Source organism: Vigna angularis, chromosome 1, assembly GCF_016808095.1.
Source record: "Vigna angularis cultivar LongXiaoDou No.4 chromosome 1, ASM1680809v1, whole genome shotgun sequence".
Lineage (NCBI taxonomy): Eukaryota > Viridiplantae > Streptophyta > Magnoliopsida > Fabales > Fabaceae > Vigna > Vigna angularis.
Window position 1 is genome coordinate 59,609,431 of NC_068970.1, and position 277,723 is coordinate 59,887,153.

Below are 277,723 nucleotides of genomic sequence, written 5' to 3' on the forward strand. Positions count from 1 at the left end.
ACTTTTATTGAAATGCTGAATTAAGAGAAAGAAACATCAAAGAAGTTCATATTTAACGCCAATTGGCTCTCTTGACGTACTCATCATGTGCAGCTCTATTAATTTTTAATGAGCTAGCACGTGTGACAGTGATTTATCTTTCGTTTTTAAGATGTGTTACACTTAATTTGCTTACCCCAAGAAAGTGACCCTTCACCCACTACATTATCTTTTCTTTTTCATAGCATCGTTTAATTATTTGTCATTCGAACTAATTATTTTCAATTTTCCTTTTACACTAAAACATGTTCTTTGGTAAAAGTTTCAGTTTATTTATTCAATTGTGTGTGAACACACACAAGATGCTTGTCGTTGAGATTATATGTGCTTGAATCTTGTTATTTTTGAAGCTTAAACATGGTTTACTCTAACCAAGATAAATATTACCAAGATGGATTGTGATTTTTCTTCTAAATAAGAAAAAAAAATAACTCCTCAAAGTATTTAGGAATGTGGATAAAGTGCAAGAGACACTTGTAAGACAAAGACAAATTGATTTCTGTGGAAAGGAAAAAACACAGACAAGCGATAGACATGCGTGTCTATAATTGATAAATTTTGAAAAAGAGAAAGTTCTTTGCCTCGCCCTGTGATATTAACTATTGCAGTGTTTACAATTTTTCAAACAAATTTCATTCTAAACATTTCTAAAATAAAGATATCAAAGAAGAAATGAGTTTTTTTTTTCTAAATTAAAAATAATATCCCAGAAATATTATAGAAAAAGATTGCTATAAATTAATTTTACATAAGTTAAATTTAACTTATAACTCTTTATCATTTTTCTATGTTAGAAATATTTAAGATCAAACGGGTCAAAAACATACTTTTTAAACAATTTTCGCTTTTAAGGACAAAGACAGATATGACATACTCGATTAAAGGTTAGTCATAACATATAGTTCATTATAATTTATATGTTTATTTGGGATATGATATAATTGATAATGATTCTTATGTATAATTAAACATTTAATCCTTAACATGTTCATAAAAGAAATATGTCAGAAAGAACGACGATTCCTTTAAACATACCTAGTGTATCAGAAAACCATAAAGACTATCACAGATCTGACACCTATTCAAGAAATACCATAAAAAAGACACAAAACCTGCGACCCACAAGCTTAAGATAAAGTTGTTGATAGGGTGTAATAAACATCACTGTTTTGACAGTAGTGGAAAATCACAACACACGTTGTCTCTTACAAAAGACGAGCAGGTACAAAACCTTGGAGAAGAAACAGACGAGGTTCTTCCAATTATTTCTGCAATGATATATAGATTTGAAATGGCGGCACATTCCAAGCAGAGTTCATACCAATTAATAAACATCCAAATACTTCAAATCTGCCATCAAGCTGTTTTTATCTATCTCTATCATTATAATAAGCTTAAATCAATTTGTAAGATAAGAATGATCTTTTTTGCCTCCTTCTTAATAAATTATTGTAGAAAATTGTTGTTCAAATACTTGTGAAAATAAATCATAACAATTGGAAATCATTTTTATTCATACGTTCGTTCCTTTAACTGTAGACACTGTGTTCTGGCCACAGCATGCAGTGTAAACTGGTTTCGCGATGAAAAAGAAACAGATTACTGAACTTCTTTGCAGAAAAACAAAGAACAACAACACCGATTCCATCAAGGATCATCAACAACATATTATGGTACCAACACAACTACACAACTAGGAAAAGAAAAAATAAAAAAATATTATTTTATTATACATGGAGAGATTATATCGAGAGATAACAGATTAAGGTTCAGGATGAAGAAGAAGAAGCGGACTTAAAGATACCCATTATGATCGATTTTCTGGTTTCCGCTCGGTTGGGCGGAACGTTCCCGAATGTACCGGCGGGATGCGGCCTCCTCACCGGAGGACCCTGACCCGACCCGTTTCCAGCGCCGTTGTTTCCACTCATACCTCCACTGCTCCTACCACCCACTTTCTTCTTCAGAACAATGAATCTGCTCCCTCTATTCACTTCCCTTCTTATATAGACCAAGGTTTTACCTACTTCGATCTGAATTTACCCCAATGTGAAAAAAAAAAAGTTAAAAGATAAATCTTTTGCTGGAAACGTACCAAATTTAAATAGAATATTTCCCAACATGATGTAATATATTATTGGGAGAAAGATAAACAAAACAGTGTACGGTTAATTTGCAAAAGGCAAAATAAAAATCAAATTTGTAGTTTTTATTTTAAAAGTTCAATTTTTAAACATAGATATTTTGAAGAATAATTAAATATGTAATGAATCTTGACATCCATGTTGTAAAATGTACTTCCATTATAGTTGTGTAATTTAATATTCAAATTAGTAAATTATATCTTCAAGAGGGGTTTATCTAAGACTTTTCTTTATCTTTTGGATACACCCTGATTATATCGAATTAAATTTTATATAATTTTTCATTGAAGGAAAATTTGGTGGATGGGATTTGAGAAAGAGAGAGATAAAGAGAAAAATAAAATAAAATATAATAAGTACTAATAATAGAGAAAATAGAAATATTTCCGATAATAGTATCGAATCCTATGTTCTCGTAGTAGTTGTTTCAAGATGACGATGTGAAAAGTGCATTTGTTCATAATATGTCGTCTTCGTGGAGTTGGAATGCTTTCTTTTATTTTATTATTATTTCTACGCACGCCATGAATATATTAAACAATCATGTTTTTTTCACTGATTTTACTTTTGCTGAAAATGAATCACATAGAAAGAAAAAAGAGTTAACACTAGAGTCAAAATAACAATATTTTAATGTGATTACTATACACTTGAAAGTTAATATTGTCTGTTTACAAATAAATAAAATAAAATAATAGCCCTGATTACGAGATTCTTATATGAATATTTTTAATAAAAAAAAAAAGTATAAAACAACTTTCACTTTCTACAGAATTTTTTCAATGTGTAGTTTTTTTTCAACGTTGAAATAGAAATACTTAATTTTCTATATTTTCTAAAATAATCCATCGCTTTGATCCGATGTTTTATTTTAGACATGTTTCCTTTTTTTAGTTCAATTCAATTCTAATATAAATTATCAAATCAGAATGGAAAAAATTGTAAAGAAAAAATAAATAAAATAGTTAACAAAATTGATCATTCAACCAAAACAAATGAATCAGAAGTATATTTAGCCAAAAAGTTAAATTTTTTAAATGGTAGAAAAGTTGTATTGAATTTAAAAAGTTGGAAGCTAATATAATTCAGACAAAAAAAAAATTATAGAGGATTTGTATGTTATATATTATATAAAAAAGTGCTACGTCAGGTCACGGTCTCGTTGTTTTACAACAATGTATAGTGACGAACATGGCTGACGAATTCATGTGATCATAATGTCTGCAACTTTTTATATATATAATTATTATGATACTTCTAAGTAGAGATGAGCAAGGTCAGTTAGGATAGGATTAGGGTTCAGTTCAATGATCTAATTCAATCCCAATTCATCATTTTTAAGATAAGTCTCTTCTTTTCATATGTCTGATTTTTGTTTTTAATTTTTTTTTTCTAATTCGATTATTTATGTTAATACTATATTAACACGGTCAATGCATCACGTGTCAATTGACTTTTTTTATTTTTTAATGTTCATTTAATTATTTTTACTTTTAAAATTTAAAAATTTGTATATGTTAAACTACGTATTTTAATTTGATCTTTTTATTTTAAATTTTCTTATATTTTAAAATTAAACAATTTTATTTTTTTAGTATTAAAACAAAATTTAATTTTTATATAAATATTATATAAATACTTTTATTAAAATTAATATTTTTATTAAATATTTTTAACAAGTTTATTTAGATTTATATTTTATTTTAAATTTCATTTTAAATTATTTTAAAATATTTTAAAATTGTTAATAGAAAAAAATTTAAAATTAATTTCAACTAAGAAATATGTTAAATTTGTTTATTAGTTGTATTTTATAAAATAAAATAAATTTATTAACTTTTTTAATTTTTAAAAAAGTTTAATATTTTTTAAAATGTCTAAAATTCAACAATTTCAATAAAAATTTTGAGTTAATTTAAAAATAAAATTTTACAAATTTAAATGTAAATAATTTTAAATAATTTTATAACAATTTAAAACAAATAAATTTAAAATTAGAAAATAATTAAAATTCAATGTAAAATAAAAATATAAATATAAATAAATTTAATTTTGTTAAAAAAAATTATAAAAATATATTTTGTAGTATTTATATAAAAATTATTTTTTGTTTCAATTTAATAAACAATAAAATTATTTTATTAAAGAAAATAGACGAAACAAAATAATAATTTAATAATTAAATTGATATTAAGATAACACATGATCCCGTTTTTGTCATATATCATCGTCTTGATATAGGACAAATTTTTTTATCGTTTTAAAAATAAAAATAAAAATAATTAATAATAATATTTAAAAAATTGAAAAAATCATAACACATCTTTAACGATTGAAAGAAGTTAATTACATAATTTTTAAAATAAAAGTTAAATTAAAATACATAAAAATAGATCGATATTTCCCTAATAAAACAAATTAAGACTATATTATTTAATTTTTAAAACCACATCCATTCATTTTAATTCTAATCCAATAGTTTCCGGTTTCGGTTTATTCACGGTTAATTATAATCGGGTTATCGGGTTATTCTATTGGAGACAGGATCACGTGTAACAGCCCCGTCTCTGTCATGCGTCCAGAAGCTCACAAAGCGACCTGGAAAACGACCTTACAGTAATTCACTGTTAACATGAGAAGCCAAAATAATTTAAACTCCGTCGCGTTTGTTTCGCTGTTAAGAAACGGTGTGGCGCCGTCGAAGCAAAAGACGGTACGATGACACTAGGTAGATGTTGAAAAACGGAAATGGGACGGCGTATTCTTTGACTGTGACTCACTTCATCTTCTCTTTTTATTTTCCTTCTTCTTAGATTTCTCTTTTATGCTTTTATTTTAGAAATTATAATATTGTAATATTAATATCGGATCGGGTTTTCATAAGTTTTTTATTTTATGTGTTTGACTATTGCAAACTTTTTGGTCAGCCTCGTGTAAGTTATACTACAAACAAATAAAAATCATTTTAAAAAATAAATGTGATAATTAACTATTACAAAATTCAACAACTTATAATATGTTATTTAAAACAACTTATACATGTTAATTAATAAATTGTTAATGGTTCATTTAAACAATGTTTTACGATTAAGTTTTTGTGGTGAATTAGTGCATAATATTTAAGGAAGTTATAGACTAAAAGAAAAAATAATACACATAATTACTTTTTATATTGGATTTTAGTGTATTACTTAAAATAGGTTTCTTTTTAACCTTAACTATATTAATTTGAAGCAGTTTTTTAACATAATTATATTAACTACTTTTTTTTCATCTTTAGCATTGGACTAAATCTAAGTACTAAAAAATTATGGTTAGAAAATATCAAGAATTTAAAACTAACAAAATACATAACAAGGATTAAAAAATATACAAAATCACATTAGTAGAAACTTAAAACATGTTAAATAGATATGACAATGTGGATTCATATGCTTCATTCTGGTTCGGTTTATCTCGCAACAAAAATATGTACCAATTTATCTAACATATCTCACTTAATATATGGTATACAAGCCTACAAGTTGATCCACATAAAGATTGTTTATTTTTTTAATGTTGTTATTGTGTTAAGAGAAAAAATATATAGTTTAAACATAATCAATAAAGTTTTCGTTCAAAATAAAATAACTATTATATATTTTTAATCTTGATTTTTAATGTCGTGACTGTTAAGATTTTATGATTGAAATTATAATTATTATTAATCATAATAGTTAGGTTTACACATTTATTTCAATATTTAATTAATAACCTTATATTTATATATACTTAATGGTCATAATCATTCTTGTTATATGAAGTATTTATCTTTCCATTTAATATAAAAAATACATTTTTTTTAAATTTAAATTTATGTGGACTATGCAAGTCAGTCCATCCTGTTAACTTGTATAACTCGCACGAATTACGAATTATGCATACTAAATCAAAATGAGTCAATGGGTTCAAAACTTCAATTGCACCTCATTTTTATTATGAGTTTATAAATCAACATGTACAACCCGTCTTAAGTTGTCATCCTAGTGTTAAACCTAAATACTAAGATTAATTTTTTATATATTATTAATATGAAGAAACATTTACACTATTGAAAATTGACTAATATTATTTTTTAAGAAAATAGATTAAGTCAATGTAATTAATCTAATAATAAAAACATTTTTAACCCCTACATGGGATAACCAAATAACAACTTTATTATTACTAAAGTTCTAACTCCTAGACTAACAAGACATTAAATAATGATTATGTATATTGTTATAATTGCTTTCAATTTCACAAGTAAGATGTTCTCGTGTGCAAAAATGAATTAATATCAAAGATTTAATTACTTTAATTTTGACAAAGCCTATTGTCATTGTATTAATCATGGTTTAGTTAAACTAATCCATATCCACGTATTATTACTTTGATTTGATTTACTTATCACTGTGCTTGTTGTTAATATAAAAATTTGTTAATACACTTTTTTAATTTTTATATATTGGTATTAGTTTGGTTTTTATTTGGCCTTTCATAACTCTCTATTGAATCATTCCCAAAATAAACATCTATTCATAGTTTGAATAAAGACAAAGAAAGATGCCAAACATTGAAATTTATAAGTTGGAAATTATAATTCGTGTAACTATCCTAGAAACTGTCATATAATTTGAAATCTAGAATACTTTGACTGTGCTAGCATGAATGTAGAAGACTTTAATGATGAGAATGACCCAATTTGACTTGCTATAAAGAGAAAAAAATTATCTTGAAAAACTTATAATACACTTCACATGTTGTTCCTACTTCGTTATTATCCATTACTTAAAATATATTAATTTATAAATATATTGAAAGTGAATATTCATCCAAAAGTATGTGTAGTTTTCTCACTGGTTTTGAGGATTGTTGAAATTAAAAGTCTGGTGCAAAACAAAACATGGACAAGTGGTTACAGATTTTAAGAAAAGAAATCGTATGCTTTTGAAATTGTTTCAATCAAAACACAAAAACGTATTAATATTGGTAGTACCCATCATTTCCACAAAACTAACAATTCCACGCAATTCGAAACACATATATTGATTTAATGACATTTGTGAAAGTATATTAAAACTTTTGAACAACTTCAATTAATCTACTGCAAAGTTAAAAATAATTTATCACATTAAGTTCCACCTCAATTAGTAAATTTAGAATATATAAAGAAATAAAAACTTTACTTTATAAACTAATTTTATAGATTTAAGTTAGATTTAAAGCATATTTTTAACGTAATATTAGAGTTGAGTTAAAATTTATTTTAACAATATTTTATGTTTGTTTTTTTCGTATGGTCAACATAGTTGTTCTGCTAAAATGTATATTTCTTTTCAATTCTACCAATCTTTATAAACTTTTAAGACTTTTTTTGAAAGGATTTTTTTATAAATTTTCATAAGTTTTTTTTAATACTTTATATCTTTTTACGAAAATTATCTTCTATTTTGTAAGATTTCAAAAATATCTTTATTATGTTAGATTTATAGGCAAATTCAAACATTTGTAAAAATTAACTTAAAATTTAACCTAAAGGAGTTAAACATTTTTTACATTGTTCAAGTATTAATATCAGTAATGAAATTCATCTAATGAATTTGATTACTTTTGTAAATCAAAATAATTAAACTCATTTTAATTAAACTATTTTAAAGTTTTTTTTAAGAGAAAATGAAACGTAGTTTAGATTAAGTGAATCAGTATAAAATCAAAATGTATTTTTTTGTCTTTGTGTTGAAATAACTTTTTCTAAACCAAAGTGTTTAATTACTATTAGATATAGTTTAATCCCTCCAAAAATAATATTAAACATTATTTAAGAAAAGTTTTTAAAAACATTATTTAACCTCCTTTCCCATGTTTTTTTTGTTTAAATAAGATTATCTAAGTAATTAACTAATATAATTAATTTTACACACTAAATGTAAACTATTTTTTTTACTCTAGTATTGATATGACTTTAAGTCATAGACTAGGCAATAGGATGATACGATTAATATTTCAATATTGACTATAAGCTAAGTAGTCATTTCCACCAAGTGTTAAGCGCATCTCTTAGACCAAACATTAAATATAAACAGGACAAAAGATTATAAATTTAGTGATGTGCTTGAAAACAATTCAACACGACAAACCTCATTGGTCATTGTTTAAGATGTGCTTGAAAACTTGCATGGTTAGTGATATTGAAAAAAATTTATTGCAAGAAAAGTACATTTAAACGCAAAATATTTTGTATCAGTGTCATTGGAACACGTGTTTGATAATATGAACATCATATGATGCACGCGTCTGAGAATGCCCTCGCCGTTCCTTCTATGAAATTTTCAGAAGCAATTATTTTAATAACTTTTTTACATACAGTGATTTATGATTGATTTGTTTTAAATATTTTTTAAAGGATAAATTTAAATAAGTTAATAAAATAATAATACATGATTTATTGTCAAAAATAATTATAAAAAGTTATTAACATATTATAGTTCAGAAGTATTAAAAGATATATAATATAAAGAAAGAGAAACTATTTTTTTTTTAAATTTTAAGTTCTTAAGCGAACCAATTAATGAAAGGTATGGGTCATGAAGACCACATACACAAAAGCGGAATGTCACTACATTATTTACTAAGACATCATCTAAATATTAAAAAATCTGAAATAAGTTCAACCAAACGTCTAACTTCGATTAAAGATTATAGGGTTAAATATGTTTTTAGTCCCTGAACTATCCAGCGATTTTGGTTTTAGTTCCTACTTAGAACTTTGATGGTTTTTAGTCCTTATTGTTTTGAAACTGTGAGTAATAGTCCTTAAAATTGGACGGTGTTAAGTTTCAGTGGATGTGGCAAACGGCGTTGCCACGTGATCACTGATCTGCTCTATTCTCTATCTGCCACGTTGGATGTTTAAGTGTTTGAACTGAGATTAAGTTGGTTAATCACTTCGTGAGCGCAGACGTCGTTTCGAATGGCGTGTGCAAGAAGCGGAAGGTATCGTGGTCGTGGCGATCGCACCTGGCGTCGGGGAGCTGGAGCCTGAGCCGGGAGCAGGGGAGCAAGCTGTTCAGTATCCTCCTAAGGTTTGCTTTTGAGTCACTGTAGCTAGTGCTTTATAAATGTTTCTGACGGGGCTGTTGGTGAAATCGTGTTTATTTTATTAGAATTTGGTTTTTTGGGTTCTTGGAAATTGATTTAGAGTTCCTGTCTGTGTTTGCTACCGCTGCATTCAATGGGTGGAAGGTTTAGCTTTTATGGCCGTGTTTGGTTATGGAAGGGACCATGGATTGAATTTTTTTGGTGAGAGTTAATAAGAAAAGAAGCAAAGTTTTCATGCTTTGAAAAGAAAAGAAAATTAATGCCATTTTTATGAATTAGGTTTTCCTTTGTGTGTTGAACTGTTAAGTGTAAAAGTTTTCGTTGGATCTTGCAGAGGACGACGAGAGGACTCAGGGCGTGCGATGAGGAGTTGCAGCCCTACTTTGTTCTTGGTGATTTGTGGGAGTCCTTCCGCGAATGGAGTGCGTATGGCGCTGGAGTTCCACTTGTACTGAATGACAAAGATAGTGCCTCCCGAGCAGCTTGCTCCCCTGCTCCCGGCTCAGGCTCCAGCTCCCCGACGCCAGGTGCGACCGCCACGACCGCGATACCTTCCGCTTCTTGCACACGCCATTCGAAACGACGTCCGCGCTCACGAAGTGATTAACCAACTTAATCTCAGTTCAAACACTTAAACATCCAACGTGGCAGACAGAGAATAGAGCAGATCAGTGATCACGTGGCAACGCCGTTTGCCACATCCACTCAAACTTAACACCGTCCAATTTTAAGGACTATTACTCAGAGTTTCAAAACAATAAGGACTAAAAACCATCAAAGTTCTAAGTAGGGACTAAAACCAAAATCGTGGATAGTTCAGGAACTAAAAACATATTTAACCCAAGATTATATACATAAGAAAATCATCAACTTATCTAGACTAGATGTATGTTACATAGTTTAAACTTATTCACTCATTAATTATTGTATTTATTAACTTTTATATTTTGTTTACTTAACTTGAATAGTTGTTAACTTGAAATACAAACAAAATCTAATAAAATAAAGAAAATATTAAAATTGATTTATATTTTAAGAAAATATAATGGTATTGAGCGATTAACTCGTAAATTGAACGTGTTAACCTAACATATTACAGAACGAGTCATAATAACTCACACTTAAAAGGATTCTTATTTTACAGTGGTGCCACTTAAATATTTTTTTATTGTGTAATTGGGAAAAATAATTTTCTTTAAATAACATTTTTCGGTGTTTGGATAAGATATTTTAGAACCAGAAGAAATATACTGTAATTCCCATCGTAAAACTTGAACAGCGGAGAGAAGAAGGAAGCTGGCACTGAAAAGCGGACAGAGCTTCACCGCCACCAATCACTCACAATCAGAGCCGTTCATCGTTAATTTCCGCTTCCGTTTTTTCCTACCCAAATGCCACAATGGCAACGGCGCCGTTAACTCTCCATCTCTGTCGCTTTAGCCGAAACTTATGCACAAAGCTCTTTCTCACTCCCTCCCCCGATCTTCCCAACCCTCGCCGCGTCACTTTCCGCCGCAAGTTCCGCCGCCAAATATCCTTCTCCTCCTCTTTCTCCCGGCGCTTCTGCGCCAGTTCTACCTCCCGAGGCACGCGAATTTCGTTTTTCACGACTGTTTGGTTTGGGAGTGTGTTGGAAACTGAAATTATTTGCTTGTTTGGATTTTTCAGTGGTGGATTGTGAGTCGGGAGTGGTGGATGAGAAATATGATGTGATTGTCGTTGGAGGAGGGCACGCTGGTTGCGAAGCCGCTCTTGCCTCTGCACGTTTGGGGGCGAGGACTCTTCTTCTTACTCTCAACATTGACCGAATTGCCTGGCAGGCTAGCATTTTACGCTTCTTCAATTATTGTTGTTCATGTTCTTTATAGACTCAGGCTAAAGTTTTTTATATGCTTTAATAATTAGTAATTATTCTAGATACGATTTTTTAAGTAATTGTTATTGTTATATACAAAAGACATCCCTGGAGGCTCATATGATACGATTGAGATGGTTAAAATAGAGAAAGACGTTGGGGTTTATCTGTGGTCACAATGGCTAACTTGGTCATAGTCCTCACTGTTAAGTGAACGGTAAAAATTAGGGTAAAAATATAAGGTATAGTGAGTTGTCCCATGGGCTTGACTCTCTGTAGCAACTTTGCGGCATGTGTTGTCTTCTGCTGCATAGATTTTGTAACTTGAAAATGCAGCGTCCTTGTACGCAAGATGTAGAGTGGACTGCCATGTGTTTTATTTTTTATTTTTGGTGCTTGAAAGAAAATTACGAGTTTGTCATTTCTCCTGCATTTGCCGGCTTGCTGCGAATACGCCCCTTCCCTACCTTTGATTTGGTTGAGCACATTCTGATTTTGTTAATGCATGGCTCAGTCCCTAAATATTTAGAGTTTCTGATTGGGACGGGTTTGGTGCAGCCTTGCAATCCAGCTGTTGGTGGACCTGCAAAGTCTCAACTTGTTCATGAAGTGGATGCGCTAGGTGGTGAAATAGGGAAGATTGCTGATAGGTATTTTGGGGGAATCATATGCCGTCACTTATAGTTTTTTGCAACTCAATTCCCTAGATTATATGGATATAATTTTAACTGATTATTCAAAATTCTTCTTCTTTTCAATCAAGGTATTGTTAAAGTTTGTTTTTCTATTGTCGGTTATAATTTGAATATAAGAGTTGATAGGAAAATATTTAAAGTTAAGGGGAAAGTGGAAATAACGAGTCCTCTGAACTGTTGCAAGATGTTCTTATGTTTGTGTATTCAAAATTACCCGAAGAGAGGATGAAATAAGAGCCTTGAGGTTCTTAATTGCTTCATTGGAACTAAATAATGTGTGTGCATATAGGAGAAGTGAGTTATTGAGTTTCAATTTGATGTGATCTTCTATTGTGGCGATGTACTCATGTTCTTAAAGAAAGTCGGTCACTTTTGAAGCATTAATTTATTTCGTTATAGTTATCTAGTTTTGCCCAAGAATTCACAACTCACTATATAAAATTTAATAAATGATATTACTTTTTAATAAATTCCACTACCATATGATGCACCTTTTAATATCACTATAATATATATTTACTTTTGTTGCACGCTTTCTTCTTGAGATTCTTGAGTAATGTGTTTATGAAGAACTACATTAGGGATATAAATGAAGAGCAGTTTTTTTAGGTTTTTGTGGCTTAAATATACATTTCTACTTGTGTTCAGATGTTACTTACAAAAGCGTGTACTCAATGTCTCAAGAGGTCCTGCAGTTCGTGCATTACGAGCTCAGACTGATAAAAGGGAGTATGCCTGGCAAATGAAAAATGTAGTAGAAAGGCAAGTTCGTAGGCATATCATTTTTCCTTTTCTTTTGTTATTTGTATGATCTATTTTGCTATACTTAGCTTTTTCTAGCAATCAATCACATTTGCATGCAACAACCAAATGATTCTTTTGCAGTAATATTTTTTCTTGTATGATTAGGGTTACTAATTCTCATAACTTAATGCCACAGTAATAGTTATGGGAAATATTTAGATTTGTTCTATATAGTGAACTTGGCCTAGTTAACAATCAACAAAGTAGAGTTATGACATACTTATGGGTGGTAGGCTAAAACAAATAATTGGGATGAAATAATTTTTTAAAACCCTAGTTGTAAAAAGGACTGCGGGCATTGCCCTCAGCCCTTTGATTAGTTCTGCTTGTGTAGTCATTTTTTCTTAGATGATATTTCCCTTGTCATATAGATGACCAGTCTAGTACTGCTGCTACAAGCCCTAGCTCCTAAAAAAGGACTAATAATCTGTAATAGTCCTAATGTCTTAACATGCAAGATACATCACCTTCTAATGTGGAAGTTTAATATCTAGCTAGACTGGTGGAAGAGGTAGCAATTTGGGTCCTTGGTGCGTGTTTGTCTTATTTCACATACTTAATAAATAAGAGGCAGACCTTCATTGATCAAATCTTTTATTGGATTAAGGTTTAACCCAAAGGAGAGTCAGAATTTGTAATACAGGACTTCTAGTTGTACCAAAAAGCAACAGTTCTAACTTACAATCACACTTTTGTCTTAAATTAAGCACTCTTTAAATTTTAGTTACTGACACTCTACGGGTATGTATTTTAAACGTATCTAAGCATATTTGTGTCAAATATGTCTTGACATCCATACGTTGGTCCGATGAACTTATCGGTGCATCACAGTTCTTCACATGTTATATGCCTATGTCTTGTTTGTTACTTCCCATCAAGTTTTGTCTGGACTTTACTTTTTGCAGCACTCCAAACCTTTCTATTCGAGAGGCTATGGTCACAGATATTTTACTAGGAAAGAATGATAACGTGGAAGGTGTTTGTACATTTTTTGGCATGAAGTTCTATGCTCCGTCTATCATTCTTACCACAGGAACTTTTATGAGTGGTAAAATTTGGGTTGGTCGAACTTCTATGCCAGCAGGACGAGCTGGCGAGTCCGCTTCACTTGGATTAACAGAAAACCTACAGCAACTTGGTTTTGAAACTGATCGGTTGAAAACTGGAACCCCAGCCCGAGTGGACATCCGCACTGTAAATTTCTCAGTATTAGAACCACAGCGTGGAGATGAAGAGGTTTGTCTATTTAAGCCTATCAGTAGGTTCATTAGATTCAATATTGGTTCAAATCGGGCTTTGGTTTGTAGTTTGCAAATGGTTTTTTCTGGACTCAGTCCAATTGTCACATCTGATTATGTTAATCTGTTACTTCGTACAACCTAAAGGCTCTAGTAATTTTCTCTCTGGAGAATATGTCTACCAGCCACCAGTTGGGCATGATCCTTGATGTTTCTTAAGTTAACTCCTGGATTGCCACGATTGATAATAATATTTTGCTTAGCAATAATTTTAGCTCTGATAACGATAATATTGAGTTCAAACAAATTATGACACGAAAAAATAGAAGTTTACTTTTACTCTACTGCTGAAAGATAACAATAATAGTGAGTTGCTAATCTGTAATTAAAAACATTTACTCTAACAAAAAGTTAGTGTTTCCCCAGTGTATCTTCGTAATTGGCAGGTCAGCTGGTTTAGTTTTGATCCTGAGGTCCATATTGAAAGAGAACAGATGTGCTGCTACCTAACTCGTACAACAAGTACAACTCATCAGATAATACGGGAGAACTTACATGAGACTCCCACTTATGGTGGATGGGTAGAAGCCAAAGGACCTAGATACTGTCCTTCAATAGAAGATAAGGTGTGCTTAAAAAAAAGTTACCCTGGCTTTGTTTATTCTAGTTTAATATCTTTATGTACAGAATTAACTATATTAATTCAATCCATACTCCTAATAAACTTGAACCATTTAGAAAAAGGGGTCTGAAGCATCAGATCAACTATACTGGAATCATTTGTATTATTTTCTGATGTGATATATCGTTCGCCTTTAGATTGTAAGATTCCAAGATAAAGAGTCCCATCAAATATTTCTTGAACCTGAGGGTCGAAATGTGCCTGAGCTCTATGTCCAGGTAAGTTATACTCTTATTACCCACTTTTCTGTAATCTGAACTGAACTTGACATTTCTTTTGTAAACAGGGATTGGGGTGTGTGGGTGTTTGAATACAGTGATATGATAAAGATTCATTACCATACTGAGGCGGTTGTTTCTGAAAAAAATGATAATCAACCACAAAAATTGTCATAACAAGTACATTTGCCTATTAAGGGATTGATGCATGGAATTTAGAACTATTGAAACATCCCTGCACCCATGATCCAAATTTGTGACATTCTTTCATATTTGGTAAACAGACAATTCATTATGATACAAAAGACACAAATGCAAGAATACGAGCAAGAAATTTAAAAAGAAAATGAAAGGAATAAAACAACCGAGAACAAGAAGTATGCAGCATAACATGTTAATCCCTTTGTAGATCTAACAAAGAAACCCCCACAAAAAAATACTTATATTTACACCAATGAATTCTATAGTAAAACATCTATTAATGGACTAAATGGAACTATTTTCTTGGCTAGGAGTAGATATTGTTAGTTATAATATTATGGGTTAGTTTTAAATGTAATGGATTTAGGTCCATCTCTTCGTATTTTCCTATTTATAAATGCATAACTATGTGCTCAACACACATTAGGGATTCATCCTACATCTCTTTCTCTTTTATTTTAACGTGGTATAAGAGATAGGATTATTCTTTGCCCCTCCAGTGGACCCACTGTTTGTTAGTGTTAAATTTTTTCCGGAAACTGTTATTTTTGGCATATTGTTGTATCCAACATCACCATCATTGCATCACCGCCCCTGTCTTGGCACCCTTTTTTCATATTTGCAACTTTCATCATGATTGGGTGCCGTTCAAATTTTTTCACTGTTTTGGGGTTGTTTCCCTCTCAGTAATTATTTCACTCTCTACAAGTACCTATGGCCTCTTCTATTGCTCCTGTGTCATTTGATCCTTGAGGACAACCTACTATCTTTAATGAAAAAGAATTTCTGAAATGACATTTTGTAAGATTAAGTTAGGCTTAAAGTTCACTTAGCATATATTACAGTCATGGGTTAGAGTCTATCCTAACGAAGTTTGTTGTTTGTAGGGTTTATTGTTTGTAGGGTTTATTGTTCCACTCCTTATCAGGTTGCTATCGAATTGTCTATTAATGTTTAGATTCACGTTCAAGATGTATATGCCTTGGCATACGGGTTCTGTGATGGAAGTTTCATATTGATTAGAGATGAGACCAATTATAATTTATACGTATGTGGCATACCTCATCTTATAAATCGATTTTGCAAAGTTGAGTTAGGTTTAAAGTTACTAAATGCAATTTATTGTCATACACGAACCTCGTAACATTCTACCCGTGCCAAAACCTTTTAGCAACTTTGCTAGAGACAGACCCTCTAAAATCAAGACATTTGAACTACTGCAGATCCTTTGTTTAGCATCAATAAACTGCTGTAGTTGGATATTTTGAAGCACAGCTAACTTCATGACACAAGTGACAACATATAAACTAGAAAGAGATGAAAAGTTGTGTTTTGTTGTCTTGGCTGATGGAAAAAGGTGTACTGGGTTCAGTTGAAGCAGGTTGAGGGAGAAGATAGCATTTAACAAATTAAAGTCAAAATATATATCTTAAGCTCAAGGACAGGTCAATTCAGGGTCACAGGGTTTACAAAATTGAAATATAGTTTTCCCTCTTTTTTGTTGCTATTTTCTAGACGGGGAAACTCTTTTTGGGGGGAAGTAGGTGGCAATGCTAATGGCTTGTCTCAGCTTCTTTTAATGAAGAGGAGTACTGTCCTCCAACTTTGTACTCTTTTTTGTTATTTGAAATTAGTATAGATGAACTATGGTGTTCCAATTACAAAGAGTTGAAGTTTATATGGTTAATGCTTTCTATCTTATAGGGGTTCTCGACGGGTTTGCCAGAGAGATTACAATTACCTTTATTGAGAACTTTACCCGGACTTGAGAAGTGTTCAATGTTGAGGCCTGCATATGCTGTGGAATATGATTATTTACCTGCTCATCAATGTGCTAGGTCTCTAATGACAAAGAAAATTCAAGGATTGTTCTTCTCTGGTCAGATAAATGGAACTACAGGCTATGAAGAAGCTGCTGCACAGGTATCATTTAAAATTCATTTGTACTTTTAAATATAATACTTTGTGATTTTTTGAGTGTTGCGAATTGTGAGTTTTATCTGAGCTTCCTGTTAATCTAGCAAACTTTCAACCCTCTATGCTATTCTTTAGGGCATTATTTCTGGTATCAATGCTGCCAGACATGCAGATGATAAGCCACTTATTGTTCTTGAGAGGGAGAGCAGTTATATAGGAACATTAATTGATGATCTAGTAACCAAGGACCTGCGAGAGCCTTACCGGGTGTTAACCAGGTAAGCTAACTGTATATAAAATTTGTGCTTCTTTACTATGTCTCTTCTTTCTTGACATATAAATTGAAATTTTTCCTTCCTCTTGTTAGCCGCTCAGAGCATCGGTTACTCTTGAGATCCGATAATGCTGATAGCCGTCTCACACCTTTGGGTCACGAAATAGGATTGATAGATGATAGACGCTGGAAACTGTACCAGGATAAGCAAGATCGAATTTCTAGGGAAAAGAAACGATTGAAAAGTGTCCGGATTTCAGGTTGGTTTGCCCACTATGTTTGTGGCAACTCATTCTTGGAAGGTGTTTCTTTAAAAATAGACTCGAAAGAAATTTTATCAGTTTGGGGGAAACAAGATGGCAACATCTGCGCATAATAACAGTTTTTCAAATGTTGATGCTTCTCAAGCCAGTGGATTTTATAAAATTGGGAGCTTTAAATCTTCACTCTACTGCACTTTATACGGTCACAATATTTTGCATATCGATTACAATTTAAAATGTAATCGAACTACTTTTAATATAGTCTGGTAGATACTTCATGCTAGTGTTAATGAAAGTCTAAGTTATTTGTGATTACTATTATCCATCCTCTAGGAAAAAAAAAATTCTTATACAGTGGGAGTACATCATTATATTTATACTGATTTTCAATCTTATGCTTCCTTTCACATACTTAGTCTGCTATATATTATGTAGAGATTTTGTTTGGCTAATTATGAATTGTCGATACTCCCCAATTTTCTCATCAGGAATGGATTTGGCTGCTGAAGTCACTAGTCTATCTGGTCAGCCCGTGAAGGACTCTTCAACATTAGAAAGCCTTCTTAAGAAACCACACATACAATATGAAATTCTTGACAAGCATGGATTTGGCGACAAAAGCTTATCAAGAATGGAGAAAGAATGTGTTGAGATTGATATAAAGTACGAAGGTTTCATCTTGCGTCAGCAAAGCCAACTTCAACAGGTATGTATTACACTTTTGAATGAGCAAAAGTGAATACCATTTTTCTTTGACCTCAAAATCCCAAATCATTTTAATTTTTAACATTTTAGAACTTCAGCTGCGTATTTAATGTCAAATTTTATTGTTATGATGGATTTACCTGTAGTTGGTTGCTCAACATCATAGACCACTTCCCGAAGACCTGGATTACTATGCGATGACAACATTATCTCATGAAGCTCGCGAAAAACTTTCGAAGGTTTGTAAGTTATATAACTTCATCAGTATAGATATTTGGTTCATTACTGGTATGTACGGTAGGGAGGAAAGAAATAGAGTGAAAGAGAAAAGAAAAGAGGAGAAATACGTAAGAAAGAATATAAAGATGTTGTTTGGTTGAAAAGAAATTATGTGAAGTTTAATTTTTTTAAAATGATTCAATTTATTTTAATAATTTTTATTTATTATTATTTTATATATTGTTATTATAACAAAAAGCAAAATAAAAAAGTTACAAATTACCGTAATCAATTATAGGGAGGTCATAATCGACTATAGCATGTGACATAATGGGTTGTGTTGCAGCAACCGTGTCTCGTATGATACATATACTTCAGTTTGAAGAGGAGTGTAAGAGATATGATTTGATTATGTTAGAAATATAATTTGATTGCGTTAATTAGGGTGATATGATGAGATTTGATAGGGAAGTATCGTACCAAATATTTCACATTATTAGATATTGATGGTGTTTCCTTATTATCGTTTCTCTTCATTATAAATAAGAATATTCATGTATGTATACAACATACGGAAGTAATTATATCCATTCGTGGTTTCTCTCTTCTCAATATGAACCAAAGGAGTACCATCCTCCGTGACTTGTTTTATCAGTAATCCTTTCAATAGAGATATCATGGGAATAAAATGTGTCCACCATTAGCTAACTATCCCCCGTACAAGACGATCAAACTAGCACTACTGATGTTGAATTCATAGAATGACCCTTCTTCCCCCAAAAATGCATTTATGGCACAGACTAACTGATAGGATATAATGTTTCTGGGTTCCTATCACTAACTGATAAGATCTAATAATATTTCACCGATAAATTAAAGTTAGTGTCTTCCTAACACGTGTTTAATGCTATCACTGATTTAGCTTCTCTTATTGGATTCTTAAGTAGGTTGTTTTTATCTGTTTCAAATTAAGCACCAAATCCCCCCTACTCAGCATTTCAACAAATTTACCAAATAGGTCCCACCATAATGAGTTATGAGTTGGTACACATTATTTTTTTTAAAATTACGGAAGCCTTGATTAATGGTGACATGGTGCTCCACATAAATACCTTATGCACCGGTGTTTGTAGAAGCACCTTCTCGTCGTCATACAGAATACGGTATGAACTTCATAGGCACAGGTGTCAATGCAGAAGATGCACGGATAAAAGTTACATTGGAGCTTTGGAGATGCCCTCGTGATATTGATTAAGAAGCAATTTTTATTTTGTAGCATCAAGGAAAGTTTAGTACACATTATTAAATAGTTTTAATAATTTAATTGTTAAACATTGTATATACTTTTCGGTGAGTGTAACCATAGATTATAAATGTTCTCTATAATGCAACTTCTCTCTTGTACTTGCGACAATGTTATCTCAATGATTTCAGGTTAGGCCTCAAACCATTGGTCAGGCAAGCAGAGTAGGTGGGGTGAGCCCCGCTGATATCACTGCTCTACTCATTGTGCTCGAAGCCAGACGGAGGAAAGCTCAAGAACAGAGGAGGTACAAAATGATGAATGCCGTTAAAGAAAATAACCAAGTTGAGAAGCCTGAAGTTTCTTTGACTGAAAAAGTGAGCTCTGGATAAGTTTTCACGTCTTGTTGATATCTGAGCATTCTACCAATTTTGATATTCAGTGTGCCACATCATATATATGTGGTGTAAAGGCTGCAAAGTCAGTTCGTAGATTTATAGATTAACAGAAAGGATTGGATAGAAAGGGAAAGGAACTTATTGTATTTTTTTACTACATTTGACAATTTGATCCTATTGATAATATTTAAACAAATTATTTGTTGACATAAATGTCAATCTTTTTTTTTTTAAAGTAGATGTACCCTTTTAGTTTATGAACTTTTTCTTGATTTGGAATTTGGTCCGCATTTTAAAAGTGTAGGTCTCAATATATTCCATTCATGTAGAGTTTAACCAATGTAATTTTTTTACTCCGTATTTGTTAAATCATTGAGTCTATTATTTTCAATTATTGAAGTATTGTTTTGCAATGAAAGTTTGTAAGGAATTATACATTATTGCTTATTTTATCCTTTTATTTATCCGGCTACCAGGGATGGTGGGGGAATCAACGTGGGAACTGAACTTTTAGTATCTATCTTGTACTAAATTTTAATGAATAAAATTGTTCCTATCTGTTAAAGAAAAATATCTTTTACAATCACCATTTGTAAAAAAAGAACACTACTTTACTACTCTTTTTTTTTTCCAATAATAGTAATATTATTATTATTATTATTGATTTGTGCTAATAAGGTATTATTCTAAACCTTGTCAATTTTGGATATTTTGTATGCATAAACATAACATAACTTTTATAAAGAATGGGTTTTGAATGTGAAATAGTAGCATACGTATGAAACAAACCATCTGTAACCTCAACTTGGATAACCATAATTGGAACCCGCTTCCCTCTCTCTTTCTCTGTCTTTGTGGGCGTGTTCGTTCTATCGAAAACACCATTTTAGGTTAACAAACTTTTGAACACGCCTTCCATTTGAGAAAAAATCCCATTCTCAGGCTTCCCTGCAAGTGCCACACCAGAAGAAATTAGAACAGGGCATCTCCAAATGCAACCTGCTTCTCACCCCATGCCACCCCAATGCTCTTTTCTCCATCATTAACCCCTCACCGCTGCTTAAAATGGATGAAGATAAAGAGGAAATCGTGAATATTTGAACATTATTCCTAAACACAAATGTCTGGGTCTGATCCTAGTCCTGGGCGCACGTTCATATGGATCATAACTGGTCTTTTGTTCATCTCTATAGTGGCAGGAGGTGCATGCCTTGTGGCATACATGCTCCTTCCTGAATCAGAAACATCATCCTCTTGGATACCAGAAATAGGGGTGGCATTGGTTTGCCTACCATGGCTCTTTTGGTTGCTCACCTTCTTTTACAGAGTTTTGTCAAGAACTTTTGGATGTAGAGTTACAATGGGCGGAGTTGGAAGTGCAGATGTGGAGGTCGCATCTCGGGCAAAAGGTGCTGGCAACTTAAACAGGGATTCATCCGTTGCCTCACACGAGAGTGAAATGGCACTTGCAAAATCTATGGCCTCATGATCATAATTGTCTTGGACTTTGCATGCCTCGTTCTTTATGGCCTTTGCCTTTTATTTTACGTCCACCTTCTCTTCTCTGGGTTGCGAGGGATCCATGCATGCATGCATGTCCTACTCACATGTCAATGACGGATACTTTTCACTCAAAACTATTTTTTTCTTTGTGTACATATAGCTTTTAGGAAACTTTTGACATGGGTTTTTATATATGAAGAATTGTAAATTTCAACGAGACTCTCATTGGCTTCTTTTTGTAGTTCTTTTTCTCCTTCTTTGAAATACGTAGTTCTTATCGGTTCATTAGTATCCTTCCTGTTAGCAAAAGCTTATGATTGTTTCCGTTCTCTTTCTTCTTGTTCTTCATTCATTTTGATTTAGTATGTTTCATCAAGGGGAACAAACACGAACAAATGTCATTTCTGCAACTGTAATTTCATTTTTCATTGACAGAAAGATGCATATGCAGTTGTGCCACTGGACTCATAAAATCAAAGAAGAAACAAATGGAAACGAATTAATTGAAAGTTGTTAACATAAAAGGAGTCATTATATGACTAAATTATCCTTCTTCTAAACCAAAATTTCATCGTTGCTGCAATGTCATTCATGACATTAAAATCCTTCAAAACCACGATTCTGAAGTAAACATTGGAGACCATCTCACAATCTTTGGTTTATATGTTCCCCTTTTCCTGTTCAAATTTATATATATAACAATAAATATACAACGTTAATTCTAAGTAACTCACAAATTAATTCATTTTTTCTTAATTACTTTTTTTTCTTTTATGATTTTCTCTTGTTTTTACAAGTGTGTGTATATGAATCTCTCCCACTTATTAGATGGTAGAAATTGGAGAAATACATATAAACTCACTTATAAAAAAATTTGAAAAAGTTTTTTTAACCAACTTTTATTTTTTTTTAGTTTTATCTAAATAGATACATTTTAATTATATTATGATCTATTGGGTGTTGATTATTAAATTTATCTAACTAATTTTAAATTTATTAGATGTTAAAGGTTTATATAATTTAGATTCATTATATGTATTGGAAAAATTTATAAATTGAGTTTACTTCAGTTAAACACCGAGCACACCTTAATTATCTTTTGAGATTAAGCACAAATGATTAAACTTTTAATTGTTGGAATTAAATTTTGAATTGTATGATAAAACAGTTTGAAAAAATTATTTTTCATAATTCTGTGTATATTGAAGTTTATGCATAAATTTGATAATATTTCACTTGAAACCATTTTGTGTTGTTTTCTTTATGATCATATGTGATTACTTTCATTTTGTGTACTTTAGAGATCAATAGAAAATACTACCAAAATTTTATCAAACTTATAATGTTAGACTTCTTCGTATAAGAGTTAGCAAATTATGTAAATATTTTTTTGGAATAGACAAGGCCTCACCTTATAAAATTTAAAATTTTGAGATTGATGAAATTTATTACAAACATAACATGAATCGAAGATGAAAGTCACATCATTAAAAAGTATGAAATTTAGGTCTCTGAGTTCCTGCAAAGAACACATAATATTTATAAGGCATAATACCCAATTTTGTCCCCACTTTGGTTCGGAAATCTCAAGTTAGTCCCTTTCTAGAAATGTGAGTGCAATGGATCCTTACTTGTAATTTTTTGAGTCTAATGAGTCCCTTCCGTTAAATAGAAAGAAACGGAGTTAGTGGGCTGATGATGTGGCAGTACTTATTGATTACGTGTCAAAAGATATGCTTACGTGTGTTGGTTAATTAGGAAATAAATTAGGGAAGAAAGGATTTTATTCAGAAATTGGGGGAGGATGAGACCTACCGCGCGACGCCAACCCAAGGACTCTTTCCTTCCTCCACCGCCACCCACTCCAGTCGACTTCCACCGCCGCCAGTACCCCTCCCGCGACTCCGACGTCAGCAGCCGCCCCTCATCCGTTGGCGTCGGCGGACGCCCCACTCTCGATTTCTACAAAGACCGCCAGTTCCAGCAAACGGTAGTTTCCACCATCAACTCCTTCCTCTCCTCGCACAATTTCCCAATCACCTTCAAAACAACCTTCCCCTCTGCCAAAGACATCCTCGAAACCCTAAAATTCCTCCTTTCAAGGATGAGTTGCTCACTTTACAGGTTTTATAGTCTCTTTCCTAAACCTCAAGCAGCAGAGCATATGTTCATAAGTTCATAACTTAACTCCTCGTATAACTAACTAAAGAAGCACAAAGAAACACAAGTACCAGAAAGAGAGATACTACATACAGTGGTGGCCTTTACTAGCTGCAATATGCAAGGGATCAAATCCCGATCGGTTCTTCTTGGAAACAGTCTGAGCAGTGGAATGGTTGAGAAGCTCCTTCACGACATGGAGATGACCCTTTTCAGCTGCAGTGAACAAAGGGGTCTCACCGAGCTCGTTCTCTTCGTTGACGAGGCAAGCTCGCACTTCCGCAATCTCGATGTCGAGATCGTCGTCGTCGCCGTCGCCGAGAGTTCCCATAACCTGAGATTCGACGTCGAGAAGGATCTGTCTCACGGCGCCGACGTCGCCCCTCTGTGCCGCCCAGGTGCAGCTCCGTGTCGTTATGCCGCCCCGTCACTTGCTTCACGTACTTCTTCCTCCCCGTCTGGTCGATGCGCTTCCCCGAGTTCGAAAGCACCAGCGCCGGAGCTGTCGATGAGGACGGCGACGGCGACGGTGACGGCGATATCTCAGAAAGTGGATTCTGAAAGGCTGATGCTGGGATCGGCGATGGGGGGTCCTTTTCTCCTTGCCCGTCAGCTCCCGTTCCTGATACAAGCAAAAGGGTGATCGAAAAATGAAAAATTTAGAAGAGTGAAGAAATATAGAAAGAGAGAGAGAGAGGGAGAACCTGTTTGGTTTGGGTGAGAGGCCATTGAGATGGTGGAAGAAGGAACAGAGGAGACTGTGGAAGTGAAGGGAGTAAGAGGAAGATGGTTTTGGATTGTTATGATTTCAAGATATTGAGAATCTTAAAGGAAAGGAAGATGGGTGGAAGGAAAGTGGAGAAACAGACTCAGAAACACGAAACTTCAGAGAAACACACGCATTCGGAGGAAGACACTTTGGACTTTTGACACGTAATCAATAAGTACTGCCACATCATCGGCCCACTAACTCCGTTTCTTTCTATTTAACGGAAGGGACTCATTAGACTCAAAAAATTACAAGTAAGGATCCATTGCACTCACATTTCTAGAAAGGGACTAACTTGAGATTTTCGAATCAAAGTGGGGACAAAATTGGGTATTATGCCTATTTATAAACGAGACATATTTTTACCATTGTATTCGTTGTCTTAATCAAATATGTTAAAATTTGGGTATAATGATCATAATATCAAACTTCTTAAATTTGTGTTGTTTTTCAAAATAGATTTAACGAGTCTGTCTTATAGGAAACAATTCCAAATCTAATATAATATAGAGAATTTATGTGTAAGTTTAAGTTTTGTGTAAATAAAAAGTTGAATTTTAATAATAGAAACTCATGAACCCATCATTTAATGTTTTAAATTGGAGATAGCATAATTTTTTTATATAATTGGATTCATGTTTATTTTGCATCTCCTGAATAAATTCTCTCTCGATAAATCCATTTGTTATCCGCTTAAAGAGGAATCCAAGTGTTATGTTGAGCATGTCTTTTCTTTAAAATGCCATTAAGATTTTTCAACTAAGATGATACGTGAAAAAAACCGTTCACATAAAAGTAAAATATATAAAAACCAACAAGAAAGTGCTGTAGTTATTTTTAATAAAGATTATTAGAATTTTTAGTAGATTTGGTTGAATAAATAAAATTTCAAAAATTGTAAAACAACTCACAATAATATAAAAGAAAATGTTTTTCTTTTGAATAAAAGTTATAACAAGAACTTATTTATTTAGTATATGTTTACTCAATCAACCTTAATTTATAGATGAATTTTCTTACCTCAGATTTTTTAGACATTAAGATATTCTCTTTGGTGCAAACGATATGAGATTTAAACAAATTTTAAATAATTTATAATAATGAAAAAGTAAAAAAAAAATATATTGAAAATGAAATTATACAGCATTTCGATTGAATGACAACGTCAAATAGCAAGTGCAAGCAGAGGTAAAGCAAGAGCATGTTCTTTCCCTAACCTTGTTCAAATTCAAAAATTCTAAACGAAGCGGGAGAAGAGAAGACACAACAACAATGGCGAACAACAAGAGCTCCAAGAAACCAGTCAGTCTCAATGATAGTCACTATCGCTTCCTCCAAGAGCATTCCGCTCCCCCGAAACCCTCTTCCAAACCTTTCGGTAACGTTTCACTTTTTTCTCTTTTCTTCTTTCTTTTTTCTATTTCAATTTCTTTCTCATCAACCTACCTCTTTTTTTTCGCAGATGAAGAATCGATCGAATCCTCCGCGCGAAAACAGGAACACCAAAACATTCCTCAATTCTCCGCAATCACCGACTTCGATTCTCCAATCGGTACTTTCATTCTACCATCCACTCTCGCTGTTTACTTCTCACGCTTGTTCTCACCTTCTTATTACTGTTATGGTTAGCCTCGGAAGAGAAACACGAACCGATCAAGGTACATGAAGCAGAAGAAGTTGTAGCTCCGTCCTACGATATTTCTACTACTGGTAAGTGTTATATTTTCTGCTTCACTTCAATCTGAATCACCACCGTCCTTATAATCTGCCACACTCGATTAATATTCGTATTATTAGGGCAAGACTCGGACAAGAAACACGAGCCAATCATCTTTCAAGAAGAAGAACAAGAAGAAGGTTCGTCCGACGTGGTTATTTCTTCCACTAGTAAGTGTTATCTTATCTGGCTCACATTAATTTTCAATCAGTGCCGTCGTGGAAATCTAAATACTCGATTGTTTTGGTTGTTAGGGCAAAACACGGATGAGAAATACGAACCGACATTTTTTGAAGAAGAAGCTCCTCCCGACGTGGTTGATTTTGCCCCTAGTAAGTGTTGTCTTCTCTGCCTCACTTTTAACCTGCAATCAGCACTGTTGTTAAAATGTTGTTGCTGTTGTTGTTATATTTATTTTCAGAGGAAGAAAGGACGACGAAGATGAAAGTAAAGGGGCGGCGGCGCCTATGTAAGATTGTGCATGAAGACGCTGGAAAAAGCGTGGCGGTTGATGAGTCCAAGTTTGATGAACTGATCGACCTTGATTCACCGATTCCGGTGCCCAAAAACGTCGTCCAGATCGAGGAGAGTGGGGGCAAGAATGAAATCAGGGATATTTTGACTGAACTGAACGCCAAGTTTGAGTTGCTATCGGTTGAGAGGAAGCCCAGGCCGAAGCGTGTTGAGGGTTTGGTTGCAGGTAAAGAAAGTTACGATGATGAGGGTTTAGAGTATGGGAGTGCAGGGTCTTCGTTTTCTCCGCAGCAGGAGAGCTTGGCTGAGGGTAATAAGAATGATGATGGCGACTGTATTGAGTATGATTCAGACGATTCGGTTCAAGTGATGGATAATTTTGTGCCAGAGAATGATGGTTCAATAACTTTGACTGGACCCAGGTCAACCTTTAAGTTGCCTGCTAAAATTGCGAAAATGTTGTATCCACATCAGCGGGAGGGGTTGACGTGGCTCTGGTCTTTGCATAGTCTGGGAAAAGGGGGAATCTTGGGGGATGATATGGGTTTGGGGAAAACAATGCAGGTAAGGAAATGAGTAACAGAACCTTCAGAAATTGTATTTTGCAATAGCTGGTATATGATTGCTAATACTGGATAGTTCTTTCAGATCTGTGGCTTTCTAGCTGGACTGTTTCATTCTCGTTTAATAAGACGGGCATTGGTTGTAGCTCCCAAAACATTATTGCCCCATTGGATCAAAGAATTGTCAGTAGTGGGTCTATCCGAGAAGACAAGAGAGTGAGGCTGCCTGATTTCATTCATCTGTGGTTTATCTATAACATGCAATGTTGAAACTTTTATGCGCTAATAACAACAACTATTTGTCCTTTCGCGTAGATATTTTGGAACTTCTACAAAACTTAGAGAATATGAACTTCAGTACATACTTCAGGTTCTGGTTCTTTCTTGTTTTTAAATTAAACTGGAAATTTCTTGAAATTAAATTCTTCGGGCTCAACACTCAGAGGATAATAAATATGTTTTGTTTTTGTGTGTAACTCAAAACTGAGCTTAATAATTGGAAGGAAAAGAATTTCATGGTAGGGGTGGCTGCCTTAATTTAAGGAAAATAATACTGATTTAAATTTTGTTCACCGGTGGACTTTTAGTTGATTGATGGAGAATGGTGGTATTTTTGACGTTTCTGAGTTCTTTGTTTCTGTCAACTTCATGCCTCCTTCTAGGACAAAGGAGTTCTTCTCACAACTTATGATATTGTCCGCAACAATTCTAAGTCCTTACGGGGGAGTAATTATTTAAATGACGACGAAAGTGAAGATGATGCTACATGGGACTACATGATACTCGATGAGGTAAAACTGAGCTTGTTTCATTTAAAACTTATTTAATATTGGGTACTTGATCTGTTTACCTGCAGTCCATTAGCCTTTTCCTCAGTAGCTTTTGATCAGTACTTGTATTTCTCATATGATCAATGGAACAGATTATTTTGAAAATTTTGACGTGTATACAGTTGGTTTAATAGAAGATATACGTGGGAAAAGTTTTTGATTCCTTTTTTCATTTCAAGAACCTAAGCACCCTTTAATGTAAGAGAGTGCATATCACCAATTGAGTGAAAAGTGGAGGTCCGAAGCAAATTTTGAAAATTGAGCAGAGAAGTGTGTGAAATTAGTTATAACAGAAGCAAGAAATGTAAAAATACCAGTTATTCATTGTTGCAATCTATGCTGTTTTGCTTATCTAGACATAAAGAAAATTAAAAGTCATTAATAACGGGTTCCAAAATTTCAGCGTGAAATTTGACTTGTGTGTAGTTTTATCTGGTATGCTAAAGCAATGTAATCAGCTCATCTTGCACGTTTCTTGTTGCATACTTAAGTAGTGGTGACTTTTATGGGACTGACATGATGTTCATTCTATACGGGACGAAATTTCAACTATATGGCATTGAATTTAAATACTTATATTAAACTTGTTACAAAAGGTCTTAATATTTTCTTTTTTTCAAAATTTTCTTAACTTTAGGGACACCTTATAAAGAACCCAAGCACACAAAGGGCTAAAAGTTTGCTTGAAATACCAAGTGCTCATCGCATTATCATCAGTGGCACACCATTGCAAAATAATCTTAAGGTATTATTTATTGTAATTTTTTTTGTTATAATCTTAAGTTGTTTTTTTTGTAACATCTTTCTGCTTTTATTTTTTGTAATAATGATTTAAATTTATGTTATTTTTCCAAGTTTAATGGTTGTCATCCTTAAAACTTCCTAACAGGAATTGTGGGCATTGTTCAATTTCTGTTGCCCAGAGTTGCTAGGTGACAACAAATGGTAATGATAATTTTAAGGCTACATTCTTAATTTAGTTAAGGTATCATAACATAAAAATTGTAACTTATCAGGTTCAAAGAAAAATTTGAAAAGCCCATACTCCGTGGAAATGACAAGCATGCTTCTGACAGGGAAAAACGTGTTGGTTCATCTGTAGCACAGGTAAGGATTATGTGTTCCAAAATGTAGTTCATGTGACTTGGCCTTTGGCTTTTGATGGCGAGTAGTAGGTATTACGTTGTCTTTGTTCTCGAGCTCACATAATAATACATACAATTAAAGGTATATGAATATTATTAGATGTGCTTTGTCCTCTTCCACTTCAAGTTGTTCCATGGTCAAGCACATATATCATGGATTTATTTGTAAAATGTAATTTTTATTTATGTAGTGATCTCTCATATTCCGATCACCAATTAATAGCAAGTTTCACTTTGACTTAAGTATTTTGACTGCTACTTTTTTACCAGGAACTAAGAGATCGGATTCAGCCTTACTTTTTAAGACGAATGAAGAGTGAGGTTTTCAGTCAAGATAATGAGAAAACAATTGCAAAACTTTCTCAAAAACAAGAGATCATTGTGTGGCTTCGATTGACCAGTGTTCAGGTTAAATATTCAATTCTTTGTTACTTTTTCATTTTATCTTCTGAGGTTAATCTCACAAATTTTGATTACTGTTTAATTTTTATTTCATGTAGCGGTATCTTTATGAAGCATTTTTGAAGAGTGAGATTGTTCTCTCAGCATTTGATGGCTCACCACTGGCTGCCCTTACGGTAATTTTTGTCGTGTTGTTTGAGCAACTCTCATTCTTGTTATGCTATTATATTCTGTTCTTCTTTTCCTTTTTATATAGTAATATTGTTGTCTTTGAAAAAAAATTAAACGGATCAGATTCTAAAGAAAATATGTGATCATCCACTTCTGTTGACCAAGCGGGCAGCTGAGGATGTGTTGGAAGGGATGGACTCAATGCTAAAGCCAGACGAAGCTAATGTTGCAACAAAATTGGCAATGCACATAGCCGATGTTGGTGACACAGAAAGGTTTAAAGATGAACAAGACGTGTCATGCAAAATTTCCTTCATTATGTCATTGCTGGTAAGTGCTGGTCATGCAGTTTGTATACTACTGGTGTTTACTTCTCTGCATAATATCACAGTTCTTATTTATGCTGTAGGATAATTTGATCCCAGAAGGGCATTGTGTGCTTATATTTTCTCAGACTCGCATGATGCTTAATCTTATTCAGGTTGGTTGATAAATTATTTTGAAATGCTTTTCATTTATTTCGTCTGTGAAGCATGGATTAGTCAAACAATTGTTCAACTGTTTCATGTACGTCAGTGGATTGTCATTTCTGGAAATGCAGTGTTCATAATCTTTTTAGTTTTAATGATCAGCAGGTGTTTGTTGGAGGACGTTCACAGTTCCCCGTTATTTTAATGTATGTTTTTCTGGGAGTTTATTTAAGGGTTTTCTTCTGCTTGATTATAGGAATGCCTACTGTCCCAAGGTTATGACTTCTTACGAATTGATGGCACAACAAAAGTCAATGACAGACTAAAGATTGTCAATGTAAGTGCTTTGCACTAAGTAACCTTGGTAATTCCTTAAATGTTCTTCTGACTTATAGGCCACCTGTTGTTTGGATTTCAGGATTTCCAAGAAGGTGTTGGAGCTCCTATATTTCTCTTGACGTCTCAGGTTGGTGGTTTGGGACTTACACTTACAAGAGCAGATCGTGTGATTGTTGTTGATCCTGCTTGGAACCCAAGGTGTGTCTTGAAGCACTTTAAATTTGTTGTAAAGTATACAAAAAGAAGTGGCATTATTGGTAATTTCTAATTTAGAAACTGTTATCCACTTAATTGTTCTCTGCTATGTCAGTAAATAAATGACTAAGTATTATTGGGACATCGTTAAGATGTTTGCTAAAACACCTTTTTCCTAGTTTCCCTATTATGTTTGAGAAGATTATTTTAGAACTGTTTAGTGTAAAAGGGTGAAAGTGTATATCTTTCATTTAATCTTCTTTCTAGTGAATTGGTAATTAAGATGTTGTCGTTTTGGTACTTAGGAGAGTAAAAGTAGCTAGATAGCTAAAATACTATATAACTTACTGTCATACCCACCCCTTTGGTTTTTCTGTTGGTGTTCTATTCCAGTGGTCTGTAGCCATCTTTTCTGCCAGTAGCTTTATTAATGTCGTAAGGTATCACCATACATGCAACAAGATAAAAGTTTCTCCTGTGAATATTAATTGTTTTATTCTTTTTTACATTTGATCGTTATTGTATAATACTCATCCAATCCAATAGAGATTAAGCTATTGTGCACCTGGCCCTAGAATAAGTCAGGTTGGTTAGCTAAACCTATTGTTCTTTCTAACAATTACCCAATGGTGGGCATGGATGAGATTCGTTTAAAATCCAATCCAAATCCAATTTAGTTTAAGTTTAGATCTATTGGATTTAAAATTTAGATCTATTTAATTGGATCAAACTAATTTGGATTTTTTAATTTAGTTTAAGTTTGGATTTAAAATTTGGTTAAATCCATATGCATTTAATTTGGATAAAATTGAGACTATTATATATGGTAAATTTAAATGACGTTCTAATTGAATTAACGTGATTATATTTTTTACTAAATAATTCTAAATTAAATTGTTAATTTTGGGAGAGGGAATGACCATGTACAGTGATTACTAAAAAAATGGTTCAACAAGATTTAAGTGTTTGAAATTCTTATTGAAGTTTTTTCCTTTTTTTCCATTATGTACTACTTTTTCTCATTTTTTGATAAAATATATATAGATATATATATATGCTCTCTGTCTATTTATTTTAATATAATGTGTTACTGCTGGCTAAGAATTTGTTATTTTCTTTCATATTAGTTTTTAGAAAATAAATAATCTGTGATGAGCAAGACCTATTTTAATATAGTAACAGGTTATATTCTCGGCCAGATTGACCTGAAACGTCTTGACCATCTAACCAAGAGACACTTAATAAAGAGACTGAAAAATCTCGGTTGAAACTAGCAAAAAATTATTTTAACCAAGAGATTTCATAAAAGAAATATATAACCTAAATCCAATTAATTGGATTTGTTTTAAAATCCAAAAATATAGATTTGGATTTGAAACAGATTCAATAAAATATACTTAAACTTAAGGTGATATTGATTAGTATGATTATGGATCGGATTTGAATATTTGTATTTTTTTTTTCACCTTCAATTTACAATTTGATTCATTAATGGTGGGAGGTAATTTGCGGTTGCTGCATTTAAGGCACTACAATTTTTTTTACCAGTATGGATAATCAAAGTGTGGACCGTGCATATCGAATTGGGCAAAAGAAAGATGTCATTGTATATAGACTAATGACGTGCGGAACTGTTGAAGAAAAGATCTACAGGAAACAGGTAATTTTTCCCCTTAATGCAATGAACATACATGGAAACATAGACATGTATACACGTGCGCTGCATGCAGAAACAAGAAACTATGTGCATGTGTGGGGTATGTATGTCATTGTTTTGATTGAATTATATGGCAAAAAAATATGTGAAGACATTGATCGACTTTTTTTCGTACACATTGCATGTTTTATAGGTATATAAGGGAGGATTATTCAAAACTGCTACCGAGAAGAAAGAACAGATTCGGTACTTTAGCCAACAGGTATAATTTGTCGGACGTATTATTAGTTCAAAAATTCACTTGCAAGTTCACTAAGGTGTGATTTAGTGTAATCTTCCATTCATCCCTTGCAGGATCTTAGGGAGCTTTTCAGCCTTCCAAAAGAAGGATTTGATGTATCTGTTACCCAAAGGCAATTGAATGAGGAGCACGATCGTCAATATACAGTGTAATGAGAATGAGTCTACAATTGCGAAATGTGTTCGAATTTTCTCATTTTGGTGTTCATTTTGGAAATTTAATATGACAAATAGTGTTTTTTAGGAACTGCCTTTTTTTCAAAAAATAATCTATTTTTGAAAATAGAACATTAGGGAAGCTGTTAAAATTGTAATTACTTATTGTTTTATAATAACTTGAGTCTGATGAACTCGAAAATTGAACTCAATCTTATTTTTATCTGACGGAGTATTTGTATTTCCTGTAGTGATGACTCTTTCAAAGCACATATAGAGTTCTTGAAGAGTAAAGGCATAGCTGGAGTTAGTCACCACAGTTTACTCTTTTCAAAGGCAGAACCGCAGGTTCGTGATGAACTTGAGGATGATGAAGTTCCAAGGTAATTCTTGTGGAAAGGGTCCTTCTTTAGGTTAGAAAATCCACCCGTACAACAGCCCCCACATAGGCACAGTTAAATAGATTACTTCGTACAGGTCTGCATAGGTGAACGGCACCTGCCTGCATGTTTTATTTATTTTGTAAATATTTTTTTCGCTTGTTAAATTTTTTTTAGCTTGTGCTTTTTCCATTATAAATCTAAAATAGTTAAAATAAATTTGCAAATAATATTATTTTAATTTCTGTCCTAGGCTAATGGGTTGATCCGTGAACTCATTGGTTATATAGAATCAAGTTTGTAATTAAAAATGCTATTTGTAATGTTTTACAATTTGCTTTATCAAACCTAAAGTTCCATAAATGCAATGGTTGCAGGAATCATGCGACTAGGTATATTGGGACTTCGAGGTCATCTTCAAATGACCATATTACTTATGGGTACGATGCTCATTGCATTATTTGTTTAGAAATTCGAGGATGGCTTTTGGTTTTAGATTTGATTGTTTCCATCTGTGCTTTAAAGCAGCTCCGAGTTTGCAATTAATCCTAAGAATGTTACCACAAGCAAAAAAGGTTCATCTCCTAGCAGTGCTGGTAAATTGACGGAGTCAGAAATCAAGGATAAAATTAATCGGCTCTCTCAAACACTCTCAAATGCGGTACGCTATTCTCTTTCGGATGGTTTAATTATTATCCTCTACTCTGGTTATCCTTCTTTGTCAAGCTATAGTAATTTAATATCAATTTTGACTAAGAATCTCAAAAGTGACCAAATTGTACTATAGGTTTTATGCCGTCCAATGTCTGTCAACCTGTCCCATGTGGAAGATGACATAGGCATATTATGTCAAGTATGGAAATGGGAAATGGTTATTACATAAAGTACTCATTTCAATAACCAACCTTAGAAATGGAATAGTGATGTGGATTGACCAATTCTAAATCGAGATATAGTGGACTGATTTTATTTAACCTTTTCAGGCTATGATTTCTAAGTTACCTGACAAGGGCGAGAAACTGCAGAAGCGGCTTGCGGAGCTGAGTTTAGAGCTGGCTGAACTGAAAAGTGAAAGAAATGTGATTGATTTGGATGATTTTACCACTGAATTTGAACAAGGGTTGAATGTATAGTTTTCCTGTACAACACATAATTACTGTGCAGGTTTGCTCAAATGGAAATTGTGTTGTTGAACTTGTTGGAGAGCCTGCAAGTTTGACGCCATCTAATTTAAAAGTGTCCAATGCTTCATTGGTAAGAAAATACAAATTAGGAATCTATACGGCGAAACGTATTATGATTTAGATGGTTTTCTAACTCTCCTTCGCTGTTTTTGGTTTTTAATTTAGATTGATTTCTGACAATAATAAACATTTAGCTAAGAGTTTAGGTATTATTTATTCCCGTCAATCTGCAGAGCAAAACTAATGATGATTATCTGATGATCAAAATTTTACATCCTTTAATTTATTATGTTAAAAATATTTATCTCGTGCATTACCGCTAACTAACATAATAGTTATCTCTACATAAATTAGAATAATTATTTTATTCAAGAGAAATATTTCTAGCAATTATTGTTTAAAGAGTATTTTTATCAAAGCTTGTTTATGCTTAAGAACTATATTATTAACAAGATGGGTTTTCCAAAGTGAAATGTTTTTTAAGGTTTTTCTTTATTTAATTTCTATGTATTAAATGTAAGAAATTTTACCTTGTCAAACTACCAATTAGACATCAAGATCATGCATTTAAATTTGTAATTAAATTTCATTTATATTAATTTCTATCTCTTTTAACAGATAATTTTTCTGTTTATTTTCAAATTTAGTTTTTATATTTTTAAAATTCAATAATTAAAAATAATTGTATAAACTCTGTTAACCTAAATTATCATTTATACATCTAAACCTATTTTAGTTTTATAAACCAAACATTTTACGTGGACTATACATCCTAATGGTCCTTTTTTTTCTACTTTTGATTTATTATCTGTAATAAAATATTTATGAAACTATAAAAAAATGTATTTTCAAAATTTTGTATACAAATTTTTTAAAATGAGTTAATGACTAAAAATGAATGGAAAAAACACTTATTAATATCGAAAGAAGAATGAAAAGAAATTCAAAAGTTAACTTTTGGACCAACCACTATGATACAGTTACTGTTCTGTTTCGATGACACAACACAGAAGAAGAATACTACTGTTTTGTGTTATGTTATACACATTTTGAGTTAAAGTGGGTTGACTTGACTCACTTAACCACTTTCTTTCCATGAATTTATCGCTGTCGCTGCACTCAATTGGAATTCTGTGTTTGTTTTCAAAACCACCCCAAAACGCGTTTCACAATCTCCGAATTTCACACACCGTAACAACCCAATTCGCTTCAGGTAGGTATGCGTCTCTGTCATTCAACATTTCGTAGACTTATACTTAGACTCAATAGTTGAAGATCACTTGGGGTGGGAGATTCACAATTCCTGTGTGTAGCTCACACTTGAGCTTAAAGTTCATTTCTTTTCTATCAAATTTTATTTGGGTTGAATTGGGTTCATTCCATTATGTCTTGTGATCCAAGCTTGCTCCTGTGCCTACCCGATGATTTGTTTGGCATGGTGTCGCGGTTCCTCTTACCCAGAGACGTGTGCAATCTCAGTCTCTGCTGCAAGAGTCTCCATGCCGTTGCATCTTCTGAAAAAGTGTGGCTCACTCAGTGTGACAAGGTGGGGGTGTTGCCCCTCGTGGACCTTGTTCAGTGGAGGGAGGGTGTGTCGTCTTACAAGGCTCTTTGTCGTTTCCTTTTGAGGGTTAAGCCGTTGCTTGGAATATGGGTTCATCAGAACCCTGAGCTTGGTAACCTTGTCTATGTCATGCCTGGTTTTCTTTCGGTTGTCGGGTGCCGGATAATTCCTCAGGAGCTTGGTCATTTGGGGATTCAAGATGGTCCTATCCAATGGTCATCTGTGTTTGAAGTTATTGGTGATTTTAATGGTTCAACCATCTTTTTTCTCCATGGAAGGGAAGAGGAGACAGACTACGTTCATCCTGGTTCTGTCAAGTATATAGATGAGTCTTGCAATGTGTTGTTGCTTGAGATTGAAGCCAGGGAACAAGACAATGGTGGTAGTAGTAGTAGAAATAGTAGTAGTGCTATGTTGCAGACTGGGAGCTTGCATGATTCGGGTGCGATGATATCAGGAAAGGCTTGTAGGTCAAGCAGTGAGATCTCTAGGTTACAAAGAGAGGGTGGAAATGCTGAGGCAACAGTTCCCTTCAGCAAGTTGTGTTTTAGTGACAGAAGAAAGTTGCTTGAGGTCACCTGCGGCCTAGTTCGACAAGAGGTTCCTGGTATGGCTGCTGGACCATTGTTTCCTGCGGTGAGAGATGACTGTGACAACTTTCAGAAAGATTTGGTGCTTTTGAAGGAAAGAAGAGCAATCCTTTGTCAAATATGCAGCCATGGTAGTGGCCGGATTGACAATGAAGAAAGTTCTCAAGGGGCAGAGAGTCCATTGCAATTAGAGCAGGATGACATAAAAAAGAGTTGTAACTGGTCCAAGGATTTGTCTGATCTTTTGAACAAGGAGAATGGTCGCATACAATGCACAAAGAAGAAAAGTCTCGGTGGATATTTCTGGGGTGGCTTTAAGCAGATGCTTAGAAAATCTAGTTCAGTTAATGAAAGTTATGCAATTTTCGACAAGTTTACTTCAAGACGTGAGATGAAGCATGCGCGGCTTGAAGATTTTCTTAGATCTAGTAATGAAATAGGGCTAACATTAAAGGCGTCAACTGTAAAATTCTCTTCTTATCGCGCATGGCCAAATATGCCTGATAGTTGGTTTGCACTTTTCAAGATGCCCTTGCAAGTTCCCTCAGCAGATCAAATTTATGCGGGTTTGTGGGGAGGAACTTTTGGTTGGCCTCCTGGAAAACCTTCTCAAGACAAGCCAGGAAAGGCTCTGTTCATTGTTCTGCTCTCTTATGAGGAGTCCCAAGAACAAAAGCTTCTTATTGCAACAAAAATACTGGAAGGCACTCACTATGTGTTGCATCCTAATGGTTCGGCAATGTTTATAGTGGATATCAATGATCCTTCGTCTGATTCCTTTCCCTTTGACTCCAATAGAGACACCTTGTCAGTGGAAATCAAACATGCTTTCACAGGAGAGGGTATTTCAAATGGTTATGGCTTCAGATACCCTGGATCAAAGCCCGGTTCCCTCTTTGTATTTGAAAATGGTGTCCTTGCCTTTGTTTGGAAGGACACTAGGGTTGTCTTGACTTTGCAAAGACTCGACTTGCAACAACTTTTGAAGAAAGGAGAGAGAGTACCCTCTCTCCCTCCCATCAGCAATTTTTCTTATTTGACCAAGTCCTACTCAAATGTTTTTACAGGCTTTCCAAGTTCTTCCACTTCCTCTCCTTCACCAAGGTTTGACATTACCATCACATCTCTCTTTGCTTTTACCTCCCAGATCATGCTCCTTGCAAATGATGTTTTATAGCTCTATTGATAAAACATATTCATTGTCTCATGTTGATTAATAGATGTCACACCTATTTTCCTGTGTACTTTCAACAATTTTGATGTATCAATATTTTAGCACTTAAGTTTCAGTTATAATGACGTATGGATTGGTGACAAACAATTCCTGTTGGTTGAGATTTAGGATATTTTTAGTCTTGTTATTCGTATTCCCAGCATAACTGCATTTAGTTGCAGAAACCTTTCTTATGGTTAGCATATAGAGAAGTTAGTATGATTGCAGAACTTAGTAAATGACAAAGTTTATCCGTGATTCTGGAAAACAAGAAATGTGGTTATAGTCACTGCTCCAATTGCTAGCTCTCCTTTTTTTTCTTTGTATAATTGGTGTCTGAAAGGAATGGGAATTCTGATCTTCTAGAACTTGTATGTTTTCTAAGATTTCTCACCTTCTACATAGGCATATACAATTATGTTTCGTATGGAATTCGGTGACATTGTATAGCACTTCTTTTGCTATTGTAGATGCTACATTAGTTGACAGTTGTTATTGCATAGCATCTTTATTGACAATAATGTTCACAACGTATAAAATCACATTAAGTAGTACAAAGATCAACAGAATACTGAAACTTACAAGAGCTGGAAATATGTTTAAATATCTGGATATGTAAGAATGATACCTATATCTGCAACCTATATTAAAGCCTTTTGATCTGACTGCTTAGTATGGTTACTTTGTTTATACAATTCTCTGTTGCATTACCTTTTTTGTCTGACATATATCATGTCAGCAGATTTGAAATATGTCATTGATATGTGTGGAAGAATGATATTAATTGATAGTTACAAGTTGTCAAATTGAGGAATTATAAGCCAGGATTTAATGTTTCTTATTTTGACAGGTAAAGACAACCCAGTGTATTTTTGAATTTGGGACTGCATGGATTTTGTGTCCAACTTCCAGTATTATAACAGGTTAAGAAGAGCATGATAAACTTCTTGGCAGCTGTTTATTGTTGCTGGAGTTGCATTGCTTTTTGTTGTCACACAGAATACACATCTTGCTGCCGTTGGTGCTATGTTACTGTCTTTTGAAGATCAAGGATCAAAGATCAAAGATTAAAGTATTGTGAACTATTTTTTGTCCTAAAGTATTACCCTCTCTGCTTTAGTTGTATACACAGTTGCTTGTTACACAAAAAGTAGGAACTATTTGTGCATGAAAGATCCTGATGAAGTTTTGATCTACATACATATTCTGAAACTTCATAACAGATGATTTCAAACACTGTTATTACTGCATCCAGTAAAATATGATTAATAATTCGAATAATATATCTTCCAGAGACTTTCTTAAGGAATTATCCCAAACATAAAGACGAATGCTCATATGCATGTGGGAGAAGTATTGAGAGAAACAAGTATCCCATATATCAAGGAAGCAAGATAGTTCAATGGTCATAAAGAAGAAAATGGGATAAGGAAATATAAGAATAAAAAATAAAAGGGAAAAACATATAAAGCTTAGGATAAAGAATGTTATGATTCTCTTTTATAACACATAAGAGGGAATTGAATAGATTTTAAAATGAAATGAGCCTAAGAAGTCAAGAGTTAATATTGTATAACAGTAGATTCAGCATATGTTCTTTAAAGCATAAAGATTGAACATACTAGTACATATTTAAAATTTTTAAATAACATTTTTCTAATATTGTCAAAAACACATTAGGGTTTAAAACTCTACTAAATAATTCCTTTGTCATATTTTCCTTTTGTTTGATTTTCTAACTTAATTTTCTTGTATTTTTAAAATCAAGAGAGGGTAAAAGAACTAAGGAAGCAAGCAAAAGGAGAAATCATGTCATGAATCCAACTTTAAAGAGACCCCTTAAGCTGTGGTGGACCTCCCCTTAAAGTGTATCATGCATCCTTCAATTCATTGATCATATTATCATCTTCAAATTACTCTTTCGCCATGAACTTTATGTATAAAGAAGATCAAGTTGATAAGAAAATTTGTCATCTTCTGCAAGCAAGCACAACCCTTGTACTCAATTGTAAAACAATGACCACTCTCAAGACGTTCTATCTATTTTAAGTTCAGTTGCACACGCAAAGCAACATGTCTCCCAAAAACTGACTTTGGTTTTCTTTATTTAAAAAGTAAGATTTTTAACTTTTTGAAAGATTTTTTTCATGCAATAATTCATTTCTTAAAAGTAATTTCTACCAAACACGTAGATGTGAAGGGATAAACAGTTTATATAAAAAAATTATTCAATAAATTCTTTTCAAATGGAGTGTATTTTAAATTTGTGCAAACTATAGTCTCACTCAAAATCACACCCAAAAGAAAAAAAAAATGTTTTCACTACACTTCACATCAGCATTTGGATTAAGCTGGTATTTATAGTGCTAATATTAGAGAACATCAATCATGCTACAAACTTGTAGTGACAACCATGGCAACTACTATTAATGTTAGTCATTGTTTAACTTTTAGTTTCAGTTTTGGTGTTAGTAATATAGAATCTGATATAATGTTATGTGATCGTCATCAACCTTTGAATGTTTCACTTTAGCCCTGCTCTCGTATATGTATTCAAGTGAAATCCTAATGCAATAAAAGTGTCACAACTCAACAGCAAAATGAGTTATTTTGCAGAAGGTAGCACAGTTCTTATACATAGTACAGTTACAACGAGTCAAACTTATTGATTCCAAATCACCTACTAAGGAACTACTTCACCATCTAGAAAACCAGTAAACTGATGAGGAAGCCTTTGCACCTTTACTTTCAGTTGTTTCAGTTCTCTTAAATCCTCCACCCATATACTGTAACTTGAGTTCTTTAAGAGAACATCACAAGACACCTCTTTATTTTCTACTAAATTTATGGCATACTTCTCAAAATTTTCAATTTTATCCCATAAAAGAGACAGCTTGTTAGCGTCTATCTCGCTTCTAACACAATTCAACCAGTCCCTAGCTTCTTCCACTCTAGCCCAAAAGCATGAATCTTGGGTAAGACTCGCAAACTTGCTCCTCTCCTTGTTTTCTTCTGCAGCAGTAGTAACAGTTCTGTCCTTCCACCACCTATCAAAAATCTCATATCTTCTCTCTCTACCATGCTGCATGTAATGATACCCCTTGGCTCTATGCATCCCTTTCCTCCCATAATACTCAGCAATGTCTAGAGGCTCAACCAATAGTTTATAGAAGTGTGAAGCATTGACCCACTTGGCTCTCTTGTCAAAGTCATGAGGCAGCTCACCTCTTTCCAACATGTCAATAACGTTGTTCCAAAACCTGGCAAGCTTGCAACGGTTAATGTTGATTTTCATGTCCCTTTTGGAACTGGAAGAGTCCCTGCTTTTGAACGAGTCGTAGTAACCAATTTGGTCGTCTTGCTCATCGCACCAATTCTTGTACCATTCTATTTGAGCTCTCAGAGGTACCACCTTGGATAAGCTAACTGCTAGGGTTGCTGCGTTTAGATTTGGTGAAGGGCCCATTCTTCTTGTTTTCTTGAGACATTCCTTGGCGGATGTGATAGCTGATTCCTGTTGGTTACATAACAGTATAACTAGTTCAGCAAAAATATTCATGCCTGACCAATATAACTACGTAATGAGAAGGCGCTGCAAAAATCATAGATGCTGATTTTCCAATAGAGTAAACCCTCCCACTTTAGTTCTTCAAATCGTAAGCCATAAACACTTAAATCTTCAACTTCACAGAGACTTTGTGAAAACAGATTGGATTTTGATAATTCAAGGTTTAAGAAGAGACAGCATATTATCATTATCCACCTATCTAAAAGTTTAAGCTGTTTAGTTGATAATGTTTAGTCCCACCTAGCACTGAATTATATAGAATCTGAATCTATGAACCGAAAGCTTTAAATGTTAGTTACACACATGAATCCTTTAGCATAACATCTCTAAAAGATTTTGCAATTACCTCGTTTGCTATGCCAGAAGACTGGATGGCTAATTCAAGCCCTGCTTCATAGCTCGAGTCAGGAATGGTTCTCTGCATGGAAATTTCCTGATTCAATGTCTGTGAAGACAATTTATTAACATAGTATCCATACTTCAGATGGTCTTCAATACTACTAACTGGAGAACCAGTTGCAAGCATCAAGTGCATCATCTTTATGATTGCAGATGGACTATCTACACACACTGCTCCTTCTTCTGTGACAAAAAAGTAGTTCCCGAAAGGGTGAAACAAGATAGGCACAAATGTTTCTCCCTCCTGTGATGCTGCTTCCAAGTAATCCATCACAGCATCGAACAATTTAGCTTTCTCTTTTTCTGATATCTGATTTGCAAGCTTTCCAAAATCTTCTGAGGTCATGGAAAATTGCCAAAACTGTAGCAGGGAATTTAGCTGAGTAGTGAGAAAGGTTATAGGGGCAAAGAGCAACCTTGGCATTATGTCATGCTTTGACACAACGTGGCAGAAGTTGCCGCCCCATCTTTCTCTAAAAATGCTTTGAGAAAAGGCTTCGTTCCCAAGCAATGGTGCCCCAAAAGTGATGCACAATATTGACACAGAGGAAGAGATTGATTGTAGGTAAGACAGAAGCCAAAGACTGCACAACGACGCAGTGGCTCCTCCAATTGAATGTCCAGTGATCACAATTGATTTAGTGTCTTTGTTTCCCACTATTTCCAACATCTGAGTTGCAACATTAAATTTTAGCAGTTAGTTAAGAATACCAATAAGATTCTGGGGAAATAAGTTTGAAGAACAAAAAATTAAATGCCCTTTAAGGATATTGATATGAATATTTTTACTTTTAACTTCATCTAGTTGTATGCACAATCAGAAAAAGAAAAATAAAAGGTAACTCCAAAAATTACGCTAAAAAGACTTGGCAAGACTTGAAGTGACGGTTCGTAGGGCATAATCTGTGAAAATGAAACCTTTTGCTTTGTATGTGAAAAGAACAGTTCCAAAATTGACTTTTTGTTCAATTTCGCAAGGTCCATGGGGTTGTTAGAGTCAAGAGCTCCCACCACACGCCAAGACTCAAGTCTTGTGTTCTTGCTCCCCGACTTTGGCATAAAAGTAGAAAGTTAACTTAATTATTCTGCTGTGATAACTATGACTCGAAAACCACCATGGTAAGAAAAGTTGGGTTTAACCTACCCAAATCACTGAGACACGTGTCAGTTTCAGAGAGAATATTTCCTCGTAGATATTATCCAAATATATTTTTCATTTTCTTATTTTTATAGACCTTTCAGACAGTTTACATAGACTGTTTTTCCAAAGAAACTAACAAATAAAATGCTACCTGAGGATACAAAAATTTATCTGTACGGAAACATTTTACCGGTCAATTAGTGGTGATGAAGACAAATTTGTCACAGATGTTTGTCCATGAACAAAAACCCTACTAACCCTAATATAATAATGATGAAGGCATTGAACGAGCGTAATGGAAGTTTTACTCGCTTATTTTACGCTGAAAATTCAACCCACACGCCTTTTCTATGCCATAATTTGCTTGTAGATGGACGCAACTGTTACCAAAAAGTAAAAGTCAACCATTTTATTTTACAATCTCGAATCGAACCGATGTTTTGTTTTCGTTATTACATCAAATGTTTCAGGCACTGATCAAGGTGGCTTGGTTGTTAGCCGTCGTCGGATAAAATGATTGCTCATTGGTGGGACCCATGTCAGAATAAGAGGTTGTAGGGGACCTTTCACATTGCAAAAATGTATTTTGCTTCTCTCTTTCAACTTTTCATAAAATTTATTATAAAAACTGGCCATAAAATAGATTAAAGGACTAATGAACGCCATGGAATTTAGAAATTAATAAATATGTACAGAAAAATAAACGTGGACATACTTTGGGTGTGGGAATATTATTAGCATATACCAACGAGTTAAAAATAACACGACCCATTGTTGATTTGAAGAGATTTAGTGGAGGTGGATTCTTAAAAGAGTTAGTGCACTTTTAATAAAGGGATTTAATGTTTAAATAATTAATGTTTCTATAAGAAAACAGCGTAATTTATTGTTTTTATATTCTTAATGTTAATAACTTATTCTAAGATTAGCTTAAATCTCAGTGGTATCTTCTATCTCTTTTGAGTTGAAATTTTAATAAATTAAATTAGGTATTAGTATTTCAACACGTAACTTCCCTTTTTTTTTCTCAGCCTTCATTCGTTATCACGTCTTCTCTAACTCTAACAAAGAAAGCCCGAAAACGCCATGGAATGGATATCGAGTTCATCTACCTAATTACTGTCCCTTTCAACCTTTTCCCTTTTTCTCTAATTTTAAATCAATTATTACCATTCACTTTTTTCTTTTTCTCTTTATATGTTCTACCAATTGATGAGCCAAAATTAACATCCCCACCAGCTACGTCATGTGTAACCATATGATAATAAAAGAAGCAACCCAAATAATAAAAAAAAAAAAATTTGCAGCAACAATCTTCCCATTTCTCAAAATCAAAACTCATAAAATTTACTCAAACTATATAAGGATACATTAAACCTCAACAAATGCACATAAAAAGATGCTGACATTTATATAATTGGTTAAAGGTAATTATTAATTAACTCGAACAACATACTCAACTCAGCCAAAATTATAATCGACAAAATTTCAATTCGGGTTTTCGTTTCTTATTAGTTAATGAACTGTATTAAAGATCTCAAAGTTATAGGGAAACAGTGACACCCCGTTCTTCTATTTTTGGTAAATAAAATGAAAATGAAAGAAAATAGTTGACAGTTTTAGCAGGTAAGAAGAAAGCTATATTTTCACCTACAGTTAACAGATAAAACTTCAATTAATTGTGATCGATATAAATGAAGTGTAAAAAGCAATTAAACAAGTTCGTGTTCATCCGAATTATGTGAGAATTTATCTTCGATTGAAACAAGTATGAATTGAGAAGATGAAAACGAACCTGGTTCTGGAAGGAATTGAAAAGGGAAAGGAAGAGGTTGAGCATGGCGGCGTGAACCATGACGGGCTCGTCCGGCTCCTTGCTCCGCCGCGGCGAAAACAGGGGCACGCCGCCGATGCTGTCGAGCGGCACCAAGTCCCTGGAGTTGGGGTCGGAGGAGCCGGGCATCTGGACGCCAGAGAAGGCGACGTAGACGGAGGCGCCGACGCGGTCCGCCACGAAGGTGCGGAAGGGGGCGGCGTTGGCCTGGGTGCAGAGTCGCCATGAGTCGGAGAGAAGCGGCGTGGAAGAAATGAAGGAGGCGAGCATCTGGCGAGACTCGAACCTGTCACGGGTAAATCATGGGACTGAATTGCTTCGACTTTTCTCGGAAAGTATTTTAAGTTTTGATTATTCTCCTTTGGCTTTTTTTTTTAATTTCTTTTTTTTGGAAAAGTTAAGAGTGAGTACTTACGGTGAAGGTTCGTTGGAAGCCATGCCCATGGAATAATGGTTTTTTCTTCGATGTTTCTTACGTTACGTTGGAGTCTTGCGGAGACTGGAATTTGGAGAAGTTTGAATGAAGAACACCTTGAATTGCTACCTTTTACATTCCTTTGAATATTGCATTTATAACCTCTTCTACTACTACTGCTTCAACTCTTTTTATTTTCTTTTATCTTTTAAATTTATTCTTCAAAAACATTGTACGGGTTTTATTAATAGTTATATAAATAAATTATATAATGTCTTGCAACGACTTCTGCTAATTTTCACTTTTTAATATCTCACAAATCAAATAAATTGAAATTTATTTTAAAAAATATTTTTCTATAACTTTTTAATTGCAGTATTTAAAAGTAATTTAAATTATATTTTTTAACTTTTTAAATATAAAATTATTTTTCTATTTATAATAATATAATTATAAATGTTAGAAATTAAAATTTAAGTCTAACTCAATCTTATAAAATTAGTTTGTAAGACGAGATTTGCATCCACGTATATATTGTATATTGATTTTATCTCTAGTCGGTGAGAAACACCTAACACATCCATTTATGCTAATGTATATACGTTTTCAGTGTGAGACTAGACATTAACAAATGGTCTCATAATGATTTGGTAGCAACTGAAACAATATACCCAATATTCTTACAAGGCCGAATGGACCTCACAGAACAAATAAGTTAAGGTTTCTAATTTAATCTTTAGTCTTTGGTTTTGGTTGTCAGCTTCAATTGTTAATCTTGGGACACTTGCCTACCTCAAGTGATGGGAGTACTTGCAAAGATATTCTAACAATCAAGTTAATATTGTATTCATAGTTTGTTCTTGTATAGAAAAATACATTTCAAATAAAACTATCCCTTTTTACTTTGGATTTTTACTTATTTATAACATTATTTATTGGGTTTTTGCCCTTCAAGCAATTAGGAAGGGCCCGATCATACCTTCACCATGATTTAGGCTTTATTTTATGTATAATCTCTATTTGGTTATGTTAAATGATGGTTGGTTTCTCGATTGAGAAGACCAAGAGCGTAGAAAGGTTAAGAAGACTGAGAAAGCAAGGTCGAGAAGGCAAGGCCTAAAAGTTGGCAAAAAAGGATGAGAAGGTCGAGAAAACAAGGTCGAGAAGGCAAGGTCAATAATTTGGACTAAGAAGGCAAGGCCAAGAAGTTGGACAGAGAAGGCACAACCAAGAAGTTGGGTTAAAAAGGAGAGAAGTACAGTTATCCCCCATACTCAAATATGTGAAATACTATCAAAAGTCTAAAATGTTTTGCGTACTGTGATGAATGTGACTTCTGGAGCTTTCTTGACAAGATTCACATAGGATGAGTCTTGCATTAAAATATCATGCAATAAGATATGACTTTAGCATCATTTGACAGGATTCACACGGAGTGAATCTTTTTCACCTAACTAATGCTTGACATCCTTCTCAGCAGGATTTACATGGAGTGAATCTTGTCTACCAAGCCGATATTCGACATTCTTCTCGGCAGGATTCACGTTGAGTGAATCTCCTTTACTGAGTAGGTTCTTAAGATCATTCTCGACAAGATTCACATTGAGTAAATCTCGTTCACTAGGCATGTCTTTGATATCTTTCTCGACAGGATTCACGTGGAGTGAATCTCGTTCACCGAGTGGGTGTTTGACATTTTCCTCAATAGAATTCACATGGAGTGAATCTCGTTCTCAAAACAGGTACTCAACATCCTTCTCGACAAGCATTCATTCATCGAGTGGGTGAGTGTTCAACATCCTTCCTGGCATGATTCACGTGGAGTGAATCTCGTTCACCTAGCAAGTCTTCATCATCCTTCTCTACAAGATTCATGTAGAGTGAATCTCATTCATCTATTAGGTTATGGGCATCCTTCTCTGCATGATTCACATGAAGTAAATCTTGTTCACTGAGCAAGTTCTCAACATCCTTCTCATAAACATCCTTCTTATTATATTCTTAAGTGAAGCGCAGAGATTGTCAAATGGATTAAAGGTGCAATTCTTCCAATCATTATTTGATATATAAGAAAAATATGCTTGTAAGAAAAATATTCTTGGAAGCTATAGGTATTGCACCTAATAAAAAAAATAAGAAAATGTACTCTTATCATTGAAATACAAAAATGTCTTTCAGTGTCAAAGTATGATTGAAGTTAATCTCTTGATTAAAATTGGAGTTTAAAACATGTTCACATCTTATACATCATGAAAAGTGACAAAAGAAAACATCATAATTATATAAGTGATTACCTATTACAATTGTAATAGAGAAACACTAAAAAAACCATTAAAAATTTGAGTTAGTATTGTTAATTTAAAAGACTTCAAATTAGATAAGACAAATAAATTTGTCTCCGTGGGTATTATTCAAACTCCATTTTGACGGGTAATCTCCACATTAACTGCATATGAGTATATGTATAGGTAATATTCAATAGGAATGAGTATGTACATACACACTTCGTCCATATTCTCATACTCACCATAACACTCATCTTGTCTCGTTTAAATTACTAAGTATTCATAGTTTTTTAATTGACCTAAGAAATTTATATATATATATATATATATATATATATATATTATTCTCTTAGCTTTTAGTTTTATAACCATTTTTTTTCTTTTGTTACATGATTTTTTTTTCTCTTTTATGAATGTTTGACTATTATATATCCATGAAATACATTCACATCTTGAAGGTAATTTTTCTCTTATTATAACCTTTGTCTGCTTATATTCAAATGTTGTATTATTTGTTATAATCAATCCAATAGTTTTATGTCTCACGTCTAAATATTTCTACTCGAATTTTATATTTATATGTATTTTTTTCACATAAACCTTTTATTTATAAAAATTATCTTTTTTATTGTTTTTTATCCTTCATTGTTGTTTCATTCGAAGAACCTTTTTTTTTTCGCTACACCAATTTTCTCTTAACTGTTTGACTAGTTTGATATCTAAAAACTTTTTCTTATATCTTCAAGGTATTTTTTATCTCATCACATCCTTAATTATACATTTATTTTCATTTGTGGGATTTCATTAGATGGTGTATCAAATTGTTTTAAAGATGCACATTTAATCATTTTTTTTCTTTTTTAATATTTTTATTTGTTATTTATTTTTATCGCGTATAATGTTGTTTTGATGATTTTTTTATATAATTATTTTTATTTTTTAACTTTCAAAAGTGTAATTTTATCTTCAAAATTTTATGAAATTGTTTTATTTTCAATAATATAACAACTTAATGTATTATTGTCAATGAACGATGTTCATTATTGTCCAACATAGATTGAAGTTCAAAAGATAAAGATTTAGGTTAAGTTTCATTTATTAGTGTATAAAAAAAGACTTAATTAGAATTTAGAGAAAAAAATGTAAATAAACATTTAAAATATTTTAAAACTTTAAAAAAATAAATTTTATAATTTTTTCAAGTAATGTTTATAAACTTAATAAATATTTTGGTTCTAAAATATTTTGTTTGAAATATATAATTATAATTCATTTCTAAATATTTGATTAGTGACACTGCTTGGTTAGTGTGTAAGGCCCCCAAAATTTTTCCCACATTGGTTATTTAAATATAATAATGCAATCTCATTGTTTTAAAATATGAGTAGTAAAAAAAACAGTTTTCTTATAAATAAAAGTCAAATAACTATTGAATTTGAAAACATGAAGAAAATACAATAATATTTATCATGAATTTTTTTACTTGTTTACTTGCTATTAATTAATAATTTTGTTACTAACTTTCCAATATCATTTTCAATTAAAAACTAGTTTAAAATATAAACTTTACTATTTTATAATGGATGCTCTTAATTATCCAAATTTAAAGAATTTATCAATCATATTTGAATGGCTTAAGTCTGTGACAAAAAAGAAGAAGTACATTTTACTTGACAAAAATATTTTTTTTTCTATAATAAATTATCAAAACAAGATTGTAAAATAAAATAAGATATAATTTTCTTACACACAATATGATTATTTACATTGTCAAAATAAATAGTTAAAAATTTTAGTTTTAATTTAGTTATTGACAGGTTCAATAATTCTAGAAAACAGAGAATAATTTATTAGATATATGTGATTTCTTTTATAGTTATAATTATATTAAATAACATATTATTTTTGTTGTATTAATGACAAAGATAAAATATGTAAATTTTGAATATATTATTTTGTCTCCTTGAGTGGTCAAAATTTGTCACTGTATTTATTATTAAAAAAACATATTTTTTATTTATCATAATTTTTTATTTTGTTTATAAAGTCAATTAATTAATATTAAAATAATAATAAAAAATACACATATTATCCGATCAGAATATAAATGAAATAAAAATATTATACCCCTTAAATATAAGTATGAAAATATAAATGAATTTATTTTTAGAAATAAGTGAAACTCGTCCTATTACCCTTTGTCATATCTATTTCAAACGACTAAATATTTCAAGAGAATTAATAAATTTTCATGTTGTCTTGAATTAAGTAAGAAATTTGAGACATGTTATTGTTGTGATTTATTATTCTAAAGAATTTTATAATTGATTTGGATTTTTGTTTCTGTTGGAAAACGTTTAATGATGTTTGGAATAATAATCTTTTATGAGGATACAAATGGTAACGTGATTTTTTATGTTGTGTTATGCATTTAAGAATGGTAAAAGATAAAAGCCAAACGCTGTCTCAACACCAACAACATTATGGAAAATACTTTTGTTATTGTCTCACTCTTAGCATCTTTCCTTAAAAAAATTGATACTGAAAATAATTTTCATTTTATCTTCTTCTTTTTATTGTAATAATGCGCTGATCTATATTTTCTAAATTATACAAAATTTGATTTGTGATAAAAAAAATCACTTTGCATATAAAAATCATATTAAAAAAAGAATATTCATTTTATATTGTTTATATTTATATAAAATTACTTTTTTTTAAATGTTGATTTTTTTTTCATTAATTTTAGATTGTCCATATGTCAAAAATCAATTAACTTCAAACTTGATCGTATAATTTTCCTTGTCAATTATAGAAGCACTCAGCTTTAATTATTAATTCCTTTGACTTTCCAAAATAAAAGTAAGTGAAAAAATAATAAAATTTATAACATTATAAAATACTTAATTTAAAAAGTGAAAAATTGAATTTTGAAGTCATCAGATTTATTTTTATTTAATTGACCTGGATTGTTTAACTTTGGTTTTCAGATAGGTGTAATAAATACGCACATCTGTCTCCTCCGGTGAAACGCGTTTTCAAGTCACCCATCTTCGGTCAACACAGAAAACCCAGTCAACCCTCACGCGGCATTCGGTTTTCAACTACACTTCTACACTCAATACAAATACATTTTTACACTCAACGTATGTACATATACATGTATATATACATGTATGTGTATATTATTTAATTTTACTTAATAATATATATCGTATAATAATAACAGTAATATAATAGCGAAGAATTAGAAGAATATAAACAAAACTAAAATGATTGACACGGAAAAAAAAATCAAGTTTCTAACATTTCGTTGGACATGTTAACTTAAAAAGAAATTATGGTTCTCTAATGAATTTCGTTTGCTATGTAAATTATGTAGAATTTAAAACAATGCATAATTTTCGCAAAACTAGTTTCAATTTAAAACTAGATAGTGTAATATTTTCAACAAGTTCAAAATGCCCCAAATAGCATGTTGAAAGTATAGTTTGCATGGTAACATTAATATCATTAAAGTTGATAATGTCAAATCCAAGTTCTTAAATTTTCATGAAAACACTAACATTGATCATTTTCTTAATAACACCGAAATTCAATTCAAATACTTTTAATTGTCATATTAACATGTTTAAACCAATTATACATCACAATTTAAATCAACTACTAATATTTCTCTTATCTAAAAGTTTTTTGAATTTAAAAGAATATGTAAAAGAAAATCCAAAACTTCTTAAAATGTAAGTACCCAAAGGCTCATCACTAAATAAACATAAACTATGAATTAAGAGAAAACTAGTTGAGATAATAACATATTCAAGTGAAAAAATCAATAAAAAAAATAGATTATTCATAAATAGAGCCAAGATATTAAAAATTGAGAAATTATAGAGCAAAACGTGAACTTATTAATGGATAGAATTTCTCTAATCATATTGTAACCCAAAAATTATAATTGAATTTAAGATTTAGTAATCTAGAATGTAATCCCTAATCTGATATTATATTATGGATTAATCAATCCAAAATATATTTTGAATTAATTATTCTTGCATATACTTCCATATCTGATAATCCAAATTACCAATTTCGAAATTTAATTAAAAACCTAACGACCGATGAACTGAGAGACGAACAATTGTGCATGAAGGAAGGAGACAATAAAAACGCCTATTTTGGTTTTTAGTTTTATTTTTAATAACATTTCATAAGGTAAAATATACTTTGAAAGTTAGGGGAGTGCAGGAAGAGAAAATGTGGTGCGGGAAGAAATGGCCTAAAGTGATCATTCAAAAGTTTTGGAAGGGAGTGAGTTCGTTGAAATTTTAAAAATAGAAGATTACTTAACTGCAAAAAAATTGGGAGATTAAAATGAAATGCAATCCAAATTAAAACTAATAAATTTTATATAAGATAAAGTTGAATACTCATTTTTGAATGTTTTCTCACATATTTTTGTTCAAAAATATTAATAGACTATAAAAGGCATTTTTATTTGGGCATTTTCCGACATTTTTATATGAAGTGTCTAAGAATACAAAGGAATTGCTTCTTGCACCTGCATAAGATTTTGAAAAGCTTGTAAATTACGTATATTTGAAACATTTAAGAAAAATACATTTTGAAATGACATTACAAAATGAAAATTATTTTTTAACTATTTCGTTTAATTTTTTTGGAATATAATATAGTAAAAAATTTCATTGAAAAATAATACTTCCTGAATAATTTAAAATACATTTCAAAGTATTCTTTGTAGAGAGTTAAATCTGAAAGTTCAGTGAAAGCTTTGAAACTCATGAATAAATGGCACCTATTTCCTCATAACTATCCAACGTGCTATATTTTCATTTTTGAACATTTGGGAAGTTTTAGATTTTACTTTCATGAAATAAAATCTAAAACATATTTGAAAGGATTTTAGAAAATAAAAAAAAGAAAAAGAAATACTAAATAGAGCGTTGCTAACATTTTATTTATTTACTTTGTGAAATTAAAAATGCTTGAAGGTTCTAGGACTTGTCTTTTCGTGGGCCTGGGTTTTCCCGAAGATTAAATTCCTTCAACATTTTCTTTATTTGACCCAAAAAAATCTTTCACCAACTTTTGTTTGATCTTCATCACTCTCTTTCAATCCTTCTTCTGAAGATAAATAAGAATAATTGAAGTTATCTTAAAAAAACATCACACTAGATAATTCTGAGTTTATAAAATATTAGTTTAATGTTTCAATAGGTCTCTATTTTCGTCCGGAATCTTAAATATGACTTTTTCTTTTTTGGCGTTTCAATTGGGTCCTTAATTTTGTAAAATTGAATTAAATAGGACATTTCCGTTAAATTGATGAAACGGCGTTAAGTGTTGTATGACCTGGTATGCTGACAGTGTTATTTTTAACACACGTGTCATTACGTGGATAAATTCTATTATTTTAAATTTTAAATTAAAAATTAAATTAAAATAGGGGAAATTCAATTAGGGCAAAGTTGGCAATTCAATTACAGAACCCCGTTCTCTCTGCAATTCCGGCGACGTCTCCTCCTTGGACCCCATGTTTTCCGGCACCAGTCTACAGCCACTCCCCTCTCAACCCTTCCTTTTTCGCGGACTGACGACCCAACCCTAATTCCGCAAACCGCATAACCTCCAAAAATCCTTGTCCCTAAAATCGAACCCTCTCAACCTTTCAAATTCTTCCCCCAATACCATCCCACCCCCCTTTCTCCGCCTCCCGCCGCTCCTCGGAGCAGCCCCAGCAGAAACGGCAGCGAAATCCCACAGCATCGAGAGAGTAGAGACGCTTACCCTCAGCCAAATCCCACAGCAAAATAACTCCATCTTTTCCACCACTAGCACACAAAGAACCATCGGGAGAAACAACAACAGTGTTCACATACCCACTGTGTCCAGCAAGGGTATTTCTCAGCTTGCAGTTCGTGAGGTTCCACACCTTAACAGTGCGGTCCCAAGATGCAGACACAATAGTCAGCTGAAGAGTGCTAGGGCTGAAACGCACACATCTAACCCAATCAGAATGAGCATTATTGTCTTGAATAGTGTACTTGCATTCACCAAGGGTATTCCACAGTTTGATTGTGCGGTCATGCGAGGCCGACACGATCTGACGGTTGTCAATGGAGAACGCCACAGAGAGGACGTCCTTGGTGTGTCCAACAAAACGGCGCGCGGAGGTGCCGGCTGCAAGGTCCCAGAGGCGGAGCTCGCCGTCCCAGGAGTCGGAAAGCGCAAACTGTCCGTCAGAAGATAGAACAACATCCTGATATGGTTTTGATGGTACCACAGTTCCACCACGTTGCTAATGACACGTGTGTTAAAAATAACACAGTCAGCATACCAGATGATAGAACACTTAACGTCGTCTCGTCAATTTAACGGAAAGGTCCTATTTAATTCAATTTTACAAAAATAAGGATCCAATTGAAACGCCAAAAAAGAAAAAGTCCTATTTGAGATTCTGGAAAAAAACAGTGACCTATTGAAACATTAAACCTAAAATATTTTATTCATTAAAACCTTACTAACAGGAGAAGGTCATGAAAGACATATATGCTTGCATATTATATATATATATTTCAATCTTTTAGGAAATAAATTATTATTTTTATATTCAATTAAACAAATTGTGAAAACATGAGTTAAGACGTAGAAGGAAATAAGAATAGGAATACATCAGTCTTCGTCCACCTCGTCTTTCTCTACTGTGGTAAATATTTAGATCGTCTTTCTTGAAGTTTACTTTCGATATAAGATAAATTAATTCTTATATGCATAACTTATGTAACAATTTGAGTTTTATATTAATTACGTAACTCTTTATATTTGCAAAACACTACTACAATATATTATTCAAAAAAAGTAGAGACAGTGCCGACTCTATCTATGTAAATAATTTTAAAAAATAAATATATAGAGAGTGCATGATCATGGTTAGTAAGAAATTATATTATAAAAATTAATTAAAATTTGTTTTACATTTAAATATCAAATTAAGGTTGATGGTTGTACCGTATTATTTCCGACGCAATAAATAAAGCTACATAATAATAGAGTCTCTTTTGTGGGACACATTAGCGTCTGTTTTTTCCTCTTGGATGGGTTTAAGTGGGACCCTATTCTGTGGAAGGAGTGAACTTTTCCATAATAGGATTTTTTGTTGAATTAAAATTCTATTCATTTTTCTCTTATCATTATTAGGCTTTACAAAGTAAGCTATATTCACTGCAATTATTAGTCTCAGATTATTGTTTCTTTTATTTATTTATTTATTTTGGTTTTAAACAATATAGTATGAAAGTCTTGACTGGCCTATCATTTAATTTCATACCATGAATCAACTCAACAAATTAAATTCATGACCAGAAAACATTAATAATTAAACAATTGATTAAAATTTAATTTATATATTTATACTTTTATTTAGGCATTGAAAATGTTTTTCAAGATATTATAGTTTTAAAACCCTATACTTATTTAATTTTTCATTTTTAGAATTATTAAATGTATTCACACTAATATTTTATTATATGTTTTTATTATGTGAATTTATATTTACAGAATTTATTTTTAAATGATATTATTTAAAATTAAAATAACGAAAGAAACTATAGGTATAAAAAAAATTGGTGCATACTTTTTCCATGGATACTAACCTGTACTGTACAGGTAACGTGATAAAAAAATTTAAATAAAACAAGTAAGGGATATAAATTATATCTATCTGTATTTTGCTGTCATCCATGGTGATCATGGTTGTTAGATTACAATAATGAAAAAATCTCAACAGTATATATTAAAATAAGAGTTGGTCAAATTAATTATGTTAAGTTGAAAAATGTTACGGTGTGAATAATGCACAATGGAAGAAAATATAGAAAAGTAAAACTATATATGATAACTACATAGTATCGGGATTTATATATTTATATTTTTTTCTTTTTAGTAGTGATGATTCTTTTGTAATTAAGGATAAAAGGATATTATTTTAAAATATTATTAAGGATACTATCTAATATTATTTTAAAAGAAAAGATAGGATAAAAGGATCTCATCTTCAAGGAAAAACTTGTATGAGTTAATAATAATTATACAAAAATAATAACAAGTTGACTACTAAGTTTAATGGTTTTATAACGAGAGAGTTTTGAAGGATAAATCCGGTTAATTTCTCTTGTAATTTTAAGAAACAAAACAAAACGATTAATAATAACGTGTAAATAATTTTGTTAAATTATTCAAAATCTTGGTTTTGATAACACTTTTGGACACTTGAATACTTGATGAACCTTCTTGTTTCTACTCCAGTGCATGAGTGAAAACTTCTTGGCCGTACAGAAAAACTATGATTGCAGTGGAGAAAGAAAAACCATTTTCTAGAAACATGTAGAATCAAAATATTCAAATAATCATGTCGCAACTCTAATAATTCAAAGTCAAGAACACTAGTATCACGTGAAGGTTTGATAAACACTCGTACAAACATAGATATCAATATGCATTACATCAATCAAACTTTTACACAAATAAAACTTTTATATTTATTTGATATCTTCAAAAGTATAAAAGTTTCGTCATCATTTTAGTTATGTAACATGTATCAAAATGAATGGAAAATCAAGAATTACTATTTGTATCTGTTGGGCTTTTAACGTATAAGAGGAAAAAAAATGAAAGAAAAATTGGTATCTTTTATTGAGCAGTAAATATTTAAATTACAAAATTTGAAATCAATTTTAAGAAATATCTATTAAATTTAATTAATTAAATAATGTATAATCTTCCTAAAAAATAGAATAGAGATATATTTTTTATTTAATTTATTTGATTCCTTGAACTAAATGTTGTTTGAGTTACAAAATTTTAACAAACTCCTTCCTGACTCAAAGTTAACATATTTTTCGTCTTTGACCGTATCATCTAAAGTTCTTTTAGATTTGGAAGTCCCGATCACAATTTCTTGCTTAGTCTTCACGTCCTTACAATCTTTCGCAACTTTTTCATCTACTTAGTTGTTCTTTTGGCTTTTTCGTATTTTCAGCTTCTGTTTTGGGAAGAGTTGTCTTAGGATGCTTTTCTTCCTCTAATTTTTCTGGTTTAATTTGACTTTCACCAACTTTAATACCCACTAGCTCTACTTTCTTGTTATTCAGAGATGGGGTTCTTTTAGGTCCTCTGACATCCGTATGTACTAACTGCAGTTTGTTTGTTGCTCTCTAAGATTTGTCTTTTGGAAAAGACAACCTTGTTTGTTTTCCATATTGAAAAGTTGCGCATACGGGTGATTTCTCTTATAGTTTGGGAAGCCCCTCTACTTGCATATTGTCTTCAACCTTGTGCATAATAAACTGCTCTTTATCAATCAAATTCAAAGCAAAGCTCTTGCCTTTCATTCAAACTCTGAATAATTCTTTATTATTTGAATCTTTAATAATGCAGGTTTTATCTTCAAATAGAACTTTATAGCCTTTCTCTAGAAGTTGGCCAACACTCAACAAGTTTTTGTCAATTTCAGAGTATTTAATTTCAAACTTGTGCAACCTTTGATCGCAATGGTTCCTTTGCCCTTCACTGCTATTTTTGCTTTGTTTCCAATTCGGACATTTGTGTTGTAGGTCGCATCAAGATCTTTGAATAATTCTTGATCATAACTCATGTGGTTCGTGCAACCACTATCAATTAGCCAATTTTCTGTTGATCTTGCAGTAGCAAAGCAAGAAACAACAAAAAGTTCTTCTTCTTCACCCTCTTCAATAAGAGCTTGTACATTCTCTTGTGTTTTTTTATGACTTGCAGATTTTCTCCACATGCCCTAATTGTCCACATTTATGGCATTTCACATCTGGCCTCCACCAACACTTTGTACGTGGATGATTGTTTTTCTTACAAAAAGGACATGATGGAAAAACATGAGAGGATTTGCTATCATTTTGTGGTTGAAAGACTTACCCTTTATTTTCAAAAATTTAGCTGCCAAAGCCCCTTCAATATGCCCTTCTTCTCTCATGAGTCTTCTTTGTTCTGGAGCCTGAAATGCGGTCAAAAGTTCTACCAAGGTAATAGTAAAAAGATATTTTGAGTTCTGCAAGGAAGTCAATGTTGCTTCATATCTTTCTGGAATTGTTACAAGTATTTTTTGAACAATTCAAGAATCAGGAATATCAGTGCCAAGAAGACATATTTTGTTTGCAATGCCGAGAAGCTTGTTCGCATAATCTTTAATTGTCTCTGAATCTTTCATCCTCTGCATCTCAAGTTCTCGAACTAGATTTTGCATTCCTTTGATTCTCTCACTGCCTTCGTACTCTTTCTTCAAAAACTTCCAAATTTCATATGCCGTTTTCAACGTCATTATTCTGTTGAAAATGATTAGAGATACGGTTGTGAACAAAATTGATTTGGCTTTGGACTTTTGAAGCCTCCTTTCTTTGTGATTTTTCATTTGAGCAACCATAGGAATATCTGGTAAGGGAGACACTTCGTAGTCCTCTTCTACCGCTTCCCTCGTTAGCATCTAGATATGCTTCCATTTTGACAACCCACATTTGATAGTTTTGTCCATCAAATAGAGGTACAGAAACGGTAGTAAAGGATGTTTGAGATTCCATCTTATGTGTGGTGATTATTTTGTGGTTATAAGTGTTTGTGGGTTACATCAAAGATCCAATAAGATCCTTTTTGTTCTTGATACTAATCGTTGGATTTTTAACATATAAGAAACAAAAGAACGAAAGAAAAACTAATATAGTAAATATTTAAACTATAAAATTTGTAACTAACTTTAAAAAAGATCTATTAAATCTAATTAATTAAATAATACATAAAATTATTCTAAAAAATAATATAAAAATATATTTTTATTTAACTTATCTGAATTCATCTCCTTTGAGTCATAAAATTCCAACCGTATCATTATGATTCTAAAAAGTTTACAGGTCTAGTTCTTGAGTCTAGACCACATCACATGTCAAATTCATGGCAGTGGCTGAAATAGAATCAAGAGAAAGATCCAACATTTGGGCCATCATCATTGAATTCCATCGTCTTTATATTACCTGTCCTTAACGCATGTGTTTCCAGTCCAATTATCCTCACCTATGCAAACATCACTATCAGTTTTTTCATACAGTGCTTATGTATCCATCAAACCAACGTGAAGTACGTGGATAACTTTTCAATTTATTTACGCTGTAAAGTAAAGAGATTTGCTTAGAGCATGGGTAGCTACTAATATCATAGCTGCATTAATTTCCTTAGAGATCAGCCGTATATGGGTACAGAGTATTGACAGATAAGTTGGTGAAATAAAAAGTAAGTAACAGGAACTTTCTTAAATGATCTACCTGATAATGTTAAACTTTCACCCACCCCTTTTGTTTGGTGTGAATAAGACTTGTTTGTTCTACGGACATTTTGACTCTTTGAACAACATGTTTTTCGTTTTCTTAGATGCTTCTCTGTCTGTGCGCGTATATATAAGAATCAAAACTTCTTTCACCGAGCAGAGCAAGTTTTGTAGACAGTTGCGATCGTGCAGATGGAAGATGAAGGGACTAGTGAAGTGGCTGCTCCACCTCGTCGTGTTCTTCTTGTATCGGCCGGTGCCAGCCACAGTGTAGCACTTCTGAGTAAGAAAGCATCAATCAGTGCTCACTTTTCTTTTTTGTTTAGAATGTATTGATTGTTGTTATTGGGCTGAATGAAGTTTTATATTCAGTTTTCAGAAAAGAGTGATGGGTTATGTTTGCAAGTTTTTTAGATTCTTTGACGGTCCCCACGTAGTCATCAGTTCATTTTTGGCGTCAGCATCTTGTTCTATGTGGTCCCAATCTATTATAGAATGTTTATTTTATGCAGTTTATGACGACCCTTCTCTTGTTTGATTTGTATGCTACGTGTCTACGTATAGATTTAGAGTTCGTCTTATATACAAGTTGTATTCTGAAAATTGAGTTAGGAAAAGTTAGACATTCCATCATACATGATCCAGCGTTTTATATTGCACTGTCTTTAACCACTGGAATGTGGTTAAATAAGTTGTTCAGTGGTAGCAATGGTAGCACTTTCTGATATTTTCATTTGGGTCCTCTTCACATCCAATACACTGGATTTTTAAATTCCTTGAACGTTCTAGGAAGAAGTACCTCATTAAATAAATGCAACTTTTGGAGTTCAAACTTCAATTCTTCTTTTTCATTTCTTGTGTTCATGTTCATATACACTCTTATTAACTTGTCTTGTAGAACTTTCATATCATCTCAAATTGTTCCTAGGTGTGACTTGTGTCATGTTTTTTCTTCTCAATTTTGATTCTTTTAAAAGGTGGAAATGTTGTTTGCACGTGGGGGCGAGGAGAGGATGGACAGTTAGGCCATGGTGACACTGATGATCGACTGTTACCTACAAAACTGAGTGCATTGGATGGCCAAGACATAATAAGTGTTACTTGTGGAGCTGATCATACTATGGCACGTTCTGAGTTTGGCAGGACTGTATATAGTTGGGGATGGTACTATTATGCTCTCCATCTTAACCATCTTTTGGTCATTGTGTTTTTCAATAATTAAAACCTTGTAACTCTGGCTGTTGATTTAGAATGTTTGCTCTCATTTAGTGTTGGATTCTGCTTCAGGTAAGTTATAGCTAGTTTAATTTTAGTATGCATTAATCAATCATAGGTACAAAAATGTTAGTTGACTAGATCATGAAGGTGGGTGTCGACCTTGTGGACTTATAGAGAAAGGTTGATTTGAGACTCAATAATTTGTTAACTTGAAAATTGAACAACTAATTTGTTGACCGTATAATGTTGTGTTGTTTTCAGCTTACCAACAACTTTTGACACTAATGAAAAGGAGTCGGTTTGCTTTACCTTTCACATTAATGTCTGGAATATCTTAGAGTTCTAAAGTAGATCGTAATATGGCTTTCCAGGGGTGACTTTGGTAGGTTGGGTCATGGTGATTATAATGACATGCTCATTCCTCATCCCATCAAAGCATTACAAGGTCTAACGATACAACAAATTGCTTGTGGGGACAGTCACTGTTTGTCAGTTACCACGGACAAGTTGGTCCTGAGGTTTGTAGTTAACCTGTCTTTTCTATTCTGACCTCTTCCTTTCATGTGCAGATTCTTTGACACATCTTCATTCCATTCCTATATGTCCTTTTGTTATAGGGACACACTCTTGTTGAGTTGTATTTTTCTTACTCATGTAACTGTTAAAAGTATTTCCTACCCAAATTTTCCTTTTATGGTTTGGCTCTGCTACCTCGGTTAATAGTTCATGCACCTGGTTTAGTTTGAACTCTTGTATATCCTGAATACACCTTCTAATGTAACATTCCATTTTAGATATATCAATATAGATAATCCTTGATGTAGGTTCAGCATACAAGATCTTTTGTATAAAAAATGTTGTCTTATTCTTATTTTCCGGGTGACCTATTGCATTATAAACGTGTCTTTGTTACATGACAGAGAACTACTGCTTCTCTCCATTATTTTTTTCACATATATGGAGTAATTTCTCAATGGTTAGTTTTTACATGTTCTTTGGAGTTTTCTTTAACTTCAAATATTTCTGTACTATTTTTCTGGCACAAATGAAGTTGGGGGCATAATAAAAATGGTGAACTTGGACTTGGTACTACAGAGGACTCTCTTCTGCCACAAAAAGTTCAAAAATTTGAGGTACCAATTTAAGATTTGAATCCAGTTTTTCTGTAATGAATAATATCTTATGGCCTGGTTATTTTCAGCACTCAATAAGATGTATTTAGTACTCTTTTCAAAATTGTTTTTCGTAATACTGAATGAAGCCAGAAAGCACTGAACAGTTCTCAAATAAATCTCCTTCAATTTGAACAAATTATGGAGAAAGGGGAGCTAAAAAAGTATATGCATCAGACAATATTATTCCCTTGACTACTTGGACTCGTAAACTTTTGTATTGTTGTAGGGAATACCTGTCAAAATGGTTGCTGCTGGTGCTGAACACAGTGTAGCAATCACTGAAGAAGGAAATTTGTATGGATGGGGTTGGGGCCGTTATGGAAATTTGGGCTTGGGTGACAGAAATGATCGTTTGCTCCCAGAGAAAGTGACTGTTGATGTACATTCTCAAACCTGTACAAGCTAACCTTTTCAGATTACACAATGATTATGATTCTACAGTCTGCAAAAACATATCATGAGAATGTATTATTAGTGTTTCATTTCTGAGAGTTAAACTTGATACATTTATGAATAAAAATCTAGATAGATTATTGACATGAAATTGAATTCTGATGCTGAGCATCCAAATTTTGTCCATAAATTGCTGGTGTTAACTTCTGATGTGATCATAACTGTAAATTTGACAGGGTTACAAAATAGCTCTGGTTGCTTGTGGCTGGAGGCATACAATATGTGTTTCATCTTCTGGTGGATTATACACATATGGATGGGGAAAATATGGTCAGCTGGGACATGGGGATTTTGAGGATCGTCTTGTACCTCGCAAGGTTGAAACCTTGAGTGACAAGTTCATTTCGCAGGTGCTCCTTTAACTTCATGCTTGGAATACATGTTTTGTCGCTTATAAGCTTACTTGTTTAAAATAGAAAAAAGTTTGTGACAAAGCACCGAATCTTGTCCTACACCCCATGACATGCAGCAGAATGTGATGTCTTTGTCTCCTATGTTTGTTTGGACTTGTCTCATCAGGTATCAGGTGGGTGGAGGCACAGCATGGCACTCGCATCTAGTGGACAACTTTTTGGCTGGGGATGGAATAAGGTTGGCAGTATTTTTCATCAACCTTTTTTTACCATAATATCATAACAATTCACTTCATGAAATACACTTGAACATAACACAGTGGATATAAATTCTTGAATTGTATCTGTAGTTCGGACAGATTGGAGTTGGTAACAATTTAGATTGTTGTTCTCCTGTGCAAGTGAACTTTCCCTATGATCAGGTACTGGAACTGCAACACCCTTCTTCACATTTTGGAAAATTTGAGCATGGAATGATATAATGATCCACTTTTTATATCTCTGCAAACTTTTGTCTGGCATGGCAGAAAGTGCATCAGGTGTCATGCGGGTGGAGACACACCATTGCTGTTACTGAACGTGAAAGTGTATATTCATGGGGAAGAGGAGCAAATGGACAACTTGGGAACGGAGAAACCAAAGACCGGTATACAAATTGGATCAGTACAGTTACATCTTTGTATCAATTATATTAAATCTACAAACTTTCACAGTGCTAGTTCTTTCTGGGATTAGGAATGTTCCAACCATTATTCAAGCCTTCAGTGTTGATGGTTCTCCTGGGCAGTACATAGAAACCTTAAAATCTTGTCCATCGTCAGGTGCACTGATATACCCTTCTGCAATTCAGGATCAATTATTCTTTCTTTTGAAATAATTAGCATATGATTCTTTTTGTTTTTTGCCTTAAATAGGGAAATCATCGTCCTCTATATCAGTCAGATATGCAATTGTTCCAGATGAAACTGTAAGCGTACTGCTTTAACATTCACTTCTCATGATTACTAGCATTAAGGGTTGTAAGATTTTTTCTTCTTTTGTTAGGGAAATATTGTAACATCTCAGAATATTTTTCCTTATACTAAACTCATGATCACTAACTTTTGCTTGAATATAAACTCTTTCAAAAAGAGAAGTTGATGCAGTGACAGAACTTGCTATGATTTGACAGGCCTCTGGAGATGATGGACATGAAACCAGTGTCCCAGAAAGTGATGCCATGATTTGATAACAGCACAACATAGTTAATGAGTTAAAGAAAATGATGTTCCAGTTAGAAAGAGCAACATGCATAAGGAGCTATGGACAAGGACCAATATATGTGCATGGGAGAGTGTTAAGTACGAGTTAGTGTATGAATATATCTTGTTTGTTATGATGAGTAAGAATGTTGGCTTTGTAAAGGGTTTTAATATGATACTTGAAGTTCTTTAAAGTAAGTTTTAGTTATTTTGCAAGCAAGTGCTATCTAAGAATAGAAAATAATATTTTGCTTAATTTATGATCAGATTTTTCATAAATGTAGTGACGTAAAATGACTCTCCACTAAAATAATAATGCAGTATTTCTCTTGAAGGTTAATACTTTTATTTGTTTATTCCCATTTTTAACATTAATAGTAGTTCGTATGAATAATTTTTATTTTTGTGCGGAATATTTAGGAGTGTTATGGGTTTTTATTTATTATTATATTAGTCTTTTAAAAAAAAAAGTCTTATTATATATTTTATTACAGTATTTGAATTTAAATTTAAGAAGAAATAAAATTGGGTAATGTGATAAAAGTTCATAATCCTTCTTGAATTTGGATTGACACATTAAGTTTTGTTTATCCGCGAGTAAAAGGTATAAAGATATCTATAAAAAACACAGCAAACATAAGAGAGCAGGGCCTTTTACATTTGTATGGTATGGTAAAAATGTTAAAAACAATTAGGTAAGCACTATTTACAAAATCGCATTTACTCTCGAATGTGTAAATTTACTCACTTGTACCTTAAGTTCACCGTTTCATTCTTCTTTCGCTCTCATCTATGTGTGGTGCTTAATCATTCTTCTTTTCTCATTTTCGTCAGTATATCCTGGGTGATTTTCGTTGATGTGGTGTGGAATTACTGTGGCTTTACTTTTTGGATAATGATACTTTAACAATATTTTTTTATAATATTTTAACATCATCTACGTGTCATTCTATGATTGATCCATGTTAGTATTTATGATTATTATTATTGATTGTGGAGTAATTTTGGACCAATCACAGAATGACACGTAGATGATGTTAAAATGTTGTCAAAAAAATGTTGTCAAAGTATCATTATCCTTACTTTTTTTATCAGTCTTGCTCCGTTAATTTTTATTTTCTGATTTATTTCATCTCATTCAGTATTACTGTTTTTGTTTAGAATTTTATATTTCTTTAATTTGATATAGTTATTTCTACTATGCATTTTGAAATTGTTGAGGAAATAAATTTTTGAAATTGTTGAGGAAATAAATTTGATTTTGAAATCTGATTTATAGGATTTTGAAATCTAATTTAAGAAATTATTAAATTTTAAAATCTGATTAAGAAATTTATTCGATATCAAAATCAACCAAATTTTGAAAGTCGGTTGAAGAAGTTGTACTATATAGATCCATCAATCTACGTCACTCGATCAGTCAATTGCATAAAAACTCAATTCTTGAAATTTCAACACAAGTTTGATCATTTGGTGTCTTGCACATCAAAGATTTGATTAACAAGGTAAAAACATATTTATATTATATTAGGCCGCAATTGGGTGAATCTTAATTAAAAGTTCATTTCAAAACCTATAAATACATAGTAAGGTAAAGAGGTATGTGATTGCATTTATTGGACATTTAAGAATTATAGTCATTGACCCTACATACAGAAATGTTGTAAAACATTCATTGTGTAACGTTCAATGCATTAAAATATGTTTATTGCAAAAGAACGTTGTTGTGCAACGTCCATCCTTTCCAACGTTTAGAAATTGTATGGATGCAACGTTCAATTGTTTTTAAAGCTGCAACATTCATTTTCTTTTGATACTAGGTGGTTTAGATGTTCTATAAATAGAACAACCTTTTTCATTGCAAAACACACCAAAAATAAGTCTTTCTCATTCTCCTCTTCTTTTAGTTTCATCCTCTTTTCCTCTTCTAAAATTATTCTGGGTTATTCTTATACTCTTTTTAGAAGATCCTATCTAGTTCTGAGTTCCTCAGAAATTCTGAGAAGTTTCTGTTGTATCCTGGGGGACTTGCGCAACACACCGCGGATAAGTCCTTAAGGACAATGAAACTACACGCCTCAGGAAATACTGTTTGTGAGCTTTTTATAACAATCTTAAGGACTTATGGCTGACATCAACAACATGCCTTCGGAGAGCCAAACCATTGTTTTTGGAACCCAGACGATCTTTGCAAAATCACTTCCAAACGTGTCTAAAATTGAAGTTTTCTCTGGACAGAACTTCCGACGCTGGCAAGAATGCGTTTCCACCCTTTTAGACATGTATGGAGTTGCTGCTGCTATTTCATCTCCGAAGCCCGACTCCACTATTCCTTCAAACTCAAAACTAGTTGAAGAGTGGACTTATGCGAACAAGGTATGCCGGCACACTCTGCTTAGTGCACTTTCTAATGATTTGTTCGATGTGTACTGTTCCTACAACCTACAAGGAAGCAAAGGACATTTGGGACTCGTTGATTCTTAAATACACTGTCGAAGATGTCGTCAGACAAAGATTCGTCATAGGGAACTACTATCGTTGGGAAATGATTGAAGACAAGGACATAAAAACCCAAATCAATGAATACCAGAAGCTGCTCGAAGACATCAAAGCAGAAAACATTCTTCTACCGAATGAATTTGTTTTAGAACTTCTGATCGAGAAATTGCCGCCATCCTTGACAGATTACAAACAACAGTTGAAACACAGACACAAACAGATGTCTCTACCAGAACTCATTACACACATAATAATTGAAGATACCAACAGGAAGGAGTTTGCTACTACAAGGGCCAAAGCTTTATCTGCGAAAGCAAATATGATAGAAGTAAAACCTACTCCCAAAAGGTATGAATACAAACCTGATCACAAAAAGAAAAATAATTTTCTTAAATCTCGTCCCCATGAATCTAAACCCACCTTTAAGAAGAAAGGAAATTGCTTTGTATGTGGGAAGTCGGGCCATCATGCACCACAATGCAGACGCAGAGCGAGAAACGACAATCCTCCTAGGGCCAATATAGTCGAAGGAGATGACATTATTGTTGCGGTCGTTTCTCAAGTGAATCTGATGACCAATGTGAGGAAGTGAGTGGTAGACTCTGGTGTTACTAGGCATATCTGTGCAAACAGAAGTGCTTTTACCTCTTACACTAATGTAGGGGATGGAGAAGAACACGTCTACCTCGGTGATTCCAAGACCACTCATGTTCTGGGAAAAGGAAAAGTTCTTCTCAAACTCACATTTGGAAAGACTCTGGCCTTGAGTGATGTGCTACATGTGCCATTAATCAGAGTTAATTTAATCTCTGTAGCACTATTGGAAAAGATGGGGGTTAAAGTGTCATTTGAGTCTGACAGGATCATCATGACAAAAAATAATGTTTTCGTGGGGAAGAGATATTGTGATCAAGGACCCTTCAATCTAAATGTTTTTGAAAATATTAATGAATCAAGTTCTTCTTCTTATATTGTTAACTCGTATGATATATGGCATGCTAGATTAGGACATGTGGATTCCTCTTATGTTTTAAAATTACAACAAATAGGATTGATTAATATGCATGATAAACAGAGTAGTAAATGTGATATATGTGTAGAATCTAAATTAACAAAGAAAACATATTTTTCTGTAGAACGCCAAACTGAGCTATTAGGATTAATTCATACTGATCTAGCTGATATGAAACAAACTATGTCTAGAGGAGGTAAAAATTATTTTGTGACCTTTATAGATGATTATTCTAGATACACCAAAGTTTACTTAATCAAACATAAAGATGAAGCCTTTGATGTATTTTTAACCTATAAAGCAGAAGTAGAAAATAAGTTGAATAAGAAAATTAAGAGGATTAGATCAGATAGAGGTGGTGAGTATGTGCTCTTTAATGAATTTTGTGTTAAAGAAGGAATTATCCATGAAGTGACCCCACCATATTCACCTGAGTCTAATGGAGTAGCTGAGAGAAAAAATATAACCCTTAAGGAAATGATGAATGCTATGCTTGTTAGTTGTGGTGCACCTGATAACCTTTGGGGAGAAGCCTTGCTTACTGCATGTTTTTTTCAAAATAGAATACCCCATAAGAAAACCGGTAAAACTCCTTATGCGTTGTGGAAATGTTACCAACCTAACCTTAAATATCTAAGAGTGTGGGGGTGGTTAGCTAAGGTGATGTTACCTGATCCTAAGAAAAGGAAAATATGCTCTAAAACAACTGATTGTATGTTCTTAGGTTATGCTGAACATAATGCTGCCTATAGATTTCTAGTTGTTAAAAGTAACATACTTGAGAGAAATTCTATAATGGAAACGAAAAATGCTGAGTTCTTTGAACACGTGTTTCCCTTAAAGGTTAGTGAGATGTCTCAACCTGTTGATGAGAATGATAATAGTAATACCATGAATGAGGATTTGAGAAGAAGTAAAAGACAAAGAAAGGAAACTTCCTTTGGAGATGACTTTTATACTTATCTTGTTGATAATGATCCAATAAGCTTTATAGAAGCTACTAGTGCTCCTGATGCAAAACAATGGGATAAGGCCATGAGGATTGAAATTGAATCAATTCAAAAAAACAATACTTGGACTTTAGTAGATTTGCCTAAAGGAGCAAAACCCATTGGTTGTAAGTGGATCTTTAAGAAAAAGTATCACCCTGATGGATCCATAGAGAAATATAAGGAAAGATTAATAGCAAAAGGTTTTACTCAAAAACCCAACATAGATTACTTTGATACTTTTGCTCTAGTGACTAGGATTTCCTCAATTCGAGTGTTGTTAGCTCTAGCTATCCATAAACTAGTGATACATCAGATGGATGTTAAAACAACCTTTTTGAATGGCGATTTAGAGGAGGAAATTTATATGACTCAACCTGTTGGGTGTGTTGTACCTGATCAAGAGGATAAAGTATGTAAACTCTTAAAATCCTTGTATGGGTTGAAACAAGCACTAAAACAATGGCATGAAAAACTTGATAATGTGTTGCTTTGTGATGGTTTTTCACCTAATGATGTTGATAAATGTGTGTACTCTAAGTTTGAAAATGGTGATTGTGTCATTATATGCTTGTATGTGGATGACATGTTAATCTTTGGTACATGCAATGAGATTGTCACTAGAACTAAATTGTTTCTAGGATCAAAATTTGAAATGAAAGACATGGGTGAAGCCAATGTGATTTTAGGTATTAGAATCATAACGAAAGGAGATAGTATATTACTATCTCAAGAACAATACATTGAGAAACTTCTTAAGAAGTTTGGGTTTTATGACTTAAAACCAGTGAGTACCCCTTATGATGCTAATTCTAAATTAATGAAAAATAAAGGAGAATGATTATCTCAAGCTCAGTATGCCCAGATAATTGGGAGCTTACTACACTTGATGAGCTTTTCTAGACCTGATATTGCTTATGCAGTAGGTAGACTGAGTATGTACACTCAATGTCCAAATCAGGAACATTGGGATGCACTTGCTAGGCTTCTGAGATACTTAAGAGGTTCAATGGATTATGCCATAGAATATAGTAGATTTCCCGCTATGCTAGAAGGGTACAGTGATGCTAACTGGATCTCTGATTCAGATGAGACAAAATTCACTAGTGGTTACGTATTCACACTTGGGGGTGGTGCGATTACATGGAGATCAGCCAGACAAACAATTATTGCAAGATCAACAATGGAATCTGAGTTTGTTGCTCTTGAGATGGCTGATAGTGAGGCTAAGTGGTTGAAAAACTTCTTAGCGAACATTCCACTAGGACTGAAACCAACCCCATCGGTATCTATACATTGTGATTACCAATCGACAATAGCTATAGCTAAAAACAAGAATTACAATGGAAAGAATAGACATATTCAATTGAGACACAATTTGGTGAAGCAGCTACTAAAGAGTGGAACTATTTCCATTGATTATATGAAGTCAGAACGAAATCTAGCAGATCCTCTGACAAAACCCATGGGAAGACAAATGATACTAGAAACATCGAGGGTAATGAGACTTAAGCCACTTGCAAACAAACAAGTGATGGTAACACAACCTTTGTGATTGGAGATCCCATCAATAAGGTTCATATGGGTAAAAACAAGTCGCTTGTTAGTTCTGATAACACTAAATTGATTTTAATCAATTATGTCCCTTCCTATGGTGTGTGTGAAAGTGTTAGAGACTGCATTATTGAGAGGCTAAACTTTGTCATTAAAATTCTATATGGTGATAGAATTTTATCCTAAATAAAGTTTTTAATGATTTTCATATCCCTTATGGGTGGTGTATGATTTGCAGCATACACTTGATGAAATCACCTATATGAGTGTCAAGTGGGGCCGCTTGCATGTGATCTTGGCATGATCTTTAGAGCACTCATGAATACCGGGCACGCGCATGACCTAGTAAGCGCAACACAGCGATAACTGCAAGGATTGTGGGGGTGTATTGTGATTGAGAAACCTCTAACACACGTCAAGTGTCTTTGGTTCATATAGCTTGTTATACCAACTATATTGTGTGTTAAGTATCTCAATCTAAGACTGGTTCATATAGCTTGCTATACCAGCTCTGATGCATTACATCCTATGAGACCCAGAATAAAAGTTTTTTATCTTTCTTTTAATGTTTGAACTATTTGAATCGAAGACTTTTCTTTCAAATTTCTTTTGCAATAAGTGGGGGATTGTTGTAAAACATTCATTGTGTAACGTTCAATGCATTAAAATATGTTTATTGCAAAAGAACGTTGTTGTGCAACGTCCATCCTTTCCAACGTTCAGAAATTTTATGGATGCAATGTTCAATTGTTTTTAAAGCTGCAACATTCATTTTCTTTTAATACTAGGTGCTTTAGATGTTCTATAAATAGTACAACCTTTTTCATTGCAAAACACACCAAAAATCAGTCTTTCTCATTCTCCTCTTCTTTTAGTTTCATCCTCTTTTCCTCTTCTAAAATTATTCTTGGTTATTCTTATACTCTTTTTAGAAGATCCTTGCTAGTTTTGAGTTCCTCAGAAATTCTGAGAAGTTATTGTTGTATCCTGGGGGACTTGCGCAACACACCGCGGATAAGTCCTTAAGGACAGTGAAATTACATGCCTCTGGAAATATTGTTTGTCGGCTTTTTACAACAAGAAATATAAGTTATCAGGATTTGGAATCCGATTTATAAAGTCATCGAATTTTGAAATACACTTTAGAAAGTCACCAGATTTTGAAAATTGGTTAAAGTACTCACTGAATTTCAAAATTTGGTTTAGGATATCACTGAATTTTGAAATCTGGTTATGGTAGTTACCAGATTTTAAAATCCAATTAACATAGTCGTTAAATTTCAAAATACGGTTAAGAAAGTGATTAGATTTTGAAAATTACCAAATTTCAAAATCTAATTAAGCCCTTAACCGAATTTTGAAATATGGTGAATTCCTTAAAATCCAACTCTACAAAAAATTTAACTATGCAAAAATAATTAAAGAGTAGTCAATAATAAAAAAATATATTCAATTACTTTACCCTAGTACTATACCGTAGTACTACAATAACACATATGCAACATGACATACATAGTTAATCAAGAGCCATGTATTATGTGGATTTCTAAGAAATCTACCTACCTCATGTTATTCTTAAACGATATCCTTGTGTTGCTCAACAATATCATGTTGCTCAATAACATCCTCATGCTTCTCATGAACATCAGGGTGATATTGTAATTCTCTTTTTGTATTCACCTTATACATAACTCGTAACCTGATATGTTGGTTACCTCGTGTTATTGTCATATTCATAAAATAAAAAATTCAAAATATATTAAAACACCAAATATAAATAAAAATATAAAACTTCTAAAAAAACATAGATAGTTGATTTAAAAATTTAATTAATAAATTTACCGAATTTTGAAATTTAATTATGAATTTCACCAAATTTCGAATTCGATTATAAATTTGATTCACATGTAAATTTTTAATCGATTTTCGAAATTAAGTGAAAATCTAGATTTCGATCAAACCCACCTAGAATCCCATTTCTACGTTCATATACATTTGTAATAATAATTTTAAATTGAAATATAAACCAACATATTTAAAGGAAAAAGAATAAAAAATGTACCTATGGTATTGTATGTGTAGGGATGAAGAACGAGGGTTGATTGGTGCAATGATGAAAACCAAGAGAGCAAACTTTTCATTCATTGTCACTAATCCTTTTTCATATTTATATACATGCCCATATGAACTAGTTTAGAACAAAAAGAATGTGTGCAATGTGGATGTGGTTGACACGTCTTACGCTCAGAACAATCTAAGAAAATTTACCATAGTAGTGTAATTTTAACAAAAAAATAGAATAAAATTTATTCAAATATGCAGTTTTTGAAAAAAATGTATATATGTGTAAATAGTATAAACAAATACATTTAAATTGTGTCTTAATAAAAGTATGGCTCAACGAAGAGCCACATAACATGTAAATGAATTAAGTTAAAAAAAATACATATATACATGACTTAAGTTAAAAAAAAAATACAATAAAATCGTGCTAAATTTTAACGATTTCAAAAATTAAAACAAAATTAAGATTAATTAAAATCGCATTTGACCCATATTTTTTCGCTCTCACCGAAATTATATTGACCAATATTTCATTTTAAGAAGTATAAAGTTATGTCATGCATGCACACATTTTTTCTTACAATAAAGTCAACTATGCATGCATGAATTACCCATATATCTAGTGAAATTCTCTAACTATTTTTATGTTTTGTTTGATTATGATTTTGAAAACAAAAGGTTTAAAAAACTCATCTTTCCATTCGACTTCATTTTCTAATAAGAATGTCTTTCACTGTAATTTTAAATGAAAAAAATAAAAAAAGGAAACAAAATTAAATAAAACAAAAATGAAAAATTAATTTTATATTATTCGAAATTAAAGATAAAACATGACTAGTTAAAAATGTGCTCCAAAATAATATATATTTACTATAAATACCATATGAATCAATGAATTCCATCCAAATATAATTGAGATTTTTATCTTTCAAAATAAAAACAAGCAAAATGCAGTTCTTATATTCAAGGAGGATATGGTTACCTTTTACCACAACACAATACTCAAATCTTACAGCATATACAAGTCCTTTTCAGTCAAAGATTTTTATTCATAATTAATACCACTTTTTCCATTCATTATCATTAAAAGGAATAATTAAACCAATTTATAGGACTTTAATTGATCTTATTTAAATTGACATGGAAGTTGATTAGTCTCCTTTATAAAAAAAATTAATTTGAATCCCATTGAAAAAGCACAAAGAAAATTATAATTTACAAATAGAATATGTAAATAGTTACATCAATATTACACTCGGAAACTAAATTTAAATATTTTAAACAATATTTCATAAATAGAAACAAATTTAATTAAAGGAGAAATTTGACGAACAATAATCAACCAGATTTTTGAACAATTGAAGAAAGTCAATGAATAAAAAAAAAGTTAGAAGAAGAAAAGGAAGTATTTATATTTGAAACGTGAGCCTACTTCACGAATTGAGGGTTGAATAATGCAAAATAAGGATGCAAAAGTGGAAGAAGTGAATAAAGAAAAGGGAAGGAAAAAGTAAAAGTAGGTTAAGAAAAAATGGAGAAAAAGAATTAAATGGAAGAGGTAATTGATGGCTTAATAGTTAAACATGATCGATTGATTGAACAGAAAAAGGGAAAGAAAAGAAAAGGAAAAAGGAGTTTAAACTAGGTGGATACGTATTGGCAAATGCTCCAATTCGACAAAGGGAGGGAGGAATCAAAGGCGTAACTGAACCCTTCCCCTTCGTTTGCCTCTGTGCTCTCAGCATCGTACCATTCCCCTGCAGCTCCCCACACCAGATCGCTCTTCCTTTTCCTTTCTTCGATTTCAACCATGAACGATTTCGATGGCCTATTTACTTCCGATTTCGGCCTCAAACCGCAGGGTAAATCAGCGCCAATGGCTCCTTCCTCCAAGGGATCTTCCAAAGCGGCGCCTCTCAACTTCGATTTCGGATCGCGATCCGCCTCCAACTTCGACGATCTCCTCGCCGGCGCCGGATCCGACACTCGCCGCGCCGATTCCCCCTTCGATTTGGACTCCATGTACGGCGGGCCTCCCGCGCGGTCCTCCAGCTCGCCGCCGCCCGTCTACGACAAGCCTGTCTATGACGACGACATTTTCGACGGCGTGCCGGGGATGAAGAGCACCTCTAGGGTTAAATTCGATGATGTTTTCGCCACCACAGAGAAAGGTGGCTCTGACGCCGCGTTCGACGATCTTCTCGGCGGGTTTGGGAAGGAACCGAAAAGTTCCGGTGGGAAGAGATCGGAGAAGGATGCTAAAGGTGCTTCCGATTTCGATGATTTGCTTGCTGGATTCGGACACAGTGGGACACCATCTACTGGAAGGTATATGTGTGTGTGTGTGTGTTGGTAACTAGGGTTCTTTTGCAATTGGCATTGCTCGGTGTGGTATTCATGGTTTTGAGCTTTTACTTAATGCGCAAGGAAGTGTTTGGGTGCATTTATGCTCTTTACCATGTGCGGTTGTCAGATAGAGCTGAAATTTAGTGTTCTATGGGGGATGTTATTCCGGTTTTTAATCTGGGAACAGGGGTGAGAAACTTGAAAATGACTGTGTTGAAGTAAAAAGTTCCGGAAAGGCTAGTATGGGTTGCAAATTATAGCGCTTTAAGGTTTCATCTAATGTGTAGAAACTCTGTAATCAGAGATATGTTTGAATTTTGTATGCCTTATTTTACATTTTGTTCAGAAGATGATATAGCTTATTATAAATATCAATTAGAGACGATCTTCATTAAAGAATGGGATGGTATGACTCTAGAGCAGTTAATGGTCTAATAACCGGGTTTAAATTTGCATTGATGAACAAATATTTGGCAATAATCTTCCTGAAATTTGTATTGTCTGTGTCTATACAAGATCATGTAGGGACTAAATTTCTCCTTGGAGATCTTCATAGCTTTCTGCTGTTCTTAGTCCCATTGAATATACAAATTTATCTCCACTGTATGGTGAACATACTGGGAAGTATTATCTATCAACGGGATAATGCTGAAATTACGCAAAGAATCAGCCCCCATTAATCCTCTAAAATCATCAATAGTTTGCTGTTTGAATTTTGAACTTTCTGGCCCTTCTCAAAATTGATTTTAGTTGTTTGGAACTTGGAGAAAGCTATTCCGGCATTAGGTCTATTCTCTATAGAACTGACTTGAAGCTGGAGGTGGTGGTGCTGTTTTGGTTAGGGGGCAGGGTGCCTTTTGCTCTTTACTGTCTTCCAAGTATTTCATGTGTTGATTTATAGCACTGTTTTTGGCAGTGAAAGTTGGTTTGATGTCGTATGCACAGTCTTAAATTATTTGTTGTTGTAATATCAGTCTATTAGGTAATCTGTGTGATTGACGTTTAAGCATTGTAGCACAGTTTGAAGGAAAAAGTTAGTAACTTTTGTTATACTTTTCTTTAATTTTGCAACCGAACAAACTTAAGGGACTGTCCAAGATGAATAATGAAGTGATTTCATTATTGGTTATTCATTTATTTATTTGTGTATTGGCAGTAGCGCACTCTCAAATTGGGAACCTTCAGTTACAAATGCGCTTTGTAATATGGGAGTTTGAGTAATTATCAAATATTAAACCTAAATTGCTTCTAGAGTTTGAGAATGTCATACATCCTGTGAAGTTTAGGTTTAGCATTTTATTTGTAGATCAAGGGTTATCCTTCCATTAGAAATAACTTCTGAGGTTCCAGGTGATATTTGTTGTTCATTTTTATTTCTATAAAGTGATTTTTTCATTTTATCTGGCTACTGATATGTAGCAGCTATACTGCGAAAGAAAATGAAGTTACTCTTGGCCAGAGGATGCTTTTTCTACTAACTGCTAGGAGTTGAAAGTCTTAAAATTTTGTTGTTGCTTAGCATATCATCTGGTTATACAAAATGGAAAGGTAGAGAATGTGAGCAAGGTGGTGAGTATAGTATGATTTGTGATACAATACGAGACCTGAGGTTGGTGATACAGATCGTTTTTGTGCCTGTATCTTAGAGGGAATCACATGAATCAGTCTAGGAGAGTAAGAATTGATGTTGAATTGCATGATTCTTGTAATGCAGGTTACAAACCCTTGTTTCCAAGGGCTTTTCATTTTTGTACCTGGCAGTCATGGCTATGTAAAATACAAAAAATGCAAAAAATGACTGCCAGAGTTGGCAAACCATGCTGCACTCAGTTAATTGCTTACAGTAGTGGCACTAATGCAAATCATTGGATTGCGGTTGCGGCATCCTGCCCCTCCAATGGTCATCACATTTCTTGTGGCCAAAATTGTGGAAATCATGCCACATTGCAAATCTGCAGCCTGTGTTGACTGTTCCACCCTCATGGTTGTGTTTGTTGCTGGTGGGCCAGAGAAGCACAATGCATTTACAACCCTAACTCTAAATGAAATCGTAATGTGTTATTTTTCTCTCTTTTGTTTTGTCTATTAGTTCCATGACAAGACAAATCTTGTTTGGATTTGGACTGTTAGTTTAAGCATTGTTGTTTGGACGGTTAGTTTTGCGTCTTGGACCCTTATTCATATTCAAGTTGTATATTTTAATCAAATTTGAATAGTTATTTTAGAAATTAAAATAAAACGCTCTTAGTTATTGATAGTGAATTTGTGCTGTTGTATGTGTTTTACGTTTGTGTAGATAAATGTTATTGGGAATCTTACAATTTGATCTGCAATTCAGAAAATATGCATTACTTCATGATTTGCATCTTGATTCAACTACCATGAATGTGAATAGTGGAAGGAGGAATCCAATTTCAGTACAATTATTACTATTTAATACTACTTCTACTACTACTACTACTACTACAGCTTACAAAAGCTTTTAGCCACTATTATAATTATATGGATTTAATGTGGTAGAACCATGGAAGGAAAGTAGAGGGGATGATCCATTCTTGGGATTTTACATTGACTCCTTGGTCCCTGTGAAATTGGACACACTGAGGGGAAAACGAACAGATTATAATTTGACTCTGTGAACGCACAATTTTTATGTGCTTAAAATCAAACAAAGTAAAATGTGGTTGAACCATGGAAAGAAAGTAGAGGGGATGGTCCATTCATAGGACCCATTTGACATTGATTATTCAGTCTATGAAATTGGACAGAAAAAGGAGAAAACAAGCAGATTATTATTTGGATTTGTGAACATGGGATTTTTATGTGCATAAAATTGAGCAAAGTAAAAAGAAGAAACACATTCACAGCCAATTCTTTTACTTAAGATAAATAAAAGAGACTGTATATTTGAGAGAGCTTGACCACACCTCTCTTATGTTCTTATATTGATAGAATTCTGATACAATGAGGAGAGAGAAGAGCAAAATTCAAAATCCAGAAGTAGAGTCCTAGGTATAGAAATAGTTACAATTCATGGTACAACATCTAGCAGTTTTACAATACAACTACTTATGACCTATATTTAATACCTAGTAAAACACTTTTATTCAATTATTTTTTTATGGTACAAATTGCATATCAACTAAATAATCTCTGTTCTTTTCATTCTTTTCTCTTTGTTAGGTTCAACTACTTGTTCATTGTTGTTCCTTGTCCTTGTAGCTGTCCAGACAGACTCTATTATTTTATATGCTGGTTCTTGCAACATTTTGTTTTGTTGAAGATTAATTTGTATTTGTTTCAGTTTCTGTTTGTTGTTTATGCATAAAATATCCTGTGTGATGAATCAGTGTTGTTAAATAGCTGCTATAGTGACACAATTGCATTGCAGAATTTCTTGGATCCGCAATTGAAACTCTGTCCATTGGCTGCCGTGCCTATTGTTACTTGAACGCTCTTCCTGCGTCTTTGTCATCTTTGATGCGTCTCCATCCAATTGAATTGTTGTTTTAATTTATGCATTTTATTTTTATTTGCATACAGCTTAATTTTTCATAAATATATAATAGCTTTGCAACTTCTGCTATTTGTGCGGTTTTATCTTCTATATGGTGTATCAAATTATTGATTTTCAGCCTTTTTCTGGAACCTGCAATTGATAAGACTGCTATGAAAATAAAAGGATGATTGAAATTTTAAATCGGAAAGGACATAAGGTGTAGGCAGCTAGGAAATAAATCTTGTCACGTCTTGTGTTTTATTTTATCAATGATAAATGTGTTTTTAAAAGTGGTAGTGAATATCACTGCCGGTAATGCAGATAAACCAAGTAACATGACTGAGAATAATATGTCATCGAATATCAAAGATACGTTTATAATCCCTTTTGAGGATAGTGTTAAAACGTTCTGTTCCTTTCCTGAAATAAGTCTATATCAAATTCAAAATGTGGTCATGAACGTTGTGTTTTATAATTTCTGTGAATCTCCAATTAAATGAATCAGTGTCATAATCTTATCTATACTTCTTTTTGTTAGTGGAATGAACAGCTTGATACTTGCCTATCTTTGATGTCTGAGTCATTGATATTATTCACTTGATCAATGGTGATGTATCATAACCTTTTCTATATATAATTATTATTAACAGGCACACTCCTGATACCGGTTTCTCCTCAGAACCAACTGCCAGCGCGACTAAAACAACCTCTGGCATGGCTGAGGACCCTTTCAAAGTATTTGAATCAGCTTCAGCACCGGGGGATTCATCCACCGGCCACTTTATGGACCCATTGGAAGAAATCAGTAAATTTGGTAGTTCTGGAAGCACGAAAAATGGTGGTTCTTCAACTTCAAATGGCAAAGTGTATGAAGATATTGATCCATTTGATGGTCTTGGAAAATCTGTACCAGCTTTCTCATCAGATATAAATAGCAGGAAGGGTAGCAGTTCCCCAAGCTTGAATACAAACCCAAGTCGGACTGGTGATAAAGAACCAGTTGATAAGATATCTGGGAGGAGTCCTGAGAGAGACGCAAAAAGTAAGACTCCTGTTGAAAATGACAGGGAATTTCCACAGGCCCCATTTCATATGCCTACCTACTCATTTGATTCCGATAAACCAGCTGGCAAAAGGTCTACTTCCCCTCCATATAATAATGCTGATTTTAGACAAGCCAATATTCAGGCAGATAAATATGAAGATAACTTGGAACCAAGTGAAGATATATGGCTGACGGTATCAGAGATTCCTCTTTTTACACAACCAACTACTTCTCCACCACCTTCAAGACCTCCTCCTCCACGGCCAGTGCATATTCCGAAGTCAGGATCAACTTCATCAGTATCTGCTAATGCTAGAAAGAAGGATAATGATTTTTCTTCTTTTCCTAGTTCCACACGATTCTCTCAGGGTCCCAAGTCTGCTCCAGCTGCTGAAAGGGTACCCACTTCATCTCAGTTTGATGAACTTGATGATTTTGCCATGGGCAGAAGTCGTGGTAATGATAATGAGGGTGGAAATGGTCTTCCTGATGAAGAATTAGAGATGAACTCTGCTGCTGCAGCTATGAAGGAGGCAATGGATAGAGCTGAAGCTAAGTTTAGGCATGCAAAGGAAGTTAGGGAGAGAGAGTATTCAAAAGCTGCTAGAAGCAAAGAAGCTGTGCAAATGGAAAGAGATGAGAGAACTGTGCTCGAGGAGAGAGAAAAACAGGAAAGGTTAGACCTTGAACGGCAGCAAAAGGAGAGGGAGGAAAAGGAGCAGAGAAGACTTATGAAAGAAAAAGAGGAGAAAGAAAGAGAACAACAACGACTGGAGAGGGAAAAGGCAAGACAGGCTGTAGAACGAGCTACCAGAGAAGCACGAGAAAGAGCGGCAGCTGACGCTCGCCAAAGAGCTGAGAGGGCTGCTGTTGAGAAAGCTAATGCTGAAGCTCGAGGACGTGCTGAAAGGGTTGCAGTGCAAAGGGCACAAGCTGAAGCTCGTGAAAGGGCTGCTGCATTGGCGAAAGAAAAAGCTGAAAAGGCTGCTGCTGAGGCAAAGGAGAGGGATGCACAAGAAAGAGCTACAGCTGCAAGGGCTGAAGCGGAAGCACGAGCTAAAGCAGAACGTGCCAGTGTAGAAAGGGCTGCAGCTGCTGCAAGAATGAGCCAACAAAAGAATGAAAATGATCTTGAGTCATTCTTTGGCATGGGTCGAGCTAGTAGTGCCCCAAGGCCTCCTAGGGCCAACTCTTCAGTGAGGACCCTCTCTTTAATCTATAGTTCTGTACTAGCATATAATGGCCAAAACTTGGCTTTTGTGTATAATTACCCTGCCAAAACGAGCTAGTAGTGCCCCAAGGCCTCCTAGGGCTAACATCTTGCAAAATTTACCTTGTAAAAAAGCAGGAAGTTATTTACTTATTTCACTTCACTCTTTCCTTTTTAATTCTAAACAAATATCATTTTTTAAAATGAAAAGTGGATTGTTATGTAGTCTTATATAAATTTAAAACTCATTTTTAAACTAAATTGAAAAGGCAAGACTGGCATGCATGTATTTGATACTTTATTGCTAATTTTCTGGACCTGGATGTTTTCAGGACTCTGTATTTGAATCCCAATTTCAGTCAGATGCAACGAGGAAATCTACTAGTGCATCTACAAGTATGAAAAAAGCATCATCATCCACTAATATTGTTGATGATCTTTCCTCAATTTTTGGAGGTAGTTCAGCATTTTTAATGTATTTATTGCATTAATGGTTTGCATGTTTGTTTCATTGCTTACTTATTTCTTTTCTTTTCCTTTTCCTTTTATGGTTTGAAGCTGCTCCATCATCTGGAGAGTTCCAGGAAGTTGAAGGGGAAAGTGAAGACAGGCGACGAGCCAGATTGGAGCGCCACCAGAGGACTCAGGAGCGAGCTGTATGTATTATTGCATTTCTGTATTTGTCTACTTAATTTGATTACTTCGTTTTCTTTTTCATTTAACTTGAAATTAGATTTATGTGGAAGTCTCGAGTGTATATTTCTGTACAAATTGTTTGAACTTGTTTTGTTTATACTTTTTCCATTTTATTATAGGCAAAGGCATTGGCTGAGAAGAATCAGAGGGACATGCAAACTCAAAGAGAACAAGCTGAGAGACATGTAAGTTGTCGGTTTTTTGTATATGCGTGGGTTTCTTTCATATCCTTGCAAAAGTTGCATCTACAGATTCTATTCATTCCCCCTCACCCTTGTTCTGGTAAAAAATCTGTTTTGTGAAAACCACTAGTTGAGAGTTTACATTTTTCTAATATCCTTTAATTTTGTTATCTAATTTCAGAGGCTTGGCGAAACACTGGATTTTGAAATTAAGCGCTGGGCTGCAGGAAAAGAGGGGAATTTACGAGCTTTGCTATCCACCTTACAATATGTATGCACATCTAGTGCAGACACTTTGGATAATATCTCTGATTTTTTCTATCCATATTCATGGTGCATGCAAATATGCAGGCTTGAATTACGTCATGATGTCTTATTGAATTCTTAGGTTCATATTTTAGAGTACTGCGTGGTAGGGTTTTTGTGTTTTGGCATATATTTTCTCAGATTGTCAATCCACTATCCTAGGGCCAGATGTGATTGGTATGCCGATTCTAAGTCTGTAGTCCTACTGATTGTATGGGTTTGGAAGCTAGCTATTCATTGGGTTCAACCACCATACATACAATAGATACTATCCATAGTAGCAATTTCTGATAAGATATTTGCGTGAAGGGATGTCCTTAGGAAACAAATTTGGTTTTGAAAAGATTGTTAGGATGTATTCATAGTTCAATTGCAAAAAATCCAGATTCCCGAGGAAAGGAGAGTCAAAGGGACTTGTTTCCATAATAATTTATACACACTGAAAAGTCTATGCATTTGAATTTTGAAGCAGTCCCCTAATATTTTTGGTGTTATTGTTTTTGTTACATGGTCTGTATCAATTATATTAACTTGCTTCCTTCATGAATGATGACCAGGTACTGTGGCCTGAATGTGGTTGGCAGCCAGTTTCTTTGACTGATTTGATTACAGCTGCTGCTGTTAAAAAAGCCTACAGGAAAGCTACGTTGTGTATCCATCCTGATAAAGTGCAGCAGAAGGGTGCCAATCTACAGCAGAAATATGTTGCGGAGAAGGTGTTTGATCTACTCAAGGTATTTTCGGTCATTTTATTTAAACATATATATGCTTTTTAATCAACGCTTTATTGATATGTTTACTGTAGCCAGTGGTAATCAGCGAATTTCTAAATGAATATTACACTACCCTTATTCTATGAACCTTTTAGAAGTGGTTCTGTGTAGCAATTTCTGGTAAACATTTTGTCTATGCAAAGATAGGATTTTTAGCTAAGTTGGTGGGATGGGTTTAATCCAAAGTGTATGTTAATATAAGATCAACCAAGTCAGTTGATCGAGTTATTAGCTGGTATCATTTTCTTGGAAACGCTTACAAGCTTTCCTGCATTTCCTTTCATTTTCTTTTTCTTTTGTATTGGAGTTGTGACACATGACTGCTAGCAGACAAAATGATATATATATATATATATATATATATATATATATATATATATATATATATATAATGCTGTCAAAACGAATAATCTGATCCAACTCTGCACGGCCCACCACGGGTTGGCCACTTAGTGAGCCAACCCAACTCGGCTCATTTATTATCGAGCTGAAAAAGTTTGAACCCGCCCCGACCTACCATGAGTTGGTGAGTTAGATGGGTTGACTTACTGCCTCATTTAATTATAAGCTTTTTTTTTTCAATTCCGAAAAAAATAACAATTTTTTTCTAATTTAAATCTAAATAAATTTCATTCTAAAATGATATTAATCCCCAGGGACAATTCAAAATAAAATAAAAAAATATAATACAATCCTAAAGCAAACACAAAAAGCAAAACAAATAAGTATCTAGCATTGATAATCTTTGTGTCACTTATCCATCTATAAAATTAGAGTCTTGAATGGATAAATTCATAATATGTTTTTCTCTTGAAGTATATTTTTCTTTATCCCCATCCATAATACAATAAAAAAGTGTTAATTAATAATATTGAAAAACAAAGTAATAGTTTGGTGGGTTGGTAAACCAATCCGGCTCATAACCTGGCTCACCACAGGTTCAACCTGAGTGAGCCGGGCTCAAAATTGATCTGTATCAAAATTTCAATTTTTTTTAATCCAATCGTTATATATATATATATATATATATATATATATATATATATATATATATATATATATATATATATATATATATATATATATATATATATATGTATATGTCTATGTCTATGTCTATGTGTGTGTACAGCTAAATGTCTTGAGAGCTTTGTATTTTAGTGTACAGCGTATAATATATTAAGCTTTATATGAACTGCTGCATCAACAGCAACAGTTTATTGAGGTTTTAAGATTTTGGTAAAGCTGTGTAAACTGTACACTATCATGTTTGTGCACTAAACCAATAGAAACTCACAGTTATGATTTATAAAGTGTATGTTTGGCAGGACTAGCTGATAATCTAACTTGTATCTGATTAGGTAACTTATAATTGATAAGCTAGCTGCTAGTCGATAATCTCCTAGCTTATAAGTTATGAGCTTATTAGGTAGCTTATTAACTTGAAAGTGTTTGGCCAAATTAGCTGATAAGCTAGTTGGTAAATGTAAAATGTCGTAAAAGTACATAACTACATATGTTTTTGTGTATAAATAAAATTTGTGTTTTCTAGAAAAAAAATACATCATGTAATTATTTTTTGTTTCTCCATTTGAACTATTGTTACATTAAGTTTCTTTTTTACAATTTCCATTGTCTGTAACTTTCACTTCATCATCTAATGAAACATTACTTCAATTTGTAATGTTAAATCTTTTTAATTTGAACTATATAAACATTTAGAAAGTAAACCAACAAATACTAAAACAATAATGCATTTATTAATATAAATATTCAATATCTGTAATTGAAAAATAGAAAATAGGCAAAATACATTAAGGATAATAAGGAAAAATTAAAATATAAGGGATAGTATTGAAAAAAAAAGCTTCAAGTTAGAAATTAGCGCTTATGGCTTATAAGCTAGAAGTTCCTACGATAAGTTACTTTGATGTATTTACCAAAAACTTTTCTGTTGGTCAAACTAGCTTATTAATTAGCTAGTCAAATAAGCTAGCTTATTGGTCTCACTAAAACACACTCAAAATACTTGAGTACCACCTTGCATAGCTACTGCCTGCCGGTCCAAAGTACGAAGTGTTGAATCAGATTTTTGCCCCCATATAGCTTTGAAGAGGCTGGACAACTAGTTGATATTCGTTATGGTCCTGTGGCTAGTTGAATTTATCAAGCAGTTTGTGTTATAGTTAAAAGGAAAAGGTGTTGTGTTTTTTAGTTTGGTGATGTTGCCAATGTATACATAATTATTCATTACGCCAAAATTTAGTTAGCTGCAGTTAGTGGTCCGTAATTTGCTGTTCCGTGTAAATAATCTTCGCCACCTCCCCAACACCCCTCGTCTTCTTTTCAATAGATATGACATGTACGGTAGTTTGTGTCAAGACTTTTTTACATTTTGGCCAAGTCCATAATAATATAGCCTTCATTTGTCCTGAATGTTACTCATTTATTACAGGAAGCCTGGAATAAATTCAACTCCGAGGAGCTTTTCTAGTCTTTTGATGAATTCATCCAGTTGAAGGTATTGTTCAACGATTCTGTTCAGAGAGGACCAAGGCCTGTATCATCTACCTCCCTAATTGCATATTTGTTTTGATTGAAGTTATAATGCGGTGATGGTTAAATACTGCTTCCTTGTCAGGCGTCTCAGGTCTTCTTGGGTGTAATTGATGTCTTTCCAGGGGGTCGTTGGGTTTCTTCAAATGTTTATTAATGTAGCATGTTTTGTTGATGTAAAATATTTTTTTGTGCTATCAATTTCATTATTCATTATCCCTTGCCTAACGAGGGCTCATGAGTGATCCTTTTTTTCCGGGTTCAAGGGAGGATCCACCCCGAAGTGGGTCCTTTTATACGTGTGGTATATATAGTACGATGTCTTGAATACATATACCATGGATTGACACCAAAAGCTGCGATTAATACATGGATCTTCGCACAAGCTTCTGCATTTTATACATTTGAATTTGTTTGTCATCAGCTGTGTTCGGTTGAGCTTGTTCAACTTTTTTGTTTGCTGGGACAGCAAAGTCTTTAGTTCACTGATGAAAAACTTTTGTATGTTTTTCATTTGCTCTGGAAATTTCTGTATATTCAACTTTGTTTCTATGTACATATTGCGGGTGGTGTAAATAAGGCATGTCAAATTAAGCACTTCAAAATTTCGACTTAGTTTGTATGAATGTCTTAAAGTTTCATTTATTTAGTTAAAATAATCAAATTAGGGGTAAGTAAGGCTCCTACATGGTTTGTATAATGTTGAATCTTGACTGAGCAGTTAAAAGATGTCAAATACAAAGCTGAGTCAGATTTGGTTTAGAAGAAATTGTGGTTTTATTATTATTTATGTTTACAAAAAAATTTATTTGAAATATTCTTAAATTTATTTAGTATTTAATGAATATCTGGATAAAAAAGGAATAAATTAAAATAGAAAGTAAAAAAAAAAAACTAATAATTACAATAGCATTCATTTTTGAAACATAGACTCGGGTAAAGTTCTATTACATGTTGCAATTCAAAGTTTAAAATGGCTTGGGGAATGCTAAACCTCAAAATAAGAATAATAGTGTGGAAGGTAGGTACTCTTTGTTTGGACACATTCAAATAATTGCTGACTTTGATTTTTCTAGGCAAGGAGAGGCTTAGAGTAACCCAATTGATCTAAAAGATAATGTTGCATAGAAACCAGAAACATAGCTACCATGCCACTTCAGTTTCTCTTACATCCACAAGGTGGCGACTGATGAAGGTTAATAGTTTGTGTGGAATGGTTTATATTTCTTAAGGTCAAGTAAGACACCTGCCACTGAGCCAACAGCAGCAACAACTGAAACAATAAGGCAGGTCACAGTAAATATTTTGAGGCTAATCCATCTGTTACTCCATTTGGGGATCTTCTTCTGTGAGATATACATCTCCACTGGAAAGTACACATTGAGGGGCCAAAATCCCAATGCTCCAATCACTCCCACGACGTCATTGAAGAATGGAATTAACATGGCTACGAGAGTTGTAAAAAGAACATACAAAGTCCTCCAAACTAGTCTAAACATTTTTAGTTTGTATGGGGGGAAACCAGGGATTGGAATCTTTAACTCCCTTTCAAGGCTGGGGCATCTTTGTGTCACCCCTTTCTCCACAAAGGCAAAGAGGGGTTGGGAAAACACTTGGCATGCTCCCACAAGGTGAATTACTATTGCAGCATTGGCAATGTCTACGAGCCAATATGGGTTATAGAAACCAAAACCAGTTAGCAGATTCCCAGGTGCGGCATCTCCAAAAGCAGCATACCCCGTGCACCCACACACCATGTAAAATACTGTCGTCACTGTAACACTTACCAACGAGGCCTTCTTCATGGTTTTTGCTTCAGAAGGTGGAGATTTTATGGTGTCCTACACTCACCAAACTCTACCTTACTAAATCATAAACATTCCTTTTTAAAGGTTAAACTATTCAACTCAGTCTAAGTTTTAATTTCTACAGAAAAGAAAAACTATAAATTTTTGTTTCTACACTGTATGTAAGTTAAGTGTTTGTACCTAATAAGAACATCAAGGAAATTCTTTTATAAAAACTATTACCAAAACTTTCCTATGGTGATAAACTGTAAAAAGAAAAACTAAGTAGAGATTAAAATTTCAAAAATTATATTTTAACACTGTATATCCAATAAACACTCACTTTGACAACTTTATTGTAATAATATAATATGTTAATGAAAATATTGTTAAAATACTAATCTTATTAGTTGTGAATGATTTTTTTATTATAAGTGACTAAAATATCAATGATCTTACAAACAATTTAGCCTTTTAAACTAAAGTTAATGTAAGAAGAAGAATGCGTTGAGTAAAGAAATAGTTTAAAATTTTAAAATTAGCTGGTTCTTCGCTTTAGAAGGGTATACCTGAATTTCCACGAGAACCACAGCATAGGAATAGGCAAAGGCTATGTCACCGAGAGCTTGGGAAGTCCTCCAAATTTTCTGGGACAATGACACAGATCCAGTGGTTATTCCAGTTAGGCTACCTCTGAAGGTCCCCTCTTCTGTTCATCAACCATTCAAAACTTATGACTATGTGATCTTACGTTCCCACAAAGATATAGTATATGGGAGAGAGCATTATGAATAATATAACCTGCAACTTTGGCAATTCCAAGAGAGAGACCAATTATGGAATAGGTGAAAGACATTATTGCAGCAACTGTTGAGAGCCACCATATTTGGTCAAAATCGGGAATTTGAGAAAGGACAATCTGGGTTGCACCAAAAATGATCATGTATAGGTTGCTGTTCATGTGACATGGGCTTTTGCCCCCAGATTGATGGAAACAGTTTGACCTTCTAATGGCCCTGTTTATCAAAATAAATGAAACTTAAATCATCACCAAACTTCATAAGATATAATGCCATTTTTGTCACAATTATGAAAATATGGGAACTTTATAGTTTTTATGTAACCAAGTTTGATCAAAATAAGAATAAAAGTGTGCAGAAAATGATGAGATAAACTAACTTATGATTAACTGATTAAAATATATAATACTGAAATAAATCCTGCTTGTAGACTTCATTCATTCAATTACAAGTGTAAATCTGAGCTCACATCATGCTAATAGAAGCTGCAATTGTGTATCCAATTACAATTCCCAGCATAACCAGGTACTGAAGTATCCCACACAACCTAACTTTGTCTCCTCCTGCAAAATACATTATATTTGCCTGTTATCACTTATATATTTTCTACATATCAAACTTTTTACAAGTACTGAAGAAAATTATCTGGATTTTCTTCACAAATAATGTTTAGTTTGGACAATACACTTCACATACATAAGTAACATCAATTTATGTATTTCACTAAAAAATATTATAATGTTTTTATGAAAATTGGAATTTGTAAGTTGATTCTAATAAGTTTAATTAATTTACCTTCTTCGTATGAATACTTATTAGGAAAATTATCTAGGCTAAGCTAATGAATCAGATGAGTTTTTTTATTGCTTAATTTGGGTTTAATTTCTGTTACATTAAAAATTATTTGAGCCTGGCTTTGTCAAACTAGTTAAAAGGACAAATTCATTTAATATTATATTAGATATGGTTTGTGAAAAGCATTGAAATAAAGCTAGATACCCTAGTGTATAACAAACAAACAAATCATGAATGTAACATGCTTATGGTTCTCACCTAATGTAGTATATAATCAATGACTAAAACGTTATTCTTGGGAAATTATTTACGCTTGATATGCTGTTAACGAGTAGATTTATTACAGTACAGAATACAAAGTTGGCGAATGAACATTAAATCCTGTTTTCTAGGAAAAATTCCCTTTTGTTTTTTGGGTAATGGAAGAAAGAGCATGTGCATGATGAGTTATATTAAATTCGCCAACCCTAGAACATTCCCTCTCTTCTAACAAAACAGTTCACAGTATATTACATTAAACTGCAGAGATATCTGTCTCCACTCAGTTGAACATAGACAAGACATGTGATTATATATTATGGTCAACATGTGCATGCACACATCCACAGGCTTATGTTGTTTGTGAAAAGAGTATTTGAATGCAAGTGTTACCAAGAATGGAGCGAACTGCGTCCATGTAAGTGTAGTTTCTCTTGCCATAATTGGGGTGTTCAGCACGATAACATTGAACCAGCAATGATGAACTATAGAAGGTAACCAAAGAGAACAAGAGCATGACAGTAGGACCGGCTATCCATCCTAGCTGAGCTATGCCCCAAGCCAGTGATAGCACCCCAGATCCTATCACTGCAGTTATTATGTGCGAGCTTGCAGTCCAAACAGTTCCTGTCTCATCACATTTTTTCGTTATATATTTTCATATCAGATGTGCTTTTTCTGCATAAAAAACTAGGGTATTGTCTTTTTGTTTTTTCCTTTGATGTTCAAGGTTGTCGGAGACATGCATGTATGCGTACACCAAAAGTATATATATATATATATATATATATATATATATATAATCAACAATGTCATCTGCAACGTAGTAAAGGTATATTTATCTTCAACCAATTCAGAATCACCTTCAGTGTAATTTTTGAGTGATTATCATGCATGGCAATTCAATTCATGATTGTATATAACGATATAAAATATTATACATTGACAATGAGTTAATTTTAGTTAAACTTTGTAATACTGTAATATTGTTCATATCAGATAAAGTAGTGTATATATAATTCTGTAATATTGTAGACAAAAGTGAAAGCAGCTTAGAAGAATTTGGTACCGGTTCGTTTGAGACGACCATCATCATCATAGTGTTTGGAGTAACTCTCTGAATGCATAGCCACATCATCTTGGATGCCATAATTTTGAAGGTTGGTTGTGGCTGCATTTTCAGGCATCTGAATTTGGTGAAATAAACAGATACAAATAGAGGAAATATTTGTGGAAACTTTTTATAGTAATAGCAAAAAAGCTTTGTTTTTGCTGCTAAAACCACCCGTTATGAAGAGATAGATGTGTTGGTGTGTAAGGGAGAAATGAGGTATTTATAGGGGGCTATGATTTTGACGAATCAGATAAAGGTGAAGAAAATATGGAAATGAAACTTGGAAGAGATGAAAGATATTTTGGTTGCCAAGAAAGATTTAAAAAAAGAAACTTATATGTTTATTTTTTCATTTAATGTTGTGGCTCAAAATTTAAGCTTACAAATCATTGTTAGAGAATAATTAGTGGGAAAATTGTTAATGATGTTTGAAATTGAGTTACTATGTTGTATTACTTTTGTTAATTGTTTGGCATTTGAATGTACATGAGAATCTGAAAATGTGGTCCACACATGACACATATTCGTTGCCAAACATTTCATCAAGCACATCAAGAACATTTGGAGACACTCAGAATTCGGCTTGTCAATTTATTAAAAAAATCATAAAATTATTATTATCATCTCATTTTGAGTTTGAGGTGATGTTAATAGTTTATGTAATTTAAATTAACGATGAAAAATATCTAACTTTTTAGTATTGTGTTATGTATTATAACTATCTTTTTATTTTATTTTATTTAAAAAAAGTGTTATATTGATGTTTTTAGTATGTTGTTAAACTTTAAAATGAGATAATTTATTTTACTTGTGTATTTGTACAATATAATTTTTCTTTACATTAAATTCGTGCACAACCCATCTTTATATGGAGAGAAATAAAATATTCAATTAGATATACATTCAACCATAAATAATAAGAAGACAGTGTGATATTTGAGTCCATCTTATATAAAAGATTTATATCATCTTCATTCAAAAACCTTATAATAATAAATTATTGAGTGTTTATTATTATATGGTATTCACATTCTTAGTTATATTCAATATCAGACTTAAACTTACATTTAAATTCTCAATTTATATTTAGATTATCAACCAATAGTAATAATAATTACTTTAATAACAATTAACAAGAAAATAATACTTTTTTTCTATCAACATTTATAGTTTGAAAATTATCACATAATTGCTTATTTATATATAAAAACTATAGCTAAAGCATCAAAACAATAATCACACGCACATTCTTTCAAGTGGAATGGGATGGTGGCATATTCATTCGAAAAACATTTGAACAAATGTGGCTATAGATGCAATTTTCTGTTATTAATGAAAGATGATAGAATGAGAACACATCTATAATATTATCTGAAAAAAAAAGTAGCAATGACATCTAATATATATTTTGTGGCAGTTAATGACAAATATGTAACTTTTTGAATACTTTTTTTTTTTAAAAAAAAAAGGTAAACAGAAAATAAATGAATTTCGCTACCAGTTAAAAAACCTTGATGCGTAAATTAAGAATCAGATATTTTTAAGAATTAACTGAAAATAAATTTTACAAATGAATTAATTTAGATTATAAAATATTTTATTTCGGTTTTTTCTTTCTCTTAAAATAAGTGTAACCTACATTGCTAAAAATACCTTATAATTTACTCAAACTGGTATATAAGAAGATGATAAAATTAACTTCACATTCTTTATTGGGTTCTTGTGTTAATTGTAAAGCTTATAAATTATGCAGAATGTTTTTTGAAGATATATAAAAATAAAAGTAGAGCTATGTATTCCTTTCCTACCCTTTATCTGATGCACATTGCATAGGAATCTAATTCCACTTTACAACCTTTGATTTGGCCCAATCCAAAATCAATTTTATTCCTTTTTCTTTTCTTTTCTTTTTTTCTGATTGTTCGCCTTGTATTCGAATATCTTTTTAATTACACTCAACACAATTTCTGTAAGGCTACAAATAAGATAATTGTTTCTTGATATAATTTTTAGAAAAGTTCATTTATTTTCTGTGTTAGTTTTGTTATTTAAGATGTTTCATATTTATCACACTATTCATAATATGGTGAAATATTTTTCATATATTTATGACTTTGACCAAGTTAAAATAAGGGAGTACTTCTCTTGTTTCTTGAAAACAAAAACACAGGTAAATATTTATGTCATCTTCTGTTAAAGATAGATTTATAAATATACTACTATATTAAAATGATTAAAATCCCTTTTAATTTGTTTTGGAATACGTGTGCATTGTTTTGGTAATAGTTAAATTGCTCTTTATATATAGTGATTGATTTGAACTTTTATGAATAAATGAAATGGATTTCTTTTATTCATAACATACATATCTTTATATATTTATGGAATATATTCAAGATATTTATAATTAATATCTCATAATATAATAATATTTTTAATTCTATAATATTTCTAATATATTATAATATAGTATTACATAATATAATAATTATCTAATATATTCAATGTATAATATTTTTAATGTCTAATTATCTTCAAGAAGTAACAGTTGTTTAATATATATGTACAGCATCTCACTCCCGAAAATAGAAACGGAATTTTAATATTCAAACTATGAAACTTAAAGCTCATAGTCATATTTCTTATTTACTATTAATCTAATACAGAATTTTACTCCAATCTCTTACTGAATTCTTGAAAATCTTATAATTCATCTAACAAATATCTCGAGAAAAGAACAAAAAAAAAAACAATTTGTATAAGCCAAATCTCTTGACAAATCGTATTTTTTTTTTTACTTCTTTAAAAGTTGTACATGTTCAATCTCTATTTTCCAACTTGAAGGCATGTTCCAACTTGAAGCAAAGGGAACTTTTAATAGATTATCTATATAATTACTCTGAAAATATTTGTTAGGCTGTTATATCTGATTATTTCTTTATATATCTTTGTAAAATAGTTTATTTGTTTTCTAAATTAACTTTACTGTTTAGAATTGTATTTGTTATACGTTAAAATCACTTTTGTGTATATTAAAAGCTTTGGCCAAACTCAATAAATTATTTCACAAAACTCTTGATCTCAATATTTAGGATTTGTTTCCATAAGTTTTGCAAGCTATTTAGGATAAATAAATTTTTTTTTTCATAAACTACAATTAATTTACGTTTGAAGTAATTTATAAAAAAGTTATATATAACTAAGGTTTTTTACACATTTCTTATGAAAATGTACAGTCTGCATGCAAATAAATAATGTAAAAGTCGAGGGACTTATATAAGGGTATATATTTCACTAGGGATATTTTTGGTTAATTTTTCCATGAACATTTAAAGAAAATGAAAAAGAAAAGGATGAATTCTTTACAAAGCTAAACTAGTTTATCTATTATTAAAGTATAATTTTAAAAATTAGTTTATACGCAAGTCAATTTCTTACCAAAAGAAATTTCCTTTTTTAAAAAAAGAAATCTAAAACAATTGTGAGAGTGCAATGTTCAAGATGTTCATTGTACATGGAACAATTGTAGAGAGATTTGTCCTGAGTTGGGTAGGTATGGTGGGCCATCATCGTAACTCATAAGTAGAGGATAGGTCCAATTTCCACTCTTTCAATTGCAATTTGGGCTAAGAACAATACTCCTAACTTTGTGATTTTAAATAATCTTCGTTAACATTAACAAGTATACTTAAAAAATTAAATAAATATATTAACGAGTCTTGACAAGGTTGTTGATTATAATTCAACATGTACTTTTAGTTACGTGGCAAAACAGATATGACCATCCGATTTGATATTGATATGCTAAAAACAGGTTAAATTAGACTTATTTGTTAATTGAAAACATTTCAACTTTACGATCTAACATGGCGAATTGTCCAGCTGGCAAGCTAACAAGTTGGCCTACCTTTATCGAAAATCTAATATGATAGAAATGAGTGAGAAGTTTTTATTCTTTTACATGAAAATGACCGATGTGGGGTTGAAAATGGTTGTCATTTGGATTGCTTTAGATTTTGGTCGAATTATATCATATCTTTGTTGAATTGTATTAGATAGTGCTGTCAAAACGGATTACTCGGTTTGATCCAGCTTGACCTACCATGAGTTGATCACTTAATGAGTCAATCCAATCCGATTCACTTATTAGCAAATATAAAAAATTTGAACCCAACCTAGTTCACCATAGGTTGGTAGGTTAAACGGATTGGCTCATTGGTTCATTTAATTACAAGTTTTTTTTTTCAATTCAAAAGAAATAATAAAATATTTCTAATTCAAATATAAATAAAGGGAAAGGGTCTTAAATTAATTTATGATCAATCAAACATAAGATTTTATTCACACAGATATCACAAAATCTTCTTAACAAAATTTTTAATAGCTTCATAACAATTTAAATTTGTTTATGCATAAAGATTGAGTTACTAAGTATAGATTTGTGGATTTTTCATGTTGCCTAATTATTCCATACAAAAAGAATTTCACATGAGTCTCCGTTCCAATATTTTGTAAAATACCTAATCTAAAAAAATTACTTATTAGAAAAATTAGGTGGTTTAACCTGGATAAGCAGTTATCAAAATTGGCCGGTATCGGAATTTCAATTTTTTTTTCGAAATTTCAATTTTTTTCAACCCAACCCAGTCCAAACTCATGGTGATCCGGGTTGGCTCATGAGTTTCAACTCATTTTGGTAGCATTAGTATCAAACCTTGATCGGGGTTGATAGGGGCTACCAGGTTGTGTTAATAAATAGATGACAAAAATACTCATAATCGCAGGTATCTATAGGTAAAATCCATTGTGAATAGTACTCGCAGGTAATAGGTACCCACGAGTAGTAGGTAATTTAGTACCTGCTCCTTAGCAGATCAGGTTTGGATATCATACTACCCATACCTAGTGTTGTCAAAATCCAGCAAGCAAATATACAAATAGTAAGCAATTAGTATCAAACATAATATGAACAACAAAGAGACAGTAACCAAACTGTGGAGTATTGAATGAAATATCACCAAATAAACATAGTCAAGGATGGAATTAAGGTGGAAGAAGCACTGGAAGTTGTTCCTAACACGTAAACGAAGCCACATAAACAAATTTCACTCAAATCGGACTTAAAAAATGCAAGATAGAAGTATAATAGTCTGGATGAAAAATTGACGTGCGCGCTGGGCACTGAAGAAGAACATTGAGCGCTGACGGAACTATGAAAATTTCTTTTTCTATCTAAAATTCATTCCTAAATTGATCAAACCTAAGGCTCTAGATACCACGTGATATGGAACAACATGCCTAGATAGAAAAGAAACTAAGAACTAAATAAGAACAATTAAGAAATAGAATTAACAAATGGAAAATGTAATAGAGAAAGAGAGAAAACTTATGAATTGGAAGACATGCCACTTGAAAGGATCCAAGATAAATGTCAAGGAGGATTGCCACTTGTTCTTCACAAGATAAGACTCAAGTTTAGACCAAGAGACAAAATTCTATCTCAAAGAAGTAATGCAATTGAATGTAAAACACTATTCATATTCAAATTTAAAGGTGTACTTACAAAAGAGACCTTAGGTTGCTTATATAGCACTAGGAGATGAAGTAGGTGAAGAAAACTAAAGGATATAGGACTTAGAGGCCTAAAGAAGTAATGCGATTGAATGCAAAACACTCTTCATATTCAAATTTGAAGGTGTACTTACAAAAGAGACCTTAGGTTTCTTATATAGCACTAAGAGATGAAGTAGGCGGAGAAAACTAAAGGATGTGGATCTTGGAGGTCTACAAGTCACGACAACAACTCTCAAGATTTTTTAAGTCCCACATCTCTTCATTTTACAATCTCCTAAGGGTATATAAGCTACCTAACTAGTTTAAAGATCAAAACTAAAACTATACATAAGATAACTTGTATTACAAGCAACTAAAAGGATAAGAGAATTATTTATTCTCTTTTTTCTTTTAAGTCCAAATTATGTGAAGTCTCACATTATTTGCACCTTAAAGAAAAGAAAAATATATAAGCTTATTTACAACCAAACTAAGAGAAAGAAACTAGAAAGATAAAATACATCAACATAAAAATTTGACTAAATTATATATATATATATATATATATATATATATATATATATATATAAAATTTGGTAGGTAAAGAACAAGTGTATGTAAGATCTGTAGAAATCCATACAATAGTGATTAATGTGAGAAGAAGGCATCATAGCCCTAACGGGTGTTAAGAAGAGGGAAACCCTACTTATCACATTCTTACTCAATATCTTAAACGAGAGTAAGAACAAGTGTGGGCTCGAGGCCCACATTGCATGCTTGTCTCCTCTAGTAAACCAACAAAGCACATAGGCCAGGGCAGGAACACACCACAACAATGTACATCTAGAAAAGCCCACTTCCGTGGAACATGGCCCCAACCCATGTCCGTAGCGAGTAACATTAAGTAAATGGAGATCAGGCTTGAATAGGCTAAGGCTAGAAGAGGGACAAGACTACTCACTGAGAAAATCAACACAAATGCCACTAGCTAAAGCTCTATCAAACGCAGTGAACCAAGCTCATTCTTCCTTGTTCCTAAGGACTAGACAGTGTTAATGAAATGACATTGCATTTGCTTCACTTGAGGTTCCTTTTTCTAGACACAAAAACAAATAAGAATGTGGACATTGACAACGATACAAACTGAAGCATAATGTGTTATAAGTTATTATCCTAAACATGATACGTGTACATGATAACTGAACCACAAAAGTGTAACAAAAACGATGACATGAAAAATGTTAAATATTCATAATTTATTGGCAATGAATAATATAATGACATGTTATGAGATTGAAATGCAAGATAGAAGATTATCATATACAATGAACAAGAATGTTATGCTAAATCTATAATGTACTAATGTGTCAACTTGCATGAGACACACTTATTTTCTCCAAAATGTATGCACTTACTAGATTTATATTAACTTGTGTATATATACACAATTTCATTTATTTGTACAGGAAACTACATTATACATTTTATAAATTTCTATTTTATTTTAGTATTTATTTTTGCTAAATGATGAAAACTAAAATAATAGATTTTTTTAAATGATTAATGTCATAATTATCCAGTGTATGATATATAATTCCGTTTTTTCACATAAATATACACAGTAAGATAATGCTTTTTTACGTGAAAATAATAAATAATTATATTATAAATAAACAACATTTGATTAAGTACACGAAATCGTATAATTTTAATAAAAAAATATTTTACCAATCTCGTTATATTGACTCAAGCTATTTCAAAAAAATAATAATAATGATAATATAAATAAAATATAAAAAAAGTTGTCGAGTAATAACTCATTATAAAAAGTATTAATATATTACATCTATTTTAAATATACTCACTGGTAACTCATTATTCTCGCTTAAAAATTGAGCTGCCTACGTTGTTAATTAAGAACCAAAACAAGTAGCATATTATACTATAAACATCCTTGTGTAAATTGTACTAAGTAAATGCCACTGATTATTTCATATATACTTTATCTGCGTAAGAAAATTTTAAAATGAAAATAAACTTAAAATAAATAAAGCATAATCATAATACTAAAATAAATAAAAAATTAAATGACATACTTTTCCTCACTCTTTCTTTTGAACGCAATTTCGCGTATACTTATACTAACTAAACAAAATCGTTTATCTAATTCACATAACAGTTTCTTGTTGTAATTTTGTTAAATTTTCCTACTTTTTTTTAAAAAAATCCTAACTGTACTTATGGTCTAAATAATATAAATTAAAATATCAACCAAGTATAATAAAGAGCAAAAAACAAAGTTCTTACATGAGACTTTATAAACTTTATAAAATATGACATAGATCATCTACATAAGACAACTGAGATGAAAATATTGTTTTTAATAAGTAATACATTTATTCCCAACAAACCTTATCCACAATACAAGTTTTTCATTGGATGTTAAAAGTAACATGTTATGTTACCCTAATGTCAAGTGAGATGCAAATAAATATTCACATAATCCAAAATTGTAAACCATAATTAATTTATAATCTTGAATTGTAAATTAAGAATATTTTGTTATGTTCTCTCAAAATTAAGAATGTTCATTATTATAAATGATTCTCTAATAAAAAAATGTACAGTAATGATTAATATATCTATAAATAGTTATCAATAGCAAATTATGACTTGAAAAAATTAATTCACACTTATTTGTGTTATGAATCTATTGTGATTGTATTTCATAACAAAGCCACTTTTATGTAAACATAGAAAGATTAAATAAAACAAGGAATAGTTTATTTCTACTTTTCTATCATTTATTTGTTATGTATTTTAGAAACATGTAATTCTAGGATGTAAAAATATATGTATATCAAATGAAGTGGTACTGTATTATATTTAACTTCAATCTAAGTATTAATTAAAATACATAATATATTATAATAAATAACATATTTCTTCTAAAGTAAACAACATTCATTTTTACATATTTCTTTATTATTACAACAAATTCCTAAAGAGTTACCAATCCCAATCAAACTTAGAAGAAAATACATCTTGTATCAATTGATTCTGTATGAATCTATGAATGGCACAAGAAAAAATTTCTATCCTGCCTCAAGTGTGCTTCTCTTTTTTCTTTTTTTCTTTGTATAATTTATAAATTAAGTTTGGGAAATGGTTTAGTCATCCGTATTTGTAGTGGTAACCGTGTTGAGGGAGATGTGAAGAGGATTCCCACCTTCTTCTTCAAACAAAACCAAAACATTTTCAGTATCTTTGAGGAACGATCCCGGCACATGGTACCTGTTGCCATCACCTTTTCATTTACTTTTGTTTTCTTATATAATTCTTAAGTGCCACAAAAAACTTATCAACATGTATAAAATATATAGATCATTTTATCAGAGTTCTCAGTACGTAGTAAGTACAGTACAATAGAAATATTTTTATTAAACCTCATCACCAGAAGAAAACGATAATTATAGTGATATGAAAACTTCACTGCATATTTCCTCAAATCAAACTTAACTCATTAAATGATATTATTAAAGTGTTATAGGATTAGATAGTCATATTGAAATATTAATAAAAGAAACAACCTAACAAGCTAAATATATAAATAATATTATTTGCTTATTTTAAAATAAGTAAAAAACTACTGAATATTTTAATAAAAATAATAACTAAAATATTTTATAGAATAAATGAATACTTTATAAAACAAACCTTATTTTCATCCAATAATGAAATTTAAATAAAAAAGAAGTTGAACAGAGAAAAAACAAATGGGGCACGATTAATTAACTTACAGTATTTGTGAAGGCTGGTCTTTAGAATGGTGAAAGGAGATCCAGTATCGACCAATGCTTTGTCCATTCACCCAAACTTCCCCTTTTCCCATTGATTCAAGATTCAAGGCAACACCCTCATCACCCTTAGCTCTATCAAATGATGTCTACAATATGATCATTATCATCATTAACTTCTACATATACAATTTCCTTTTTATGTAGAACTTTAATGGATATATTTCTTTTTTATTAATTGAAGAGTTTACGCAAGTTAATTAGTTTCCAGGTAAAGAAAATGGTGTCATCACTCACGCGGATTACAAAAGCTTATCTGCAATAATTACCTTGAACCAAATGAGATTTTGATTGGAAGTATTCCCTAATGGACCCCATTGAACAGCGTTACTACTTGGTTCATATATTTGTAATTTCTCTCCCAGTAACCCAACCTTTAACATACAACACACAAATCCAACTTAACACATGAACATGTCTTCATATTCTTTAGAGCAAAAAGGCCTATTGTTCCAAGAGAAAATCACATAATATGAAAACTCAAGTGGAAAAATGAAGATAAAACCTGATATCCCCATGTAGAATTGGTCAGATCGAAGGACCCCTCACTGCACTGAATTTCCACTGTTGTTAAGCCAGCAAATCTTCGTTCAAGAAATGCTCCTGAATCCTTTTTGATTAACCAGTGTCATACAATTATAAGAAAATAAAATATTCCTTGCTATTAAAAATAATTAAGGTTTTAACTTTAAGGAAAAAGATGATTAAAAATAATCCCTTTCTGTAATACAGACATTGAAACATTACCGGGAATCCAACCATAACGCTTAGTATGGATATATTGTTTGTCCCTTTATTCAGTGTTAGGGGGACCTCTGTGGTGAATGATTTCACATCGTGATTTCCATGTGCCCCTCCTAGCACATGTCATCAACATATATGAGATTACATACATCATAACTGCAAATCTTTCGGATTTTTAGTTAATATGCATATTTGGATGATATCATCATTTACTTTTCATTGTTTATATTTAATAAGCACATAAAAAAATTTATCATTAAACAACCCAGACTCTGTTCACTCTTTTACCCTTAAAATCTGTTTTCTTTATTACTCTTGTTCTCTGGTATTAGAAAAAAGCTTCAGAGGGTTGACCTTTGAATAATACCTTTTGAGATATATATGATTTAATACTTACCTAGGTATGTGTTGTCTGCAAAAGCATGAGTAACATGAGCTGCAGACTGAATATTGAGTATTGGTTCACTACAAGAGAAATTATTTTCAAACCTGTTCACAAAATCAATTAGTTTCATCATTAGTTCGAACCAACTACTGAGTTTACGAATTAGATCATCAATTATGTGTTCAATATATCATAAGGAATGTGCAATAAATATATTTCAACCCTCTCGTGAGAAACCAAAAAAGGGGATCTATAACTTACCTTAGAGTATACCATAGATAATCTGATTTGTGTTTGGTTACATTCATTTGCTCAAGTAATGTGTTTGATATTAACGAAATCTGGTCAAAGTTAGGGATGACATCCTGAAATTGCTCCCATTTATCCGCTGAGCTGAAAGTTTGAATTGGACTTATGACTCTTCTGTTGCTCTTTGTATTTACCTAAACATGATATAAATAAAACAATAAAACAAAACAGACAAATCAATCACTAGATTAGTCGTCAAGCATAGACATTTTAATTAAAGGTGGAAGGTGTCAACTTACAGTTGCGGTATTGAAAGTTACATTTTGACAATATGGTAATATACTAATTGACTTTGGAGGCAACTTGTATGATCTGTTGCGAAATTGGACATCAAACATATTCACATCATCATTGTTTACAAGGAAAGCAACACACTTCCCTTCTTCTTCAAAAACATAACCCTGATTGAATTCAAAACAAATACCAATAAAGGGTTGGAATCCAATTAGTGAAAACAAACCTAATACGTGGTAAAGAGGGAATGAATAAACTAACCTCCTGCCGTTGTCCTAAAGAGAAAATGCTCTGCTTTCCTTCCAATAAAGTGGTAGAACAGGACTTGATTGCTGCATGTAACTCCCTGAGATGTCCCCACTTGGGTTGTCTTAACAAACCTAATGCAATATATACATACTTACCATATTCATCAAGTTTGGGGAATTATTAACTTTCTATACTTACCATATTCATCAAGTGGAGCTTGATCATAATAGGATGTTATGACATAAGCAGAGGTTGTTCTCCCCAAGTTAGTTCCGCCATGGTACTACGTAAAACACGGTAACTTTGAAGTTATTTTAGAAGATTGATAAACTGGGTGAAAATTTTAGCTTTATCTTAATTGGAGCTAGCTTTCCAACATTTTATGTACATAGAGAGGAGAAGGATACTATTAAATCATGAGTTGAATATGTTAATATGGATACCATATAGTAATTGACATAGCTTCCATTTTTTCTTGCAATAAAAAGTGTGACATGGAATGCAATGTCTTCCGCAGACCTTATGTACGCCTCACCACCATAAACTTGATAGCTTCAAAAGAGAAGAATCAAGAAAAAACAATGACAAAAAGAAGATTAACTGAGCTGATGAATTTAAGATAAATGAAAACTAATGATGAATTTAATGATTAATGATATGATATCAGCAATGAGATTTCTGTTCTGTTATTTAACTCGGAATAGCTCATGTGTGTATAGAATCAAGGAAGCATACAAAGAAGTCCAATTCTCTGTCCACAATGCAGGCTTATTGGGGGAGTTCGGTCCTGTAAAAGTTTCTCCACATTTCATTCCGTTGCATGTGTTAATCTGCGCATTAATGCAGAACTAAAAAATAAAACCACAAAAAAAAATGAAGCTCCCAACAAATTATTGAAAAAACTCTAGAAGTGTTTCACTTTCTATTTTTTTTTTTAAAATAAAATCTCTAAATTTTTTTTCATCTTTCAAATTTCAATTCAAATAAGGCTGCAAATATCATCATAAAAATACAAATCAGTTGTTGTATAAATGAACTAAATTACATATTCATGATAATATATAAGGATTATATTGTAATTTAATATAAAATAAACCTGTACAAAATGAAAAAGGGATGCAAAATGCATTTATTTTTGAAGAGTTTAGTTAATTCATTTAAAATCAGAAGAGAAATTCATAATTTTTTTTACCTTGACACTAATATTTCTTATTTTTGAAAATATAAAAATTCACTTTTTATATCCATTTTATATTCTTGTGTGTCAAATGAATATTTACACAAATGAATGTAAATATGTGAAACTTTACTATTATTCATGAATATTTAATGAAAATATCATAATGACTTTAAGATTCATTAGTTTTTATTAAATAAGAAAAAGGAATTTCTAATTGAAAAGACATTAAAATAGAATAATATTTTCCAAAAGTAATTTTAATAATTCTCTTAAATTAAAAAAAAAAAGTGAAAATCTTGTGAAGTGAAAAGTAGGGCTGAATGGGACTAACCACTGGATCAGGAGCGTCAGTTTGCTTGCACATAACCCAGGGCACGCCAGTCTTCAGGCCCAGTGCCATTTTTGCAGCCCACTCAACATACTGTGATCCATCTTCTCCAAATGCTTTTTCCACGTTTTGATATTCATTCTCGATCTTTATTTTTTTTTTCATGTTTATGATTTAATGGAAAAGAGTAAGGTCAGGTTTCCGTACACTACATTATTTATTTATTGGTCGAATAAAGCATTTAGAGGAATGATACCTGCGACAGTATAATTGGGCCTCCTTGAGAAGCATATAAACCCTCTGATTGCATCATGCTTACTATTTTTGTCGTGAAATTTTGCATGTACATCTGGACAATGAAAATACTTGAAATATAGTACACGAACAATACTTATTATAAAAATGTAAAACATTAACGTTATATTATACTTACCTTGAATGGTTCATTGTCAGTTCGGTATACAATGCCGGGAATATCATGTAACCAGAACGGAAATCCCCTGAAAGAAAATCACTATTAATATTCAAACATTAAAAGGCTCAGCTTTTCTTAACCATTCAAAGATGAAAGATAGAACGAAAAGTACCCATAAGTCCATTCACTTTCAATGTAAGGCCCAATCCTGAGGCACACATACAGCCCTTGAGCTTGGATTTCCTTTACGAATCTCACCAAGTCATATCTACCACTGAAATCATACTGCCGTATGTACTACTCCGTAACTACTTTACTCAAATACCATACTCGACGTACATGTAGTGAAAACTTGTACGTAGTCATTTAGATGACAGAGAATTCAGAGAAATTATATGTATAAGGACCGATGTGAAAAAGAGAAAGAAACCTGTCCGATTTGGGGCTCGTGTAGATTCCAAAACACATAAGTCTGAATCACTTCGAGTCCTCCTTCTTTCGCTTTTGCTATCAACGCTGGCCACATCTGCAAAAAAGGTTTTGTCAGAATTCTTCTTTGTCTTTCTCTCTTATTCTTTTCTGGCAACTAGTGCGCAACAACTCATCCATCGAACATGTTTTTCTGTTAATTGATTCGAACGATAAAACATTCCAACCTAGTTTCTATTGTGTTTGCTACACCTTAGCTTACTATTTATTAACAATCCATTAGACTGCCATGTCAGGCTCCATAATCGGTACTTGATAAACCCAGTAAACCATCCAAAGATACCTTTTCTCTGATTTAAAAATCAAAACTATTTTTGACTAACATTTTTTTATAATATTTTAACACATCATGTGACTGGTTTATTTATATTGATGATTATAATTATTATTATTAATTATAGAATAATTTTAAACAAATCACATATAAATTATATTAAAATATTATTAAAAAAATATTATCAAATATCATTATTCTTAAAAAAAAACCATTACTTTCTAATTAGAATAAAAGGTCAAAATTGTAACAGTGGAGAGTATTATAGAAGATAGCGGGAAAGGAATAAGAATAAAATGTCATAAATAAGTATCCAAAATAGTATTTTACTGTTTTCTTTATCAAAAAAATACCTTATTGTAATATGAATTAACAAATGTTTCACACTTAGTTTAATTGGTATTGGATTCGGTTTTCTTAAATAAAGTCTTAAAAAGGAATAATCTTATTTTAGTTATTTAAACTAGTTTTTTTTTTGTCAAATGTGATTTATACTACTACATTATTAATTTATTTTTTTCAGTTACTTAAAAAAAATAATGTTGTGTTTGAATATGCAAGTCCACTATTTCCACATTAGTAAAGAGACGGATATGTAATTAATTGATGTGTTTGTTTCTATTTATTTGTGCTAATTTGTAAAAATAGATGTGTAAGAGAGTATATTGTTTCTAAGAAAGATCATAGTACATTTTATTTGAAATTACACTGTAATTACTATATACGTGAAAGTACAAAGTTGTGAAAACAGTGGAGATTCATGGTGCAAACACAGTGAGATTCTCTGGCTTTTTGACCACACATGGGAAGGGTGTCTAATGAATTTAAAAGCCATTAACTTTATGGTTGAGAGGTAAATGTTCACTTGTGTGAGAGTCTCATGGTCTTGGAGCAAAAAGAGAAGGAGTTATGTTGACTTCTCATGGTGCAACTCATAGAGGAGAAGGTGTAGTGTTCCCTGTCCACACACAAGGTTCTTCAGATGAGAACCTTCTAAAATTCATTCTTCCCCATATACAAGTATGATTTTGATTTAATATCTACAAAAGATTTCAAAATTTGGAAAATGGAATTGATAGATTGTATTAAATAATTTTTCATTATTTTAAGTTTAATTTATTAGATATGTATTAATAAATTGTATTTTATGTTAAAACTTATTTCAATTTACTAATGTGAATAATTTTATTTGTAATATCAAATTTAATACATTTTTTTATTAACAATAATTTAGATAATAATATACAAATTATACAAATATACATTTTAATATAATTTCCATTATTTAAATTTATATTAAATGTTTACATAAAATACAAATTATAATCATCTGTTCTATCAATTAAAACATTTTTTAATGTAATCTTTCCATCCACTCACGCTTCCTTACATTCAGTCCCGGTCCAATCACTCTAATCTTCTCTATATCTTTTTTTACCTTGAATCCAATACCTTTAACTTAATTCACGATTATGTTCCTAATACAGTAGAGTATCAACGTAAATCAAGAGCCAAACAAAGCACATCATAATTAAAGCCAGTTGTTTAAGGCCGTCTTATCAGAAATCAACCCTCCATTAATTAAATATGGAGTCTTTCGCTTTAAAGCCTGAACTGTATTGGACACATAAAACCAGAAAAAGTCTGAATTCTGAAATGTACCCAAGACTGACACTGAAGTATCTTATAAGAAAAGCAATATAAAACAATAAAACCTATTTATGTTCAACCAACAACACCATCTGTTTTTCATGACATTGTATTAAGCAATTCATTCTAACTAACATATCTTGCTGATAAATGTGGCTCTTAGACAAGAATCAAAAACACCCTCTTGAAGTTTCTATGGTGAAGTTCAAATCTCACTACTATTCGACTATCATTCTTCTAATAAAAAGTTTAATTTCAGCTCACAAGATAAGCTACAGTAAGATTTTGGCTTCATAGTAGAAGAAGATGAATGAATTGCATGAGAGTGAGACTGAGACTGAATGAAATACAGCATTTGTTTCATTGGAAGAAATGGCAATGAAAGGCATTGTAGAATTACCTGAGGAGTGCTGCGAGGATAGTGAATGGAACCTGAAAAGAGTATTCTCCTGTGACCATCAATGATAAGGGATCTTCCATCATATGTGACCTCTGTTTCAAAACCACTATCTCCCATTGTTAATGTCAACGACCCCAGCAGCAGCAGCAGCAGCAGAATCACCACCAAAGCCACTAAATTTTCCATCTCCAATAACTGTTTTATCAGAGACTTGATTCTGCAGTTCTCTTTCTCTGAACCCTGTCAGATATTGCATATATAGTAATGTTGTTTACATGCAACAAATTATGTTACAACTTCAAAACCTTTTATGGGTGACATTGCCACCAAGAAAGTATGACTTTATAGAAATTAATGGGAGACAACCAAATACTGTAGTAACCTTATCAATGTGGCCAAAATATGGCAATAATGAAATGACAGGGACAGCTGCAACAACTCCTCTTCTATGCAGCTGTTGATGTAACAACTCCCTTCTTGCCAATTCTCTGATTCAATAATGCAAGTATTCGTATAAGGTTGTCTATTATTGTACAAATTATATGTTGGCTCACATTCAACCACTTTCTTTCAATTTAAAATAAATGTTTTTTAAATTACTTTTTTTAATATCAAAGTTGAAAAAATACTTGTTTAAAATAAGTATATTAGACAAATACATAAAAAAAAGTAAAAATTATTTTAAGTTATTAAATAGTACTTGTTTAAAAAAAGAAAACAAAGAAACGAACTCATAATATTAAAGTATAAGTATAAATACACCTTGCGCATCTCTCATAAAAGTTCTTAGCAAGGTTCTAAAACTCAATTCTCGTATAAAACTCCTTTTGGTACAGTGGTATTTTAAAATTAAGATATGCATTTTAAGAATTTTTAAAAAATTATTTAATTCTTATAATTATAGCTCCTATGCCTTTAGGTCAGAAATATCTATTAACTTTATATGTATAACATTTTCTAACTATTCTTTTTTCGGCCTTATAGATTAAGTATATTTAGTTACGTCGAAAAATGAAAAGAATGATCGCTAATATTCTCAAAGTTAGGAAGAATATTTCAAATTAAGATTATTTTATATATTTTTAAATACATAATTTAATTCAGTAATATACTCATTAATATAAATAATATATATAATTTTTATTATAAAATTTTACTTTATTATAAAATTGTAATTTGGTTTGTTTCTCTTTCTCTTTCTATATACAATAGTCATGACATATTAATATATCAAAATACAAGACATTTTGAGGTGACAATCATGACATACAATATACGTTGTTCCCTTCACCACCATCCCTTACCCCCTTCACCTCCCCAAAATTTAATTTATTTTCAAAATTATCCTTCTGTTAAAAATTTTGAGTTAAATGGATACCTTATTTAGGTTAGTAAGTTTTCAACAGCAACAACATCATCAAGCACATCTCGATCCATCCCTCAACTCCATCACCAACAGAACTTTTAGCAATTCCAGATCCTCTAGACAAAACTACTACCATTACTCCCACCAAGAAGACCAAGAATGCTTCAACTTTTACATGGATGGAGAAGACTTGTCCTTGTCTTCTTCCAAACACTACTACCCATACCACAACGTATCCACCACCACAACCAACACCTTCAGCACCACTGCCAACACCGATTACTCCTACTCCTTCTCCCCCACCCCTCCCCTCCCCGACTTCAACTTCCAATTCTCCCCCAACTGGACCCACAAACCTCATCATGTGTGCCTGACGCGCCTTCGCCGACAACAATAGCACACACCTCCACCAGCTCCTCTGGATGCTCAACGAACTCAGCTCCCCATACGACGACACCGATCAAAAGCTCGCCGCGTATTTCCTCCAAGCCTTGTTCAGTTGCGTCACTGATGCGAGAGACCGAACCTCGGCCTCCACATCGGAGAAAACATGCTCCTTCGAGTCAACGAGGAAGACAGTGTTGAAATTCCAAGAAGTCGGCCCCTGGACAACTTTCGGACACGCGGTGTCCAACGACGCCATCTTAGAAGCATTAGAAGGAAACCCCAAATTGCACATACTTGACATCAGCAACACCTATTGCACTCAATGGCCAACACTTCCGGAGGCATTGGCCACTCGAACCGACGAAACTCCGCACCTCAGGTTAACCACTGTCGTCACCGAGAGAACCGATAACTCCGTGTAGCGCGTAACGAAGGAAATCGGAACAAGAATGGAGAAGTTCGCGCGACTCATGGGCGTTCCGTTCAAGTTCAACGTCGTTCATCACGTCGGCGATCTCTCTGACCTTAATTTCTCTCAACTCAACCTCAAAGACGACGAGGCCCTGGCCATCACTGCGTGAACACGCTGCATTCGGTTTCCCTGACAGGGAACGGCCGCGATGCGTTTATATTGTCGCTGCAAGGTTGCAACCGAGGATCGTGACAGTGGTGGAAGAGGAGGCAGATTTGAACGTAGGAATCGAGGGCAACATCCCTTATACCTTAAAACGGATCCGTTTTACCTTAAACAGACGTTTACATCCGTTTTAAACGACGTTTAAAACGCACCTGGACGAAGCTGTTTACTGCATCTTCACCCCTTTTATCACTGTACTTTTAAGCACCACCACACCACCAAGATTGACTGCTGGCACCGTTAAATCAATTCCTTCTATCACCACCAATCTTTGTAACCTCCCATTAAGCACACCACCTAATGAAATTCCATCACATTCTCACAGCACAACGAAACAATGAGAGGAAGAATTCGAAAGTTAAATAAAAAAAAGAAGAGTTGTGTACTTTCCGCTGCATGGATTCATGTAGGAGACCAATAATAAATCATTACTTGAATGGATAGAAATTCAAAAATATTAACTTTAAAAATAAAATTTTACTAAAGGACAAAATTGGAACGAAGAAGTAGAGGAAGCAAAGAGGTGGAGTAGGGAGAAACGTTCAGTCACGTAATATAATAATGACTTGAAACATCAAAAATAAAAAAAAAACGAAAAAAAATAAAAAAAAAATACTATGAATTAACATTTGATATATGTGTGGACAGCAATTTAAAAGAAATAACATAATTAAATTATTTTTAAAAACTAGAAGACTTGCATCAAATAAAAATTACAATCTTTTGAACTTTTTCAAACAAATTAAATGACCAAAAAATATAATTAAACCTAAACAAATTACCCAAAAAAAATAGGAACAAGCTCTTCATGGATTCAGCATATATGAACGAACTGAAACCCAAGTAGAAGCTAGCCCATTTGGCAAAAGGAGTCCTAGCCCAGTTGAAGAGAATGTCTGTAGTCCAGAACCTAATGTAGAAAAGTAATGTGAAGTATGAAGAAGGTTCGTAGAAGGTGGCAGAGTTACAAGACAACAAAATGTTAATTTCTCTTGGACCAGTAGGCTGTGTTGAATATAAGTAGGTTCACGATTGACAAAGATGTTTCTTAACCATATTCATCAGACAATGCCTTTATTTACTTTTAAACAAATACTATGTCATATTTTATATTTTATTGGTCCACTAAATAGACGGCGGCCAACATGTATGATCATTATGTATGGAGAAACAAAACTTGGTGCTCAAGTTTCGACCCAGATCTCAATTTTCAAACTCCAAAACATGAACACAATCTTTTGCATATCATCCATAAGCTGACAAAAACAAAGGGTCCCAATCTTTTTGATCACTCATTATTTTAAGTCAACAGTTAGTCAGTAAATTCATATCTATTACCTCTAGTGTTCACACTCACCTTACATCAATAAACTATTTATTTTTTGTACACGTCAACTATCTTCCACAACATAATCTCACTGCTTTTTAATACTTAATGCAATTGGGTCTACAATATAAAAATTTATTCTGTTTGAATGATATTCTGCTACATTTAATTACTATTTTTTGATGGGAAAAGGAGGAGATAAAAGTGAAAGGTGAGAGGAGTGGATTATGGATCCAAGCTGGCCAAGTTGAAAGAAAAGGAAAAGGACAACAAGTTGATTGAAGACATGGGAAGAAAAAGGTTTGAATTGAATCCGAAGGGCCAAAAGATGAAAATGATTCCTGACAAAAACCAACGAATTGTGTGGAATGGTCTTCATCAATCTACTACGAGGTAACATCCTGGTAGCTTCCACCCTCGGACGACGTCCTTATCCACCACCCTCACCAACCACGTCACATTCATTTTTACTGTTTCTCAATCCATTTTCCATCACAATCTTCTACCTAAATAAAAACCATATTACATGCAACCATTTTTTTTACCTTATTTCATTTTATACTGTATAACGATACGGAGAGTGATTGATCGGTCTGAACTGGTTGTGGTTAATGTTGTCCGACACAATTGATTAAATATTAGTTGATCTCACGACCATAAAATTGGGAGGTAAAAAAACTGGAAAATATTTAACAATAACAATTTCTAAACATCGAAGCAGGTAAGAATTACTTAGTCAAAACTAAGTTGTGATTGGACTATAATTAAAATTATACTAATCAGAAATCTATAAATAGAAATCAAAGTTAAGAACATCATTAATTTAAACGTCAGAGTGTATTTGATAAGTATAGTGTACGTTCTAGAACTTTAACAAAGAAAAATTAAAATTGAAAATATTGAGGATGACCTAAATTAATTTTCAAAAGTGTAAAGAAATGTTTGTAAAGATCATTCACCCTATACCGAAAACACATTTATTAATTAGTGTTACAACATCCTAAAATTTCCCCGACGATAATTTTTTTATCATTTGATGTTTTGTTGTGTGTTTTTTTTACTGAAAAATTCTGGAGAAGATACGCACGCCTAAAATCTATGTGTGCACATTGCTGTCTTGATTGTGTGCTGTGCCATGGAAAAATATGTCACTAACTCTTCATCAAATGTGTGGCACGCACCTTATAGTCAAAGCATTACTGAATAGTTGTACCAATATCCAATTTCAGTAAATAGTGTTCTGGAAAAGAATATTCTTCGAGATTTGCAACTATTGTTAGTTTATCAGAGTGTGTTTATTAAGAAAATGGTTTTTCATTTTTATTTCAGAAAATTTTAAGGTATTATGAGAACGTTCAAAAGTGATGCACGTGGCGCGGAACAGTTGGGCGGAGGAATAAAAGTTGGGTCCACATGGTGTCGACCAGATAGAGAGTGAGCAGTCAACGATTTGACCAAAACGGGGTGGGGCGGTGACGGAAGCAGTGACAAAATCAGGCGAAGGTGGCTCCCTCAAACGCATACTCCACTCAGGATGTGCCACGTATCGGCTGCGGTTACATTTATGGGTTGGAGCCGAGACCAGGTTCGAAGTTTGAAGGACTTGTCTACCCTACGTACCGCCTCCCTCCACGCACGTGTGAAAATAAAGCCTTTCTCGCGTCCTATAAAGCTTAACCTCGCCTTTCTTTTCTCAAGTTTCAAGTCACACACAAAAACTACAGCCAGGGATAGTAAGAACAGAGACACAAACTAGAGAAGAGAGTAACCGCGAATGCAAGGAGAATTGGAATTACCACCCGGGTTTAGATTCCACCCCACCGACGATGAACTCGTGAATCACTACTTGTGTAGAAAGTGTGCTGCTCAGTCCATTGCCGCTCCCATCATCAAAGAAATCGATTTGTATAAGTTTGATCCATGGCAGCTTCCAGGTACCACCCTTTTTCTTAACCATCATTCAACTAACAAACAACTTCCACTCGTCATGGAATAACCCTTCTTCTTTTCTCTGTGCAGACATGGCTCTTTACGGTGAGAAAGAGTGGTACTTTTTCTCCCCTCGTGACCGAAAATACCCAAACGGTTCACGACCGAACCGGGCTGCTGGAACCGGGTACTGGAAGGCCACCGGAGCGGATAAACCTATTGGAAAACCGGAAGCCCGTGGAATTAAGAAAGCCCTTGTGTTCTACGCGGGGAAAGCTCCGAAAGGGGTTAAGACAAATTGGATCATGCACGAATATCGCTTAGCCAACGTCGATAGATCTGCCTCCAAGAAAAACAACAATTTGAGGGTATGTCCTGATAACAACTACCTTCTTTTTTGTTTAATTTTGCTTGATTACAATAATACGCGATTCGGTGAACTTTTGTAACGATTGTGTCTGTCTGTTGGAATTGCAGCTTGATGATTGGGTGTTATGTCGAATTTACAACAAGAAAGGGAAGATTGAGAAGTACAATAATGTCGACGAGGTTGTGGAACAGAAACCGGCGAAATTACCGGAGGAGATTCTGTTCCAGCACGAGATGAAGCCTGAGATCCAGATGTACGGCCACGATCATTTCAGGAATAACCAATTGTACATGGACACGTCGGATTCCGTGCCGAGGTTAAACACGGACTCTAGCTGCTCCGAGCACGTGGTTTCGCCGGACGGCACCTGCGAGAAGGAGGTGCAGAGCGAGCCCAAGTGGAACGACCTGGAGTTGGGCCCGGACCTGGTTTCGGGCTACGATTTTAATTTCATAGAGCTATCAGCAGATGACGCTTTTGCCCCTCAGGCCCAGTTCCAAATGAACCAGCCCTCGACGTGGCAAGATATGTTCGCGTACCTTCCGAAGACATTTTAATTTTTTAGGGTGGACCCAAATCAGGAAACAAGCGTCTCACATTTATTTATAAAATTCGTTCAAAGCCGAAAGAAAAAAAAAAAAAAAACCATTAAATCGTGCGGCACTAACCACCACACGTGCTGTTGAGTTTAACTGGTATTGGTTCCTAAGGAAAAATGAGAGATCAGGTATACTGTAACTAAATAATACCAAGAAAATTGATCTCCACTGGGTGAAGAATGAAGATCCGTTAGTTATGTTAGGAATTGTGTTAGAAAATTGTAGTTCCAATGCTATTGCATTTGGATTCTTTTAATATTATATTATATTTTTTTAATTTTTCAGACTAAGCAGCAATTGAAAATTGAAATGTAGGATTTCATCTCATCTTCCATACTGCATCAACTTTCATTGTGTTTTACTTTTAAATGCTAACTCATGTAATACGATAACTAATTACTTCGGGAATCAGAATGTTACACCAATACAATACAACAATAAATGATGGACCTCCTTAACATGTTCCAATATAACCGACATCCTAGATTATGGAACACCAAGCCTATATGCATGATTAAACTCTTTTTTTTCTTTTTTTTAATGATCAAATACTGACACCTCTGGATTTTGGAACACGGCTGCAATCTGCAGGTCCCCAACCAATTAACTTCTTCTCATTTTCGAATACCATAACTTTGTCTTGCATGGATATGTCTGCATAAACAATAAAGAGAAGAATTGTAATGCTACGCTATATAATATCCATTACCCAAATGAGGAACCAGAAGAAAAGAGATGGTAACAGTAGAACAAAGATTCCTACCTCCAATTAGGTTCAGTTCCTCCAAACCTATTTCAGAACCATCTAGAATGCCCAGACAAACATTTCCCAGGGTCTGGAGAAACATATGACACATGAAATACATCCATTACTTGGGATAGCAGCAAAAAAGTAGAGAAAAATAGAAATATTTGATTGGTTAGAGTGTAGAACTCACTGATATTATGAGATAAGCTTCTGGAGCGATCTCAAATTGAGCTTTAACTCTTCCACCACTGTTGAAACTAAGTGCCACGGGCTTGAAGTATTTCCGGACTTCACGTATGCTTCTGAAAGGTCTTCTACCGTGCCAGCAGATAGGTAAAGTCTGATCATCAGGTGCTGCTTTCAAGGGCTTTCCAGTTAAGTCCTTCTTCAGCTACATTTGGAAAATTTAACAAATCGCCATGTTAAGTAACCTGACATTATTTTTCTCGCACAAGATTATAAATACTGTCAACCTAAATGTTTACGAACATAGAATGAACTGAGTTTATTATTTTTCCAACAAAACTTGCATGATCATATAGAAGAAATGTTTCATCGTGCCTATTGAAACACTTCAAATTGGGGAATACAGTGAAAATCATTTAACTGACCCAAGAAAGTAACGCTTGGTAAGCATGAGAGTTGAAGTAACTATAAGAACTCCCGGTGTCAAAAACAGCAGTCAGACTTCCAACGCCAGTTTTCCTCCCTCCGAAAACGAGTTCAGCTGGCCCTGCAGAGTAATGTTTGCTGAGGCAAAGCACAAAAGATTTGAATCAGAACATAGAACCATGAATCATTAAGAACATGTGGAAAATGTAAAACGAGGATGTGACTTCTTAAGGTGTACTCACGAATCTACTGATGAAATTGGAGTCCATGTGATTCGAGCAGAGTCATATGCATTTCCAAAGAAGATATACCCTCCTCCTTGCGAACTTAAACAGTGACCAATCACATTTCGCACCAAGCCCTGGCTGTTCAGCTGGGATATCAAGCTGGTCTTTCCCCTTCCAAGGCCAAGTATTCCATCTAAGGGATGGTAAGAAGAAGGTGAGAACACTTGATCATATCCACACCTGTAGAAAGGAATAAAAATAGAGGTGCATTAGCTTACTAAGAATGTCTCAACAAAAATGCTTGACACATTGCAATGTAAAGATGCCATGATCAACAACATTCTGAACACCATTGGAGTATTTTCTGAAACCTTTCTGGCCAGTGGCAATACTAAAGTCATAAGAATATAGGATTGCTGAACTCATAAGAAACTTGTTGGAAAATGAAAAGAAAAAAGCTTTAGTCATCCCAGAATGAAAAATGTATCATGAAAAACATAACTTCTCTGTCATTAATTATTTGTAATCTCTTAATTGTTAGTAAATAGTGTTTTACATAGCATAACATGCATGTTTGGTTCAGCTTTTAGGAAACTGCACATCCTGTAACAGCCTACAATTCCTAGCATTTGCATCAAATCCTTTTATTTCACACGATTTAGGAAAAAATGGTACGTGCTTATGTGATTTGCACAAAGAATGATATCATCCAACATCATGGAGTTTAGTAAAGTTGCCACAAGGGTCCACTCTAAAGTTCTGATTTTTCAACACCCATGTTCAACCTATCTACATAAGTTGTGAAATGGTTTCAAAAAATTTTATGTCCATATCATTCTCATCTGTATTGGTACAATCATTTTGCTGAATGTTTTATCTGAAGGCCTTTTCTAAAAGCAAGCATGCAGAAACGCCAGTATATCAAGAAAACAATCATAGACAAAGGAGGTGAAACAAAGCTTGCGTAATAAACTAACCCCAGTGCCATCCGAACTTTAAGTTGGACTCCATTGGTAAAGTTAAGAAGGTAGACATCATTGAGAAGCACACCAAAGGTTGAGTACTGATCTGCATAATTAATTTCATAGTCACATTGATCAGGGTTTTCACAGATGTACTCTTCAGAGGGCTGCAATGATGCACAAAGAGGATCCTTGCAAGGAACAAAGTCATTGCTAGGCCTGTAGAGTGGATGGGGTGTCTGTAAAAATAAGCAACAAATTCAGTTCAACCAATGCAATAAGCAAGAATGAGCTTTTCAATCTCAAAACATTTTGCAGTCACATTCAAAAAAACATCTTGGTAGTGAAGTGATAACAATACCTCAGAGCAATGGGTGCAAGGGGCATCACACTGGAGCCATGTGAGGTCACTACCTGTGTCCACATCAAGAAAATAAGGCCTTGGTGGCTGACCGATATTGAGAGTAACATTATAGAACCTGTAAACATTGAAATCAACAATAAAAAAATGACTTATATTAGAATATCAATATCCTAAAGATGTTTCACTTTAATTAGAAAAAGTAAGTTATAGATGTCCACAGAATAACTAAAGTTGTTCTGCTATACTCTTTTGGAAAAGTTCTGAAGCAGAAAGTGAACCCCATAACATGAAACAACACAAAGAACGGAGAAAGAAGACTTGTAAATAAGTTATGTACCTACCCAACAGGATAAACGTTGCCATGAAGAGGGATCACAACAGAAGAGCCAGCAGGATTCAACAGTCTTGGACATGATGATGACGTGGCTTGACTTGGGAGAATTGAGTTCCTTCCACTTTTGTGTCTGTTACCAAACCAAGCCGAACAGTACGACATATTGAACAACAACATCATTGCAAGCACCATCTCTACTTTCCCCATCTTCATCCTCTTCTCTCTCTAGATCCAACCAAAAACTTATTTCTTTTATTATTTTGTTTATTTGTTTTTAAATATATGGATGAAGAAAGTGAAGAGTGGTGGTGGGGTTAAGTTTAAATCAGAATTCTTGATTCTTGTAGAAAGAATTGGTTTTGCCCATGTCCATGAAGGATGGGATTCATGGGTATTGCTTTTGCTTCAATTGTTGGTGTTAGTTTGTGGGAATATAGGTGACAACCTAGGATTGGGTTTGGGTTTGTGTTGAGGAAGGAGGAAAGAACAGAACAACCTTGGCATTGGAATTGGAAGTAGGATTGCTTCTCATGCTGTAGCTTCTAGTTCCTTTCTTCCTCATGAAGCATCAACACTGAACTTTGTTGTCCAGAAAAATTATCACAACCCTTTTGAGTAAATGAAGAAAAAATTGGAACTGGAACTGGAAACACTGTTGTGTGTTCGTTCAGGATTTGAAACTCTTTGATTACTTCTGGGAAACTTCTTTCTTGTCTCCTTCCAACATTGCAGCCAAAAACTTTATATATTTTATCTTAACCCGTTGAGTACAACATTTACATTTTTTTATTCACTTCTTTAACTTTTATAATGAAACACAACTCAAACTTTTAATTTCTACATTTAAAAATAATATATTTTAGTTTTTAATATACCATTTGTACATGTCCTTTAAAAAAATTTTACTACCTTTTCATGTGAAACCAATAAACACATGTAATATGTAATAATCTTTATTTTATTTTAATTTCTACATTCTCACTAATTTCTCTATTTTCTTCCCATATCTAGTCATTACGATTTGTACTTCTACTTACTATTTTACTTGTGAAATTTGACTCTAGTTCTTATGAGCTGAAAAAAAAAAACCACATAACCAAAACAATTTTTTATAGAACCAAATATTCATAAAATCATGTGTTATGATGAATATGGATCTTCTTTTAACATATTAATTATTTTATTCTTAATAATATTTAAAAAGTTAATGTATTAATGTAGGTGAGTTGTAACTTAATCGTATCACTAGTTATGGATTCTTAAATTAAATTATATAATTATATTAACATTTATTTTTATATATAAAATTATGTTATGCATTCTTAAATTAAATTATATAATTATTTTAACATTTATTTTTATATATAAAATTATGTGTATTTTTATTCAATTTTGATATATGAAAATGTTTATTATATTAACATGGTTTTATATAAAAAAAAATTATTTGATTTTTTAAATAGATAATATTTTGAGAAAAATCCATTTTTTAAACTAAAACATGTTTATTATGTTTTAAATGTAAAAACTAAAAATAAGTTAAAAACTTATTTATATATAATATTTCTTAAATAGTTTATCAAAATAAATTTATAAAAACTTTCATAATTAAAAGAAAATATACTTTTACAATTATCCAAATATAATAATTTTTGGACTTATAAAAAATATTTATTTTTAACACCTTTTTTTTCTTTTAAAATTACCTTGTTTAACAAATTCAACCTATATTATATTCTTAACTTTTCAAAATAACAAAATTATGTATCTAAAGTTTGCAATTAAAAAATTATTTTAAATAATTTTTTATAAAACCAATATTTATATATATTTTTTTTAGAAATAATAGATTATAAACCAATATAAATTAACTTTCATTTCTCAATATATGGAGATAATAATCATTATATTAATGTCTATAAAATTATCCCTTTTTATTATAGAGTTAAATATGTTCATGTTTTCTGACGATTTTGATTTTCGTCTTTCTTCGAAACTTTGATTTATTTCATTTTGATTTAAAAAAAAGACAAAATTGTTTCATTTTAAAATAAACTAAAAATGAATTGAAAAAAAATAAATATAAAAATTAAATTAAATATAAAATACTAAGACATTTAATTGTTGTTTTCATGTGGCACATGTTAACTTAACATGTAGATAAATTTTTTTCTAAAATTAAAAAAGAATTACGAATTGATATTTAAAATATTTGTTCATATGTTATTAAGTATTTAAACCGCGTTAGTAAAAAAAATTAAATTAACTAAAACTGAAAATTAACCATAGAAAAGTAGACCACCAAATTAACTCAATAAATATAAGAACTAAATTAATATTTAATTAAAATAAAATAAAAAAACTACAAACTAACAAGTCTCGTGTCTTTAAAATGTTTGTAAGATATTAATAAAAATGACTTAATTAAATCATTTTAAAAAATATATATTTAATTGAAAAAAAAACAAAAGTAAACCAACTTTTTACCTAAAATGAGAACAAAGAGAATAATTAAATCTAAAATTAAATAACATAATAAAATAGATTTTAAAGTATTAGGAAAAGAGTTTTTAGGGATGTTAAAACAATTTTATAATAACAATTTGGTAATCAATAATATTTAAGTAAAGTAGAAAATATATAGTATTCGGTTGAATGGGTGATCAAGTGGAAGGCAAGGTAAGTATGCACTGTTTTGAGTAAATTGGTAGTGGTTTAGGTCAATTTAAGGGAAGTGAGGTGGTGATTTGGGAAGTAGGAGTTCTGGGCACATTTGGATTGTTGGGACATCTTAGACAAGTCATTTGTGACTTGTTAGGATCATAAAACTGGCCTAAAACCGGTTAGAAATGGCAAAATTGAAATTGGGACCTTAAGTTGTAGAAATTAATGTTTTAAAAGATAAAACTTAATCTTAATCACTTTATATTAGTAATAGGGAGAGTTAGGATCATCTAGGCAAGTTTAATTAAGCTTAATACATGAAGTGGGGTGTTAGAAGTTGATAAAAAGGGCCTAGAATTGGTTAAGGGTGTGTGAGTTGCATAATTCTACAGAACTTGCGTTCTGCAGATTATGCAGTCTCGCTATGCAAATTGTCTCGCATAGCGAGACCCTGTAAGAGGGTGCTCACTGTCTGGGTCATTCGCTGTGCGAGCTGGTGCGTTGTGCAAATGACCAGAGGGTGCTGCTCTTTGTTTGTGGATTCGCCTAGCGAATCCTATCGCTATGCGACTGGTGGTGGTTTGGAACCACTGCCCTTTTAATTCGAAGAGCGAGAGGGGCACAAAGCGAAGAGGTTTGGGGTGTGCTCTCTGTTTAAGCTCTCGCATAGCGACCTGGGTGCGCTATGCGAGAAGACCTGAGGCCTCTAGCCCCAGCGAGTTAATTCGCATAGCGAATGAAAGGGGTGCGTTATGCGAGAGACATGAGGTCTGGCACCTCAGCGAGTTAATTCGCCTTGCGAGTGAGGGTGCGCTGTGCGAGAAGATCCTGTCTTGCCTTGCGAATGATGTGTGCTGAGCGAATCCTTTGAGTCCATATTCCTCTTTTACTCTTGCTTTGGTTGAATTAAGTGTGTGGAATGATTGGAATGCATAGTATGATGGTGGTAATGTGATTATATTGAAAGTATGTGAGTGTATGAGACCTTTTTGGTGATTGAAAGTATGTGGTTTTAAAAGTATGGTTGATGGACGTAATTCCATGGATCTCAAAGGAGGTTACATGGTGGTGCCTTATGTTATTGGACGTAATTCCATGGATCTTAAAGGGAGGTTACATGGTGGTGCCCTATGTTATTGGACGTAATTCCATGATTTGCATGGTAGCTCAGTCTTGGGGATTTTCCTGACGCTCCAATGGTCTTTCATTCTCAAGTAGAGAGGATTGATCCATGTGGTGAGGAGTAGCAAGAGGTCCTAGTCTTGGGTGCTTCCAGTATGGCCCAAGGTGAGTGATAACGGACTAACCTCGTGAGTGTGGTAGGGTGAAACCCATTGGCAATGGTTTTGCAAAGCAGTAGAGGCCACCACGAGTGCATGACCCACCATAGCTCGGCAATCATTCTAAGTCCGGACGAGTCAAGTTCAAGTGCAACAAGTTATGTTGGTGTAGTCTAGTATATCTGTCTTTAATTGCATATTGTGTGATTGTTATAACATTATTTTTGTATACCTAGCTCACCCTTGCTTCTGTGTTTGTGTTTTGCTTGTGTGTGCTTTTCTTTTGCAACGATCATCCACTTGGATGTGAGCAGAGGTGGATGAGGTGCCTCTGCAGCAGGCTTTGGAGGGAGATGATGTTGCAACTTAGTCTAGTTAAGATTCTTATCCTTATCATTTTGAAATACTCTACCGTATTTAAGTTTTAAATTATGACTTCTTTTGGAATAACTGTAACCTTAATACTTTATTTACAATCTTATTTTAAATGTTCTCTTATATTAAAAATGTGGACTGCTATATTATATATTTATATATAATCTAGGACGTTAGAATAATCATTGCTAGTATCTTCTAAGAATTTTTTTTTCATTTTTGAAGTGCTTTTGTCGATGATTTTCGTAAGAATTATATTCAGAAAGAATTAAAAATGTCCACTATTTTAAAAATATTAAGTTTATCTTTAAATTCATAAAGGATTAAAGAACTTATAAAAAATGATTGTATATAAAAACAATGAATTGTAAAAGTTATTTTACTTTTTTATTATCTTAAAGGGTTATAAAATCAATAAAATACATTGTCCACATGCTTCTGAGTTCAACGACTATGCGTTCATGAAAATTGCAACATTTACATGATAAATAAGTTAAGTATAGTAACAATGAATAATTAATTTATTCTTGAATGATAGAAGATATATTTGCTTACCTAATTTCAACCTCTTTCTATTTCAACTCAAACAATAATTACTATACATTGCAAACAAATTGATTAATTATAACATATCAATTAAACTGCATTTGCGCATAATATATAATATTTTTATCATGACACCAAGATATTTGACAACAAAAAGTACCAGAGAAAGGAAACACACACGAAAGTATCCAACCTTTACTTGAAGTTTTCAACTTACTTTTAACAGTAATACCTGATATGATCACTGACACTCCAATTTTGGTGACAGAAAAACAAAAAACAAAAGTTGCATTCATGTTATGCTGTGTTGCCACACCCTTTTCTATCAAAGCAGGCACATTATGTTTGATATCTCAATCAATAATTTAATGGCAATCAAAGAACAAATTCATGAGATTGAAAACTTGTGGGGAAAAATTGTAATTTAATTTTGCCACTTTTACCAAATTGGAAGCCACAAGTTACTGCTCCCAAACACATTATTTTAGGACTTCCTAATTCATGAACATTTTTAAAGGAACCCTATCATTCCTTCTCCTTAAGACCATCCAAAAAGAGCAAGAATTATTTGAACAATATTGCCACTGATAATGGCCTTCAATAATTTTTCCTTCTCAGGTGTGTATGGGGGGTACCTTATGGATGAATCTGCACCAAAACTTCTATAGAGAACTGACTTCCTATGACTGAAACTATCAAAAGAGAATTTTCCATGGTAACAACCCATTCCACTCTCTTCAACTCCTCCAAAAGGCAAACCACGAGTTGCAACCTGCAACCATACACAAGTGTCTACATATTAACACATTTTAGAACATTTGTCTATTATGAGAGTGATTTTTTTTCTTTTGAGTTTTATCTTGAAATTCTTGGAATATAAGAGGTGATTCTCTGATGCATTTATATTGGGTTAGTCTCAAGTAGCATGTTCTCCATTTCTATTTCTTTTCCATCTTTTCTACTTCTTTAGACTACAATTTTATTTTACTTGTTCTAATGCTTTTATACTCTCACCATTAACTCTTTATAATTAGTGCATGTGATTCTTGTGTTTTTATTATTTTGTTGTTTCATTTTGTCTTCTTGTGTTATTTGAATCTATGAATCAATGCTTGACATAAGCCACTTCATGTTTTAAGACAAAAATGAGATTCAACTCTGACCTAGCAAAAATATTGAAACTTAGTAAAGCTTCTTATGAATGTTCATCCTCTATCATAAATATAACTGTATAGCTAAAACTTAATAGTTCGTACTCCAAAAAAAACACTTCAACTTTGACATTTATTTTTAAGATTTATATTCCTCTGAAGAAATTAAAGGATTATTTGTTCCAGAATGATAAAATCAATGGCTTTCCTCACTTATTGATTCAAGCAACTTATATCAGCCAACCATCAGAAATTCTCTCAAACTAAGTTCAATAACTTTATGTATGCCAATGAAAGATGTCAAATAAAGAGACGCAACTTTTCTTTTTGCTTCTGTATATAAAATTATGAAAAAAAATATTATGCTAGCAAATGACAATTTTTCATGTGTGAATTTTAGGAAGAGGATAACTACATGGATGACAGCGTCATTGATGAGTATCCCTCCTGACGATATCTTATCCACATAATCCTTCTTCAGCTGCTCATTGTTTGTGAAGAGATATGCAGCAAGAGGTTTTGGCCTTGATTTGATTATACTGTAGCAATCTTCTATGTTGTCTACCTGCAAAAATATAATTATAATAATTCCATGCTAAGTACAAAGAAACATTTTAAAAGAGTTGGAATCAAACAATGGTCACTATCAACTAGAAAAGGAAAACAAAAAAATGTCATAAATGAGATGGAACATGTTTTCACTGCATCAAGAATAATTACCAAGAACCATGAACCATGATCCTTGTCAACATGTCTAAAACTGTACTTTTTCATAGTGAACTATTACTCACTGTGATGATTGGCAATATTGGCCCAAATATCTCCTCCTGCATTACCAAAGCATCTTCAGGAACACCTAATATGATAGTTGGGGAAATTTTTCTGCAATATAAAGGAAGAAACTGATGTTATGATATCTTATAAGTAATATTCCAATCATAAAATTAAAAAAGGAATGCAACTCACAATTTCTTCTCATCCCTCTGACCTCCTAAAACAATTTTGTCAGATACCTTATCCTCATCCAAGAGTTTCACAAGCCGCGCAAACTGGTTAGAAGACACAATCCGTGACATGTCTTTTGATTCCAATGGATCTTTACCAAAAAATTGTTCCAATTCTTCTTTTAAGGCACTTATCTGTTGAGTGAGAATTCATCAAGAGTAATATATTTTAATAGTGCACAGCATTTTGTATTTTTGAGGCAACCTTACCAGCTTTGGAGCAAACTCTTTTCTTGTGATGACATAATCAACAGCAATGCATGCTTGCCCACTGTTGCATGCCCACTTGCCAGCTATTATCCTCCTAGCAGTAACCTGAAAATTCAATGATTGCTATAAATGAAAATATGTTACTCGATGGGTAAATCAGGAGATCCTTCAAAGATGTTACTTGTAAGTTGACATCTGATTCAACAACAGCAGGGCACTTTCCTCCAAGTTCTAGAATCACTGGTGTAAGATGCTTTGCAGCCGCAGCCAGGACAATCCGACCCACTCTAGCACTACCTGCAAAAAACGGGTTGATTATGCATGGAACCTTATAAATGAGCTACATACATTTGACTTGTTAATTATAGAACGAAAATTTCAACTGTGTTAACTCAAATTTCTGGACACAACTTATAATAAGTGTTAATAGGATCAGACATTTATATGAAACAGGTTTAATCAGATACAAATTTCAGGCATCTTAAAATGAATCTATTTGCTGTAGGATATGGATAAATACCAGAAGACAAGTTACCTGTATAAAGTATCTTATCCCATTTCTGCTCCAGGAGTGCAGTTGTTTCAGGAACAGCTCCTTCAACAACTCTGATGGCAGAGTTGTCTAAATATTGTTCGACCAAATTTGCAAGAAGTGATGATGTTGCTGGAGCAATTTCTGATGGTTTAAGGACCACTGCATTACCCGCAGAAATGGCTCCAATAACCGGATCCATTGATAACACTGAATATAGGAAGTAAAAACAAATTACTGGAAAAAAAAGGACATACAAAAGAAGCTAAGTCAACAAATTAGAGTAAGCATCATCCTCCAAAAAAAAGTATATGAATACATTGATGAATACCGGAAGACTGTGGTGATATTGAGAAGAATGAACAAGTATCACAGACTGGGCTCTAATTTATTGAAAATTTAAGCAAGTGGCCAGAAACGTTGGCCAAATTCACATACAGAGAACAGAGAGAATTTTAGAGCTTGATATAACTGGTGAAATTTGAATTTTGACAGAAAGAAAAGTGTGCGAAAGTTTTGTATTTACAGTAACACATCCCAAAGAAGTCCTCCATGATGACGAAAACGATTGAGATGAAGAAAATTTGTTCTTCACTATAACCAAACATTGTATAGATATGTGAATAGAATGAAAAGGGAACATTTACATACAGAAAGGAAAGTTCCATGTTGAGATAACCAACACAACCCCCAGCGGTTCTGGCACAATCTCTGCTGATGATGGAAATGTCGTGATTGAAGTACTCACCTAAAAGGTAAAAGAAATTTGGTTGTTAATTAAGAAAACTATGTTGGAACTTATTGCTCGTCTTGCAATTTACCCTCTCAGGCTTCATCCATTGTTTCAGCTCCTTAAGTGCTTCACTGCATGAGGATTTTGCCTGGGAAACCTGCAGAAACACTTACATCAAATCTGATGTGACCATGACGATAGTGAGGCTGACAAGACTACCGGACAAATGGAAACAGTAAATGGCATCATGACAAAAGGGAATCGAGAAAAAGAAAATGTAAAGAATTTCATAAACTAATGCATAACAGAAGCAGGAAATTGAAGACCTCAGATATAAATGCTTCAAGTTGAGGTTTAGCAAGATCCTTATATAGAGCTTCAGTAATTTCCTTTTCTTTCTCTTTTAACATCTTAATAATGGCCTCCAACTGGGAAACCCTCCATTCATAACTCTTTGTCCTGCCTGAATCAAAGCACTTTCTGAGATCTCTAACAAGCAAATTAGCCTTCTCTCCATCAAATATCTGCTTCTCTTCTAATTCTGGCAATACTGATAGAGTTGCAGAACATCTTCACAAGATAAACCATATATATACATGCAACCAAACCACATAAAAAGAACATCATAATTGAGCAAAATACAATTAGAACACCTCATGACCAAAAAAGGTGGAGGGCAAGAGAGGGCTTACAAGATTGAAGAGAAAACAAAAGAACGGGAGTGGAAATGAACTTGCTTGGGGAAGCACTTTCTGGTTATATGGCCTCCAAAGGCTCTTGAACTAACTGGGTCACTGTTAATTATAAGAACTAGGATAAGAAGCCCACCAATTACGATGAAAATTGCAGTTTTTTTTCCAACTTATATTCAGCAATTCTATGATTATTTTGGGTGATTATACTTCCCATCAAGTTGCATTGACCATCTTGTTTTCATATCACAAAATAAATAAAAATCACATGAACAATCACCGCCTTAATGAATACAAAAGGTGGAAGAAAATAAAACACGCACCTAACAGCAAGGAACGGCCCAAGGCAGAGGCTTTTCATGGTAGGACAAGAAGCAGATAAATCTTTGGTAGTGATGTCCAAAACTAAAATTTCAAAATCTGCATTAACTTGCATTTACATGTATATAAGCATAACCAGAGTGAGTTCTCAGCCATGGAAAAGTTCGAAGATAATGTGGCACACAATTAATGACTAGGTACTGATCATGTCTAACTTGACAAAGACATGGCCAAAATCCAAAATTGAAAGAAACGTTTTAGTTTGGCAGTGAGAAAAATTAAAAAAAAAAACAATCTTGCGTAGAGAAGTAATGTTTGGTAATGGAATGGCTTGGATTTTATGTGGTACAGAACCCACATGGATCTCTTGAATCCTAACCGTTCCATGCAGCATGCATCATTCATCATGCATCTCCTCTGCCACAGTCACTGAATCAAAGCCAGTAAAATGAGTAAAGATGGATCAAGGGTGACACATACCTTCATACAAATTCAAATGTGTTTACTGTGCTAGTTGAAGACGAAAGGTCAGAATCACGACACATGACACTGCCTTTGTATATGTGCACCTTTTTCACGCAATGCCCACACCATTAAAATGGGGCCACACTATAATTTTGATGTTTTTTAATCATTAATTAGGCATTAATATTTATATTTAAGATAAATTAATTTTTATCCCTTAAAAAACCATTACTTTATCCCTCCCATTTCAAAAACACATTTTTAGCTTAGTGATTATGTCATACCATTAATATTTAGGATTTAGCTATTTCAAGAAATTTATGATAAAATTAAATATATATTTAATCGTGTTATTGCTAATTACTATAACTATTAACTCAGGTATCAGTCTATTTTTTTTAATTACGTTTTTTCTTTGACTTTGTTTGATAGTATCTTCAGTACTTTATATCAAAGACAAAGATACGTTTCTTGTGAATTTTATTTGGTTTTAGAAAAATAAAAATAAAATAAAAAATCCAAGAAACTATTATCTTTTCAATTTGATGACCAAAGTGGGTTTTACACAAATTTTGAAGCTTTTTTTATTATATGAAATATAGTTGAATAGATTTGTAAAGTTCAGTCTGCTTTTCTACCTTCCACTTATGTTTCTCAAGATTAAAGTATTAATGGACAAAATGGCTCCCTATTCAATCAAGTCATTCATATGATATTTGGAGAGTTCCATTGGATAAAGAAGATTATATATCCAATAACTCCTAAATCTACTATTTCAACATTTATCCTAAACAGTTATATTATTATTATAATTATTTATTAATGTAAAGTGAAGTGGTTCTCCACTACTATCGATAACACCTAGCCCAGCTCCAATCCCAACCTTGTTATCAGATACATAGATTCCTATTTCTCCACACTGCTGTAAAGTTTGTGTAGGGCATCAAACAGTATCATCCATAAAAAAATCAACTAATTCAGAATGCTGACTTAGTTTGAGCAGTTTTCTCCCACTAATTATAAAGGGAAAGGAAGAAACAATGGTACCGAAAGGTGTTGAATTAGTCTAACTTTTACAGGTCTTTCGGACAATGAGGTCAAGAATTACTTTTTCACATTTTTATTCGTTAATTTTTTAATGGTAACGTAATTGTTAAAGGTAATTCGACGCTAAATCGATTTATAATATATAAATAGGTACAAATTTTACTTGATTTTATGAGGTTGAGTTAAACTTAAATTCAGTTCTTAACATAGTATCAGAGTCAGATTATAGTTTATCCGAGCAATAATTGTTGTTTGTTGGACATTGTTTCACCCGTTATCGGGTCGTTATTGGATCACCCATTAATATCTAGTCTCACACTCGAAATGTATAGATTAGAAATAAAATCAACTTATACTATATAATAAGTGGGTGTAAACCTCACTTTACAAGCATATCTTTATGAGATTAAATTAGGCTTAATCTACTTTTTAACATGCAGTTAATGAATCTAATTGGTTATCCCAGTAAAATTTTAATTTCGTAATATATGAAAGTGCGTTGACTAGACACAATAGGATTTTGGATTTTCAGCTTAATCTTTTGTGTTATCTTCTTTAAAATCTTCAATATATTAATTTTAATGTTTTAAGATATATTAAAAAAAAAAACCATATATCACATCATATCAGTATATTTTGAAGGCAGGTTCGGCAGAGACAACATAAAAAACTCAACAGATAATTTGGATTCTGAGACCCGAGAATACCATCCTTAGATTTTGGAAATGTACCATAAGCAGTTAATGTCTTGATGATTGATCACATGCGTGAATTGCAGAAAGGAAACATTAATTTCTGCCTCAGTTTTTGTATCAGCCAGGTACTATTTTGTTCACCATGTTAAATCCTTTTTCAAGTATATGGATAACTTTTTGAAAAGATGGAAATTGCATGTTGTATTCAAATAAACCCCTCTTCTTCCACATTATTTTAATTTTTTGTTTCTCTAACTAATTTGTTAAGAATTTTGATTGGTCATTTAAATATATAAAAATGGTGTTGGAATGAGCTTGTTAATGGAAGTAACCAAAAATACAGTATCATGTGCAAGCAACCAAAATTGTTGACACATCGAAAATAGGCATTGAATCAGAATAATGTATAAAGTGGAACTGATAAGAATTTAGACATAAATGCAGATCCAAAGGGAAGCGTTATTTGATCATTCATTCATTGACATCTTCAAGTCCAGAACTGCATATGGGATGACTTTTACTCTGCCACAATCAAGAAAGAAAGACAACATATATACTGAAATATCAGTGCAGCACATAAAACTCATACAGTAAACAAGGACATATTCTCATTATATTCATGACAAAGTGCACATGTTCATCCACATCCTCTACGTGAGCATTGAGAAATCTAGCTTGCAAACAACGTAATTGTTATTTTACACTGAACAAATATGCGAATCTATAGACTTACAAGTCGTATCATAATGAATATATTCAAAATCTCAAAATTCAAGATGGCAAGGAATGAAGAAGAGATGGGAAGGAAGTGAAGTTTTTTTTTTGTTGGAGAGGGACAAAAGACTTAACAGAGATCTAAACAGTACTAAGGGATCATGTTGTATGTGCACCATGGGCTCTTGAAGCCCATATTCCGAACACAAGAAACCAGAAAACGAACAAGATTGCCCAATAACGTGCAGGTCCATACTTGATTCTGGTAAGCACAAACTGCAATAACAAGTATACAAAATAAACAAGTCAGACTCTAACACCAGGATTTCATATAAAAAAAGTGCAGTTATGAATATGCCACTGAGATCAAGCATGTATTGTATTTTTAAGCACAAGAAGAGAGTACAACCATAAATACTAGTCAATTAAGGGAGAGAACCTCAAGGCTTTTTAAAGTACTTCATAAAGTACTTTATCCTACTCAATGTGAGGTAGTCCTTTCCGTGGCCAACCCTCTCAACAAGAGCACTAATTGTTGGGACAAAACATAAGAGGATAATCCAATCCAAAATTTGGAAATTATGCATTCATCTATTCAAAGATCTTTGATAATTGAGAACTTAATCAGTCAGGATCTTCATTTATGTTTCAATTGTTTTTAAAAGCATTGCTATATTTATTTTGGAACAAGGCCACAGGTATCTTCCTAAAAGACAATCCCAATCGAGTAGGATAAAAACATAGTCAAGTGTGAATCCATCCAAACATAACAAAATCTGAATAAAACTTTTTCGGTAAAATACAAGGAGAGCAAAAGGAAGGGACAGAGTACTTACAAAGCGGAAGAAAACCACAACTGCTAAAGCACAAACCCCTCCAAGTAAGATATGAAGACCACTTTTAGCAGTTTTCTGGACAACAAACATAGGCTGTATTATCCATATACTTCTAACCAAATCAATAGGGAATAAGAAATATATAGACACACATAGAACACAAGGAAGTGTAACAAAAGGAAAAGAAGCCAATAAAGTTGTTTGATCACTTTATCCATTCAAAATGGTTCCTCTCTCGATGTAACCAAGAATCGACAACGAAAACAAATTTTAGAGACCAAAGCACCCTGAAAAATACAAGCATTACATTGAACCACACAAACTGAAGACCAGCAAAAAGGGCCCTCATAAGATTTTAGTCTCAATATATTTGCTGGTCTTTATAGTTAAGAAACTACAAGTGACATACTCTATACTTAACCATAAAAAAATGTTCAAGCCTGCATACACTCAGTGCTGTGTAATGCTAGAAACAGTTGTCCAAAAGGAATATATCCACCTTGCTACGCAAAGACAAGTGACATACTTCTTTCTTAGATGTGCACACATCAAGTCTTATAGTAACAACCATAAAAAGGAACACACTTCACAGTATACACCACATTGATAAATGACCATTCAATTTTAATAATTAACAACCTCTTTCTATCATAAATGAGATTCTCAAACATAATTCTAAAGGGTGTGTTTAGATGGAGGGTAAGATTGAGTAAACCTAACCGTTGTGAGGGAGTTTATTGATTCGGGGAGGAAAATAAAGAATTATCATAAAGGAAAGGTTACTTGACCTTCATTCTTTTTCCCTCATTTCCCCTTTTATTTTCCTTTGTATCAACTGCTCCCTTATCCTCCCAACTCCCAAATACAACCCAAAAATATTCAAAACTGCCCCATACAACAGACCAAACTAAACTACTGTGAAGCAGAGAGCAGACCACAGAACTTTTCATCATGCATCTCAATCGCCCAGCTTCAAACCTATATATTACACATGGCCATATGACCTTTTCCTTTGCCAGTCTTAAATGGAGGCATAAAACCCATATAGGTGATCATTATACAGAATACCAGGCTAAATTTCAATTCAGTGGTCAAACTAAAGAACATTAGCAATTTTCTGTCCCATATAATTCCCATCATTCTTGCCAGTTATAATCCAGCTATTGATTTTCCACAATGTATTTTTTACTAAAAAAGATTGGTATTGAATAAGGATGAAAGCAGCTTATGTAAAAGTATATAGCATTTGATCTAGCTGATGAAGAAGCACATGAGAAAAGGGTGGCCCTACAGATTATGTAGAGCAATTAATTGTTAGCGAGCCAAACTATTATATTTGCTTCATGTACGAGTAACTCATTAAACCTTCCTCGATGTATGCATCACTATCACAACCTCTTCAAAGTTTAAGCCTACAATTTTGTAAATTCACAAGTTAAGAGTAAACCAAAAGTAGCTGTATACAATCAAGGTATTTGATCCATGTACAGGGCAAAGAAAAGGCAATAATGTACCATGTTAAAAAGTGGACTTTAGGCCTAATTCAATCCCACGTAACCAGTTTGTAAGGTGAGATTTACACCCACTCATATATTATAAATTAGCTTTATCTTTAGTCGATGTGAGACTTCCATCAGATAATTTTACATACCTTTCCAACACGAGGGGCTATAAGCCACGCAAGGGTGATGGTAAGCAGTCCCGTAGCGAGCAGGATACCTGTACCCTCCACGGCCCATTTAGTTGCAGTATTTTGTACAGGGACAGCATCTTCAGTAACAATACTCAAAGGCTGCTCAGAAGCAACCTGTGAGACTGTGTCCACATTGCTAACGTTGTTATTGGTACTGCTATTATGAGGACAAAACCACAGTGCAATCTCAATTAGCCGTTGCCTCCGAATAGCAGCCACTGCATCAGGGTCCACACCAGCATTTGCACGAGCTTGTGCTGGACCAGGATCACCACTAGCGGTTCTTTCCCTCAATACTTCATACTCCTTCAAAGCACCAACAACTTTATTGAAGTCAGAAACTCTGATATTATTTGCTATATGTCCACATATTTCACAAATTGTAGATCCATGGTTGACAAACCACTTGAGTGCACAAGCATAATGTACTAAAGCAAGATCGTTTTTACAAGAACATCCAAGTTCAACTAGTTTATCTTGATGAGACAAACCGAGTTCCAAATCGCTTTTACATATGAAAACCTCCCCATCAGGGCTTACAAATTCCACCATCCCTGTATTTTTTTCAATGTTTCTGTTAAGAGACATATTTCTGGGAATTCCATTGCCATCACACCCTACTTCCCCCTTGCTTTTATACAATTCTGAACCTGGGGTGATGCCCAAAAATTCTAGCGCCGCATCTGCCCTTTTATCAGATTCAGTACATTGGCACACACGACAAGTTTCCAAGCCTTCCTTGTCCAGACTAATTCGAGCATGAGACTCTAAATCCCCATTCTCAACACTCGAGGAACCATCGTCACTAACTTCTTCCTTTGTCCTTGCTGAATCATTTTCTCTGCCCATCTGATCAGTCTTCAGACTCAAAGACACAAAATTCACCTTTCAGATTATTAGACCATTCTTCTACTTCAATAAGATTAACTTAATTGAGTACACAAACCCTTCTTCTGCACCGAGAATCATCGTCAAGAAAAAAACTAGCATTCCAACACACAAAAACAACAACCATTCGCAGAAAACATGGTTTGACTTCAATTTTAAACCAGATGCCTCAGCAGAAAACAATGGAACGAGAGTGGACTAAATATTATCCAGAAGAATTCAGAAAATTCAATGCCGCAGATGCAGTTCTTCTGTAACGTGAAACAAGTATATGTATGTTAATTGCAATTCAGTGTCATAATCTCTAGTTGAATTATAAAAAATAAACAAATAAACAAAACATGAAGAGTGAAGCAGTCTAAAATTCCAAGGGAAATTCAAAATTCAATATTTATGTACCCCAGAGGCTGGATTTTGTCATTGAGCGAATATTGTAGAATAAATCTGAAGAATAGACTAAAATTAGCATACAACTGAGAATGTGATAATGGGGCGGCGGAGGAGGCACCCACAATTGAAAGAAGCAAAATTCAGAAAACCCAATTGTTTGAATTTATAAGGGCAACAGTGAAATCTCTTAAAAATAATAAAAATTTGAAAAAAATTTGGAAGATTCAGATGACAGCAGTGAAGAATAACTTACCCAGAGAGAACTGATTTGAGTTGTTTGCGTTAAAGGGTCTTGTCTTGGGTGTTGAGTTTCATTCACTCACTTCTCACTTATTGCTACTACTCTTCTCTTCAATTATCTTCTTATTTATGTATCTTTTGCTCGCATCGTTTCTTTCTTTCTTTCTCTTTCACAAAACAGTTCAATAATACATTTTCACCGTTTTCCGCTCTGACACTGCATACATACAAACATACATACATACCAATTGCGTCTACCCACTCTTCTCCATTTTTAGCCTTTTCCTTACCGAACATCAATACCATCACGCATCTATATAATAAAAGCACTTTTTTTATTTCTATTTTGGTGTGTTACCATTTTTTCCTTGTTTTCCTCAAATCTTCTTCCTTAACATTAATGTTTTTTTCTATCTTACATCAATCATTTTAGTATTTTGCTTTTCCTTTTTTTTCCTACAGTAATTATTAGAATTGTTGTGAGAACGATTTATTTAATGAGAATTTCTACTTTGATTTTCACCTTTATCATTCAGTCAGTTCAGTGAGGTTGAAATGCTGCCAACATTTCTAATCTTTGGCTTAACGAATTATTGGAAGGTACATAGGAAAAAAACACTAATGGGAAATTTAAACAATATGAAAGAAGTTACATATTTTAACTCTTAGTTTAAGGGTTTAAATATGAAATAATTTAGTCATTATTCTTAGGAATTTTTAAATAAAAGGTCATTTTTGTTTATTCCATAATAAAAAATTACTTGTATACATTTAAGTCTTTTTCTTCAAAATAACTTCTCATTTTAGTTAAACTTTACTTGCTTTGAAAACTTTAAACAAATTGTACTTTTTTCTTAAAGGGATTATTTATACTATTATATAAAAGTGATATACTGGTTTTATAAATATTTTTTGTGTCGTTAGACAATTTTACTTTTTATTTTTTTTGATGAAGTATATAATTACACAATCTTTCTAACCAAAAATAATTATTTAATTTCTTAACTAAAAAACTGTATAACTCCTTAATTATTAAAAATTTGACTTTCTATTTCAAGATATTAAAATATGCTTTATTCTTTAAAATCTATACAAACATTTTGACTTTTAAACATGGTTCGTCGTTGTAAACCAGATTTTAATGGAATTTTTCATTTGTTTTTTATAGTTTAATGTCATTAATTATTATATTTAATAGAGTACTACTAAGTTAAGATTTAAAACAAGAATTTTAAATTTGTATTAAATATTTTAGAATATCTACCAAACTATTTATTTGTATTTTAAAACTATTAAAGTCAATATAAAACCAGTCAAATGGTTATAATAAAATAAGATAAATTACACATAAGAGTAAAAATAAATGACATAGATCAAATTTCAAATTTACACTAGATAATTGTATGTATTTAACGTGTTGTATCATTTTAAAACATAACTGGTATCAGATTTCTTGTGTACACATGTGGATGTGGATGACAAAACGGGTCAATCTAACTTGAAAATAGGTCAAATTGTTTTATCAATTAAAAATGAATTGAACTTTATAATCTGACTTAGCCCGCTGGTGGACAAGCAGACTGCTTTCTTGTTTTGTTTCCTGTCATCAAAAGTTCAATATCACATCAAAACATATTGAATTTTTTTTACTTTTTTACATGAAACAGGTTGATGACGGGCAGATTGTTGTTCTTGAGTTTTTTCAATTCTTAGTTGAGCTTTATCATATCTTAGCCAAGTTATATCAGATCTTGGTTGAGCTGTATTAAACCTCAACATTAAGTTGTGTTACTATAAAATGTCACTGTCACGACATAGGCTCCAATTTCTTTTAGGGAGTTGCTCCCTCCACCCCCACACGTCTCTTCCTCCACCTCCCCAATTTTCTAAAATGCCAATTATATCCTTCTAAAATGACAATTATATCCTCAAAAGTTAAAAGGAACACTATCTCTGGACGGATGACATCCTTCAACGGATGTCAACATCCGTTTAAGGCAAAACGGATGTCGACATCCGTTTCGCCTTAAACGGATGTTGACATCTGTTGAAGGATGTCATCCGTCCAGAGGCAGTGTTCCTTTTAGGTTTCGTTTTTATTTTACTACGTTTTGCGGCTCATGCAAGGATTATAGGCTTGGATATTCAAAGGATTATTGGAAGTATGGGAAGGATTTAGGGTTTAGAATTATAGGAAGGATTATGACTACGTACCTGGAGAGGAACCACGACAAGGACACTACACCATAAACGCACTGCACCACGTATTGCACCGAGAACAAGAGGAAGATTGCTTGATAATTCTTTTCACGATCACCAAGCTTTGCAGAAAAATATTTTACTCATACAAGGAACTACGTAGGTTATCAGTGAAATATGTTATAAATGAATAAAATTAAAAAACAATAATTTTAAAAATAAAATTTTACTGAAGGGCAAAATAGTAAAGGAAAGGTGGAGGAAGGGGCAAAAAGGTAAAGGGGAGGTGGAGGAAGAGATGTGTGGGGGTGGAGGGAGCAACTCCCTTTCTTTTAATGAAGTGGGCTAACGGGCCAGTCCAAATGACTCGCGAGGCAGGCCTGTCGAGCTGCCAGGCTTAGCCAGGTTGGTTCAGACTCTTGGGTTAAAAATGTTTTCCACCCTACCTTTTTTGGTCGGATTGACAGACTAGCTCGACTTAATATTTTTTCATCCCTATTTTTTTCTAAAAAAATTGTATTGAAAACTAATTATTATTATATTTGTTTAATACGGGTCCCAGGTTTTGGTAGGTGTGTTCGAAGTGTTCGTACCTTTTTTCAAAGTTGTCCTATATTTTGTAAAAATAGTTCAAGTTGATCTTTTTTGCTTATGCGTTAGAAAAATTAATAGTGTAATTGTCCTCGTGACCAAGGTGGATGAGCTGTCTAATTATTGATTGCGTAACAAACTCAGGTCAATTGACTTGGTAAAGTATGTGAAAATGTTAAAAGTTGAAGTGATTGGGTAAAAGGAAAGGGCCAAGGGTTCGTGCAAAGTGCCACCACAAGGCCACCATGTCGCCATTAGCGCCACCATAGGTTCATTTTCGCGCAATTAAACCTCTATAGCCACCATGCCATCAATCTACATGCACGAACATCGCACCATCTTCATTCCGAATTGCATAACCACCTTCCCTGTGCACCTTCAACAGCCATGGCGACCTGCACAAAATCATCAAACCCTAAATCACACCTCGCCTCAACCACAATCATGCTCGTTCAATTGCAACAGTGCCTGCAGAAAAATTCCAAACCAGAATCACAATTCACCCCTTTGAACCCTAATCGCGAGTCGATTCAAAACCTCCATTAGAAATTAGAAAAGCCCAAAAATCAAATTTTGATATAAATTTATTTGTGTTAAATTATAAAATTGACATAATAATTGATTAATAATGTGTAGTAAAATAATATGGTTATATGATTAAAATTCACCATTAAAGTTTTTAGTTATGTATTATATTAAAATGAAATACGTATGTAAATGTTAAAGTAAAATGTAGGTATATTATGATATATGGTTGTGTCTAAAACAAATAACACATTAAAATTTATAAATAGAAGTTTGTGCAAATATAAACAGACAAATATATATTAAAATATATTAGCATATGAAATCATATATTGCTGTTTTTTAATGATAAATATAAATTATAGAAAATAACATTTGGATATGAATTTATTTGTGTTAAATTATAAAATTTATATAATAAATTATTAGTTTATTTGTGCTAAATTATAAAATTGATATAATAAATTATTAGTGACGTGTAGTGGTTGCTAAAATTTGGAATTAGACTTTCTAGTTCAATATTATATTAAAGAAAATGTTTTAGATTGTCTTTTGTTGATTGTTAGCAAAATTATGGTATAAGAATAATTTGTTACTAATAATAACAACAACACAATGTCAATGCTAATGTTAATAATGATAACAATAATCACAATAATAACAATCATAATAATAAAGTCTTTTGTTGGTGTTGTTAGTAAGTTTATGATATAAAAACAATTTGTTACTACTATTACTACAACTAATAATAATAATAACAATAGTAATAATAATGCTAAGTTTATTTTAATAATAATAATGTCTACATTGTTAATAATTATAATAATAATAATAATAAGAATAATAATATCAATACTATAATATTTGAATATGAATTTGTTTGTGTTAAATTATAATATTAATATAATAATTAATTAGTGATGTGTAATAAAATAATATGATTATATGATTAAAATTCACATTTAACGTTTTTAGTTATATATTGTATTAGCATTAAAATCCAGACTGTAGTGGTTAAGATTGACTTGAAGACTCATTTTCGCATATCTAAATATAATAAGAAAAAGATAAAGATGGAAATTCTTATCATATTGGATGTCTGATCTCAACTAATAACTTAACTACATAATATATAAAGTGTATTTAAATAAATTACTCTGACATTAGTGGTGACAATAAAATAAAGAGAAGAGTAATAAAGATGTATAATAATGACCCTGACAGTGAAAGATATATATAAATACCAGTAAAAGCACTGGTTACAACATAAACAATAGTAACCTAATAATGGTTTGTTTCATGGTCATAATATATTTTCATACTAACACAATAAAACAATCATATTACTCATTGAAAGTTTTCACTAATATAAAGTATTCTTGCATTAAACCACCCACTAACCATATCATCTTACTAAAGCAAATGTCAACAAATTAGACATTGTCGTGTATGTGGAATTTTAAAAATGAATTTTAAACACCAACCCAACAAATGATGGCATGAACATGTAACACAACGACTTTTCTATTACTCGTGATTTTTAATGTAAACTATACATATTAATGAAATATATATTTTTTATCTTTTGATATGGTATTAGAATAGTTCAGAACCTATATTTTATTATCAAATGTGAATGTACGATATTGCTAATGAGTGAGGTGTTAGATATGAAATGTGTGAATGTCTCCAAACCCTCTTCCTTTGGCAGCAGTGTTGATTCAACCTTGTCCTCACCCTCTCATCTTTCATTGCCTCTAATAACCTCAGAAGCCAACTCGTGTATTTTTAGACCTTCCATCAATTCATTCAACCTGGTCATCTACATATTTTAAAAGGTTGATAACTAAATTTAATAGACTAAAAGTAACTTAACCATTTTAACCTAAAATACAAAGACAAAATACTAATTTTCTTCCGATTTTAGTAAAGACAAACAAAAGATTGTATCTTGAATAATTTAAAATATACTTAAACATGATATCATAGATAACTCGGTACTTTTAAAGGGAATTATGTATTGCTTATAGTTGTCAAAATGAATATTCAAGTCCATCAAATCAAATAGACTAAAGAGAACAAATACCATATTAAACCTGCTTAAAAAATAAATTAATTAAATAAAATGATTTTAGATAAGTTAATGTGTGTGTGTGTTCTTTTAGTAAAATATTATTGTTTTCAATATTTCAATTACAATTAACTTTCTCTCCTAAGGAGCAACACAAAATTAATTTTAAACAAATATTTATATCCGCCTTCGTACACAAACATATAACAAATTTAGTTCTCAAGTTATGTACCCTATAAATAAATTAAAAGCAACAAATCATAACCTTGAGTCATGCATAAACTTTTTCCTAGTCTAATTCCAAATAATTCATTTGAATTATTAACACCAAATACCATTCATTTGAATCCACGGGTATCAACAATTGCAACAAAAGCATTTAAGAGGAGACATGATGGAAAGTCTATTTATAAATACACTTATACTTTCTAACTAAAGAATCCATAACACGTATTTACATAGTTGTATAAATTTGATGGTTAAACTACCAACTACTATAGAAAAACTAAGTGTTTGAAATTGAATATTTTGTATTTTCATTAATTACTAAAATCCCCCATTGAAACATAGGCTGAGAGTTTATTTCTGAGTGCAAATTTAGTCCAAAGGCAATCTCACAGAAAAACTCAACGAAAATACCTACAAACGAATGCGAGTGATATTTGAACTATCGAGGTAATAATATTCTTACAGATACATAGTAGCATTTGATAGATTTGATGCTACATTTTGAAAACATAAAAATGCTCATATTTGATTTACTGACATTGATCCTGCCCAAAAGCTGAGAAATACAAGAGAATTGCATTGTTATAATCACAATAAATGTACTTTACAATAACTTTACACCTTCCTGCGTTTATTCCCTTTTCCTTTCACGACTTCATTGGTGCTCCAACATTACAGTTAGCATTTTAGCATCAAAATTCCATTGAAGAATGCACCCAATCTTTGATTGCAATAAAGCGAGGCTAGCGAGAATTGAGGGCAGATCCTGTGTCTAGAAATGTCCTGCATGAGTCCACTGAACTATTGAGACCCCAAATCTATCCTCACTTGTTTTCTCTCCGAGCAGAACCCTAACCATGAGGCAACATTAAATCTCACTATCAGTCCAATAGTTACTTTAGGCATCAGGTTAAATATGGCTGGAATTATAGAAACTAACTTGATGCCTGCCACGTAAATACAGTGATTTTGAAATTCCCATATTATTTTTAAAACAAACATGGCAAAATTCGAAGCTTATTTGCAATACATCTTATGAACCTTATTCTTCAATAAAAACCACCCCATCAATAATATGTAAGCCATAAGACTCCTCCCCACTATACGAAGGTATGGGGAGATCATCGTACTCAGTCTTATCCTTACAAATACAACAGGAGTTTTCGGATTCAAACATGTGAAAACTGTTATTAGGGAGCAACTTTATTGTTGCACTAGGGCTTTCCCTCAAAATATACCGACAAAAGATATTTCACATTTCAGATGTATATCCCAGTCCAATGGGAAACCAAGTTCATATCTAAAACAACTGCCCGCCTACCATACCATTGCCAAAAATAAATAAGTGGAGCCATAGCTCCAAAATTGCATTACCTTATATTCGTCTTGACTTCTGCTGTGAAGGGTATCCCGGCATCCCCATTTGCTCTTTCCTTCTCAACTGTTCACAACATAATAAAATTTTAATATCATACAACAGCAGAATAAAAATTACCAAAAAAACAAATTAAAGTTAAACCCCTTCTCCCCTTTCTCAATTGCCATGAAACACTAAACCTGTTGCGGATGGCCCTGTGGAACACCTCTTTGCTTTGAAATATTCCCAGGATTCATTCCGTCTCCCATGGCTGCCTGAGATGTGAGATTATAAGCCGCCATTGGTTGAGGTGGCATTCTTTGCATTCCAACCACATTCATTGGCCGAGGAACAGATCTATTAGATCCATGAGCACCAGGCATGCTGCCAGAAACTGCAGTTACCTGACTCGGAAGTAAGAAATATACATACACAGTTAAAACTCAAAGGTGTAGAGCATGTTTACAAGTATAAGCTCCCACACAAGCTAGTATAAAACCATACTTTGCTATGAATGGTATTTTTTTAATAAGCAAGGCAACTTTAATTTTAATAAGGAATAATGATATCAAATGCACTTCCCCTCCTAGTTAATATTCACATAAGAACATTTTTAGGTCAACCTCTAGTTCACAGTTCACAAGGCTACTTTTATCGCTCGAGACAGGCTCGCGCCCTCATATTATTTACACACACATTTAAGCTCAGCAAGATACCACACAATCATATTCCCAAAAGTCACGTATTACCATATTATTAATAAATAGTAAGATAATTATATACAGCTTTTAACTACACTACAATATCCAAACTAGTTTAATACTGCAATTTACTACTCCACCATCTATGATTTTTTGTTTTTTGAAGGAGTCTCGATGGTCCAATGTTAAAGAGGAAATTTTCATGCTAATCTTACATGATTAAAATTAAATTAGAAAAGTTATACACATGAAAAATAACAACTTTACTTTAATCATAAGTCAAATCCATAATATGACTCTCGAAATAGTTATTTAATTAATAACAAGTTTTTAAATTGAAAAAATTAGTCATATAAGGCATACATAAATAAGTCAGTCACATACATCTCTACACATTGCCAAACTTTTAAAATTATGTAATCTTTATGGCATAGCCTAGACACAGCATTGTAATTTTTTATTAATTTAAGGTAAAAAAATATTTCACCACCCTAAGCCTTGAATTATTACTCTAGTTGCATTTTTCGTCCTTATATATTAAATTAAGGATGCTATAACAGATTTACCACAATTCTTCATAACTTTCCCTTTCTGTTCAATTTAACTGTCAACTTTAATAGAGTCATATGTTCATGCCAACCACTTGATATGTGGACAAAAAATGTCTAAAACAAAACAAAAACTGTCTTGTTATTAAATATTCACACTCTGGTGCAGAAAAAAGGCATCGTCTTTTCAAAAACTTTCATGTTTATGTGCAAAACAGCAAACACAAGATGCTGATTAAAAGAGTTTTAAATAGTACATTTTAGCTGTGTAGGGAAGCAGAGGGGCCCTGGCTGCTATTGTGGCCACCATAGCAGATCAGTTTAATGCACCCATAGAGACCAAATAGTGAAGACCTGCCATAGCAGAAGAGATAGGAGTGTCTGTTGCTTTCAAAAAAGCCCTCTGAATAAAGAGAATGTGGCTTCTTTAGGGGGCTACTTTTGAGATTTCATTTCCAAAAATGAAATCTACAGCACTGATAAGCAGTGAAAATGATAAAGATAAGGGATCTTTAACACTCCATCATGCCAATGCTGAGGAGATGGTACGATACACCAAACAAACCTTGTTGGGATACTCTTTGATACTATATCAGAAAGTGAACTTTAAGTCTAACTCAATTTCTAAAAACCAAAACAAAGTGAAGTTTGTCACCACTTATATTATAAATTCATTCATATCTCTAGTTGAAATAGAATCCTCAACCCACTCCCTCACATCGAGGAATAAATGTCTCAAGCGTGGAACTAGATATTTGTGTGATGGTTTGATATAAGGTGAGATGATAAGCTCAACAAACCTTACTGATAGGCTCTACCAACATCTTAGAAAATGTGAGTATTCAAGATAAGATTTGCAGTCACTAATATACTATACTTTTTACCATATCTCCAATTAATGTGAGACTTCAAACAATTCCTATCTAGCAAACTTGTATTTGACTTGCTATTTGTATGTTATGTTTAAGAGAACTGTTACTTCTTATGAATATTATGAATTTTGAGTAATATTTATCATTTTCTAGAATTTATATGCATATAGTATAGTGGCTATCCCATAATAGTGTTTTCAAGGCCAGCTGAGTTATGCCCCACTGTCCAGGATTTAAAAGACTGCACAAAAATGTTGAAAGAAAACAAAAAAGTTTGTAGTTGATAGTGCGAGGAGAAATTGTACATATTTTACAAGAAGTCTATAAGCGGTCGAAACTTACAAACAGAAAGGGTGTTGATGCTCAAAGTTTGGGTGTTGATGTTCACAAGTTAGATTTTATTCAAACTTTAGCTACCAAACTTAAGGGTGTGCCCTTGTATAGCAATAAAGTTGCTTTGATGACAAGTTGTGGTCATCAAAGGTAAAGCTATGAATCCAGAAGCAGTCTCTTTGCATGCAAAAGTAAGGCTGCATATAATGACCCTATTTTAACTATAAAAATAAAAATTTCTAGAAGGATATGCATGTTGATCTAAGAGCAGTTATGGATGAATATCAACAAGTTCATTTTCAGACATGTCATGGATGAATTCAGCTGTCAAAATCTTGCCGAAACCTTAGTTGAAATGTGTTGTTGTGATGATTAAATAGATGGATAAAAAATACCCTATGAATAATTACTCATACTTTTAAGGCCTTATTTTCTATTTATAAATTAAAAATATCACAACCACAATATGACAATAAAATTTACGTTTATATGATGAGCATGATTTGGTTTAAAGATCCTTCATCGTGGAGCATAACCAAGCTAATCATGTAAATTAATGAACTTCATTTTCAAATTTTGGTTGTAATATTTGAGTTCGTTATATAATTATTACAATTAAAGCAATTATATAGTTAGGACTTACAGAATTTATATAAGAAAATAAAAACACAAATTCCTTCCAAAGCTAAAAGCAACTAGTGCATAAGTTAATTTACAGAAATTCTCTCATATTAACTTTGCTAAAAGCTTACTTTTAACTTATGCATGAGTTAATTTAGCTTTTGGAAAAACTTATTTTATTTATTTCTTTTCCTAAAAGATTTATGAAGTTTACTCAAACATACCTATAATTTACATAACTTTTACTTCAAATATTTTTAAGAAATTCTAAAAGGCTTACTAATTATCTAATGAAATAATATAGCTAAGTTGTATATTATACAGATAACTCATTACATAATTAAGTTGTTATTTTTCATGTGTACAACTTTTGTAATGTAACATAACATCTAAAAGTTTTCAAGTACGATTTGTTCATAACAGTCATTAATACCAACTATGACTTGTCATTACCAATCCATATATGATTCGAACAACTTGTTCACAATAGACTTTTAGAATTGTCACGAACTGGCAAGCTATACACAATGGCAACTATGTTCTACCGAACACAGCAAAACCATTGAATTGTTCTTAAACATCATGGCACCATCTAATTGAACTTTATTAATGTTAACTATCACCTACATTTTCTCCAAGCAGTTCCCTTATCTGTAAGAAATGTAAAACTGGCAAGTTAATGCAAGGATACTTTTAAATTAAAATTGAATTTAAAAATATATATGATATAAAGTATATACCAGAAGAAAAAATATTGTTAAACAATGGTGAAATAACATATCTTAAGAACAAAATATAATGGAGGAGTTATTCATTACAGATAATAAAGAGTTCTATTTTATTAGAAAGGAATAACTTAAACAGATAATTTTTTTAAATCGAATATGAAAATACAGAAACATTTTTTCAATCCAAACATGTTATTCCTATGTCTGTTAATTTGATATGGAGTGTTAAAATTAAAAATTTGAAAGCCAAATTCAAAAAGGAATTAGCTAAGTTTAAGCAATAATATTTAAGAATATATTTTTTTAAATGGAAGATACTTAAATAAAGAGAAACTGTATACCATTCTAAGAAAGTGACTCCTAAAACTTTATAATTGGATGCAATCCAATACATACGATTAGCCCACATAAATTCGATCTAATATATTTTTTGTATATCATAGTTATATATTGACAAAGGCTCAATTTTTTGCAATCAATTCTCAATTTGGATACAAAAATTAAAGTAAAAACAAGGTCATAAGGGAGTATTTTACAACAGTGAACAGAGGAAGAGTGAAAGTTCAACATAGAAATTGTAGTTAATATGTTCAGGCAGAAAATACATGTTGTCATCAATTAAGTTCAAAATAATATATCTTCTTGAGATATCATAAATTTATATATGAACAATTTATTTTCTTCTCTCTTACTCACTCCCTTTTTCTTCTTCTCATATTCCCCCTTATATAATAAGCCTATTTGAAAGGTCTCGTTTCCTAAACATCTTAAAGTATTGGTTCATTAACAAGTAAAAAAGTAATTTATCATTATACAAGATGATTCATCATTATCATATAACGCTGATTAACCTTAAACATTCCACCCAATAAAAAATAATTTATCTTTATACAGTATAATTTCTTATCATCCTATAAGCCATAGGCTACCCACATCCTCTAAATAGTCCTTCACTTCTCTAAATATGCAATACTGTTACAATTTGAAGTACCGCTTCATCCATAAAAAAAAAATGAACATCCTTGGTTTTCTAATATTTGTTGCTCCTAATAGACTTAAGTCTGTATAATTTCACTAAAATATTATTTAAGGACAATATCCAATCATATCATTCACTATTTTAACATACCCTGGTCTATGAAAATTTTAAATATATAGACTGAAAATACCCGAACAATATATTTGGTATGCGCAATAGCTGTTTAGAATGATATACCCCAATAATATTAAAGCAACAAATTCTCAAACATCATTGCATACCGCTTGTGAAGCTGGCAGATTGGTTGTCCCTTCAAGATCAGTTGTGTTGTCCACAGGACGAGTGGGATAATTTACAATTTTCTCTCCAAGTTGACATGGTACAAGAGCACTGATAATGATTTAATAGAAATGTTCAGTCAAAGAAGATAAACATTGGTGGAATATGGACTTCAAAGGGACTACAATTTTATGAAAAACAAAAAATAACAGCATTAATATTTTTGTTTATAAATCTTCCAACAAAAAATTAACATAGTAAAAGGGATCGAGAATGGTACAACCAGGTTTTATTTTTTGAATTTAGAATAAAGGCCAACCCAGAATAATCAAAAGTGGTAAGAAAGAATCTCACTTCCGTCCAGGTAATGGTTCGATTTTGAAATACCTGGCAAAACAAAGTATAGGGATACTTGTCAGATAACAGCTGAACTACAAAAAGTAACTAATATAACTAAATTCACAACGCAGTCTTAACTATATTATATTGATACAACAAGATGTACACAAGAACATATTTTCAGTGCCCGGTAAGTCATATCAAGAAATAGAAGGAAAAATAAAGATAGAACTACGTGAAAATTTCAGTAAAAAGAAAAACCAATAACTAAATAAATGCAAAATCATACTTTTAAGGTTAGATACACATAATGTACACAAGAACAAAGAAGGAGAAGAAAAAAGTCCTACTCATGCTCCAAAGCTTGTGCTGCTGTTATACGCTTCCGAGGATCATATCTGCACATAAATCCACAAACTGATATTAAATTTAAAATCACTAATGTGTCTTCATAGTAAGGCTTAGGCTTTTTGAATAGTCAGTTTATAACATACTATTAGAGCATCAATGGTCCAGTAATCTAGAGTCCAAGCAATGTCACTCCAACACTTACAAGTAAAAAAGTTGAAACTAGATTATTAAAAAGTAAACTTTAAATCTAACTCAACCCAATAAAACCACCTTATGAGGTTTGCACCTACTTATATATTGTAAATTTGTCTTATTTCTAGTCTTACACACCTCCTCATGTCAAAGCATACACATCTCGAGCATGAGACTAAATATTTAAGCCTGATTCAACTTTACAAAATCAGTTTGTAAGATGAAGTTTTCACCCACTTATATACTATAAAGCAAAATCTACCTTATCTCTAGTCTATGTAGAATCTCCAACATAGATAAAGGTAGGCTGACTTGTGCATGACCCACACTTCAAAGCCAAAGGACTTGTTTGGAGAGTGTAAAATAAAACTTAAGCATTGGGGATGGTTGGTTTATGATATCCCCCATCATCTTAAAAAGAAAACTAAAAAAGGGAATTTTGTGTTGAAACTCTGAAGTTTTAGGAAGACGAAGGAAAAGGAAACAAAGACACTCAAAACACTAAAAAAAACTGACTTCATATGGTATGTGATACTAATATAATTACAAGTAAAAGAAATAAAATCCTCAAGCCTACTTTTTACATATCAACACACAGTAAGGAAAAGAAATGTTTTGGCTCACTTATCCACTCTATCACTATTTGGGAGCGCTAAAATCACAAATGTACAGAAGTTATTGTACAACACCTAGGGTCCAAATTTGTATTAAATGGAAAGTGAAACACATCATTTTTAATGTTTTGTGTAGGCATAGAACAATAAAAAAAAATTAAATCCATGGAACAAACTTACTCAAGCATCTTTGACAGGAGGTCGTATGCAGGACTTTTTGTAGATAGGTGCACAACATTATAGAGACCGGTGTTGTCACTTAACAGCCATGAAAAACAGATGAAAATCCATTAATTTCACAGTAGAAATAAATCAATTTAATTTTAAAATTTAAAGAATGAAGGGTAAGTAAAGAAGGACTACATATTAAAGGAAAATATCCTTCCTACATATAAGTGTATAATCACATTAATAATGAAAATTGACAGCACCACCAACAATAATATCAAAAGATCTTACTATTTGTGTCCTTGTATATGTTGCACGTCCTGTTGCCAATGTGGAAGACTTGCCAACGAAGGCCACTTCTCTAATGTGGGATGGCCTGGCACATTAACAATGTCCTGTGATATAGCTCTAGAATATTCATCAACAGAATGAATGTCCACCAGCAGGGAAAATAAAAAACATTATGCAGATAATTACCTAAAACCTTAAATATCTTGTCAAGTTGGTCAAGCTGCACAGGTGGAACAATAATTATGAAAAATCCAAAAAGGCAAAGCTGGCACTAATATATATATTTCAACACAAACCCAAAGAAAACTAAATCTCTAGCACAGTATTCAACTACAGAATCAGAAAGCTATAACTTATTGCATCAAGTACCTGAAAGGGATTTGATGTAGCTTTGACTTCTGCCCCTTGAAATAGTGGCTTCAAGGTCAACAACTCAGCAAAAATGCATCCCACAGCCCACATATCTAAATGTATATTTAAGGAAAAATGCATACAGACCATTTTTAGAAGAGTGGAAAAATGTTATCCCACCCAAGGAAAAATGCTACAGACATTCAGTTAATATACACTGTGGACAAGTTTAACTTTGGATTACATATACCATAGTGATAAGCCCCAAACACCCACAGGATAAATTAAAATGTAAATATTATTTCAATCTTGTGGAAATCACCAATTCAGTGAAATCATAACTCATTGAAGTGGGCATCTCAAGTAAAACTAGAGACAACAACAGAACCACAAAACATGCAACTGAAGCTAGATATTGCACAGCACAGAAATTCCTTGGCAGGAAAATATAAAAAATATTAACTTGATACCCTATACTTTAAAAGAAAGTAAAACTTCAAGGGATACCAACAGCACTGGTATAATGTTTTGCTCCAAGAAGCAACTCTGGTGCACGATACCAAATAGTTACAACAACCTGCAAGTCAGTAACTCTTATATTCAGGAAACCAGATAATCAAAACACATGACAAGCTGATGAATGAGAACAACAGAAGAGAACAGACAATTTGAGCAACCCTTGTGAGGGAAACCAAAACACTAGAGAATGATAGCAGCAGACTAAGGGTGTGTTTGTAAAAAGTTGGACCCAACACAAATGGTCACTCAGCCAACAAAAGGAGAGTCTTCATTCTCCTTTTTCTGCCTACGAAAGTGTAAACGCCCTTTTTTTATCTCCTAATGGTAATTCCAACACACGATAGGCAGCAAAAGAAGGTAAACTTGAAACCAACATATCCATCATTCTGCTTGTAGAAGAAAGCTGGGGTAGTAACACCTTTTAATCAATGATTTGTCTATATTATATACTTAGTCCGGCTCTGGTTTCATAAATCCAAAGAATACCATGCATGTATGTGCGTACACATGCAGATACAGATAAAGATTTCTTAAATACACCAATGAAATATCAGATATAATACATGTGGATGAAAATGAAAAAATGCATCATATGGTCATACTAAAGGAGTTTTGCACTCACATACACGGACCAGATGAGGCTTTTAGACTAAACTGGCAGTTGTCTACAGTCACCAATCATTTAAGGCTTCAACAAAATCATTTATTCCTAATTTAAATTATTAGTGAGAAGTGTAGCAGATCACACATTTAATAGAAGGTTCTTTCAATTCTGGTTCTTTCATATACATATTAGGTTAGTTTATTTCCTCTATTGAGAACCGACTTCAACAACTTTTAGAATAAATACCTGTTTTTTATGTGATTCACAGGAATTACAAATTTTGGATGAGGGTTTTACATTGGAAGAAGGACTAAAGAGAATGACATTTTGTAAAGGAATTAAAGTGGTTGGGGTCATGTAAAATAAGGAACTAAAGTTAATTAAATCCTATCTAAGATTAACTACATTGCAAAATATATCAAATATATTTGACCATGTAATACTTCGATCAATAATTTAGCAGCTCAAAAAAGTTAGAAAAATAAAATGGCAAAAAATCAATTATATTAAACAATTCTAGGCCTCAAATACAAATTATGCTAAATGCCTCCAAATTTCTAGACATGGCCCAAATCATACCCCATTATCAGATAGCGGCTTCAGAGGAGCTTGATATATCCTTGCAAGTCCAAAGTCAGCAATCTTAACAACTCCATGTTCCTCTCCTTCGCCCATAACCTGACCAAAGAAAGTTCATTTAACTAAAAAAGTCAATGCACTGATCAAAACTTGAGCAACAAAGTTAATTTTTTTTTCGAAAAAAAAAACTACACATATATTGCAATAAAAGTAGTCAATGTACAGCAATGAGGTAGCCAAAACCATACCAATATATTTGATGGCTTCAAATCTCGATGTATCATCCAATTACTACAGGGGGAATGCAAAAATACCAAGTCTGTTAAAAAAAGTATAAAAAAATAAAGAAAGAAAAAAAGAAAAAGAGTGATGTTTAAAATTCAGTAATTCGGACCTGTGCAGATAACTTAATCCATTGAGCAACTGCCAGAGCAAAGACTTGACCGTGTATTGATTAATAGAATGGTTGAGTTTGTCTCTGTGATGCCTAATAATTTCCTGCGACATTTAACACCACAATTTATTATTTCACAATGAAGAAGAAAAAAGGACGAAAAACGCCCTCGAAGGAACGGAATACCGACGTAAAGATCATGTTCGGCGTAATCGAAGGCGAGGTAGAGCGACATGTCGGCGTGGTTGATGTGGACATTGACGAGCTTCACGACGTTCTCGTGCGTAATCTCCCTCAACAACTGCAAGAAAAGAGGAATGAGAGGAAATAGAAATTGAAAGTGAAAGTGAAAGTGAAGGGAGCGGGAAGAAGTGATACCATGATTTCTCGGATGGCGGTGGGGGAGACCCCGTCACCGTCCTTGGACTGCTTGAACTTCTTGATAGCTATGGATTTGGAGGGAGAGGGGGTTTTGGTTCTTGCAAGAAAAACGAGGCCATAAGTGCCTTCGCCGATTTTCCCTAACAGATCGTACTGCTGCACCCACTCCGCCCTGCTCCACCGGCTCCCACTTCCGTCACCCATGACGACGACGACGACGAAGAAGACTCTTTGTTCGATCGCAAGGGATAAAGCGAATTTCACAACACGGTTTCTGTTTATTTATACACGGGCGCTTCTCCCTTCAATTAAAGTTTATCTATGCACTTCGAAACTTTTTTTTAATATCTTAATTACCCTTATTATGATAAAAACAAATTTCCGTTTTATAATTACTCCTCCTGTTTAGTATTCATTTACTCTTATGTATGTCTTCACTTGGATTTCAAAATTTGATTTAATAAATAATATATAAATAAAGTTAAACTATAAAACATATATAAATTATAGAATAAAAATAAATTACTCTATATCAAAATTTGATTAGCTAAAATCAATTTTGTATTTTGTTATTGTAACATCCTAAAATATATAGTTTAAACTATATAAAATAGTAGACATCGTTATAATATTATAGAACGGTTGCAGTAAAGAGTTAATCTTATAGTCATCCAAAATGGCTATAAAATTTAAAACTTTATATACAATGGAGTATTTCAAAACTTATACAAATAAAATGGACAGTCTAACTAAATTACACAGTCGCATCATCTCCTTCCAAAGTCTATTCCAGAGACACTTCATCTCCCTCTGCTCACATCCATAGGATGATCATTGCAAAAGAAAAACACCACACATACAAAATACAAACACAAGCAGAAGGGTAAGCTAGATACACGAGAAAACATACACTATAATAACATATAACATACACCAGATAATTCAAGCAAAGTAACTAAATCACACATCCTAGCATATTATATTATAGACTTGACTTGTCCGGACTTAGAATGATTGTCGAGCTATGGTGGGTCATGCACTCGTGGTGGCCTCTACTGCTTTGCAAAGTCATTGCCAATGAGTTTCACCCTACCACCCTCACGAGGTTAGTCTGTTCCGGGCCTTGAGGCATACTGGAAGCCCCCAAGACTAAGACCTCCTACTACTCCTCATGACATGATTCAATCATTTCTACTTGAGAATGAAAGACCATTGGAGTTTCAAGATAACCCCAAGACTGAGCTCCTGCATTCATTCTAAACAACATGGAATCTCACCAAGAGATTCTACACTGAAGCTTACATTCACCACTTTGAATCACATACTTTTAATTGTAAATTTACTCATAATAATACTCAATTATATAATATCATATACCCTCAAACATACTTCACCATGCATACAACACTTGACTTAATTAAACTCAAGACAAAGAAATAAATAGTAGACTAACTCAGACCTGTCACTCCGCGCATCTTATACGAAAGGCGAAACTAGGAGTTTCTCGCATAGCGACTTATCTCGCTGTGCGAATTAACTTGCAGAGGTACCAGACCTCAACTCCTCGCATAGCGTCCCAGTTCGCTATGCGAAAACCTAGACAAATACTAATCATCCCAACTCACCCGTTGTGCACCCCTTTTTCGCTATTTGAATAAAAATTGGCAGTAGTCCCAGACCCCAACCAGGCGCATAGCGCCCTAATTCGCCATGCGAATCATTAGACAAAGAGCAACCCTCCTCAACTATTCGCACAGCGACCCAACTCGCTGCGCGAATGTCCAGGCAGAGAGCAAACCTCTCAAGTCATTCGCATAGCGCACCAATTCGCTGTGCGAATGCCCTTGGCAGAGGGCATCTCGCCAGAGTGATTCGCTATGCGAATCTATTCGCACAACGAGTCTGCATAATCTGCAGAATGAAAATTTCCAAAATTATGCAACTCAGACCCCAATTACCAATTCTATCTATTTTTCTCAACTTCTAACACTCCTAAATTGTATTATATACCTAATTAGACTTGTCTAAGTGATTCTAAACCTTCCTAACCTCAATCTATAGTGTTTATGGATCAAATTCTACTTCAAAAAATCAAATATATCAACTTAGAGACTCAAATCTCATTCTACCACTTTTGGCACTATTTTCAGCCACTTAAGGACTCAATCAAGTCCTAATTGACCTATCTAACCTATTCTAACTTACTAATACAATCTATAACTCCTAATTCAAAATTTCACTACTCCATTTCCTTGAAACTTACCTAAAAACCAGTATACTTCACTCAACTTTCTCATAAACCCATTTCATCCAGATTTTTACCTTTCATCTAGTCTATAACATCATAATCATCATCCCAAACAGTTCATATTCATAATTTCTTCACACACACTTACAACAGCCACAACAAGCACATTCATTATAACATCAAAGTCAACAATTCAGCTCATCAGATATATATAACTAACATACTCTTCACACATGCATAATATAATTAACTAAATAGAGAAAAATCCAGCTTCCCTTACCTCAAAGAAGTACCACCCAGCTCTAGAAACCCCAAAACGATGCTTACATTGCAAGGTAACTTTAGGAAACCCTACAAATCACCAATTCGCGATAGAAAACAGCTCTTAGAACCTAAATTGAGCTGAGAATTGAAGAAGAAAGCTACAAGGCACATGCACAGCACAATTTGCATGATCAAGACTCAAGAACATGCGGAGAAAGGGGAAAAACAACTTACCAGCTAGAATCAAGAAATTGATCGGTCAGTTGTGTAGTCTTCTACGCCGTGAACGTCTGGGCACCTCCTGATCGTCAATCAGACAACTCAGTTGAGAGAAATCTTAGAGAGAAGACAGAGAAACGATAGGGAATAGTGTTTTAGAGAGATGGAGTGTTCTTAAAGTAATGAGACGCGTTTATAAAATTCTATTTATATTATAAGATTATTTTAAAGTAAAATGTTCGCCTCATCATTTTAATACACCTATCTACTCTATTACTTTATTTTTTAGATTCTTACAGTTGTCATTTAGACGATATCTTGTATCTTGGTATTACTTAGATGGCATGATCCGTCAATGGAAAAGATGAAAATAAAAAACAAAACTAGAGGGATAAGTTTCTGAAAATAATTTGAAGAGAAAAATACGCTAAAGTCTAATGAAAAAATGGTAAGAAAAAAAGGAGAAAAAATAACGAACCTTACGCATAAGTTATCACGTCTATTTTGTAAACAAATTGTTTCGGTGAATAAGATCAAAAACTATCCATTCATATTTTAAATCATGGTGAAAGCATTTTTGATAGTTATTAGTTATTGATACGATTAAGTTTTAAATATCTAATAAATACAATTATTTATCTCTTTATTTTATTTTTGTATTTATATGTTTCAGATGAACTTTAGATTAAAGTTCACCCCATATTAAGCATCTTATTCTAAATTGTAAAATCTTAATGTGCAAAATACTGAAATGTGATTAAGTCAGTAAAAATCCGTTAGGTGTAACTGTGTTGGGATTCTTGAGTTGAATTTCTATGAAATTGAGTGAATTGGTGGAATAGACCGTCATAGTACACAAATATTTATTTTATTTTATTTTGAAAAGTAAATTTTGAATTGGTGTAGTTAAACTTTAAATAAGTATCATTTATCTCACTAATAATTAATCACTCAATTATTTTGAAAAACAAATATATTAATTTTTTAAATTAAAATAAACACGTTAGGAAAATAACACATAAAACCTATCTGTTATTTATTTCTTGAATAAGTAAAAGTTTTTAAAAGTACTTATTTTAAACTTAACATGTAAACTATAATACGGAACCAAAAAATGATATGACTAGGAGAAAGGAGAGGGAGAAACCGTGGAAGCGGAACAACCGCAGAGCTTGTGACTAAGGCTTGCCTAACTTCTATTCTCTTTTCTGTTTGTTTCCAACTCTTCTTTCTTTGGCGATGAAGCCAAACCCAAGTCAATTTCAGTTACTCAATTGAATTTCGTTCCGTATGCTTCTTGCTTCGCAGATTAGTATGTCGCTCATTGCGTTAGCTGCACCTGCCTCTCCCACTGCCCTCGCTTTTCGCCGTATATTCTCTTTTTGCTCTATCCATTATCATCTCACGCACATTACTTATTGTTTGGAATCGGAGAGAACTGACGGAAAATTATCGGAGTTCTTTTTAGTACTTTTAAGTGTTAATTACTATCAATTCATACTATTGATGCGTCGGTATTCTCTTTTGCGGTTTCAGGCGGAGCGAAGCAATGGAGCGCGCTATTTCCGAAAAGCAGGGGAACTGGTTCGTCCTTGTTCGCAAACTCTCTCAGGAAACGGTTGCGATTGCGGTTTTTCGCTTCGGGAAATAATGGCGGCATTGTGGAGGAGATATCTGAAGCCGAAAAAGAGCCTAAGAATTTTGCGTGGCCTGATAACAAGGTTTCGAAGTGTTACTTTTTCTCTTTGGAAATTCTGTCTATTTGCATGTGTGATTGGCCTGGGGAACTAGCGGTCCTGGTTTATGTTTGATACTTCGTGGTTAAATTGACAAGAAAAGAAATATTATCTGATTGCAGAAACCTAGAGTGTGCATATTAGGCGGTGGATTTGGCGGCTTATATACTGCTTTGAGGTTGGAATCATTGGAGTGGCCTGATGATAACAAACCACAGGTAAGTTGTCTTCAAATAACTCTCGTTGAATTTCATATCGTTTCTCAAGGAGGCTTTGCTTCTAGCTTCTGCTTCTAGTGTTGGGGAGGGCTGGTCAAGCGACCTTCCTATATAACCTTGATCACTAACAAAGGAACTAGAGCAAAAAATATTCAAGGGAGCCCAAATTGCCTCAGAAACTACTTGACAATGTTTCAGAAAATGATAATGTTTATTCAATTGGTGAGGGTAATGCACATGATTGCTAAGGTCAAACTTTTCAAGCTGGTTTTGTGAAACTAAGTTAAATCCATACACAAATTATAAATTTCATGCTTCATGAAAATGAAAAATATACAAAACATGATAATTTCATATTGTCATTTTCACTTTTTGAGAACGAACACTTTACAAACTTTAAAATGAATACAACAAAAAAGTTATTATCTCAATATGAGAGGGCAGTTACGTTGATCACACAAGAAGGTATAGCTCACTCTTATTTTGATTTAATAAGTAACATTTTATTCTATTATACGCGGCTAAAACTACCTTCCTTATTTTTACCCTAAAGCTGCTAGTTCTTGCTTTTACATTGCTTAGCCAGGATCCAATTCAATTCATTCAGTTGTATGGTTGTTGGTACAAAAGCCATGACCCAAGGAACTTTGGAGCCCGTCAGAGGGAAAAAGAGGATCAGCAGTATCTTTATCATTTTGCAAATGATTGTTTGATTAGAAGTTATATTCTTCTTCTCATAGAACTTTGATTATGACGTTTTATATGCATGCCTGGTGACTTAATTGTTAGGACTTTATGCACACATTTTTGTTTACTTGTGATGTTTTTATATAAATTTCTTTATCAAATATGGAGCAGATTATTCTTGTGGATCAGTCTGAACGTTTTGTTTTCAAGCCAATGTTGTATGAGCTTCTATCGGGAGGTATGCATTATTAAACCTGAACAACAGTTGCCGTTTTCTTCTTTATTAAAAAATGATTCACTAGAATTGTATTACATTATGATATGTAGAAGTGGATGAATGGGAAATAGCTCCTCGTTTCTTAGATTTGCTGGCAAACACTAGTGTGCAGTTTTTCAAAGACAGAGTAAAAGTTTTGCATCCCTCTGATCATTGGGGAATGAATGTATCCAAAGAATCTAGATGTGGAGGAACTGTTTGTCTTGAAAGCGGCCTTCAGATTGAATATGACTGGTACGATCAGCACTTTTTAAGTACCTCTGTTTTTTTTTGTTGGGTTATTTTCTTGTGACATACTTAGGTTTATGCCTTTTGATACTTATTAGGATGTCTGGGTTGGATCCCTTTAATGTAGTTAGATGAAGTGTTCTTTTTGTGTACCTAAAGCATCTGAAAAAGAAATGGATTTGCTTATTGTTAAATGAAATGGAAATACATTTATATTATTCTGGCAAATAAAATTGCATCGTTTCTGTGATTTGAGCCTTTTCATTTCTTCACCCTGGACAGCCAGGCTGGTTCTTGCATTAGGCGCTGAAGCTAAACTAGATGTTGTACCAGGGGCAGCGGAATTTGCAATTCCTTTCTCAACGCTAGAAGATGCACGTGTGAGTGCATAATAGGGTGGTCTATTATTTAATATCTTACAAATAGACTCGGCCTTTTTCTTGCCATCTTAGCATTTCGTTGATTCTATATGCTGATCTCTTGTTATCGCAGAAAGTCAACGATAAATTAACAACATTAGAGAGAAAGACCTTTGGAAAGGACGTTCAAATTAGTGTAGCTGTTGTTGGTTGTGGTTACTCGGGAGTTGAATTGGCTGCAACACTAGCAGAGCGATTACAGAACAGAGGAATTGTGAGAGCAATTAATGTTGAAACTATGATTTGCCCGAATGCCCCACCAGAAAACAGGGAAGCTGCACTAAAAGTACGTTGTTTAGATTTTATATTCTATGCTTGTTGGAATATAGATATCTGCTTTGTACATGCCAGAAAATCATGTGCGATTAGGTGATGGTCCACTAAGACGTTGACTTTGTATTTCCTTCCATGGAAGTCAGCAAGATACACTTCTGTTCAATTTTTTCTTTCCCTATTTCACGTTTATATTTAGAGCTTCAAACTTAATTTTTAAATGTTAAATAAAGTATAAATCGTCTACTAACTTCAAAAAATATATGCTTAAATTGAAATGTGATTGTCTATTGCTTGGGTTGAGGAAATGCAAACCAATTAATTATATATGAGGAAAGGTAATGATTAGGTAAATTTAACACTTCAAGGCAAGATGATCCTCGCTTAAATAATTTCTTTGCAGGTTCCACGATGCTTACATAAACATGTTTAGTAAATTTGTCCTTTTGTAAGGACTTGAAATTTGTAGGTGAATCTTTATAAATTTTCTTAGTTTCTCTTGATGCTATAAATGCTCTTATTACAAATTTCAGGCTAAAAGGTACGTTTTGAATTTTCTCAGAACATGGAGGACTGCATCGTAATATATAACCTAATTGACTGCCTTAAATATTCTGAAGAAGGAATTGTGGGCAGTTTGAAGTTATAAAATTTCGTTCCTCGTAACTTCACTATTTAACACCCATTTTTCATTGAGTTTCTTAAAGCCATCAAAGCAACAGCCATAATTGAATGCTACATGGCTTCCACACGATGAGATTCAATAACCTAATGTTTTTCAAACCTTCAAACTAAGTAATTGAAGTCCTTCCTTCAATGTTCTCAATTACGGCTGCTTTAGTTTTTGCATATCATTCAATTTTATTCCTCTAGCCTAGGTTCATTTCCTATGTTATGCAAGTGTAATGGTTTCTGAAGAAACATTGTTCTATGGATGTTAGGTTCTTTCATCAAGGAAAGTCAAACTTTTATTGGGTTATTTTGTCCGCTGTATTAGGAAGCTCAGTGAATTGGAATCTTCAGATACCTTGACAGGGGTGGATGAAAATAGTACTGAAGTAGCACCTGCTATTGAGAAATATATATTGGAGCTACAACCTGCTGAAAGGGGAATGCAGAGTGCAATCATCGAAGCAGATCTGGTATTATGGACTGTTGGAACCAAACCTCCTCTTCCTCAGCTAGAACCTTCAGATGCACCATTTGTAATTCCACTCAATGCTAGAGGACAGGCTGAAACAGATGAAACACTCCGTGTTAAGGGTCATCCCCGGATATTTGCCCTCGGCGACTCCTCTGCATTGAGGGATTCAAGTGGAAAGATCCTTCCAGCCACTGCACAGGTGGTAAATGCTGTTTGAAATCCTAAATGATGATTCTATGACATTTATAAAAAATTGAGTATACTATCATCTTTGTTTTCTTATTGTTTGTTTCCCTTTGCCTTGCAGGTTGCATTTCAGCAAGCAGACTTCACTGGTTGGAATCTGTGGGCTGCAATCAATGGGCGTCCACTTTTGCCATTTAGGTACTTACTTTTGTCATTTAGGTACTTAACTACACACTCTTAAGTGCTAACACTACTTGTTCCTAATGGGGATGCCAGGTTTCAGAATCTAGGTGAGATGATGACCCTGGGAAGAAATGATGCTGTCATTTCTCCAAGTTTTGTTGATGGATTGACATTAGAAGGACCTGTTGGTCATACTGGTGAGTCAGCCCCCATGCACATTTCTTCATTATGTTAGTTGGTAAATAAAAAAGCAAAAAAACAAGTTTGAGTTTTTCTGTTTTTGCAGCGAGGAAGATAGCTTATTTGATCAGGTTACCAACAGATGAACATAGGCTTAAAGTGGGGATTAGCTGGCTTACGAAATCTTCCATTGATTTGGTGTCATCGCTGCAAAGTACCTTGTACAAGGTCCTTTCGGGCTCTTAGCTTCAGAAACAATGGTATAACTTGGCCAAATTGTATATTCAACAACTCAAGACAAGATCAAGTACAGCTATTTTTATTGACAATCTGTTTCATAACATAAATGAGGAGATGTAGATTTGAGCATGCAAAAGTGGGTGGCACCAATATTTCCGTTAGTTAGGGCAATGAAAGAAATGGAATTGCAATGATTTTATTTTCGGGGGTTCTATAATTGGAAGGATCATCACTCAATTTTATACAGCGATACACGGATTTTGGTAACATTGTGATTCTGGATACTCTGAATCAAATATCTGACAATATTTTGATTTATCTAAACGGATTTTGATAGCATAATTATTCTATATAATAAACATCTTTCATTAATTATTCCAACGACATTTTATTAACGAGTGTACTGGGTAGTTAAGTTAGGCCTGTGGTTCGTTATATCTGTTTTATCGAGAGGATGGGGAATGTTTGGTGGGATAGCCAGAGAAAATAAATTTAAAAATAGTAGGATTATAGTATTATTCTTATTTATTTTTTTATATCCTTTTCTGTGTCTCACTTTTATATCTTTCAACCAAATATTTTTAATTTTTATTTATCTTCATTTTACAGACGTATTTTTTTCCAACATATTTTTTCCTCTCTATTAAATAAAGCAGGTTTATTTTACTTCGTCTAGAATATAAGAAGGAAAAAAAAGCTAAGCATGGTTATCTAAAATATTAATATAACCTATTTCATTTATACGAATGTTGTCTAATTAAATTGAATGAAATTAAATCATGTTTCATTCAATTACAAATACTTTTTAAGTTTTTTAATTTATTTTTCTGTCGAGCTTCTATATAGATAATTTATAACTTTTTTAAATAAAATTCGTAAAGAATGGAGTATGGGGAGTCTGTTTTTGAGTTGGTACATTTTAGCAATGTTTACCGGGTCTTAGTAGACAAAAATACTTTTATATATCATAGATTCTAAGTTTTAATATTAAGGGTATTTTAATAATTTTTATTCTCAAAACTAAAAAAAAGAAACCTCCCAAAGACATTATAAAATCATTTTTTGTAAGAGTATTCAACGACAAATGATTCTGATTTTCTTAATTAGATCTACAGGTTTCTTTTTTTTTAGTTTTGAGAATGAAAATTATTAAAATATCCTTAACTTTAAAACTTAGAATCCATGATATATATATATATATATATATATATATATATATATATATATATATATATATATATATTTATTTATGCGTGTGTGTTGCGCAAATATGAATTATAAAAAATGAAGTGAAAATAGAAATTAGTAAAGAATAATAGTATGCGATGTTCTTCAAAATAAAACATTGATAATAAAGGTTAAGTAATAGGCCATAAATACTTGCGTGATTCTTTATTTATTAAAAAAAATTGAATGATTTTTGAAGTATATTTTAGAAGAGTAGTTTAACAAATAAGAATTTTATATTTTTTTACAATATCTACCATATCAACTAGTTTTCCTTCTTTTAAAAATTAAGAATAATTCAAGCGTTTGGAAAGGTTCCCTTTCAGAGAAACTCCTCAAGAAATCGAAACCATTATCATTAACCATTCGTACATGAATTAGCTTTATCTTGTCATTAAGAGTCCCCATGGCAGTTGAAAGAAATCACATGCTTACCAATCCAGAAATATCTAAATTAATGAAATTCAATTCCCAGCCAGAATTTTTAATCAACAAGGATATTAAATCACGCCAAACAACACAGTTTAGAACAAAAGAAAGTGATAAGATGAACAAAGATAAAAACTTTATACACTTATTCTTGCTTTCCAATTGGTAAAATGCTCCAATGACCAAGTTTCATGTGTTGCATTAGTGACTAAAATATTTAGTCTGAGGGTTAAGTTTTCTTTCTTTAATTCCAATTTCCAAATTGAAAAAAAGTTGTGACCTTTTCAGAGTTGTTATGCGTCATATCAAGAAATGATGTATCCCTAACGTCTGCATAAGGAAACTCACTTCTTCCATGCCCTACCAACTACAAAAGTAAATACAAATTAATTATTCTTTCTCATGTTAAATTTACACATTTAAGTTTTTGGAAAAGCTAAATCATAAAACTTTAGAAATATTCTTCTAAAGTTTAATTAGAATTAGTATTTTTAAAATTTTAGTTCAATTTCTCAATTTTAAAAATACGTAGATTTATTCTTTTTAACTAAATTTTATTAAATTTATTTAACGTATCAAATATATATCAAACACATTTTTTCTTTAATGTTAATTAAAAAATATATTTAAAACTTTAAATAAATTTAACTAAATTTGATTAAAATGATTAAATTCACATCATTCTAAATATTAAGTAAGTTATTCCACAAAATTATAAAGAAAAACTAATTCTAATTTTTTACTCAAAATTAAGGAAAAAAACATATTTAACTTGTTATTTTATAATATAATTGTTTAATTAACTAATTTATTTTTAATTAATTTAAAAAATTGAACATGATTAATTGTTAATAACATGAACAGATCACTCTCAAACTAAAACAAATAATTGAATAAATAAAATTTTCTTTCCAAACATAATCAGTGTCAAGCAAGGTTGATAAAATGATTTTCTTTTAAAATTATACTTTTGTTTTTTAAGAAATATTTATCTTATTTTTTTCATTCAATAAGACTTTAAATTTAAATTAATTTGTATAGTAAATTTCACATCATTTATGTACGATGTAATTCGATCTTGTTTTTAAATAATATGGAGAATATTCAAAATATTTTACTCATGTTAAAACACATACACATTAAATGTAAGAGTAAATATCTATAAATGTTTTAATAGGAAGTGAAACAATAAACCAAATAAATAACATATTTTTCTAAAATAGATTTTAATATAATGTTAAAAAAGAGAATTTAAACTTATTTCATCTCTGCACACTAATTAATATATATATTATTAAAGGATAAATTTTGATCTCATACAATTTTTCTTAGGTGAAGCTTTTATGAAGTGTGAACAGTAGAAAACCGTTTGTTTTTTTTATTTGGATTTCAGATTTAAAGACATTTAATTTCAACTTATCATTTTGTGCCCCACATCAAATGATTTTCAAGAGCTGCATCAGTGTTTGCCAAGGTTTTAAATGACCCAAATTGTTGGACATACATCAATTCATGCTAAACTAATTCCTGATAGCTAATACTTAATATTATAAACGTGTTTATTTAAATTTATAAATGACATTTATTAATATTCTTCCACTTAATGCTATTACAGTATATTAATATATCTTAATTATTATATTCTTATACTAATTTTAATAATAATAATTTAAATGAAAATTGTAAAAGAATTTTTTTCATGTTATCAAGACAATAAAAAACAACTATTATATATGATAAAAGATATTTTATACTGAAAATTGAATTTAGTAATTAGACTTTCACTACACACATTTACTCACAATATATTAATTTTATGCTTTTTACTATGTATCCTGCAAACTAGTAAACTAGTCAGTAGATTAAATTCTTAAAAAGAAAACATAAAAGTTTATGCTTTTTATTTGGACAAGTTGCCTATACTTCAATTTTTTTTTAAAAAAGTTATACTATTTTTTTAATTTCAAAAGCAAATTAGTCCAAATTAGTAAAAAACCAATGGTCCCCCCTATTTAAATACTAGATTTTAGATATCAAACCAAAAGTGAATAATATTTTCTAAAAGTGATTTTCTTTTATCTAAAATAAATTATATATAAATTAATTTACATGGATTTTTTTTAATTGTACATAAATTAATTTTAATGTATGAAAAGGATAATTTATTCTTACCTATCTTTTACAATCACTTACAAAAAAAGAAGTGTATTGAAAGCGTCCGCTGACAGTGCAAACAAAAATTAAGAGATAAAATAGAAGTTATAAACACAAGAAAGTTAAGCTATAGAGAGAAAAGAGGCAGAAATTGGAAGCTGGTGAATTGTTTGACATTTTCAGCATAGTGACAGAAACTACTAAAAAAGCTTTTGGAATTTGAAAGCATAAAGTGGAGGAGGAATTCAATGTTGAGCACTTAGTTTTTTTCATAAAAGTTTCCTTCAATTCAATGGTGAAAGTGACTTGCTTGTGGGAGTTGTCAAAGCATACCCTATACATCACCATGCCAATTAAGATATGTGATCAAAACAGGTTTGAATTAATGTGTCGTACTTCTTGCTATCTCCGCCATGCAACTAACTACTATAACATGTAATCATGTAATCACTTTTGCCCATCTTCCATAGAAAACAGTTTTAATGGCTCTGTTCAAAACTAGGGGTGTGGTTTATAAGCCTGTTAAAGATGTCAACTTGGCTTCTGATAGCACTGAAGTCTATCTCCAAGCCAATGTCAAAGGTTCATAATTCACTCACTTTTTCAATTTTTCTGTTTATGTTCATTTTGGTGTCACAGGAACCATTTCTTGAAATGATTTTTTTGCAAATCACTTTCTTTAGTTGTATTTTTTACAATCTCTGACATCGAGAAGGACATGAGTATGTGTGTTAGTCATAGTGAAATATGTTCAAGCTTCAAAACGGTTTGTCTGGTTTAGAATTAAATGTTTATATCAGAATCTCTGTAGCCAAAAATCTTGGTAGTTGGTATAGTCATCATTACTCCAATTTATAGCAGCTCCTCGTATGACTGGGATCTTGGTCAAGATTTTCACTTGGTTCTTGGAGTCTCGAATATTTGGAACCTTGCTACTATATATACTGAAGGGTAACAATCTTATTCACACGGTAAGTTCTTGGTCCATGGTCTATCTATTCCATTTTCATGAAATCTTTTCCCAAATGAATCAGAATTCCATAATCATCTATCACCTCTACTGGTGTGGATTTCACTTAAATAGCAATTTTTCATTTTTCAATTCATGGCTACTTTTTTGCAGCTTATTACAAATGCAGAGTTAGAAGAGTCGCCTCTCTATGTTCCCGCACACCATTTTGAAGGTTTGTTATTTTCCACTTGGTTACCTGCATGATGGTGTGAACATGGATATTGCTTGATTGCAGCTATCACGAACCACATTGGCATGTTGTTCTTTTTTTCTTAGATGTTTGTTTTATCTCAAATCACAAAATTTTCTCGGGTTTTTCTTGAATGAAAGGGGCCTCATATCTGTTGATTCTTGCAGACCACAAAGAACAAGAAGTCAAAAGCTTGGATTCTGGTTTAACGCCACAAGAGCAAGTTCAACTTGCGATAGAGTGCTTACCAACGTCTTCAGAAAAAACAAAAAATGAAGAAAACACTTCTTTCTCTCGTTGGACCATAATGGATTATTACAAAGCCTACAGTTCGGAAGCTATAACACCACGAGCGGTATTTCATCACTCCCATATTCATATTCTTTTTACGTGTTCTAAATGTTATCACTGTTCTGTTAACTCATCAACACCACCCTGCATAAAGTTCTGTCATTCAAAATTTCACTTTGAATAAACATTTATGCAAGGTTGTTTCTTTTCATAACACGCCCTTCATTTGCAAAGGTTGCAGAACGATTTATAGCTGCTGTTGATGAATCTTTAAAGCCTCCACTCTCGATGGGATTCTTCATTAACTACAGTCCGGAGGATATACGAAGACAAGCAGATGAATCAACTCTCAGATATCAGAAAGGTACTACATAACAATTTCAAGTGTCAATCCCAACAAAGGGTAACAGTTCTCTTTCGATTGATCTTTAGATGACTTAATCTGATGGTGGTGTTATTATAAGTTGAAACTCATAAAGCTAAATGGTTTTCATGTCCTATTGAAATCCAGAAGAAAGGTGTATATAATTTACCTTTGTTCCCGAAAAAAGTTATGGTGCATGTTGTTTTTCCAGGGGAACCTATCTCTGTCCTAGACGGAATTCCTGTTGCAGTCAAGGATGAAATAGATTGTTTGCCATATCCAACCACAGGTAGAGCAAATTATTTTTCTTTTCACTATCTTGTTGTGTGTTGAAGTTTCAATTGTTTTAGCGGTTGATCTCATTTTCAATTGGGTATCTAAAAATGCGTCCTCTAGGAGGTACAAAGTGGTTGCAAAAGGAAAGGTCTTGTATAGATGATGCTTGCTGTGTTAAGCGTCTGAGATTGTGTGGTGCCATACTTGTTGGGAAGACTAATATGCATGAACTTGGGGTTGGAACAAGTGGTATCAATCCACATTATGGGTAAGAAAGTGACAATGAGAAATAACCTAGAATTTTATTCACATTATGACACATCTTTCGTGACTTCTGAGAGCTATACATTAATGAATTTACACTGACAAGATATGTGGTTTTATTACTTCCATAGGGCTGCTAGAAACCCATATGATGCCAACAAGATTGCAGGAGGTTCTTCTGGTGGATCTGCTGCTGTGGTATCTGCAGGGTTGTGCCCAGTTGCCCTTGGAGTTGATGGGGGAGGTATTTAATTTGAATTATAAAAGATCAAAGAAATAATCATTCATTATTACTCATATGCATTTCACATATTTATGTTATAGCCAGAGTTATTTGAATATACTAGACAGATCCATATCAGTAGGTATATGAGATTTCAATAGACAACATGAGTGGTGAAATAACGTTCTATTAGTATACTTGTTCAGGTTCTGTGAGGATGCCTGCAGCACTTTGTGGTGTTGTTGGTCTAAAACCAACTTTTGATCGCGTACCTCATTTCGGGTGGGTGTTCAAATTTGTTGTCATGTTTGAATAAATTGGGAGGATTGTGATGATTTAAAAGATTTATCTTGCACTACATTCAGAGTTCTTCCCCTAAACTGGACAGTTGGGATGGTTGGAATACTGGCAGGCACTGTTGAGGATGCATTGATCACGTTAGTTGCAATTTCTATGATTTTCTTTTGTTCAACAAGTTCTAAGATTGTTTCACAGTTTCTAATATTTCAATATTTACAGTTATGCAGCTATTAGTGGAGAAATTCCATCAGAACAGCCCTCTAGTATACTTGTAAGGACCTTTTCTTATTCTCAAAATCCAAATTGTTAACTTTTCAAATGACTCCTTTCTATGTCTTAGTTTTCACATTGCTAATGATGTTCAAAGAACTGGTAATGTTCACCTGCTACTAATCTGCTTAAACTTCTGATAATGTTTTGTGCAATGCCCTAGACCAAGATAAATCTACCACTACTGTCCTTCTCAAAGTCCATACGTGACATCAAATTGGCAAAGTATGATAAGGTCTGAAGCATGTTTCCTTATCTTGAATATTTAGACTATTCACTCCCATATGAGTAGGTTGCCATAACATCATTTACTATCTTTAACCACTAATTCTATCAATTAGTGGTTTGACGATTGTAGTGACGAAGTCAGATTATGCTGCACCCAGGCATTGACAGAACTTCAGGATTACTATGGTTGGAAGGTACTGCAGAATATATAACACACAAAAAATTTCACCCAAATAGTACACTTAAATTTAAAATTGACCCAAATAGCATACTGTCTCAAGTATTTACACAGATAACACAGTTTCTTTCTCATGTTAGAATTCTCTGAAGAACTGAAGTCTAGAAAAAAAAAACATATTATCTTTGTAAGAATTGGATACAATATGCTATCTGAGTAAATAGAACAGTGATTACTGAATAACTAACCTTCCAACGTTATTTTAAACATACAAGACAATAGATGTCACTTTACCAGACATAGAAGCAATGCGCTTGGCACATTACTTAACAATTGGATCAGAGTGTTCCACTTGGTTTGATTCTTTTGGAGAGAAGTAAGTCATACAAAACCCTTCATTTTTTTTTTCTTCATTTTTGTCCTCTAGATTGAGAGGGGTTGATTGCTGACATTACTAAATTATTACCGAAGACATGTTGCAGAATTAGGATGGGACGCAAGGGTAGCACTTTCTATCTATGGTGCTTTCAGTAGCAAGGAGTACATTAAAGCTCAAAAATTGAGGTTAGTTATGTCTTATTATCTGGTTTTCTTAATAAATGATACGAAATTTAGGCTGAGAAAAGCACTTGATGAAAGTTCAAACTCAATAAACTGAAACCACAGTATTAGAAAACATATATAACATTTTCTCATCTGCTTGAAAACCTTGTATTCCTCCTCCCTGCTAAATTTTGCTTTGGTGATTTAATCGTTGACTCTGGTCTGCAACACATTATCACTTCTCAATATTGCATAAGAAGAATCATAATGGCTTAGTCTCAATATTTAACATTCTATCCAGAAACATCAACCCATTATCGAGTTTTGGCCACTAAATCCTATATTTTCTTCTGTGCTCTGTTTTCAAAAATTTATATTATAAGGTTAAATATATTTTTATTACTTAAATTAAATTTTGATCTGAAATTGAAATTAAAATTGAAATTCATACTTTGTTCAAATTTCAATATAATTTGATTTTCAAACTTTAAAAATAAATAAATATAATCTTTTTAACCCATCAAATATTTGAGTCTGTCATTCAAGTTATTTGTATTGACATTGTTTGAACTCAAATATCAATCTCGAAAATCATTTAACATGAAAAAACATTAACATTTTTTTAAAAGGACTATATTTATTTATTTTTAAATTTCAAAATCAAAATACATCAAAATTTAAAAATTACAAACATATTTAACCTTTTATTTGTATATATATATATATATATATATATATATATATATATATATATATATATATATATATATATATATATATATATATATATATATATATATATATATATTCATTAAGCAGCATTTTAAAGTGTTAAATGGTTCAGGAATCGGCAGGCAAAGTTTCACAAGAAAATATTTGCTGAGGCAGATGTGATTGTGTCACCAACAACAGGGTTTGTGTTGTTTTCTCACAGTGCCTTTATTTGATAGCAATTTTGTCTCAGGTAACTAACACACTACCTAATATTTATTACAGTGTGACTGCATACTCGATTCAAGATGATGCACTGCAGACTGGTGAACTAGACTACGTAAATGGAGGTATAAATGAACTAGACTACGTTGTCGGTTCCATAACTACCCATATGCTTACAATAATATGTAACATTCGGCACAATTTCAGCTGCTCTTGTTAGGTATTCTATATCAGGAAACTTCCTCGGACTTCCTGCTGTCACAGTTGCGGTATGATCACATTCTCTGTCTACCTAATGCTACTTTACATTCTTCAAAATCCCAGTTATGAAATATTCTGAAACTAAAAACTTACTTAAATCATTTTCTTTTTATTCTTTAAGAGCTCAGTCAGGTTCAATGATAACTCTATCATCCTTTCATCACAGGTTGGATACGACAAGCTAGGTTTGCCTATTGGCCTTCAGTTTATAGGAAGGCCTTGGGCAGAAGCAACACTGATCCACTTGGCATTTTCAATGCAGGTAGGTAATGAAATTCCTGAGTGTAGCCACTGCTACATAGCAAGGCATGTGACAACACATAATGTTTTTTTCATCCTAGTGGTCCAAATTTGAGTACTAACATGATGGTGCTGCTCTATTCTCAGACCATTTGCCTGTCAAAATACAGAAAGCCGAAGATTTTTTATGATCTGCTGAGAAAATATTAAATGGGGTCAGGCAAGTAAGAAGGAAGCATGCTCTCTTTCTTCCTTTATCTTTTTGCAGTTAACACAGTTCATTCATGCACGTGATGGCAAGGTTCTGTCATATCGTTCAAAAGCATAGTTCAATGTCTACTATTTATTAGTCCTCGTTGGTTGCTATTTGTGTAATCATGAAGAATGAGAATTTAACAGAATAATTTCTGATATTTTATATGGGACATGACATGTTTCTATTATTTCGTGATGGGATACTATATCTTTTTTTTATTCGATGAGTTATGTTAATTTGTAACAAGTTTTTGAATTTCATGATGTTGAATCATAGAAAATTTGAACTGAGTTGCAAAAATATGATGTAATAAAAAAGGTCCTACCGGGAGTCGAACCCAGGTCGCTGGATTCAAAGTCCAGAGTGCTAACCACTAAACCATAGAACCTTTGTTGATGCTTTTAACTATTTTATAATATTCAACCTTGCCTTTAGTTAGTGACTATGTTAAAGTTGGTCTAACATTTGTATTAAATTATTTATTTTAATAGTTCATGTTATTTATTTGATTAGTGAAACATTCTAGGATATAATGCTTATTTTTTATTATGATTTTAAAGATGGGTATGTTTGGAGGGAATATGTTGAAAAAAAATTAACATAGAGTGACTTGTTTATTTTTGACAAAGTAAGAGAAAGATAAATAATAAGTTAAGCAACTCTAAAATTTCAACAATGTAGAGCTTTGTCAAAGAAACATGTCTATTAAGAGAAAATCCTTTTTTGCTTTATTTTCAAAATTTGTGAATTGAAATATTGGGTTTTTGTGAATGATATTTTTAATTTAGTTATGATAAGAGTGGAAGAAAAAATCTTTAATTTTTAATTAGGTTGGTTTGAAGTTTTTTTAATAAAAACCCCATTAACCAATAAAGTGAATAAGTGCTACAACTGAAAAAACAAAAATGTGAACTTTAATTGCATTAATTTTTTAATTGACTGACAATACATTTAACAACTTGTAGTAACTTTTAACTAGGTTTAAGTTTTATTTGAATTTAAGTCCATTATTTTAAAATATAAACAAATTGTGCACAAACAATTTAGAAAAAACGATTATTTTCACACGATTTTATGATTTTATTTTTGTTGACAATTTTAGTGATTTTTTTATGATACAATTATGTGTCGGATTTAAATCAGAAATATTATGTAAAATAGTAAAATCTTACAATTTTACGAGTTAAATATTAGTTTTAACTATGGTGATGGTGAATAAAGACACAGACATACGTGAGAAATAAAAATCATACTTTACTGTTAGTATTACAACTATTTTTACTATTACTATTTGTCAGAACCATTAAATTTAGTTGTTAGTGGAAGCTAAGTGTAGGTATAAGGGTTTAGAAAGTTCAGAAAGTAAAAGACAGGTGTATGTAGCTGGTTGGCCGATCGGTTTTTGACGGCAGTATATAAGTAAAATTTTCAAACGTTGAGCCACTTTTGCATACACCTCTTCTCTCCAAATTTCTGAGTTTCTTCTCCTTCTGTCTACAATCCTCCTTTTTCTCTCTAAAAATCCTCACTTTCTCCTTATTTTGATCATAATTTAGGCCGAGTTTGAGTTCTTCTTGGTGACAAGAGTTTCTTTTCCATCAATCTAGTTATTGTGTGAAGTGGGTAAGTAAACTCATTCTTCTTTTTTAAGTTTCGGTATTTTCTGGAACATGCAAGCACTGTTCAACTTGCATGTGTTCTTCATCTATCTTTCTCTGAATCTGTTTCTACCTCTGATCCTCTGGTTGGTCCCTTTTCACCGATCGGAATTGAAGTGGGTTGCTTTAGAAGTGGTTGTTGGTTATTCAAAGTGGTAGAAGCTTAGGAAGTGCCTAGTTTATTCAAGATAAGGGAAGCTAGTGATTTAATTATATTTTTCTGTGTTTGGAATTGATGTGTGTACGCTTGCATGTATGAATAATGGTATGTTTGATTGAATTGTATTCAATTTATGTGTTTGGCCGAGACATGTGAACTGGGTTGGAATTTCCTGTTATAGAACGTTCGGTCAGTTCTATTTGGGAAGAGAGTATGTGAAAATATGAGTGGTGAGCAGTGTGTAATAGGTTTAAAATAAATTAGAAATCAAGTTTGGAAGTTTTAGAAATTAAGGAAAAATATCTTGTTTTGGTTTAAGGAGTATTATTCAGAGTTTTGGTTGTTAACCGTTCGGCGATGTTACGTACTCAGTCATTAACTGGGTTCAGTCTATTAGAGGTATTATCTATGTATGACCGTTCGGTTTAATCACATTGTTCTAATATTAACCTAGTGTTCGGTCTGGATAGAGTATCCAATAATCTCTTAAGTACTCGGTCGAGTATAATGTTCGGTATAAGTTTTTAAGAGTTTTGGTTTGAGCTATGAGGGTACGATTTAAGTTTTTCGGTTTGGGCTAAGTTTCTAGTAGTTGGTTTCTATAGTGGTCGGTCTATAATAGTGTTCGATCAATTGTTTCTGTTTTGTCTCTTATGAACCGTTCGGTACTCTCGGTTGGGTAGTGTGAAGGTGTTCGGTCTCCAACGTTCATATGTTCTCCTTATTCTGTGAATGAAATTATAATTGATGAATGATAGATTATGTTAAACATGAGAATGTTGGACTTTTGAATATTTCTGAAGAGAATTCCAAGGCAGAATATCTCGTGTATGGTTATTGAATTGTAAAGTATGAATATGGATATGCTAAGCTGGCGTTCATCCTGAAATTCTATGAGTATCATTCTCACATAGAGAGAGGTATATCATTTGTGAGAATAACAGGAAGTCCTACCACCTCAGGGTGCCGAGGTAGGTATCATGGGATTAACCTTGGGTAGTAGCTTGATTGGTGTGAGTTGTTACACTATCACAAGTGCAAGGACGACTGTAGCTACATATTCATACAATCCGGATGGTCAAGTTATAGTATTCGGTTTATGTCTTTCACTTGTATCAGACTTATGTTACTTTGTAAAGTTTTTAAGTTTTATGGTTATTTTAGATAACTGTAATGTTAAATACTTTATTAACTCCTAATGAATTGATCTATCTTATTATTATATGTGATTAATCTATGATATAGTATTATGCTATATTTTGGGATGTTATACTATTACTCCTACTACTAATAATAATAATAATTTATCGATATATCTAATATAAACTACAAGTTAGTAAGAGATTTCTTGTTGTTGACTTAGTGAAATGAAAAGTGTATAATATATAAAACCATAGCTTCAAATCTTTGAAAAAAAGAGATATTTTGCTGACGATTTCACACCATTATACTTGAACCCACAATATTAATACATCTCTATATTTATAAATCTGTTAAGCTCAATAGTTCATATGTAACAGTTGAAATTAAGAATAATTTAAATTATTTTTTCTCTTTAAACTATTTAAAGTGTCTTTTAATAATAAAATTATGACAAATATATGGATTTTAAAATGAAAAATACCTTAATTTCATAATTGACCTTAATAATATATTAAAAGACTTAAAATTTGGAATAAATTGCGATTGAGAGTTTAAAAAGTAAATAATAACTTGACTATTTGATCATGATGATATTATTTCAATCAACTTATACTTAATATTATAAGAAATTTACTAAAAGTTATAACAAATTTATAAAAAAATTAGAAGAATAACTTTTTCTACATAAAATTTGGTGACACATATTTTAAATAATGAAGAAGATCGTCTCAAGCAAATAATGTAGTGTGAGTGAAAAGAGCATGATCTTATTGATGTGTACAACGCAAAAATAACTTTGATCACTCAATTGTGTGAGGTAAGGTATGAGTAGGGTAAGAACCTTATTGCTCTTTATTTCTCCTTCATTCATTCTTTTTATCTTACAAACTCTAAACTTCCTTTTTATCTCCATCATTCAATGCAAATAATTAAGTTCCCTTCTCAAACCATACCAGATTTAATTCTCAATCCCATCAATTCTTATCAACAATCACAATTTTATAATAAAAACCATAAATTTACAACAGATTCAATGTCATGAACTAAATTAACTATTTTCTTAATCTTGACCTTGCTTTTAAACTTGAAACAAACTCACTCTTAATTAAGTTTTTTTACACAAGTTTCCAATAAGATAGATAAAAGTACTTAAAGAAATCATTCAGGAACATCCAAGGGGTGGTGGCGCAGTTGGCTAGCGCGTAGGTCTCATAGCTTTAGAGAAATCCTGAGGTCGAGAGTTCGAGCCTCTCTCACCCCAAATCTCTTTTTTTTTTTTCTATGTTTGGTTTCAACATAAGACATTTGAAAGATTTGAACATGGGGTACCAAGTTGTCATTCTAGTCTAAATATAAAGAGGCATGGGTCAACCATAACTACAAGAAACAACGTTTTAAAATTTGGAACTTATGTATTGCTATTTTTGCTATGGATTAATAGTTGAATCCATGAGAAAATTAATAACCCAAATTTACAACTCAACCTTATCCTTATCATGTATAGTTTCTCTCCATTTTTTTCTCAGTGACTTCCTCTCTTGCTTACACTCTTGCTTTTAGGGATGAACTTACTAAAGCCATTTCGGCTTTTCTCATTGGTAACTGATGAGTTTAACGAAATGGGTGATTCAGAATCTCTTTTGGGTATGCTCAAATCACTCTGAGGTACTTTCATCTGCTCACCATTTTGGGGACTTTTTGTGACTTCACAGGTTGACTCCATAGGGTTCTCAGAATCAAGTAGAAAGTCTTCCAAAGTTGCAAGGCACTTCAACTGCTGTCCAAGAGATGCAATGGTCTTCTGACACTCAGCAAATCTATCAGCAGCCAATGCAATTTCCTTTTCCTGCACAGAGCATGCAAAGTTCTTCAAATGAAAAGACACGATACAAGATTGTTTTTAATCAAAAGTAGGCTAAGTAAAAGGTTGAAGAATCATGTTTAGGGATATTTCACTTTGATGAATTCCATCATCAAAATATTAATGCCAGAAGATTACCTAGCAAGTTTCAACAAATACATTAAAGAAGCCTTAAAAAAACAAGTTCCCTGATAAGTTTTAGCATACTGACCTGTTTTAACTTTAAATTGTGATTAACGACTTCCCTGTGCTTTATCTCGGTGTCTTGCTGAACGTGAGCTTCTTGTTTCATTTTCAAGAGCTCCTCCTCCAATTTTCCACGTTTGATTGAATTCTCAGCAGAGAAAGCTCGTTCCTTCTGAATCTCTTCCTCCAAAGAACAGATTTTTGAAATCAGTTTTTCGACTTCAGTTTGAGTAAGTTTGAGTGTGGACTCGACTATCTCCTTCTTTGCTTTTGTTTCTTTCAGTTCTTGGCATGCTTCTTGGTTTGATTTTTTTGCAAGAGCTAACTGAGTTTGAAACTCTGCTACCTTCAACTCCGCTTCCCTAATCTGACTCTCTGATGTCTCGAGCTGCATATGGTACTTGGTCAAAACCATCTCTACCTCAACTTTCCCTGCTTCCATTTTCTCCAGCTTTTTCTCCAATTCAGAATTCTTTTGAATCATAGCTTCCATTTCACATTCCATTTTCCCCAGCTTCTTCTCCAATTCAACATTCTTTTGAATCAAAGCCTCCACTTCAGCTTGCATAGTAGCCTGATCAACATTGGATTGATCTGATGCAACTCCTTCCCTAACAAAATTGCTTCTACTTTCATTCTCTGGAAATGCAGCAAGCCTTTCCATCTCAAGGAAATCATCCATGAGATTGATCTCAGTTGAAGGGACCATGTGATTTTTTCCATTAGTCTTTTCGTTCTTAAGTTGATCAATATCCATAACTAAAGAAGACGAGCACGAATCAAAACGACTTAGCTCATATTCATTCATCTCCCATCCACCTAATTTACGCAAATCACTTTGAACTGCTATTAGCCTCTCTCCACTATCCGACATGCTATCTGTGAAAGACTCAACATAAACCGAAGATGCAGTCAAAGACCTGTGATCATTGACAGAAAATGTTTTACGAGTCATGGCTTTCAGTCTACGGCACTCAGCCTCAAGCTTAGCAACCTTCTTGACACTCTCCAAATGTTGCTTGCTAGCTGTCTCAGCTGCTTGAGAACTCAAATCCCTCTCAACTATCCTCAGTTCTAGTTCCTCCAGTCGAGATTGCAGCTCGTGTTTAAGACTTGAATTCTCTTTCTGCACAGCCTCTAGCCTCTGCTGAAGATCACAACGAATTGAGGCAGCAGAATCTGCTTTAGCTGATTGCAGTTGAGCTTCAAGATCAGCAACTTTCCCCTCAAGTTCAGATTTGTTGAATTCCCACTCACGGCAACTATTCACAACAGCTTCAACAATCTTTTGCTCTTGCACTTCTCTGGCTTGCCGAAGCTGCCTCAAACACTCTTTAAGTGCACCATCAAGATGACCAACTCGGTCTTCGAGAATTGAGTTCTTCTGCCTCGTTGCATCAAGCTGTTGTTTTAAAGATGACACTTCATTTGTAGCCTTCTCCCAGCCTGAAAAATGAGAAGCTAATCAAAAACCTTTTATTCAATTAACATAGATTTTCTGGCCGGTAAAAAGCAAAGTTTTCAAATAATTTGGATTCCCAATAGCTCACTAGAGCAGAAGATTGCGTTAGTCATAATGACCACCAAACTGTTCTAATTTATTGGTACATAACAACGACATTGATGAATAAAATCTTTCAGAGAGAAACTAATAAATAAGTGCACCATCTGAAAGAGGCTAAGAATTCTTCATCAAGAATTTTTCTTTTTAATGACCTTAAAGTATCCATTTTGTGGTCGAACGCCCAACCTATTTGTCTGTGATAATAAATATCTGAGGTAGCACAATTTCCATTGACATGCATAGGAAGGGCCAAACAATAAATACCTGATACAGCTTCTTCTGCAACTTTAGCATGCTGTTTTACCAAGTCTTCTTTAGCACTAATATTCAGCAGAGCAGCAGCTAATTTGTCTGTAAGAATCTTTACATCCGTAACCTCTTCTTTACTCATTTTTGGGGTACTAACGTCGTCATTTGGTGCAGACTTAGACGTGACTTCAGGTGATAAAGCAGCTTGTGTTGTATATACCTATACAACATAGGAAAAAGAATCAGATTCCTCATACCGCTTTTCCAACTTCACAATAATCCGAAGAAGCAGAGTTCTCACACTTGAAAAGGGAATAATTAAACACAAAGTCCACCATGCTTAAAAAAGGAATGAGTCCATTTAAAACCTGAGACCAAGCAATAACCATTCTTTTCATCTTGACTACACATTACAAGCTATCTCACAGCATGAACTTTTGCAATATCGACTCCACGAAACCTTTGCGATAAGATCACGATTTCTTTTCGAAATGGTATGTTGTTTTTTATTAATCAAGCCTTGAAGTCGTATCCCTCCCTCTAAATTCTTGATCTCCTTTAGCAAAGAGTATGATTTTATCTTAAGAAAATGGTCGCAACCCAGATAATCTGTTTCACCGCCAAACAACAATCAAAGTAGTTCAAGATTGAATTGTGAAAGATATACAGAAATAGGAGGTTTTAAAAAATGATCCGTGACTGCAATTGCAGCCATATCAGTCACATCTGTCTGCAATTTCAAGGATCACGACGAAATTACTATATCAAGCATCTTGAATAGGATCAAACCGTGCGAACAGTTACCCAAAAAAGCACATAACAAATCATCTCAGCAATCAAGAGTCAATTTAAACACACGAATACCGCTTCCGTTCCAACGCCCACCTGATCATCAGAGAACCTTTCTGAAAGAGATGAGATTGAACCAGAACTCTCCGTTTCACCTGGACTTTTCTCAGACGACTTCCTGCGCCAAAGCCAACTCCTCCGGTCCATCTATGATTTTATAAGCAAAAAGCAGCAACTAGCACCACCTCCCTTATTCCCTCAAAAACAATGACCCACCTACAACACCATTACACAACAAAACGCAGAAAAACTCAAAACTTGATCAGGGAAACAAGACTCAATTGGTACATGACAATGACACCGATCAGGTAGCTATCAAAATCTGCATTCTGCAAGCGATATCCCCATTTCAAGGGAAACAAAAATAGGAGAGTGAAACCAGAATAGAGTTTGAAATGGAACAGAAGAAAAGTGGTTAGTTATGAGCTTTGCTTAGAATTCACTTCCCACCCAAACCCATCTACCTCCATTCCCAACTTTTATTGAAAAACTTCCCATAAAAGAGTAGCGCTTTGAAAGGAGACTTGAAAGGGATCACTCCGAAACGTCAAAAGTAAAATAAACAAAAATAAATAAAAAAATGAACGATTTATTTTCCTTGCTTTTCTTTTCATTTAATTTCATCTCGTTTTCATGGATATTGCTCTCAACTGGAAATAGTAACAACTCCTCTGACAGTCACCTACCAAGGACTACTCAAATTGACGCCATCGAATCCAACATTGAGAATAAAAAAAATCTGCAAAATAAAGAAGCGGTGATTGACCCACTTGAATTATCTCTCACGATTTTGCTCCACAAGAAGTACGATAAGCACCCAATTGAAAGTGACAAGAATGCGATATAGTACCTTCCACTACTTCCAGTGTGTGGAAAGACAAGCTATGGAGATCGGAGGGGAATGTCAGAGGAATTTTTCATGGCTCAAGGAACATCATGCGAAGATTCAGATATATTATCCAACACGTTTCTTTCTCACACATAAAAACCAAAAATTAAAACAAAAGAAATAATGAAAGAGAGAGAGGGTGGGGAAGACCATGTGAAGAGAGAGAGAGAGTGAGAGAATAGAAGAAAAATGAAGAAGAAAAGCGTTATGTAATTTTAATCTTTTTTGTTGTGTTGTTTGCTTTGTCGAAGATTTGGTGGTAATTATTAGATGTGATGAGGTTGTGCGTGTTTTATGTGTTTTTCAAACGAGGGGCGCGTTATTCCCGCTCATTGGTCCTTCATTCTCTCTACAAAATCTGATTCGATTTTTGTTACTGTTTATGTTTTTGTCCTCTGTTACATCCATACTATGTTACTCACTGTACTTTCCACGCACAACATCACTCTCTTTGACAGCTACATTTTTTTAAAACACTTTTTCTTTTTATTTTACCATTAAAATACATTTTCTTACTTTTTCAATTTATAAATAATTTCATTCTTATGTAATGTGTCTGTGCTTTTTAAAAAATTAGTATATTGTAAATTTCTGTATATTAAAAAAGTCAAATTACGAATGACTCTGCAGGCCTAACTTGTTTGACTTTGGGGATGTATTGTCGAATCATGTGTTGGAATTTCATGAATATTGTTATTTAAATGTATTTTCTTATTTCTTTCTTCCAATGCTTCTATTACGTTGATACGATATTCCACCGTCCAATTTATTAAACAATAAATGGAAATATTATTGAAAATAACTACATTTTTTTATATCAATGATGTATTAAATTAAAATGATTATTATGTTGTTGATATGTTACTCAACACGTAGTTGTCAATAATACTTCTTAATCATCAATATTTGTATAAACTTTGGTAAAACTCTCGAAGATTGTTCTCCTTAATTTAAGCTAATAGTTTAATTAAGTTTTCTCACTTTTCACAACAATAGTTGTTATTTATTAATATACATATTACCACGTTTCGCATTAAATAGTGCAAATAAAGTTTGACACTTAACTGAAATCTAGGCGTAATTAAATATTCTTCTATTATTTCTAATTGCTATTTTTTAAAATTATTTTTCTTTCATTTAGCTGCAATATTTATAATTTAAGACTATATTCATTTTATTTATTTTCTATATTTTATATAATATTTAATTATTCATTCAAGTTATCAAATATTACCTGTATGAAAAAAAATTGCATACGTTTCTTTTCAACAATAGGGATGCAAACTAATGGACGCCACTAAACATGTAAATAATAAATATAAACTATGGTCCCCACGATAAGGGTTCGTGAAACTATTACAACGTAATTTTTTGTGTGGTTATTTGTTAAATTTTTTTAGATTTTTTTTATATTGCATTGATTGAATACGAATATAGTAATATCATATTTTTAAATTGGATAAATGTATCTATACCCATCTCGAGCTCTCATATCACTAATGTAGAATTGGCCTTTAACGTCACCCCGTAGACGTTGACCCACCAAATAACCAACGTAAATTATTGACCGGTGACATTTTCGTAAATAAGTGGACATATAGACGTCTGTTAGGAGGGGTCCCGACGTCTATAATAGTATAGACGTCGGGGCCCCTCCTAACAGACGTCTAGATGCCTGACAGGGTAGGTGAGAAGTTACTTTTATCCGCCATATAGACGTCTCTTAGGAGTGGCCCCGACGTCTATACTATTATAGACGTCGGGACCCCTCCTAATAGATGTCTAGATGTCTGACAGGGTAGGTGAAACGTTCACCTAGACGTCGGGACCCCTCCAAATCGACGCCTATAAGCCCCGCGAATATGATTTTTTAAATCAGAAAGACGTCATATTAGTGAGGTCCCTGACATCTATAATAGTACAAACGTCGGACCCCCCCAACGCCCGACATCTATAGCCTTTTATATAGGAAAACGCGAACCCGCGGGGAGTTACGCTCATTGTTCATCGTCTTCCTCACGTTTTCTCTTTGAGGCATTGCATTTCCATGTAGGTTTTCTCCCTTTTGGACCGTTTAAATTTACTTTTACTCTGATTAAATTACTCTTTAATGAAATATCTTCCATTTGAACTGATTAAAATTCGTTTTCGTTGCGTTTTGGTATAATTTCTGGCGTGTGCTTGGGCGGCGTTTTTGACTCTTTTTGGCCTACGTTTTTGGGCGTGCATTACTCCATTTCCCTCCATTGCCTTTTTAATTTGCTAAAAAGGTTAGCTGCTTTGTTGAAAACTTTTTTTGTATGCATGTTATTGGCTTTTGTGTATGCATGTTATTAGCTTTTGCATATGCATGTTTTTGGCTTTTAGGTATGCATGTGTTATTTGCTTTTGAATATGCATGTGATAGTTGTGTTATTATAATTGGCATGTTAGATTATAAGTATGAAATCAATGAGTGAAACTTAGTTTCTGTTTGAAATTTAACACAAACGATTAATCTTTTAATCGTTTGTATTAAATTTTGAATTGTCCGATTGGACAGTTTGGGAAAATTATTTTTCTTAATTTACTATAACATGTACGTTGGAGTTTATGGATAAGATTGATAAAATTTTGGTTCAGTATTTGTGTTGTTCTTCGGATGCATATTTGATTGTGGTCATCCTTGACTACTCTCATTTCGTGTATTTCGGAGACCAATGCGAAATGCTGTCGAAATCTTATCAAATTTATGATGTAGACTTCTTTGCATGTGTCTTAGCAATTTATGAAAAATAATTTTTTTGAATGGGTAGGGCATGACCTTGTGAGAGTTAAAAAACTGAAACTGATGAAGTATGTTACGAACATAGTATGGATCGAAGTTGGATGAATGAACGTCGCATTAGTGAAGAATATGAGAAGGGTGTTTCGGAGTTCTTGCAATATGTTGAACAAAATGCTAAGTCTGTGAACGGGACATATTTTTGTCCTTGTATTCGTTGTCTTAATCAAATACGGCAAGACTTAGGCAATGTGCGTGACCATCTTTTTATGTTCGGCATAATGAGAACTTATACCGTTTGGACTTGGCATGGAGAAGTACTGGACCAGCCTACCACATTACGAGGAACGAATTATGTGGAAGAATAGATGAGTGATCATTTAGAGGACATGATACGTGATGTCGGTGAAGATAATTTTGGAAGAGCTAATTTGTATGATTCTCTTATAAATGATTCAGAGCAACCGTTGTTCCCAAGATGCTCGAACTTTACATGTCTATCTGCAACTTTGAAGTTGTTTAGTTTAAAAGCAAGGAATGGATGGACCGATAAAAGTTTCACAGAGTTGTTGAAGGAGATGCTTCCAGAAAATAATACTCTACCTATTCGTAATTACGAGGCAAATTTTTTTTTATGTCCAATGGGTCTTGAATATCAAAAGATACATGCTTGTCCTAATGATTGTGTTATGTACATAAAGGAGTTTGCTTCGCTAAAGTATTGTCCAACATGTGGTTTATCCCGTTTTAAAAAGAAATATGATAGAAACGTTGCTGATGAAGGTAATGATGGTGCACCTGCTAAGGTGATGTGGTATTTGCCTATAATACCTAGGTTCAAACGTATGTTATATGTTAAAGAAGATGCAAAGAACCTTAAATGGCACGTTGTCGGAAGAAAGTGCGATAATCTTCTTCGACACCCAGTTGATTCACCACAATGGAAGGAGATTGATGAAAAATTCCCAGAATTTGGTACAGATCCAAGAAACTTAAGACTTGGACTTGCAACTGATGGTATGAATCCTTATGGGAACTTAAGTAGCAAACACAGTTCATGGCCAGTTATGTTGATGATATACAATCTTTCTCCTTCGTTGTGCATGAAGAGAAAATATGTGATGTTGTCCATGATGATATCGGGTCCTAGACAACCTGGAAATGACATTGATGTTTACTTAACCTTTAATTGATGATTTGAAATTGTTGTGGGAAGAAGGGGTGGAAGTGTTTGATTCACATGTTGAAGAACACTTCTGTTTGCGTGCAATGTTGTTTTGCACTATAAATGATTTCCCAGTGTATGGAAACTTGAGCGGTTATAGTGTTAAAGGTCATTTTGCATGTCCCATTTGTGAAGAAAACATTAGTTACCTTCAATTGAAGCATGGTTAGAAGACGGTATATACAAGACATCGGAAATTCCTTCCTCGTAATCACCCTTATCGTAGATTGAAAAAAACATTTAATGGAAGTGTTGAGGATGAGGTTGTGTGCAGACCCCGCAATGGTTATGCAAAACTGGGGAAGAAAATTAGAAAGTCTCGAGGTGGATGCCTTGGGGCTTGAGTCCCCGAACCTAGCACCTACACCTGCTGGGTACGAGCTGTGGAAGGCTGCTCGGACTAAATCTGATGGGAACATGACATCTTCCTCATCTGCCTTGATATCACAAAGAATTGTAAGTTCAAATTCTAAACATTGTTTAATTGTGTATTAATCATAGCATGTCTTCTAAGTAACTTAGTTTTTTTTATGTGCGGGATGAGTTGGTTGAGCAGTAGACTCAGGGAACATTTGCTGACCAAGGTAGGGACGACATTCTAACAACGACCATTGGAAAGCCAGAGCACCCAGGACGTGTACGTGGAGTTCCTGGGGAGATTGGTCTTCGTGACTACTTTGACCCTACATAGAAAAACACTCAATAAATGAGTCAGGAGGCACTAAGGCAGATGAATCTTCAGTGGGAGGAAAGACTCAACCAAAGCATGAGATCAATGAAGCAACTACAAGAACAAAAGGAAATACAAAGAGCGCTTGAAGAGAAGCTGCATTCCATGACGCAGGGCACCATGGGGCCCACTGAAGCTCCCACACCACCTCGTGTCAGCACTAGAGAATCATGCTCTGCTGTAGAACCTACTCAGTATAGCGGTCAGTATGAGCTGTTGGTTGATGGGAATCCCCCACACATTGTAGCTGTTGGACGAGTACTTGAGGGAGGACAGACTATTCATGGTGTTCCCATATTACCTCACCACGTGCGTGTGACGATTGACGAGGTTCGGGATCCCCAGGCTCAGGTGCCTGTACCAACTCCAGAAATTCATTTTGTGGGGGAGGCCATAGGATCATTTATAGCCTAGCCTAGAGCATTGATCATGTCACACATTGCTACTCCACAAGTATAATGTCTTTGTTATTAGTATTTCTATGATAAATTTAAAAATATTTATTGATAACTTTGACATTCTTATCTTCAGTTCACAAATCCTCAGAAGCAGCCGATTCATGATACAGTCATAGATGAAGACGATGAGATGGCTGAAGCGAAGGATGATCCTCTATCAAAGCTAATGACAAGATTACCCAGGTTGAAGAGAGCACCATTAGAACTATACTGGGATTTGAGAGTATTTGGTCTCCCCCCCATGTGCCAATATATATCACATTGACTGATGTATTGGAGGTCATTGGGGGAGACAGGATGTTGAATATTTTCATCATTCAACTATGGTGCATGTAAGATAGTTAATTTTGTCTTCCATATTACTTTTATTTAGATTCCTAGTTTCTAACAACTTAACTTTGTTGTTTTAGGTACATGGACACAATCATTATAGACCAAGGTCGGTCTTCCATGTACGGATTTGTTGAACCTCAGACCATTCAACCTTCTGGTAACACACTCGAAAGCAAACAACATTATTTGCAAACATGGATGGATGAGTCAAAAAGAGACATATACCTTGTGCCATACATTGATGGGTAAGTGTTGTTATATGTAAAATTTCATTAAAGTTTACTTAATTAGTTAACTAACTATTTGTGATTGTTGATAGGTCGCACTGGCAGCTGATGGTCATCATTCCCAAACAATGTAAAATTATATGGTTTTGTTCGCTACACAGGAAGATGAAAACTGACTTGAGAACCATGCTTCAAGGGTAAGTGTTTCTCCAAAAATGACTTTGAATTTGATGTTCACCTTAAATTTTTATGATAAATATAGTTATATTAATTTTACTTTGTGTTTTCAATCTAAATAGAGTTATTGGTAAATCTCGAGGTCAACTAGTTCAAATTTTGTATCCAAAAGTTGTAAGTCATTTATACTTCTAATTCATTTTCTATGTTATTGAATGATCTAAATTCTTGACTATTTAGTTTGTCATTTTAGTGTAACAAACAGGTAGATTCATGAGAATGTGGCTTCTATGTCATGTCTTGGATTAAGACCATCATTCGAGCTGCCATTACAGATGACTGGAATGAGGTAATGATGCATACCTTCAATATACATTACAAATCAAATTCATCTTTAAACATATATGAAACCATAATGAATCTTTCTTCATTTTGCAGTGCTTCAAGAGTACATTTCCTATACCAGAGGACATAATTAGGAAGATAAGGCAGGAGTGGACAACTTATCTTCTGCAAAGATGGAGCTAGGAACACTTATATTTGTTGTTGAACATTACTTAGGTTTAGTTTAAGTTTATATTTTGATAGTTTTTGTATTGAATTATTTGTTACATTAAGTAGAACTTTATTTATATGAAACGCACATAGATATATTATAGTATATTGTTCTGGGACAATTTCTATTTTTCAGGTGTGATTTTATTGCAACAATAAATTAATTTAAAAAAAAAAGCATCTAGTAGACGTCGGTTAATGGCATGTCCGACGTCTATTGACGTCTGTCAGTGCACAAACAGACGTCCAATGAGTTACAGTGAACAGGGCCTATTGACGTTTGTTGTATCCTACATCCGACGTCTATATAGACATCTGGTATACCCTATCCGATGTTTGATTAACGTTACTCACAAAGACGTCAAATATGGATCCGACGTTAAAAGACCAAAATAACATACGCTCTTTCTGTTATGTTATCTCTATTTTAAGTTACAAAAACATATTTAATTTATTAAATAGTTTTAAAAAATTATATTAACTTTTCTTTTTAATTTTTAGTTTCGTTTTGTTTACAAGACAAACATTTAATTACTTTATCAATTTTTATTATTATTTAGCATTTATCGAGTTGTTATTTAATTCTTTTATTTGATATTTATATGTTTTTCTAAAATATTTGACATTAAAAAAATGCATTATTTAATATTTAATATTTAATAATATTATTTTTTATAAATCTTTTTGTAAAAAATATTCAATTAATATTTAAAGCAGTAAATAAAAGAACACTATACATAAAGATAAGACAAAAATTTAACATTCTTTAAATATAAAATAAGGAGGTGAGTTTATACTTTTAAAACTGAGAATAAGATTATCAAACTCATGCATGACTCACCTAATTAGCTGTACTTACAACTAATGTGTCTTAAGTTAAAGATATACATACATACATATATATGAAGGTTGCAGTACACAATAATTAATTATAATATAATAAAAATGTGAAAATGTTAAACCTTTTACTTTTGAACTAAAACTAATAAAGTTCCCATAGATTACAAAAGTGCTTAATTTGAACTGTTATTTCAATATTTTTCTCACCAAATTGGTTTATTTCAATTGCACGAAAGCAATGTTTGTTTAGAAAAGTTCAAAATGTCACTGAAGGTTTATGTTTGGTTTCACTATGAAAAATGAAATATTTTTAAAGTAGTTTCAATTTGAACACAATCATGTTTCATTTTTTAATTAATTTGAGTGAAACCCAAAGTGAACGTAACATTCTTTTATAGACTTCAAAAGGAAATATGTGCTTTCATTGGGCACTTCAAATTTACTTAATTGGAGAAACTCATTATGAAGTGAAACATCTCCTCATTCATGCCTTTTGTTATTCTTTGGAATAAAATCTAATTTCTCCTAAAAAAACTCATTTCAAAATGAGCCTATCCCTATTTCAGAGAGATAGTTTGTAGCAAATATGAGATTATTACTTTTGCTAAAAATTATGCATTAATTCCATCAAAATTTTCAACCTTTCATCCTAATTTCACCTTCTAAATATTTTAAAAGAGAAAAACCTGAAAAAGAAATAATATCAATGAGATATGAGTATAATTTATTTTTAATCCAAATCATACATATTGATTTCTAACAGTTTTTATTAAATTAACATCAATATTTTTTATTTGTATTATGGTTCACATAACAAAACAGGCTTGTCTGAATCATTAATTAATAAAACTTTTGATATAAAGATTATGTTGCATTCATTTAAAACAAATCAAACTTAACAAATCTTTTAAGGAAAGATAATGAAAAAAAAAACAGAATACTATTGAGATACAACATAAAAATTAACATCCTATTCAACCCAAAATCTTAAAATAATAATAGATGTTTTTAATTATGTTATAATTAAATTTATTGTTTTACTAAAACCTAAACTCAACCTTAAATCTCTATAAATTGAAAACTTGTGAATCGATGAAAAGACATGTTTTGAATTATTTTATTGAAAAGATTAAGAAAATTGTGATGGTGTGATCCAGTGAATCTCGATTTGTAAAACCCAAAACTAATGTACAGTGTATGCAAAAACATGATCTCAATGTTTGCAGATGCATGCATGGGTTGTTGCCGTTTGTCTCACTCTAATTTCTTTTTATCCTTTTCCTCGTTTTCTACCTTAAATTTGACAAAAACTTTTATTCTCTGTCGTGTCTACGCATAACGTGAATCTCCATTATTCGCATAATGCATAACCATATTCAAAGGACTAGTTAATTTAGAATCATCTCCTGATAAATAATAAATAAATAAGATATTTATAATATTTACAATGTTTTGATTTTAAATTTAAAATGATTTTTATATAATTTATTTATATTCGTTCGTAGCGAACTAAACCCATATGCAAATTAAATTAAAAATATACAATGTCCAAAATTAAATAACAATTTGCAAACTTAAAGACTCAAATATTCTTCTCAACCATGTAAGCACATTATATCAAACGCTCCACGACAATCCATGTCACTTACATACCAAAAGGGAATAATGTATTTTTTGTGTCTTAATGTGTTTTTCGTTGATGCAATTATAATTTATTAATATGGATATAAATGGGTTTTGTTGTGTCGTGTTGGGAAAGTATTTTTAAAATTTTGTATTTTCCTAAAAGTTTGTAATGCTATCTATTTAATATGTTTTCAAAATAATTATTTTTAATACTTTATAAAATATATTAATTTTTTAATATATTAAATTTAGTATATTTTAAAAATTATAATAAATGAAAAACAATTGAAAATAATCTAACACAATCATAATCTAATAAAATTTTATTACTGTTTTTATCACACTTAATAATTTTATATAGTTTAATAAACGAGATCAAATGCAATTTAAACATTTTTTTTCTCTTATTACTTCCAAGATATATTTTAAAACAAAATCATGAATAAAATTTTAAAACGAACCATACTATCTCACTTTGAATTTTCATCAGAATTTATTGAATGACTCAAATAATATTAATATACGTTGAAATAATAAAATCGTATTTAAAAAAATATTAAGAAAAAGTCTCAATCCTACACCAAAGTCAAACATAAACTAAAATATTGTGGTTACTTTACACAGAAGACACATTTATTTCTATACTCTGAAAAGAAAGAGCTTTCATCTAAGTAACATAATCATCACTTGACAAAAACACATACTTAATAATACAAGCAAAAACACAATTATTCTCCACATTCAATTCCCACTGTCGAGTAAAAAAATGTCAGGTATTTTTAACGTTTTATCTATGAAAACTTGTAACGAGACACAAGTTATGGTAGAAAATTGAATGTACACCTACTCAAGGGAACATAAACATGGAAGGTAGTTACACAAATAAACTTCACCAGACTTTTCAACAAATCAATATTTTATTTTCAAATTCATCATGGTTAAGCTTTTTTTTCTTTTTTTTTTTTCTAGTTTCAGATGAATTTAATTTTGGACATTACAATTTTATTAATCTTTTATCTTATTTATTCTTAAAAAAACGCTTAGAAAGCTGAAAAAAAAACTGTCTTTAATCTTGATTTCTACGTGAATTTATTGAATATAATAGAAACATTATTAAAATTAAAAAAGTGTTTTCTAAGAAAAGACCTTCTTTTCCTTAAAAATGAAAACTAGAGACAAGTGGACACATCCAAACCACAAATCCAACTTAAAATTTGTTCTATTTTTACAGTAAAAACAAAATCCAAATGATGTCCTTTTATTCACTTATTTACATTTATTGGTTTTTTTACTAAGAAAAATAGCATTTTTCAGCGAAGGAAGAGGAGAAGAAAGGTTGCAGAAACGGAGAGGGAAACAGGGGCGGTGGTGACAGAGGGAGAAGGAGAAGGAGAAGAAGAAGAACCCTAACGTAACCTCTGTCTCCGAAAATGAGTGGCCACATAATGAGAAGAAACAGTGGCCCTCATAAACGCGCTCCCTCGTTGTCCAAGAAGATCGAAAACGGAAACTTTAGCGAGCCTCCCAGCAAAGCTTCTTCTCCGCCACCACAAGAGTAACTTCTTTTACTTTTCTTCAATATTCTTTGATTTCATCATTTCGTCATCTGCTATTCGAATTGGTTTATGATTTTCTCTTTTCAACGCTGAACCGATCCGTGTCAATCCAGCTAAGCCGTTTTATTTATTTTAGAGATGATAGATTTGGGTTTTGTAGCTACGTTTGTCTGTTTAAAGTATGATTTCCCCTGACAAGATGCGGTGACTTGAAAAAAAGATGAAAACTTTTTAAGGGGCGTGTAGGTGGGTTGTCGTTGAATTGAATGAGTGTTTTGGTTTAATTGTGGGTATTTGTACTAATTGGATTAAATTGTGTAGGTTTGATGGGGGAGAAAGGACAGTTAAGAAGCTTCGGCTATTGAAAGCCCTCACTATATCTGAAGGGACCACGGTTTTTGAAGCGTGCCGGAGAATGGCGGCTCGGCGTGTGGATGCTGTTTTGCTGACTGATTCCAATGCTTTGCTATCTGGAATCATGACTGACAAGGTTTCTGTTTCTGCTTTTTGTTGTTTTTTTGTTGGAGTGTGTGATTGCGAAGTCTCACAAGTTTTTGTCTTGTGCTCAGGACATTGCTACAAGAGTTATAGCTGAGGGTTTACGGCCTGAGCAGACTATGGTTTCAAAAGTAATGACTAGGAGTCCGATATTTGTGACATCTGATTCGCTAGCCTTAGAAGCTCTTCAGAAGATGGTCCAAGGTTTGTGTCATCTACTGTTAATGCCAGTGTTACTATTGAATTTTTGGCATTTCTAAACTTGGTTGTTTGGGCTCATTCCTCAAGAAAATGGATGATACAATGGCAATTGTTTTTCTGCTGATCCCGGTTACTTTAAATACATTTTGTGGAACACTTTTTCTGCGGCTGTTTGGTATGTCTGAAGAAGTCTGGTTACGTTGGAGCTAGGATGCACTGCTTTATTCAACCATGATACGAGCTAACCAAATAATAGATCAGTTGTTTTGAATTTATATTGCAATTACTATGCTATTGAACAAGAATGATGCGTGATTAAAGGATTTGTGACTTGTGACAATGTTCGCAGAAAATTATAAGTAGATATAGTGATTTCCTTACTGCAACTAGAAGTTGTCTTTAATTTATATTAGGGATATTACTATATTCTCTTGGTATTATTAGTTAGCCAACTGTGCTGTCATGAAGTTGGTTGGTATGTTTGTTACATGATGGGTTGCACCAGAATCCAGATACCACTGGTAACTAGTAGCCACTATGAAGATGACTGTCCGATGCCATAATTGGCAGTGTAGGCTGAGTTTACTGCCTGTAAAAGGTAAAGTTCTGATTGACTTGAGAAGAATCTGGAGACAGGCAGAGAAATGACCTGGGCCACTGTAATGAATATGAACCAGACCAGTTCTCCGTCGACCACTAAGAAGGTCCCAACTCCGGACCATGTCAGTGGTGTATTCTTACCACCATTTCATGAGGGTGCTGGCAATCGGTTAGGCCATGACCAAGTAGGTGGATGAAGATTTGCATTCCTGTGACAACAGACGTTGGTGTCAGGACTTATCTTACATTGAATTGAGGAATGGTCACAGGAGTGACCTTTGTGGCTGTGTGAGCAACCATTACAGCCATCGTGGTCTCTGCATGAAGCACAAGAGAATAGTGGATCATTGAATGGTTTTCTTATGCTTGATCTTGTGGGTACCCACCGATCTTAATATTGGGGCTTGGGAATGACCTGTGCAAGATAGTCTTTCTTGAGTTTCTCTAGTTTCAGTTCATGCAAAAGAAACATGGGTTCAACTTCAAGAATATCACATGGTTCTGCATGATATTGAATGATTGCAGCAAGAACACTATACTCTTCTGGTAGACCTTAAAAAATGGCTTCAAGAGGTCACAGGCTGGCACTGTCATCAATAAAAAGAAGCACTGTACCACATCAGCAATGGCTTGGATGTGAGCCAAATACTTATACTCCACCATGGTACAAGATCTCCCTTGGTGATAGATTTCAGTGCAGAATGAAGTTGGTTGGATCTAGCATTCATTTGTGAGTGGGAGAATTTATGAATTTTATCTTGTACCTGTCATGAATGAACACAGTGAACAACTCTCAGATAGAGTCAATAGTAGCCAGGTGAAGAGCAATGAATCTTGCAGTTCCCAACGTGAATACACTAGGTTGACAACATCAATATCCAACTTTTGTTTGGTAAGATAGTAGGAAGGAATTGTAGGATTTACAAGGAATCGATAAAGCTTGTAACCATGTATATTTCCCTCAATTCGTTGTTGCTAGGAGCATTTCTTGTGTATATTAAGCTTGAGGCTGATCTGGTGTGTGAAAGTAGCAGAAGGACATGTTTCAGGATTACGAATTGTTCCATGTGGGGAACCATGGCTGGATTAAGAGTTAGAAGCACATGATTCCATGCTAGAAAGTGAGCAGAAAGAGAAAACAAGAGAAGAGAAGGATTGAGGCAAATGCTGAAAATGGTTAACTTATTCATTGCTAACTGAATAGTGGAAAGTATACATTTATAGGCTACTGACTGTTAATTCAGCAGTGAGTTACAGTCAGTCACAATGGACAGATCAGTTACAATGTAACTGACAGGCTAACTAATAATTTCAAGAGAATGCACAAACATCTCTAATGATTTAGATGGTTCAAGAAGGGATGCACTTCTTTAGCACCTTTATCTCCATACAGGACATATCCTGGAAAAGATACTCTTCTCTATGGGTTCATGTTTGCTGTTCTGTGCACCGTGTATCACTTCATTAGTCCCTACAAAGTTTGATCACCAAATTAGTCCCCCAAAGATTCTTTTCATCACTACTTTAGTCCATTATAAGGAAAAATATAGTGACATGTTAGATTTTGTAGGGACTAATAAATATATTGAAAAATTAAGAAGGACTAATTTGATGACAAAATATTTGGAGGACTAATATGGGCATTTTAAATCATCGAGGGACTAATTTGGGGACTGGTGTAATTTTTGGAGGATCACATGGAGGGTTTTATCATGTTTTTTGTCACTTCTTGTAGGAGCCACGTCTTCTCTTTCCTATAAAAATGTCTAGTTCATTTCAAGTTTCTTTTCCTGGGAAAATAGCTTTATATAGTGAAATAAAAATATTATAATAATTTGACATCCCATCACTTGGACCTTTGTTTTTAGAGACATATTTGAGAGATAGATCTTCTATTATTATTGTTGTTGAACCATTTATGACTTGAGCTCAATCCTATGATCTTAGGAATGTTCCTTTCTTCTTTTACCTTACATAAGACTGAAAATATGAGAAAAAGAGCTTGAGATATTGATTATCTCTCAGCTGATCTTTGTTATTTATAGAAGAAAACTACATGAAGAATAAGTAGGTAACTAAAGCTAGTAAGTAAACAACTCTTAGGTACAACATATAGCAATTTTTCTATACAATTACTAACTACCTATATTAAATACCTATTCCAACAGCTCATAGGTACAACATATCATACTTTCCAATACAACTGGTAATTACCTACATTAAATACCCTATTCTAACAACTACTATATTAAATACCTATTCTGACAACTACCTATATCAAATACCTATTCTAACAAATACCTATATTTAATACCTATTCTAACAACCTTCATAGTGGCATATCTGATATCCATAGAATATGGGGATTAGTGATAATCTTGTCTCCTTACAGTATTGGCTATTTACACTTTTCAATTAGATGGATCAAAAGCTAATTAGTTTTCCATTTTCTGATTCTATATACTTCCCTCAGTTTTCTTGGTTCTAAATCATTTGGACTTAGTGATTTTGTTAATGCACATTGTAGATTTTGACTTTCATAATTTTTTTATTACATGTACTGTCTTGAATTCTTTTTTTCAGCTTTATCCCCTTTAGATTGGCTTTCTCTTCTTATGTTGCATTACGTTGTCTTCCTCCAAACCCAACAAATGTGTCTGATTTGCAACAAAACTTGTACATTTTTTTTCCTTTTTGCATTCAGGGCCATATTAGTTTCTTCTTTGCTATGGAGCACTTCTTTCCCCGTTGCTATTTATCTGGTTGATACCTGATGATGACTTGGTCATATCTTTCTATCATCTATCTGTTTAAATTTTGTACTAATTTTGACAGTCTTTAAAGTAATCCATTAAATGAGATATGATTTATTCATTTTAACTGATAGGTAAATTCAGGCACCTCCCTGTTGTGGAAAATGGTGAAGTCATTGCCATACTGGATATCGCCAGATGTCTTTATGATGCAATAGTCAGGATGGAGAAGGCTGCCGAGCAGAGCAGTGTCATTGCTGCTGCTGTTGAAGGGGTGGAGCGCCACCGGGGTAGCACTGCATCTGGTTGGTTAACAATTATCTTTACATCCACTTCCGTGCATATGTTTATACTGCATCTGCCATCCTTGAGTTCAGAAGTTTTATGTTCTTTTAACATGAAATCTATTATTTGGCATATTAGCTGAAACGACTGTTTGAGCGAACAAATATTGTAGACTTTTATCGTTGTGACTAAAATTAGACACGGGATTAGATAGTTTGTAGAAAAAGATATGAAGTGAATTACTAAATGAGTGAAATAAGTGCTCTATGGTTGTTGCTATCTGTTAACTTTTTTTTTCTTTTCTTGGAGGATATTTTATTTTAACTCCTTGTATATATTAATTTTTATTGATCAAACCATTAAATATTTTGATATTAACTCAATGTTCAGGCACATCAAATTTTAGATCAATAAGCATTTGTAGTTATGTAATCTTGTAGTCAGCATTAATGATTGGATCTATAAAATGTAATATGTACTAAGAGTTGTTGAGGACAGTGGCACTACCAAGATTTACTTTTCGAGGAACTCGATCTATCCTTATATTTATAAAGAAGTATGTCATTTTAAGAAACTCACATGACTTGTATGTTTTAATCTTGACCTTTCATTATAATATTTAATGGTCAATATTTATTCATTTCTCACTCATAAAAAGGTTCTTCTCACTATATATATATATATATATATATATATATATATATATATATATATATATATATATATATATATAATCATATTGTAAATGTTATATTTTACCTACTCTTTAACTGGATATTGTGTTTTTCTTATATATGCTATTAGCAATTTTAGTTTCTATTCATAGTTATGCGCACTATAGTTTGTCTTATCCTCTTGCTCTCTGATTCTTCTGTTTATTTATTTATCCTCCTTTATTTCTCAATTTCTTTCACATCATAATCAAATAGTCATATTAATAATAAAAAAATTAACTTTAGAAGGAGTTGGCAAAATGTGGTGTCTATCTGTGAGAAGACTTTTTTATTTATTTTTTCTGATCTGTGAAATGTGTTCTTAGTAACTATATTTGGATGTGATACTTTAGTGGTTGACTTTTAAGGGTTTCATTGTTGGTATTAAGCTAAGTAGACGAATGGGGAACCAAACTGATGAGTGATTACCATGTGTTTTTGAGTTCTCTGTTGTTAGCTTCTCGTAGTCCTAGCTTTATCCTTATGTAAGTGTTTGAATTGGCCATATTTGAATATTTCTTCTTCATTTTGTAATGATGCTAATTTTCTGTTTTAATTGCTACAATATTTACCAGCTAGTGCTTTGGTAGAGACATTGAGGGAGCGCATGTTCAAACCGTCCCTGTCAACTCTAATGAATGAAAATACAAAGTAATTTTCACATTATATTTTCTTGTTTTTTTATATATTGCTGCTAGATGATAGCGTAAATGGATAAAATTGTTTTACAAAGTTCTGTAGCTTTATGTTTCTAGGGTTGCTATAGCATCACCTGCTGATCCCGTCTATGTAGCTGCAAAGAAGATGCAGGAATTGCGCGTTAATTCAGCTGTTATTGTGTCTCTGTCAGGAACCAAGATTCAGGGGATACTCACGTAAGATCTTTTACTAAGACTTTATTCACATTTTGAAGTCGACGTTATGGAATAATTTACACAATTGCCTGTTTTCATATAGAAGAACTTTAAATTTAGGGCTATAAAATATATTGTTATCTGGTAGGATCCTGGCATTTTATTACAGAAAATAGGAAAAACGGAGGATAAAAACACTTTAGAACTTCTCAAGGATCTGCAACCCTCTCCTCTTGCTGAGGCCCCAAAACCGTAGTCAATTCTTGCCCATCTCACCATATCCCTCCTTTATTCTTTTTCACTTTCGTGCATAACCTTCTAACAAGTAGGAATCCCCTTGCTTGATTTCTCTCTCAATCTTGCCACATGGACGGGAGGTAATGCGGTTGCCCTATGTGGATTTTCCAACCACTCCTACTTCCCACCTTATCTGCCTCAATCCTCTAATACTAATTGGATCCTTCCTAATTTGCACCTTAACCATTGTAATATGCTAAACGTTCTCTGTGTATCTCATGTAGTTCAAAGGACATACTAATGCGTGTTGTGGCTCAAAATATTTCTCCTCAGTTGACTCTAGTGGAAAAGGTTTCTATTTCATTCTATTATTTGTTGACATAAGTGGAAAAGGAGGGTTATTTTGAGAGGAATATTCTTTTGTTTAGTTCTGACTTTTGCTAGATATTCAGAACTGAGTAGATTTTCTTCTTTCCCTTTCTCACTTAGGTAATGACTCCAAATCCAGATTGTGCATCGGTAGATACAACAATATTGGATGCACTGCATATGATGCATGATGGGAAATTCTTACATCTTCCTGTGATAGACAAAGGTGATCTTTACTTTTCTAACTTTGTAGCAGTCTATTAATTCTGACCTTGTGCTGACTATTTATTCTTATTGCTGCAGATGGATATGTTGTTGCTTGTATGGATGTTTTGCAGATAACACATGCAGCAATTTCGATGGTAAAATTCATGTTTCTGATTGATTATTCTTCTGTGAGGTGTTCATTCATATGCATTTGTGTGTATGTGTGTAGGTTATGTATTTATATTTTCCATCTGTTTTGGAGATTCCCATTCATCATATTTGATTATTATCTCCTTAAGTAACATAATGTTGTACCCAGGTAATCTTGTTTAGATTTAGTTCTGTTGTTCTGGTTAGAATTCCTAATCATAATACTTTTTATATCTATCTGGTGGGGTGTGCTCCTTTAGTATTGTTGAAAGTCTATCATATTGTGTAGTAAAATTCATGTATTTTTTTTTGCATTAACAGTTGATACTGTTATACAGATACCAATTTCTGATTACTAAAATGTACTTTGTTTGTAGGTTGAGAGTAGCTCTGGAGCTGTTAATGATATGGAAAATACAATTATGCAAAAGTTTTGGGACTCAGCTCTTAATCTAGAGCCACCAGAAGATTCCGATACTCATAGGTAGTCTGGTTGTGTAGATGTTTACACAAAAGGTTTGTGTTTGTTCTGAACCATGAATTGACGACCTATTTGATGTTCTATTGCAGTGAAATTTCTGGGGTAGATACAGCAAAATCTGGAAGCCAATCTGTTGGTTATGCAAATTCATTTGCCTTCAAATTAGAGGATCTCAGTGGTCGCGTGCATCGATTCAACTGTGGTGAGTTGACTGCTTTGGTAAAATATTGATGCTTTTAAGAGTTCCTTTTTTTCCCGTCTTTGATGCCAGACGCAAACATAGTGCACACTTTTATCTGAACCCCGGCCATGTAATCTTTATCATCTTGCCTACCTCTCTGATTCTTATGAGAATTTACAATGAATGTGTTGCTTTTTTCTTTAGGTACTGAACGTCTAGATGAGCTAGTTTCTACAGTCATGCAGAGAGTTGATGTTAATGATGGAGAACGCCCTACAATTTTGGTGTGTTTCATGCTCCTAAATTTCTTCTGCCTTTTTGTGAGAGTATGATGTGTGTTCATTATCATGCTGACTTTTTCCTCCTTTTTATAGTACGAGGACGATGAAGGTGATAAGATTGTTCTTGTAACTGATAGTGATCTTGCTACGGCTGTCAGCTGTGCTAGGTCTGCAGGAGTGAAGGTGAAGATATCTGCTTCTTCTAGCTTTTTCATTGACATATCAATTTGCTTCTAATATAAAGCCTCTTTGTATTTCAGGCTTTGAAGTTGCATTTGGATTTTGGCAGTTTAATAAAAGCAAGAAGTCCAAATCCTTGTACAGCTACTATACAGAAAACCAGTGTTATTTCTGTAAGCTCCATTACATTTGCAAGTGCACTTGCTATAGCAAGCGTTGGCATGTTAGTCTACTTAAGGCACTCCAAACATTGAGATGTATTGCTTGTTTAGGGGGACAAAAAAAGCAATAATCGCTCTGTACGAGTTCAAGAGCACTTATTGCCTTTTAAAGGCTCATTACAATTAAGGGAATCTAAATCTTGGATACTGAAATAGGCCAATGATTTGAGGTTCGTAATCTTGAGTCTTTTTGTTTTCGGGCTAGTCCCCCGTGGTGAAACCAAGGTGATTAGTTAACATAGCCACTTGTATTTTTTGTCTCTGATGTAATTGCAAGCATCAACTCCTCGTCCTTCGTTCTGGGAATATATACGTATAGGTAATGTCTTGGCATAATTGATGTCAAAGACGTTCTTTTTTTGCATCAATATAAATAGCATTTCAAATGAGTTATTTATCTTAATTTTTTATAGAATTATTACAGAACATATTTAAATATTTTGCATAATTTATTTTAATGCTAAAGTTGATAAAGTGAGTGTTTAATTTTATTTTACCACCTTAATAATTGACCCCATATTAATATTTAAAACATTTTTAATTAATGTTTCTCATTCAAAGTATAATACTTGTGTAATATCGATGTTTTTAATACTATGCAACCTATATGAACAACATCAGAGATTATGCAATGATTTCCTGTGAATTCAGATAATACTTGCAACGAACTTCCCGTTTCATCATCATGAAATATCTGCTAACACCTTCCTGGTTCTACCATGATGTTTGCTCGGTCTGGTTTGTGGAATACTCCAAGCCTAAGGGGGGTTAAATTCATTTTTCCCTGCCAAAGTATCACCAAGTTTCTGATATTTTGTTGCGAAATTTTTGTTACTGCTTGTTGTGCTCAACGGGGAATTTCTTTAATGCTCTAATTAATTTAAAGATTTTTTAGTTAGTTCACGAATTGTTTCTCAAATTTAATTTGTATAATTATGTACGTTCTTAGGGAAGGCAAAGCCAGCGTTTATCATAGCTTTTACAATTATTTCATATAAACGTGTTAGACAGTACAGTAAATTGATTAAGAGCAGATTTAACCATTTTGTGATTCAAACCTTTCTGCCAGACGATAATTGCAGACTTCATGCGTTATTTATTCCACCAGCTCAAAATGTATTACTTTGAAAGTAAATAGGAATTACTGTTATCCTTTCCTAAATAATAATATTAATAATGTGTAATCTTATCAGTACAGATGAGAATGTCACAGGATACAGAACTATATATTGAAATGATTATATTTTGTTGCCATCTCTTGTGACCGTTACAATGTAAAGGGACCATGTCGTGCCATCTGTATCTGAAACTCTTCCTTGTCCATTGCTATAAACTCACTCTCTCTCTCTCTCTCTCACACACACACACACAACTAGATCACACAAACAATGATTCCTTACGGCGACATGCTCAAAGGATCATTTGAATGTAAACAACTTCAAGTATCCTCCATTGTCAGAGATGTGAACTACAGGTGATTCAGTGTGTCCTCTAATCCAACACTCTGTATATCATTCCTAGATGTTAATGTTATTTAGTGTAAATTTTGAGCTTTCAAATGCAACCATGTGTGATGTGTTTCCTTTGCATGTCTTGTATGTAGCTGTGGTTCGTGTGGTTATGAGCTGAACTTGAACTCCAGCAACCGCAACACTAGTCTCATAGACTCAAAGTCCATAAAGAGAGGCATAATTTCCTTCTTCTCTGTGGATGAGAGCAGGTTCACTCAGATCCAGCAACTTCCCTGGTCATTTTGGATTCCCTTTTTCAACTCCAAGCGCCAACAAAGAACCAAGCTCCTTTGCCGCAACTGTGCCAGCCACCTGGGCTATGCCTACACTTTGCCCTCCCAATCCCAATCCTGGGATGGCATCTCTGATGATTCCAGAATTTATGATATAAAACTCACCGCTTTGTTACCTTCCTTCTGCGAGGAACCATCTCAAAGGTTAGAGAATATGGCCAAGTACGAGAGTGCATCTTCCACTGTGGTGTTCTAATTCTGTAAGGAAAAGGGACATATACAGTTTCTTGTTTACTTTTAAAGTCTAGGGTTGGTCGGGGTTGTTTTGTAGTGATGTGAATCAATGTATTCTACTTTTTTATTAACCTTAGTGTGATGATATTTTGTCAAGATTCTTTATTTTCTTGAATGTGTTGAATGTGCTTGGTTGATCATATAAATCTTGTGGACTCTGCCTAGCTTTTTGTATATTGTATAATCTCCTTGTTATTTTACAATTTTGAATTTGGAACAACCTAAAGGGACACCTCCAAATGCAACAGCAATGAGTCTTTACCTTCACCTTTTTGTTAATTCATGCAGTAATCTTCATTTCCCGTTATTTTCTCTCATGTCCTTGAAGTGATTAGTCTGCCCTATAATCACTTTTAATTGAAGAACATGGTAAGATAAAAAGAACTGCAGAAAACATACACTTCCAAACTTTCCCTTGAGATATGACTTTGTCTGTAAAAACTTCAATGAAGGAACAGAATAAGAAAGATTTCATTATATGCCAGTAAAAACCGTAGCCTCACAGTGTGGAATTTTTCCTTTGATAAGTACCTTCCCTCAAGCCAATTTGGACAGAAGGAAAAGAAAAACGAAACCAAGAATCTTGTGTTAATGTAAGCACAAATTCTATTTGAACCAATATATATGTATATACAGCTTTTAGTCAACCCAATTTATGTCCAGCTGTGTTAATTCTGTAAGCCATTTTTGTGGATCTTGAGAAACAGTGGGTCTAGATGGTGTCTTGATCTCAATATCTACATCAGGTGATGCTACATCATCCTCAACTTTCTTGTCCTTGTCAAGGTTGCCCTGTTTGCTTCTCTGTCTCCTCACCTTAAGGGACAGAAGGCGAGAAACCTGATTAAGTCCACCCCACTTTTCCAATGCACGAGCAATATCAAAGCGTCCTGTGGGAAAATTCCATTATATACTAATTTCAAAATGAAAGTGAGATAAGTTACAGCCATGTCATGTAACAAATTTCAACCATCTTTCTTTCTTAGACTTGAAAGTGAGTGAAACTATGGTTTGTTGTTGGAAGCAATAAAATCAAAGGTTTGGAGAGTATCTCGACTTACCTGCACGTTCAAATGACTTTCTGCTGGGCATAAATGAAGGGTCCATTCCCCAGCTCCTTTGAAATCTACTTATCTGCATTAACAAATGAGTTACATTCTGATTGAATAAGTAAACAATGTTATACTTATGCATGCTCTTTACACGAAATAATCTTTAATATAGGTACATAACCTTATCCTTCTTAATGTCCTTACATGAACCGCAACTTATGAATAAATTAAATAAAGAGAGCTTCTATAAAAGCTAAGTGCATGTATTAATTTTAAATAGATGAGACTCATTTCATTTTGCCTTATTATTTTCTTTTCTTAAAAGTGTTTGTAAAAGAAATTTATGAAATAAGGTCCTAAGTGTTAACTAGAAAGGAACTTTTGCAGCTCACCTCATCATGCAAATTTTCAAGATTGTCCCAGTAACCCTTTGGTTTGCGGTGTTTGTAAGCAAGAGAGAGGTTCATCATAATTGCAATCTTTCTGAACCCCCCCATGCGATTTATAGCCTTCTCAATGTCAACTCTTCCATGCAAACGAAGTTGCTTCCTCATTGGCATGAATCCTTCTTGTCCATGTTCTGCAATGAATTTCAGGATTTCAGATTTAAGGACTTCAATGTCCCTTTGTAATCCTGGAACTCTTCGTCTTTGTTGTGATAAGCTTTGAGCATTGCAATCAGACAACTCTTCAGCTGAACAATAGCTGTCGTCATCTGCAAAGCCAGATGGAGCAGTTTGCTGCCTTGAATTTGTATTTTGCTTACTTTCCAAAATATTTGATGCTGTCCTGTTCTCAATATAATCTCTTATTGCACACAAGTTTGATGGGAGATCTTCATAAATGACCTGAAATAATATTGTTAAGAGAGTAACAATTCCCTATTCAAATACATTGTATATGAATACAAATGATTACAAATTTGTAACACTTCTCTCTCTAAGGAAAACAGGACATGGATAAATGAAGTATCTTGCTTCCACTTATATTGGTTAAACATACTGAGTAACTTTCTATTTTAGATCACTGAGCTTTCATTTTCTATAAAAAGGTTATCTTAGGTGAAACACAATGAACCGTAAACTTTAGCACAGTGATACAGATCAACTAAATCGAATCAAATAATTCACAAACACCTCTTCCATGATAGCTTCAGAAAGGAACGTGTCTTTGCGCATTTTTGACTCCACAGAGTACTTCAGCAGTGTATGATGATTTCCAAGTTGCTCAAAAGTCCACTTTCCCTGGAATGAGTCAAAGTCCCCTTCAACCTGTTCAAAACTGATCTCTTGTTCTAAATATTCACACAAGTCCAGCACAACACGAGCATGAAGCACCATATAAAGCAGGCCCTTACACCCTTCCTGAATATTGATTAAATTAGGGAATCACAAACTCACAATTTATGGATAACTTGTGTCACAAGTTCATAATTGTAATAGTCACTGATAAGGAGAACTTGTGCATTTTATTGAAGGTGGAATAATAGTTGGTACTAATACAGTGACAAGCAAACAAACTAGGATATAAACTGTTATTCAAATTGCACCATACCTGGAGAATGCGGACTTTATTGTTATCTCGTGATAAAATCTTACTGATAGCTAAATTTGGAACTATTCTGCAATGAATGAGTTTATTTCAAGTCAGGAAAATTAGACATGGGATCTGGCAGAATCTTCTGCAGTACACACTACTTACTCAGGAAGAGTCTCATAGGAAGACATGGCATTCCATACATCACTAACAGGAGCTTTAACTGTTATGCTTGCAAAAACACAGCGATGAACACCTCCATTTTCCTTAACATGAACACATGGAAAAACTTTGATCACAAATTTAGCTCGTTCTCAGAACTAAGGCCAACACACAGAAATTTTAGTTCAGGTGAGTTACCAAAAGTCCATCAAATCTACGGAGATGAATTTCATCCACCACACAAGGCCTGTCAAGACTGCAAGTTTTTCCAAATGCACCCCAATTATTGATATTCATCTCACTGGAAGACAAGGGCAAGGAACCAGAAATTGAGGGAACTAAATCTTCTTTGTTTTCTCCAGGAGACAACTTATTCTTTTCACACGAAGAACTATTTGTCTTTTGGGTAGATGACCCATAAATATCAGTAGAAGTTTTATCCAAGTCATTTTCTGGCAGGGAAAGTTTCTGATTTCCTGAAATATTCCTTTCGACTCTATATGCCAAGGCGCGAAGGTTCACGGGAAGATCAGATCTGATAATCCTTTCCAAGAATATGGCTGGGAAATTGAATCTTGGTATAACATTAACTTCATAAGATACATTAGTTGATGAAGATCTGCAAGAAAACACAATTGAATATAACTTCTTAAACAGCCTTAAGGTGTCCAATGAGTTCAGCAGCAAAATCAAAATATAGTCTCTACATCATACAAGGGTTGTCAGCAATCAATGGCTATCAAGGGTACAGGTTCTACCTTGTTCCAGATTTTACAGACCATTTGCCCTCAAACTTCTTAAAGTCTCCATCAACCATGGAAAAGTGAAGTTCTCGGTCCCATGCCTGAGGAGCATTAAAAAAAAATATGTATCAAATATGCAGTGAGTACCTTCTTTGTATGAGAACAATTCTTGAGAAAGTTTTCCATCAATCAAGTAATGGCTGTATGGCAATTTGGCTTTGGGTGCCTGGCAAGGATGCACAGTGACTTAGACTATAAAATGAACACTTCAAATACTTCTAGCTGTCTTATACAATTTATTTATTTATTGAATTCATATCTAATACAAGAGAATAAACACTAAAGAAAGTTATTGTCTTTTTTCTATTCTTATTAAGGTTTAAATAAACCATGGCTGTATTGAGTCTTATAAACTTTAAAACTTCATGTATCCTTGCATATCTTTAACAGTGTCCACTATATTTAATAAGATGAAATCTAACGTAGATGTTGATGCAAATGACATGAGTTGTATGTGACAGAGGTCAAGTGAGTCAAGCTGCTACACGTTTAATTGGGAAGAATTGTGTGGTGAGTATTAGTTATAACTTTTAATCTAATAATTGGTATCTGAGTATGGTATTGTTCAACATTTTGAATCCTAACTATCAAACTCTTAACTTTTTCTCACGTTAAGAGTTTAGTGGGTTTGTATCAACTTCAATAGTGAATGCAGTAACTGAATCACAGAAGAATAAGAAGTTATTTCCAAGTGTTTACGGATGAGATGCTCACAGAATTGATAAATTCTTGAAGATCCAACACAACTCGAGCTTCTATGTGCCAATACATTGACCTTTGAAATCCTCTTTGCTCTAACCATATACGTCCAGGATATGGGCAAGGTATTTTTCCACTGTCAAACAAGCAAACAAACAATGCAATCAGTCATAATCTCGTACAAAACTTACTTGAAAAAAGCACTACCAATATTAGTAGTTATCCAACCAAAGTATACATTTCATTTCGCTAATCACTTCCAGTTTTAGTTTTAAAGAAAAGAAAAAAAGCATCAATTATTGCGATGAAATGGCAACATTGATTAGAGGAAAAACATCTAACCACTTACATTACTTTGGTTCGTTAAGTCTTTCATTGTCATTTTTCTCGTATAATATCTATCATGTTTTATAAATTACCTCCACACAAGGTTTGGAATGAAATCAGCAAGATGCTCATAATCGGTGAGAGCGTTCCAAATGGATTCAATGTCAGCATTGACAGAAATTTCAGCCTTAACTCTCCTTTCCCTCCAAGAAACCACTTGAACCTCACACTGCACTTCACGTTCGACCTCTTCATTTTCTTCCTCTACCCCATTCTGATTACCATTCCCAACTTCTTTCTCACACCGAACTCTGGGTTTGCAGGGAGTTGAGGAAACCGCAATGCCCTTGTAAGCAGAGTGAGAAGGGAAACAGAGGGTGAGAGATAGAAGCGGTGGTTTGCATAGGAAACGCAGCGAAAGAGGTTGTGCTCCTCCGAGGTTGGTGGTTGAAGAAGTTGGGGAAGTGGTGATCATGTCATGAGAGACAGAGAGGGCACAGTGAGTGGTGGAGAAGCTGAGGTGGTGTGGTTGTCGATGTTGTCGTTCATGTCAGCCATTGCTGAGTGGAGTTCATGCATGGATAAGAGCCACTAGTCATTGCTTTTGTCGTTTTCTGCTACAGTTCGCACTTTTCGTATGAATTGGTGGTTCTCATGCACACACGTTGGTGCCTTTTCTTTCTATCCACAGTCTCAAGTGCCTTTTTCCTATTTTTTAATAATATTTTGCTACACCATTTAATATAATACATCAGTATTAAATGAAATTAACAATTTTAATTGATATGAAAAATTGTTAATGTTAATGTTAAAGGGTTTTTGATCTTTCACCGAATAGGAGCTTAATTAGTTATTCGAACATCGATTATATCTGCTTACGCTGCTTATGGTGATGCTGGTTTGGCACTTGGTCTGTATACTCAGATGTTAGATAAAAGAATTCAACCTAGTGACGTTAACTCGTGTATTGACAGCTTGTGCTCATTCTGGATTGGTCAATGAAGCTTAGGATATCTTTAATTTGATGCCTTAATGGTATGACTTTCAACCCTTGGTAGAGCACTATGTGTGTTCTTAGTTGAGCTGGAAACTATCAGAAGTAACACTGTTCATTTTTGAAATACAATTAAACCAAGTGCTAAACTTTGGGGTGCTCTCCTACATGGGGCTTCAGTTTATGGTGACGTTGAAATGGGAAATGAATAAACTTTTTTTTCCTAAACTCTCTCAATTTCAAATTCAAAACAATCCTAATTTCTGTTATTGCTCTTTCAATTCATAAATTCTCTCAATCTCCTTTAATGAAACTACGAATTTAATCCTTAATTTTAAGAAGAATTATGTTTTATTAAATTTTTCCAATTCGAATGAACTCTAATTTCTGTCATTACTTTTTTTCAATTTTTTATTTTAAAAAAATAAAATTTCGTGTTATTAAATCTTTACTGTGTCACAACATTTAAAATATCTACGTTTGTGAAGCCAATTTAACACCAAAAATTATATTGTTTCGATTTTTCATCAAATGAGACAAAAATTGAAGAACTGATATGAAACTTTCATCCAAAAAAAAATCTCTCGAATTATTAAACCTATTAAATAATAACTAGTTAATTATATTCACTTGTGTCGAAAATTTTTATTCACAAAATTTGAATTTGAATTTTCAATTTGAATCTAATTTCATTTAAATATTATGCAAATCTTTATTAAAACAATCATTTCTTTTTTTACAAAACTGAGTTAATTTGATTTTAATATTTCACTTCTGGATTTGTTTTTTAAAAAAAGAACTTAAAAGGTTAAGTCGTGTCTCGTATGTATGATTTTGTTTCAAGGAAATCATCAAAATCAGGAAAGAGTTGTAACCTTAAAGATGAAGTTGTAAAAACAATGGATGATTTCTTTATTAATGTGAAGTAGTCAGAGCAACTTCCATTATATTACGTTTAATTAATCAATTTTTAATTATGGTGAAGTCGTCACCATGTTGGGTGACCTCTTCCAAAGCCAAGTCATGTTAAGCATTAATGATTTCTTTGATTATAAGTAGAGCTGTCAGTTTCTTTCCAAGCCCCAAGGCTAACCCTGACCCTTTTTATATTTAGCCCCATTTTTGTTGACCCACGTCTTGGGGGCTTTTTTTAAAGCCCTTGGCCCCCAAAACCCCATCTAAGTGGATTGTGAATGAAGCAGGGTCGGGTTAGCCCCCTAGTCCCAAAACATTATTTTTGACCCATTTTCTTCTGAACAACCACTCCACTAAGCATTTGACGGCCTCCCCTTAGTCTCGCCGCCCCTCCCTTCGTCTCCTCCCGCTGTCTTCCCTCGCCATGCTGAACCCCGGAGGAAACCGCCGCCCCCAAAACCTCCCTTTGTCGTTGCATGTGCTGCCGTGTGCAAGTCCCGGGGAGAAATGTGCAAAGAAATTGTTAGCAGTCCTGAATTTTGTGGGAAGATCACTTTCCCTATTGGCCTGAAGTAGGTACACCTTTTGTTCTTCTATCATGTGTCTAAAATATGCGTAAAGTATTTGCTTTATGTATCAAGGATATGAAATTTTTACCATGACCAAAGTTTACATTTTTATGCTTCATTGACTCTTGTCTTGTCTGTAGCCTAGGCATAGGAATGGAACCATCCAATGTTTCATCAAGAGAGACAAATCTAAGCTGACATACCATCCAGTCCTGGTAAGCTTTCCTTTGTTGACACTAACATATATGAATTTATCTTATCATCTTATTTTTTTCTTTCTTTAATTTGCTTTTACTATGTAATTTTTGTGCTTATGGCCTCTGGTATTGATATATTTATTGACTTTTTCCTTTATCAATATGAGTCGTGGTCACCTTTGAAAGTAGAATTTATTGTTGTTTCTTTGATTTTTGGTTCAACTTAATTGCTTGTTATGTTCATTTCTATGTTTGGATTGGTGAAAAATGATGGAATGAGGTGGTTGTTTTTGAAATGTAAGCTTTGCTACCTTAAACTCGATCTTACAGCTTCCTTGTGGTGTTGGGAACTGTTTTTCCAAATTCATTTTTTATCACAACCTGTTGTTTTTAATGCAATTTAGATAGTAGTGTTCGAATATGATGGTCAACTTCTTTGTTGTGGCCCACTTACAAACTTATTGTGTCGTTTTATTGAAGTTTATGAAAGTAAGTAATAACTACTGGTGCTCAAGTTACTTAGGGTTAGGTGCTGATGTCACTTCTAGTTTATTTTGGTCATATGATCCATTCAAATAATTCAACCTTGTCCCGAGCATCATTTCAACTTGGTGCGTGTTTGGCTTGTTAGCTTTGCTAAAGTTTTAATGGTGTGTGATGCATGTCTATTATGCTTATGTTGACTTTAATTACAAGAGAATAGCTCATGCCTTGCCTATCCTACTTGTTTTATTGGTTGAAATGTATTCTATGCTAGCACGAGTATTGAGTTGACAAATGTCTTGCTGTTACAGTGTGTTGTATAAATATACATTTAGGAATTTATGTTCCTGGCTATCATTGTTTTTTGGGCCTGTTTTGGACTAATAAATGTGTTCCTACAGCCTTGCTTATTGTAAATGAAAAGTTTCTTCTCTCTGCCAAAAGGACCAAAAGAACAACTTGCACGGAGTATATTATATCAATGGATGTAGATAACATATTGAGATCTAGTAGTACGTACATTGGAAGTATAAACTAAGCTCCAGGAAGTATATTACAATATATGTATTTACCAATTGCTGTATAAATTTTTTGTTTCTTTCTATTTTTTTTATCTATTTCTGGATCATAAATTTTTTTCTCTACATAAAATTTGGTAAAAAAGAAGGTCCATGGGCTGGCCCTGACCCACAGGACTTTGGAAGTATTTAGCCCTGTGAGCTTTTTTAATAAAGGACTTTTTTGGTCCTGTGGGCTTTTTTGGCCCCAACCCATGTGGGCTAGGACCAAGTCCTATTATGGAGACTTATTTCACAGGTCTAATTATAAGTTACATTGAAGTTGTTATTGAGGTTGACAATTTCTTTGAAAATAATTTCAACTAAAGTCATGATTGAATGTAATGACTTCTCTCAAAAACTAATTCAATTAAAGTCGTCATTGGATATGATAATTTCTTTTAAAATAATTCCAACTAAAGTTGCTATTGGGTGTGCCAACTTCTTTGAAAATAATTTCAGCTATAGTTGTCATTCAAATTGACAACTTATTTAAAAATATCTATATCAATATTTGCATGTTTAACTTTTTACTTATTATAATTTATCTAATTAAATTTATATTTTTTGTCTTCCAACAATTCACAACTAACAATTAAATTTGTCTAATATTTTCGAACAAAATAACTACTACACCCAATGCACAGTTCAATACCACAAATTCATAACAAATATTAATAAGTAAAAGTTGTCATTGCATATGACGGCTTCAATTCATAATAAAAATTAAACCAATGTTGTCATTGCTTATGAAAACTTCAATTTAACTAGATGATTTCAGTTAATATGAGAATCGTCATACATGGTGACAATATGTAAATTGAATTAAAGTCGTCACACATAAACACAATTTCAGTGTTGTAGAAATTGTGTCTCACTTACAACTTTGATTAATTTGATTATGTTTAATTTAATTAAAAGTAATTATGTTAATCATGCACCTTACAAAGAAGTCATCATTTACTTAGACGACTTTAGCTGTGATGGTCAAAGTCGTGGATAACTCCTTTAAGTCGTGTTTCATGAACACGATTTGATTCTTCTAGTAATAAGCTTTTAAAAATTTAATCCATATGTATACTTTTCAAATAAACTTGACCCATTGTGTGAGTAGATAAACTTCAATTTCTTTTTAAGTAGGTAACCAAAATTTCTTTTCCTTTCTTTATTTTTTTATTTTTTTATTTTTCTTATTTATTTCATTATAAAAATTTGACATTTGTGTTAAAAACCATCATAAATGACATTTATGATAATTAAAAAACATCTGAATTAGACATGTGAAAAACAAATTTTGGCAAAATCTTTTACCACTAGGATTGTTAATAGAAAAACAAAACATAATAAATACTACAAAATTTATTCTTATTTTTTATACTTTATCATGATTAAAAATTTCACAAAATATATCATATTTTATTACAATTTAACATGGTTGAACTTGTGAAAATGTGAACTTTAATGAATTAAACAACTTCTTCTAAGAGTTAGAATTTGTGTGAATGAACATATGACGTTATAGTATAACAACCCAACAATCCTTCACATTGTCTCCAATACAATATTTCATGAGAAAATAAAACATAAAAATTGATTGTCATTTTGTTAGAAAGGAATTCACCAATATCTTATTACTAAGTTTATCATTTCTAATTGAAATGTAATATTTCTTTATTATTATTATTTATGTAAGGGAACCCAAGTGTTAAGCTAGGGTTTTAGAAAGTGTCTTGACCTTTTGTTGTAAGACAAAAAAATTAGATATCAATAAATGTAATAATTATGAAAGTCGTTATTTAAAATAAGAAAAGATAATTATTATAGAAGTGAAGGGTAACATATTGGATAAAATTGCCTCTTAAAGTATGAATAGGTTGTTATGTTTGTTTAATTATTATTTTAAATATTTCTCTTAAGTATTATCATAGGAAAACATAAGAAGAAAATACCTTTATTTTAAAAAAATTTAATAATTAAGAAAAATATATAAATGTGGTTAACTATTTTGAATAAAAGATAAAATAATTTGTTATTTTTATTTAAAGGGTTTATTTTATTTTAAAATATTTTCTAAAATCCATTATTAGATATGGTTAGATATTTAAAAAAAATATTCTTGGATATTGATATATACTATATACATTTACAAATTAATAGATATCTTGAGATATTATTATAAATTAAAAGATATCTTGAGATATTATTAGATATAATTAGATATTATTGTTAGATAGTAATAATAAAATATAATTATTATTTAGGAACTTATTATAATCAATTAGAATAAAAATATTAAGATAGAATATATTATGTAGGGATTTATCATAGTTAGTTAAGTTAAAGATAATATTATTATATTATGAAAATAATGGGCTTTTATAAAATATTTGAAAAAATAAACCGAATTTGGTTAGGTATGTTTTTTGTTAGATAGATTATTATTAGATATATTAGATAAACATTTTATTTTTATCTTATCTTTATCTCAACCAGTTTGTTATTAGTATTTTAGGCTTAGCCCATATTTCTTTTATTATAAATAAAGTACCTTAAGTCTATATTCAAGAAAAATTAATTCTATAAATAGTTGTTACTATATTAGACACCTCCTATTTATATAAAAACTTTGATCATTATGGGTGAAGGTGAGAGTTTGAACGAGTGAAGGTCTGTGGGTGTTGTTGAAGGGCATTGCTTATTCTAAGAAAAAGTCAGTGGGAAACTCAAGTAAAGGGAGCTTACATTCATGATTTTGTTTTCTTGTTTTCCTTTCTATGTGTGTGTTTGGTTGAACTCTCTGATGATTGTTGAGCCATAGGTGTTACTAATCGTGTTGTTGTGTTTTGTTGTCGAGTTGTGTGGTTGGTTGTTGTGATGTTTGAACATGAATGTATTATTTGTTGTTGGTTGTATACTTGTGAGGATAAGATATGTTGTTATGGGGTCATCTCGCCGTATTTAGTAAATCTAGCTATGACTCTTTTGGTCATGCAATACGGAAAATAGATCCTCTTCGACCGTGCGATTTGGAAAGAGGATGACTCAAACTTACCTATTCTAATAAACAAGTAGTATGGTAGGGTACGTGAGATAGACTACAAGTGTTTGTGGTAACATGATTTGTGTGATGTGAATGGATTAAGGATGAATATTTAAATGTTGTGGATGAATGCATTGTATATTATCTTCTATTGTCACCCTGACATATTGTGATTATAGTTTCTATCTACGATAATCGTTTTTATATGAGAGCAAATGATGTTACATATGACTATGTGTGAAGATACGTGTGAAAAAATAATATGAGAATTTTCAATTTGAGAAAGTAAAAGAGTTTATATTTAGATTTTTTTTAATATTATAAGTTATAAATAAATTAATTGTTATTCTCACATGATTTTAATTATTTTTACAATAATAAAATAAAGTTTTTAATTTTTTACTATGATATCAAAAACTATTTTTTCTTAACTTATTTAATTAGATGTGATGTCTTAAAATGGAGTGTTACATATATATATATATATATATATATATATATATATATATATATATATATATATATATATATATATATATATATATATATATATATATATATATATATATATTCTAATCCTTTATACTCATAAATATAGTAGTAAATTGTAACACTGTTAGGTGAAAATACACTATTTTACTTAATACAAGTTATTCAACTATTTTTGTTTAAAAATTTTCTATTTCTGATAACCAGTATAGTGACTTTAAAATTTGATTTTTATAATTAAAAAATAGATATTTCTACTCTATAAATACAGTAGTAAATTATAACATTGTAAGGTGACAATACACTATTTTACTTAATCCAAGTTTTTCAACTATTTTTGTTTTTAAATTTATTCTATTTCTGATAATCAGTATAGTGAATTTAAAATTTGATTTTTATAATTAAAAAATAGAACGGAAAAAATGTGTTTTTAATAATTTTTAGCGTAATAAAAAAAAAGTCTTATTGAGTTTTTGTAATTAATAAAACTTCTATGTAAATAACTGATAATACTAATTTTAAATAATGATAATGACTTTTAATTTTATTATGCAACTAGTCCGAAATTAATTAATCATGATTTGTAAAAGCCATGATGAGAAATTGGTTTTTGAGTATGAATAATAAAAGGTGCATGAAACGAAGGATATAATAGTAAATAAACACGAAACGCGTCTGGCACTCGTGTGTTCCGGTGAATAGAACAGGGGAAGCGTGTTCCTTGTGCGATGGAAATCCCGCCCCTTTTCCGTTTCTCTCTCAAAAACTGTTCTTTTCCCTTTTCCTTATTCATTTAAATATTAAATAATATATTCTATTACTTTTGCATTCAGTAAGGTGTAAAGGAAGGAAGGGGCACAAAATCAAAATGAAACGTTGAATTTCAAAATCTGATAATGGTAACAATACTCTATAGGATTTGCATTAACGTGTTCTTCTTCGAAGGGGAAGAAGAAGACGAAGAAGAGAAGGGTTGCGATTGCAACTGCATTTTGTTACGCTCCAAAATCCAATTTCGTCATTAACCTAACCTCCTCTCAGGTTTAACGCCAATTCTTCTCCCTCTTTCCTTTTCGTGCCATTCATCGTCTTGCATAGATCTATTGTCTCTTATTTCTCTAATCAATTTTATTTCTTCGTTCATCGTATCCTCCATCCTAAACTGCATTTTCAATCACCGAGATAAACGTTTTTTTTATTTGTCTCAATTTTCAATATTAGGTTGCCGCAATACGCAATTCGGTTTAAAGTATTAAGGCAGCACCGTGCGTACGTGTGTGCCCTAGAATTTCGTTTTAATTTCGTTCTTGATTGCACAATTAGGTTGTGAGTTATTTCAAAATTTAATATCGCTTCCACTTTTTTGCTTTTTGTTTATGTGATATGATTTAGGAATAATTGGAAATGGTGTAAGTAAATGTGTCATGATTTTTCATTTAGTTAGCAAGTTGAAGGGTGCTATTTAACTCAAGTTACTCAATCTTAATTCGTATATTATCTGTTGAAATTTTATTAGCGCTCAATTTTTTGTTTCTGGAAACTGCATCAAGCTAGTGATCCCACTCTGGATTATATATTTTGTATTTTTCTGCATTGCTACTGGTCAATCACGCTTTGCTGCCCATATTTACTATATTTTTTTATGTTCTGTCTATAATTATATTTGTCAGTCGTAAATGTATTTATGACAATGTGTGACAGTGTCTTCAATGATCAGGTTTTATGTTTGACGGAAGAGTTCAATCAAATGAGTTTAACCATGATAGATTTAGGAATTTCATTTCTGAGGTTGATCACGAGCCCTGATGCTTCCGGTGCATCTATTATTGGATGGCTCATCACTGGATCATTTGGACTGATGGCAGTCGTATATGCCGTTCTCAAGTGGCAGCGTAGGTCCTCGTTGAATTGGATTAAAGCTGCAGCAAGAGAGAAGAAGAAAGTTTGGAAAAAGTTTAAAGTACCACTGTCTGGTCATTCTTGGGTTGAAGATTTCACTTACAGGGAACAACCATCCACTTGTTGTTTCTGCTTGACTTCCCTTTGGCCTTCCCAAAATCTAGGTACAACAGCCTCACCACATACCCCTCTCCATCGTTGCTCTGTTTGTGGTGTCGCTGCTCATTTCCTTTGTTCACAGTTTGCAGCAAAGGATTGCAAATGTGTTGCTCAGGCTGGTTTTGGCCATATTAGACACCACTGGTCAGAAAGATGGGTTAACGTGTATGAAAATCACGAGATGTCTGCCTTCTGTTTTTACTGTGATGAGCCATGCGGTGTTCCCTTTGTTAAAGCTTCTCCAACATGGCATTGCCAGTGGTGTCAGCGCCTCATTCATGTTAAATGTCATAACAAATTGACTAAAGATTCTGGTGACTTTTGTGATTTGGGTCCCTTGAGGCGAATTATCCTTTCTCCTCTTTGTGTCAAAGAAGTTGATGAGGATCTAAAAGGAGGACGGCTAAGTTCTATTATAAGCTCTTCTGTTAATGGCCAGATTAGAAAGCGGCGTAACCGCAGTAAACATGGAGGTGGTTACAATGCTAATGGTAAATCACGTGGTTCCTCAGGTACTGATGCAACGCTTTTTGACTATGTGTTGAATGGTTTTGGCTGGAATAATTCCAGTAATGAAAAGTTTTATGATCAATTGGGTAATAGTAGAGTACTAGGAAACGGTTTAACTTCTACTCATAGCCACATCAAGAAATACACACTGGTTGATTTGCCACCAGATGCAAGCCCACTTTTGATCTTCATAAATGGCAGGAGTGGTGGTCAGCTTGGGCATTCTCTTCATAGGAGATTGAATATGCTATTAAATCCTGTTCAGGTGAAGTTATTACTTTGTCTTTGATAAACAATTTATTTTCGTGCTTCTTATTTAAGTAATGACATCTGTTGTTAAGCATATTGCAGATATATCTTTTAGATATTTTTCAGTCAAGTTGGATCATATAACTTATGAGTTTGTTTGATTAGTAGTTATATTTAGTGATGATTCTATCTCAAGATTCCTTTTATTCTACTTTGCTCTATCCTTCATGTTGCTGATGAACAGTGTTATGTTAACCTGATTCAAATTTGGAAAAAGGAATATTCTTTCATTTACTTTCTTAAAATAGAAGATTATAACTCTAACATAATGTGTGAAATCTGGGACCTGCTTGTTTAACCTTGTATGATTTGGTTTCATCATCCTGGTTCCTGAAAATATAAAATACTCCTGGAATTGCAGACAACCTTTTAATTGCAGATACCCTAGTTGTGGTCTCTTTGGCTGTCTTAATTGCGGCCTTAAGGGTAGTGGATCACTCCTATACCCACTGGAGGTATGACTTAGTAGAACTTATAAAGCTAGGGCAACCCTCACCTTACAAATAGGTTTTATAGGTTCATTATTAACCATGGATACCAATTGCAAATTGCCTAATCTTGAATATTTCTCCTGACTATTTACCTTGTGCCTTGTTGAATCCATATAATTACTAATTATGAAGATTTGCTGGAGGCTATTTAATCTTTATACTGATGACAAGTTAATAAAACATAGTGAAACTAGGTTCTTATGTAGTTAAAAGAAAAAGTCAACATATTATGTTTATTTTGTTGTTATCTTTCAATTTTTGCACCAAAAAGAACTTTTTGTTGATTTCCCTCTTAGAAATTCTTATGATTTTATCGTGGAATTTTGTATGCAAATACAGATTTATATTTAATTGAATCCTCCTAAAAACTTTTTATAGCAAGTTATCTATGAAAAATTATTTTTTCCTTAGAAAATCTAGCATTACTTGTCTAGATATGGATAGTGTTTTTAAATTGATATCAGTCTCACTGGACATGTGGTTTGGGGATTTTACTGTAGATATTTGAATTGAGTGCTTCTCAGGGCCCTGAAGTGGGCCTGGAATTCTTCAAAAGTGTACGATATTTTAGAGTACTCGTATGTGGTGGGGATGGCACGGTTGCATGGGTCCTTGATGCTATAGAAAGACGCAGTTATGAGTCACCTCCACCAGTGGCAATTCTTCCCCTTGGCACTGGAAATGATTTGTCCAGGGTACTGAATTGGGGAAAAGGCTTCTCTACCCTTGACGGAGAAGGCGGATTGACCATGCTTTTGCATGATGACATTAGCAATGCAGCAGTCACTATGCTAGATCGATGGAAAGTTAAAATCTCAGAAGAAAGCTCTGAAGGAAAATCAAATAAAGTGAAAACTAAATCCATGATGAACTATCTAGGTAATTCACTGAACAACCACCACCTAAGATTGTGTCTTAAGAGTTGCTGACATCTACAAACTGCGTTTGTAGGCATTGGATGTGACGCAAAGGTTGCATATAAATTTCATGTTACTCGACAAATAAGTCCTGAAAAGTTTTGTAGTCAGGTGGAATTCTCTCTTCCTCTGTATATCATTGTAAAGTATTCATTTATGTTGGTCCATGTCAATTGTCTAGTTTTCTTAAATTTGTTTCAACGTATGTACATTCTTTGAACTACTATTGTAAGACTGAGCGATATTAATTAAAATCTATACCGCTGGTAGGTGCTTATAGGCCTTATTCTAAATCGCCCTTGTTAGTATTCGGACTATAAATCTAATTGAACGAATAGGAAGTTAGGAACCCATTATTGATTATTTTAATGTTTATCTACTGTACCTTATACATGTTTACTTGCTAGTTTGACTCTTATCTATGGTATTTAACTTGTTTACAATTCATACAATGCTTCCTTAACTAATACTTTTGCGTTTTTTAATCTTCAACCATTATTCTATTACCAGTTTTTGAATAAACTGCGATATGCAAAAGAGGGAGCAAGAGATATTATGGACAGAACTTGTGCTGACTTGCCATGGCAAGTATGGCTTGAAGTTGACGGGAGAGACATCGAGATTCCCAAGGTTAAATACTGATTCTGATTATTATTTTCACATAAGAAATTTATTTTATGAATATCCTGTCCTCTAAATTTACGTGTAAAACAGTTAGTTATTTCTTCGTACAACAGGATTCTGAGGGCTTAATTGTGCTCAATATCGGGAGCTATATGGGTGGAGTAGATCTTTGGCAAAATGGTTATGAGCATGATGATGATTTTAGTCTGCAATCCATGCATGATAAAATGCTGGAGGTGGTATGTGTTTGTGGAGCATGGCACCTGGGAAAACTTCAGGTACGTGAATTTATTATAATGATATTGATTTTTATACTTTAAATTTTTATACTTTAAAAACAAAAGCAAGAAGATATTTACCTTGGGTTTGAACGAAGAACTTTAAAATTTTATGGAAATTTGATATGCTTGAGATATGAATTACTTTGATTTAAATTCCCTACACTTTCAAAATGTTTTATTCGGATAAATCAACTCAATTTTAAATATCAAATTATCAGTTTGGGTAAGGTGTCTTAAATTTTACTATACTCGATAAAAAGTAATTACTGAAAAAGCCAAACTGATCTAGATTTTAACATTCTAAAAAGTGAAAGGTATACTCGGGTTTGATAATTCCCATCACTTAATTATTGGTTGGGTCTAAAATCTACAATGGATACTTTCTATCACGATTTCATTTCATTTGGTATGCTTACTCTTTGTTGGACTCCCTGGAAACAAAATAAGCCTAAGCTCCCGTACAGTTGAGGTAACCCTCGGCTAAGATTGAAATTATAGAGAATGCCAGAAAGAATTTAAGCAATTATAGCCACTGAATATTCCATCCTCCTAGAACATCTCTACGATATTCAGTGCCTAAACCTTTCACTTTCCTCTCCCTCTCATTTAATCCTTCTGGTGGTAGGTAATGTTCATATTTCTCCAGGCATTCTTACCCCCTATATATTTGAATAGCTGTCTAAGTTATTAAAAAATTCTTCCTTTTTATGCTGTTCTTTACACAGACATCACCCACTTTTATGGGGCTCATTTTTCTCAATTTTTGATTAAACACTCGCTAAGGCTCAGTAAACTAGTAAAGTAATAGAAGTTTTGGATTCATGTTGTGTCTAGCATCTTTCTCCATTTGAAAATCTAACTTTTTCGTACAGTATGCTTATGAGATTTTAAGTCTGATCCAATGTCAAATAGTACGACAAAACTTACATATAGTACTAAGGTACTGTGTTGATACTATTTTCCCATGATATGTAGAGTTTCACTTCAGTGATGTACAATAGATTTAATAAGACGCAAACTATTAAAGTAAAACTCTAAATCTGATTAGAGAGCAACGGTAGTAGTATCTACGGTATTGTATGCAAGTTTTGTCCTAGGTAATATGCCATCATGAATGCACACGAGTCAACTGCATGAAATTGATCGTGCTTATGCTGTTATCTTGAGTTTGAGCTTCAAGTATACACTTTGGTTAAATATTTAATTCAGTTTTTTGTCACTTACGTAGTCCTATTCGGCAGAAGCAGGATTGTACCTTATAGAAGATACCTGTAGTCCAAAAAAACTGTTTTTACTGTTAGTATCTTATAATAAGGACTTTTCATACTATTATGGAAAAACTTTGTTTGTTGAAATGATTAGTCTAGATATTGTAGAAAACCTATTCCAAAACAGACTATTGGATTTATACATATTTCACTGGTGTATTTTATTGAAATGCATATGAAACATGTTGGAAGTCGCATATTGATTAATATCAACTAGAAATAAGACCAATTTATAATATATAAGTGAGTACAAACCTTACTTTACAAATTGGTTTTGTAGGGTTGAGTTAGGTTAAAAATCCAACTCTTAACAAAACAAATAAAAGATTTTTTTTAGCTAAATTGCAATTTTAGTCCACCTTTAATTACTAATCTACGATATTAGTCTCTATTTCTTCCCTGCAATCTTAGTCTCCTGATTTTAGAAAATCGTCAATTTGGATAAAAAAAATTTAATTATACATACCTTTTATTTATTTTTAACATTTTAATTAACTAAATCATTTCATGATGGTATCTTAAATAAATATATTAGATCTAGGGTTCAATTAGATTAAAATAAAAGAAATGAAACGTATGTAAAATTATCGAAGACCAAAATGTATGATTTGGGAATTAAAGGGAGATAATACTGTATCTAAGTTTTATGGAATTGCGATTTAGCCTAAACTTTTAAATCAATGGTAAGTTAGCAACAAGAATATCTGGTTTACTGTATAGGTTGGACTTTCACAAGCAAGAAGGCTTGCTCAAGGTAAAGTCATCAAGATACACTGTTCCAGTCCTTTCCCGGTTCAAATCGACGGGGAGCCATTTATCCTACAACCAGGATTCTTGGAAATTACTCATCGCGGACAGGTAATGGCATACTTTCATATTTTTGTAGTAAATAAGTCTCGTTTTCTACTCAATGATACATTGTAGTATGCGGTTTGAGCAAAATACGTTCTTATCCATATAGGTCTAAAATGTATTTTCCATCTAATTAAGTTATAATTGCTCTCAAAAGCTGTGTACATTCATCTTCTGGGTTTAAAACAGAGATATCTTATACAGCCCTCCATAAAATAAATAGATCGATAAAATTATGGTTTGTGTTATATTCAGATGTAAGGGCGGAGGGGGAACAGCCCGTCCCTGTTGCAATAATTAAAAATGGTTTCTAATATATTCACATGACGGGTTTTAATGTCTGAAAAGCCGAAGAGATTTCTCTTATCCGATACCTTTACCCCTCCAACTAGATTTTTCCAATAATTATCTCTGACTTTAACATGTTGAAGGCTGGATTGGGTATTGGCATTGAGCTGTCTTTAGGGATAGACAAAATAAAACATTTTGTTGACGTTTTTTGGGTAAGCATATTTTAAAAAAATGATTTGTTATTTTTACTGATCTCTTCAAATTTGAGCATTAGAAAATGTGGACAGTTCAGTTCAGTAATTCTGAATGCACGAGGGTTTTATGTTGTATTTTCAGGCATTCATGATGAGGAAGACTTCAGAAAATGAACCTAAAGGAAGAGCAGCTGCAATTATGACAGAGGTATTACTAGATGCCGAGTGCAAGGGAATTATTAATGCATCTCAGAAGAAAGTTCTTCTCCAGGATATGGCCATCAATCTTTCATAAAGATCCATCTCAGGCTCAGCATGCATTATACATAGTTGCCCATACATCCTATACGTGGGTTTTTGGTTGTTTTGTCTTCTAATTCTTTTTATAGGACCATTTTTGGTAATATATTGGAAATAGAGACAGAAAGATTAGCTCCAACAAGTGACAAATTTAGTAAGAGTGAAAAATATGCGGCGGCATCATTTAGGTTTCCGTTTATTGTTTGCGTTGCGTCTAACCCCACGCTCTGTATATTGTAACCTGGCAAAATATCATTTTATGAAATCCTTCTTGTACCATTGTGTTATGATATTTTTCTCAACAATTTTGTCAGTGTTCATAGTTGGATTATAAAAGTTTAGTGGCTATTAGAATAAATATGACCATTCATGATGGTGGTAAATCAGCATAAGCAATTTGAATTTCACTGACGTGCTTGATTTTGAGGAGATATTAAACACAAAAAAAATGAAACAATATTTAATTTGAATTGTTTGATAGAAAATAACAATTTGAATTTGAATTTTTTATTTTATTTATTTTTTCACATTTTTTCCTCAAAAACACACTCTTCCCTCTCTTTACACTATCAAACAAAAGCGAGAAAAAAAATTGTTGATAACTAAATAAATGGGTTGTATTAATTTTTATTGCATATATTGTCAGAGCACTGTGGCAGTATAGCTATTTTCTTTTCTACTATGCAAGTAGCACCAATCACGTATAGTTGTCCATCACAATTAATTTGGCAAGTTGGTGAGGGAATAGACGCATGTACAAATGGTTTTTTTTTTTTTTTTTGAATTTATTATTTTCATTTTTCTTTATTGGATGCTTCTTTTGTAGGCCATGACCATTCTCATAATGTGATAATCCATTAATTAAGCATCAACATATCTATCTTTCATTTCTTCTAACATCATTTTTCTCCATCTTCACATTAGTATGTCTGTGCCATCTGTCTCACACCACCCAACACCTTTATTATTCTTTGAATTATTCATAACTATATCCAAGTAATCTAATTTATGTTCACATTCTCTAATTTCAAAAGCTTTATTACTCTGAATTAGACGTTTGAACAAAATGCATTATTATAATGACTGAAAATAAATTTATATGCCGACAATGTAAACTCGATTTGTATCATGATTTAATTTCAAGCATATGTATGATAGTTTTGTTAACTTTTACAAATAATAATTTCGAAAGCCATTCTAATAATCACGTCACAAGACAATAAAAAGTATTTTATTATTTCAACCAACGATTACATTTTAAGATTGTGTTCGCTTCCAATTATTTATTATTAAGAGAAATAAGAGAAATCATGTAAAATGGATTTTGATAACATGTTATATAGAAACAAAGACGTTAATTTACGAGATTAGTTTAATATCTCATCTCACTTAAGGAGATTCAGGATGAAAAGAGTGATTTTACATTCTTGTCCAAGTTAATTTCATGTGTCTTGCCTCTGGCTGATTTTAGAATTGGTTCTGAATTTAGTTTTGTATAGGGTTAGAATCAGTTATAAAAATATTGGAATCGATTCTTCTCCACATACTTATATATTATATATATTAGATAAAATCAAAAGTTGCATCCTTAATTCTTAATAATATATATTCTTTCAAAATTCTTGTCTCTCATCATTGTTCACCAATATGTTTAATTTTAATCATATTTCAAATATTATACTTGATAAACAATTACATCATACGGAAGTGGTAAATTTTACATATTCCATTTTCTATTGGTATATTTCAAACCATAAATTAATTTGAATTTAAGACTTTTTATTTAAAAACTATTCCTCAACATACTTTTTATTTTTAAAATTAATTTAAACTCATCAAATTTGTATTTTATATCAATTTTAACTTCAAAGACAAATTTGTAATCTTTAATTTTATTATTAAGACTTATTTTATCTATCACATTTATCAAATTATTCACAAACTTCTATAAATTTTATCTTTAAATCTACTTACTTTTCTCTCCAAATCACTTAAAAAAATTAATACAAATTTTATCTTCAAATCCATCCAAATTCATCTTCAAATAAAAAGCAACATAAAGGTCTATAGCCTTTTATATAATACTTTTATTTTAAATTTAATGCAACATTTTTAACCTTTTTTTTTTCATCTCACTATTTTATCATGATTTCTTTTATATTATTCTGCATTTATAAATTTATTTAACCTTTTGATCCACTGTACACTTTAACTAAATAAATTCATTTGGGTCTATATTTAATCCGTGTAAAATAATCAAATTTTCTATTTCATCCTCATAATATATGGTGATATCTATTTTTCATGAATCGTTTTTACCAAGTTCCCCATGAGATATACTTATAAAAATTGAACTGAGATTACTAAAATTAAATGATACTAACTTTTTATTACCGTAAAATTAACCAGTTATTTTATTTATTTAGAAGAATAAAAGTGAAAAATAAATACTGGAATTACTCTTCTAAACAATAAGCTGGTAAACACAAAATATTCTAAGAAGACTTGGTTATGCAGCTAGGATTTGAGATGCGACTAATAGTTTGAGAATGAAAAGATTACACACACATATCTATCTATCTATGTATATATATATATATATGATGTATGAGGTTTGGATGAGTGAGGAAGCAAGTGCAGAAGTACTGTTAAGCTTGTATTGGATTAAGACAGATGCAATCGGTTAAAAACAAAACGAATATGAAGACATATATGGACACTCTTTAGTACTATATTTCCTTTTCCAATCCTCCCTGAGAGATTGTATGATCTCCTTGTCCCTTTCCTTTCACTGCTTTTTCCTTACCAAACAAATCATGGCCCAAATCATTTTGTCCCTCTCTTTTCCCCTTCTATCTATGCTCCCAAATTCAACAACAAACCAAACTTCCACTCGTTTAAAAGGAGCCAAATAATCATCTAGCTAAATTCCAGGCTCAAATTACCACACATTTCAAATGAAATGATTCAGCAGCCAAATAACATTTTAACTCATACCAACACTGTCTTTCGTTATTTTAAACTCTCTTTTTATGCTGTGGAATCGAGCTGACTGAATAGTAAACAGTGTTATGCATCATATATATGCTTACACATGAAAACAAACCTATGATCTTGTTACAGGAACTTAAATAATTGTACGGAGCATAAAGAAAATGTCAAATTTTGGTATTTGTCACTGTGTTATATATTGTTAAGTGAAAAGAAACGTTACAGGGATTGTTTTGAATCTGTTTATTGATACATAAAGTGGTTTTTTGAAGATTTTGTTGCTGGGTAGGTGACAGTGGAAAAGGTAGGAGCTAGCTAAAATGATAATAAATTAACAATGAAGCTGTGTCAACAATAAAAGGAGTGCAATTGTTTCACTTCTTTAAAGAGACCAAGTTTGTCATGAACCGGTCCCCGAGTTGCTGTGTCTTTCTCTTAGTTTCATTTCCCAAGAAACATATCAGATACTCTACATTTACTTTCTTTCTCTTTCTCTCTCCAAATGCTTTTCAATTTCAAATGCTAAAAGATCTCATCTCACTATTACTACAGTGACTCCACGAAAAGGGTGATGAACCTGATATTGCTGATCCAACCTTTTCCGGAGATGGATTCTGAATTTTCAACAGCTTTAGAAGCTCCATAAATACATTACACTAAAACACACATATCAGAGTCTTAATTATAGAATAGAAGAGAGAAGTTGCATTTTCTCTTTCTCTTTTTTCCAGGTTTAGTTTGCATCAGCTTAGTTATGCATGCAGCTAGATACACACATCTGGGTCGTCATGATAATGGAAGCTGGCGTGGTGTGGTCATAGATCATAATCATATATCTGTTCTCCACCTAGCTACCAAAAGTCACAGGCTCAGACACATAGCTTCTCCTGATTCTCACTTCTTCTCGTTAACTGTTCCAGCACATCTCTTCTCTTCTCTTCTTTCATTCATTGCTCTTTCTCCTTTAGCTATGTCTCTCAGCACCTTCACCAGCTACTCAGTGCATGCCTTCAACACTCGTCACTGTCATTTCACTACACAACAAAACTATAATAAATTCAACACTGCATCATGTTTCAAAACCTCACATCACGCATATTAATTTATACATATAGACTTGTGAGAGTATTCGTTTGAAGGAGTTGTACATGCATGTCATAAGTGTTATAATTAAATTTAATAGCTTATTAAATATCTATTTATTACTTGCTTTACTGGGTAACTGTTAATTTACCTGAAGTACATTCATTCAGATGTTGATGAAAATGATGGCAAAGCCTTTTTCCCAAGTAAATTATGGAGTTGCCTTCCCTATAATTTTCACCGGCCTGAAAACAGGTTAATTGACAAAAAGCTGAAACATTATTCAAATCTGGAAGGACTTCAGAAGAGGGATGTTATGTTTTGAAACGCTAGAAAGACCTAAGAGGTATAGCAGCTAGTTGCAGATAAAGAAAGAATTTCACATCTGATAGGTTTTCACTGTTGATGCTTTCATTCACCTTTCTTGTCCACGTGATATAAACATTCCCGCAGGTGTGAGAGCCTTGGATTAGCCAACTTTTTTCTTAACATATTCTTACTATCTTACCTCTCTCAAATGTTAATATACAATTAGTATCCAGAAAACTAGACAGATTTGCTTTGCGCTCCACATGAGTGAACGTGAGAGAGAGAGAGAAAATAGACCAAAAACAAGAAGCCTGTTTGAAAAGATAGCAGTTCATTTTAAAAAATATGACTATCCTCTTAGATGAATACATTTGCAAACGTGGATTGATTCTTCACAGATACGAAATGCTTTCAAATTAAATGCGAAAACTTGGGAGACTTGAGCATAGTTACACAACAATCTGTACAGAAGCAAACTCAAGCTTGTTTCTTAAGCCATACATGTAAACAGATTGATTAACCCATCAAAGAAGTTCTATAGCAAGGATTTGTGAGAAGCTACGAAAAATACAACCTTTACAAAGATTTACAGGTAAAACAAAACAAGACGGCTTGTGAGTTGAAAATTCTGACCCTGCAAAAAGAAGCTGCAAAAGGGCATATTGAGTGTTAAAATTTGAGAGAAAGATGAAAGAAAGAGAAAGGCTTACCATGGGGGGCATGCAAAGTATGAAGATTGTGAGAAAGAAAAAAGCAAAAGTTGGGTGGGGGGAATGAAGCCTGGTCCGAGAATCATTTTGGTGTTAGAGGGTAAATTTCCATTGGAAACTTTGAGTGAAAGAGTTGATCTGAGAACTCTCCTCCTCCATGACCTCGAGCCAGACAACATTCCTCTCAACCTCACCTTTGCAAGGAATGAACAACATGTGAACCTAGGTAGCTACTTATGTTGTGTTTGAAGTAGTTGATGATTAGAAAGTAGAAACTGATCCATGAAGGAAGTACTTTTGAGGGGAATGAAGCCTGGTCCGAAGCCTTATAGTTCCATCCACTGTGAACCTCGTTTGTGAAAAGCCTCGAGCCAGCCAACATTCCCCTCAATACCAACCCATCTCAACGCGTTTCCTTCTTTCTCCCTCAAAACCCTAACCCACATATACCTTCTTATATAAGAGAAGAGAGAGAAATAAGGCCAAGCACTGACTCACACCACATAATGCTGCTTTTTACTCACCCATTCAGATGTTCCATAATTAGCTTATGCAAAACGGAACTTAAACTAACTACTCACCTGTAACATAACAACATCATAAACAACAAAATTCCCACAAAACACGCACAAATTCCTTCAACAAACTACCACCAAGTCATTTCGATCTCTTTCATCTTACGAGTTTTACTCTAAATTTTACTAAATTCAGTTACCAAACGTTAATTCATCCGAATCTTATTATGGCTAGCTACCACTTCTCACTTCTGTAACAAACCAACAATAAAACACAATACTATAATTATAAAATAAGTAGTTCTGCATTTTGATTCTGAATTATTAATAATAATAATGTTTTTGAATGAAAAGATTGTGGTGGGAATTACCTGATGGTGCCGGTCAACCAACAAAGCTGTTACCTGTTACCTGCTACCAACAGTTGGTGGTAGTCAAACACGGAGAAGAAGACAAAATGAGTATTTAAAATACACTTGACACGAGACAACTATGTCTTTAATGCGATTCTTTCATCATTGCCTTATTATTTTTAGCCTTTTGTTATCCCTACTTTCAAACTCCTCTGTACTATACGTTACCCGCACGGCCACATCATATCACAATCACACACTCTTCTTCCTTTCTTTTTCACTTTTCTCTCTCTCTCTCTCTCTAATTACCCACCAAAATTCTCTTCTTAATTTTAACATTCACCATAAAATCAATACGCAAACAGCTTAAATGTGTAGCAGCTACAGTGAAAGTGTAGCCAAGAAAATGTTTTCATCCTACCTGTGTGGTCTAGTTGAGCTAGAGAAAATAGTCTCAGCCTTTTGTGTACACCAGTCTCGTCAATTATTGGACTCAGTAGAAAAAATTATGAGTCTCATAAAAATGTTTGTAGGCATCACTCATTCTCCCAAATCAATTGGAAAAACAATGTTTCAGAACTCCTTTCTTCACTCATACACTCGAAGTTATGGTCGCATTAATTGACCTTCAACTATATCCAGCTCCTTCAAGGACGTTAATACATAAATACCTTCTGTATATATGTGTGTATGTGTGTGAGCATACTGGAAAAACAAGGATTTATACGTGTGCCATGTTCACTTACAGCGTCTTGCGTAAGAATGTTTGCAATCACATGTTAGAAAGGTATATGTATATTTGAATATGAAATAAAATAGTAATGAGAAACATATTATAAATAAATGGATCCGGTGGTGCATATTAGGTAATATGATATGATTAACAGTAGCAGATAAAAAGTATCATAAAGAGGGCCAGATATACACTTCTGACTCAAACCAGTGTCATGTCCAATGTCTACCTTCTTATAGGTCATCTCATTTTACAGTTTCAAGAAACTAACGATCCATCAACTGAGTTGTAAATGTTTCTTCTTACCCTCCCATATTATTTTTTCTTTCCAATTTTATTATTCCTTTCGTGTGAGGTAGCATATGCATGTATTTTCTCCCAAAATATATAACTTTCTTATCTATCGTTTCTGTATAAATATATCTGAGGTACAATATGTAGTGGAGAGCGATCATGATGAATGGTTGAGGTACAAACATTATGTGTTTGTTAAAGTCATATTACATTATAATGCTTTAGGGACCCAAATTGTTTAGCAAACTCAAAATTATAAATTTTATTCTAATTTTCGATATTTTTATTCATTAATTAATTGGGAAAATAAAAACGAGATTAAGAAAATTCAAGGAGAGGGATGTGAGGATCTTATTATTGTAAGTAACCACTTTTTTTGAAAAAAATTAGTCTAATCCGTTTCGATTATATGACTTAAAATCTTGATCATAGTAGAACTTTTGGATCTACATTAATAGAATCAAATCTTGCTATAATTTTTAAATTATAAATTCAACAGACAAATGATATTACACTTTCTGTATTGTAGAAAGTTTATGGTATTTTGACATTACATTATGTGACCTTGCATTTATATTTTATAACTTTTATGTATTCAGGGTTGAAGCACCCTGGGTATTTCGTAATATATAAATTCTTTCTAACCAATTAAAGAATATTTCAGAGTTTATAGCGTATAAGCACAACTTTATTGTATAATAATAATAATAATGCTATTAGAGATTGCTTACAAAAATATTTGAATTTATAAAAATAATTTTCATTTCTAATGAGTTTTTTAAACATATTTCATTGTGTTTTTTAAACAACGGAATATTTACGTGACAAGAGTTTACTCAATAGTCATTTAATCGAATTATTTGTGAACATTTAAGTAAATATAATCATTTTTACTAACTCACCCTTACATAATCAAAATGATTTTGGAATGTCTTTATAACAGTGGTTCAAGAAATACAATTTATTATATTAAAATGAATATTTAAATACTAATTTTATGTGTCAATTTTTTTAACATAATTAGCCAGATTACGTTAAAATTTTGTATTCGTTGCTCACATAGACATTAAATATATGTTAGACCTATTTACTATTCAGAAAAAGAGAGACGAGCACAAAATTTAATATAGATATGGTCGACATTATGATGAAAGCAGGGTTTCCTAAAAAGAATTAATAAAGTATATTAAGTATTAGTTGAAATTTATCTTTAAAATATTTAAATAACTCGTTAAACTATAATTAGCTTATATATTTGTTTTGTGTACGGTTAAAAGTTTTACATGGATTCAAAAGAGACCAATTTAGAGTATATGTAAATATAAATCTTACCTAACACGATAATTTTGTCGAGTGAAGTTAAACTTAAAGTTTCACTTCTTAACATGTTACGAAAGTCATGAATTAGAGTATATTCTAGCAATATCTGTATTTGTTGGACATATTGTTATTGTGGGCCTATATCTAACGATCGGATATATAAGGTGGTAAAATAGTGGATAGGACTGAGCGATTGACATGGCAAGAAAGCATCTCATAACCGTTGGGTCCCGACAACCGTTGAGTAGAGTTAAGGTGCAATTAATGTTACAATGGCACTATTAAGCAGTTAAGGTTTGCATTAATGCTCATTAAAAGGTAAATTAATTGGTCAGATTCTTTTAAACTCTAGAAATAAGAGTTTAATGTCGAGGTAAACTTACTTTGACTCGCAATTTAATTATAAAAGACCTATAGAGAAAAATTCTGATTTGAGCGTCGGAGTGTGTTCTGCAGGTCACCCCCTTTACACTATAGGTTATTTGGAGCAAGGAGGACATTCGGCACCCAAGACTTTCAGACAAACGATTATCCTCGTCCCATTTCAGCAGAAACACATATCATTCCACCTCTATTGGGTCTGCTATCAAATCACTCATTGATCTTTAGTCCCACGCATGAGATTTACATACCTTGGCATGAGAGGGTGTGATGGAAATCTTACATCAATTATAGATAAGGTAAATTTAAAGTATACGTAGGTACAAATCTTACCTTAAAAACCAATTTATGAAGTTGAGTTAGGTTTAAAATTTACTTTTTTTTATAACATATATATCTAAATTTATTCTTCTAATTTGCATACAAGGAAGAGTTTCTAATTAACCCGCCGTTAATAAATTCTTATTGTGTGTATTACCTTTACATATAAAATTTCAATATAATTTGATATTTCATTAATATATAAATTCATTCAGAGTAATTGAAGATTGACAAAAGAAAAAAATAATGTTAGATTTATTTCCTATTATAACACATACTCACTAAGTTAACATCAAAATGTTTAAGAATTGAATTAATGAAATTTATTTGGGACGATAATCTAACAATTAAAGTTCATAGTATTTTTTACATGTATTTTTTAAAAAGCAGTGTCGTTGTTTGTAGAATTAACATATACTGTTTTTTTATATTAAATGTATTGCGATTAGGATCTGTGACGTTAATTATTACCATAAGCGTTATATGAGAAAACAAGTAGAAATAATTAACCTGAGTAATAAGTATAATTAAGCAGTATTGTTTTTGTGATAATGATAATAATATTTTATAAGATGGTGAGACATATTAAATAGACATGCATTATGAAAGTATAGAAATAGCATGTCCCTACCAGTATTACCTAGGTAGTTTGAGTAGGTACACCAATTCCATGTAATTCATTGAATTGAATTCATGCAACGGTATCTTATTTTTGTCTTACTAATCAATGTGATAAGGCCGGGCCGTGTGAGATTTCATGGCATCTTAATCAAGCAAAAGAAGATTCGAGGAAGAAGAAGAAGAAGATGGAGAAGAAAAAGAAGAAGAAGAAGTTATCTGTTACGTTGAGAAGAAGATGCGTAACACCAGAAAAGAAAGTGGAAGCATGAGGCATGGAAGAAGGGCTGTCTGGTGATGAATGACAATGCACATGCATGATGCATGCATGCGTGCAGTTGGTGAAAGGCACATTTTTGTGATAGTGTTGTGGTAGCAGTAGTGGTATTGTTTGGTGTTGTTGATTACGCATTATTATAATAATGAATAATGAATAATGAATAATAATAAATAAATGAAGGTGTGTTGCGTGAAAGACGTCATGGGAAAGACGGCGAATAGGGAATGCGTGAATGAGAGCCGTTGAAAGTTGTGATCGGAGGGTGAGAAAGAGAAGGGGACATGTCGGTGTCAGCGGGAGCGTAGGATGGGGAGAAGGGAGTGAAACAACCCGAGTAACGAGGAGGAAATCATCAATAACTCCAACCCTAGCTACCATTTTTCTATTTTAATAATAATAGTAATAATAATAATAGTAATTATTATTATTATTATTATGAGTACAAGACACAGCAGCATCCGCATTTAAGCCTCTCTTGAGCTGGACCACTCAAAACCAGGCTCTTCCATTCCATGGAAGACTATTAACAAAGTGTTTAATCAGATAGTGTTGTTGTAGTTGTTGAAGCTACTAATACCATATGACAGATATTAATGAGAAATTAGTATTTTAGAAGAGAGAGAGGAGGGAGAGGGAGTAATTTAATATTTGTAGTAGTAGTAGTAAATGAAGAGTCAAAGGCGTGTGGGTGGAATGGACGGGTGAGATTCTCCGAGCATGGTACGCTGCAGGCATGACCATGTGATAGCAATAAATGCTGGGTGGTACGGCGGAGCGTGGGTCCCATGGCGGGGGACAATAGCACGTGGTGGGAATTGAAGACATGGTTCACGTGGGGGACCACACATACATGATACATAGATAGATAGATGTTTGGTTACTGTTGAAGTGGGGACCACCTTATTTTCAATTATGGGGTCATCATAATGCTCATCACTGCTCTTGTGTATGTTACTGTTGTTATGTTAAGCATAGCATCTTCAACACCCTGTAGTCTTCTCTTCTCTTTGCGCATTTCTCGGGCACTCCCCTAATTCATATATCGCCTGCATCTTCCATCATCACCAAAATCCATCTCAGGATTTTTCAATATGAAAGCAGAGATGAGATGAAAAATGGTGATTATGTTTGTGTTTATGAGAAAACGAGCAAGAAGAAAGAAAGTTGATGAGTGGATGAGGTTTGATGGAGAGTCTCTCAATTGTCGAGCCATAAGCTCAACAGGAAAGCTATGTCCCAATGTTTTGACTAATCAGCGCAGACATTTATTACCATCCACTTTATATATCAAGATCCGTGCATGTCAACCGCGACGGGGAATCCAAAGATCCATCCATCTTTCTTTCTCATTTTCCACATATCAAACACTTTAGCTTTATGTTTTAAAGGACACTTAATACTAACTAATTAATGCCACCAAAGAAAGCTGAATTACAGGACCACTGTAATGCCATTTTCATGCTCAACAAAATTCACAATTCCATTTTTCCTTTTAATAAATGCAGTGCCATGCTATCTCTTCTTCGTACAAATACACAACCCAAACTAACCTAAAAAACATCAACTGGAATTCCAATTTCATATTATCATCATAAACTACCCACTCCCGTACCCACTTTCTGCTACTCCTAAATGCTTCGTCTTCGTGTCTCCGTCTTCCTTGCAAAACCATATACCACTACCATTACATCAATCACCGCAACATCCATACGAATAAAAAATAATATATATATAGCATCATCACCACCTATAGGGTGACAATTAACAACATATAGGCTCATATAATTATGCCTGCTTCTGCAATTTACTACAACCACCTGGTTTAACTTTCTCGGGGAACAAACAGAATGACAAATCACATTAGCTTTGTGTGTAATCCATAAGTTCAAAACCCCAAAAAAAATAAAATAAACGACTTGAAGAGAAAGCTACACCCCATTTTGGAGTGTTGAGCTGGAAGGAAGAGAGAGTTAGGAGAGAGAAAAATGAAAGTGGTAAAAAATGACATATAGGAAGAAAATAGCATGAAAAGTAATGAGGGTAGATTATTCACATAACATAAAACTATACACATATTAGGACTCAAACAGAATTGTTGGCAGAAAGTCACCATTTTTTTTTTGTATATGTTGTGAAACTTTTCATGAAAATAAAATAAAATAAATTAAAAAATTGTAATAAAATAAATTTGCATATTTTTTTATAAAGTGTAACAATACTAAAATGTAATTAAAAATTGATGAAGAGAGAACAGGAACCAAAGTGAATATTATATCCGTGAAATGTTGTTTAGGGTATTAGGCTATAGTTGGTTGATCTGTGCAGCTAATTTGCTTCAACTTAAGCTACAAGTGAGTGGGAGTTACACTACTCGATCATGCAAAACCCTATCTTTATGGTTTTCTTTCCTTTTTGGGCTTTTTGATTGGACACTTTTAGCTTTCTACGTTCTGAAGAAGCAAGGCACCACAAGACAGCAAGTTTACGTCAATGCATGACATTAGCTTAACAGTCAAATCTGTGAACTCATTTAATTAACAGTCATGTCTTCAACAACTCAACTACAAAGACAAACAATATTCTAAATATAAGCTTTAACTATTCATTTATCAGTATAAATTTACTTTTTACTTCATTACTCAAAATTTATACATTTTAATTCATGCACGCTGGTTTAATCCCTTTTAATTTTAATACCTACTCCTATAAAGATATTAAAAATGGTATGCATAGATTAATAAATGTGAGAACTAAAAGGTAGAGTTGATTCACTATAAAAGTCAAATGGGAAGTTAATTTTTCTTTTAAATTTGAACGTTAACCATATTTTTATCAAGTAGCTGAAGGACACCTAAGAAAGAAGATGAAAAAAAATAAAGAACATATTTACATTGGAATAAAAAAAAGAACCAAAATTACAGGAACTACCGGATATCTAGCTGCTTGATACCCAACAGCAAAGCAACACACTATTTTCATTTAAAACCGAAGCACAAAGTTGAGTAGAATCTAGCTAGGCGAAGACAATAATTTCAATGATGATGTACTAATCACAAAATCGGCTAAGTTCAGAAAATGATTAACTGGCTTTCAGGAAACAGGTGTGATTGGCACCACATGCAACGTTTTGAGTATGAAAGTTTACTAATCAGTGGCAGCTGCATTATTCCTGTCCCCCAAGTGCTGAAAGTTTTTATTGAAGAAGTAGCAGTATACTTAACCAAATCATGTGCCAGATAAGTTAATGGGGAAAACCTAGGACATTCAATTTTTTATAGACTATAAAATTATGTCTTTTGATGAGAGCCTTATTTAGGCTTATGAAAATGGCTTGAGTTCTATAAGTTTTGTTTAGCTAGTTTCAATCACTTTTATGGTTAAATTTATGGCGTAAGCTTATATGGTAAGAACTTATTAATAAGAATTCAGTTCAGTTGTTAACCCAAACACACATTTGTTATTGAAATACAGTATTATAATCCAAAATCCTAAATCCTTCTCTTTTGCATTGGAACATAACTATCCTATAGAAACATGAAATTGTTAATTTACTCCTCAACGTGCTCCGCAAAATAAAGCCGAAGGGGAAGATACTCTTGTTACAGTTATCTCAGAAATAAATTGTCAATATGAATAAATGGACGATAAACTTTGGTACTACTAGACATTGTGCAAACATAAGTGTTTTTATCTCTTCCACTAGTACAAGGATGTGCTATATATGTAGGGAGGTTCAACCCACACACATAGATCTCCACACTGATAAGATATTGTCCGTTTTGGGTAAAGCTTTTACAAATTTTTTTTTGGATGATCACTCCAAAATGTTTCTTACCAATTGAGGTATTTTATGTGTATATAAACTCACGTGCATCTCTTATTTTATCCGATGTAGGACTTTGTTTGTACCCAACAATTTGTACCCTCTATTAGAGTTAATGTAATCTCTCTAGAAACTCGAAAAAGTTTGGATTAAAGTGTCATTTGAATTTGATAAGATTGTTATAACAAAAAATAATATTTTTGTGATATTGTGATCAAGATCTCTTTATACTTAATATTTCTAAAATTGTTAATGAATCAAGTTTTTCTATTTACATTATGGACTCATATGCTATATTATAATTAATCTTGGCCATTAGGATCCAAATTTGAAATGAAAGATATGAGTGAAGTTAATGTGATTTTAGGTGTTAGAATTATAAAGAAGGAATATAGCATATTAATATCCCAACAAGAATATATTGAGAAACTTCTTAGGAAGTGTGAACATCATGACTTGAAACCACTCTTATGATGCTAACTAAAAATTAAAAAAAAATAGAAGACAATCTATTTTTTAAATGAGCTTTTCTATATTTGATATTGCTTATGCAGTAAGTAGACTGAGTAGGTGTACTTGATGCTCTAATAAGAAATATTAGGATGCACTTGCAAGACTTATACATACTTTAGAGGTTAAATGGATTATGCAATTGAGTATAATGAATTTTTCGTTGTACTATAAGGGTACAATAACCAGATCTTCGATTCAGATGAGATAAAATCCACTAGTTATGTATTCAAACTTGAGGATGGTGCTATACATGGAAATCAATCAGACAAACAATTATTGCAAGATCAACAATAAAATATGAGTTTGTTGCTCTCGAAATGGTTAATAGTGAAGCTCAATGGTTGAAAACCTCATTAAACATTTCACTAAGAGTGAAACCAACCTTGTATGTGTCAATACACTGTGATTATTAATAAGCATTGGTTATAGCTAAAACTAAAAATTACAATAGAAAGAATAAACATATACAATTAAGACATAATTTGGTGAAATAGTTAATAGAGAATAGAACTATTTTAATTGATTAATTTGGTGAAGTTAGTCCATAATCTCTCAGGCCTTTTTTAATAAAAAGTAGGTCGTTCCTTCATGCACCCCTTTATTACTAACTCCACACCACCGCTTTCATTACTGTTCATAGCCGTTGCTCATGAAGAAGAAAGAGAAAAGTTCTTGTTTTAGAAATTCTGTCAGAAAACTCATTCGAAAATGCATTTCATGTATTTTAGAAAACTTGTTCCATAAATCCCATTTTATAAATTCCATTCTAATTATTTCAAAAATTATGAAAATATTGTTTTGGAAGATTTTCAGAACAGGAACTCGGAAGTCACTTTCACAAAAGATAAAATATCATTTTAAAAATCATAGGGTGCAGCTCAAAATTATTGGGGTGCATAAAAAAGGAGCCTAAAAGTAAAACTAAGCGTGGCATATGAGATGGCCCAGTTATTAAAAAAAACATGCCCAGCAAGCGTTTTTTGTTTTCTTTCCATTCTACTAGCCTAATTAACATTTTGTAACATATTTGAAAATCAGTAATCATATTTAATCAACTCAACATTAAAAAATTAATTTAATTAGGTTTAGTTACTTATTTAATTCTTATAATTTTAAAAATTAACCTTATAGTTTTTTTAATTAAACAAAAATCTATTTTAATCTCAATAGTCAGCGAAAATTGAGGAACTAAGAAAAACTCCAATCAAAATCTTTACCAAAGATTTCTTTTATGAATAAAACACAATTTTTTTTTATATACACAACACTTTCAAATTTTGAGAGGAACAAGTGATATCTTGAAAGAATGGGAAGAAATGAAAAGGAGCTATCTTCTTGTCAAGAATATGACAATTGAAGTAAATGTTGGTAAATGATTGGAGGTGCCTCAATGAATTTCGATTTCCTTTTCTTCAAGTTGTTTTTTGTGTTGTTATCTTAAAATACATTTATGTACAATAATTTTGATCTTTAAATATATTAAAAAATTAATATATTAAAATTAGTTTATTTTAAAAGTGTAGCAACATAAAAATTCAACCAAAATCTAGAGTTGTAAATGAAGAAAATTCGTTAAAAGCTGGGACACCCTCTTTCTGACCAAAATGAATTTGAATAGAGAATGAAGAGAAGACCACAAAATTTTGCTTTATTGAAAGAGCATATCCCTAAGTTTGCGAAGGATCAACCAAAAAGGAGACCTTAGTCATTTTGAATAAGACCACCACTCACTCCTAAACCTGTCAATTTACCTTTTCAACTTCCTTTAACTTTACTCTTTAAATTATCATAAACCAATCAAATTATTTTAATCACCATCATCACTAAAATCATTAACAACTAATTCAAACTTTAATTTATTACACATAAATAGATACAAATTTTATATTACAGACTAATTTTATAAAGTTAGGTTTTATTTAAAATTTACTTTTTAATATAAAATAGAGACAGCTATAAATACTTTTATAAAGTTAAATTAGGTTATACATACTTTTATAAAGTTAAGTTTAAAATCACTTCTTAACATTATATGTAATTAAATTTTTAAATAAATTTAATAATTTATTGGTTCGACTAGTTTGTTGTGAATGAATAATAGTTATTTTTATGAGATTTTATCACTTATTTTATCCCTTTGATTAAAGTTTCTTCTTTTTTAGTTTTATTACTTTACCTTCCTTTTAGTTCATCCAGACATTTTTTTTTAAATCTTTTTAGTTATATCTTCTTCCTACTTAGCTTTAGTATCATCTAGTCATTTATAAATTTGAAAAATTTATATGTACAGAGATTACAAAATATTTATTAATACAAAACTAAGATTAATAATTAATCATTAAAAAATTATGGATGAGTATATAATATCCAGATGGTTAATTTAACACCTTTTTAAATGCATATAATTACTTCGAGAAAGTGTTCAATTATTTGTACAGTTTAGCATGACAGATACTTCTCCTTTAATTAAGTATTTTTTTTTTCACTATTATTCACGTGGGCCTAAAAGCATTCGTTATTATCATATGTTTACACATTCATATTTGAGGTTAATGTCATTTAACAAATTTAATGTCATTTAGTTATAAATCATTATTAATATAATTAAGTGCAGTATTTTTTTCTCATAATATTTTACTTTAATAGGATATGATTTTTTATGTCGTATCTCACCTACCTGAAATATTTTTTTCTTCAGTTTAGTAATCTCTATTTATTTTAAAATTAATTTGTTTATGTATATTCAATTTAGATAATTTATCTTACACGGTATTTAAAAAACTGAAAATCTATCTTAACCGTATATATAAGAGAATAAAAAAAAACTAAATCAAATTACAATAATATTGCATTTTAAATGAATCTCTTAACATTAAAAACATATATCGTATCAGATGGGAAAACCATTGCCAAACGAAATTGCATCACTAAGTCAGATTTTTTTGTTTCTTGTTTTACTCATCAGTTCTAATTTTCTGTACAGTAGATGAACATGAGCATGAACAGGAAGCACACGTGGCGTGCGTATGATTATCGTATAGAAAGAAACGAAAAGAGAGAGAGAGAGAGAGAGAAAAACATAGGAGTATAGAAAAAGTTTAGCATGCAGTGCAAGTTGTCTCTTCCAGTGTGTAATTACAGAGCGGTGTGATTGTTTTATTTGTTGAAGAAAGTGGAAATCAACAAGAGTGGAAAGAGAAGGAGTTAGAAAGTTGACGATGAGGTTGGTGATGATGAAGATGGTTATGGCGATGGTGGGTGGTGGCTTCTTTGTGGATTCTCCATCGGAGATGAAGAAAGTCATCAACTGAACATGGAAGCTTGAGAGGACCTTGGGTGTGGTAGCCATAAACCTCGTAAGCCTTATCCAGAAGGTTCTTGAAGAGAGGATGATAAAGATACGAAATTGGAATCATAAATCTGTGAGAGCCTTCGCCAAAACCTTCTTCTGATTCTTCTTCTACCTCAACTGCAAGCCAACCCTTCTTCACCTTCATCTTCTATATTTCTTGTTCAGAGAGGAAACGAATCGACCTTGTTCTTGGTGCTTGCTTCGTCAATGTCTATGTGGTTGTGTTTATGTTTTTTATATAGACAGACACTAATTGAGGTTGTAAATTTCCGATGGTAATTATAATAATAATAATAAAATAAATATGCGTAGAAAATGAGAGGGGAAAGGGTGGTTTAAAGTGGTAGCCTCCGTCTGAGTGCCGTCCCATTCTTGAAATGGAGGGACCATGGTAGCAGATGTGGACATCAAATCAAATTTTATTGAAACAATACGGTTGGTGCAGCTGATCAAAAAATATTTTATACAAATGATAGTATTGATAATAAAAGAGATGAATTAATTAAACTTTTAACTTTTAGGTGTTTTTTAATTAAAAATAATACCAAATCAGAAAATCATATAATCTTTTGTTGACAGCATTGAAGAATAGAACAAACGTATTTATATAAATAATTGCTGAGAATTGTCGTCATACAAATTTATATGATGTAAGTGAAAGAAAAACTTCATTAATAAAAAAATATGTATGATAAATTAGTTTTTCGAAATATATGTTTCAATACGATTTTCAAACATATTTATATTTTAATATTTATTAATCAAATAAATTATTATAATAATTTATAACTTTAATATCATTATTCTCTTTATTATTTTATTTATTTACCAGAAATACTATGTAATTTATAGGATAATACAACAAATATCTTCTTGTATAATATTAATTATAAAATTAAGTGATATGAAGAATAGTTTTGTTAGATTTCTCTTTTAAACATTATGATTTTTTTTAACATATAACAATCTATTTCATAATTTTTATTTTAAGTTTTTTTAGAATTAATTATAACAACACTTATTAGTTCAAAATATTTGATGTGTATAAATAAATGTCACATGTCATACATTAGTGATAGGGTGACAATGCAAGGTGGATCAAGCGAGTTAATTCCATGTATGTAGTAAAAATTAAAGAGTTATGGTTTTGACCTGTTGACTCTCATAATGCAGTATGCGTGAATCTATGATCGGGTAGGCAGGTTGGCCCGCTGACCCATTTTCTAAATTAATGAAACACAACTCACATTGAACACAGTAGTAGCATATTCAATGCAAAACACGTCTTCTTTTCCCTTTCTTTCTAAACAACACCTTCATACAATCTTGTTTCTCTTACGACAAAGGCCTTCTAGGCAGGTATTATGATTTTTTTTTTTAGTAATTAACCACTTAGGTTGTCATACGTGTACTATTTTTGAGTACTTCTTGTGCGAGTTCCATTAGTACTAGAAACAAGTATGACAATTGAATTTAAGATGAATTCTGATTAGAGGTGCCTCAATCATATTTTGGGTCATGTCAATTCCATTAGCCATTTATGTTCTTGTTTCTTTTCCTCGTATCCATTGCTTGTTGCACTTAAATTTTACTTTTAATCTGTAATCATAAGCTTAAATTGGAATTTAGAATGGATGAGCAAGATTTTAACGTGCCCCTCTTTAAGAAAATGAGATTGAGGAAGATGATATTAAAAACACCTTAAGAAGTCAACTTAGTCTACAAAATGGGATGATATGTGGGGGGAGGGGGTAATTATTTCATATTTGTTATTGGATTTGATTGTTGAAGAAGGATTAAAGGCGCTTGGCAATGCTTTAGATCAAATAAGAAATACCATCAAATATGTTAGGGATTCAGAGACTAGAATGCTAAAATTCAAACAATGCCTTCAAAAGTTTACTATTGATGTTGATACTACATCATGTAGATTGTCTCTTGATGTCCCTACACGATGGAACTCAACATACTTGATGTTCCAAAGTGTCTTGAAATATCGACGTGTTTTTGAGAGCTTGCCATTAGATGATGAATGTTACAAATATTACCCTTCAGAAAAAGATTGGGACAGGGTTGAAAAATTGAAAAATTCTTATTGTCTTTGGATGATATCACAACCTTAATTTCTGCCACAAGCTACCTTACCTTCAATTTGTCTTTTTTTTTGCAAATTTGGAAGATTCAAAGTTTGTTGATTGAAAATGCAGAGGATGAGGATGAAGTCATAAAGAATATCGCTGAATTGATTATGGTTAAGTATGAAAAATATTGGGATAAATATATCTTTGTGCTTGCTTTTGGAGCAATTTTAGACCTAGGAATGAAATTAGAAACATTTGGCTTTTGCTTTGAAAAGATTGATCCACCTACATGGGAACTAAAATTTACAAAACTCAAGGAAAAATTATACAAGTTATTTGTTGAATATAATGGTAAAGGTGTGCCCAGATCATCAAATGTTTTAAAGTGCAAACATGGACAATCGTCATCCTAAATTGCTTCTCATCGAAGCCTTTTATTTATTTAAGTTGATTGTTTTTTTTACTTTAATTTTTTTTATAATTGTTCATTATGAAGTTTACAAACTTATTATATTATAATAGGAATTAAAAGAGTGCAAGCATCAATTAAGCAATAAATATGGAAGGACCCAACTTCACACCTATTTGGATGAACCAACTATAGATTTTGATTTTTTGGAGCATATGGATGTCTTAAAGTGGTGGAAAAATAATAGTCAAAGACTTTTTGAATCTTCATTTAGCATGGGTCTCGGATCCTTAACAAATATAAGAATTGACTTTTGCTTGAGAATTCAGAAGAAATTATCTACACTTCTAGTTGGAAGCATGGATTTGTTGAAGGTAATTGTTTGACTTTTGTTGACAGTAATTGTTATTGTATTATTTTTATTGTAAATTCATACATAATTGTTATTGTTTTTTTTTTTCATTTCAATTTATGCAACAGATGAATAAGAAGATATTAATTATCAAAATGTAATGCTAAATGAAGGATCATCCAAAGTTGCATCCAACCTAGCTCGCATTTATGGGTCCAGAGCAGGGCCGGCCTAAATGAGCAGGGCCGACCCGTATTGTCACCCTTAACTAGTGCAAAAAACGCCTTTTAAAGTGTGTAATATGCTTCAAATTCAAGAAAAATGAAGTCTTTCAAAATGTGGTGGCCTTTTTTAAATTTGTTGCCCAACTATAGACTTCGGTTTCAAAATAACCGAAACATATACTAGAATAAGTTTCGGTTATTTAAAGAATCGAAGTCTATTGGTTTGTAAATAATTTAAAAAATGTCATTAGATCTCATAGCTTACATCTAATTTCCCTTCATTAAAATGAACATAAGTTGGACACTTAAATAATATAGCATTGAACAATTTGTTGTAGAGTTTTACCATATTTTTATTATGAAGTCTTACCATCAATATTGTAGAACAAGACATATTCATCAAATAACATGTCATTTGAGTTTTTTGTCCAAAGCTATTTTGGAAAACTAACATTTGAGAGCATGGAACAAGCTCTTTCTAAGAATGTATTGTTCATTCTCTTTGTGAAGTCATTTTGTTGTGATGCATATGTCATTAGTTTACAATGAATTATTACTTTGTGTTGAGAATCTAAGTGTGAGTCTAAATCTCACATTGGGTAACGAGGAAATTAACCTATAAAATAAAATGTCTATAAACTTACTGCCTTAAATTTTTGAGTTGGAAGTGATGTCAATTTCTTAAATGGGAAGATTGAGGTCTCATTGACGTTGTTGCCTCTGATAAATTCTCACTTATGGTCGAGAATATTTTCATTTAAGGGAGAGTACATTAATATGGAAAGAACTCATACTTAAGACGAGGATTATTGAGAATCCAAGTGAGGTAAAAATGAAAAACTTGACGAAGATATAAAATAAAGACTTATAAATCCATTATTTAAAGATTTTAGATTGGAAGAGGTTTTGGTTGAAAATGATATCATATATTTTATATAAATTGAACTCAAATTTAATTACGATTATGTCTCTCGTGAATTCTCTCTTCAATATACTCATCATTTTGTTTGTTTGTAAAAAATATATTAAACTCTTTGTTACAAAAAAAAATAATCTAAATATTTTCTATTTAATAATAAGCTATATTTCAATTATGTTGATTAGATTTTCATACATTTTAGAGGTTTAAAACATTTTATAAATATTTGGTGGAGAAAATATAAATTGAAGTGATGTTTAACTGATGAGAAGTTTTTAAACATGCACTTAAAACCAAATATTCTCATCTTGATGATGACTTAAACCTTAGACACATGATAGAGTATTTGTTAGCGCATATAAAGTTGGTGTAACACAATTTTAACTTAAAAATAAAAAGATCCGTGAAATTAGAAACAAAGACGCGGACACCCACTAAACAATAAATGGGCTGATGAAAAAAAAACATAAAAAAAAATTAAACAATAAATGGAGTGATTTTTCATGCAAAAGCAAAAACTACGATGTGGATGTACTTTATCGTTTTCTTAATGTTTTGCTTTCTTTTATGCCAAACTTTCTTTAAAAATAAAGTATTCATATCAAACGTTATCTTTTCTTTTGGATTTTTGTTTTTAATGTATTGTTGCAAGCTAAGCTTTGAGGGGAATTTCAAAGATATCAATCAAAAAAGAAAAAGAAGACAACGTGATAATAGTCATATTCAAATTAATGCCACAATAACTATGCCTAAGCATCCTACGGATATGCTTTAATTTTATTCAAATCCCAACCGTTAGATCTAATAGGGTAACTAAAAGTCGCAGTGCAACACGGCACCGTATTATAAATTCAAAAAGAAAAAAAAGAAAAAGAAAAGAAAACTAGTCAAAGTTTGTCTTCTTCGTCAAAACCTACACGTACGGATGTTCGCTCGTTCCTCTGTCTTTATCTTTAGATAACATTTCTCATCATACATGAATATATAGATTAATATTTTCTTAAAAATTTGACACATATTATGAATATTTGTGTTCTTTGTGAGTTTTTTTTGTTCTATTTCAAAAATCAGAGTAAAATCTTAACTATTTTGGTCAAACAACGTCACCATTCACATTAATTTAAATTAATTTTGGACTGTGTACTTTGAATAAATTGATATTTTTAATCCTAAAAATGGAAAGAAGACAGCTGAGATTTTCCTTATCTCATAACATAAAAGTCTTTCAATAAAGTAAAGCGTGTAACATGCACGAATTAGATTTTCTTATTATTGGGAAAGAATAAACTAAGTTAAGTTTTTATGTTTATTAGGATAAAGAAAGGAAATATTTTGTCTAATCTTTTTCTATCCTACTTACATAAAGAGATATCATTTATACTTATATATTAAGGTGATTCCTTTTTTTCTTACATATTTATTTTTCAATTTTATTCTTCAAATTAAAATAATTATTTTGTCAATTTTATTTATTTATTTTAAGTATTTCTTTTGTATTTAATTATTTTTTAATTAAAAATTACTTATAAAATAAATAAAAAATATTTATAATAAAATTATAAAAAATATTTGTATTTAATTATATAATTATAAAAATAAAAATAATAATGATTTTATTATTATAAAAAATATTAATGTGTAAAACATGTGTTTTCATTAATAATTAATAACGGAAATTTCTTTCTTAGTTGTCCTAAGTAATTTTTCTTTTCCGCTTCATTTTAGATTAACATGTGTTGAGTTTTTTTTATTAATATAAGAAATAATTATTTTTCAATTGATACCACTAATGCTATTTTTCCCTATTAATAACTATAAAAACTTTCTATCTATATTAACTAAATTTATTTTCAGTCAACATATATAAATAAAATTATCAACAAAATCACACCAACCAACAACTTAAAAAAACTGATAAATGTTTGTTTAAATTACCATGATCAACACTGATAAAAAAACCTCAATCGTGTTTTAAAAAAGAAACTTTAGATAAACTAAAAAATCTTATTTAGATAAAAAAACAGAAAATATCGCCTATTAATATTCTTAATTAATTTAATATTAAAATAAATGTTTGTATTTGATATCAATTGAAATATACTTAATTTTGAATTATTTGATTGAAATAAAGTATTTTGAAAGTATACTAATTTAAATTTAATATATATTAATAATTTTCTTAAATTTTATCCAAACACGCCTTAAATGTTTTACTCATTTATGAATAGTTTAAATGAAAAGAGCTGATTCTGAGGATAAGTGTTTGAGTAGATAACGTGATTCTGTAAATAAAAATATGAAAAAGTCTGAAACTTTCCTTCGTGACGTCATTCTTATCTTAAACAACCACAACTCGCCATTTCTTTATCTATCGTTTCAAGAGATGAATTGAATACCATATGGGAAAATAAAAAAGCTTTATTATTTAATTATTTTTATATGCAATTTGAATAACACAGATAAAAAAATATATTTGGCAATGTGATCTTAAATATTATTAATTAGGAGTTTTGAAGTCATCCTTATCTCTTTTCTCTTCCTTGCAGAGACCCCACTATATTGTATTTAGGTTTACACTTAATATTGCATTTGCGTGATAACAAGAAATTATGCTGAAATATTATATTAATTTAAACTAAATTGATAATGAAAAGAAAAATATATGTTATAGTTTGTTTGGCCACCATAATAATACTACTATCATCAACGTTGTTCCTTTCAACAACAGGAAAATTGTTCAAAGTATTACGTTAGGAGGGTTCTCTTTCCTTCTACTATCTACTTCTCATAAACATCAAAACGTTTCTTTTCAAGAAATATAAGTTAGTGTCATAATGAACGCCAATTATTCTTAGCCAAATATATTATATAAAAACTTCAAAAACACTTTGAACATTTTATATTTTATATTTTTAAGGGTATTTATATTTTATGGAAGTACTCGTTCTTCTTAAGCTGGGTAGGAGTTATGTCAGCAAGACGTTCTGACACTCAAATCAACGAAATACGTCAAGTAACAATAAATACGATAATTAATAAACATAATTAACATATATTATAAAACTCGCTCTTTATACTACTATTCAAGAATATTTACCTGGATGAGTTTAGTCAATGATCTAATTACCTGTTAATATCCAATTACTTGTTAATATCCAATTATTATAACTGATTGAAGATAATGTAATTAACAGGATATCATTTTGACTTGACACTGAACAAGTAGAGATTAAATACATATAATTTAATAAACCAACATGTATTTAACAAAGACAACTTTTGTCGAGTTTGATGATAACTTGATAAAGTACAATATAAAACACATACATTATTTTTTAAAAGATGATTAAGAAAAATGTTTTAATTTAGGTAAAACAATTTTTACACACTTATCAACAATATTAGAATTTGTCAATATTAAAACAAGAAATGAAGTTTTGGATAAAAGTTATACTAAATTATTGAAGTTATGGTATAAAATACTTGCAAAAAGTAATACATTGTCGATATATAATATCTGAACGCGTTCAACAGTTTGTCATGAATCTATATGTTAACTTATCATAAATCTCACAAACATTTTTACAAATAAAGATATTTCTTAAAACAAGATTTATTAGAGATTTTTAAGAAAATAATAGAAAAGTAAGTAAAGAGGGAAAGTTAAATATAAAACAAATGATTGAAGGAAGAAAAATGAAAAATTATTTAAATATAAAGTGATTAATTTATCATTTTAAAATTAAATTAAAAAAAATTAAAACATTCTTTATTTTAAATTTCTTTGCGCTCCCATGTCACATTTATTTGTAATTTCTTTTAAAAATTAAATTTAAATATTGTAGGTAACGACACTTGAATGAATATCAACGTCACCGTGGTCCCCGACTTTTGCTGGGCGGCGGTGCACCGTACAACTTTTTCTTTTTTATTTAAAGATACATAAAAATTTGAGTACGTTCGACAGTGTAAAGGAGAAGGTTTTTATGATTTTTTTACGGATGAATTCTGATTTGTTGCCGAAAATTGTAAGGGCACTCACCAGAAAATGATTTTTCGGGTAAGTGTTTGAATACTAAGTTTTGGTTCTTAAGATAATAACTAGCATTGTTTATTAAGTAAAAATAAAAAATTAAAATTTGTAAATTTATTATCTTAAAATTTTAAATCAGAAATTGTATTATGATTTGAGTTGGTGATGATGATTGATTGGAATGTAAAGAAAAGAGAGGATAATGTTTTTGTGTAATGGGTCATCTTGTGGAGGGAAAGTGAGTGTGAATGAGAAAGAAGAAGAAAAATCCAACATGATTTCTTCCTTTGACTCTCTAACTACTCACAAACTCCTCTGTTCCACACCTTGCCACGTTTCAGCTCATTTTGGAGTTCTGTTTTCAGTGTGATACATATGCTTTTTAGGTTTGGTCTATGTTTGTATGCTATATATAAAAAATATTTTAAGTTCAAGGTAAAAAATATATAAAAAATATTTTATATTTATAATGAGTAAAATAGTAAGAATGAATATACTTATTAATAACAGGTAGTAGTCATATACTAAAAGTAGTAGTTGAGAGTTAAGCAATTATTATCATTGGTATGATGAAAGCAATTCATAGACAACAATTCAAATTACATCACAGCAAAATCAACCTGAAGAAAAATTGGCAAGACATAACTTATCTTAAGTCTTAGGAGTTTCATTTAATTAATAACATTTTTTAATATGAACACCGTTCTCTTCTCAAGATATTGGTTAGTTTTCATGCCTTCGGATCCCTGAAAACCAAAAACTGGAAGAAACTGCAAAAAAGAGAGATTATAGGAACTAATACAAGCACAGGGCATTTCCAAGTTACAAAGGTTACAAAAGCAACAGAGTTGTGCTATACATACTGCAACCTGAATCTTCCCCTATGTTCATGTTCCAACATGCCTGTGCTAAAACCCCTTCATTTCTTTCTTTTCTTTTCCATTGTATAAACACTGGCCTTCTTAGGCACTTATACATTTTTCTTTAGAGTACATTAAGTACAAATATGTCTGTATATATTATATTCAATGGCACAAGAAACTAGACATTTCAAAATTGACTCTCCAGCTTATCTTGCTCTGGAAAGCTGTATGGCTTCTTGATCAAGTGTAGATTCATCATTCCAAACAAATTGGTGAGTCATGAGTGAGAATTCTTGATTCCTGGCCTCTTCAAGTTGCTGCCAGTCAGCCCATCTATCTGCCAATCCCACTCCCTGCAGCATTTTTACCACCTCTGACATGCTTGGACGATCCTCAGGGTACCCTTGGGTGCAAAGCAATGCAACCTGAAGAATGGTCTCAACTTCCTTTGGATCATACCTCTCCAAATTTCTATCCACCATGTCCTCCAACCTTTTTTCTCTCAGCAGCTTTTTCACCTATACATTCAAACTTCATCAGTTAAATTGTAAAGACTTTTTCACTGTCAGCTAATCAGAATTCATCTTATTAAGCAGCATTTATGTGATGTGATAAAGTAAATGGTGAGGCAGATTACATAATCGATGAGAAGAACATCCTCGTCCTCTTCAAGCCGAGAGAGGTCTATTGCACGCTCACCGGTAACTAGTTCAAGAAGTGTTATGCCATATCCAAATACATCAGTCTTCTCTGAAGATTTTCCTGTGGACAAATATTCTGGGGCAATGTGACCCATTGTGCCACGCACTTGAGTGGTGACATGAGTAATCCTTGCATCAACCAGCTTGGCTAGCCCAAAGTCACCAAGAACAGCTTCAAATTCATCATCTAGAAGGATATTTGCAGCCTTTAGATCACGATGTATTATCTTCGGATTGCATTGCTCGTGTAGGTACTCCAAACCATGAGCTGTGCCAAAAGCAATACGTTTTCTTGTTGGCCAGTCCAAGCCTTTCTCACCTGGTTTTAATTCTAAGGCAGCATAGAGAAATAGTGTTAAACAAAAAGAACAAAACTTGGAAAGGGATGAAGCAAATAACCAATTCAATTATTTCCCTTGACTAAAGACTGATGATATCTCTTCATCTTTGCTCACCCTTTCAAATTGCATTACAGAATAGTAAAAGAAAATATACACATTATGTTCAAAATGTTAAAGTCAGCAATGTAGTTTTACCTCTCAGTCGATAAGCTACACTGAGATTTTCCATGAAAGGGTATACAAGGATTCTTTCAGTTGAGGTTGTGCAGAAGCCAATCAGTCTTAAGAGGTTTCTATGAACTGCAACACTTATAAGTTGAACTTCTCTCTCGAATGCAGCCTCTCCACCAGGGTTGTGATAATCAACGAGGCGCTTCACAGCTACTTTGGTGTTATCACAGAGTACTCCTTTGTACACTTTTCCAAAACCACCCTGACCAATTATATTGCCTTCACTGAAATTTTTGGTGGCAAGTTGTAGTTCACGCCAAGAAAATCTTCTCAATTGCCCAAGGGAGATTTTGCTCTCGTCTTCACCTGTATAATAAATTTGTCAGATATTACTATCACTTTTCTAAGTTGTATGGAATATGCCTCAACCCTGTTTGTTCACAGAAAACAGAACTAAAATGAAATTTAAGAAAATTTTAAACTTTATGAGAAGTTTCTTTTTTAAGCTTTGTTATCTATATATTTAAACATAGCTTGAAACTCTTCAAATAATCCATAATACTTGGAGGGTGCAAATGAATTATGATACTCGTCAATGCTCATTTTATTTGTATACATATATGTTTACGGATGTAACTCTTCTAACAATGCTAAAAACAACTCTTGTAAAATCAATGTTCAATCTCTAAATCAGCAAATAAATAATGAGAGTCTTTAATATGAAAGGTACAATGATACTTTGACAACTTCATCTGTGAAAACCTCATTTAACTTGACAATCATTCATTCTTATTATTATATTATTATAATATAGTTGTTAAATGGTTGTTTTTTTATATTGAAGTATTATTTTTCACACATGAAAATTAACAAATACTAAACCAGATCATAAATATATTAAAATATTAGCCAATAAGTTTCTAGTCAAGAAGTAAAATTACGTGCTCTAGCCAATTTGCTTATTTCCAGGAGCCAAATCTAAATATAATGTTTTCTATATTCTCATTATAAAAGAATTATTAGGATAAAGAGAACGAATAATATCTGACAAAACTGTGAGTGTAAATTAGTCTCATTCTTTTCTCAGACGAGCATTTCCTTATGTGCTACTAGGACATTTTTTAAGCTAATTAAGGAAAGGAAGAATGACCTGAAACATCAACAAAGACGTCCCTTTTGTTCCCACGCATTTGATGGTGTCGATATGTAAGGATAGCCCCAAGACACAGAAGTGCAAAGGCACCACAACTTGCATAACGTACAATTTTTGCCAGTTTTGATTTGTGGGTTGAATCTGCAGGAAGATGTCAACATTAGGTAGCCACTAGCAAACCTTTTTTGTTTTTATTTCATTTATAGCTCATATTCTTCAACTTAGATTACATTTAAGTTCATAGGTAACAAAGCATATTTGCACAATCTGCTTGTTTGTGTGTAAGCAATCAAACCTGGATTTTCAGATTTAGAAGTGCAAGTCTGCTGGAAGCCAGGACCACACTGAAGGTGCGTGTCTGAAAAGCTGAAAGCAATGATTGAAACAAAATTTCATAAGAGCATGAAGAAATGCTTTTCATTAAAAGAAAATACTCAAATGAATACATAGTTGTAATAAAATTTACTTAAACATTGGAACTGAAAAGAGTTGCATTGGGATCCTTCCAGTAAGACCATTAGACGAAAGATCCCTGTCAAATGAAAACACAAGTCAGTTATATTATTCAAGATCAAGGTAGAAAGAACTGAGTCTAAATTCTGTATTGGGTTCTTTTGGTGTTACACAGATGTTTTGGTATATTTTAATTCTTTTTGATATATTTTAAAACATTAAAATCAATGTCAATCAGTATATTTTGAAGACATAATGGACAGATATTTTAAGAATGAGTATGGCAGCAACTAAAGATAACCAAAATAGTCTCTGGGTTACAATTTTGTATAGTTTTGCTGACCCTTTAGGATTTGCAATTGATTGAGGAACAGTTGTTCATTCTCAAAACACTGAATCACATGAGACCATCATTTTCAATTGCTATAAAAGGATAGAAAGACCAGAAAAATGGAAAGTGATGGCTTACAGATACTTTAGATTGGATAGTTCATCCCATTTATCTGGTATAGAACCATTAAAATTATTGTCAGCAAGATTTAGATATTGTAGGTCTTTCAAGTAGGAAATGTAATCGGGCAAGGGTCCTGAAAGATTGTTGTTCTGCAATTCCCTGCATTACAAGACAGATCACTATATAATGTAAGGAAAAAAACACATCACTGGTCAATCTGTTTCGCTAAACCAAAGACTGCTATATTTTACATCGATTTCTTATAAATGTCAACTTATCATGCTGACAACTTACACGCTAACCAAATATTTCAACTTGGTAATTGAGGGAGACAGTGTTCCAACAAATCCAACCGAAGCCAGGGCCCTGTAGATTGAATAACACCGACAAGTTAAATTCCTGCAAATGTTTGAGAGGTTCCTATATGCAATAAAGGTGTTTGAATAAAGGATGATGAGACTTGACTTGGAATATAATAGCAATAAACAACATTTATTGAGAGTTTAATTTGGCTCCAGATCAAATTAAATTTAGATCCATGATCCACATTCAAGTTGAAGGAACTTTGAATAACTTCTATTTTTCACATCCAAAAGCTTGGATTCGAGGTTCCAAATGTCTAACCAAACATGCAACTTAATACTTTCTAGGATGATGAACTTACAGTGATATGACATGTCCGTTTCTACAAGTGACATGAGACCAACTGAAACACGGGCTAACCATATGGCTGTCCCAGTCCGTTATTTGCTTATTGGAATCATTGAGGAAATGTAAAAGATCAAGCAGAGCTTCACCTGGATATTAGCCAAAATAGTTAGCTCTCAACAATTCAAAGAGTATCAGTAAATAATAAAAAATTGTTAAGTAGGGGTTGAAGTTATTCGTGAATTATAGAACAACATAGTAAAAAAGTGGTCTGCGAAATTTTTTTAGTAACAATCTAACTATAACATGTAAAAACATCCAAGAGGACTCGTGAGAATAGTGCAACACAAGAGTGATCCTAAATGACAAATTATCAAAGTAATGAAACTCAAATTTGGTTAAACTATTCAACTGAACTCTATAATTGCTTTTATCTTTAGTTTTAGTTTATATAACAAAAAATTGGTTAGTTTTACATCTACAGAGTTTTTTGCAGTGGTTTGTGACTATCTAAAAGTTATTGTAACTGTTTAATACAGCCAAAAGTTCTTCTCTACTATGAACTCTAGGAATCAAAACTTAGCTAGCATACATGTAGAGGAACCTAAAACTTCAAATTTTCAAGTATAATAACTAAATCGTAGAATAAAGACAAAGAAACAGGTGAACAGTAAATTTTACCACACCTTCTACATCAGGATCTTTGATAGCTGAACTGACTCTCAAGATAGTAAGGAATATGAGCCACCTCGTCAATATTTTGAGAGGAACCCTGCTAAGATTTCGGCGAAACATATAAACTTCTTTGATCTCCAAGGAAAACTCACCTGGTCAAGTCCCTTTTCAGAAGTTTCCACAGGGAAAAATTCACCAACAAAAACAATTAAACAACATTCTAACATAAATAACTATAAAACTATGCAAAAAAAAAAAACATGTCATGCCCAGAATCATATGCACGTTTTACTCCAAATAGTAACACTAAAGCGAGCAGGATATAAAGTTTACAACAGCAACTACTTGCTTTCAAAATGAATGCCAGATATAAAACCAGCACACAACATAAAAGCCTAAGAAACCAGCGTAGAACAACATAAAAGCTTAAGAAACCAACGTAGAAGAACGTAAAAGCTTAAGAAATCGACATAAAACAGCATAAAAGCTTAAGAAACAAACAAAGAACATAACAGCTTAAGAAACCAACATAGAACAACATAGCAGCTTAAGAAAGCAACACAGAACAACATAGCAGCATAAAAAACCAACATAGAACTGCATAACAGCTTGGAAAACGGGGTGAGTTCCTAATCATAGCCGTTACACAGAGGGAGACGGTTGAAAGTACTCTAAATACTGAACTTATCAGAGTAAAAAATTAGATTGAGTAAGCCAGAGGAAAAAAAAAAGATGAAACATAAGTAGAGAACAAAATAAGCATGCACCTAGATTATTAGTCTGAGTTTTCAGAGCCAATGATTGCAATACACATATTTTCACATAAAATCTATCTTTAGAAATCTTTGTCTAATGTGTATGTAAAAAGAAGATAGGTATCAAACTAGTATTTGTATGAATGGTAAAGGGACAAAATGAAGAGAAAAAGAAGCATACTAGTTTAGCTTGCTAGCTATCTGCACACACCATGAACATTGAAAGGAGGGGCAGTTGAAGAAGGAAACTTAATCGTTGTGTGTCACTATGATGAGTGTCACAATCATGTGGGTTGAGTGCAAGGGACCCACGTGGCAACGAGCAATGGGATTGAGAAGGGAAACAACGAGAAGTCCTTTTTTTTCATAAAAAAACAGTAAAGACATGAAGCAAAAGAATGAAAATAGTTGGAACAATAATAATAAAGAAATGCAGAAGGAGGGAAAATAGGAGAGAATATGAGAGGCATTTGGTTAGTGTGAATGAATGAGTGAGTGAGTGGTGGGAAGAGAATGAGAATCCCACTAAACAAGGATTTTCACTTTGTTGATAATAATCACCTTCTTCTTCACCCCTTTATATCTCTCTTTTAACACAATTTGACCAGAAAAAAATGCTCCAACTCCAACGCATATATCTCATTCCCATCTTTATTTATGCCCAGCTGTGTTGCGGCACCAATGAACCTTCCACTAAAATCATTTCATTATATATTATTCTCCTGTTCCATGACAGTGCCTCTTCATTTTTTTTAAAGTTAAAGAACCACTTTACATTTCTAAAAGCTCCCATTACCATTAATAATTAACCAAAATTCGTGGACCCTCGTGGAGCAAGACCAAGACTCATCATAAAGTTCCAAGAAGGATAAGGAATTCTGGATAATTGTGCCTTCACCTGTGCACCACGATATACATTATCAGATAATTCCTATGTCTGCATACTTTCCACCAATTTTCACTTACTATGTTACATACTCAACAATTTTCATAACTTCAATTTTTTACATTTTGGTTGAGTTTAGTTTTCTTGACAGCAGCATCTAAAAAATTGCTAAAATTAGAGTAATTGTAACTTTTTGTGGCATTTACCTAAGACTGTAGTGAAGTGGAATTGTGACACGTGTGATGTGGAAAGTGGTGGTTGACGTGGCAGTCAACTTATGTAGGCAGAATGATAGATGGTGTTAGTGTTGGGAGTGGAAGAAATGAAGGTTTGGGGAAGGTGTTGGATTTTTGGAGGACAATGAACAACGAAAGGAAAGAAACTGACAAGATACATTATCTATAGTTGTACTTGTTTTCATTCAAAAATCCAAATGCTCACGTGTTCACTTTCTTTTTTAGGAAATTATATACTATTTAATTTTTCTCCTTCAAAGGTCAAGTAATTACGTTTGAATTAAAATCTGAAAAAAAATTAAGGACCTTAGTTTCACGAAAGAAAAAGAAGAAAAATATATTTTTTTCAAAAGAAACTAATCTAAAGGACTTTTAAAAATAAGTTGCTTTTGTACTTTAGTGTTTTTTAACAAAGATACATAACTTTTACTTAAATTGGAAATAATTTATACTTGTTATATTTTGAAAAGTGATTTTTAAATGAAAAATTAATTTATAAATTTACATATTTTTTTAGTGTTAATTGATCACATCACACTATTCAGCACCCTCTATCCTGATATGGTCCCAGAATTAATTCTATTCCCGCGTCACAACTTCTTGATATGGTCCCATCAATGCATATCAATATCCAAAGAAACAAAATTAAGTGGTTTAAAAATTCTGTGAAATGGATAGATATTTTATTTTTATATTTTATTAATCTCTTGGTATTAGATGATTAACATGATGACACGTGTACGATGATTAATGAGGTATTTTTATAATAAGATAAACAGATATAGGAGATTAATATACTTTATAGAGATCGTTAAATGTGTTAGAATCATAAGAGTGAATGAACATGATAAAGAAATAAATGAATGAGTCCAAATTGTTAGACGTGATATTCATTTTTTTTATTATTATAAGATATCACTAATAATACCGCTACATAAGATTTAGGTATTGTTTATTAAAACGAGAAGAAAATTGTAATCTCAACAACTCTAAAATTATATAAGTTAGGTTTCATATGTAACTTTTTATTAAAGTATAGCATGAAATTGCTTTATTGGTAACTATGCTACATGGTAGCATGAGAATCTTGATAAACCACTCTCTTTCTTTATTATTTTTTTTCAATTTTTTTACGAGAAAAAAAGGCTTAGTTCTTACAATTCTATTAACAAATATTTTTCTCTGTTTTTCTAATATTTTGGGACAGAAGTGAATAGACTAAAATATATATTTATAAATAAATGAATAAAAAGTTAATTTGAGAAAAACGGCACCAAAAATATTGTCCCATTCCCATATGTAGATCAAGCAATAATCATGCCACAAATAAGCACTCTTTTGGAGACTTTTCTATTATAAAATGCGTTTATTTCCCTTTTACCACATATCTAGATTAGGTGTATGTTCATTTTTTAAAATTTAATACCAAGAATTAAACTCTTAGCAATAATATAATGGAACTTGCGGTTAAATCATCAGTGATTAACTCTAGAGATTAATTTTAACAATATCATTCTATAAAGTTGAAATTGGAACAGGAGAGATTAAGATGAAATTGAATTTGAATTTGATGTTAGTTGAATTGAGAAAGTGGAATTATTTAGGTAAAGATTCGATGAGTAAAAATATCTATTGCGAAGAATCATCAACTTGGAAACAACAGTATTCACATAACATTTAATTAATCGTTGAGTGCGACCCCAAAGCAATGGAACAACAGTCCTCATAATTATTTTTACATGTACTTGCATGATTGGTAATTGTGATTAAAGAATAATAAGTTTTTTTAATGTTATTAATTTGGTGATTGATCAGACGACTTGAGTGGCACCACTAGAGACCGTAACATGGTGTGTGGTATCATCTTTGTAGAGGCTAAGGTTCTCTCCATCACCCCAAAGTGCATAAGCCTCTTCCCCATGAACTGCATCATCCCCGATGAGAAGTTCTTCCTCTGTCATTCTGAGTGGAACTATGAAACTAATAAAGACACAGATGATCGAAGTGGCGACAAGGTTCCAGCCAATGATGAAGAGAGCTCCAACGATTTGCTTGAGAATCTGGATTCCTCCAGGGCCTCCATAGACTCCTCCTTTGGAATTGGTGACAGGAAGAAAGAGTGTGCTTAGGCTTGGCTCGGCAAATAGACCAGTGAGTATTCCTCCAAGAAGACCAGCCACAGCATGAGTGTGGAAGACTGCAAGTGTGTCATCAACCATTTGAAATATTTTCAACTTTCTTCCCAACACCATCATGCTGAACCATGGCACACTTCCTGAAACCACTCCCATCACTATCGCAGCCCATCCTTGAACCAGACCTGTTCATAAACATCTATTCCTTATTTCTTTCTTTATACTTTCAACACTTCACTTCATTTCTCTTATATCTTGTCACTCTTTTAAGTTTCAGGTATATATATATAAACTATTTCATTCCTAAATTTTATAAAAATTATTTAAAATATCTTTCACAACAAATGACATTTAGAAATTCTATTATAGTATACTATGAAACCATGCTTGTTACATAAAAATAACTCTATATATTGTTTGTGGAAAGAATGTCTTACACTAACTTTTATAAAGATCAAGAGTAAAGTACTTTATAATTTAATATAAAAAAACATATTTTTTTATAGTAATTTGAAGATGAAAATATATTTAACTTTTTTTAAATATATATAAATTTTAAGTTTTGACGTGTAAAGATGTGAATTTTAAATGCAAATAACGTGTGTGATTTTGAAACTTTAAACTTTGATTGACCAAGCGTAATTATCTTAATATTTTATATGAACTTAATTTTGATATGATCAACGCATGTTGAAGTGTTTCATTAGAATAATAACTTTTACAATAACATCTAATTGAATTATTAACTAATACCAGCAGATCAAAACTGGATCTACGTAGTACTATTAGAGAAATCCATGCTATTAGAAAAATGTTTAGACATAATTTAGGTAAAAGTATATTTTAATATACTACATAGTAGCATTTAATAACCTAAGTCCTTCTTAGCATGATCTCAAATATTTAAATAGTGATTTGGGAAATCTACCATAATATAAATACAATTAATACAGTTGCAGTTGGTTTCCGCTAATGTGCAATGTTTCATGCTTTTTTTTTATTAATGCGTGAAAAGCAACAAAAGAGAAGAAGGGAATGACAATACATTAAATGTATTTAAGAAAGTTTAAATTATTTCTTTATTTCTTTAGTTATTTGATAATTTTAATTAAATTTATAAATTATTTTTTGTAATTCGATTTTTAAATTTTGTCTGTATAAATTTATCCTAAAAGACTTGTGATATAATTCTAAGATGGAGTTTCTCTGCTACACTACTTGTTTATTAAGCATATTAATTATTGGGATTCCAAAGTCAAGACTGAGGAATCTCAGCTGGTTTTCTTAGTACTAAAAAAATATTAAATATATATTTCTATTCGAAGGATCATGCAGGCAATTGAAATTCATATCAGGATCTTCTAAATTAAGCACACATAAATAAACAGGTTAAGTAAATACATCGTCTATATTTAATTATGAATAAAAAAAAATTCATTCCAAGTAAAAAATAAGTCAACTAACCATATTTAAGTTTATTAATCAAACTAATTTGTACTGTTTTTTAAGAATTACTTACCTGGTATATTTTAAAAAAAAAGAATAAAATAATTTGTATGCAGATTAGAATGGTTACTTACCAGCTCCGGGAGTGATGCAAACAAGGCCAGTTATCATGCCCTGAACGGCTCCGATGACTGAGGGCTTTTTGAAGAAAATAACGTCCAACCAGGTCCATACGAGGAGGCTGGTGGCGGCGCAAATGTTGGTGTTCAGCACCGCCATCGAGGAGTCCGTGTTTGCGGCGTACGGATCTCCTCCGTTGAAACCCGCCCATCCCAACCACAGCAGCCCCGCGCCTGCCAACATCAGTAACACATTGTTGGGCGGAAACCTTTCTCTGTCCCTCTTGGATCTCGGCCCCACCTGTTCCATTTTCATTTTATTCGTTATTACATCATTTCACCATCACCAACCTCTTTTTCACACCATGTTTCCATCATTCCAGTTTCATTCATTTATTTAAATTCTGTGGTTACGTCACCAAGGAAGAGTTCACACCTGAATGAAGCGTCTGAGCTTAGAACAAGTTAAACCACAAATTGATGCCCAATATGCATGCATGTGTGTGTCTGTGTGTGACAAGTGTAGTAGTGGAAGAAGTGAACTAAGAACTAACCCAATAGGCTGCAGTGAAACCAGCAATCCCAGAAGAGAGATGAATGACGTAACCGCCAGAGTAATCCATGACACCCCAATGGAACAAGAAGCCTCCGCCCCACAGGCTGAAGGCGCCGATGGTGTAAGAGAAGGTCAGCCAGAGCGGCACGAACATCATCCAAGCCTTGAAGTTCATCCGAGCCAGAACGGAGCCGGCCAAGATGACAAGAGCAATGGCGGCAAACACGCACTGGAACCAGACCATGGTAGCCATGGGGTAAAAGGGTTCGATCTCGGCGGTCTCCAACGCGCCGTTACTGAAGTGGTGCGGTGTGGCGGGGAGGGCCGCCTGCTTTATGAGAAACTTCTGGCCCAGCGCCGGCCCGGCCTTGCCCCAGAAGGGCAGCAACTTCTCCCCGAAGGACATCTTGTACGCCCAGGTGACCCAGCAGATGACGACCGCCGCAAAAGCGTAGAGAGCCATGAAGGCGGAGTTGACGGCCCATTTCTTTTTGACTATGCTTCCGTAGAGAATGACGAGGCCCGGCACGCTTTGAATCCCCACCAACGTGGCTGACACCATTTGCCATGCGTTGTCTCCTTTGTTCAACCAATCCGGCACTGCCAAGCTTGTCCATGCTTCGTATGCTACGGCCGACGAACTCACCGGAGGACTGCTCATCTCCACCGCCTGATTTCTCAGCGCAAACTTTTCATTCTGATTTATCTCTGTCCAAACTTATACATATATAGATGATGATGTATTATATGAGAAAAATAAAATTCTGGTCCCTCGAATGTGCTAAGAATCTTGAGGAATATCCCGAGAAGAATATGATAACAGATTCCTCCTTGGCTTGGGAGAAAAAGTTGACAATTGGAGGGATATGTTCCTGGAACTTGCAGTTTGTCGTATTAGCCACCTTGGCATGAATATACTGTTTGTTTCGATGAGACAAAAAAAATGAGAATAAAAATAAGATAAAAGGATATTTTATTGTTAATATTATTTGTATTATTGTTCAAATGAAAAAAAAATCTTATAATCCATTATGACAGCTACATAATCATTTTTTAATAATAGATTTTAATCAAATACATTTATTACACAAAAACAAGATAGAAGAGACCAAGCATTCAACCCAAATAGTCTTTATCAGGAGGTTTAGCGTTTTTGTGTGTCTCTTGTGAAATGGTTCATTTCATTGTATTTATAAATTACTTTTTTCATTTTTTTTAATCTAGTGTCATTATTAATAAAGTGTTAGAATTAAGTCTCACTATTTTAAGAGGTAACCTATTAAAAGAAATTTTGTATTTACGAATGGAATTTTCTTGACATATAAAAATTTTCTTGACATATTAATTACTTTTAACCACACATACACAATATTAAAGTAATAATTCAGAATCTATCTACTAAAAGTTTTCTCATGCAAGGTTTTTTAGACAAATTTTCTCAGTTTTCATTATTTCTTTTTTTATTATTATTTACTTTCTGGAATATCTTCGATTCCGTAGATAAGACTATAATGAATTGAAATGCAGTGGCATGCTGAAATAAATTTCTAGAATTTTTTGATTATTTTTTTACATACACTAATCATGTTGAATTCAAAATCACAGTCAACGGGGCTTCCTTCTTAAATCAGGAATGATTAAGAAAAATAATAGGTATTATTATTGACAAGAATAGTTTATTTTCTATTATGTTTTTTATACAGTACATTAATAGCGTTATTTTAAAAATCAATGCTAATATTAACAGTATAATAGTTTTACATTAAAATAAATAAATAAATTATTATAAATATGGCATATATCATAGTTGGTAATAGATGATGGAATAAAATTATTTTATAATATCAATGCATATATAGCTTTTTTTTCTGCAAATTTTAATATGAATATGTATTTGTATACTAATTAAAACGTATAAGAAACAAAATATGTAATGAAATTTCAAAATACTGAATATTTAGGTGGCAGTAGCGCATTATTGTATAATCTTTTAACATTATTTTATTTTTGGATCTTCCTTGGAAGATGAAATGGAATCCCACTACGTGAGTTCGAAGTTATTCCACCAGTACAAAAACACGAATATTCCTAATTAACATATAAACAAACCCTAAGACAAAATATAATTAAAGATAAACTCATAACTACACATGCTGGTCAACGTCTATGCCATTATTTTTCCTTTATTTGTCAAAATCATGTATCAGCCACGTTAATCTCTTCTTTGGAGAAGCTATTGTAAAACTATTTATAAATATAAAACCTTTGAAGGCTAATAATTCATATAATTTCTTTTTAACGGTTGAGATTGTTCTTAATTCATATAATTTCTTCTTAACGGTTAAAATTGTTCGTTTTGAAACTAAAACTTTATTATGATTTTATTTTTAAAAACATTTCAGAAGGTGAAAGAAGTGTTTAAATAATTATTATATTCTTAGATCTTGATTCTTAAGCGTAAAATTAAAGAACATTTTGTTATTATAAGTTGCGTAAAATTAAAGGATGCAAAACAAAAAGTTAAAAGCCTTATTTGGTACTGTTAATTATGTTTAGTAAATGTTTACATGAATTGATAAACTGTTTAGTCTTTTTCATAATAATTATACTATTTTGTTTGCTAGTTTCTTATACAGTTATTTTGTTTTCAAAATCAAACTCATACTTAAAGACTGCCACTTCAAATTGAGTAGAGTCAATTAAAAATATATAATTATTTGAGTGATTTCAATATAATGAATTATAAATAATAACCTTTAAATGATAAATATCATAAAGACAAAACAATCTATTCAGTGCTTAAATTGTGTTTTCTCATTATCAATAAAGCAATTATATGAAATTAGCAAAAAATAAAAAATAGATTTCCATCTTTTGTTCGTTGGATTACATGCAATTGACAGCTGTCATCACACAGTTCCAGTTCGAATTTGAATTCTCTGAATTTTAGGAGTTGTTCTTCTATACTTCAAAATATAATGATATTTTAATATTTTAAAATATATTAAAAACTCTTTTAATATATAACAATCAGTGTATTTTAAGATTATCTCTTCCAAAACATAGCATTTACTTCAAAAAATTAAAGTGAGAAATTATATATATGTATATATATTGCATATATACTACCAATAATGTCCAAGCAAGAACTAAATAGTTGAAAGTTGAAACTACACTGATCAATATACATTGATTAGCTTCCTCGGCCTACTAATCACCAGAACAGTGAAATACTCTTCATTTAAAAAAAATAATAGAAGTAGAAAAGACAGGCTGATGTGGAAGGAACAAAATCATTGGAAAAATACAGGAGGGACAAAAAAGGAAGCAAACTAGACTATAGTTCACTCCTTGGAAACATGGTACAAGCTTTCTCTGCCTGCACAACGTAAGAGAAACAAATATTGTGGGAGATTACAGAGTGAAACTGCACAATGCTAGCACATTCATGTTTATTAATATATAAATAAGCTGAAAGAACATGAAAAATATAGATGCTGTCTCTTGCTCAATGGAAGGATTGCACATGATAAATCTACCTCTAGCAGTTTAGGCACATGTCACTTGAAATGGTCTTGCCGTATGACTGTAATCAAATTAAAGGGTGGCGGCGCATCCTCCTCCTTCTGTTTCCAAGGATCACCGTTGCCTTGGATGTACCATGACACTTTCGGAGACAATGGTGTGTATAAATCTGTGTATGGAGAAAAATCAGAAAATGTATGTACTGCTGGAAAACAGCATTAGTTCCTCATTTCAAGATATAGCTAGAAAGTACCAAATAATTTCCTTGTTGACTATGTTACGTTACCCCTTCTATACAAGAAAGGTATATTATTCAGCAGTACAAAACGGAAAGGTCTTACTCAAGCACAAGATATTAATAAATTTATTTTCTTTGATACAACAGTAAGAATCCAATAGGCCTCTACATACTTAACTTTTAGTTTTATAATAGATATCTCGTGCGTAAAGTAAAAAGTTGTAAGCAAAACCCATAAAATTATTGAGTAGAGAGCAATATTCATTGTCCACATACCACTGCCACTATGTAATTGATTAAACCTGATAAAAATCTTAAGACCAATTTAAAGTATATAAATAGGTGCAAACTACCTTACAAGTCAATTTTGTAGAATTAAGTTAGGCTTAAAGTCAACTTCTTAACAAAATCTAACTAGTGGATTAGTTCTTTGGTTTAATTAATATCTTGTCGTATAAGTTAATTTTTCTGCACACAATACCCTGGAAACCCCCACTCAATTCTACATAAGGCTGATTGCATTGAAGATCATTGTGAGATGACTTTGGTAGCTACGTTATACAGAAAGTTTTCTTTAATGCTGAGTTGTATACGGTCATAGCATCAGTAATAAATGACAAGATTAGTCAATAAGGCAAATAAACCAACTATCCCATTTCTTCATGTACAATCATTCAGCACATAGAGCTATTAGCATATTTCAGCTTATCTTGGTACACTATTAGGGCATCTAAAGCTATTAGACTTGTAAATTTAACTATATGAAGGCTTACTTCTCATGACTGAATAATGTCCCCTTTTAGTATCTTCGCAGTTTGAGTTTTTGCCCAAACTGCAGAAGATATTTCGACACTTTTTGTTACCTCATTTACACAGGAAATTACCTATTTTGTAATACAGTACCGTGATAAATTTATTGCAAACACTGTGTATGTGTTTTTACCTTGTACTTTGCTGTGATCTTTTTTAAATATTTTGGAATGAACAAAGGCTATATAATGATTCCAGTGTGCAGTTCACGAAATTCTTTGGTGAATTTAACCACAGAGAAATGTCCATTACTTTATATGGTTTTCCTGGGCCCTAACATTTGTCACATGATATGACTGTAGTACGGGGTTTATCTTCGGTCCTAGTTGACATCAATTTCAAAAGGAATTTCTACACTTCAAACGCAATGAAACTCGGCTGCTTAGTTGTATTTTTGACCCACTGTTCTCTAATTGTCTTCTACTTTGGAAGATTTCGCACCCCCTTCCTACTTGTACTCTCCCTTCCCTCTTTTTAATAATGCATTCTTCGTTTATTCTTCAACCAGAAAAAGAAATGCATTTCTCTAAGCTATGTAAAACCTACAGAACCCCCCCTCCTATATAGTTTAAGATATCAGATTGACCTTTGTCATTCTTAATTTCATCATATAAATGCCATCCTGCTTAAACATTTCCATTTGCTGAATCACTTCCATGCAAATATTTGTCAGGTCTTTTAGAATTGAAATATAATCAATTCTTCCCAGCTATCTAAATTTGAATTCAGTTTTAGCCTATTACGTAACAACCATGTATATTGCAACACAAAATAAAGAAGAGTTTTTATCACCAAAGTCCCCCACCATAAAGTGCAAGAAGTATTACCTGTAAGGATTGGAGAATCTGGCTCTTTTGTACTGTGCAAAAGAGTCGTTCCAGATAAAATAGTGATTAAACCACATAGCTCTGACACAATGCTGCTTACACTTTGACCAGAATAGTCCTAAAATATGAAAAGAAGAGGCAACATTATAAAAAAAAAAATCTCGATCCATAAAATGTCTCCTTCCAGCCACAAAATTACTTTGTTTCTGAAAAGCACCAACCTTGAACATAATTGCACTGGCCAATATTGTAAAAGCTGTGAACAATGCATAATAGATCGGAGAAACAACTGCTGTGTTAAAATTATCCAATGCCTGCAACCATTAAACAGTTGGTACATTAAAAAGACAGGATTGAAGGATAAATTACAAGGAAATGATGACAAAAAGAGGAACAGAAAAACTCCAGTAAATAAAAGCTCAATCATCACATGGATGCAATTTGGACAAGGGATATAAATCTCAAACTTCTAAACGACTTCACATCCTTCAAACCACTAAAAAATTACACGATTTCATTAAGGGAAAAAAATGGACATAAGGAGTTAAAAGAATTGCAACAGAACACACTACAAGCATGATTATAGTCAGTGAATCAAAGAAAAGAAAGTGGACATTAAGCCAGGAAAAGTAAGACCGAAGCCTACAACCTAAAATAATTCGTCATACTAATATAATAAGATGATAGACATGATACGAAGCAACGTGAGCAAGATCTTTTCTTCTAAAGGAAGATAATTTCATATTATTTTGGACTTCAAAATTTTATTCAAATACTCAAAATAAAAATTAAAAAAAATAAATAAGCAGTGTCGGCATATGCACAGTCTTAACCTCAGTACTTAAATTACTCAAAGCTAATCTCAAGTTCTCTTAACCTTAGTTGCTTCTGCTCCTAATTGAAAACTACATGAACCATGGTTATTGTAATTGAGTGATTCAATACAATTTAGTAAGTCATTCATATCACGTAATAAACCATAAATAGTTTTCAAACACGCAAGGCATGCATGAACTGGTGTTATGATGTATCACTGATAAAAACCAAAAAATTTAATATGTTAATCTTCTCTTTTATTTTTTTCCTTTTGCACTTTTCGTTAACCTATTTTCGTCAAAGAAATTGAAAAGTAAAATAAGCCTGTGGAATGAAAAGAAATCGAAGGAGCAATAAAAGGCATACCCTATTTGATCATTTCATTAATGTGTTCTTTTTCCTGAAAAAGGACTTCACAGAGTCACTCACTCACTCTATGCATCCTATTTAGTTGTTTGGTCCTTCTACTTTCATTCTTCTAAATCAAAGGCTTACTTATTTGGCTATACCATTGCTTATCTTATGTGCTGATCTTTGACAGAAGCCATGTGATCGTGATTTTGTTTTGTAAGATTCATGGTTAAGCTGTTTATGTCATTTCCTAGTTCAATATCAACACATACCATTCATATTATATATTTGGAGTTATTATTTTCATTGTGTCCCCAAATTTTATGATTCAATGAGTTATTTATTATTTATGATAAAATATTAACTAGGCAGTTCATGATTTGAATCACTATGACCTGCACTACAGCCAACATATAGGCGATAACTGATTAGAAACCAAACTATTTATTTGCACCTCCAAATATGCAAGTTAGGCTGGGAAAAAGGGGAAGAACATCAAGAAAGTAGACGGAAAATTTTGATGGGTTTTCTACATTTAATAATTATATTACAACAATCAAAATTACAAGTCTAGACATCAACGAAAAATGCACCTGTCACTTTCAATCAGTCAATTGGTAGGAAAAAAATTGAATATAAAAATATAAGGTAAGATTACAAAATAATAGGATAGAAGATGATAACTAAAGCTCACTTTGAAACAGCCGTGATACTTGTCTTAGAATTCATCAAAGTCTTGGTTAGATTAGAGGATTAGAACGTACAAAGATGCAGACAAATGCATCATGTCAAAGAAAATATTAAAACTAATATTTTTATAATTAAGACTTTATAAATAGTCTGCATAAATGAATGTGATCCTCCATAATGAAGACAATTAAGAGGATATTAAACAATAAAATGTTTTCAGCAATCAGAGTCTCACTGCGGCTACAATTAAAAAATGATAAATGCCTACTGTTATTATCCTGTATTATGTCAAAGAAACACAAACAGACTAACTTCCTTTTAACTGATATTGTTCTTCAATAGGATATGATATACGTCTAAAGCATAGAGAATAAAGCAACAGAATGCACCAAAGAAGTATTTGAAATAAGCACGCATATTTTTAACAGTTAATTAATGTCATAAGTTCATAACGCAAAAAATTATGCGCACAAAAAAAAATGGCACTGACCATATTAAGATAATTCAGTTGGACAATGACGCAGGTGACAAGAACCATTAGAAAAATCCATGTCTGAAAGTAGAAAGCCTGGTTTGAACCTTCTATTGTAAGTTTTATCGCAATGCCAATTGCTTTTACACTCATGACCTGATAAATAAGATTTTTATCACAAAGATCAAACAAAAGGTGGTCTAAGTATGCAAATCAGTCAACAATTAAAACATTCAGAAATATCCAAAATGATAAATTTCACATAAGTAGTAACAACTGAAGAGCTTAACCGAGTAAGTCACTTACAGTCAGGGACCCAATTATCGAGCATATTCCAATATAAACAAAAATATTAGTCTGGCCATAGCGGGGAGCACAATACAAAACCAGGAACAATGTCACCGCAATTGCAGAGGCCGTATACGAGAGGAATGCTGATGCCAAAATAGAAAGCAGTAATCAGGAAAAACTCATTAACCATTGAACGAAACTTAGATACAGTTCTCTAGGTGCTTTTAGTATTATTCTCCAGTCACAATTATAATTTCTCCTTGGTAATCTCACAATCTGTATAATAATTTATGAAGTTTAAACATAGGTTACCAACGGAAAACTCCAACTCTGAAGACCACCACAAAAAATACTTAAGTACTGAACCTAAATCTTATCCTAAGGAGTTTCATGGAAAACCAAAGAAAGCTTGACAGAATACCAGGTTGAGTGGCCAATTCCCATATTTCTAGCACAGAAGTAAGAGACTTCTCTTCAGGCGCATGGAGCACCACAACAGTGGATCCCACAATGCATAGAAGACACCCCAACACGTCCATTTTCTGCAGCTTCTCCTTCAAGAGAAAATGAGCTAAGACGGCACTGCCCATATCCATATAAAATCTTAGCTCTGTAATAATAATAAAGCTAAGCTATTCATAGGTTCCTCTACTTGTCTCCATTTTAAGTTTTAGTTCTTATATCATAAAATCTTCAGTTTTAGTCTATAGACATGCATGATTTTCTAAGTTTTGGTCTCTCTTCCCAAGACCAAAGAATACTCTGGCACCGATGAATAAGAAAGGGATTAAAACTAACAGCTTTCTGATATATGTACTAAAACTTACATTTTTCTCGCACAAGGACTAAAACTTAGAATGGAGATATCCAGGCCCCGAAGTGAATAGCTGAACCCAATAACATCGCTAATAATAATGATAATAATAATAATAACAAATATTACCTTACAATTATACTCAAAGCCCCGAGTGGAGTAACAAGCACAGCAGGGGCGTAAATGTAAGCTACAAAATTAGCGATCTCTCCAACAATCACTGCAAACAATTTTGTATTAAAATCGGTAACAGAAATTCGGGAAATCATTCCGACCCATCAGAGAAAACGTTGCGTACTGGTAATCATTCCGACCCACCAGAGGGGTTGAAGCAAGTAACCATAGCCACCAACGCCTGCAAATTACAACGCAATACACGACCACGTACGAGACATTATTTCCCAGAAAAAAAAAACGATTTTTCTTATTAGAAAAAAGTAGTTGGGAGGGAGAGAGCAGAGACTTGCACGTGGGCCATTGGCACTGGCGAGTTGGAGACCCTTTTTCTTGATGATGAAGCTGGAGCCAATGAAAGCGCTGGAAACCACGGCCAACACAAACCCCGTGAAATTGCTCGAGCTCATCGACGATGATGCTGTTGTTTTTGCGTTACATTAGGCGACGAAAACGAGGTGGTTGTGTTATCTGAAAAGACAACCCTAGAAGTTGTTGTTCTCGTCCTAGATTCGGTTTGGGACTCAACGCTGCAACTAACAGAAATCTCTTTTTCTTTCAAAATTCTTTCCTTTTTTAATCAAATTGTGGCGCTCTTGTCTGTGAGGTGGATGGAAGCAATGATTTGAGAGTGGTGGAATTGAACGGCCTTGGTCTTATCTTGGACAGGTCGTTGTTATTTTGTTAGCGTCTCCATGTGTTTCCACTCTATAGTACTTCAAATCAAATTGTTTGTTGAGATATTCAATGTTTTCAAAATCCTTCCTTTTCAAACATCTACTTTGCATATAATTTCTCAAACTATCATAAAACCAATACAATATCAACAACTTTCTGATCTTGGTTTCAATCAACCCAGTTCCTCAAATTCAAATTTTCTAAATAGTTCACAACATCAATTTTAGTAAAAAAAAAAAGTGTCTTTTTTCCGAAATTAATGATTGATAAAATTATTCAGTAAGTCAATTTGAAAAAACCCACAAAATGACTCCGGTTAAAATAGAAAAACTGTACTCTAAATTCAACCAGTAAAAACTCCACTGTAAATTATGTTAAATAAACATTAATTATTCATAACTTACTCTCAGAGTATCTAATTCCCAAACCAATAGCAATATAGACATTAATTAATCTAATAGACTTAAATCTCATATGTGAAACCTATGTTCACTTCATGTGAACCACATCAAGAAATAAAATTTTAAGATTTTATGGAAAATCAAATTTTCTCTAAAACAAAATCTAATTAAATCAAATTATCTTAATTTATGTTACGAGGTAACTTTTGATTAGAGAAAAGATAATAAATGAACTCAACGTTTTTGAAGAAAGAGTGAAGCGGATGTGACGAGAGAGAAAATAAAAAAAAAATAGTAAAGTTTACAAGATGAAGGTTTAAATATGTTTTTAATCCCTTAACTATCACACAATTTTGGGTTTAGTTCCTACTCGAAAGTTACTCGAAAGTTTTGTTCATTTTAGTCGTAGTTTTGAAACTATTATAAATGGTCTCTAATTTTGGATGACGTTAACTTTTGTTTGACGTGGCTAACGGCTAGCCCACGTCTGATGTCAGGTATGAGTTTATTCTCTGTCACACTTTCTTTTCTTTATATTGATGAGATTAAGTCATTGACACGTGAGGTTTATGAAATCAGATTAGCAATTAGGGTTCATAACTTACTTTTTTTTCAATTGCGAAAAACTAGGTTTACTCCAACCATTGTATTCCAACCATTGTACTCGAAACATTATACTGGAGTCATTCTATCAAGGTGGGCGTTGCGGTGTTCCTTGTGGTGGTCGTGAAAGAAACGTCGGGTGAGAAAGACAGGTGAAAGCAATCAAGGTAAGTTATTGTTTTTGTTTTTCGCTTATGGTTGGTCCAATTTGGGCGTAAAATGTTGATGTCTGAATGTAGGTCTAGAAATGGTTTTCAATGTCTCTTTGCATCAAATGGGCAACTTTGTTAATAATAAGGGGCTACAGTATGTTGGAGGAGAGATACACATGATGAAAGGTGTTGATCTATATCGTTGGTCGTATTTTGAAGCAGTTGGAATAGTTAAAGAATTTAAGTATGATGTCGACTTCAAGCTATGGTGGAAGGGGTCGAAACAAAAGTTGATGAGTAATCTCATAATACTGAGTGATGACAAGGAAGCATTGTACTTGGCTAACTATGCAGAGGAGAATAAGGAAGAGGTAGAAATATATGTTCAACATGTTCGTAGTGAGGCAGTGGAAGTTCAGTTTCTTACTTGTGATGAAGAGGCAGATGAAGGACACATAGAGGAGATGGAGGAAGTGGTTTCCAAAGTGGGTGAGGAAGAGGTTAATTTACATCAGGAAGAAGTGCTTGAGATTGTAGAAGAGGGTGGAATGGGTCTAGAAGTGGGTGATGGTGCTGAGGAATTCATTCAGAGGGTGAATGTGTTGAACAACAGGGTTCATGTGTTAATGTGCATGTAGAAGAGGTTGAAATGGGTGAGGAAGAGGAAGAGTATGATGGTGGTGAGGAATAAGATTATCTTCATGAAGAAGAGGAAGGGGGGAATGTGGTTGAGGGGGAAGTAGAAGCTTCAGCTGCAACATGGCTGGATGACAGTGAAGAGGAAAGAATGACAGATGATGATGATGATGGGTTTAGTGTTGAGAATGATAGGGTGGACCAAGTTCGTAGAAATATTATTCCAGTGTTGGATAGGTGGAATAGAATTAAAGAAAAGAAGAAACGTGTGAGTAGAAGAGGCAATGTTGGGGAAGGTTCATTTATAATGAATGAAGAAGTTGGAGAGCATGACATCAATGAAGAATACAATAGTGATGAATTGGATTCAGATGTAGAAAGTGATGAGGCTGTAAGGTTCAAAAGGGGCAAGTTTCAAAAGTATAGATAAGATGATATGAACAAAAACTTCAAATTCAAATTGGGAATGGAGTTCTGTTCATTAAAAGAGTTTAAAAATGCACTAATGGAGCATAGTGTATTAAATGGAAAAGAGTTGAAGTTTGTGAAAAATGATCTGAATAGAGTAAGGACAGTTTGCAAAAACAATTGTGGCTTTCTTATTATGGCTAGCAAGGTTAAAGGGAAGGAAACATTTAGGGTCAAAACCCTGGTTGGACGACACAGATGTGGACGGGTTTTTGGAAATGTGCATGACAGTCAACCAAATCATTGATGACATTAAGAAGTCGTTCAGTATTGGAATAAGTGCTTGGAAAGCTGGAAAGGCCAAGCAAATTGCTTTGGATTCTTTGGTTGGTGATGGAGAACGACAATATAGTCGTCTATATGATTATGTGGGTGAATTATTAAGAGTGAAGTATGGGACCTTTAAAATTAAAGTCAATCAACCCCAACCAAGTTTGCCACCAAGGTTTAGGTCATTTTATATGTGTTTAGAGGGCTGTAAGCAAGACTTCTTAGGAAGTTGCAGGCCCTTCATAGGGGTAGATGGTTGTCATCTAAAGACAACATATGGTGGTCAGCTGTTGGTGGCAGTGGCCAAAGACCCCAATGAACAGTATTTCCCACTAGCTTTTGTTGTGGTTGAAAATGAATGTAAAGAAAGCTAGAGATGGGTTTTTACACTGCTTCTGGATGACATTGGTGGCACTGATTGTCAACGTTGGGTTTTCATTTCTGATCAACAAAAGGTATTTTCATTTTCATGTTTTCATGTTTTTATTTGGTAGCAGTATGTTAGAATACTTAAGACCGTTCGGTCCTAAGTGTTTTCTATTCTTCCTTTCATATCCACCACTTGGCCTTCAATACTTAAGATTGTTCGGTTCTAAGTGTTTTCTATTCTTTCTTTCATATCCACCACTCGGCCTTCAATACTTAAGACTGTTCGGTCCTAACTGTTTTCTATTCTTCCTTTCATATCCACCACTCGCCCTTGAATACTAAAGATTGTTCGGCCACATTATTTAATATTGACCAAGACATTTTGGGTTTTGCAAGGACTAATGACAATTTTTTATGACATTTTGGATGGAGTGGAACACAGGTCGTGCTTAAGGCACTTGTATAACAATTACAAGAAGAAATTTGGTGGGAGAGTGTTGATTAGAGATCTTATGATGGGGGCAGCCAAGGCCACATTTCAACAGGACTGGGTCAAAAAAATGGGTGAGTTAAAGAATGTTAACATTGATGCTTATAATTGGTTGCTAGCTATTCCAACTAAATGTTGGTGTAAACATGCATTTAGTACTTATCCTAAATGTGATGTGTTGATAAACAATTTGTCAGAGTCATTTAATAGTACAATCTTACTAGCAAGAGACAAACATATCATAACTATGATGGAATGGATTAGAACTTACATTATGAGTAGGTTTGCAACACTTAGAGAAAAAACAAAGACATATCCAGGAGATGTTATGCCTAAACCAAGAAAAAGGCTAGATAGGGAGGTTGAGAAAAGTGGAAATTGGATTCCTATTTGGGTAGGGGCTGCAAAATTTGAAGTCACTCACAACTTTACAATGGACAAATTTGTAGTTGACTTAAGTAATCATTCATGTAGTTGTTATTTTTGAGATTTAGTAGGAATACCTTGTAGGCATGATGTGGCTGCCATAAATTACAAAGTACAAAACCTTGAACAGTATGTACATCCTTATTACAAGAACAGTATGTGGCTGCCATAAACTTGTTATGACCCTGAAATTGTTCCAATCAATGGACAACAACTATGGTCGACTTCTGAATCTCGTGCACTACTGCCTCCAATCTATAAAACACCCCTGGGAGGCCTAAAAAACTAAGAAGAAGGGAGGTTGATGAATATGTGAGTCATACAAAACTGTCAAAGAATAATCATGTTATGAAGTGTAACAGCTGCAATGAATTTGGTCATAATGTAAGAACATGTAAAAGGGGAAAGAAAAGCAAAAAGGTACAAAATCATTCTTTTACAACTTCAGTTATTTAGACATTCATAATTATTTACACAACAATTGATTGCAATGTTGCTTACTCCATTGACAGAACACAAGGGGCACTTCAAGTGCACGACGATCTGGCAGCAGTAGGGGAACTTCCACTACAGGAGGTTCTGAAGCACAACCAGCTCCATCAACGTCACAAGGTGGAGGAACATCAACAAGGGGAAGGGGGACTTCTCAACCAAGAGGACCTCTAACAACATCACAACCTGGAACAAGTGGCAGTGGAGGACGACCTGCATCAACTAACCAAGGTGGAAGAAGAACATCCTCACGACTACTACCTGCACAACATCTAGGGTCCCAAGCTAGTACCAATTGAAGATTTAATGTAACCAAACGTTATTTTTAATGTATTTTGCAAGTCACTATCACCCACTTAGGGAACATTAGTAGTGAGTACAGTCAGTTTTTATCATCTAGTAGCATATGTAATTGTATGGGACCACTTAGGGAACAATAGTAATGCTTGCACAATATTCTTTGTTAGTGGTAAGGGACCATTTAAATTACTTATCTTATTTAATAGTATGGGACCACTTCAATTACTTTTAATTTGTTGAATTCCAACTTTATTTATCATATGTGTTGTCTGCTGCTATCTTTTTCCAACTTTATTTATCATGTTCTAATTCAAGCAGGATACTCTTATGCGTTGCCATTGTGATACAATTAAATTGATTCCATTAGTCATATAACAAGCACTTTTGTGCTCTCTCAAAGACATCATCAAGGACAACAGTAACATCATCAAGCACAATTTGGAGACATACTGAAGTACTTCATTTTATTGAACCATAATTCTTAACTGCAATTCATCTTAAACAAAAACATAATACAAAAGAAAATTGTTAACGCCCATGACAAAACAAACAACAACAAAATCATTTTCCCAACTTTTTTCTCTTGCTCTAATTTCCTCTTCAACTTGTCGTTCTTCTTCGTTAGATCCAATACAAGTTTTTCATTTTCCAAAGACATTTCAACTTCTTCATGTTTTCTTTCAAAGCTTCCTTCAATTTCATAATGTCCTTCATCAACTCATTCAAAGTAATTACAACTTGAATTACTCTGCAATAAAAAAACACACCATTAATAAAAAATTCAGCACATGAATTGAAGGATTTAGTTACTTACTGCCCAATTTCTACATCGATAAAATAATCTTCCTTTGTTCTTCAAAGTAGTTGCCTTCAAAAGCAACAATGTTTCCCACAACCACACAATCTAGTTGGCAATCGAGAAGAAGATCCACAGCTTTGCGACTTTCCCATCGTCCTTCGCGTCCAACCATTTCCTCCACTGTCACCTTTCATTTTACTACAACAAAGAAATCCTATCATCAACTTACTTCCCACTATTCCCACAAAAACCCTATATCCTCAATCGTATGAACTTACCTCCTGAACAAGACGAACTCTAACCTTCAAATGTTCAGCTTTCTTCAAACCTTCAAATGTGAAGCTAGGTTGAACAAGACGAACAACACACTTGCTTCAGATCTCATTTATAAGAAATGATGAAGCTAGGTTGAACCAATTAATACACAATGCACAAACTTAACATACTTAATCTGATTTCTAAAATGAAAAAACCAATGTGGCAGAGAATAGAAAAGGAACCTGGCATCAGACGTGGGCTGGCCGTTAGCCACGTCAAACAAAAGTTAACATCATCCAAAATTATGGACTATTTATAACAGTTTCAAAACTACGAGGACTAAAATGAACAAAACTTTCGAGTAGAGACTAAACTCAAAATCATGTGATAGTTAAGGGACTAAAAACATATTTAATCCTAAAATGAAAACTAAAGAATTAAAATTATAATTAAACCATATTAATGTCTTAATAATATGTCTATTGAATTCAACGATACTATTGGTTCTATTTGAGATAAAACAACATATAGAACTGGTTCTACTTGTTTAATTAGACCAGTACAGTGTAAATAATTTAAATATAAAACTTTTACTTAAATTTTAATATATTTTTAACATTACAGTGATTAAAATAATAATATTTTGTGTATACATTTTTAAAGGCGGAAAACAAATTAAAATAATAAAAAGACAGTTTAGTAATTAAGAATAAAAACTCAAGTAGACTTTTATTTTACTTGTGCTTAAAATAATTTGTGGTGAAAGAAGAAATGAAAGTGAGCATAAAAGAAAATATTTGTATTAAAAAATATTTTTTTTCTCGCACGATGAACACACAATTGTTTTTCTCGTCCAGAGAGTTAGTATTGAGTAGTACAATTAATTCAAAGTTTTTATTTGACTCTCATTTTTAATTTCATGATAATATCACAAGGAATATAAGAAGTTTTCAATTTGATAAATGTACAATTTTCTTTTTCAAATAACTTATATTATATTCATTTTTCATATATGGCAAAAATACTCGTATTTCTATATAAAATCCGTTACAAGTATTTTAATATTCACTTGTTAACGAATTGGATTCGGACATCATTATCCATACCTGTATGTATTTGTTATCCGTTTAAAAAATGAAATTATAATTTTATTACATTAGTTTTTTTTCTAATGTGAAAATAGGTTGTTCAATTTTCTGTAAAAATGGGTCAAAACTCAAATCATATTTTAGGGTTTTATTCTTCAAATGAGATTAAGGAAAAAGGAGTTGTCTCATTCCTTCCCATTTGGCCTCAGGCTGTCATCAAACTCTAAATTTCATTTTTTTTTTCATACACTCTCCTTTCATTAACATTGTCGTCACAGAAGAAGAGAAGAAAATGAAGTTCAACCCTAGGTAAACAGCTCCACCGTCAATGTCGCCATTCACGGCGAGAGCTGACTACGTGGTGTGTCGAATGTTGGTTGGCGAAGGATGACCAGCTTGGATCATGATGGTGGAAGGACGTTCCATGGAGCAGCGAAGCTTCTCTCTCGCGCGCGAATGGGAGAACGAAGGAGTGAGCCACTGCGACCGACGCAAGCGGCGATGTTGGCGACGGTCTCGACCGGCCGGAGAAGGACACGACGCTGCTAGATGGACGGAGGGCAGTCAACTAATGCGAGTGGAGGATGAGACGACTGCTTTCTTTGAACTGAAGACTCTAGGATTTGTGAGTTCTGAATAAGAAAGGAGAATAAAGTCTTGGACTAGAATTTGAGCTTGGTAATACACATATTTTTGAAAAACGGGTATCCATAGATTGAAAAAAATTCGTAATTTTTTTTATACAGATATCCAACAAGTAATGAAGGAGATAAAAAGTATAGTTTTTTACATGTGAGTCACATTACCATCCTTACCCATGCTGACTTAACCTACATGATTAATGAGTTAATTATGATTTGACTTCAATGTTTGAAATAGCTATGCAACTATGGAACATTAAATAGCCACTCAATATTTTCTTTTTTAGTTTATGTTATGTTTGTTCTAAATGGAAAAAAAAAAAGCCCAGGAAATAAAAGAAAACAAATAAAAACGTAGATTTTTTTTAAGTTGTTCGGTATAAAAAAGGAGATAAAAGAAAAAAAGAATATTACTACACAATTAGATAAATATCAAATAAAAAAAATTAAGATGTAATAAAGGAAATGAGAAGTGAACAAGTCTTTGACTAAATGAGGTGGAAAACATCCATGACAAAAAAAATTGTCTTTTCCTAAAATAAAGTTATCTACTTTTTCTTCATAGAAGGACTTTTGTGCATAAAACACATTAAATCAAATTTTATTCATCAAATCATTGACTCGCATTTGCATCTATGGATGGGTATTTATTATTAAAATTATTTAAATATTTTTCTATGTAAATATTTTTTTAAAAATTAAAATTTTTATTATTGCAAAAAATATATATGAAAGCACAAGATGCTAGATCACACTTTTTCTCCTCTATTTGGGCAAACTTGAATGCAGTGATAAAGATCCAGTTTGTAATGAGGTTAATACCGTTTGTATTATATATATATATATATATATATATATATATATATATATATATATATATATATATATATATATATATATATATATATATGGAATTTGCTAACTTGCATATACGATCTTTTCTCAATTGGTACATTTTAAAAATGTGTACCAGGTTTTAGTAGATAAAAATATTCTCATATATTATGAATTCTAAGTTTTAAAGTCAAGAATATTTAAATAATTTTCATTCTCAAAACTAAAAAAGGAAAAAAACAAGAAACTCTCAAATCTTTGTTCACCTCCCTCATTCTTCTCAATCTTTTATCTTTGATCTCTTTCACTCCAATCTTTTCTCTATCATCCCTACTGTAGCTCCAACTGAAAAAATCAGAAACATTTGTCTAACTCTAATTCACCTTCCTCACTTATCCAATTTGTTATGACTCTCTCCCCTTATTCAGAAAAGAGACCAATGCTCATTCCTTTCAAATGTTTCAACATATTTTCATTTCATTTTTATAAAAAGAATAAAAATATTCTAAGAAATTACACATCTTCTATATTTGAGCAAATTGTAGAATATTGAGTAGTTTTCAAAAAGAACTGCATTAATATACCAACTAATTTAAAATCAACCAGAAATTAGTAAACTAGTCATAATGAACCTCTTAGCTCTCAGTTGGAACAAGAAATTACTTGGAATTTAAACTTAATAAATGTGTTACCATCACGCTCATACTATAACTTCTACTTCTTTCATTTCTATGATTTTATCAAAATTTGTATTAAGAAACTAAATGCTTTGCAACTATTATGGGTTGATGCTAATGTCTTTTCGTGGGGGGTTGTTGTTGTTGTTTTATTAGTTTTGAAATGATTGAAATTATTGTAGGCTTTAGTTTTTTACAAATTTAATAATGGGAACAGATATAACACAACCCTCCAATCAAAAATCAACTTCAACATCAACAATTATTTTGTTATTAAAGTGGAAAACAAATGAACGAATAGAGCAAGAGCAACAAATTGCAATGTCACGTGTTGCTGTATGTGGGTGAAAGAGAGTATGGAGATGAGAGAGAAACAAATTGGATAAGTGAGGAAGGTAGATTAGGGTTAGGCGAGTGTTTCTGATTTTTTTTCAGTTGAGACTATAGTAGGGATGACAAAGAAAATATTGGAGTGAGAGAGATGAAAGAGAAAGGGTTAAAAAGAATGATGCAGGTGACTAAGGGTTTGGGGTTCCTTGTTTTTTTTTTTAGTTTTGAGAATGAAAATTATTCAAATACCCTTCACCTTAAAACTTAGAATCCATAATATATGAAATATTTTTGTCTACTAAAACTCGATACACATTGCTAAAATATATCAACAAAAAGAGCGTACACAAATTAACAAACTCTATATATATATATATATATATATATATATATATATATATATATATATATATATATATATATATATATATATATATATATATATATATATATATATATATATATATATATATATATATATATATATATATATATATATATATATATGATAAACAAAGGGTCAGGATCATTTGCTTGGGTGCAAAAGGAAAATGTCAATGGTTTGCTTATTATGAGTAGATGGCTGTAATAAAGACATGGAAATTAAAGAAAATAGATGACAACCATATATGTAAGAGAATTCAATTTTGTTTTAATAACTTCCAAGTGGTTAAGTGAGAAGACACAAAACACAATAATAGAAAATCCAAGTATGAAGATACTGAATATTCAAAATAAAGTTGTTCAAAAGTTAAATGTTGGTATGTCAACGTTAATGGCTATGAGGGAAAAAAGTCAGCCTCTAAAGAAGTTTATCGTTCATTTAAAGAACAATTTAGAAGAATATATGACTATGCACATGAGATTATTAAATCAAATACTACAAAGGTTAAAGTTCAAGAAAATGATGGCTTATCAATATTCATGAGATTCTATATATGTTTGAAGTAATCTAAAGACAATTTCATGTGTTGTTGGCCTTTAATTAGATTAGATGGATGTTTTTTGAAAGGTAAATATGGAGGTGAACTGTTGATAACCATTGAAAGGGATGTAAATGACCAAATGATGTTAATCGCATGAGGTTGTTGTTGAAGTAGAAAACAAGGATGTTTGGGCTTGGTTGTTGGAGTTGTTGATTAAGGATCTTGGTGGATGGTTGCTTTAATTCCTTGTTGTTGTTGCTTTTATTAATTCCTCGGCATATTCCTGGTTTAATACATCATGTGTTTACATTTTGTAATTTAAAATAAGGAATTGAAAAATCACCATAATATATAAAGAAGTCAACATTTTCATTGATTTAATTTCATAATGTTACCATCATAATACAAAATACAGAACACATCAGAATACAAAATCTAACACCCTTCATCATCTAAACTACATACCATCCTACTTACAACTCATTTCTTTTACATCTCTCATGGAATTTTCACATCTCTCATGGAATTTTCATCAACAAAGACACTAAGGTCATGTGAATTATACAAAAAATCAAATCACCCCTACCAAGTTTTTCACCCACTTCTTCAAAACCTTAACATCTCTCTAAATTATATATATATATATATATATATATATATATATATATATATATATATATATATATATATATATATATATATATATATCCTTTGTCTTAAAACAATATAATCTCTTTGGTCACCACCATCTTTCAGTGCAGCATTTGAAATATTTGCATCCCACCACATCTTCACTTTCATGCTGTTCTTCAAAACAACCATAATAAAACATAAATTGTAGTTATGGTAAAGGCTAAAAACAACCATTACACAAAACATAAAATTTCATTAATCTAACCTTGTAGTTAGGACAACTCTGAAACTACTTCCCACAATTTTTTATAGTAATAGTCGTTCCTTAACATCTCAAACTCTCCATAATTACAAATAGGTGTTATAATCAAACTCTTCGACCCATCACCATAAGAGAAACCACCGCTATGAGACGCACTGTAAGAGTAAGATGAAAATAAAAGGCATATAACCATAAATAATCTCATCAACATACAAAACAACATAAATTACAATGGAGATAGCATATCATTCATTAAGAAAAATTTCACATTTCACTCTAAAAAGAACATATTTACTATGTCACCTCCTCCATTTACATGAATCATTTCACAAACGTGTCACCCATACCTATTAGAATGGGTAAAGTCCAACCTAATAGTGAGAACCAAATTGAATGTTTATAAAAAAAGAAACAATCAAATTGAATAAAATAAAATAAAATCAAATATATTAAATTTTTTAAGCAAATTAGAGGAAAAAAATATTCAAACCGATGATACTCTTTTCTGTATAAACAGGAATGGAGATTAAATATTCGCATCATGGACTAAAGAATCCTATAAACTAAAAAAGATAAAATTTTCTCTTATATATACTCAAAATAAGTGATAGATTGGTAATTAACGTATAACTAATGTTTTTAATCCATGACTAGAGAATAAAAAACATATCAATGGCTTTAATTGCGGGCTATGGAGGGTCACTGGTAAACCAAGAAAATAGAGGCAATGTAAGTTTGAATAAGTGTATTGTCTTATAAGTTCGGTTGTCTCTTTCTTTCGTCATCTTAGATACAAAATGTCAAAGTGTAAGAGTGTAACTTTTGTTTTCTTATTCCACATGAGTATAATTTTCATCATTTATTTATATTTGGTTTATTGAAAATTGTGTTCTATAATTTAACTCTTGTACCTCGTATTAACGTGAAACGAAAGAAAGTGCATAGCGTGTCATTGACAACTATCTTTTGGACTAAAAATAAGTTTATACACAATTACTTCTAATAAATTGCACCTGTAATTTTAATTATTTTATTTTATTAAATATATTAATTAATAAAAGTATATATGCTTGATTGAATTGAATTATATATGTCTTGTATATAATATATGTTTTGTTTGTTGATTTGTTTAATGCGAGACATAAGTTTGAATATATATTTATTCTAAATTGAAATTTATATTCACTTTTGTCAGGTATATGAAGCTTCATCCTCACCTCTCCGTCAGGTGTACCATATACACTTTTACACTGCGTTAACTATTAAATAAACATACTTTTTTACAAGAATAATAATAACAAATAAAACATAACATTAAATAACAAATACTATTTCGTAATGACTATAACATTTATTAATTGTTTAAATGGAAAAATACACAGGAGATTGAAGTGAAGCTGGTAGATATAAAATAAGTTAACATTAAAAGCGAGACTGTAAAATTGTGCCATGAAAGAAGATTTTTCAATAAAACGAAATTAAAAACCAAAAAATAAATAGAATATAAATTTTGTAGGTTATTAAAGTAAGGGTTTGTATAACTAAACACTCAAAATTGATGGTGAGACATTTTCATGTGACAAAGAAGTACAAAAAATATTAAATATGTCCTAAAAATCATTTAATTTGAAAATTTTGAGATTTATGCAATACATCTTTTAAAGAAAATTGTACAAAGAAAAAAAAATGTGTTGAGGTTGTGATGAAAAAACAATTCTTAAGATATGAGATTTAATGAATATCGGATTAGTCAAATAATTAAGAGAGAATGAAAATTGTGTGACAAATTAAGATTCTCCAGTGGAATAAAACAAGATTATACAATAGTCAAAATAAGTTTTTAGGCTACCTAATCAATTAAGGTGTTTTTAGTAATTTAAAATGGTGATAGTATGATGATACACCTTCCCATACCAAAACATTAGATATATTATCCATATTTATACTAACCTTATCCATGCAAAAATTTTCTATTATATTATTAAGATGGATTTTTGACAATACTTATAGTCCTAATTGTCTGCACACTCTTTCTTAAATATGACAAATAAGTTGTTCCTATAATTATATATTATCCAAACTCATTTCTATTTTATAGAATTTTTTTGCATTAATTAATATAAGTATAAGTAGAAGTAATATCTAAATTTTAAATTCCTTTGTCTTCATTTTAAGTTATTAAAATGTTTATTTATAATGCAACCTAAAAAACTTACATTCATTATTCATTATTCTCTTTATCCTTAACTTAACTTTTTTCCTTTGAAAACCTTTTATTTATTTATTTTGCTACATAGTTTTTTTATTATATCTTTTAATTGTTTTACTTGTTTAATATTTATAAAGTTTACTGAGATTATGAATGTACTTTTTCTCTTATCATAATCTTAATTGTACATTTTCACTTTAATTTTGTTTTGTTTTGCATTTCAAAAAATACACATCAATTTCATCAAGTCAAATAGATTTTTTTATATACACTCTTATTTCTATGTTATTTTTAAAAAATAATTATTCATTGTTAACTTATTTTTACGTGTTTAACTTAAATTCAATAGTGTAGAACACTTAGTTTACTGGGTAATATAACTTTTTATATTCTCTATTCTATTTTTACTCTTGGTTTTGTTTTATTCAAAGAAGAATCTTTATTTATTTATAAAAATTTCATTTTTTTCTCTTAGTAATTCAACTTGTTTGATATTCACTAAATTTATTTAAATTTTCAATATATTTTCTTTCTTCAAACACTTATTGCATTTCTCTCCCTTGAATTATTTATGTTTGTACAACCTCGTATTAAAACAGATCAATTTTGTTATTATAATTTATGTTATATATAGCAAGTGCAAATCGATCACAAGCCGGCCTCTACGAATCCGGACACAAGCTGGTCTATTATACTTTCTAACATACTAACTTATCATAATCTATATCAAAGATAAATGAATCACTGAACTAACATTTTTACCCATTTAGCATATCATTCATCTATGAAAGACGAACATCAAAAGAAAGGCAAAAGAAAAACAAAGATGAAAAAAAAAAAAGTCCATAAAACTTAATTTTTCATAATATATTTAACTCTACAAAAACATAATTATTGTTGTTATTATTATTCCTTATGTAGATTACATTAATTATTTTCTAAAAAATAATTTTATCAACAATGGTTTAAAATGATTCATATATTATAATATTATAATTTATACTCCTGAATATCTTTTACCACGGTAGCCTAAATTTAACTTTAAAAGATCCATATTTAAAATTTAATTATTATTAATTTAATTTTCTTATTTAATGAAGTATTATAATCTTCATCTTTATAGTTAAAAAGAAAAATAAAAGAGTAAGTACCTATTATCCATCACTCCATAAAAATAAGATATAAAAAATTTCATATTCATTAAATACACAAACAATTATGAAGATGACATTTTACTTCAAACATGAGATGAATATAATCAAACTGTCTCAATCATTCTCATCCTTGATCCTATTCTTCCTGTACCCTTCTTTTTTTTTGTTGCTTTTTTCATTTGTCAATCATTTCTTTTGAATAATATAATTTCCATATATAAATATGTGTGTGTGAATCAAGATCTCATGATGACAAATTTTGGCAAGATTTGGAGTTATATTGTTGTTTTTTTGCAACGAGCATCTGCGCCTCAAATATTGCATGAAAAACTGGGAGAGATTTTGATTTTGTTGGGGTCAAATCCTGCTGTCTATATGGACGGTGCACGGGCTTCTTCTCACGCTTCACACAAACAAAGAACACCATTTTTTTCCCTCTAATTTTCTCTCTCTATAACGTGAGACTCCGTTAACACTTACTTCCGACATCATCTTGTATTTTATGCACGTGTGTGCTAATCTAGATTCGTGCTTATATTACTGTTGTTAAATTTTGTTAAAACTAATGATTCTTGGCGTAAAAAAGAAACACGTTTCTTTGTCTGCCCAACTTCTCACTCATTTCAGCACTCATTGGTTGACTCGCCTACTACATTTTCATGCATCACACTCTCTCTTAGATTTTTAAAATTATATATTAATATTAAATACTGAAAGAACTAAAACTCAATAATTTTAATTCCATTTGTTGGCTCTAGACATTTGGTATTGCGAGAATAATATTAATATAAAAAAGATGTATCTTTTGAGTATAGTTTTTCTTTTTCAACCGTTTTTTCTAATGTTATGATAATGTGGATGAATTTTGAAGCGTGAAAAAGAAAGAAGAGATGGTAAAATCAAAGTCGGAAATATTGAAAGAAAAAGTTGTTTAGAGAGGGGAATAAGTCAATTGTTCCCACAGAGATGAGAGGAACGTGCAATGGAGCCTTTCTTTTATCACTAGCCATTTATCAGATCCACAAAGGGAAAACCTTTTGGTTTGAGTCATTTTGTAGTTTATGCTCTACTTCTTTGACCTGTAAGGATAAGAAATCTCCTTTTTGTAGG

At 32.5% G+C, this 277,723-nt stretch overlaps 26 protein-coding genes, 1 long non-coding RNA gene, 2 other non-coding genes and 1 pseudogene across 54 annotated transcripts; 14 read left to right on the forward strand and 16 right to left on the reverse strand.

Moving 5' to 3' along the window:
• The first annotated feature begins 10,528 nt into the window (after positions 1-10,528).
• LOC108344573 (uncharacterized) lies at positions 10,529-20,249 on the forward strand. The gene is made up of 13 exons (XM_017583007.2): positions 10,529-10,888; positions 10,971-11,122; positions 11,716-11,807; positions 12,501-12,614; positions 13,562-13,892; positions 14,341-14,520; positions 14,714-14,794; positions 16,700-16,918; positions 17,048-17,190; positions 17,280-17,446; positions 17,938-18,155; positions 18,301-18,393; positions 19,808-20,249. Exons 1-13 carry the CDS (start codon positions 10,702-10,704, stop codon positions 20,006-20,008), a joined length of 2,178 nt encoding a protein of 725 aa, XP_017438496.1. The 5' UTR covers positions 10,529-10,701; the 3' UTR covers positions 20,009-20,249.
• An 885-nt stretch (positions 20,250-21,134) lies between these two features.
• Positions 21,135-21,503, forward strand: LOC108325470 (uncharacterized). The gene has a single exon (XM_017558553.1). It carries the CDS (start codon positions 21,135-21,137, stop codon positions 21,501-21,503), a length of 369 nt encoding a protein of 122 aa, XP_017414042.1.
• A 2,249-nt stretch (positions 21,504-23,752) lies between these two features.
• LOC108325681 (ankyrin repeat-containing protein ITN1) lies at positions 23,753-24,584 on the reverse strand. The gene is made up of 2 exons (XM_017558778.2): positions 24,382-24,584; positions 23,753-24,299 (listed from the first exon to the last, which is right to left on the reverse strand). Exons 1-2 carry the CDS (start codon positions 24,404-24,406, stop codon positions 23,914-23,916), a joined length of 411 nt encoding a protein of 136 aa, XP_017414267.2. The 5' UTR covers positions 24,407-24,584; the 3' UTR covers positions 23,753-23,913.
• A 1,111-nt stretch (positions 24,585-25,695) lies between these two features.
• On the forward strand, positions 25,696-34,549 carry LOC108325901 (protein CHROMATIN REMODELING 24). 2 transcript variants are annotated; one of them, XM_017559067.2, is made up of 25 exons: positions 25,696-25,824; positions 25,909-25,998; positions 26,076-26,156; positions 26,244-26,333; positions 26,418-26,495; positions 26,585-27,201; positions 27,286-27,416; positions 27,516-27,570; positions 27,863-27,991; positions 28,668-28,775; positions 28,920-28,975; positions 29,047-29,137; positions 29,446-29,583; positions 29,676-29,753; positions 29,872-30,078; positions 30,158-30,229; positions 30,475-30,555; positions 30,637-30,755; positions 32,301-32,412; positions 32,603-32,671; positions 32,764-32,858; positions 33,117-33,248; positions 33,623-33,685; positions 33,774-33,906; positions 34,229-34,549. In XM_017559067.2, exons 1-25 carry the CDS (start codon positions 25,719-25,721, stop codon positions 34,376-34,378), a joined length of 3,081 nt encoding a protein of 1,026 aa, XP_017414556.1. In that variant the 5' UTR covers positions 25,696-25,718; the 3' UTR covers positions 34,379-34,549. The 2 variants fall into 2 exon arrangements, 1 of the variants encoding a protein (XP_017414556.1); XR_008246404.1 differs by lacking the exons at positions 33,117-33,248; positions 33,623-33,685; positions 33,774-33,906; positions 34,229-34,549 and having other exon boundaries at positions 32,301-32,509; positions 32,764-32,778.
• An 821-nt stretch (positions 34,550-35,370) lies between these two features.
• On the forward strand, positions 35,371-39,074 carry LOC108323890 (F-box protein At5g39450). The gene is made up of 2 exons (XM_017556703.2): positions 35,371-37,687; positions 38,647-39,074. Exons 1-2 carry the CDS (start codon positions 35,814-35,816, stop codon positions 38,648-38,650), a joined length of 1,878 nt encoding a protein of 625 aa, XP_017412192.1. The 5' UTR covers positions 35,371-35,813; the 3' UTR covers positions 38,651-39,074.
• A 1,302-nt stretch (positions 39,075-40,376) lies between these two features.
• Positions 40,377-45,308, reverse strand: LOC108321852 (lipase-like PAD4). Its single transcript, XM_017553736.2, has 4 exons — positions 45,154-45,308; positions 44,700-45,024; positions 41,711-42,433; positions 40,377-41,310 (listed from the first exon to the last, which is right to left on the reverse strand). The coding sequence occupies exons 1-4, from the start codon at positions 45,180-45,182 to the stop codon at positions 40,480-40,482; spliced, it is 1,908 nt and encodes a 635-aa protein (XP_017409225.1). The 5' UTR covers positions 45,183-45,308; the 3' UTR covers positions 40,377-40,479.
• Positions 45,309-53,124: 7,816 nt separating this feature from the next.
• Positions 53,125-57,261, reverse strand: LOC108325460 (guanine nucleotide-binding protein subunit beta-like protein). Its single transcript, XM_017558541.2, has 3 exons — positions 56,985-57,261; positions 55,109-55,113; positions 53,125-53,754 (listed from the first exon to the last, which is right to left on the reverse strand). The coding sequence occupies exons 1-3, from the start codon at positions 57,259-57,261 to the stop codon at positions 53,125-53,127; spliced, it is 912 nt and encodes a 303-aa protein (XP_017414030.1).
• Positions 57,262-58,853: 1,592 nt separating this feature from the next.
• LOC108334364 (ultraviolet-B receptor UVR8) lies at positions 58,854-63,457 on the forward strand. 2 transcript variants are annotated; one of them, XM_017570163.2, is made up of 12 exons: positions 58,854-59,080; positions 59,775-59,961; positions 60,387-60,533; positions 61,067-61,148; positions 61,417-61,569; positions 61,820-61,993; positions 62,163-62,234; positions 62,347-62,418; positions 62,524-62,642; positions 62,732-62,817; positions 62,911-62,963; positions 63,168-63,457. In XM_017570163.2, exons 1-12 carry the CDS (start codon positions 58,990-58,992, stop codon positions 63,222-63,224), a joined length of 1,293 nt encoding a protein of 430 aa, XP_017425652.1. In that variant the 5' UTR covers positions 58,854-58,989; the 3' UTR covers positions 63,225-63,457. The 2 variants fall into 2 exon arrangements, with proteins under 2 accessions (XP_017425652.1, XP_017425668.1); XM_017570179.2 differs by lacking the exon at positions 58,854-59,080 and adding an exon at positions 59,406-59,508.
• Positions 63,458-72,850: 9,393 nt separating this feature from the next.
• LOC108344410 (auxilin-related protein 2) lies at positions 72,851-84,206 on the forward strand. 2 transcript variants are annotated; one of them, XM_017582865.2, is made up of 9 exons: positions 72,851-73,683; positions 77,851-79,441; positions 79,788-79,911; positions 80,014-80,111; positions 80,271-80,336; positions 80,515-80,604; positions 81,197-81,373; positions 83,868-83,933; positions 84,054-84,206. In XM_017582865.2, exons 1-8 carry the CDS (start codon positions 73,166-73,168, stop codon positions 83,904-83,906), a joined length of 2,703 nt encoding a protein of 900 aa, XP_017438354.1. In that variant the 5' UTR covers positions 72,851-73,165; the 3' UTR covers positions 83,907-83,933; positions 84,054-84,206. The 2 variants fall into 2 exon arrangements, with proteins under 2 accessions (XP_017438354.1, XP_052727809.1); XM_052871849.1 differs by lacking the exon at positions 72,851-73,683 and adding an exon at positions 75,501-75,751 and having other exon boundaries at positions 83,868-84,206.
• A 681-nt stretch (positions 84,207-84,887) lies between these two features.
• LOC108325451 (amino acid permease 3) lies at positions 84,888-88,890 on the reverse strand. The gene is made up of 6 exons (XM_017558529.2): positions 88,678-88,890; positions 88,002-88,235; positions 87,025-87,118; positions 86,557-86,771; positions 86,325-86,464; positions 84,888-85,809 (listed from the first exon to the last, which is right to left on the reverse strand). The coding sequence occupies exons 1-6, from the start codon at positions 88,793-88,795 to the stop codon at positions 85,165-85,167; spliced, it is 1,446 nt and encodes a 481-aa protein (XP_017414018.1). The 5' UTR covers positions 88,796-88,890; the 3' UTR covers positions 84,888-85,164.
• Positions 88,891-97,227: 8,337 nt separating this feature from the next.
• On the reverse strand, positions 97,228-106,255 carry LOC108324261 (beta-galactosidase 6). Of its 2 annotated transcripts, XM_017557168.2 has the most exons (20): positions 106,168-106,255; positions 105,172-105,277; positions 104,790-105,029; positions 102,407-102,502; positions 102,149-102,261; positions 101,995-102,061; positions 101,818-101,910; positions 101,565-101,708; positions 100,789-100,883; positions 100,497-100,605; positions 100,252-100,336; positions 100,066-100,184; positions 99,810-99,971; positions 99,523-99,704; positions 99,274-99,365; positions 98,880-98,989; positions 98,638-98,742; positions 98,402-98,506; positions 98,076-98,221; positions 97,228-97,569 (listed from the first exon to the last, which is right to left on the reverse strand). In XM_017557168.2, exons 3-20 carry the CDS (start codon positions 104,973-104,975, stop codon positions 97,446-97,448), a joined length of 2,133 nt encoding a protein of 710 aa, XP_017412657.1. In that variant the 5' UTR covers positions 104,976-105,029; positions 105,172-105,277; positions 106,168-106,255; the 3' UTR covers positions 97,228-97,445. The 2 variants fall into 2 exon arrangements, with proteins under 2 accessions (XP_017412657.1, XP_052727900.1); XM_052871940.1 differs by lacking the exon at positions 98,402-98,506.
• LOC108324270 (protein SHORT-ROOT-like) lies at positions 106,160-107,313 on the forward strand (annotated as a pseudogene).
• A 2,881-nt stretch (positions 107,314-110,194) lies between these two features.
• LOC108347619 (NAC domain-containing protein 2) lies at positions 110,195-111,688 on the forward strand. Its single transcript, XM_017586997.2, has 3 exons — positions 110,195-110,440; positions 110,526-110,803; positions 110,913-111,688. The coding sequence occupies exons 1-3, from the start codon at positions 110,281-110,283 to the stop codon at positions 111,360-111,362; spliced, it is 888 nt and encodes a 295-aa protein (XP_017442486.1). The 5' UTR covers positions 110,195-110,280; the 3' UTR covers positions 111,363-111,688.
• Positions 111,689-111,785: 97 nt separating this feature from the next.
• Positions 111,786-115,430, reverse strand: LOC108347612 (aspartic proteinase Asp1). Its single transcript, XM_017586984.2, has 8 exons — positions 114,659-115,430; positions 114,315-114,432; positions 113,969-114,192; positions 113,007-113,231; positions 112,764-112,902; positions 112,343-112,543; positions 112,168-112,240; positions 111,786-112,058 (listed from the first exon to the last, which is right to left on the reverse strand). The coding sequence occupies exons 1-8, from the start codon at positions 114,862-114,864 to the stop codon at positions 111,949-111,951; spliced, it is 1,296 nt and encodes a 431-aa protein (XP_017442473.1). The 5' UTR covers positions 114,865-115,430; the 3' UTR covers positions 111,786-111,948.
• Positions 115,431-119,772: 4,342 nt separating this feature from the next.
• LOC108342198 (aldehyde dehydrogenase family 3 member H1) lies at positions 119,773-124,695 on the reverse strand. 2 transcript variants are annotated; one of them, XM_017580037.2, is made up of 13 exons: positions 124,640-124,695; positions 124,162-124,258; positions 123,839-123,940; positions 123,473-123,716; positions 123,235-123,303; positions 123,065-123,161; positions 122,417-122,623; positions 122,063-122,178; positions 121,882-121,986; positions 121,634-121,806; positions 121,459-121,549; positions 121,083-121,232; positions 119,773-120,288 (listed from the first exon to the last, which is right to left on the reverse strand). In XM_017580037.2, exons 2-13 carry the CDS (start codon positions 124,197-124,199, stop codon positions 120,055-120,057), a joined length of 1,626 nt encoding a protein of 541 aa, XP_017435526.1. In that variant the 5' UTR covers positions 124,200-124,258; positions 124,640-124,695; the 3' UTR covers positions 119,773-120,054. The 2 variants fall into 2 exon arrangements, with proteins under 2 accessions (XP_017435526.1, XP_017435448.1); XM_017579959.2 differs by lacking the exon at positions 124,640-124,695 and having other exon boundaries at positions 124,162-124,422.
• Positions 124,696-126,952: 2,257 nt separating this feature from the next.
• LOC108322349 (uncharacterized) lies at positions 126,953-131,416 on the reverse strand. Of its 3 annotated transcripts, XM_017554426.2 has the most exons (5): positions 131,141-131,413; positions 130,897-130,941; positions 129,568-130,748; positions 127,917-127,991; positions 126,953-127,356 (listed from the first exon to the last, which is right to left on the reverse strand). In XM_017554426.2, the coding sequence occupies exons 3-5, from the start codon at positions 130,456-130,458 to the stop codon at positions 127,240-127,242; spliced, it is 1,083 nt and encodes a 360-aa protein (XP_017409915.1). In that variant the 5' UTR covers positions 130,459-130,748; positions 130,897-130,941; positions 131,141-131,413; the 3' UTR covers positions 126,953-127,239. The 3 variants fall into 3 exon arrangements, 2 of the variants coding, with proteins under 2 accessions (XP_017409915.1, XP_017409906.1); XM_017554417.2 differs by lacking the exon at positions 130,897-130,941; XR_008244747.1 differs by lacking the exons at positions 126,953-127,356; positions 130,897-130,941 and adding an exon at positions 129,208-129,328 and having other exon boundaries at positions 131,141-131,416.
• Positions 131,417-137,149: 5,733 nt separating this feature from the next.
• LOC108346667 (cyclin-dependent kinase E-1) lies at positions 137,150-148,221 on the reverse strand. Of its 4 annotated transcripts, none has more exons than XM_017585737.2 (16): positions 147,940-148,219; positions 147,752-147,862; positions 147,562-147,665; positions 147,416-147,458; positions 147,168-147,266; positions 145,973-146,042; positions 145,484-145,578; positions 145,301-145,334; positions 145,115-145,199; positions 144,836-144,913; positions 143,849-143,896; positions 143,514-143,546; positions 143,162-143,270; positions 138,299-138,502; positions 138,116-138,182; positions 137,150-137,524 (listed from the first exon to the last, which is right to left on the reverse strand). In XM_017585737.2, the coding sequence occupies exons 1-15, from the start codon at positions 148,144-148,146 to the stop codon at positions 138,117-138,119; spliced, it is 1,386 nt and encodes a 461-aa protein (XP_017441226.1). In that variant the 5' UTR covers positions 148,147-148,219; the 3' UTR covers positions 137,150-137,524; position 138,116. The 4 variants fall into 4 exon arrangements, 3 of the variants coding, with proteins under 3 accessions (XP_017441226.1, XP_017441220.1, XP_017441232.1); XM_017585731.2 differs by having other exon boundaries at positions 137,150-137,592; positions 147,940-148,218; XR_008249022.1 differs by lacking the exons at positions 137,150-137,524; positions 138,116-138,182 and adding an exon at positions 139,605-139,701 and having other exon boundaries at positions 138,382-138,502; positions 147,940-148,221.
• Positions 148,222-151,774: 3,553 nt separating this feature from the next.
• LOC108323929 (alternative NAD(P)H-ubiquinone oxidoreductase C1, chloroplastic/mitochondrial) lies at positions 151,775-156,816 on the forward strand. 3 transcript variants are annotated; one of them, XM_052868681.1, is made up of 12 exons: positions 151,775-151,856; positions 151,982-152,042; positions 152,210-152,394; positions 152,532-152,627; positions 153,486-153,552; positions 153,642-153,825; positions 154,106-154,199; positions 154,312-154,524; positions 155,453-155,854; positions 155,963-156,039; positions 156,118-156,221; positions 156,311-156,816. In XM_052868681.1, the coding sequence occupies exons 2-12, from the start codon at positions 151,988-151,990 to the stop codon at positions 156,448-156,450; spliced, it is 1,617 nt and encodes a 538-aa protein (XP_052724641.1). In that variant the 5' UTR covers positions 151,775-151,856; positions 151,982-151,987; the 3' UTR covers positions 156,451-156,816. The 3 variants fall into 3 exon arrangements, with proteins under 3 accessions (XP_052724641.1, XP_017412250.1, XP_052724637.1); XM_017556761.2 differs by having other exon boundaries at positions 151,794-151,883; XM_052868677.1 differs by lacking the exon at positions 151,775-151,856 and having other exon boundaries at positions 151,890-152,042.
• A 3,649-nt stretch (positions 156,817-160,465) lies between these two features.
• On the forward strand, positions 160,466-166,273 carry LOC108332470 (fatty acid amide hydrolase). 4 transcript variants are annotated; one of them, XM_052871931.1, is made up of 20 exons: positions 160,466-160,836; positions 161,113-161,225; positions 161,378-161,438; positions 161,624-161,811; positions 161,982-162,111; positions 162,323-162,400; positions 162,508-162,655; positions 162,783-162,895; positions 163,081-163,156; positions 163,240-163,311; positions 163,394-163,445; positions 163,608-163,679; positions 163,786-163,866; positions 164,126-164,226; positions 164,322-164,414; positions 165,238-165,306; positions 165,390-165,454; positions 165,537-165,598; positions 165,712-165,852; positions 165,978-166,273. In XM_052871931.1, the coding sequence occupies exons 1-20, from the start codon at positions 160,737-160,739 to the stop codon at positions 166,038-166,040; spliced, it is 1,878 nt and encodes a 625-aa protein (XP_052727891.1). In that variant the 5' UTR covers positions 160,466-160,736; the 3' UTR covers positions 166,041-166,273. The 4 variants fall into 4 exon arrangements, with proteins under 4 accessions (XP_052727891.1, XP_052727892.1, XP_052727893.1 ...); XM_052871932.1 differs by having other exon boundaries at positions 160,468-160,836; positions 161,116-161,225; XM_052871933.1 differs by having other exon boundaries at positions 160,471-160,836; positions 165,757-165,852.
• A 129-nt stretch (positions 166,274-166,402) lies between these two features.
• Positions 166,403-166,474, reverse strand: TRNAQ-UUG (transfer RNA glutamine (anticodon UUG)). The gene has a single exon. It is a non-coding gene; the product is annotated as a tRNA-Gln (tRNA).
• A 3,749-nt stretch (positions 166,475-170,223) lies between these two features.
• Positions 170,224-170,308, forward strand: TRNAM-CAU (transfer RNA methionine (anticodon CAU)). The gene is given in 2 exon segments: positions 170,224-170,261; positions 170,273-170,308. It is a non-coding gene; the product is annotated as a tRNA-Met (tRNA).
• A 126-nt stretch (positions 170,309-170,434) lies between these two features.
• Positions 170,435-174,884, reverse strand: LOC108322792 (filament-like plant protein 3). Of its 3 annotated transcripts, XM_052871510.1 has the most exons (7): positions 174,607-174,884; positions 174,443-174,495; positions 173,793-173,972; positions 173,209-173,516; positions 172,923-173,127; positions 171,120-172,540; positions 170,435-170,893 (listed from the first exon to the last, which is right to left on the reverse strand). In XM_052871510.1, exons 5-7 carry the CDS (start codon positions 173,047-173,049, stop codon positions 170,570-170,572), a joined length of 1,872 nt encoding a protein of 623 aa, XP_052727470.1. In that variant the 5' UTR covers positions 173,050-173,127; positions 173,209-173,516; positions 173,793-173,972; positions 174,443-174,495; positions 174,607-174,884; the 3' UTR covers positions 170,435-170,569. The 3 variants fall into 3 exon arrangements, with proteins under 3 accessions (XP_052727470.1, XP_017410523.1, XP_017410531.1); XM_017555034.2 differs by lacking the exon at positions 173,209-173,516; XM_017555042.2 differs by lacking the exons at positions 173,209-173,516; positions 174,443-174,495.
• Positions 174,885-184,860: 9,976 nt separating this feature from the next.
• Positions 184,861-193,736, forward strand: LOC108320020 (CBS domain-containing protein CBSCBSPB3). The gene is made up of 14 exons (XM_017551364.2): positions 184,861-185,135; positions 185,458-185,626; positions 185,706-185,838; positions 189,323-189,493; positions 190,762-190,837; positions 190,942-191,061; positions 191,562-191,628; positions 191,767-191,872; positions 191,950-192,008; positions 192,381-192,487; positions 192,574-192,686; positions 192,870-192,949; positions 193,040-193,129; positions 193,207-193,736. The coding sequence occupies exons 1-14, from the start codon at positions 185,011-185,013 to the stop codon at positions 193,378-193,380; spliced, it is 1,590 nt and encodes a 529-aa protein (XP_017406853.1). The 5' UTR covers positions 184,861-185,010; the 3' UTR covers positions 193,381-193,736.
• A 944-nt stretch (positions 193,737-194,680) lies between these two features.
• On the forward strand, positions 194,681-195,525 carry LOC108321892 (uncharacterized protein At4g08330, chloroplastic). The gene is made up of 2 exons (XM_017553790.2): positions 194,681-194,821; positions 194,951-195,525. Exons 1-2 carry the CDS (start codon positions 194,736-194,738, stop codon positions 195,345-195,347), a joined length of 483 nt encoding a protein of 160 aa, XP_017409279.1. The 5' UTR covers positions 194,681-194,735; the 3' UTR covers positions 195,348-195,525.
• Positions 195,526-195,832: 307 nt separating this feature from the next.
• On the reverse strand, positions 195,833-200,591 carry LOC108321882 (uncharacterized). The gene is made up of 10 exons (XM_017553781.2): positions 200,057-200,591; positions 199,653-199,773; positions 198,894-198,979; positions 198,334-198,754; positions 198,139-198,239; positions 197,992-198,058; positions 197,574-197,801; positions 196,830-197,285; positions 196,447-196,519; positions 195,833-196,275 (listed from the first exon to the last, which is right to left on the reverse strand). The coding sequence occupies exons 1-10, from the start codon at positions 200,437-200,439 to the stop codon at positions 196,025-196,027; spliced, it is 2,187 nt and encodes a 728-aa protein (XP_017409270.1). The 5' UTR covers positions 200,440-200,591; the 3' UTR covers positions 195,833-196,024.
• Positions 200,592-207,915: 7,324 nt separating this feature from the next.
• LOC108319890 (diacylglycerol kinase 2) lies at positions 207,916-215,593 on the forward strand. Of its 2 annotated transcripts, none has more exons than XM_017551202.2 (8): positions 207,916-208,249; positions 208,910-210,041; positions 211,077-211,455; positions 211,528-211,604; positions 212,004-212,123; positions 212,231-212,395; positions 214,387-214,524; positions 215,146-215,593. In XM_017551202.2, the coding sequence occupies exons 2-8, from the start codon at positions 208,956-208,958 to the stop codon at positions 215,296-215,298; spliced, it is 2,118 nt and encodes a 705-aa protein (XP_017406691.1). In that variant the 5' UTR covers positions 207,916-208,249; positions 208,910-208,955; the 3' UTR covers positions 215,299-215,593. The 2 variants fall into 2 exon arrangements, with proteins under 2 accessions (XP_017406691.1, XP_017406683.1); XM_017551194.2 differs by having other exon boundaries at positions 207,917-208,249; positions 208,926-210,041.
• A 2,929-nt stretch (positions 215,594-218,522) lies between these two features.
• Positions 218,523-221,167, reverse strand: LOC108324420 (uncharacterized). Its single transcript, XR_001831789.2, has 2 exons — positions 219,529-221,167; positions 218,523-219,328 (listed from the first exon to the last, which is right to left on the reverse strand). It is a non-coding gene; the product is annotated as an uncharacterized LOC108324420 (long non-coding RNA).
• A 20,539-nt stretch (positions 221,168-241,706) lies between these two features.
• LOC108322757 (probable LRR receptor-like serine/threonine-protein kinase At5g63710) lies at positions 241,707-247,648 on the reverse strand. 6 transcript variants are annotated; one of them, XM_017555018.2, is made up of 11 exons: positions 247,313-247,648; positions 246,388-246,528; positions 245,718-245,850; positions 245,348-245,419; positions 245,069-245,212; positions 244,613-244,678; positions 244,442-244,512; positions 244,144-244,287; positions 243,018-243,359; positions 242,418-242,812; positions 241,707-242,298 (listed from the first exon to the last, which is right to left on the reverse strand). In XM_017555018.2, exons 2-11 carry the CDS (start codon positions 246,494-246,496, stop codon positions 241,987-241,989), a joined length of 1,788 nt encoding a protein of 595 aa, XP_017410507.1. In that variant the 5' UTR covers positions 246,497-246,528; positions 247,313-247,648; the 3' UTR covers positions 241,707-241,986. The 6 variants fall into 6 exon arrangements, with proteins under 6 accessions (XP_017410507.1, XP_017410483.1, XP_017410515.1 ...); XM_017554994.2 differs by having other exon boundaries at positions 246,388-246,540; XM_017555026.2 differs by lacking the exon at positions 247,313-247,648 and adding an exon at positions 247,144-247,269.
• Positions 247,649-249,914: 2,266 nt separating this feature from the next.
• On the reverse strand, positions 249,915-253,214 carry LOC108338717 (ammonium transporter 3 member 1). The gene is made up of 3 exons (XM_017575775.2): positions 252,508-253,214; positions 251,969-252,254; positions 249,915-250,573 (listed from the first exon to the last, which is right to left on the reverse strand). The coding sequence occupies exons 1-3, from the start codon at positions 253,168-253,170 to the stop codon at positions 250,065-250,067; spliced, it is 1,458 nt and encodes a 485-aa protein (XP_017431264.1). The 5' UTR covers positions 253,171-253,214; the 3' UTR covers positions 249,915-250,064.
• Positions 253,215-255,653: 2,439 nt separating this feature from the next.
• Positions 255,654-262,342, reverse strand: LOC108323903 (probable magnesium transporter NIPA6). 3 transcript variants are annotated; one of them, XM_017556718.2, is made up of 10 exons: positions 261,807-262,341; positions 261,642-261,698; positions 261,473-261,563; positions 260,951-261,111; positions 260,545-260,672; positions 260,257-260,394; positions 258,131-258,223; positions 257,910-258,027; positions 256,049-256,203; positions 255,654-255,888 (listed from the first exon to the last, which is right to left on the reverse strand). In XM_017556718.2, the coding sequence occupies exons 1-9, from the start codon at positions 261,925-261,927 to the stop codon at positions 256,070-256,072; spliced, it is 1,041 nt and encodes a 346-aa protein (XP_017412207.1). In that variant the 5' UTR covers positions 261,928-262,341; the 3' UTR covers positions 255,654-255,888; positions 256,049-256,069. The 3 variants fall into 3 exon arrangements, with proteins under 3 accessions (XP_017412207.1, XP_052726155.1, XP_052726157.1); XM_052870195.1 differs by having other exon boundaries at positions 255,654-256,203; positions 261,807-262,342; XM_052870197.1 differs by having other exon boundaries at positions 255,654-256,203; positions 261,811-261,923.
• Positions 262,343-277,723: the final 15,381 nt, after the last annotated feature.

Excerpts from the sequence above, each read along its gene's own strand:
- LOC108322757 (XM_017554989.2), bottom strand. The coding sequence starts at position 247,013 with ATGATTAGGAACTCACCCCGTTTTCCAAGCTGTTATGCAGTTCTAT. Across the intron at positions 246,529-246,967 it reads AAGCTGTTATGCAGTTCTAT|GTGAGTTTTCCTTGGAGATC; the intron begins GTTGGTTTTTTA and ends GGACTTGACCAG. Across the intron at positions 244,288-244,441 it reads TTCTAAATCTGAAAATCCAG|ATTCAACCCACAAATCAAAA; the intron begins GTTTGATTGCTT and ends ATCTTCCTGCAG.
- LOC108347612 (XM_017586984.2), bottom strand. The coding sequence starts at position 114,864 with ATGAAGATGGGGAAAGTAGAGATGGTGCTTGCAATGATGTTGTTGTTC. Across the intron at positions 113,232-113,968 it reads AAAGTTCGGATGGCACTGGG|GTGTGGATATGATCAAGTGT; the intron begins GTTAGTTTATTA and ends TCCTTTCTACAG. Across the intron at positions 112,241-112,342 it reads AAGCTTATCTCATAATATCA|ACCCTGGGAAATGTTTGTCT; the intron begins GTGAGTTCTACA and ends ATGTTTCTCCAG.
- LOC108322349 (XM_017554417.2), bottom strand. The coding sequence starts at position 130,458 with ATGGGCAGAGAAAATGATTCAGCAAGGACAAAGGAAGAAGTTAGTGAC. Across the intron at positions 127,992-129,567 it reads TAGCCCCTCGTGTTGGAAAG|AAAACTGCTAAAAGTGGTCT; the intron begins GTATGTAAAATT and ends TTTGTTGTCCAG. Across the intron at positions 127,357-127,916 it reads TTGTGGTTTTCTTCCGCTTT|TTTGTGCTTACCAGAATCAA; the intron begins GTAAGTACTCTG and ends TTGTTATTGCAG.
- LOC108338717 (XM_017575775.2), bottom strand. The coding sequence starts at position 253,170 with ATGAGCAGTCCTCCGGTGAGTTCGTCGGCCGTAGCATACGAAGCATGG. Across the intron at positions 252,255-252,507 it reads GTTTCACTGCAGCCTATTGG|GTGGGGCCGAGATCCAAGAG; the intron begins GTTAGTTCTTAG and ends AAAATGGAACAG. Across the intron at positions 250,574-251,968 it reads TTGCATCACTCCCGGAGCTG|GTCTGGTTCAAGGATGGGCT; the intron begins GTAAGTAACCAT and ends GTTTATGAACAG.
- LOC108325470 (XM_017558553.1), top strand. The coding sequence starts at position 21,135 with ATGTCTGGGTCTGATCCTAGTCCTGGGCGCACGTTCATATGGATCATA.
- LOC108332470 (XM_052871931.1), top strand. The coding sequence starts at position 160,737 with ATGGCTCTGTTCAAAACTAGGGGTGTGGTTTATAAGCCTGTTAAAGAT. Across the intron at positions 164,415-165,237 it reads ATTAAAGCTCAAAAATTGAG|GAATCGGCAGGCAAAGTTTC; the intron begins GTTAGTTATGTC and ends TAAATGGTTCAG. Across the intron at positions 165,455-165,536 it reads ACTAGACTACGTAAATGGAG|CTGCTCTTGTTAGGTATTCT; the intron begins GTATAAATGAAC and ends GCACAATTTCAG.
- LOC108321852 (XM_017553736.2), bottom strand. The coding sequence starts at position 45,182 with ATGGGCATGGCTTCCAACGAACCTTCACC. Across the intron at positions 42,434-44,699 it reads TCAATTCCTTCCAGAACCAG|ATGTTGGAAATAGTGGGAAA; the intron begins GTTCGTTTTCAT and ends GTTGCAACTCAG. Across the intron at positions 41,311-41,710 it reads CTTCTGGCATAGCAAACGAG|GAATCAGCTATCACATCCGC; the intron begins GTAATTGCAAAA and ends TGTAACCAACAG.
- LOC108321892 (XM_017553790.2), top strand. The coding sequence starts at position 194,736 with ATGATTCCTTACGGCGACATGCTCAAAGGATCATTTGAATGTAAACAA. Across the intron at positions 194,822-194,950 it reads GTCAGAGATGTGAACTACAG|CTGTGGTTCGTGTGGTTATG; the intron begins GTGATTCAGTGT and ends TCTTGTATGTAG.
- LOC108319890 (XM_017551202.2), top strand. The coding sequence starts at position 208,956 with ATGAGTTTAACCATGATAGATTTAGGAATTTCATTTCTGAGGTTGATC. Across the intron at positions 210,042-211,076 it reads TGCTATTAAATCCTGTTCAG|ATATTTGAATTGAGTGCTTC; the intron begins GTGAAGTTATTA and ends ATTTTACTGTAG. Across the intron at positions 212,396-214,386 it reads GGCACCTGGGAAAACTTCAG|GTTGGACTTTCACAAGCAAG; the intron begins GTACGTGAATTT and ends TTTACTGTATAG.
- LOC108334364 (XM_017570163.2), top strand. The coding sequence starts at position 58,990 with ATGGAAGATGAAGGGACTAGTGAAGTGGCTGCTCCACCTCGTCGTGTT. Across the intron at positions 61,149-61,416 it reads AAAAAGTTCAAAAATTTGAG|GGAATACCTGTCAAAATGGT; the intron begins GTACCAATTTAA and ends GTATTGTTGTAG. Across the intron at positions 61,570-61,819 it reads CAGAGAAAGTGACTGTTGAT|GGTTACAAAATAGCTCTGGT; the intron begins GTACATTCTCAA and ends TAAATTTGACAG.
- LOC108342198 (XM_017579959.2), bottom strand. The coding sequence starts at position 124,274 with ATGCAAGTTAATGCAGATTTTGAAATTTTAGTTTTGGACATCACTACC. Across the intron at positions 123,304-123,472 it reads TTGAAGCATTTATATCTGAG|GTTTCCCAGGCAAAATCCTC; the intron begins GTCTTCAATTTC and ends GTGTTTCTGCAG. Across the intron at positions 122,179-122,416 it reads GGATAAGATACTTTATACAG|GTAGTGCTAGAGTGGGTCGG; the intron begins GTAACTTGTCTT and ends CGTTTTTTGCAG.
- LOC108325681 (XM_017558778.2), bottom strand. The coding sequence starts at position 24,406 with ATGGCCTCTCACCCAAACCAAACAG. Across the intron at positions 24,300-24,381 it reads CTCTCACCCAAACCAAACAG|GAACGGGAGCTGACGGGCAA; the intron begins GTTCTCCCTCTC and ends TGCTTGTATCAG.
- LOC108344573 (XM_017583007.2), top strand. The coding sequence starts at position 10,702 with ATGGCAACGGCGCCGTTAACTCTCCATCTCTGTCGCTTTAGCCGAAAC. Across the intron at positions 10,889-10,970 it reads CGCCAGTTCTACCTCCCGAG|TGGTGGATTGTGAGTCGGGA; the intron begins GCACGCGAATTT and ends TGGATTTTTCAG. Across the intron at positions 14,521-14,713 it reads GTCCTTCAATAGAAGATAAG|ATTGTAAGATTCCAAGATAA; the intron begins GTGTGCTTAAAA and ends GTTCGCCTTTAG.
- LOC108347619 (XM_017586997.2), top strand. The coding sequence starts at position 110,281 with ATGCAAGGAGAATTGGAATTACCACCCGGGTTTAGATTCCACCCCACC. Across the intron at positions 110,441-110,525 it reads TGATCCATGGCAGCTTCCAG|ACATGGCTCTTTACGGTGAG; the intron begins GTACCACCCTTT and ends TTCTCTGTGCAG. Across the intron at positions 110,804-110,912 it reads AGAAAAACAACAATTTGAGG|CTTGATGATTGGGTGTTATG; the intron begins GTATGTCCTGAT and ends TTGGAATTGCAG.
- LOC108320020 (XM_017551364.2), top strand. The coding sequence starts at position 185,011 with ATGAGTGGCCACATAATGAGAAGAAACAGTGGCCCTCATAAACGCGCT. Across the intron at positions 191,629-191,766 it reads AGTTGACTCTAGTGGAAAAG|GTAATGACTCCAAATCCAGA; the intron begins GTTTCTATTTCA and ends TTTCTCACTTAG. Across the intron at positions 192,950-193,039 it reads GAGAACGCCCTACAATTTTG|TACGAGGACGATGAAGGTGA; the intron begins GTGTGTTTCATG and ends TCCTTTTTATAG.
- LOC108346667 (XM_017585737.2), bottom strand. The coding sequence starts at position 148,146 with ATGGGTGACGGAAGTGGGAGCCGGTGGAGCAGGGCGGAGTGGGTGCAG. Across the intron at positions 147,267-147,415 it reads TGAAGCCATCAAATATATTG|GTTATGGGCGAAGGAGAGGA; the intron begins GTATGGTTTTGG and ends TTCTTTGGTCAG. Across the intron at positions 143,271-143,513 it reads GAACCATTACCTGGACGGAA|TGCTCTTGTACCATGTCAAC; the intron begins GTGAGATTCTTT and ends AATCATTATCAG.
- LOC108321882 (XM_017553781.2), bottom strand. The coding sequence starts at position 200,439 with ATGATCACCACTTCCCCAACTTCTTCAACCACCAACCTCGGAGGAGCA. Across the intron at positions 199,774-200,056 it reads ATTCCAAACCTTGTGTGGAG|TGGAAAAATACCTTGCCCAT; the intron begins GTAATTTATAAA and ends CTTGTTTGACAG. Across the intron at positions 198,980-199,652 it reads TTCAAGAATTTATCAATTCT|GCATGGGACCGAGAACTTCA; the intron begins GTGAGCATCTCA and ends AATGCTCCTCAG.
- LOC108323903 (XM_052870195.1), bottom strand. The coding sequence starts at position 261,927 with ATGAGCTCGAGCAATTTCACGGGGTTTGTGTTGGCCGTGGTTTCCAGC. Across the intron at positions 261,699-261,806 it reads TGCCAATGGCCCACGTGCAA|GCGTTGGTGGCTATGGTTAC; the intron begins GTCTCTGCTCTC and ends TGTAATTTGCAG. Across the intron at positions 261,564-261,641 it reads GTGGGTCGGAATGATTACCA|TGATTGTTGGAGAGATCGCT; the intron begins GTACGCAACGTT and ends AATTGTTTGCAG.
- LOC108344410 (XM_017582865.2), top strand. The coding sequence starts at position 73,166 with ATGAACGATTTCGATGGCCTATTTACTTCCGATTTCGGCCTCAAACCG. Across the intron at positions 80,112-80,270 it reads AGAGGACTCAGGAGCGAGCT|GCAAAGGCATTGGCTGAGAA; the intron begins GTATGTATTATT and ends ATTTTATTATAG. Across the intron at positions 80,605-81,196 it reads TGCTATCCACCTTACAATAT|GTACTGTGGCCTGAATGTGG; the intron begins GTATGCACATCT and ends AATGATGACCAG.
- LOC108324261 (XM_017557168.2), bottom strand. The coding sequence starts at position 104,975 with ATGGAAAATTTAGTGGCTTTGGTGGTGATTCTGCTGCTGCTGCTGCTG. Across the intron at positions 100,884-101,564 it reads CTGACGCTCCTGATCCAGTG|ATTAACACATGCAACGGAAT; the intron begins GTTAGTCCCATT and ends ATTAATGCGCAG. Across the intron at positions 99,705-99,809 it reads TAACTTTCAATACCGCAACT|GTAAATACAAAGAGCAACAG; the intron begins GTAAGTTGACAC and ends TATCATGTTTAG.
- LOC108323890 (XM_017556703.2), top strand. The coding sequence starts at position 35,814 with ATGTCTTGTGATCCAAGCTTGCTCCTGTGCCTACCCGATGATTTGTTT.
- LOC108322792 (XM_017555042.2), bottom strand. The coding sequence starts at position 173,903 with ATGGACCGGAGGAGTTGGCTTTGGCGCAGGAAGTCGTCTGAGAAAAGT. Across the intron at positions 172,541-172,922 it reads TGCAGAAGAAGCTGTATCAG|GCTGGGAGAAGGCTACAAAT; the intron begins GTATTTATTGTT and ends CTCATTTTTCAG. Across the intron at positions 170,894-171,119 it reads ACAATTTAAAGTTAAAACAG|GAAAAGGAAATTGCATTGGC; the intron begins GTCAGTATGCTA and ends TGCTCTGTGCAG.
- LOC108323929 (XM_052868677.1), top strand. The coding sequence starts at position 151,964 with ATGCTTCTTGCTTCGCAGATTAGTATGTCGCTCATTGCGTTAGCTGCA. Across the intron at positions 152,628-153,485 it reads CTGATGATAACAAACCACAG|ATTATTCTTGTGGATCAGTC; the intron begins GTAAGTTGTCTT and ends AATATGGAGCAG. Across the intron at positions 155,855-155,962 it reads TCCTTCCAGCCACTGCACAG|GTTGCATTTCAGCAAGCAGA; the intron begins GTGGTAAATGCT and ends TTTGCCTTGCAG.
- LOC108325901 (XM_017559067.2), top strand. The coding sequence starts at position 25,719 with ATGGCGAACAACAAGAGCTCCAAGAAACCAGTCAGTCTCAATGATAGT. Across the intron at positions 26,157-26,243 it reads CTACGATATTTCTACTACTG|GGCAAGACTCGGACAAGAAA; the intron begins GTAAGTGTTATA and ends TCGTATTATTAG. Across the intron at positions 27,571-27,862 it reads AACTTCAGTACATACTTCAG|GACAAAGGAGTTCTTCTCAC; the intron begins GTTCTGGTTCTT and ends GCCTCCTTCTAG.
- LOC108325460 (XM_017558541.2), bottom strand. The coding sequence starts at position 57,261 with ATGTGGAGAAAATCTGCAAGTCATAAAAAAACACAAGAGAATGTACAA.
- LOC108325451 (XM_017558529.2), bottom strand. The coding sequence starts at position 88,795 with ATGCCTGAAAATGCAGCCACAACCAACCTTCAAAATTATGGCATCCAA. Across the intron at positions 86,772-87,024 it reads GCAGCTTCTATTAGCATGAT|GGCCATTAGAAGGTCAAACT; the intron begins GTGAGCTCAGAT and ends TTTGATAAACAG. Across the intron at positions 86,465-86,556 it reads TGGAATTGCCAAAGTTGCAG|AAGAGGGGACCTTCAGAGGT; the intron begins GTTATATTATTC and ends GTTGATGAACAG.